This window comes from Larus michahellis, chromosome 3 (genome assembly GCF_964199755.1).
Source record: "Larus michahellis chromosome 3, bLarMic1.1, whole genome shotgun sequence".
Classification (NCBI taxonomy): Eukaryota; Metazoa; Chordata; class Aves; order Charadriiformes; family Laridae; genus Larus; species Larus michahellis.
In genome coordinates, this window is record NC_133898.1 from 98,840,632 (window position 1) to 99,128,989 (window position 288,358).

At 40.2% G+C, this 288,358-nt stretch overlaps 4 protein-coding genes across 9 annotated transcripts; 1 reads left to right on the top strand and 3 right to left on the bottom strand.

The window, feature by feature from the left end:
* The first annotated feature begins 22,305 nt into the window (after positions 1 to 22,305).
* Positions 22,306 to 42,650, top strand: B3GAT2 (beta-1,3-glucuronyltransferase 2). The gene is made up of 4 exons (XM_074581437.1): positions 22,306 to 23,216; positions 34,424 to 34,568; positions 41,571 to 41,719; positions 41,800 to 42,650. The coding sequence occupies exons 1-4, from the start codon at positions 22,671 to 22,673 to the stop codon at positions 41,884 to 41,886; spliced, it is 927 nt and encodes a 308-aa protein (XP_074437538.1). The 5' UTR covers positions 22,306 to 22,670; the 3' UTR covers positions 41,887 to 42,650.
* Positions 42,373 to 142,935, bottom strand: SMAP1 (small ArfGAP 1). 2 transcript variants are annotated; one of them, XM_074581435.1, is made up of 11 exons: positions 142,442 to 142,935; positions 115,264 to 115,397; positions 114,493 to 114,578; positions 110,657 to 110,732; positions 94,388 to 94,465; positions 89,769 to 89,849; positions 65,739 to 65,823; positions 57,140 to 57,267; positions 46,745 to 46,913; positions 45,766 to 46,094; positions 42,373 to 43,355 (listed from the first exon to the last, which is right to left on the bottom strand). In XM_074581435.1, exons 1-11 carry the CDS (start codon positions 142,557 to 142,559, stop codon positions 43,221 to 43,223), a joined length of 1,419 nt encoding a protein of 472 aa, XP_074437536.1. In that variant the 5' UTR covers positions 142,560 to 142,935; the 3' UTR covers positions 42,373 to 43,220. The 2 variants fall into 2 exon arrangements, with proteins under 2 accessions (XP_074437536.1, XP_074437537.1); XM_074581436.1 differs by lacking the exon at positions 94,388 to 94,465 and having other exon boundaries at positions 142,442 to 142,682.
* A 7,523-nt stretch (positions 142,936 to 150,458) lies between these two features.
* SDHAF4 (succinate dehydrogenase complex assembly factor 4) lies at positions 150,459 to 172,797 on the bottom strand. Of its 3 annotated transcripts, none has more exons than XM_074581440.1 (3): positions 172,726 to 172,797; positions 169,968 to 170,120; positions 150,459 to 150,892 (listed from the first exon to the last, which is right to left on the bottom strand). In XM_074581440.1, exons 1-3 carry the CDS (start codon positions 172,763 to 172,765, stop codon positions 150,828 to 150,830), a joined length of 258 nt encoding a protein of 85 aa, XP_074437541.1. In that variant the 5' UTR covers positions 172,766 to 172,797; the 3' UTR covers positions 150,459 to 150,827. The 3 variants fall into 3 exon arrangements, with proteins under 3 accessions (XP_074437541.1, XP_074437539.1, XP_074437540.1); XM_074581438.1 differs by lacking the exon at positions 150,459 to 150,892 and adding an exon at positions 162,734 to 164,023; XM_074581439.1 differs by lacking the exon at positions 150,459 to 150,892 and adding an exon at positions 167,006 to 167,276.
* A 3,278-nt stretch (positions 172,798 to 176,075) lies between these two features.
* On the bottom strand, positions 176,076 to 263,090 carry FAM135A (family with sequence similarity 135 member A). 3 transcript variants are annotated; one of them, XM_074581442.1, is made up of 22 exons: positions 263,027 to 263,083; positions 252,801 to 252,886; positions 249,009 to 249,129; positions 224,755 to 224,834; positions 220,665 to 220,804; positions 220,478 to 220,548; positions 219,978 to 220,151; positions 217,267 to 217,393; positions 216,755 to 216,908; positions 214,206 to 214,283; positions 211,923 to 211,972; positions 210,048 to 210,203; positions 204,312 to 204,385; positions 203,848 to 204,002; positions 201,265 to 203,581; positions 199,091 to 199,251; positions 197,289 to 197,380; positions 195,139 to 195,236; positions 189,337 to 189,488; positions 187,253 to 187,363; positions 178,566 to 178,679; positions 176,076 to 177,821 (listed from the first exon to the last, which is right to left on the bottom strand). In XM_074581442.1, exons 3-22 carry the CDS (start codon positions 249,083 to 249,085, stop codon positions 177,616 to 177,618), a joined length of 4,587 nt encoding a protein of 1,528 aa, XP_074437543.1. In that variant the 5' UTR covers positions 249,086 to 249,129; positions 252,801 to 252,886; positions 263,027 to 263,083; the 3' UTR covers positions 176,076 to 177,615. The 3 variants fall into 3 exon arrangements, 2 of the variants coding, with proteins under 2 accessions (XP_074437543.1, XP_074437544.1); XM_074581443.1 differs by lacking the exon at positions 214,206 to 214,283 and having other exon boundaries at positions 263,027 to 263,082; XR_012586325.1 differs by lacking the exon at positions 195,139 to 195,236 and having other exon boundaries at positions 176,381 to 177,821; positions 263,027 to 263,090.
* Positions 263,091 to 288,358: the final 25,268 nt, after the last annotated feature.

Consider the following 288,358-nt stretch of genomic DNA (forward strand, 5'->3'; position numbering starts at 1 on the left):
TCAGCACCCAGATTTTTCTTCTCATGGAGATGTTTATAACCTTAACCAAGGCAGCTCAGGGTCTGTCTCATAACCCCATCAGCAGAAGGGCTTGTCCTTTGCTACGAGGCAGTCCCTCCAGGCCCTGCCTCAGCTTCATGAGGTTTTCTGCACTGCTTACAATTTTTCAGCAAATGAACGTGAACCGCCCTTACTTCTTACAGACGAGCAGCGTTTGTGTGTAACACGTCAAATGGAAATGTGCACTGCGATGTAAAATCAAAGGTCCCGATTCTCATTCACATTAGTGACCTTTAACTAACTCCAGCAAATTACATTTTTTTGATATCCGATGTACGGCTCCCCTAAAATGCCAGTGCTGGAAAGGGGCCAGACTGTAAAGAAAGAGTTGACTCTCAGTTATTTTCATTGACTTAATACTAAACCACTGACCATACAATTAGGGTTACTGTGCTTTTGCTTCTTTCGCCCTATTAGAAGCACGCACTGACTAGCTCTCACACACCCCGGGTCACCTGTGCACGCCTCCCAGTATTTTACAGTGGAGTCCAAAGATTTATTTCCATCTTCTTTTATTTAGTGAGGGCAGAGGTGCCATTCCTGAGGGGGCTGCTGCTCCGTGTTAGAGGGGAGATGGGAGACCTGGCCGACTTCTCTCCAACCCTACCTTGGCACAACTTCATCACTCCTTCAGTGCATACACACACCTGATTCATATCAGCATTAATAAAATAAGAATCAGACCTGCTCTTTGTGCCCTAAATTTCCATTACCCCGGACCACCTTGCTAAGGCATCCCTGGCTTCTACATTCAGAAATTTCCTTTGTTCCCTTCCAATATGCTGTTAGTAACAGCTAAACAGGGGGGCTGAAAGGTGATAAATACATCTGCATTTCTAGGCATGGCTGATGCTGTCTTTCCTTAAAATTAGTTACACGTGGCATCTACTTGCCTGAGTCATTGATTCCACTTTTACAGAGACTGCCTCCATTATTTTTATGCTTTGTCCTTGATGTTTGCTTACATTGTCCCTGTTTTCCATGTCAGAGAGCACAAGGTGCTGTACCCCATTAAGGATGAGTAATACATGGGCAGAGAGGGAAAAAAAAGAGAGATTAAACCAGAAAGAAATGCCTGCTAAAAACATTGCAGAGTACTTAACAGAAAAGCCCTGCTGCTCACATGAAAGCAATCTGGGAAAGGAGACGATTAGAAAGCGAATGCACATGACTGAGGTGGAAATACAATTAAACCACCAGAGTAAAATAACAGAAAATGTAGTAGTGAGGTTAATAATAAACTCCAGTCATGAAAGCACGAAGTGTAGAAGGGAAATTGCACTGCCAGTCATCACCTCTTTATTAGGGAACTCATTAAAACCAGAGCAGTACCACTTCTTCCACTGGAAAATTTGGATGGGCACGAGCGGGTCCCTACTGAAAAGAGGCAGCCGTGTCCAGGAGAGCTCCGTGTGGGCACAGAGGAGGGATGATCCCGCCGCAGATGCTAATGCAATATTTTCATTAATTGGTTTATGCGCTTACTGTGCACGTGCATCACAAACACAGCTTATTGCTCACTACTACTCCCTTGGCTTCCTTTTATCTCATTCTGCCTCACCTACCTTGCGATTTAAAGCCCCGTATTTCAATTTCATGACAGGACAATCTGTAGCAAAATCTTCGCTCCTCTCTGCTTCAGTCATCCTGGCTCATCTTATTCTTGCTTTGCCCGTACTCGGCTCTCCTCATACTGCCTGTCCTCCCAGTTTCCTTAAATTTCCCCCCCCGCTCCTTAAATTCCTTTTTCCCCTTTTCTCCTCCTGCCTCTGCCTTTACTTAGAAGCAAACCCACTGCCCTTGGCTCCGTGTGCAGCTGGTTCGTGGTGTGTCAGGAGATGGGGATGTAAAAAGACCAGAGAAATCAGGAAACTTGTGGTGGGGAAGGGGGGCACTGGGGATGGGGATGTGCATAAGTGTGGCTGCCTGTGTAATTTTTGCCCAGTAAAAAGGGTAATAACAGCGAAAGAAAAATCTTGATGAAAACAACACATTTACAAAAACATTTCAGGTTTGGTTTTTATTGAAAGTGAAAGCTCTGTCAATACAATTTGCTGAGACTCAGAGACCTTTAAACAATTAGAATAACTTCTCTGCATCTAATTTGAAAAGTGCAAGGGTTGCCAAAATAGACGACGTTTCCTTGTATTCCTCCGTGGGTATATTATAAGCACTCACTCAAACATGCATTCATATGAGGAGCTTGTAATCCTTAGCTGTAATTCTCCAACTAGAGAAACTCAAGGTAAAGGACACCAGTGCAAAATTTCACAATGATTTTTTTTTTTCATTCTTTTCTGTTATGAAAGGATTTTTAAATTATATACTTACAGTGCCAAATTAAAAGTCATCATGAAATTGCTTTAAACACAAAAGTCAAGCACTGAGGGAGGTTTGCAGAGACACAGCTGGGGCTGGGCACACCGTTCCCAGTGACCTTCAAAGCCCTTTTAAAACCTTGTTCAAAGCTGCTGATAGTGCCTTGGTTTTGATAGAAGAGTAGGGGGTCCTAACTTTCTATTAACTTTCTAGATACAGAATCCTACTGCCTCTGTGTTTATTTACTGTACCGTTCTTTACTTTTAGAAGGTATATACTTTGGAAGAGGGATCCAATTTGTGTAAAATATGCATATGTTTCTGTATGAATGGAACACTGCACTCAACATGAAAATGGTAACTTCAACACACAGACAGTGGGACCAAGCGCACCCTCAGCAAGTTTGCAGACACCACCAAGCTGAGTGGTGCAGTTGACATGCCTGAGGGATGGGGTGCTATCCAGAGGGGCCTGGACAAGCTCAAGAAGTGGGCCCATGCAAACTTCATGAAGTTCAACAAGGCCAAGTGCAGGGTCCTGCACATGGGTCGGGGCAACCCCTGGTATCAATACAGGCTGGGGGATGAAGGGATTGAGAGCAGGTTTGCCAAGAAGGACTTGAGGGTGCTGGTGGATGAAAAGCTGGCCAGGAGCCAACCGTATCCTGGGCTACGTCAAACGAAACGTGGCCAGCAGGTCGAGGGAGGTGATTTTGCTCCACTCTGGTGAGACCCCACCTGGAGTACTGCATCCAGCTCTGGGGCCCCCAACATAAGAGGGACATGGACCTGTTGGAGCAGGTCCAGAGGATGGCCACGAAAATGATCAGAGGGCTGGAGCACCTCTCCTATGAAGACAGGCTGAGGGAGTTGGTGTTATTCAGCCTGGAGAAGAGAAGGCTTCAGAGAGTCCTTATTGTGGTCTTTCAATACACAAAGCAGGCTTATAAGAAAGACACTTTTTAACAAAGCCTGTAGTGACAGGACAAGGGGAAAAGGTTTTAGACCAAAAGAGGGTAGATTTAGATTGGACGTAAGGAAGAAGCTTTTTATGATGAGGGTGGTGAAACACTGGAACAGGTTGCCCGGACAAGTTGTGGATTCCCCATCACTGGAAGTGTTCAAGATCAGGTTCAAGAAGGCTTTGAGCAACTTGTCTAGTGAAAGATGTACCTGCCCATGGCAGGGGGCGTTGAACTAGATGATCTTTAAAGGTCCCTTTAACCCAAACCATTCTGTGAACACCAGATGTGTAATACTCTCTCTCAAGTTGCCTCTCCTGTCCAAAGAAAGGGAAGACAAGCTGAGCATAAGGATATGGGAAGACAGTTGAAGCTGTGGCCCCCCAGCACTCACAGCCCTATGCCTGACCAGGCTGCCCAGGGAGCCCACCCCTGCACACCCATCCGGTGCCCCAGCCCCAGCACAGCAGGCCTGGGGGGAAGCCAAGGGAAAAGTCAGGGAGAAATATTTATGAGCGAGAACTGGCTCATGTGTCATGGCATCTTGTTTTCTGTATTGGGGATACTTCTGAAGAAGGGGTGAGGTTGAGCAGCAGCTTCGTTTCTAAGAGTTGCCTTTTGCTTCAGCTGTTTGTTTGACTTGCCACTGGCAGGATTTGGGCTTGCATGCTGTTTTCTTTTTTGATTTTTACTGGCTCACCATGCCCTGGGGGAGCCTTGGAGAGATGCTTCCCTTTCCCCTGCCCTTATTGCTGCTGCTCTCTATTTTCCTGCAAATTGTTTTCTCTGCTGCTTCTATGGGTTTTCACACTTCGAGTTGCTTTCTAAGGTTTTCAAGGCTGGGATGGCCCCCAGTACAAGGTCCCTGGAAGCAAACGAGTTTATATCAACCAAACCTGGGCAAGAGAAAGTGTAATTAACACTTAAAGTCATCAACACCCAGCTCATAGCAGCGTGGCTCTAAAGCCAGACTTTTAATCCTCAGATCATCATAGGGCTCTGCTGTGGGGCTGACCTAACTGAGCCATCTCATAGAGTACGTGGGTGCCATCACATTGTGTAGACCGTGGGGTCCCTGGTGCCAGCAGTGGGCCCTGTGGCCAGTGGCGTGGTCATCCCCCTCCTCTCCTGTGCTCCTGGACAGCCCAGCCCCTTTAAAGGCTGGTCGGAGAAGGGTGGGCGGGGATGCAAAGTGGCTTGGTGCAAGAGGATGCCTGCTTCTAGACAGGCTGGGGACACATGGGACGTCTCCCAAGAGAAGCAATAGAACTATTGGTTTGTAAACTCAGAGAAAAAATTAAAATGGCCGGACCCCATATTTTATTTAATATCCTCGTGATTAGCGAACACCTCGGAGAGAAATGCAGGGTCAGTTGTTCCAAAGCCTGGGGGTGCTCCAAGCAATACCTGCTGCTGTCACAGGTGGGAGCAACAGTTGACATGAAGTCCCTTTTTTCTCCCTCTCTGGCCCTGTGATTCCTGCCTTCACTGCCATCCATCTGCTGGCGTCACTTCAGCCAGTGTGTAGAAATCACAGGTTTTTTTCTTCCCCTCATTTCTGGCGTGACTAGCGTATATCCTCACGGAGAGGACATGCTTCTGGAAGGTGACAACTGTGGGCTTAGGCCGTCCCAGCTGTGTTTGGGCAGAAGGTAATTGCTGAGCTATTCAGTCAAGGAGAGGCCAGGGCAAAACAAGTCTGGTGAACACTGGAGTGGGCACAAAGGGACAGGTCCCCAGTTTAGGTGTCTGCAGGATGGTGCTGCAGTTGAAAAAAAAGGTTTGGGAGTGGCATTGGGTCATAAAATGGGGCTTAAGAGAATCAGACCTTTCATAAGCTCTAGTCTTAATAGTGGATGTTAAAAGGGGAAGAATCCCTGGTGTGCTCTTCAGCTGACTGCCTGGTAGTTTAGCCTCTACATTTAATTCTCCTCCAGTTAACCTTAAACTTGAGGAGAAACACTTGAAAACATGTAAACAAGAAGTGACAGAATCCAGACCTTAAAGACCTACCCCAATAGCCTAAAAGAAAGCTTTTAATAACAGGGAAAATAATCCTCTGACAGAAAAGAAACGTTAGGAAAAAATAAAATATAGGTAAAAGCTGAATATATGCTGAGATTCAGGGGAGGCAGAAGGGGGTTTTCCTTTGGGATTGGAATGGGATCCAGAAATTATACTTGAAAAAAAATAAACCTCAAACCTCCTCCCAAAATTGTGCCAGCATTTTGCAGTCCCTGAAGGCCTCCAGCTTCCCCCCCCTGCAGTGGATGATCTTCTTACTATATGGCCTTCTTCACTATGAAATTTAAATTACTTAACTATAAATTGCTTTCCAAACAGTGGCTGGCACCTTGTGTTTTAGTCAAAGTCACTGCTTATATGTCCAGGTTTCCTGGAGATGCATTCAGAAAGACTTCTATTGATTTAGACCTTCACACAGATCTATTATTCCCAGCAAAATTCTCCAGGGGGTGAAGTTTGTTTTTTCAGACCATGCTTGTGCCAAACAATCCTGTAGCACCAATCAAACAGGGCACTTGACAAAAGTGGTTTGGGGAAGATAGAGACATTTCATTTGATGTAGAAAATAATGTAAGAAAATTCTATTATTCTGGATGTTTAATTTGATTTTCTTCCTCACAGTTTCACCTCACCCCTAGGCCTTGTTCCGGTGTGAGGCTGGGATGAGTAACTGAGCCTGACTATGGCACACGGTAGAGCTGTGGATTATTTTGGCCCCAGCCTTTCAATGAACCTTGTGCAGGTGTAGGAGTCGAACTTGGGGTTAATAAAATCCTATTGTCCTTTTATGCTCTGCACTAAACAAGAACACTGAGCACAAGTCTGTTTTGAACAGGTTTGATCATGAGCCCTCAGGCAAACAAGGATGAGAAGTTGCAAAGGAAAAAGCTCCTCCTTGGCAAGGTGTCCCTTAGGCAGGGCTGCCTGTCTGTCTGAGTGCTCTGCACCCGGGCATCATCCCTGGGTCACCACCAGTGACGAAGCAAGAGGCAGCACAGCTGGACCCGGTGCTGCAGCTGTGTCTGAAGAGCCCACCTTTGGTCAGGGCTCGCTGAAGGAGGCAAGAGGCAAGATGCAGGATGCAGGCAAAGCCCTGCAGAGCTTTGGGGTTTGCCTTTGAATATTTTTATTTTCTGTGACTGAGGAAGAGTTGCTCATCAAGGGGACGCAGATAAAGCAATTGGGTCTCCCAGGTTTCTGGGCTGGACTTTGAGCCAGTGCTGTTTAGATTATTCAGGGGGCAGCACTTAGGTAATTTAATTCCATGCAAACTTCTGCAAACTGCCCCTGTACTTACTCTACTTAATCTTTAATTTTTGAAATCTAGGCAACTGGACAACCTCTATTTGTTGTTTGTTCTTATTTAATATTTCACGTCTGTTATATCACTCTAGTGTCTGCTTCTCTTTTTTTTTGTTGTTGTTGTTTTCTCCCAGTTGCAATGTTAAGAAATCAGACAAGCAAGTTTTATTTCCAGAAAGCTATAAGCAGTTGAAGAAAAGGTTTTAATAATGAAAATGCCTGGTTTATTGCATGGCTGTCTAAAGCAGCAATATCTAGAAGGTATAAAAAGCAAGTAGCTCCCTATTGAGGAGAAAAGGTCTGTTTATCACAAAAAAAAAAAATACTTAGCATTGAAGGAAGTATCTCAGTTTTCTGTGCGAGCTTAAAAACTTTTCACGCTTCCTTTAGTTTTCTAGCTCTGTGCTATAGTCAGTTATTGTCTCTGAAATTAGATTATGAATTCTTCATGACTGGAGCTTCTTTTCACGCAACTAGAGCTGCGAGACCTTCATCCTGGTGCATTTCTGTGATCATCCATTCCCTGGAAAGAAGTAGTGCGCAAACGAGCACGAACACCTTTAATTACCCTGTAGTCCTATGAATTACACAATAGCAACAGTCTACTGAAAGCTTTGGACAAACAAAGGGTGATGCTCTGATCATGTTAATGTCAGTGTCAAAGCTACCACCAAGCTATCAAACAGCAAAAATTTCATTTAGAAATTCTAACAACCCTTAACATCTGACGTGACATTGTGAACGGGTGAATCTGCATCAGCATGGAGAGCCTATGTGAATAAAAGGAGCGTAATCAGGATTTCAGGTGATGTTTTGCATCTGTCACAGAAAAACACTCTGGCATAAGTAGGAGTTGCATGAAAAAAAAAAAATCTGCATAAAAAAATGTAAAACTGTACATTTGACACCAGTCACAGAGATCTGGAAGAACAAGAGGAATCTGAAAAAATAAGGATGATCATTGCTATGTGATGCATCCAAGTACAGATATTAACTAGCTTTCAAAAGTATTTTTATCTTACGTTCTGCCTGGGCAAACTTCATTCATGCACGCTATAAATACAGGTAGAGGTGAAGGCAATGAATTATGAGGACAGAAAGGACTAGCAAACCCAGCTCTTAAAATGATATGTAATTTAACACTTAATCCTTTAAAGAATTCTGAGAAAGAGAAATGATTCAGACTTTACAATAAATAGCGATCTCTAAAGGACCGGTCTTCTCATGGAATAACTTTGGTGACTGTGACTCCATCTCTATATTTTAATCTAGCCAGCAACTCTTACAATACTGAAGTTAATATATTTGTCATCTGGAGCTCAGGGTGGAATTTGAAATCACTCTGCTGCACTTGGTCCTCTGCTGCACTTGGTCCACGGGGGTTTATATATTGCATTGTAGGTGAGTTTTTTTGAAAAGTCTACCCAAATATGCATAGCATTTTAAAAGCAGTACGCATGATGGACCTTCCATGAAGTTCCTTTTTTTCCTTTATTAATCACAAGAAAAGTTATTTTTTACCAGATATTTCATGCAATTAATTTCAACAAGAGCACAGGCAGAGGATGGACTATCTAGACAGGCTAGCTGTATTCATGTCAGCTGGCTCTGAGGAAATTTCTCCAAGAGTATTATAGGACTTATCCTGAGCAACCACTTATTAACGATCATTTCTGAAAATTGCAGGTGGACAGGGAGTCCCAGAGGACTGAAAAAAGGCAAGCACGATTTATCTTAAGAACAAGACTAGGAAGACATCTATGGGACACACAATGATGGATGAGTTTAACTTCAGTACCTGGAAACACTCTCACTGAACTGTCCCTTGATAACCAACAAAACAGACAATATATAGTTTTGTTACGAGCATATCACATCATACCATTCTAACAAAATTCCTTAACATAGTTAGAAACCTCACAAAAATATGAAAAACCACAGACAGAATTTATATTGACCATACCCATACGACAGCATTTGATAATCCCACACAATGTTGTCCTGACCAAGCTGAAGGAAAATGACCCAGATAAAATTATGAGGTGAATGTACAACTGATTGAGTTTATCATTCAGTGGGTTTCTTAAATGCGATGATACAAGAGATGGGGTCCTGCAGAAGTTTGTCCTGATCTGTTCGGTTTTATTCTGCTGCAGAAAAGGATCCAGAAGATGGCAATGGATTGCAATTGAAAGTGCAAGACATTCAAATGCCCTTCTGGGAATATAGGAATATAAAATATAGGCAGTGATTCTTTAACCCAGGTTGGCACTAGTGACCTCAGCTGCAAAACTGTGTCCATTTTTGGGCTAGGTATTTTTAGAAGAATGTAGCTCTATGAATCACGCAGCTCAGATGTGAGCAACATGAATGGTAAGAAAGGTGACTTCTTGAGAATAGCTGAAAGAATTGAACCTGTCTTTCATAGAAAGAATACAAGGATGACGTGAATCTTCACATGCACAGAATGTGTACTCTTCTTCCAAAATCAGCAGGAAAACAAGTAATCTTAGTTGCTGAGAAGGAAGGTAATTTAGATTAGGCATTGTTCTCTTAATTGAAAGGGCAATTGAGCATTGGTTACCGCAGAGACTACTGGCATCCTCTACAATGAACATTTTTAAGAGCAGCTGAGGATGGTATAAATTTGCTTGATTTTGTCTCAAGGATGGGGATGGACTAAATCAGGGGTGCTTGTTCTGCCGACCGTCCATAGGTTGCTTGGATAATTTGCACAGCCTGCTGCCAGCCAGGAGCCAGCATGGCCTGGCTGAGCTGTTTTGGGGGTGGCAGCCTCTGACCAGCTCAGTTTCATAGAGAGATTCTCATATGGTGGGTGCATGTCAGCTTCCCTGACCAGAGAAGGACCAGAGCCATTTGGGGAGGACAGTGGTCGGGAGCAAGCTGTTGCCAGCACCATTTGTCTTCTCAGAGCTCCTTCTCTGCTGAAATCTGAGGACTACCTTGAAATGGGGGATCCAAGAATAGGTTGTGTGAAATACGAGGGTGGCAGCAGTATACACCTGAATCTGCAGCAGAAGGAGACGAATGATGCCCCTGGTCTCAAGATAGCCATACTGAGGTCCTGGGACACCTGGTGGCCCATGAGCCTGGGGTTCAGTGGTTCATAACCGGTCTACAGATTAATGATACAGTTAGTCCCATTAAATATGTGCCAATAAAGCTAGATGGTAACCAGGAAAATATTCTCAACTTTGGCACTGATCCACTGGTTGAAAATGTGTGGAAATCATTAGATAAAATGACCTCTTGAGGTCACTTTCAACCTTACATTGCAGAGATTTCTGTGAAGTAGTAGAATAATTTCACTCCTCTTTGCAATAACAGCAGGACTGAAAACAGAAGAGCAAATAATAGACAAAAAAATGGTACAGTTCCAATATCCACTACTGATAGAGGAAGTTCATGAGGCTTTTCTCTTTATGCTATACATAATAGAATGCTAATGCAAATTTGGAAGAGCTGGTGTGTTAAACCATTTGAGAAGTATACAGATTCTCATTTTTAGTGAAAACTTCTGGCAAATAGCTAAACTACGTTAAACTGGATTACTGGAGAATTACAAATAGTGTAATTTAAGCGGAAGGTTGTGACAGGTACAACTACTTGCCTTGTCTTTCCACAAAGCATGAGATGCCTTATTCTTCTCAAATGCCAAAATTGGTGAAGGGTTTCTAAAAGAATAATATTCCTTAAAACAATATGATAAATCCCAATCCTTGAAATTCCACTTGCCAGGGAAGAAAAGAAATTAAAATTTCTGTGTATGGTATCTTAGTGATACATACTGAATTTCAAGCTGCAGGGCAAGAAATCACAGAATCACGGAATCAAGTTATTTTCAGAGTTGGAAGGGACCTCTAGAGATCATCTAGTCCAACTCCCCTGCTAAAGAGGGATTGCCTAGAGCACATTACTCAGGACTGCACCCAGGCAGGTCTTGAAAATCTCCAGAGAAGGGGACTCCACAACCTCCCTGGGCAGCCTGTTCCAGTGCTCTGTCACCCTCACTGTAAAGAAGTTTTTTCTCATATTTGATCGGAACTTCCTATGTTCCAGCTTGTGCCTGTTACCCCTTGTCCTGTTACTGGGAACCTCTGAAAAGAGTCTGGCTCCATCCTCCTTAAACCCACCCTTTAGATACTTGTAAACATTAATAAGGTCTACACTCAGCCTTCTCCAGGCTAAAGAGTCCCGGATCTCTCAGCCTTTCCTCATAAGGGAGATGCTCCAATCCCTCAGTCATCTTTGTTGCCCCACGCTGGACTCGCTCCAGTGGTTCCCTGTCTCTCTTGGACTGGGGAGCCCAGAACTGGACACAGTATTCCAGTTGTGGCCTCACCAGTGCAGAGTAGAGGGGGAGAATGACCTCCCTTGACCTGCTGGCCACACTCTTCCCTATGCAGCCCAGAATTCCGTTGGCCGCCTTGGCGACTGTCACGTCCCACTCTCAGTAAAGAGGCGGGGTAAGTGACTTCAGATTCGTAAATTCTCAATGGTAAGGACTAAGGTGAGATAAATCTCAAGGTCCATATAGAAACATTTATTAGCTTACCGAAATGGTTAGTATAGGCCTTAACAAGTCCATGATAATTGGTTAGGTATATAACAAATTATGGCAAGTGGTGAGGTATGCATTGTGTTACTTAACAACAGGTGTAGGACAACTTATGGCAAGCGGTACTTAAGGTCATACTTAAGGTCGTTATTTAACAACTCTAACCGTTACTTAACAATTCTAAAAGAAAAGAGAAACTGAGGGATAGAGAAAGGAAAAGAAGGAGAAAAAGACAGAGATAGAGAGATCACCAGTCCTCGTTCCAGCATCTTTTTCAGGGAATCTTCCCAGGCATAATCTTCTTCTTTCTTGGAGAAATCTTCCCAGGCATGGTCTTCTTTCTTGGGAAGAATCTTCCCAGGCACTATCTTCTTCTATTGTTTCTTCTTTGTTCCACCCTAGGGGCACCTATGTTCCCCTTTTATGTTTGCTGAATCAGCATGGTCCACCCCCCTTGCTGAGGACAGCCTCGTCTCATGTTTCTCCCTTCTCCCAGGTGAGGTGTAGTGTGATTTGGGTGGAGAGATGAGTGCCATAGTCATACATGTTTAGCATGATCTGTATAATCTTCATTAGTATATGCAGGGGTGTGCACTTTCATATGCATTTCGCGGATAATGAAGCAAAAGTCACTCATCGGACACAATGGCCTTGAGAACTGAGAACTAGCAAGCTCACCACATGAGTGGCAGAACTATCCTGTCTTCACAAGACAGTTCTCCCACACTTTCAGGTGCCAGAAGTGTTAGCCTTATCAGTTCTTTGAAGGCCAGGCTTGCATTATTTATTTCCTTGCGAGTGTTTGAGGCATTCCACTGAAGGCTTGGAGGGCCTTCTGCCCCTCGTCAGGGAATTTACAGTCCGTCCCTTACAGCGACAAGGGCACATTGCTTGCTCATGGATAGTTTACTGTCTACCAAGATCCCCAGATCCTTTTCTTCAGAGCTGCCTTCCAGCAGGTCCACCCCTAACCTATATTGGTGCCCGACATTCTTCCTCCCCAGGTGCAGGACCTTACACTTGTCCTTGTTGAACCTCATTAGGTTCTTCTCTGCCCAGCTCTCCAGCCTGTCTAGGTGATGCTGGATGGCAGCACAGCCCATCTGCTGTGGAAAGACACAATTTTCATGCTTTGGCACTTTAGGCCTGTGAAAGCCATAGTATCATTACACTGACACATAGAGTTAGATAAGGGCATATTTTTACTTGAGACCTGCTACTTGTGCTTGTCAGAGGAATGCCCTGGCATTCAAACCCCTGGCACAGTCCCATTCTCTGAAGGAGGGGACTGATCCAGCTGATGATATGCCCCAGGCGCTAACTGAAGTTACAGTCCTACATGCAAGCCTCGGCACAGCATGGCAGGGGTGGCACATCCCTAATGCAGGATGGTGCTTCCATCCAGCCCTAATTATTAAATTGCAGTGTAGGCTACCGTGTTTCTGTATCCAGCCCTCACCCTTAACAAGATAAGAAATCAGAGTGTTTGAACATGGTGAAAAGGAGTGTAAGCTGTTTACATAATCACTGTTTACATTCTGTTAGAGGTGACAAAATCATCAAGAAAAAAATTGTCAGTGTTGATAAAGAGCATATCAGTAAACAGCAGATTAAGCAGGACACAGAGAGCCTTACAGCCCAATTATACATAATTTGCCATGGACATGGTTTGAGAAAGAAATGCACACAATAACTTAGAGAAAATTGCTTAGCTTGGCCACATCCTTATTAACAAAACAACAGTGCCTGAGGGCAAATTGTCCTTGAAAAATAACTCCTGGGAATAACAGCATGTCCTCATCCTTTGCCTTGTGATGAAGAAAAGCCTTTTTCTCCCATTCCTGATCCCTTCTAAGGTATGATGCTAGCCTGAGCCTCTTCAACATCTACCTGACCCACATGCTTGCCCACAGCTGCTTAGACGTGTCCCCTCTACCTTGGATAGCCAGGGTCTACACTGCTAATCTGTTATGGTCCTTCAGCAGCTTGTTTTTGGGGATCTATGCAGTGATTTCCTCCTACCTTACAGACAGTGTACCGCAGATTTGGGAGGCTGCAATACTTCTCCCATCCCTGGTCTGCTGTTTTATCCAACGAGCATTCCTGCATCCTGCCCAAAGTCATATTCACGCCCTTTCCTGCACTTCTGTATCAACTGCAAGCACAAAGGCAAATGAAATCACCAGAGAAGTGAGTGTATGAGCCTACCAGCAGTCTAAGGAAAGTGTCTCTTCTGCTATATTTTATCACAGCTGTTCATGAAAAATGTGCTTTTTGTTCCACCACACCTTCAGCAATGATCCCGTGGGGCATTTTGTTGGTCATATTTCAGAGTAACAGTCAGCTTACAAGCTTTCAAAATCAGAATTTATCAAGGAGGAGTAAGATGGTGACTTGTTATCCCTTGTTTTAAGGTAATGAAAAAGGGAATTTAGAAAACTTTTATAATTCCATTCAACTAACATGAATATTAAGGACAGTCTGTCAAAAAAGACTGAAAGGCGCAATGTCTTTTCTTATGACTTAATCTTTTCCAAAAAGAGGAACTATAATCCATTGTCTAATGATCTTTAATATGAATAACAGGAGAACAGGCTAAAATAGGAAAAGAATCTTTTAAGGAATATTTGGATGAGCTGGAATTACTCAAATTACCATTCCTATGACAAAATCTCAGAAATCACTGAGCATTCTGTGAGTTTGTGGGGAATGGAGAAAATCCTGAAGAATAAGAACAAGAACAAGAACAAAGAATGAGAACAAGAAGAAGGATGGCCATATTATCACTATTAGAAAGGAGGGAGTAGGATTATGTATAGAATACCTGGCTAGGGAACAGTACCATAGAAAAGGACGTATAATAGATGACAAAATTAACCTAACTGTTCCAAGTATCATATGGAAGGCATGGGTAGCAAATACTATCCTCCACATGGCACTGGTACAGTCTTGATCAGAGCAGTCATTCTTGTATTGGAGTCCACATTTTATGAAACATACAGATGTAATGAGAAGACTTTTATTTATTATGAATTCAAAAAAGAATTTCTAGGAAAAAGAAAGATGCATTCTGTAGAAAAGCAGAGATGAAGGGGAGGTATTGGTGCTAGCTGTGTAAAAGGTTGCTATAAATGGGAAAGTGGTCAGTTATTCTCCATTTGCACTGAGACAGTAACCTGTGGACATACAGTAACAGTAAGGCTTATGTTAAATATCAGGAGAACTTTCTTACCATCAGGACATCAGGAGGTGGCTGGATTATCATCATGGGAAGTTTAGACAAATGTCTCCTGGCTTGAGGTCAATGGTTGGACTACATGAACTTTTGTGCCTGGTGTTTCTACAATTTGTTTCTTGCTGGCACATACCTTGATTTTTAAAGTAATTCAGTTTGTGCCACATTCAAATTCCAGCTGCAAGCTCTTTGTTTTGTTGACCATATGCTTTTGAGCACAGAGCAGTGTGCTGTGCTTGACAAGCTGGGAGGCTCCAGGGACATCCTGTTGGAACAATGCAAAGAAGAAATACTGGGAAGGTGAATGAAGAGGGAAGGAGGAATATATTAGCTCTGTAGTTCGGCGGCAGTGTTACAAATACCTCCAATGTAGAGCCAATTCCTCAGTGTTGTTGAGCCCAGCTAATCATGGGCTGAGTTTGTGAGCTCGGCACAAGAGTACTGTGTAACATGTATATTTATGGTACCGTGACCACTACTAGGGTATAATGAGAATTTCAGTGTGGGAGGAGACACCGCAAACAGATGGAAAGGCAGCAGTAATCCACAGACATATTGATGAGGCATGCAGGCCAACTGGGTGCTGACCAAGCCCAGCTGTCCCTCTCCCTGGTCTAGTCTATTTGAGAGGAAAAAAAAAGAGGCAGTGTTTCAAGTAACATTCCCAGCACATGAGTTTATGGTTGGTGTTGATATAGCATGACCCTTTTTCCACTGCCTGTCTTGCCCATAATGAAGATGCCATCTTCACTGCCTTGAAAGTGCCATGTTCACAGTCTGCACCAGGATGCAGCAAACTCCTCTTTCTTTTTGTTATTGCATCTGTACAGGCAAGCCTGTCTTGAGGAGAAAAAAGTGAGCCTAGGGAGGACACGGTTTGAAAAGGTGCCTGCTCTCCCCTAGCCATGATAAATCCTTCGTTGTTCTGGGACCATAAGGTTATTGGACAGCAACCACACCTTCATATGTGCCTTCTCACATTGCCTGCCTAATGTCTCCTAAAATCTTATACAATTACTGTATACAGCACATATAATAGTAAATGGTAAGGAAATATCCCCCGTTTGGCCAGCTAGCTCCCCAAAGATTTAGGGAGGCAGGTATATGCTCTGGGTCATTGAAGTGATCTGCCAGTCTCCAACTGCTCAGACACTTACAGTGCCGTAAAACACTCATCACCTCAGCGATGCCACAAACCACTTGTCCTCTCAGCGATGCAGTCTGAACAGCAGTTTTCAAAACACATCTTCATAAAAAACAGAGCCAGTATCAGCCAGTTATTTCCATAAAGCAAGGGCCATCCCAGAAGTAAATAAATATTGTATCATGAAACCAAGTCCACAGACAAGACCAAGAAACTTTCCTATCTGCTGGTTCACAATATGAGGTGTCACCCAGCTGCCTTGCAAGCCTTGTCACGCAATATCCACTTACCATGGTGACTGCCAGCTGTCTCAGTGTCACTGCTGGCAGCCCAGGTTGGATGTTGGCCCATGAGCAAGAGGATGATAGATTCACACAGGGATGATTTAGTCTTGAAGTAGGGGGAAGCAACTTTTCTTTCTGAATCAGTCAACTGATACAGGTTCCCCAGTACCACGTGTGTCAATAGGTTTTACTTTCAGAGTGGCTTATTTTGGCATAGCCTAAAGCCTTTTCCTGATCAAATTAAGCACGGCAGAGACCCACTACTTAAACACTGAAATAAGTGTCCCTCCAGAGAAGTTTGCTTGCATTAGGCTATGCTGGTTTAAGTTTACATCTGATTATACTAAAACAATTTATTCTGTCAACAAGGCCTCATGTAGGTCTGAAATATAATGGTGTGGGATGTTTCTTAGGATTTCAAGAGAAACTGGAGAAAATCTTTTGACTTCTGAAGGACAAAAAAAATATTCATCAACGCGAGGCTCTTACAAAAAAAATTGCCACACGGTGAAAGAAAACATCATCTTTATGTGGAATAAGTCCAGGGAGTAACCTGAAGCAGTTCCTGTTTTGAGGGCATTTAGGTAAATTGCTGTTTCGGACCAGAAGAAAAGCTTGTATGCCTGAACACTTGTCTGCTTAGGGGTTTTTTTTACTGTAACGTGTAGTATGCTACAAGATCCATCTCCTTACAAGCTTGCCTGACATACGCTAGGACACTGGTGCTACAACAACATTACCTCATTAATATAACATTACACTACAAACAAAACATGGACTAAAACATTCAACCCTCTAAGTATCAGGACCAAGGGTCAAGTAGCCTTTTTCAACCATACCACTTTTAACTTTCAGGTTTTTTTTTTCATATCCAGGGCCTGCTCAAAATATAAGCAAACTGACTAGGTACCAGGACTCAGGGATTGCTCAGGGGCTTCTGATACGAGTTACATGAATACAGGGGAGGGGCAGCCAAACAGCGTAAGGGGGGTCCTCTTCATATTATCTGAAAAGGTAGATTGAAAAGAAGATTAAAGGTGCAAAGGCTGAATCATAAGGCAAGTGCTCAAAGAGACCACTTTAAGGTTCAACAGGCAATTTTATTTGTAGTGCCTCCAATCCTTGAATGCCTGAGTTTGCATTCCTGCTAATATCCTTGTAACATAGGGGGTTTGGGGGCATGCCGTTCTCTAGGCTGAAAAGCAAATAAACACTTTCCCTTCGTTGAAACTATGTTACCCCTGGAGGTTATCTCTGGTGCTCAGATCTGTCGCTCTGCCCTGCCTACCTTTGCCGCTTGAGCGAATGCTATAGTTGTGAGACATCACCTGGAAGGTGGCCCAGCAACTGGCACAGGTTTCAGGTATTTGCTGGCGGCAGATGTTTGGTGAGAGCATGGATTTCGATCCAAACCTGTGCCTGGAGGACCTCCTATGAGCAGCTTCTTTGCATGTCCATTTCCCACCTTTTCCAGTCTTCATCAACGAAGCCTGTGGCATGGAGGGATAATTGAATCTCTTCAGCGTTCAGGATTCAGCTCTGCATTGCAAACTTATTTTGCCTTTTTTTGCCTTGCATTATTTTAAAATAACATTTATTTTTTGTGGTGGTTTCCATCAAGCTATGCACAGCCCTGTTCCCTCTGCGTGTCCCCCTTCCGCTATGTTGCAACTTGTCACGCCTGCCTCACCCCGCTTCTGTCCCTACGTGGCATTTCAGAGCTCTGGGAGGCAGGTATGACACCTTGCTCGTACCAACTGCCTGTGACCACGGAGGTCCAAATGGGCATTTGCAGCTCTTCTTTCCAGGAATCTGTCGCTGGTTGCTATAGTGATAAACAAGTTGGCTTATTAGGAATACGAACAAAGCACTAGAGAAAATTATTTCAAAATGGTCTATGTGCATACATAAACATGCAATCTCGTTCTTCATTGTCAGCTCAGGCAGCTGGTTTCTTGTTTCTGGAACAGCACAGACCCCCATATATATTATTTTAGCAAGTCCAGCCTGGTCTCTATTGCCTGTCTTTTCTGACACACAGTGTCCTGTGTGCGAGTGCAGGGTCCTTCACTTCTGAGTTGGATGATTACATTTTTTGTGGGCTTCTACAACTGGAAAGTGTAGGAAAATGCACTCTCTTAGAGAAAGCGTTAGGTGATCTAATGAGGCTGAAATAAGTCTAAAGAGACAGAAGAGGACAGAAGAAATTATGTTTTTGCTGCATCCTGTGCCGCTGCTTCCTTTTTTCTTTTTTCTTTCTTAGCCTCTTGCCGATGCCAAGATACCTCTGTGCAGACACTTAGGGTGGTGGTCTGTGCCTGTCAGATGGCAGCACATTACATTGTCTGTAGGACGCCTGGCTTAAGCATTGGTCTTTTGGGCCTTTGCTAACGTATAATAAATCTGTTCTCATTTAAATCCCTACATACACAGTGACTGCACTGAGATCAGGCTTCTGCCCTTCAGTGTGCAGTAGGCAGTGGATGTTCTCTGACACTCCCGCGAGACGCAGCCCCACTGCTCTTCTTTTGGCTAATCACACATTTTCTTTGACTGAGCAATGCCAAGAGGTGGACATTCAAACACTAGACACTATGCTGCATATATTTAATTTAGACAGGCAGGCTAGTCTTTTGCCTGCTATGGTTTGAGTCACCCAGTCTCACCACAGAGACTAGGCTGATCAGCCACCTTTGCACGCCAGAGCACCTTCGGTTACCACCAGTCTCTGCTATTGAAAGAAAACCATGAAACAGTCCAAAGAAATGGACCATTCTTAAGTTTAATCTATTCAGTTACAGCTATGTGAAATAGGAACTATTTCTCTGCAGTGTTTTATCCACTAGTTAAAAATAATTGCACATTTTTATATGTTTATCCAACTGGTTTTGCTTCTGCTTCCCGCAGGACTGTAATAGTTCTGTCAGCCACAGAACCTACAAAACAATCAATTTTAATAGCTTTTTTTCAAATGCTATCTATAACTCTGGCCATCTTTCCAATATCTGAAAAATAACAGTCTGTAGTGTTGTACTCAGCTTGAGCAAATCCTGGTGTGCAGAAACTGAGGGGAAATTCAAATGGAGCAAGCAAAAGGCTTGGCCAGTTTGCCCCCCAACCCCGGGCACATCCAGCTGTGAGAAGGCTGGGTGGGTAGGCTGGGTTGCAGAAGAGCTGCCTGATGCGGGGGGTGACCCTGAGTGGTGAGGGGGAGAAAACCAAAAAGAACGGAGCTGCTTTAGAGAAAGTGGAAAAAGTACATCTATGATGGCACTGCTATCGGAACTCTCATGCTATGCCTATCCTTTTCTACAGATGTTGGAAAGACTGAAACCAGTGAAAAAGGAAGAAACTGGGGCATGCAATTGCTGGCTAGCATTACAATCCCTTACGACCGCATCCAGACAGCACAAGGCGAAGAATCTGCAGTATGCTCCAATTTGCAAAAAGTCTCCATGGGCCTGTGGAGAATGTTCCCAGAGAAGACATTTCTTTTGCACGTACACGCATATGCACGCTTCCACACACACACTGCTTCCTAGCACTGTGTTGAGCATCCCCCTGCCAGGCATCATCCCCTGGTAAGAAGCACACGAAACTGAAGTGGAGGTAGTTTTTTTTAAAACAAATGAAAAATCGGGTGCCAAGTCCTGACACATCTCTGACAAAAGTCTTTGGAGAATGGGGGCAGCAATCAGCAATACCATAATAGATGAGCCAAGCAATAAGCTACTGCAAACAAACAATTCTGGACCAGATCCTGGAGAGAAATGCCTGCCCACGCACCCTGATACAACCCAGAATATGCACCATACTGGATATTGCGTGTGAAACCATAGGAACAGCCTGAGTCACACAATGATTGGTACCATCCATCACAAGTTAGAAATTCGTCCTTTGTTTCAGAGTTGCACCTGAGGCCTCAAATCAAATGTGACAATTTTTATAATAACCAGTGCTAAGGTGTTTGGCAGAAAAAACTATCTCCGTAGACAGTTTGTACCCACAAATGGAATGGCTATTTTACCGGGTTCCTCCAGTTTCCAAAGGAAGAACATTTTGCTTTGCTTATCAAGAAACAACAGTTCAATAAACAACATTTGGCTTATATGTAGTGTCTTCATTATCTCTTACCTCTCTGTCTAAGATAATCTATACCTAAAGCTAACAGAAAATGCTGCTGCATTATTTGACATCACACACTCATGACCTGCAAGTCTGTTCTGTGGGACGTGAAAACATGTTACAATGCTTCTGGGGTAAAAATATAGTTATTGTGATTTGTTATCAAACAGCCAAATGTCTCATATCATTACGTTACAGATCTTGTGTACAGTTAGAAGCAGTAAATACTATGTTAGCCAGTGTACAGAAACATGTAGTTACCAGCTTTCAGGAGCACAATTAAAGAGATGGAAGAACACCAAATAGTTCATCAGGATACCTCCCTGGTGCTGAGTTAGTGTTTGTGCTCCTTCCGAAACTGCTGCAATTACGTTTAGCTATTCTTATTGCTGCCTTTATTAAGGTCTTATAGCCATAAACTATTAAGTATTCTCTCTAGGCTAAGCTCTGAATACAACATGCAAGTCCACCAATTTTTTGTATAAAAAATAATATAAAGTTAAAAATAGTATTTTTATTATTATCATATTTTTGACTATAAAGAATGTCAATTAAACACATCTATTCATAACCCTTAGTTTCTAGGTTCTGCCCCAGTAGCGTTTTAGGGTCCTGACGTGGTATCATATAATACCTAGATGTGACTAGCTTTGAATTAGCTTTTCCAAATGATTACTGACTTTCAAACGAGAACAAGCAATAGCTTCTTGGTATGTTGCTTTGATACACATGTTTGCATTATTTGAACGAATTATCTCTGTAAATAGGATTATACCGTAAATGAGAAAACAATGGTATGTTCAGTCATCGGAGAGAGATGGTGTTTACATGATTGTCCTCTAGATAAACTGCATCAGCACAAAATGGGCAACTGTAATTTCATGTCCGAGATGTTTTTGATTTGGATGTATCGAACTATTTAAGCTCACTGCATTCCTCCATATTATTTCATTAATCACGTAACAACCCTTCCACTCCTTCACTAAACTTGCTAACTCTAATTAGCTCTCTGCTACACAGATGTTTCCTCATTTAGATGTTCAGTGCCTGGTCATGTGTCACCCTCACTTTCATATGAATTTCAGCTTATATTACATCATTTAGACGTCCTTTCTGTGTGTGAGCCCTCTGGGTTAATATGTCCTTTTGAATAACAAATTGATTCCAGATAGATATGAATGATAGATATACATGGTGCCCACATTATCTGCATTTGCTGTACACATGCAAATGTGAAGGATGCATATGAAACAGAAATGAAAGCAGTAGTTTAAACCAAGGAGGCTGTGTGAAGACATGACGGATTTCTCTAACCCGTGCTATTCCCACTGATAAGTCAATGTATCAGTGATGAATCACTCTGTTTCTGATTTAAAATAGTCCACAAGTCGGTGAGACCATCATTTGATCTATACAAGGGTAAAAACATTTTAATCACAGAATTTCGGAGAATTCAGTAATTTGTAAATACTAATGCCATGCCTCTGTGTTTTTATGCAACATGAAGTTTTAAAAGCACAATTCAAGCTGTGTTTAGTTATGACAGCAGGGAGTGTTGAAAAATGCATCTGAAACTTCCCTGGTAGGAAAAGATTCATAAGAGGTTTTTAGATCGTGCATTTCCTGTGTGCTGCGGCACCTGATGAATGCCCTTTTCTCAAAATAAAGACAGGTGGATTATTATGAAATTCTCATATACGAATGCTTTTTAAAAAGGAGCTCTCAAGTCCGTCTGATCTATAGGGAAGCAGCACGGTGGAAAAAGGGGGAAAAGGCAGTTCAGGTAGCGCAGTCACACCAGGCAGGGGACGGGAGGGTGGCACCGGCTGACGGGCACCGAGGGAAAACGCGGGGAACGGCACTACACGGCCGCCTTATTTACAACTTGGCACTTCTGCGGAGCTCAAAAAAAACAAACAACAAAAATGAAGCGAGCGGGTGCCCGCCGGTACGAGCGGTAAGTACTCCGGGAGGCACCCCCTCCGCGGCGGAGCACGGGGGTCTCCCCGGCCCGTCGGGAGGGCGTCCCGGCCGTCGGCCGAAGTTGCCGCCGGCCGCAGTGCCAACCGTGGAGGGAAAGAGCCCCCCGGTGCCGCCGCCAGCCCGGCCCCGGCGCCGCCCCCCGAGGGCACCGAGCGCGGAGCTCCGCCGGCCGCCACCGCCCCCTCCCCGCCGCGCCCGGGGGCGGCAGCCGGAGCGGGGCGGGGCGGGAGCCCCCCCGCCGCCCGCGGGGACCCTCCCTCCCGCCTCTCCCCGCCCCCGCGCACCGCCAGAGCCGCCCGGGGAAGCGGAGGAGAAGGAGCGTCTCCCCCGAGCCCCGGCCGCGACGGCGCGGCGCCCCTGGCGATGCTGAGGGAGAAGGAAGAGGAGGAGGAGGAAGGGCGGCCGCTCGCCGAATAGAGGCGCGGCGGGAGTGGGGCCAGGCACCTGCTCTGCCCCGCCGGGCTGCGGCAGAGCTCCGCGGGGCGACCCGCCGCGACCCGACCCGCCGGCGGCCCCCCCCCGCGCCCGCAGTCGGGAGCGCCACCCTCCCCGTCCGCCCGGCGGAGGAGCGCGAAGGGGGCAGCCCCGCCGCCATGCGCTGAGCGCCCCCGTCCATGGGGCGGCGCTGAGGGGCGGCGCGGCGGGAGGGCAGGATGAAGTCTCTGCTCTTCAGCCGCTTCCTCCTGCTGCTGCCCTGGGTCCTCATCGTCATCATCGTGCTGGACATCGACAGCAGCCGGCCGCCGCTGCCCGCCTTGGCCCCCCGCGGCGGGGGCGGTAGCGGGGGGGCCCGGCCGGCAGCGGGGCGGGCTCCCCCCCCGCGGCGGCCGGAGGCGGCGCTGCCCACCATCTATGCCATCACGCCCACCTACAGCCGCCCGGTGCAGAAGGCCGAGCTCACCCGCCTGGCCAACACCTTCCGGCAGGTGGCGCGGCTCCACTGGATCCTGGTGGAGGACGCGGCGGCGCGCAGCGAGCTGGTGAGCCGCTTCGTGGCCGGAGCCGGCCTGCCCTGCACCCACCTCCACGTCCCCACGCCCCGCCGCTACAAGCGGCCGGGGCTGCCCCGCGCCACCGAGCAGCGCAACGCCGGCCTGGCATGGCTGCGGCAGCGGCACCAGCACCTGCCCCCGCCCCAGCCCGGGGTGCTCTTCTTCGCCGACGACGACAACACCTACAGTCTGGAACTCTTCCAGGAGGTGCGTGCGGGGCGGGGGGTGCGCGCCGCGGCCCTCCCCTCAGGTGCCCGCCATGTCCCGCCTCTCCTCACCTCAGGCACCTGCTGTTTCCCGCTTCTCCTCGCCTCCCCTCAGGCGCCCGCCATGTCCCGTCTCACCTCAGGCCGCCGCTTCGCTTCCCCTCAGGCGCTCGCCCTTTCCCGCCTCTCCTCGCCTCCCCTCAGGCGGCCACCATGTCCCGCTTCTTCGCTTCGCCTCCCCTCAGCCACCTGCCGTTTCCCGCCTCTCCTCGTCTCCCCTCAGGTGTCCGCTTCGCCTCCTCTCAGGCGCCGGCCATGTCCCGCTTCTCCTCGCCTCCCTTCAGGCGTCCGCTTCGCACCTCCTCAGGCGCCCGCCATGTCCAGCCACTCCTCGCCTTCCCTCGACCCCCCGCCACTGCCCGTCCCGCCCCGCAGCGCCGGGGGGGGCCGTGTTCCATCCCCGCTCGGCATCGCCCCCGGTGCCCCTCACCCAAAACCCAGGCACGGATGAGACAAGTCCCCTCGCCCCGTCCCTCACCCGGGCTTCCCGGCGCTGCGGGTGTGTGACCACCCAGCTCTTCGCTTTAAGTTTCTTGTCCCTCCCTTCCATGTTCCTCACCCCCCTCCCGCCCCCCCAACTTTTTCCTGCTGTTTTATGGTTTTCCTGCCGAGCGAGGCACGTTTAGGGAAATATAAGGGATCCTATGTTTGTGTTAAAACTGGGATGAAAAGCTCGTCGTCTTTGATACTATTTTTTTTTCAGGCTGCGTTCCTCTCCCTGTAGGGCAAACTCACATCAGGAGTCGCCATCCTTTGCAGCTCTTTCTTGGTGAGAACAAATTAATCCAGAGCCGGCTCCTTCACGTGGAGTTGCCCAGTTTTTTTTTAAGCTCTTAAAAGCAGCAGATCGTTTGTGTAATGACCAAACACCCTTTTTCTGGATCCTCTTTTGTGGAGGGACCTGGTTTTGTCTTCATTACATCCCCTTGGTGATGCGCTTTGCTCCTTTTCGGGGGAGAGGTTATCCTGCTTTCTTTCTGGATTCCCCCTAGCAGGAAGAAGGGGTGTTTAGTAGGTGGACATAAAACAGCAGAAGAAAGGTCATGTACATCTTCAGTGACAGCTGGAAAAGTAACCTTGGCAGGAAAAGGAGGGAGGGAAACGGAAAACTAGGTTGGCAGCAGATAGGGAACGTACAGGACTTCAGACAAATTGCGGTACGTGATTTTTGCTGGTGGGCAGTATTTAGTGGTGTGCTCCCCTGTTCTGCAGTTCGGAAGCACTGTGCTTCCCTGAATGCTTTACAGTCGGTAGGTTAAAATGAACACGGTACACAGAAATGTGAAGCACGTGAAATTCCCTGAAGCAAGTTATTTTAGAAATGCTTGTGTTCGTTTGTGCTCAGGTTGGTAATGCCTCCCTTTCCCTTTCCAGTGTGTGGGCAGGTGCAGGGTCCCCATTCCGAAGGGATGCCCTACTTCCTTTGCCCATTTAGCATTCAGCACTGGAGCTGCTAATTTGAAGACCTTTGCCTGGAGGCTAAACCTTTGTTGTAATTGATTTTTCCTTAAAATCTCCTGGCTGCGCTTAGCGCATTATAATGCAGAGTAATTCCGCCTACCGATCTTTGATGTGATGGGAGTGTCCACTTCTGTTCGGGGATGTAAAACTAATTTGATTCAATCTTAGGGAGCCTGTGAATTGGTACAGGCTTCACCACAATGAGTAATGTGGGACAAAAGATATTTGGAGATGAATCTCTACTTTTTTTTTTTTTTTTCTTAATACAAATGTTAAGGACAAGCTAAAGGAACAGTATTGGCAGACTGATCACTTGAGTGACCCACAGCTACTGAAGGGGGGTTGTCAGGCTTATTCTTTTATAATTTCCTGTATTACTGTTCTAATTGCTGTAAACAGTGAAAAAAAAAAAAGGTACAAATTACCTCTCTAATTAGCTGGGAAATGCAGGAAAGCAGGGGGATAAATCTGTCTGAAGGGTTAACTTTGAAAACTGCAAGCACAACAGGCAATCTGTGTTTTCTTTTGCTAACAAGAATGATCACATTGGGCGTGCATCTCCGCAGTCCTAAGGCTTCTCTTTGACCGGGGTTCAGCTGCTGGGGAAGGGGCGTTTATCCTGAGCCCTGTGTTTGCTGGCAAACACATAGGCATGAATGAGTCTTCCTGTGAAATGTGGTGGTTGGAAAGCTCTGTTACAGGAGCGGAGAAGGAGCTTTTGTTCCAGTTACCGCTGCAAGTTCCCATGACTGTTTTCTGGGGTCCCTAACGAGCTGTATGTAAGGTCTCTGGGACGCTGCTGGTAGTAACACGGGGAATGCCTTGTCGACCTGACAAAGTTAATGGAAGTCCCTTGGCAGGCTTTACTAAAGGGATCTGCCTTTAAGACAAGTGGGAGGTTGCATTTGGAGAGAGCAAAGTGTTTTCAGTTGAGGCACTGCTTTAGGGTTTGTTTTTTTTTTTTTCTTAAAACAAACCCTTCTCTATCTTTATGGATTCTGGCTTGACAGCTCTGTGGTAAATTCCGATTTCTCCTTCAGGAATTGATTGATTTATGAGGGTAAACTGTGCTTGTCTTCTCCAAGCATGAAGAGAACAGCTTCAGAACGTGTTGTGTGCAGATGAAATCTGGTAATAATTTCTGCCATGAAAGTGGCAGTAACGATACCTGCGCGGGAGGCTTTTTTCAGTTTGTTACCCTGCCAGGAACAATTCTACAGACCTGCAGTCACATAATCCCAAAGGAGGTCAAATAAACTGTAGGAAGGTGGTATAAATGCAGAGGGACGAGACAGAATCTCTGAATTTTGGTCCTACCACCATTCTGTGTTGGTTGGGTGACCTTCAGCATGTCACTGATGCGGGCATGGGGACATGTGGGTCCCAAACTGCCAGCAGCAATGTCTGCTAGCGTCTGTCCCCAAGCAGTTCTGTAAGTTTGCTGGCTTATGAAATAGGTCTGCCTTCTTTGTAATGGCTTTCTTCTGATTCCAAGTTTGTTACAGTAACAGCAGCGAGGGCTTTGGGGGGTGGGAACCAGTGCTAGTTAGGACCAGAAAAGCAACATGAGAAAAGCGTTAGGGATGCATTTTGCTCAGAGGTTGAAAAAGCATTACGGAGCAGACGGCGTGCCAGGAAACTGCAGGTCAGTGAAGGATTGTGTTTAAGGCAGCTCCTTTGCTGTGGGTTTCCCTAGTGCCCTTAGAGAAGATGTAGCCTTTTTAACAAAGCAAAAACCACAAAGGCTTTACTGTGAGTGAAGGTGTATAAGCCATAAGGGCATGATCAAAAAGGAGCATGCTTTGACATGAGATGCCATGGGATACTTCTGAGAGCTTTTGATGAGGAAATTCTAATCTCTGTCCGAAGTACTTCTGTCTGGTACTTACAGGAATGAGTACCTCATATTTGATATGGAGTGAGCTGGGCCCAATAGACCGGGGCAAAATGCATTTCATGGGAATCAGGGAAAAAACCCTCCAGCTTACAGTAGTGTTTTGCTGGAAAACGTCACCATCTGTAGTAAAACTGGAACCCTCTGGTGCTGTTTATAATTGCTCTTTTCCGAAGACACATGGTGGCGTGTGTGTGAGCTTAGTTTCTGACCGGCAAAACTATGTCCTCAAAGTTAAACTGGGCAGGGTTTGAGCAGGTTTCATTGTTGTTCCTAGAATAAGGTGGAGAGCCTGGTTTGTCTTCCTGCTGCTACAGTGTATGCAGCATTGACTCATCTGAGCATTTTGTTAGGAAAGGCTCACCTTCCCTGGAAAGGCTTCAGGGAAAGGACCAATTGGTTCAGTGATTGTAAAATTCTTTAGAATACTAACTGGGGCTGCAGCAATGATGAAGAAATATTTTCAGGAGTGGACGTGTGGCCTTTAAGTTATTCCCAGCTCTTTCTGCTTGAGAGTATAATGGTGGTCAAGTGAAAAATAGTGCTTTCACATTAATGCTGGCGGTTCTGGCATATCCTATTTTGTGACTTATTATTTTAGGATGCAGACCTCGAAAATAATTTATATTTTTTCTGCTCAGATATGATCTGTTCACCTGGAGGTGTCCATCTGCATCTCTCCGTCAAAAACAACAGTCCTTTTTCTGAAAACGTCTCTTATCAGTTGAACGTCACCCTGCATTCATAAAAAAGCCACTGAGAGGCCTGAAATCCCAACTATTGTATTTGATAAGCTTTACAGATGTTTCTGTATGAATCATCATAACTTCTATTTTTTACTGTAGGCTGTTCTTTTTGGAGTGACTCTGTTATAGTTTCTGTTGCATTTGTGCTTCATCTTATTCTTGAATGCAAGTTATTGTAATATTGTGACTGATGCTTAGCAACTGTCAATTTTACATTTTTAGACTTCCAGAAAGAAAACCTAAGATAAAGTTGGCATTCCACCTTCGTAGAGAGATTTTAAAAACAAGATTAGCCTCAGCACTAGAAACCAAAGATAGCCATCGCTAAGTTCCACTTACCTTAACTCTTCACATCCTTCACGTGTTTCTGCGTCTCAGTCATTTTCTCTGCCCTATCCATATTTTGAGTAGTTGGCCAAAGGCCACTGCTGCTTTGGTCCCTGTAAGGATCTGTATGCAATTTGGAGGAAGTTCTGTTGGAGGTCCACTCTGCTGTTGATTGTGCTGTTGATTCAGACTCCCCTGAAACCTTCGAGGTGAGGAGTGAGCTGCTTAAGGAGTACAAAGAACAGGAATAAAGGTCTTTATCATGTATGAGAAAGTGAGCTTGCTGCATTCAGAAATGCGTTGATTTTTAGAGATTTCTGTCTAGGTTATATCTGTTACCTTTGCTTATATTTTGCTCAGACACCTAAACTGAGGTGTATGTGAAATTAAAATGCTTGTATCTAAAACTATGATCTCCCTCGCTGCCACCCCTAGCCCTTTGGTCATTGGCGTCTAAAAGTTTGTAGCAAGACTTGCTAGGTGCCTAGAGCATGCAATGTATGGCATACGCAACGATCTTGTCTGAGTGTGTAGGGGATCTGCAGACTGGGACTCCTTAGAGGAACCCGCTCTATAAGGTGTGATCTGAACACAGCCTTGCAGCATGGAGTTCAAAGTAAATCACAGCATTAATTGTCATTTCTAAGGGGGGGAAAAAAAAACCACACCCAAACTTTTATTTAATAGCTTAGCGGTTAGCCCTGTTGCCCACTCTGAGTTGGGGAAAAGAATTCAGTTTGCTGTAGCTGTTGCCTGCAGAAGACTGCCTTGGCTATCGAAGGTTAGGGCTGTCCAACTCTAGTAATTTTCAGATTGGCACTGTAGAGCAGAGGGCAAGTCGTGTGAGCAATGCAGACTGAAAGCATTTTCTTATGCCCCTGCCCTTCACTTTCCCAAAAGGTATGTAACGAAGGTAGCAGGTATTCTAAGGGCTCTTAGCAGTTTGTAACCCGAAAAAAAAAAATCTTTGTTGTTAAAAATAGACCAGAAATATGTGCAGGCATTGCATGTCGCAAAGGCTTCAGTTTTGCCATGATCATCTTTGTGAAATATTTTGAGAGCAACTAAAAAAAGACATTACAGAAGAGGTAAATATTTACGACTTATTCCAGCTTTGACTAGGGAAGGGTTAGTGCTCCTTGGATAACTTTTATACAACCGCCCTAACCTTTATACACTGTATTAAGCTAACTCTGTATATTTTTTAAATGGATATATTTATGCAAAAGATGTAAAAGTAGTATAAGTGAATCTGTTTATCTTTGAAAACATGGAGATCTGTTGTATCTCTTGGAGCTGGCTGGAAAAATCAAATTTTGCTATAGTCTTAAAAATAATACTAAGTAGTCTACACAGAATTAAATATTAGCTGGCTGTCATTAGTTATTTTCTTCATCATAAAAAAGATCTAAATATAAGTTAGCAGTGCATTAAATACCTTTCTAGTATATAAATGATTTAAGAATACATGACAGATTTTAAATGCGCACTGACATTCCCCTTGCACATAGACATGTAACACCTATGCTAAAGAGCTTGGATTAGAAAAGACTGGTAGAGAAACAATGAAATAGCTTAAAAGTGAGAGCAAACAGTGACAAAAAAAAAAAGGTATTTGAAACAGATTTATCCCCGTGAGGGACTCTGGGTTACAAAGTACCAAGCACTGACTGTTTCTGCACTTCGACAGAAGTCTTTTTCTTTTTACCTGTGAAACTGATACTTTTACTAAGAAATTAAGCACGCATGATCAGCAGTTCTTCAGAGGTACAGTGAACACAACCTAGTAGAATAACAGAAAGTAGGATGAGAAAAAGAATTAGTAAGTACAAGGGCCAAAAGGAAACATAAATATAAAATGTTTTGGAAGACTTCCCAACCCAGAGAAATTGGCTCCCAACTGCTTTAGTTAAATTTAGTACAGTTTTCTCCTGTAGGGAAGCAATATTGACATTTGTGCCCAAGGATGCTGGTGTAATTTAGAAGCATTAATCATTGTATCCCATATGTAAAATGTTGTTTGAGAGAAGGGGGAATTAATCTATCCTCCCTCTGCAGTATAGATTGGGTGCAGATCAGCAGAGGAGGTTTATGGCAGATGTTTGGAAAAAAGCTTTCTAATAGTAAGGATGATGAAGTGCTAAATCAGATCACCTGTGGGGGGTTGTAGAGCAGGCTAGATCAATGATTGACAATTTTTATTTTTATTTTTTCTTATATATTGTAGACCCTTTTCACAAGTTTTCCCATGGAGACATACCCTTTACCATCAAGTTTACTGACAACGAACTTGCTTTTTGAAGTTACTGTCCCCTGAGCGTCACAGTGCCTGAACCACAAAACCCACAGGCACGGATTTTCTATGACTTCTTTGAAGTAATGATTAGTAGGGGCAGGAGCTCCATTTAATGCCTCAGTAAATGGGCATAGCATCATTGCAGCTGGGCTGTCCCTCTGACTTCTAGTGCAATCATGTAAGTTTTGGTGAAGCAGAATTTGGCTTTAAGTGACCTGTGAGTAATTCAGGATGCCTGTCTGAGAACTGATAGGGAACTTGGCTGTGCTTGTGCTTTAACCCGTAACATTTTCTCCTGTGGAAGACTGGTAGTGAAGGAGCTCTAGATCCCATCTTTGGTAATAATAAATTGGAATTTTGCAGAGGAATCAGCTTGAATCTTGCTGGGATGGGAGGGGGGCAAGTCTTGACAATAATCTGTAGCCTGACCAGTCCGGATCACAAATTACACCGGGGTTGAAGTGAGAGAGAACAGTGGGAGAAGAAAAGCTCACCATGTGTGGCAGCCAGGTTTGCGTTTGCTGAGAGCTTTGAATCCCAAACAGAAATGCATCAACAACTTGCTGCAAAAACACTAGGATGGCTGTTCCAGCCTGGAAACCTTTTCACTGTAGGAAGTATGGCCATGCTTTCTTCTGTCTGTCATTTGCTTTCATTCCCCTTGGGCTTTTATATTTTGCTACTGGCTTGGTATCTTCCCTATCCATCAGTCCGGCGCATCCCATTAAGCAGCTTTTCTTGATTAACTAATGAGATGCTATTTTTGGCAATGCTTTTATCACTATCTCTCTTATTGCTTGGCTACATTTTCTGCATTTTCACTTGTTAATCTTTAGTGGATCCTCTATTGCTATTGTATTTACTGTTATATGCCCATCATCTCACTGGGATTTCTTTGGGCAGTTGTTACTCCTCTCTCCTGTCATTTCCTTGACCACTCCTTCCCAATTGTGTTCCCCCAATTTGTTTGGGTTCATTCTGCTATCTTACAGAGTCCTTTTCATATCTTCCCCCATGCAGTATATCACTCTACTATGCCCAAGACCCCCTTTCAAATAATCGGAAAGCAAATAGAGGACAACAGCATTTCCAGAGGGAGATTCATCCTACCTTCAGATAGCTGTCTAAGCCAGGCAGGATGAACCACACCAGTAGGTTCCTATCTCTGTTCATTAACTACAGAAGTCTAACTAGGACAGACCAGATACCTAACTTACAGAGAGTTAAGCATAAGTAAGATGAATACCATTCATGTAAGCTACTAGGACTTAAATTGCTGAGTATTAAGATAGTATGTGCTACCGCACATTAAAATGACAGGTAGAAGAGTAATTCAGGAAGCTGTTTGTAAGTTATAGGATTTTGGCAGCTGTTTAACCCACACCACTAAAGCTATTTAGAATTAACACGGTTTTGAATCACCTTTTTCTGTCCCAATGATTAGCAGCATCAAATTCCAGATGCAAGCTGGTCTTTTAATCCAAATAATAGCTTTCCCCATTGTACATAAATACAGCTTTAACACGTCAGTATGTTAAATGCAGTAATGCTACTCTCAGAACATTAAAAGAAATATTCCTACTTTCATCTGCCTAGCATATCCTGAGTCTGTAAGGTATTTCAGAATTAGCATAAATACCGGTCTAGATGTGCTCTTTCAGTTTGTACTTAAAGGGATTACTGTATTTTTGACACCTGCTTATTTAATTCTCCCAAAATGTAACCCATGAGAATAAAGAAAGTAACCCAAGGACAAAATAAAGAGCTCTTTAAAGGGTTACTTACTTCCTTCTGATGTGTGGTGGCTTTACTGACTTAACTCATAGACACTGAGATGGACTGAAGACTGTAATAATTAAAACTTCTTGGGTCATTGCATGCTGGTTTCATGAGGTCAGCAAGATACTTTTCAATGACAAGATTTTCCTACACACCGTGTAAGGTAAGCTATTAATGTAAATCCGTCTGGTTCTGCTAGCATAAATGCTGTGGCTGCTGTTGACGCAATCCGGGAGCCTGGTGTGATCTGTCTCATTTTGCAGTACAGCTGCCCAAATGCTCCCTGTGAGGAAAAGGCAGGGCATGGGCTTACTTTTCGTCATCTTCCCCCAGTTAGCTACTCTGTTGTAGTTAGAGCGTGCCTGCCCTTGTCTTATGGCATTTTATGCTTACCGTGGGTACAGGCAGCTGGTCCAGGGTAACTAAAATGCTGTAAATCAGTACACTAGTAATTTGTTCAGGTACCCATACCCTCCAGAAGGTATTAATGGCAACACAAAAAGTTAGTGGGTATCTGTGTTTGTCCTGCGGTTAATACTGGTGTAGCACCTTTGGGTAAATGCAGCTTGATCGTGGCCTTGGAAACATGTTGGAAACTTGCCTGTGTAGTCAAGCCCAACAGGATGATGTCCTGTGTCTGATGTGTTTGGATGTTAATATAAATACACTGTTAAAAAAATTTGCGAAATGGATATATCACTAATACCAGAGCTAAAAGGTCTTCATGAGGAGGTTTGGCTGATTTCCATATCCAAATAGTTAATTGCTAACTCTGAATTTCCTAAACGGAGGAGTGGGAGAGATTGGAAAAATTATCTTAATCAGGGAGAACAGTTACAGGCAAACATGTTTAACAATAACCTGTAGAGAGATTCATGGCAGTCTCTCACTGGAAATTAGTCAATGGTTTGGATAGAATCCTTATCACGAGAATTCCCTTTATTGCCTATTGCATACATACTCTGTTCTTAACCCATATGGACTGCTGATACTGAGTGAGATGGTCTGATACTGAGTGAGATGGTCTGACTTGTTGTAACAATTATTAGGGTGAAAGTGCGAAAATTTTGCTAAATGAATTTAAAGATACACAAAGAATTGGAAGGCGAGAACGTGTGTGCCTCTCTTCTGGGTGTATATACATATTTGTGGATTTTAAAATATCTGTTTTATGCCTTCCCTATGTGAAAGTTCTCCTAAGAATCGGCTAATGTTTCTAGCTTCGAAATCTGAACCAGAGTGATGTGATGTCTTTGGTTTTTTTTCTGGTGCATCTCCTGGGAGTCTAGATGATATGCATGATAAATCTTTCACCTTGGCAGAAAGAGAGGGAAGCGTTTAATATTTAACCAAGGTTGTCTTTTACTTCAACATCTATCGATAGGGGACTGCACTTCCAAATATGTAAAACTGTGTTTGTTTTTGCTAAAAGGAGCGCTTGGAAGGAGAAAGGGATAAACTTTCCCTAAGGAATAGGCCTCAACTGCACTAGAAGAAAAGAGATTGTTTTAAAAATTGGTCAGATTAAGCCCATGTTACACTGAAATAGTTTAATACTTGCTTAAATAGGACCATGTTTAAGCACAGCAGTTAAAACAGTGGCTTTTGAATCAGTGTGGTTAAATGTGCAAGTCGCTGTGTCCATGCACTCATCTTCTCAAGTTCTTCTGCCAGGCTGTCAGTGATTTTCCCATGGGGAGCAGTGCATCAGGTTCGTGTCACGTTATCTCCTGTTTATTGAAGAAAATGGTCCACTAACCAGTGAACTGAATTCACTGAATCCCAGTCATGCACGCTTTTTGATAAAGAAAGAGTAATTTTTTAGTATCTATAGATTCCTCTAGGCTAGATGAGGATCACATTTCCAGAATTTCATTACACTTACACCATTGGGAAAAACTCCAGTTACTGACAGCAAACTATCAGAAGCATCCTGCTCGACCTGCTTTCTGTCCTTCTCAGAAACTTAGAAGAGTTTTTTTTTGGGAGAAAATGTAGAAGTTAAAAAGGCTTAGCCCAAACTTATTTTCTGTGAACTTTTAATAGATCTGATCTGCACCTGTTGTACAAATCTGGTATGTTGCAGGTAGGGGGAAGAGTTGTGGCTCACAATTTTCTGTACCCAGTGTATTTGTTACCAGTCTCAAACTAATTGTAATTGTCTTAATGTAATGTATATTTATTAATCATTGTTATAATATTCTCTCTCGCCGGGCTTGTACAATATGTAAGCAGTCTGTAGAAATAAGCCTACTGCAAGATTGCTACAGTCTTGTAGGTAAAAAAGACCTAGTACACCTTTGAAAACCCAAACAAACAAACAAGAATACAAATACTGTTTTTTCATGGGTTTTAAAATTTCTGTTATCAAAAATAATATGAATAGGATATTTTTGGTAGAACCGAAGTGCCTACAGGCTAGAGAGCTGGTGAGTTCACAGAAAATGAGTGGGCACATGCAGCTTTCAAACGCTTACTCTGCTGGGCTGAAATCTGTAAGCTAGAATTGCTTTTAAATACATAGTTTCCATGATTAATGTGTAGGCTTTCCACCAAAATTTACAAAAAAAAAAAAAAAAACCAAACCAAAAAACCCGTGTACCAGGAATATGTACATGCAGTCATGCTGTGCCTGCCTCTTGCAGATGCGCACAACCCGCAAAGTATCGGTATGGCCCGTGGGACTGGTAGGAGGACGACGGTATGAGCGCCCGGTGGTGGAAAACGGCAAAGTTGTTGGCTGGTACACTGGCTGGAGAGCTGACAGGCCCTTTGCTATCGACATGGCAGGTAAGTACCATATTTCATGATACGTGAATGTTTCCCATAATAACTATTCTTACATTCTTTATGAGTGGGACAGAAACAGATGTCTCAGTATAAAGCAGCTTTTGAAACTTCCGAAGTGCATCCGCTGTACGCAGCCCTTCAGCACTAAACATCCGGGAAGTCTTAGCTTGCACATCTCATCTAATTAAGTTGCTTCTTGGTGATATCTGAACTTACTTTCATTTGTTTTTAATTTCATGTGGCAGCCTGGCTTTTATGTTGTATAAATTGTTTGACTGAAACAAGTTAATTGTAAATGAGTTAATCCAGTTAATTTTTGCAAGGAGCCCCTGCCTTTTATTGTGTCATCAATCTACACCAGGAAGTGTAAACACAGGCCCTTCTTACACCTCATGTTGTAATATGCTACTTTATCATGAAATTATTCATTTTTTTTATTGATTATTTGGAATGACAGTGATAACTGTAGATGGATATAGTTTGAAACACTGGGCTTAGGGGAAAAATCACTGACAGCTGTAGCCTAGTAGATGAAGGCAGAAAAGCTTCAAAATGGATCTAATCAATCTTCTGCTGCGAAGTTAGCGCACCGCATAGCTCTGTCTTGTTGTCAGTCCATGCTTAGACAATCTCTTGTATATATTCACAACTGCCACATGAATCACCACTATGTAGAAGTCTGACTTCTGATGTAGCAGCAGCTGATTTCACAGCAAAGGATACGATATTTGTACTTGAGCATATTCTGTATTCAGGAAGGAGAGGAAAAGTAGGAATACAAGGGCAAGAATAGGGTAGAAATAGCCAGCCGTTTTCATTTTTTTCCTGATACCCTTATGTTTTGGGAGAGGGAAAAGGACAGTGCTTTGTCACATCAACAGAATATTTTTATATGGATTGAAATGTTTGATGAAAAATATGTACTGCTTTTACAGTACAATTGGTTAAAAAAGGGAAAGGGGAACAAATAGTTGTTAATACCTCAAAGACAGAACCATCAATAGGTGAATTCTTCTGCACTGTAGAAGCATTTCAAGTTAATAGTATCACCTGGAATGAAAATATTTGAGTGTCTAGGTAGGGGCATTCCTCAGGGAAGACCTAGATATGTCAATCCCTAAACCCATGCAGCCTGTTGAGGACTGTGCATTTTAAGGGTCTCTGCCAGTGGACTTCTAGATACATATTGATACTATGCTAGAGAAGTGCTTACTTATCACAGAATCACAGAATGGTAGGGTTGGAAGGGACCTCTGGAGATCATCTAGTCCAACCTCCCTGCCAGAGCAGGGTCACCTAGAGCAGGTAATTTATGGGTAGTTTAATGGGCATTATAAAGATGATAGCATGGTTCATAATTCATTAGCAGCAGGCAAAAAGCCATTACACAACATCAGCCAAGGGAGTCTAACCCAGAAACAAAGAGATGCATGGCAAGTTCTTAAGGTGTTGTTTACACTTTGCAGTTGCTGGCTGGAACACTGGCATGAGGAAAAACCAGCTCCATTACGAACATTATCTGCATGTCCTCTTACCGAAGTCACAGAAGGGAGGGTTACAGAGGCAAAAGTACAAGGGTTGAGATTATAGGAAGTTATTGCAGATCTACAAACAAGGAGTTACTACTCTGTGAGAAAAATTTTATTAGTCTTCAAAAAATAACTGATTAAATTACATTTTTAATTTCAGCAAGGAGGGAAATGGATGCTGGGTAGGCTGCTAAAAAATTATGTTAAGTTTGCATCTTAAAATACGGAATATGGTGGAAGGGCAGAAACAGAACAGAACCTGTAAATCCAGAACTGCATCTGGACAGGCGTTTGAACAGGTGGAATCTACAGGATGCATGTTAACACTCTGGTTTCCACCCTTGTCAGTCCCTGACTCCCCCAGTATACCCTTGGGGACTTGCTAACAAACCTAAGTCCATGCTGTAGTACATCACTGCCATTCCTCCTCCTGCTGGCACCAAGTATATAGGCAACTCAGGTTATACCATATACTGCACATAAGGAAGATCAAGGATCTCTTTTGAAAATATTACCATGAAAAAAAAAGAAAGGGGCATATATTAAACTGCTCAGTTGTCTACAGCTGTTTATTAGTGTATTCCCAAAGCACTGGTAAGGGGTCTCTCTTTAGTTTAGAGAACTATCTTTTCATAGTGATTTTCACAATAATTTGATCATGAGGCTAGGTGTGAAAATAACGACTGCTTAAAAGGTTTGGGGCCACTGATGTAACTTCTGGCTGTAAAGAGGAAGTGCATCCTTGCTTTTAAGCACACAAACTTCTTATTCTGGACTTCAAGATACAGGGCCAAATTCAAGTCTACTGCGAGACGGGTCCTGCTGATTTCATTAGGATCAGCTCAAAGACCCTAGGTAGCCAACTTCCCTAGATTCTTCTTTGAAATGTGCTTACACACGGCAGTCACATTAGACCAGTTCAGTAAACATGGCTTATTTCTTTGAGGAGTTTGTGGTTGACACTGCTATTCTCCAATGCTAAATTGCATTCAGAAAGCAGAGTAGCTGTTTCCTGTGTTGCTTCTTGTCTGGCAACCAGCAGATCACATGAATTAGTTCTGGTGTCTAATTTTAAAATTTCCGCCTCAGTTTTAACTGTAGGTGGGTTCTAGAGTTTGACACAGACTTCGTTACCCTCGGGAAGAAAAGCAAGAGAGAACTGGGTGTTGTAAGCAAAAGGTGACATTGACTCTGAGGCACTGTGGTTTTGTTATAGACCTGAGTTAAAGCATTCTATATTAAATTATGCTGTTAGTGATTTACTTTTGGCTGGTTCCCAGTGTTGGAGGTTTTGACCACCCATGAGAACAAGTTAGATTGTGATTCTCCTACTGTCAGGATTGTTCAAGGAAAACGGATGCATGCTTTACGTGAGCATCCCAGGAGCTGCTTCCTTCAGTCACAGAGATTAATCTATGCTGGTGAATCACTGAGCAAGCAGATTTTGGAGTTGTGGTCCAGACCTTACCCACTGTGCCTTAAGTCTCTCTGCTAGGGCCTGAGCAAACTTTTTTTTTCCTAATTTTGCCATAGTATGAGGTCTTTAGTACATCTCATCTTTCTTATGCTAGTCTATTAATCATAAAATCATAGAAGAGCCCAGGTTGGAAGTGACCTTGAAAAATCATCTGATCCAACCTTTAGAAAAGGTTGAAAGAAAAAAAAGTCTTAAATTTTCAAAATGCTTAATGAAACAGTATTTCCATATTTGATTTAGAATCTTCCAAGCTTTATTTTGAAAGCATTGGAAAACACTGAAGTTATTAAAAATAGGGGGAAAAAATTTTAATTATGCAATTGCAATCATACTAGTTAGTATGAAAATATAATGTGGAGAAAACTCGGTTGAAATAGTTCTGAATGGCACTGCATAATAAGGTGTATTTATTCTCCATCTGAAAGAGCCACTGCTGGATGTCAGAAGTATAAAAGATTTTAAGTGGGTGTCTGTGGCAGACACCAAACTCAAAAAACCCCAAACCACCCCACCATCAAAGGGTAACAACTATTTTAAATGTTGTTGAGTTTAAAATGGAGAGCCTCTTTCATGGTAAATTAACTGTCAGCAGATGCCTTTGTTCTGAACTACAAAAAATCCTGGTTGAGCACCTCTGCCCTATTGCAACCCAAACAGTATGTCACAGGGAGAAGATACTTGTAAGAAGCCGACCCCAAACCACTGCACGTTCAACAAACCAAAGGCAGCACCTTGAACTGTGTGGAAACCAGTATATACGTTTCAACATCAGCACTGAGCATTAGCATTTATACACTCCTGAAACGATAAACGCTCTCAGTTTCTAGCTTATCTTCAGCTACTACCCTATCCAGAACATTCAGGAAGCAAAGGCATTAATCACGGCAACAAAATCTTTAAAGACCGTCTCGGTCTAACTGGATGAAGAAAGATGGTTCTGCCTTTTAACAGAAGCTATTGATCTAACACAAGTCAAGGTGTGAATTAACAGAAACAGCTTCTGTAGAAAGAAGCAGAGATGTAATCTTTGCCATGTCTCCCAGGTATCTTGTCCTCCAACAAATGAATTCTTATCTAGGTGGCTCTTCAGCCAATTACATGTAATTTACAGCCTTGCATTAAACATAAAAAAACCAAAAACACCTCTTCACACTCTGGCTATGAAATCATCCTGTGTCATTTCATGTGATCTTAAGCCCAATACGACCTTGTAGGAATAATGATCAAGTAAAAGAATTGTATGCGTGTAGCACTGTTCTGTTACGCTATGCTGGAGACAGTAATCCCAGATTAATCCCTCTTTAGGGATAGAATTCAAAATAACAGTGTCTTTTCATCTATTACCACAGGATCATTATCTACTGAGAGAAATAACTAGTGCCAGTCTGGTCAAAACCAGAGCCATCTCCTCTCTTTTTGATGCCAAAATGATCTGTGATAAAAAGTCAACTGAACGCTGTCATAAGAAAATGGTTTTCCCTCTGTGATAAAAAGTCAACTGAACGCTGTCATAAGAAAATGGTTTTCCCTCAAGTCCATCAGAAGTCTATCTACGTAAATAAAAAATGTCATCATACATGTGAAATGAAAGCAGTTATAAAGCAGAGCTGAAGAACTAGAGAGCCAGGAGATAGGTCTCCTACAATTATTTTCTCTCTTTAAGTTGCTGCTTTATTGGATTCTTTTAAGAAACAAAGACTGCACGACCACTGAGCAAGGAAACAAACCTCAGGCCAGTCAGCACACAGTAGTCTTGTGTCATTGCCACATACAACACTCAGTTTAATAATCTGACTTTTATTTGATGCCTGAAAACATGGGGGTTTTTTGATAACACCCTAAAATCGTGGTTTGCAATAGCATGGCAGGAAGGGGGGGAGGGGAGGGGAGGGCACGGCCCATCTGAAGATCTGAAATCCATCCTCAGAACTCAAGACAATTTTCTCAACAGAGGAGCAAGCTTTGCAGCACAAGAACCTAGGAAAAAATAATGTATGGATAAGTATGAGCTGGGGGGGCAGGGACCCAAGCTGAGACACACACAGATAAGCAGCAGAAAATCTGTGTCTCTTCTGCTTAGAATGGATTCCTTCTCCACTCTAAAAACTAGGACACTACACTAATTTTGGTGTTTACTTCATTTTCTCCTTTATGGATAACTGGCTTACATCTTAAAAAAAATTAAATCTTTTTAAAAAGAAACAGCAGGTCACACAGCTGATGAGGGCTCAAACCACACTAAAGCCCAGTTACACCAAAAATTTGTATTGTTTATTCTAATTGAATGAAAAAAACACCTGAAACAGGCCAATTTGTTCATCAATGATAAGTCTATGGTCATCTTTCAAGGTGCAGAAAGCTGGCTGTATGCACCGCGGCGCTCTCCTGCTGAGGGAGCTTAAACTCTCAACCTTGGCTCCTCACAAATGAGTACAGCGGGATGGAGCCCACCCCGTGCTCCCTCACAGCCAGCCTACAGCCACAGGAAGCACTAAAGGCATCTCACGCCTCCTGGAAGTCTTTTATTCACCAGAGTACTCTGGAAAGTGTGGATAAGCCCTTTCCATCTAGCCTCCTATTCTTCTTTATCTTAGACAGGATAGAATGTATAAAGTTACACGTTTTCTTCAACTGTGCCTGCCAGTGAATTAGGACCTCAGTTTACATCCAACCCACAGTCTTCACATGCACTGTCCAAATGTTTACTTAAAAAAAAATTAATAACATAAAAATCCCTTTCTGGTCTCTTCCTGTGCTTTGCTACAAGCAAGACCATGATAGTTAAGATGATAACAGTGGTTTCAGTGTGCCTTCTTCGCCTGTGATGTAGTAATTACTTCCTTATATTTTCCTCTTTAAAAGGTTCCCATAAAAGGTACAGATAGTTTGAAGGAAAATACAGTAGCAAGATAATTCTAGTAAAAAAGGGGACAGTCTTATATTCTGTTAGATGAAGTTTTACTCTTTTAAAAATGAGAAAATTTTAATACTGGCTTTAGAATGAAATACTCTTGTGGTTTTCCAGAACAGATGTCAAAACTGTTACTACTGCTGTTATAAAGGGACAGCTGGAACCACTTTGAACTGACAAAAAAAGGATTTCTTTGGTAGGCTTGGCAATTAGACACAAGGAGTTACAAGTGTATCAGTCGAGTTTTAAGTCACTCTTAAAGCAGCATACAGGTGACAACCTTGCTGAATGAAAACTGGTAAGTTCTAGAGATAACGGCAAAGTGGAGGTGCACGAGAGCTGCTTCAGAGAGGGCGAGTTTGTTCAAACTAGTGATTTCTCAGTTTGTAACCTCCCTTTGAGCGACCTGACGTACGTTACTGGAAGGGAGCATTGCGGGGGAGGCACGTGTGCTGACGGAGCCCTTTCAGGCAGGCTGTGCAATGCACAGATCACTACAGGCTGTCCTGCAGGCCACCGCTGATGAAAATCATTCACAAGTCCACATTAACAACACGGTGTGCAAAGCAAAACATTAATAGGGCTTGTCTTTCACCAACAGTCATGTTAAAACTCTCTAAAGGCTAAAAATCTCTGAAGACCACAGCTGTTCTAACTAACGTATTTTAACCTTTTTTTCTGACTCTCACCTTTAAACCTAGAAGTGTTTGTACAGTATAAATTTCAATACATTTTATTTTACTTAAAATTTAGTTTTAATTCTTAATTAGAAGTAGAAAGGAAGAATAGTGCGAGATCTTAGCAATACCTGACATTTCAGGCAAAAAAGCGTATGTTCCCTACATGACAGGAAATTGATTAAACACGTTGAAAATATGGTGCAATTAAAAAAAAATCTGACTGCACCTTTGGGGCAAAACAAAACAAAGTAGGATGTATAAACCTACCAAATTTTGTCTATCCATATAATCAAATTTACATATTTTTAAAAAGAACATGGGAGATTTCTTGGCTTAAGTGTAACTTGCACAAATACGTTAAGCCTAAAGGTTTTTCTTAACATTTCCCCCCTGCCTCTCTCCAAGGATTTGCTGTGAGTCTTCAAGTGATTCTGTCGCACCCGAAAGCCGTATTCAAGCGTCGTGGTTCTCAACCAGGAATGCAAGAATCCGATTTTCTGAAACAGATAACAACAGTGGAGGAACTGGAACCAAAAGCAAACAACTGCACAAAGGTACCGATTTCCACACTTAACTAGAAAGCTTTCGTATCATCTCTGCAGCTGGCTGTACTAATGTAAATGTTGTTTTATAGGTTCTTGTATGGCACACACGAACAGAAAAAGTAAATCTAGCTAACGAGCCAAAATACCATCTGGACACAGTCAGTATTGAGGTATGACCTGGAGAGAGAGTTACACGGGAAGTACAGGACAGTGGACGCGTCAGAACAGTCTGCTTCGGCGTGAGACCTTTTAATGGTCATCTGATGGATTTCTGTGGAAGCAAAAGGAAGCTGTCAGATACTCTAATAAGCAAATCAAGTGGGTGTGCTTCGTTCTAACTTGTTTGCATGCATTTCTGAACTCTCGTCTTAATAAACTGACACTTACCTTTGTTTTAAGGCTGTTCCCACATAGTAAAAACAATCAAGAGAAACATGGCTGCAATGGAGTATTTTCAAAATCATCGTTTATGTATATAGTTTTTGTATTTATCCAGCTTAATGGTGTAATTATAAACTGATTTTAAATCACAAGCTGTTGATCTAAATATTTGCATAAATGGATCCTCCAAATTGAACGTGTTTTCCTTCATTAAAAGTAGACTTCTTGAAGAAATAGCGGTCAAATAGGTCATACAATAACAAAATAAAACCCCACAATCATTTATGGATTTATCCTTTTAATATAGGGAAATAACATTTTATCATTACGAGGCACCATAAAATGTAAACACAATCACTGTCATAAACCTGGATATCTCTGCAAGGAAAAATATATCTGTTCACATCGAGTTACCTTGTATGCATATTGTGCCGCTAGTTCTCAGCATTAATACTGTGTGCGTGCCTCGTGAGCCCGATCGGATACTTTTATCACAGGAAACTCAAATGGATCAAATGCGCGTTTTTAAAAGAATAAACTATTGATTTGTAGAACGACAGCAACATCCAGGTTTATCTTTCTTTCAATAACCATATTCCCTGTTATGCACACCATAATAACATCACAGTGAAATGTATGATGAAACAAAATTTGTTTGATACACTAGAAAACATTGCTCAGTGATACATTTACATTCTATTTATATATGATTAAACATTTGTTCATACAGTACCTTCTACAGGATTACTGGGTAATTTTGGGGGGGTCAGGGTTCATATTTTTGGATATTACTAACATGATAGCTACATCCCTTATATGCAAACATTTGATCTAGAATTTTGAGGGAAAAAAATTCGGTATGTGGTTAAGCAGCTTCTTAAATACATGGTCTATGAAATCATATGCATTGTATGAAAACGCTGCCAATGATATATAAATGTATTCTTGATTTGCTTTTCACTACATCAAATTTAAATCAATATAGACCACGACACGGTCAGTTATATTCTTAATCTGAACAGCTGGGGAAAAAGAAAAAGAGTATGTACATGGAAGGAACAGCAAAAGTAAATGCATTTGAACGAGGAATGTTAGGTGGCTGTTCTGGGCGAGACTTCCATTGCAACTTTCATTTCCACAGTTGTGTGCTGAGAGTCTGACCAGAGGAGCTTCCAGTCCATCCTGCCGCCGTGCTGGGGGGCTGGCCAAAGCCCATCACGGTGCTGGAACTGCTGAGATTCATTCCAGCCATTTGCTGATTCATCTGCGGAGCACACACACACGAGCCTAGTTAGCGCTGAAACACAACACGCCGCTAAGCCAGACAGCAACCCAGTTAAAGTAAGTTTCCCTAAAATCAGTATTTCTCATTAAAGAAAAATATCGACTCAACAGAACTTTCTAAGCATGTTTCAAGCTAGCAGCTTCTTCGGAAGCAGTTTCTGTTCAAGCGGTCACCGTTACACATCAGCTGACCAGCCGCAGCACGGCGCATATGTGTCAAGTCCGTACGAACTCCCCGCTAGTCAGTTTACAGAGGGTGTGACAGAGGGGCCCCGTGTGTCTCAGCTCGTAAGAGCTTGCTTTCCAAGTTTCAACGCTTCACCAACACAGTTGTGGCAACTGCGATAAAGAAAACACTCAAGCAAGCAATCTGCATTTGCAACTCCAGATGTGTTTCGTTGCAGCAATATTTCTTTGGAGACCTCAAAATCTTGAATACGCAATTTTTTTCTAGAAATCACCCCTTTCGGGGCAATCAACAAAGAACGAGGCAGATTTATAAACTTGAGTACTATCTTAATCTAACTATTCCCTCTAAAGAATCTACTCAAGATACCATAGTGTCTCAAAACCCAAATAAAATTCACATGAAATTAAAGATATGTCTAGTGGGAACAAAATTCAGCACATTCACTTCAGGGATGGTGCAAAAACATTTCTGCTCTCTACAAATATTACCCAGTCACTGTCATTTTCAGGGCTCAATGTAAAAGCCTTCTTTGGGTTACTCCCCCTTGCCTGCTAAAAAACGAGCACTTACTGAGAAGCCAAAAACTTTGCTGTACAGACAGGGTGAAGATGTCCCCTCTCATGAGTCTGAGAGCAAAAGAGCATTTGGAGCAATTAATAATCAGAGCTGATGAACAGGGATGTTGGAGAAGCAACATTAGATTCAAGTTAGAGGCAGCATTAGGTAAAAATCCGAGTTGCTCATGTGAACATGAGAAGTTGCAAAACGAAATTGAAACACTGGTGGGAAAAAACCCTGTTAAATAAACTACAAACTAGTATTTCAGGGTAAAATTCAGTACTGTGTGCTTTCACATGTCTATCTGCAGAAACATCCCATCACTGAATGTGGCAATTCAAAAAAAGCTGATGAGAACATGCTTTACCTAGTTGTTAATCTCTTCTGGGGTGGAATTCTTAGGACGTAGACTATGTATATATATAATCAAAGCATGCTTTTCTGGCAAATAAAGCAAGCTCTCCCCCTTTCAACTGGAGCCAGAGATTAGATCACAGTTGCCCTACGAATTCTGGAATATTGGCACACCGGTAACACGTGCAAGGAGTACCGAAATGCGTTAAGAGCTTGTCCTACGAGCCAACTTTTAATAGATATTTGATTAGAAGCATGATTTTAATTTCAACGCTGTTACGGGTCCTTTTAAAGTTAGGTACCTGAAAAAAGACTGTAAAGAGTAAATCCACAGATTTTTTTGGTTTGACATTTTGAAATTCTCACCTTTTAAAAATTACTTTTCAAAGCAGAATGGCAGCCTGTGTATTCAAATAGGGGCTGTTTTATCCACGTAAGAAACGCTGCTTACCTTCTTAAATGTTCACACCGCAGGACTGAGTAGGACAGTAAAAATTAATATAATCCAATCTAAATAAGTGATTCAGGTTCACTTCCTGAATTACTAGAGTAAGCAGCATGGAATTACTACAATGTTCTATAATTCAAAGAACAGTATGAAAAAAATAGTTGCTATCAGTTGCCACATTGAACTCCAGGGGCGTCATTTAGCCTTGTTTCGTCCCTCCCCAATAACCTTAAAAAAACCCGATTTCAAGATGTTTCACTGGATAATGTACAAATATAATGTACTAACTGTACACTAACACTCTTAGAGAGCCCTTCAAACATGTTTAAGAAAATAATAATAAAAAAAAGCCCAGAAATGCTACAGATAAATAATGGATTAGCCTAAGCAAATTATCTACAGGAGAATGGTAAGAGTGCAAAGCACTGCATGTCCCACTGAAATTTATCTTGAGGTCTGTAAATGAAAGCATTAATTGTTAATGGCTATCCTCAAGCAATTAAATTCTGCTTTTAGTTATAAGGCTGTGTTTACATGTCAGTATTTTGTAACTATAGCCAAGCCAGCTTTTTACCTGGGTACTTCAGATGCGGGATGGGAGTAGCTACAGAAGCAGAGAACCGAGTTTGGTCTACCTTGGCAAAATTCATTCTCTGCTTATATATTAGTTGTCTTTAATTAATTGACTGATTATTTTTTTCCCTGTGCCTCTGAGCAGTTCATAGTCCAGTGGTCCATAACTCGGCTACATCGCAACTTTCCTCCTACAGCCCAACATTTTGTATCTGAAAAGCAGCATCTTTTCTAAAGCACTCCTGCCTGGGAACAGCAAGTCTTTACCTGAGAGAGGTTCCACTGGGCTTGTTGGTTTTGTTGCAATCCATACTTATTTTGTGGCGTGACCATCTGTCCCACCATTCCACCTTGAGGTCCGACGACATTTTGAGGAAGTCCCATCACACCAGTTTGTGTAGTACCAGTAAAACCATTGGGCATTCCCATTCCTACCATCACGCCTGTGCTCTGTCCCATGACTGGCACCGATTGTCCCATCATGTTTCCCATCATCCCGGCTGCTGCAGGCACAGGAACTCCCATGGCCGGAAAGCCTTGAAAATGAGTTGACGGTTGTGTGGTAAACGGCATAGAAGACGACCCCATGAACATACCTGTACCGCAGAAGGCAAGATTTCAGCAAAAATGTTCTGTGATGTTCTCCCCGATCCCCATCAGTCAGAAGTCCACCAAAAGAAGAAGTCCAATTTTAAAGGATAACTTTGTCCAGTTGTACGCCAGCGCTGTTAATTTAGTGTTTGGTAAAAGTAAGAAAGTGCTTAAAAACTCAAAGGAAAGGGACTCGTCACCAGAGGCTAACTGCCAAAAAGAGTTTGGCAAATCCCTGTGGCGAACCAAAATCTTTTCATGGCTGTACTGGAGGGCTTCGTTTTCATACAAACGCAGCTAAAATCAAGATAGGACGGCTCCGTGCTGAACCCGGCAGCCTGCTGTTCCCACAGCGCAGACTGGGACCCTCAGCCATGAATTAGACACAGAAGCTGAACACACAAATCTTTCAGTAAATTGTACACTTGGTAATTTGAATGGCTATAAATAAATTAAAAGCTGACGCTGTTTTGTCCTTTAGCTTCTGTATTACGTTTCAGTAATTTTCTCATTTTTATAAAGATCGTTATCAAACAATCTTCATTTGAATACAGGTAGCAGGGCACCTAGCCTTAGTTTTACACTGGCAGGAGTTAAGCGTTACCTACAATAGTTATACATAGGGCTGCACAGAAACCTTTACGAAAGGCTTTACCCGGAGCACTTTGCTGCTGCATGGTTCCTGTGCCGTACAGGGATAAGATGGAGTCTTTGGAGAGCTGTTTCTTTGCCGACTCTTCGGATTTTGTCGTTTGCTCAGTGAACAGATCAAGATCCCCGGATGCCGCAGACAAGGTGGCAGCTGCTGGTTTAGTGGAAGTGCTCTGGGAAATAAAGGCCAAGACAGGCTACTGAATGAAACCGGCCAAAGACATTATGTTAAACATTTACTGCACATCCTGGCTCCTGAACCAAATAAAAACCAGTTCATTTACAGAAATTAAGTAGATGAGGATTTTAAAAGATATGCTATGATGAAAGGCAGAAAAGTAGTACCTAAAGTATACGGAAAAAGGACTAGACCAGACGGTGGTTACAAAACAAGGAAAACTAAATCCCCGACCAGCTCTGGGGCATAAACATACGGATTATTCATTCCTGTTGCTCCTACATTTTTCATCAGTGAGGAGCATAAATCACGAGCTGTAGTTAGATTATGAAAAATAATTAGGAAATCAATAAGGAGATTACAATTCACATCTCATTAATCCTCTCATAGGCAGAGTAGATTAGAGAAAAGTGAAAACAAAAGATTAAGTGCTTTGGAATATACTACTACTGCTAAGATGAACAGTATTTTTGGAGAAAAGGCAAAAGTAAAATTTCAGTTATCTACTTAAAGTAATAAAATTTCTAAAATACATTGTTTATAATTGGCTTAGATTTCTTTAAGGACATTTCATTTATTGGGAAAGCACAATTAACTGTAACTTGCTGTAGTCTAGGACTGAAAAACTAAAATACAGGCAGGCTGTCAGCCTTTTTACTGCTCTTGCACCAGAATGTTTTGTAAACAAATCACATCCAGGTGTCTTTCAGTGCTGGTTTTTTTTTTTTTTTTTGCTGCTCAAACACGCACGGATCCATCCGGGAGATTGCCCAGGTAACCAGGCAATACACGGCATTCTTCTTTTATTTCTTAAAACACACAACTCATCCTGTTCCCAGTGGGAACCTTCAATGCAAATAAACTGTATATACACTGAAAAAGAGCCAGGAGCACAACACATACTTGAATTATTTTAATCCAGCTAAATGATTCCCGACTGCTTGGCCTACACCCGCCTAATCCCACGGCACACGCGAGTTACAGCGCTTTCCCACGTGGAAGGAGAATCCTCCTTGCACCACCACCATCAACGGCCTGGATCTGCAGCCGGGTCCATCTGTTTACTGTCATCGCGTGCCAAAATTTATCAGACAGACAAGAAGCCACCACAAAATACGCAGATGTTACGCAGGTAACACACCTATATCCTTGCTTAAAGCAACAACCTCCAAACTTCTCCGGGTTCTGCTGGGGGGCTGCTGACTGAGCCCTGAGGAATCCACTCCGGTCACACTGGGTTTGTACAGACACAAGGCAAACATTCAGTAGAGAGGCTGAGGAAACACATCGGACTCCTAAACTGCTACAAAGCTCTAGATTAGGCAGTGCTGTAATTTAGGGAAAGAATCTCAACATGAGGAAAAACGTCTTTACTCTGAGGGTGACAGAGCACTGGAACAGGCTGCCCAGAGAGGTGGTGGAGTCTCCAACTCTGGAGACATTCCAAACCCCCCTGGACGTGTTCCTGTGCAACCTGCTCTAGGTGACCCTGCTCTGGCAGGGAGGGTTGGACCAGATGATCTCTGAAGGTCCATTCCAACCCCTACCATTCTGTGATTCTGTCATAATTACAAATCAATTCTGGTACGAGCTAAATTGGCCAGAAACCATAAGGAGAAAGGAATGCAGATTCACATGGTTGATGGTGAAAAATCTCCAAAATGCTGTGGAAGAGAAAAAGAACAAGAAATGGGAACTCTCTGGCAACCGAAAACCTGCATTTATACAGCAGCCGATTCGGGCCAAGGTTGCTAGACCTTAGTATGCAATGAAGGGTAGGGTGATGGCACTACAAAGGCCAAGCAGACAGAAAGAGACCAGGAATTATTCAACCCCTGTGAAACCTCTCTGGCCAATGTACTCTTAAATATCAACTTCCTTCTGCACGTAATAAAAAAAAGGTACAGCCAAAAAGGTACGGCCTTTTGCTTATTACCAACAAAAATTTCTGATTGCAAAGCAAAATCAAAGGGCTTTTTAATGGGTAGCAGGAAGCCCTCTCCACTTGAAACAATTCTTTATCAGTGTGGCATAAATAGTCTTCAAAAATACCCAAGTTGGATTTAATAATACACTCAGGTAAAGGCCCACCCTAAAAAGCAGTATTTGTTTTACCCCGCATATACCCAGGAAGTCCCGTTATTGAATTATTCCACCTGGATGTGGTTCTCCTGCCATGGCACCTGCCCGAGAGCCGCGCTCAGCAGATGGGAGGAGGACACGTAAGCAGTGGAAGAGTCAAGAGGGGCGGCTTCCTCTCTGCTGCTTGCGCTGCGGGCAGGAATGGGTTTGCTTTCCTCTAGCAGGGAGAGGAGCAGACACGTCTGGGGTTGTTGTTGTTGTTTTTAAATAAATAATAGCATGAGAGAACCTGCTTTTACCTGGGATGAAGCACAGTTTGGAGCGTCTCCAGGTGTAGGAAATGCTGTTACTATAGGTGCTTTAAGGAAATAAAGCAAATCACTACACGCATACACAGAAGGGGAGCGAGAGCCGACGACCTGGAGGACTGATCATCTATTATGTTTACGTCATGAGATTAAATGTTCATTTAACCTCTCTTCATTCATTTTGTTTATGGAAGATTCTGAGAGGAGCCAAAGCACTGAAGAAAAGCACTCCCTGAAGGGTTCATCAGCTAAATAAATGGAGGGTAATGCAAAATACATGGCAAGAAAACAGCAGGTGGCATTCAAGTTAAAAAAAAAAAAAACAAACCAAACCCAACAACACTGGCATGAGTTTCACATATCTAACATTCTCCTGCTACCCAAGGTTTCTGGGAAAACATGCCTGGAATAAGTGTAGCAGTTTTCCTTTAAGAAAGGCTGCACGCAGTGCTCTCCAACAGCCCTTACACCAAACCCAAACACTCATCAGGTGGTTAGGGAGCATGCTGCTGAGCGGCTTCACGTTAAGCCTAATGGAATTTTCCGGAACTACGGGAAGTCACCTCCAACATGCTTCATATTTAAACGTAAATAATTTCTGTCATCGATAGCTTATGTATTACCTGTAAAAGGTAACACCCACCCAAAGGAAGTTTTCGCTGTGAAATATTGGTCGGATGCGTCAGGACCACAAATTTGGCAGCTGAGTCCATCACTTCACACTTGCCACCTGACTACACGAATAGCACGTGGATGACAAGAAGTTTAGATTAATGCATGAGGCTGAAAATAAGTATTTTCATTTTGGCTTTTAATTCCCAAAAGACTGCAAAACAGCAGATAAAGACCATGATACCCTCAATATTTTAAGGTGGTCTGACAGTTGCACCAGTCCAGATGGCTTTTGTCCACTGCCTGTCACTGGGCTCCGTCCTCTTTGCAGCCTCCCATCAGGTATTTCTAGATGTCGATGAGATCCCCCTGAGCTTCCAGGCTGAACAGTCCCAGCTCTCTCAGCCTCTCCTCACAGGAGAGATGCTCCAGTCCCTTCATCATCTTTCTGGCCCTTTGTTGGACTCTCTCCAGCATGCCCATGTCTCTCTTCTACTGGGGAGCCCAGAACTGGACACAGCAGCCCAGGGATCAATACAGTGTCTCCGTATTCCTCCCAGGTTACCTCTCCCTCCTTCCACCTTCTGTACACTTCCCTTTTGTGTTTGAGTTTGGCAGGAGCTCCTTGTTCATCCATGCAGGCCTCCTGGCACCTTTTGCCTGACTTCCCGCTCATTGAGATGGACTGCTCTTGATCTTGGAGGTGGTGATACCTGAATATCAACCAGCTTTCTTGGGCCTCTCTTACCTCCAGGGCCTTATCGCACGGGACTCTTCAAGCAGATCCCTGAAGAGCCCAAAGTCTGCTGTCCTGAAGTCCAGGTTTGTGATCTTGCTTTTTGTCCTGCTCCCTCCTCTCAGAATCCTCAACTCCACCATCTCATGGTCACTGCAGCCAAGGCTGTCTTCAACCTTCACATCCCTAATGAGCCCTTTCTTGTTTGTGAGCATGAGGTCCAGCAGAGCACCCCCTCCTCATTGGCTCCTCTTATCACTTGGGTCAGGAAGTTGTCATCGAAGCTCTCCAGGAACCTCCTCGATTGCTTATGTCCTGCTGTGTTGTCCCACCAGCAAATACTGTGGTGGCTGAAGTTTCCCATGAGGACCAGGGACTGTGAGTATGAGGCTGTTCCCAGCTGTCTGCAGAAGACCTCATCCGCTTATTCTTCCTGGTCAGGCAGCCTATAGCAGACACCCAATACAGTGTCACCCATACCTGTCTGCTCTTAAGTCCTTACCCATAAGTTCTCAGCTAGCTCATCACCCACCCCCAAGCAGAGCTCCATGCATTCCAGCTGTTCTCTCACATCAAGGACAACTCTAATTCCTTGTCTTCCCAGCCTGTCCTTCCCAAAAAGCCCTTCACTGCAGGACTCCAGTCATGGGAGCCATCCCACCACGTCTCTGTGATCCCAACAAGACCACAACCCTGCAAGAACACACAGATCTCCAGTTTCTCAGGTTGATTCCCCATGCTGCGTGCATTACTGTACAGACACTTTCAAGTACAGACACCCCAGCTGCTGATTTCCCCAAAGGGGTCTGTGTGGTGGTTCTTCCATAACAGTCCCTTATAGGCACTTCCTTGCTTACATGCAAATGCTTGAGGTGACACCAGTTAAAACCTGTTTCTTTGGTTTTGTGTTCCCTTTCTTTCACATGACTGCAGAACCTTTGCTTGTTGATCCTGTCCATCACCTCCTCACAAGGCTGCTGGTAACCTTCCTCGCTGCCCCTAGTTTAAAGCTCTCCTTCAGGTCACCCATCCTGCTGGCACACATACTGTTGCCCAGCTTAGTGAGGTAGAACCCATTTCTCCCAAGCAGATGCTGATCCTCCAACAGGGTCGCACAGCCAGAGAAACTAAAACCCTCTTGCCATCACCAGCTCTGCAATCAATTGTTGACATGCAGCATTATCAGTGCCCTCCTCCTTACAGTCATTCCCTTTACTGGCACAACTGAGGAGCACGTCACCTGGGCCCCTGTGCTGTAGTCAACTCGTCCCTTGACCTGCTTCCCTGGCAGCACCCACATGGAGGAACACCAAGGAGTACTAGAGGGTTGGACAAGCTTCAGCGCTCCATTCAATAGGTTCCAGATCCAAGCCCCCGGCAAACTTCTCTAGACAACAGGTCAAGGCAGCAGATGTCCCCTGCAGCGGGGATTTGCCCACTACTATTACTCGCTGCTTCATCCTTGTGGCCTTGCACGGCTTGGCATCAGTTGCCTCAGATGCTTCACTTGAAAGCAGCTCTTCAGTTTTGTGGGCAGTGAACCAGTTCCATAGTTGCAAGTCTTCAGGTGGAGCTGGAGCCACTTTCTGGGTGCCAGCAGTCACCAGCTTCCATTCTTCGCCTTCCCCAGAGTTTGCACTTTCTGCCTTGCCAGGAGCAGACTCTTCCTGTGTCCCCACTGCAGTTAGGGTCCACGAGTCTTGAAGCTGCTGTGCCTCTGAGAAGATCCTGTCTTGTCTCTCATCCTCTCTGATGCTGCGCAGCCTGCTCGCTTCCTGCTGTAACTCCTCCACCTTGTGACACAGCTCTTGAAGAACAGCACACCTCCTGCAGGAAAGACCACCATGTCCCGTGGCCTCAGGGAGAGGGGCCCAGGCACTGCCCCCCATAGCCCGTGACTTGCAGGGCTGCACCCACCATCTGAAGCCCTGTCTGGGGTCAAAGCCAGCTGCTCCCACATCTGCAAATTGAAAGAGAGGTGGCAGCAGGGGAAATGAAAGAGGGAAGTGGACGGTGGGACACGTGCAGTTGAGTGAAGGACCGCAGAAGAGAAAACGGCATGAGTGCAGTTTCCTGCTGCCTGCAGGTCCCTGGCGCTGGCTGGTACCCAGCAGGTAAGCAGGGATGGGCTGTAGAAAAGCCAGGCCTCTCCTGTTTCTCATTTATATGGTGATAAGTAACGGCCCCACATAACATTTTCAATTTCTCCCTGCTGACGGGAAAAGCTCCCTGCCTTCCAGGGAAGCAGGGAAAATACAGCCTAGCACACCACTGTTCTTGTGTAAGCAAGTGAGGCAGTGCACTATTCAGGTCTTAAGTTCTGTGTACAATTCTCATCCTTTTTGTCTTTGCACTGTCAACGGAATTGCTAGTTATTTCAACTCTTCCTGTGTTCAATTTTGCATATTTTGTTTTTAGGCATCTAGACAGTTCCAATAAAAAACATCAACTGTTATTTCCTGGTAATAACTGATGAGAAAATAAGCACTTAACTACATTCAGTTCACAGAATCAAAGAAATTTCATCTGCTCTCTTGCTTTAAGGAATTATCAGCCATACCTGAAAAAGTGAGATGAAGATTTCTATCACTGTCTTGGGTAATACACAAGAACATAATTATCCTTACAATAAGATTAAAAATTCAAATTTATTTCCTGCTGTGTGTTCAGTACTCACAGCAAACAATGTAGCCTTTTTTTTTTTTTTGTAATCAACCTTTTTTCTAGGCTTTAAGACATTTATCTCTCCTGCAGCCTCACTTCTAACTCTTTCCTCAGATTTCCCTTCTCTAGAACTTAAATTACTTTTCCTTTCCTCTAGACTCCATCCAGCTGGTCCATTCTGGTTTTGAAGTATGGTGCCTACTCTTCCATTGTGTTCCAGTTAAGAAATTTCCTGCACTAAAGAGAAGATGATCACAGAATCAAAGAAAAGTTTGGGTTGGAAGGGACCTTAAAAGGCAACCTAGTCCAACCCCTCTGCCATGGGCAGGGACACCTCCCACTAGACCAGGCTGCTCAAAGCCCCATCCAGCCTGGCCAACGCTCAGGGATGGGGCATCCACAGCTTCTCTGGGCAACCTGTTCCAGTCTCATCATCCTCACAGTAAAGAATTTCATCCTAATATCTAATCTAAATTTACCCTGTCTCCGTTTGAAACTGATACTCCTTGGTCTTATCACTACACTCCCTGATAAAGAGTCCCTCCCCATGTCTCCTGTAGGCCCCCTTTAGGTACTAGAAGGCTCCTCTAAGGTCTCTTTGGAGGCTTCTCTTCTCCAGGCTGAACAACCCCAATTCCCTCAGCCTGTCATCATAGGAGACACGCTCCAGCCCTCTGATCATCTTCAGGCCCTCCGCTGGACCCTCTTCTCAACAGGTCCATGTCCTTATGTTGGGGGCCCCAGAGCTGGACGCAGTACTCCAGGTGGGGGTCTCACCAGAGCAGAGTAGAGGGGCAGAATCAGCTCCCTCGACCTGCTGGCCACGCGTCTTTTGATGCAGCCCAGGATGCGGTTGGCTCTCTGGGCTGCAAGCGCACATTGCCGGCTCGTGTTTTCATCCACCAGCACCCCCAAGTCCTTCTCCTCTGGGCTGCTCTCAATCCACTCATCACCCAGCCTGTATCCATGTTTGGAATTGCCTCAATCCAGATGAAGGTATTAAACTTTAGCTTTCAGATACCTCAAAATTTAGAGAGGGGTAAAATAAACATAAACAGAAGCTACGAGCAATGCAACTGATCGCATTAGAATAGGATTAAGTAACTCTCCAATAAGACCCTGCTTAAATAACATTCACAGTAAAGCTAACTTCTGAAATAACTATTTTTTTCCTTAAAACCCGAGCTCTTTGACACATTATCAACACCACAACTTATTAACAAGTTGAAGCTCGTCTGCTGATCTATGGTAACCATGCTAGGTACACATACCTGGCCTCAGGGGAAAACGAGTATTTAAGAACATCTAGTTACCTAAAATACACTACTACTTTACATGAACACTTGTCAGACATGAATCATGAAGAACATACACCATCTCTACAAAAATATGTTTTTGTAGCCACTGAACCAATTCTCAGCTCCTACTACAACCAAATCAGGAGCACACACACACAAAAAATCCAAAAAAGTTTAAGCTGACTGGATTGTAGTATCCTGCTTAGAGAAAGACTTATATTAAATGTTTCTGTGAATTAATACTTTCAAACTTAATACCTCACATTTGTCCCCTTCTCCCTACAAGTTTCAGTGAAGAATGAAGATCACACTTTCACTGCAAGACCACAGAAAGTCTGAAATTAACATCTGGCTAAAACGATTTAGAGAATTGTTTTAAGTATAGCTACAAATGACAGACCTTTGTTCAGTTCCCATACAATGTCTGGCAACAAAAAAACCCCTTTCTTCTAATACCTATAATTTAGCTAGGCTCACTTCACATGAAAAAGCATCACTAGACATACAAAACATTTTTTTTCCTTTTTTTCTGTCAATGCATAATGGGTAATTCCATAGCTTACGCATTTTATTTTATTTCATTTAGCATTACAGTAGGAGCTGGTTAAGTTAACTCTTCTTTAACCCCCTTGAGTTTGCTGATAGGCAAAATTCTAGAAAAAAAAGTTACTCATTCATATATTGCTCTTTACCACTCCTTTACAAATTCAACAGTTTTTATTAGCATCTAGCTATACAGAATAGTAGGAAGAAATATTCTAAGTGTTTTTGAAAACTGTAATAAAGACACATGTCAGAAAGCAGAGCAAAAGCACGTGCAATCCTGAATGCTCAACTCACGTTTGAAAAAGTTAAAACAAATGCTTTTGTTTTCATTTGAAAATCATGACTTGGCTATGTCAATAGTCATAAATCCTAAGGTTTGCAGACATCATATTGTTTCAATCTCATAATAAAGCATTCAAACAGAAATTTCTGTGCTCCGCAGTGCCACAAAAACATACGCATTTAGTACTATATGCTGCCTTTCAGGTTAAGCTGGAAAAGAAAAGCAATCCTGTGAAAAATCAAGTCATACGTTGCTTCTACAAATCAGTTTGAGGAGCACCATTGAATTCCCTTCTCTTTCAATGGTCACAAATCCCACTGCGGTATCTCAGAAGCACCTGCGATGCAGAACATCATGGTAAATATCTCTGAGTGAGAATGCAAGCCACGCTATTCCACATTTGATCCTTTCTTCTACTTCGTTTTTTTAATTCAATGCATTCTCTTAATAGATATTCAAACAAGTGCTACTCATCTCAACTTAAGAATTGGCCTTGTATTTCTTCTCTGTATCTTCCAAATCCAAACGTAGGGACTGAACGTTAGGGTTATTCAACTTGACCGAGTTCTACTTTATGCTCACACAACATAATTACCCCATTTTTTTACTTGAAGAAATTAAACAGACTGAGTCCTTAAAATCTCTCATTATGAAGCAGCACTTCCAGTTTCCAGCATTCTCCTGGCTCTTCTCTGAATCCCATACAACTTTTATCCACATTACAAAGCGAAAGATCTTGCAAAAGACCCCTACCACTGCCAAATGAGAGGCACCCTCAACTGCTGCCCAGCGTCAATTCTCAAACTAGACGCCACCATCCTGAAATGCGAGACCTGCAGGGTCTTTCTAATTCTAAAGTAAAACAGAACATTCCTTTTGCCCCCGTTTACCAAGCAACCCATGTAAACGGCATCGAAAACTTATTTTCTGCTACCTACCCATCTCTCAACTGGTTATATTACATTTTCTTTGAGAAAGAACTAAGAATGGAAGATAACCAAGAATTAAATCTTGCAAGATGCCACAAGGACCGTACATTTCATAAAAGTTCTGTTTGCTGCTCCTGATTATGGCACTCAGAAAAAAAGCAAAATGTTATTAAAAATCTGGACTGGTTTGTTAACAGCAAGTAAATATATTCATGCTTTCTAGTATGCAAACAAGGTGATACTAACCAGATATTGAGAATAATACTATCCTTTCTACTGCTTTTTAATCCATTTACTGTGTCATACTTGGTCTAGAAACTAGCACAATAAGAGATAAACTACACATATCAAAATGTTTCGGTATCACAAAGCAATAAGAGGTCCTTAAGAAGTATGACTTAAAGCCCAATAACCTAAGCATACCAAGTAAAAATATATCCAGCAATACCTATTAAAAAAAGAACAAGAGAAAAAAATATAAATTAGAAGAAAACATGGCTACCATCACCAGGGTAAGACAGAATCCAATTTAGCTGGATAACCAGGGGGAATCAGAAGGGAAGACACATTATCTCCTAATTCTATAACCAAGCAGCACAGAATTCTGAAGAGGTGAGAAAAATATAGCCATTACAGCTGAAGAGTCTCCAGCCATGAGTGTTGAGAAGTCTGCGCTCCTTCTGCGTGAATGAACAATTTCTCGAAGGAAAATATGCACGTGCATGCCCATATTTACCCCCGCATATAACTGAATAAATTTTACCTGAGCAGGAGGTACGGCAGCTGCTGGTAAAGGATTAGAGATCATTGGACCAAAGATATCCAGGTCATCATTCAGCGCTGAGACAGCAGCAGTGCCTCCATTTGTAACAGAAGCTTCAGCTGGACCATCTTAAAAAGACAAGAGAATCACATTTAAAAAGAAAATTGTTAATATTTTAACAGCATGAGAATAATTAAAGCTGCCCATTCTCTGTGACCCCGCCCCCATCAAAGATGCATTAAATTTCAGAGATAAGACATTTTTCAGACTCTGATATCGTTCGGATTTTGTAAGGACTTCTTTCCCTAAAAAGACAGTATGCTAGCGTGCTTCAGGAAAAAAAAAAACAGCCCCAAACCAAAACACTTAAGAGACCTCCCCAAGGACAGCCATGCCAATTTATCAGTACACGTTATTCATTTTTCAAGTGTCTTTTTCAAGTACACCAACTTTTTGAGTGAGAATTTAAACAGAGACCTTACTGAGAAGGCCCCAACTTGGTAACCACGTATCTGACAAAATACACTGATCGGGGTTCTTGAATTAAAATTTGTATTTTAGAATCCACGAAGTTATTCTTGATGTGCTAATTTACTCAAGGGTACATAATTAAACTTCGCATTAGGAAAAAACGTCCATCCTTCCCCCTTTTGCAGAAGTACTTTGCACTGGGTTTATTCTACAGCTGCACATGGAGCCCCCCGCCAGGCGCGGGGCTAATTATCTGTCAGAACCCGGCTCTTGCTCTGCACAGAATTAACCTTCTACAGCCTCCGTGCCTGGAGCCATTTTAACACATGAATACCTTTAGAGAGCTAGATGAAAGGGAATACGGGCGGGACCAAAAAAAAGGGCTGAAGAATTACGCTTTTAAGGAGGATTGCAAGAAAACAGTTTAAAAGATGTAGGGCCAAAAATATCACAAAATGTTTTTAAGTAATAGAGCAACCATTTCGCATTGGATTTTAAGGTGTCGGAGAACAAGTGGAAAGAACTGGCTAATAAATTTTATTCCTAAGCATATCACGGTGCTAATTTTATTCCTAAGCGTATCACAATGCCATTACAGGGAGCCTGGCAAATAAAAAGGTGAGTCTAGATTCTGCTGAACACTCTGATGACACCAAATTTAAGAATGCTTTTTAGGCAAAATAAGGAGCTAGGTCTCAAAGTATCCAATACTTACTGCAGAAGTCAGACTTTTCTGGCAGAACAAACTAGCTGAATTAAGTCAAAACTCTCTCTCCAAAAGAAACATTGCCATGGCAACTGGCACGGCTGTTTATATATCTCAGGAAGATAAGTATTTTGAAATCACTAGATTACTGTACACTGAAAAAACTACTACTAACATCATAAAACATTTCTACCTGATGCTTTAGCATGTTTAAAGAACGAACTTTCTTCCAGCTGCATGTGTTGTATCTACCGTTCTCATTATTGAGAGTAAATTTATGTAAAGTGAATTTTAAGGATTTGGCTTGGGGTTTTTCGCTTGTTTTTACAGTCACATTGTTACATATAGGCAGCTACTTCAAATAGATCCATCAGAAACTACTGACATACATTTACAAACTAACATAGCAATATATTCCAAATTTGAAACACAAGAGAATACAGATCACCACCTTTAAAAAGCATCAAGGACATTAAAAAAATAGTTGCCATATATTCCAGAAAAACAGTCACTTTCTCTTTTTTACTAAACTGTAAGAAGTGATTTTCCAGCATCCTACACCCATGACAGTTATCCGTCTGAGTGAAAAGATCTATTTCGAGAGCAGAGGTCGATGACTGGAACATCAGCGTTAACAGAGTGGTGATAACACGAGAAGCCTGTGCCTTACTGCCGCAGCCAGACAGGCGAGGCTGAAGGCGGACGTGAGGGTCAGGCACTAGTTTCTAGAACTCTAATGAGGACAGAGAAGCGGTCCAATTAGTTAAGCACGCAGTCAAGATACAGTATTTCATTAAAATCAAATCATGGGAAGCTTCCAACACTTATTTGAAATAATACAACGCCATCTCTCATGTAACTGCAACATTCTTTCCCATCTGCTACAAAACAATCACAGAAGAATCGGTATTTTACTTTTTATAAGAAAAAAGACAGAACACAAGAGTTAAGTTTATTACTTAGAAAGAAGGTGTCTCTTCGCTCTCCTCTACTTTTTTATTTAAGAGCACAAATAACTGGCAGACTCTAGCAAGACTTATCTCCCTGCAAGTCGAATATTATAATTTTTTGTTACTTTGTTCTGCCACGTGCAAACTCACTGCAGTTGGAGACCACCCTTGCCTGCAGCCCAGGACATTGATAAGTTGGAAGAAAACAGCAGAAACAGTGAGAAGCACCAGTCACTTCACCAGCCTGGAAACCACTTGACTGAGGAAACTGTCACAGAAGACAGACAAGATTTCTGGCTGTTAACTCACAGGAGAAGGCACTGCGTTCCAAAACAACCCATGGAGAAGATCCCCCCCAGAGATGCCTTCTCATTTCTGCCTGCCTTCCAACTCCAACGGAAGGCGGCCCCCCTTTAGCTGCCTCGCATGAAAGTATTTGTTTATTTTAAAGATAAAGACAGTCACTGCTATATATTTGAAAATATATTGAAGTCATAAACGTCAAAATGTGACAATGTGGAACACCGTCCATGCATATGTGAATTCAGTCTTACCGTAGAGCTGCTAACCTTTGCACCTTAGTATGTACAGAAAACGTGGCACAACTACAGCTGCTACAGAAACCACAACTTTGAATTGACTTTAGTATATGTAAAATCATCAGTATATTTTTTAAGCACTTACTGCAGCTTTTTCATACAATTTTCATACAATTATTCATGGAATTATGAAACAACCAAGTGGGAGGGTGCTGGTTTTCAATTCTTTGGGAGCTATGTTGCTTGCTTTTGAGACTACTTCAGATACACAAATTATTTTATACTCTAATTTAGTATCAAACATGAACGTTAATAGCTTGGTATTTGCTAATTCCCAAACCCACTTCATGTCAATGGGAAATTGAGACCAAATTGTGCACACTAGCAATGGAGAGCAGACCCAATAACAAGGACCAAAACACCTTGAAGGCAGGGATACAAAGGGAGCAACTCACAAGAAACTGACCCTCAGCACAGATATTTATTGCCCAAACTTGCGCAAAGTTCATGAGGACAGCTGTGCTGTCTGCAAGAACTAAGAAAGACCCAACGACCCCACAAAGGCAGAGTGGCCATGGGAATGGCTCGGCAATGTTAGATCTTCTGTGCTGGGTAAACAGTGAACGGCTCAAAGAACGACCATCGGCGGGAAGCAGCCACCTCAGCCAATTTTATTCCTATGTCGTGATTTTACTTTGCTGGCAGGATTGCCATTGCAAAAATTCTAAAAAGCAAAGTTACAAACGCATCTATGATTACGACTGAACTACTCACGTCTTAGCTACGAAGGTCTCCTCCTTCCCTTATTTCTGTTCTGATGAATGGAAGTCAGTGGGCAGCACAGTGACTACGTGTATAATCTGCTCCACCACTCCATCCACACCCATGCTTTAAAATGCGTGTAAATAAATATACCGGCAAGTTAAGTAACAAGCTTCTTTTGAGGTCATTCTGCAGACAGGCAGTTCCAAACACATCTCCCCAAAGGTTCGCCATTTCAGATAAATTTAGGAATGAACCGTGCATAATTTTCATGCAAAGGATTGTCAGGAATTAATAATTTAATGTTCTCATTTTCTCAGTGAGGCACATGTATTAAAAAAAAAATCCCTCTTGTCATATTCCAAAGTGGTTCGGTTTCCCTGAATGTAAAAAAGTTTAACATATAAGACTGAAAATTTAAATGTAATCATTTACTAAAACAAGCATTTCACATTTTTAGAACATTCACGAGAGAACACATTTGCAAGAACATAGTATTTTTCAAGTATTTAATAAATACTTAATAATACTATGAAAACCCAGGTTTTTGCTAGATTGCTTCTGTAAGAGTGTTCTTTGGTAATGTACATACCTTTCATCTCTTACTGAATTTTACACTAAAAATAAATATTTCCCTGTCTTCATCGGTGCAGAAACCAGACATTTTGAATTAGCGTTTACAACACGGTTTTAAGCCTGTATGAACAGTTTTAACAAATGATCCTGCCTTATCGATTTCTCAAAAATGTAATAGTTGGAATATTTATATCTTTTTAAAAGAGACGCCAAAAACATTTCCTCCCCATGAAACAAAAAGATTCCAGAAAGAACTAAATTTCAAAATACAGAAGAAACCTAACAGTGTTTTCACACCAGTTTATTACTTGTAGGAGTATTAGTATCTCCATTTAAATATATATATATATGCATGCAGGCCTACACAGACTTGTATTTCAACGTAATAGTTCACACTTACTATACAGAGATTATGGATATTCTTAACTTCAATGCACCAGGTTGTGGATTAGGAAGCAATTCCTCCTTTCCCTCCTCATTTTAAAATATTTCTGCAGTATAAGAAAGATACCCAGCGGAGTTCTGAGTTCTAAATTATTCTAAGTATATTACTTTTCATTCAACTTGTGCTGCATACCAATAAAAACTGATTAGAAGAGGTGGCATGTATTTGACAGAAGGAAACATGGCTGTAGCCCTTCCAGAAAACAGGCAAAAATCAGATTAATTTATAGGCCTGTCTGAATATTTTGAGAAATTTGTAGCTTCAGCCATCACAGAATTATTCTGAAACAACTAATTTTTAATCAACAGTACTTCCACCACTTTTCGGGAGAAGGCATCCATTGCAAGGGATGTAGTTAGATGCGGCAGAAGCCACTGCAACGAGGGCGTGGGCAAGGCCGAGCTTCCACGCGCCGTCGGAGGAGGCGATGTGGAAAGTCATTAGACGCTGGTTCTTCACTGTTGCTCCCAGCTGTGGTGTGCCCAAATTCTTACAATTTATGACAAGATGACAGATAATATCTGACTGCTGGCTGCCATGCTCTGCAGCAGCAGATGCTGCTTCTGATTTCAGATTGTTTAAATTTGATAGCAGAAACAAAATGCTATTTACCAGGATATATTGAGTAAGTGAAGGGTTCTAGTAAAGTTTACCTTTACAGTGCTTTTCTGTATATATTTTATTAATGCCTGACATGACAGTTTCCAATTCAGTGCTGCCTTTTGTTACGAAAGCTTTCATATACACCATTAATCCTTGGTATATTTATCTGTACCAACAGTGAGAAGGACCAGCAGAAGAGCTTCAAAGGGACGGCAAGAAAAGGAAACAGCACGCAAGACTTGCTCTTAAACTTTGCATTATGTTTCTGAAACCCATTTCCTACGGGGCAAACTATTCACAAGACCTTGGTTACTAAACTGCCATGTATTTTTATATATACAATCATTTATGACAGCCATACCAAGACTTGCAATAGAGGAAGAATACGCATCTGATTATTTATTACACCAAATTACTGGAAAGGCAGAACTGAGAGAAACAGTTCAATACTTCAGTAGTTCAATACAAAATGTGGCACAAAGATACAAACAAGGTTTTTCTGTCCAAAATTATTGTGGAATTATTTACTGCATTAGTAAAATTTCATTTACTGCTAAATCCTTTGTGGAAGTGAAAAAGCATTCACTGGGAGGCTACTTCTATATAATAATTCTTAAAATAAAATGTGGAAAGCCAGAAAGCTAACAATGCTGTATGCCTCAAGTGGTTGCAAAAATTTTTATATTGGGTAGATATATCATCAAATTATGCTTAGTTAAGTGATGTATGATATTTATGTACTTATAAATGTATTTTTATTATTTCATAAATGCAGCTTTCCAACTTACAACCAACCATGCTGCTTCGGTACTTACTGGACAGTATTGACCCAAGTATGTTTCTCAGATACGCAACGTTCAGCTACGTTTCATACCATGATTAAGCTCTCAAAACTTCAGAGAATTCCTTCAGAGAATATTTCCCAGACACAAGCAGATACACAGCTTTCAGCATACCATATGTTACACCCAACCATGCCGGATGAATGCCCCACACACCCAGTTACTGATAACAACATAGTAAATCTCTTTTCTCTTGGTCATTCATTATAATTTACTACAGCGGTTATTCCAGAATGTGCAATTGTCTGTTTGATGAAGGGCACATCTCAACACCGTAAATGATGCAGAATATGTAAAATGCACTTTCCCTCCTTCTGATAATTCTGTGAGGCAATATAGTTTAAAAATATTAATTTTTCATTTTTTCTGCATGCTGAAATAATTTCTAAGTGACATACCTTGACAAACAGAATGGTCCAAAATTGCCTGTGTAATATTCCAAGAAAAGATTCCCACTGTCATACATAAGTATGATACAATTTTTTGCAAGTATTTAAAAAAAAAAAAACTGTCTTCATGCACATCGATCTGGCAAGTGGAGATACTTAACTTGTAAGACAAAACCCCAAAATAACAAGCAGCACAGAGTGCAAGGTTAACACTAGTGGGAGGAAAATACAGCACTATCACTTTGGTGCTGAAGAACTTGGGTTTGCACGCTGTGACTTTCCAACTGAAAAACATTTCCTATAATAGCCATATTAAAAATGCATGGTATAAAATCCCATATTATTGATTTTAGCAGCAATTTTAAGTCCCTACACATTCAATAGGGCACACTCTCTGTGTGGACAATATCCAACTAATTGTAGAGATCACTTAAAAAGCTGCTTCAGATTTAGTCTACAGAAAGAGGCTGGGATTTCTCATAGCTCGGGAAGAGGGGGAAGGAATGTGGGGTTGCATAGCAAGAACACTAACACTATTGCTTGTGGAGAATGTAATAACGTTTAGCTTGTACATGTCCATTTCCCCACCTTTCTGTGTGTGGACTATTGAACTAAAATCTTCTGTTAATTACTTTAAAGGCCAAATTTGATTTAAATTAAAAGGGCAAAAGCCACAAGCGTTTATGTCATCATCATGTCATCAAAATACATACGGATGTATCATCACTCTTTGATGCATCCAAGTGATTATTACACCACCTTTCTATTTGTTACTTAAAAGATCTTTAAACACTCCCTCCTCTAAAATTATGTTTTGCTAACATACAAATTATAAACTTTGCCCTTTGTGTATCTTATCATGCCTCCTTAACACTGAAGAAGCACAGCTGTTGAACACCAATTATAATACTCTTTCTATTGCATATTACATCTCAAGTTAGCCTATGCAAACTGAGTTCATTATCATATCATAAAACAGTGTTACCAAGATTCTTTTCAAACCATGACTAAAAGGATACAGAAGCCTGACAATCTCAGCAGCACATACTGACTAAATTTTATTTCTTAATTAGGTTGTTGGTCTGGTAAAGGAAAATAAAGGAGAACCAGCTTTCCATTAAATCTGAATTACTTTTGTTTTTAATAGGTTCATTCTACATCCATAATCTAACTTCTACTGTGTTAATTAAGATTTGCTTGCCTATGGTAGCAGATTACTTGGAATGAAATATGGACCACAACACATACATAATGGGTACAAAAATAGAACTTTACAGCTACTCTATATTCAGAGGGAAAATAACATGCATTTTGAATGATAGTGTGAATTCTAAAACAGGGAAGACGTTTATTGTTTTGCTGCAACATTATTCATACCTTAAAATCAAAAATTAAAAAAACAGTAACGAAGCATTTTTCTACAAATTCAAGATTTTTGAATAATTACATCTAAAAGACTAATTAGCCTCCTCCAATATAGTAAAAACTATGTAGAAACTTAAGAATAACCATTATATTGATGTAAATTTAATATTCTAATATCCACTCACAACTCTCCGAAAATTTTCCTAACTGTGAACAATAAAAGGGATTAAAAATAGTTATTGCAATATTTCATTCTTTCAGTTCCATTTTAAGATTCTATCCAATGGAAAAACACGCCTACAGTAACAGTATATAAATGAATGACAGATTTTATGAATATGGCCTTCAACGAGCAGAGAAAAAGCATAAAGACACAACAGTATAGCCAGACAGTGCAAATTTAATTATTCGGGTCCAAACGAGTTTATTTACAAGTCAAACACACAGTTAACTGCCAGTCAGAAAACAAAAGATGAAAATGAATGATGGTCACAGTGAGTACACAACACGGAAATGCCCAACGCATTAAGTTTTACAGGATACTTGGTCAGCTGCAGTCAGGCAGGTTACTGTTCTTTTAACTGATATAGGGATTTTATGATATAAGATATTTTACAGATATACACTTCAGATGACCTCAGCATTTTCATTAAAAAGTACACTTGTACCATAAACACTGAAATACCACAATCCACAAGCCCTTTGAAGAATCACTTTGATAACTTCCCCTTCCCACAGGAGCTCATTACTCTCCTTAGCAAAACACAAGTATTGATACACCCAGATCCCTATGGCATTTTCCTTTAGCGTTTCAAATTCATGTACCAAATCCTACGGTTTTCAAATTCATCTAACTGTCAGTAAGCATGGAGAAAATAAAAGTATATCTATTAAAATATAAAACGACATATCTATGTTTGACTGAAAAACAGGTAATTGTGTTTTGCTTACCAAGTCCTAAAAGGTCAATAGTGGGTTCTGATGACTTTTTTGGACTTGCTTTAGCTTCTGATTGCTGATCCTCTTTCTTCTGTGGCTTTAAAAGAAAAAAAAAAAAAACAACAAACTAAATACAAGTAACCTCTCTGAAAAAAATACAATGCTTAAAAAATTCTCATTAAAGATGCTGTTTCAATGCCAGAACTAAAAGCCCTTTTCTACATTTGTTTATCATAATTAATGTGATTTGTAATGAATCACAGTTGCAGTCATAAAGGACATGGCACATGACTGTAAAAAATTATCATCATAACTTCACTGGTATGTAATAATTTTTTAAATAAATCTAACTTCCAGGATAGGTTAAAAATAAGCTGAAATCTTAAACTGAATCAATGCATATCATGCATTAGGGAAGAAGCTGTCTGTAATTTGATTTATCAACTAATTTCAGCATCCAAACTATACAGTTCTGCAGCATTAAAGAGAAGAAAAACTTTAAGTTTTTAAAAGCTTAAATTTAAAAATTAGAAGCAGAGTAGTGACATTATTTAGCTTTCCTGAAAAGAGCATCTGGAGAACATGCGGACTTTATAGATGCTAAGCACCAATGGACACAATCTCTGTTCATGGTATTTTCCTTTGTAAACCTGAAGGCAAATAACAGCATCCTTCTCCTTTGGAAAAGGCAACTCCTAGTCTTTTCTTGCCTAGAAACTTCAAAATGTAAGATGGTAGTCACATTATTTTGATCATGAAAATGACTTCATAAATCTGTTTATAGTTCTTCTCATACCAGTATCTGGCTAATCACCCAAATCCAGCAAAACATAAATTTTAAAAATTAACATAAACTGGTTTATTGTAGTGACATGACAAACGCATTCTCTTACATGCATTTAATATGCATTTACTCCATACGTCTCACAAAACCACAAAGTGGATTAGTCAGTCAGTGAGTACAGCCTTTAAATAGAACAGATTACCGAGTAACGCCGGCAGAGCACTGTCAGGCTGGGCACTGGGTTGACACCAACACAACCTGCTTCGTTCCCACCTTTATCACCCCCATAACGTGACTTTGACAGAGTCACCAAGGCTCCTGAGAGTGCTGAAGTCATTAAATCTTTGTATTTAGTATTACGAGAACTTCATAACTCAACACATGAATACAAAGTTCTCTTTATTTAGGTAACCCTTTACTTTCTGAGAACTGGGGATAAAGAGTAACGAGCTTGGTGTTTGTACAGAGCAGTGAGGAAACTCAAGAGTATTCAAAGATGGCCCAAGCGAAGAGCAGAAGCCTGTCATACTACGGACACCCCTCTCAGGTGAGCAAACCCCTACTGAAAACCTCCAGGAAAGAGCTGGAACAAACTGAACTCCATTTCTGCAGCTCCAGAGAACAGGTATCTTCACACTCAAGCTGATCCTTCCTAATCTCTCAGAGAAATACTTGCTTCCTCTCGCCAAAAATTCTCACGTTGACTTTACATACCTTGTGCAAGACAAAATTGTTTGGAAAACCACCTGCTGGAGAAATATTCCATGGATTCCCTAATTCTGTATTGTATTACAACTTTCATCTTTTTGATCTGAAGAATAGCACAGTGATTTCAAACGGTACTCGATGTTACACAGAAAAAAACCCTTCAATTTGGTATGAGAACGGGTATGGTTTTGAAAGTAAATTTTCGCTTATCAAGAATTTTTTTGAAAGTGACTGTTCAAAATAAAGTTTTCTACAATTGACCATACCTCAGTAAATGTGCCATAAAACTTAAATTATGATTATGAATATCAATCAGAATTAACAGCGAGTATTTCAGAACAGAATTTATCATAAAAATTGGAATGTTTGGTTGTTCTCCAACTCTGTAAGAAACACCATGGGTCACAAAAGCTAAGAAAAAAAAAATATTTCTGACATGTTGCTTGATTTCATGAAACTGACTTTTTTTTTTTTTGCTTAAACAGCTTAAAAATTCTGAATATAGAACAACTACTTATTTAAACTGAAAAGTAGAACTGTTAGAATTACATTAAATGTGGAAATTTTCATTACTCTAGACTAGATTTATGCTAGCTATGTAAAAGCACAAGTTTGAAATAAATTAATGCTTGACAGGATTGGTTTAAATGCAAATTTCTCACAGAAACCAAAAGACTTTTGCACACATTAGTAAGAACTAAACAGATAAGAGTTCAAATAGCACTCTCTTTTATTTAGTACATATTACTGCAGCAAATCAATCTCATTACCTAAACTAAAAATTTAAAATTACAGTAGGTATAATCTACTTAGCTCCTCTGCTTTGTCAAATGAACATTTTTAGTAATTATTAAATGCATATTTCTGTTTCATCACTCTAAATAAGAAAGGCAATGAAAATAAAAGGTATAAAAATACAAATGTCTATAAAAATAAGATCTTTTAAGACACCCTTTCTCAGTATCATTACTATACTTCTTGATCCGCAGTTTCTTTCCCATTTGGCTTCCTTGTCAGTACGTAAACTAATAGGCCTTAAGGTTACTTCACACTTAGTTACATTAAGAAAGACTGAAAAATTATTTTCAAGCTTGTTAGTACAGCAAATATTTCTAGACATTAATACTGCATTCGTTTCCCTGATGGAGATTTTCTCCTTAAAGCACTATTCAGCTCCTTTACAGCTACACAGTTTTCACCAACACACTAACCTTCTGTCTGAAAAATGAAAAAAAAAGCTATTAGTCACCTAACTATTTACCAACACTTCATCTGGACAATCGTGGTCACGCAAAGCAATATCCAGTAGCTATCGAGAAAAAACCTTCCTCTTACCCTTAATTTTACTTGCAATGCTACGTTGCTTCCCCCATTCTCTCACCATAACAAACACCAGTTGTGGAATTTCCTATCCTCCTGTCTGAGACTTCAAACAGTTTTAAAATCCGGTATGCCTTCATGCCTGGTTAAGATGTTGTGTGAATTTGTGCAAATTCAGAAGATGCTTGTTTGACGCTTAACGTCTGTATTGACTGAGAGATGGACAGGGACTCCCTCTAAAGTCACCTACCCTTAGGCATAAATTAAGTAAGGTTGGCACTAATGGGATGAGTTAGAACAAGAAACTTAGAGGCACACAATTATTCTTGATTTACAAAGCACCTAAATAACACCCCCCCTCCTTTACCATGCTATTTCTTAATACGGTCTTGTTCTCTCTTCCGCCCCGTGGATCTTGGGCTACCCGTCTGTACTGTGGTCCACTTGAAGAAGGTAGGATGAAAAGCAGTGCCTTACTAAAGCGTTCTGAGTAGAGGATCATGCCATATTTCTGGGGCTGGAGCAGAGGACTTCCAGAGGTCCCTTCCAGCCTATATAATTCTGGCATAAACAAGGTGTTGAAACTTTTAGAAAAAAACAAAAATGGAAGTCATACTAGAGCCACTTGAAAATTTTATTACAAATCATAAAGAGAAACGTGATGTTTAATTTCTCTTTAGCAGTTTTGCTCCAACAGGACTCATACATGAGTAAGCTTTATGTAGAGAGTGGTCTTTTGAGATGTTAAAGCTAAATATTGCACACAGAAGCGTGCAACAGGCAAAAAACGGCATAACAACCCAGTGACATTTCTTAAACGTAATGTTTAATTTAGTGTTCTGCTTTATCTAAAAATTACCGCATTTTGTAGCGGTGCAATAGAGCATGACAAATCCTTCTGCACTAGGATTCATCTCGGTTTCTATTACTAGTCTGCTTTACTCCCACAGCAATTATTTTTAAGTATTGACACCAGCACTAGCTAAACTATTCTTTGTCGAGTCCTTTGGAAAAAGGCTGCATAAAAATAGGAGACTAAGCAACATTAAATAAATCAAAAATAGCATTAAAAATCTGCTATTAAAAAGCCAAGTAGAAAGGAACAGGTACATAATTTTGTGCATTTATTTTCAAGTGGAGCCTTCAAGGTTACTGGGGCTACTATTTCTTACAACATTCAAGGTTGTCTTAGCAACTTACGTGGTTTTATTAAGCACGTGATTATAGCAATTCCTACATATATTTACTTCGGGTCATATATTAACAGCTTCTCATTCAAAACCACCATTATGTCGCTAGTACTTTCTTCTGAAACACTGTCCTCACAAACAGCAGAGCATCAAAACATCTTTGATATACAGGCCTTACATTTCCATTTTTCACAGTTGTCACCAATGGCCACTACACCATACTTGAAGGCTGTTCTCACTTTGCAGTATCTATTGAAACCAAGCAATGTCCTCTGCCTTAAATTATTCTGAGATTACTGAAAAACAGTTTATTTGCAAATATCAGTGAATTAAACTGAGGCCAGAACAAGCTTCAGGTTGAGGGAGGTGATCCTTCCCCTCTACTCAGCACTGGTGAGGCCACACCTGGAGTGCTGTGATCCGGTTCTGGGCTCCCCAGTAGAAGAGACACACAGACACACTGGAGCAAGTCCAGCGACAGGCCAGAGAGACGATTAAGGGACTGGAACACCTCTCACATGGGCTGAGAGATCCGGTACTGTTCAGCCTAGAGAAATGAAGGCCTTCTATACCGATAGCTGAAGGGCAGGTGTGCAGAAGCTGGAGCCAGGCTCTTTCCAGTGGTGCCCAGTGACAGGACCGGAGGCAGTGGGCACAAACTGAAACACAGGAGGCTCCATCTACACATCAGGGAACACTTTTACAGGGTGACTGAGCACTGGCAGAGGTTGCCCAGAGAAATTCAAAAGCTGTCTGGATACCAGCCTGGACAATTTGTGCTATGTCACGTAGGCAGTTGGACACGATGACCTCCAGAATTTCCTTCCAACCTCAACCATTCTGCAATTCTGTGATTCTCTCAAGAGATATAGTGTGCAGGAATTATCAGCTATTTTATTCACTCTTGGCAGATGTTTCTGCCGAGGCTGAAGGCCTTTCATGCTTTCAGGTACCCTAACTAATAATCTCTTAATTTTCCCAGTGGAAGGGGCTAAAAGCAATCTTCTCTGGACTACTGTGATTTCTCAGGGGCTCATCCGTCTTTTCTGGTGTGATGCCTAATGCATAGAAACGCTGTTTCAGGATTGGTTTTGTAGCAACTCCTTTACGAGTAATCATTCCTCCTTACTGGATTTTGCCTCACCTGTATCTACCATAGCCCCTTCCTGAAGCTCTCTCTGAGAGATCTTTTACTAGCAGCTCTTCAGATTGCTTCAGCATTTAAGTGCAAGTATCTTCTGCGGGAATATTATGCAATATTCATACTCCATACTTAATAAAAGGAATCCGGGGGGGGGCGGCGGCGTGGGGGGGTGGAAATCAAGTTCAACTGCAGGAGAGGTCACAGTTGCTACGATGATCCCCTGAGAGGCACGCAACGCTTACAGTACGGGAAGGTGAGTACTTAACAGGAGTCAAGAAAGAACAGACTAAGGTCAAGAGTAGCTTTTTCTTCTACTGTCTGATCAGAATTTCTACTTTTATTCTTCTGAAAAGACTACGTGATACATAGGAGCCTAAGACAAATGCCGTTCCTTCATAAAATATCTGACTTTTGACTTAATATTTAGAAGGCAGACTAATTGTCAAAATACTGGATAATGGATAACATTTTCCTAAGACCTGTATTGACTGCATGTTATTAAAAGTATATAAGACAAACACATGTGCTGTGCACTGAAAATTGGTAAAGCTGCTATCACGGAAATAATTCCCTCTAAGTTTCTTCTCTGATTAATTCTTTATTTAGTATCCAGTGATGACCAACTGACAATTTTATACCTGCTAGATCTGAATCCTGCCTGCTGTACATCTACAATACCATAAAAACATGGTATGACAAAACATGGCACTAAAGCCTTACCCATAAGTAGCCCTTAGGTAACAAGATAAATCACCTTCTAGTATCTACAGCGCAGATATTTTAAAAATAGTTAGAAACTTTCCGTAACTTTACATTTAACAAAATGAACAGTTGAGAAATTATGTCTACAAACAAGAAAACTCATCTCTTTCCCATTTAAATAAAATGGTAATACAGAAATGAATATTTAGATCTTCATTTATTTTCCACACACTGTCACTAAAAGTCAGTTGGCTGGAAATCAGTGGATACAACTACACATGCTGGTAATCTGCATATACCTCCACATTGCAACTTGGTTAACATTTTGTGCTAAGAAACCATCACAAATAAAATTCAAAAGCAGACAACTGTGGAAAAGATCAGGCCATTTGTAATTTATTACAGTTTTAAAGCACGCAAGTGCATAAGCCTGCTTAATAATTTTATGTAATGTAATTTTCTTAGATTCACACTGAGCCGATGCCTTCATCAGTGGAAGCCAGACCAGTCTGTCTGCTTGTAATTCATTGAGATACTGGCTATGATTTAATCAATCTTGTTCATTTTTCTACCCTTAGGAAATAGTAGGATAAATCACTTATCAAGCTTGTTCATTTTCCTACTCATCTTTCCTTTCATCTTTAAGATTTTGAAGTATTTTCCAGTTCATCAGGTTTTGGTGGAAAAATTACAAAAAATCGTACCAAAGTTTTGGGTTTTATTTTGCTCAAATCCTTGACTACATCCTTACAAGATCAAAACAACATAAGTGTAGAAAACTTCCCAATTTACCTAAAATGAGAAAGTTTTCTATTCCATCATGAAAGAGGAACTTGTAATTCAACAACCTACATTTAATGTTGCATTCCTCTTTCTCCCCCATTATTCTTTCTTTACTCATTTTGTGAAACAATAAAAGCTACCTGAGGCTGAATTTGAAAAATAGGGTAAGAACACTAGTTTAGGCCAGGAAAAAAAAATAAAATAATTGTCCCTACTAGGTCTCAATTTAAAAAACAAAGCTCAGTTTTACACAAACAAATACTACCTCTTATTGAACTCACATAATGCATTGTTTTCAATATACCATTAATAATACCGTTCTAGTTCAATCGAATTTATGTGAAACACTTTCCTTGAGTTAGTTGAAAACAAATAAACCAGCAAGTAACACTGTTAAGTACTCTATTCACACATGAGGTTCTCGGGTTGATTTTATAGATTTGTTTCTCATATGTTACTCGAAATCAAATTTTCTAGTAAATAAGGACATTTTGTTGACAAGAACAAGAGAACTGAAATCTATTTTATACTATATATTTTGCAGACTAATTGCCTGTGTGGGTCTGGCTGGGATGGAGTCAACGTACTTCATAGCAGCCAGTATGGTGCTATGTTTTCGATCTGTGGCTAAACCAGTGTTGGTGAAACACCGGTGTTTTGGCTATTGCTGAGCAGTGCCTGTACAGCATCAAGGCTTCTTTTTTCCTCACTCTGCCCCTGCAGTGAGTAGGCTGGGGCTGGGAGGGGACACAGCCAGGACAGCTGACCTGAACTGACTGAAGGGATACTCCATACCATATGACGTCGCGCCTTCTGAACTCATCCCATCAACACATGCAATACTGACATAATACTTTTGATAACCTCATCACGTTAGAAATATGATTGCATAAAACCAGCAAAACTATCAGCCTTTGTTTTGCTAGTCAAAACAAGCCAACCTCTAAGCCTCTCTTTAATAAATTCAAGGACTACACACACACACACAGAGACAGCAATACTTCACCATTGTTCGGCAGTTTTCTTGTTAACCACCTTCTCTTCCCTTTCTCTAGTATTCTACAGACTTCACCAAGTAGATACAAGGAGCACGTTAGTCAAGTGAATCAACCTATTTATGGAACTCGCCCTACAAATCGCAGTGATTCACAAGTTGTCTTTTCTCATTGAAGCTTAGTGTATGCAAACCTCAATACCCTGAATCCGAGCATTATAGTTTTTGCAGTAGACTCATCCAAAGGTAAACTCCCACTCCCTGGAACGGGCAGCTGTCTCTTCTCCCAGAGACTTAGACAGCAAGTTTGCAGGAGATGGGATTGTGAAGAACATTCATTAACACCTGAAGCGTAAGTGGCATACTGTAGGAATTCCAATGTCTCAGTCAGGGATTTCATCAGATTTTGTTCAGCCAGATATTTTTGGAGATAACCATTACATGAGTAATTCATTCTGCCTCAGAGAAAAGAAAAATAATGAAAGCATTGCCAAGTCACTCTTCCTCCTTCCTCCGTACCAAGATTACAGTACAGCACATATGATGCTGTCTACAAGGGATACGGTTATCTCATGGGCAAGACAAAAAGGAGGGTCAGTACCACCATGACTGACAGTCACACACCTATTAAATTCACCTATATAACAGGATGCTTTGAGGGCTATCGCTGATGTTACCCGTGCTCCTTCTCTGTGAAACAACAGCTTGTCCTCTCCTGACTCTCAGCACTGTGCCCATGTACACGTTTGGCTCCTAAGTGTAGAAGAAGATGGGTAGGAGACAAGAGTCTCCTACTCTTGTAAAGAAGGAAAAAAAGAATAATGTTAGGTAATTCAAGTTTCCATTTTCTCCTTCTGTAACCTTATACCAAGTATCTTCATATGTACAAACTTTAAGGGTTTAACAGTTCTAAAAGACGTATGACACACAATAGAAATGTAAACCCCCCGAAATGCTTTATAAACAAGTGGAACTTTTGCTGAATTCACTATTACAAGATGTTCATGTAAATAACGCATCAGGTTTCAACATCAGTATTTAGGATTAACACTGACCTTATTCTCACTTACGTTACCTGAGAGCATTAGAAGGGGTAGCATACACGGTGCAAGACATATGCCACATAACTAATAGCTCTGAAGAAGAAAAACTCTCTGGTCAGAGCAGTCACAAGTTACTACCGTAAATACTTCTCCTACTCGAAAGCAAGATACCAGTCGCTGTCAAAAATCTGATCCATCACCTGTCCAGTCCAGTTATCTGCTCCTATTTTAATACTTTAATATTACACACAAAAAAAATACCACTCTGCACATTTTCCTCAATTTTCTACTTCAATGAAAAATTCATTGTAATTTCATACACATCTGGCTACTCATGCATTTCTTACTTCTATACCCTACCTTAACTACAAGAAGCTTTATGAAAGCTGGAGATCCATCATACAATTTAGCAAAAAGCACTTCTAAGTTACTTAAAAGCAACTTGCAGTTTACTCACTAGAGCTTATCAACACTTCTATGGTTACTGAATAAAAGTCTTCCTTTGCTCTTATTAGGTAGGAATTGTATGCCTTGTGCATAAAGTAATTGGATTCCTTCCCTCTTCATTACCTGCTTGCAATAAAACTTGCAAGACAGCACAAACATTTGAGAATTCCCATATGAGAAAATAATGTTAGTAATTTACCATAACCTTGCAATAGGTTTGTAGAGATGATTTTTCCTGACAGCTCATCTACTTCTACTATATGAGTTAGTTTACTTTGTATCTAGTTAAAGCATTACTCAAGTAGGTATCTTCGAATTTTTAAAGAATGGTTTTACAACTTTTGTATCTGACATATAAGTAAGTAAAAACTAATCCTTTCATAATACTGAATGTAAATCCCATTAAAGATGAAACATGTTTACCCTCCTATAAGACACTAGCATTTTTTTCAGACTTGTAACTAAACATGAATAAACCCAGAAATCAGAATAACTCTTCAAAATTTCAGGTACTTTTAGCATGTGATAAAGTGCTATTTTGCCTAGCTAGCAAAAAAGCCAGAAAACAAGTGTACTATATTGAATCACAAGATATACATTATGAAGTTGTACAAACTACAGCAACTCTGGAAGCAAACTCTGATGCATTTCTAATCAAGAGAAAAAAACCCACCCATCAACCAAAAAAAAAAAAAAAGGGGGGGAAATGTGAGTTTATTATTTAAGAGTCTATTGCAATTATTCCAATGAATCACTCTCAGACACTGAACTACCGACGCTGATGTAGGTAAGTGACATTTAAGGCACTTATACCAAGCAAACCAACAAAACTGAATTGCCTTTTTTTTTTTTTCTGTAAAATAGGATTCTGTACACGTGACGGTCATTCAGTTGAAACACACTCCTGAAGGAAAACATTGATCTACATCTCCACTTTAAAGGCCTGGGCATATGGATTTCATTAGATTTTCCCAGTTAGGGCAAGGTACTTGTACAAGATTATGTAAAATGTGTTATATCTTTAGTCATTTGAATTAAAAACTTCATGGCAGAACTAACGGACAGCTGCACCATAACCTTATTTCATTAATATGATTTTACCTGGGTCCAGGATAATATGCTAATAATATCAATGGAAAGTGGATTAAGACTATTGCTTAGTTATGACTTATTGATCACCAGTACTACCACTTTATTTTAACTGAATTTAAAATGTTAGCTCAGATCTCATTTACTTTAGTCAATGTATTCCAAGAAGGCTTAACACCTTTCATGTCTCGTACTAAGCTGAATCAGTTTATCTCCCTTCCAACGCATCAGACATTCTCAGAGGCCCTTTTACCTTGCTCAAAACAAGGTATGCAACTGTAGAAGCACAGTTTCCTAAAATGAAGTTGTCTTTCTTTTTATACTTACTGCTGAGACTATGTCAGAATAGCAAAGATTAATTCTTTCTTTTCAAATTCTTGTATTCATGCATTAAATCTATGTAATAACAACCATATTTTAAATACTAGTTGTATGCATTCATTTTCACGGAATCACAGAATGGTTCAGGTTGGAAGTGACCTTAAAGATCATCTAGTTCCAACCCCCCTCCCACGGGCAGGGACACCTCCCACTAGACCAGGCTGCCCAAAGCCCCATCCAGCCTGGCCCTGAACACTTCCAGGGATGGGGCAGCCACAACCTCCCTGGGCAACCTGTTCCAGTGTCTCACCACCCTCACAGTAAAGAATTTTTTCCTGATATCCAATCTAAATCTCCCCTCTTTCAGTTTGAGGCTGTTACCCTGTGTCCTACCATTACACTCCCTGATAAAGAGTCCCTCCCAATCTCTCCTGTAGGCCCCCTTTAGGTACCAGAAGGCTGCTATAAGGTCTCTTTGGAGCCTTCTCTTCTCCAGGCTGAACAACCCCAACTCCCTCAGCCTGTCTTCATAGGAGAGGTGCTCCAGCCCTCTGATCATCTTTGTGGCCCTCCGCTGGCCCCGTTCCAACAGGTCCATGTCAATTTCAAACATATTATGTTCCTAAAGCTGACAAGTTCAGAATAGGATCTGAAAAAAGAGGGCAAGCTCTTTCTCCTAAGTTTGGCACTTGAAGAAAAGCATTAAAAGACTGCGAGGTGATTGCTAGGTAACTGTCACAACAAGAAGTAGGAACCTCAAGCCAAGCTGGAGATGGCAAGACTGCAGAGAAGGACAGGCACATAGTCTGAGTGCAGAGGTATTAAAGTTTTCTAGAGATTCCGGGGGCAAGGATTTGAGCAGGGTTTGCTGCAGTGCTAAATCTTTGAAATGACTGCGTTTGAGCTCAGAAGCAAGGACCTGTTTACAAGGACACAAAAGGCAGGGGGAAAAAGCTGTTTATCAACCCTTTTCCTATTTTGTATTATCTTGTCACGGAATTTTATTTAGATAAAACCCAAGCATTCTACTTTTAATCCAATAAAAGCCGTTTTTTACATCTTTTAGAAGTCATGAGGTAGAAAACCTAGGTAGATCTTAAAGCTGTAGCTGATCCAGTGTCCCATTACAACATCTATAAATCCGATTAGGGTCGAAGCTTTCCAATGCACCTCAGTTTGCAAGATGTGAAATGCAATAAACACAGTTTGTATTTTTATAAGCTGTTTTAAATACATCTTCAGTTTTAGAACTGCATATTATGGTTATACGAACTCAGCTTACATATTTCTATTCCGTTTCCATTGAGCTAATTAGCCTGGGCAAGACTGCAATAATGCAGCTGTATTAGTTCCAAGTTCCTCATTAAACGGTTTTCTTTTATAACTTTCCTTCTAAAAACCTTTTGAGTTATACATACTGTAACATCAGCGTACCCAATCAGAACTAAGGGGTATATATTTGTAATTCCTTCTTCATACGTCTCCAGACAAGAACGAGCTGTTTTAGGCACGGTAACTGACGGAGCTCAGAGTGACAAAACAATCCATTGCTTTCCAACCCTATTCGTGAAGGGATGCATTTGCATTCTTTTATTTGACTCTAACAACAGTGCTTTTTTGCTGAAAAATGCTTTTTACATGCGACAAGTTCATCGAATACCAAGACCCTGCACCCTTAGCCAGTCACCAGCTCAGACCTTGTATCTTTCCAGATGCTGATACGCTACTCACTGGGTAGTCCAGCATGAATTTGGCTAGCAGTTACACACGTGTGTGAGCACAATATGGGTGTCTCCAGTAGCTGGTCTTAGACGTGCTGCTTTGCAATAGTTGGCTTCTAGATTCTGGTCTCTCCAGCTGCTGACCGTTATGCTCCTCAAACCTGCCGTCTCTTTGCAGTGGCCGACACCAGCCTCTTAGCCTTCTTGTCTCATAGTCCAACTTGAAGTTTGCTAGTGCTTACACACAGACACAGAAGAGACAACGCACTCACACACAATAGGGTTGCAAATAGAATTTGGCAAGAATGTAGGACAGCCTGCAGCGATCAAGTGCAGGGCTCAGACAAGCGTACTGCCCAGCAACCTGCATATATGGGACCAACCCTTTCTATCCCCTTCCCTCTGCTTCTTCATGCCTGGTTTCTCCCCAATCCACCTTGATTCCTCCATTTCCCTGCTTTTGGTTTGTCACCCAAACATCCTATAATAAGCTTCATACAATATTCTCTGCCCTATCCCCATATTCTTTTCTCTATGCATCCCCTAGTAAGTCCTATAGCCTAGTATGCAATCACCCTTTACTTGCCTGGGGTTCCTGGAAGAGAATCTCTTTTCTTGACCGATCTCAACACTCTCCTTTGACAGACCTAGGAGAAGCAGACCACTGTGCTCCCTCTTCACTCATTAGATTACTCTGGTTCTGCTCCCTGTCATTGTTGCTCTGATCCTTGCTGTCTTTATGTTTTAGTCACACAGTCTAACAGCATCACAACACTCAACATTGTTTCATATATACCACCTCTGAATTAGGAATTTTCCTAACAGAGTTCTGCTTCCTGCGTTGGACTGATACTCTGTACTGGCATCTTTTCTATCATTATGGCAAGCAGCATGATATAAACACTTCATAAGGTCTCAGCATACTACGTCTATAGAGATGCATTTTAAAAGAGCCTCTCAATTAGTTCCATGGGAATTCAATCCTGTCGCTGACAGCTAATCAGACTGAAATAACCCCACAGGTTAATTTTTCTTACTTCTCTATCAGCCTGTTGCTTTTCTTTGGCTGCTATAGAAGTACTTTATCATATATAGAGTACTTTATCATCCTCATATACAAATACATCATTCTGTTTCACAAATGCAGAACTTAGTAAGAGGAAGAAACATTTAATAAGTACTTATGCATCATTAGCTGTTCATGTCTACAATCATTAGTTGTATTAGTTTCTTCTGCCAGTCAGGTTTGGGTTTTTTTTCCTTCGTTTTATTCTCATTTCAAAGTTAACCACTTTGAAACAATTACGTTAGAAGCTAATTAATTTTAACCTAATTAATTTTAGAAACAAATTAATTTTAAGCAATACCAAAATGTATTGCCCTTTACTTGAGTAAACTCCATTTTCTTTGTCTTCCCCCTCCATATCACCGTAATCTTTAACACCAACTATCAAGAAGCATTCTAACCACAATCTAGTCTAGCAGTCTACACCTGGACTGGAAATGAGTCAAACTTCTTCCTGCTTTTATTCCTCAAGTTTAAATAATGCAAATCTTTATGAAATTTCGGGTATTCTGAAAATGAATATTTAAATCATCCTTACAAAACACAAGGATCGCTAAACTTTTTAGATTCACAGCTTCAAAGATTCTGAAGTTTTACAACTGACCCTTCAGGTGATATTACAAGGGCTCTGACTTGTTCAGGCGTGCATTTCCACATTTATGCTGAGATTTGACCAAACCAATTTCTTTTACACCACTAAAATAGTCAATGTTTAAACAAAGGAAAAAAGATATATTGATGGCCTTTGACACCGTCCCCCACTGCATTCTCCTGGAGAAGCTGGGGAATCATGGCATAGACAAGTGTACTCTTCGCTGGGTAAAAAACTGGCTGGATGGCCGTGCCCAGAGAGTTGTGATTAATGGGGTGAAATCCTCTTGGCGGCCCATTACCAGTGGTGTCCCTCAGGGCTCAGTTTTGGGGCCAGTTTCCTTTAATATCTTCATCAATGATCTGGATGAGGGGATTGAGTGCACCCTCAGTAAGTTTGCAGATGACACCAAACCAGGTGGGAGTGTTGATCTGCTTGAGGGTAGGAAGGCTCTACAGAGGGACCTGGACAGGCTGGATCGATGGGCCAAGGCCAACTGTAGGACGTTCAATAAGGCCAAGTGCCGGGTCCTGCATTTCGGTCACAACAACCCCAAGCAACACTACAGGCTTGGGGCAGAGTGGCTGGAACGCTGCCCAGCAGAAAAGGACCTGGGGGTGCTGGTGGACGGCCAGCTTAACATGAGCCAGCAGTGTGCCCAGGTGGCCAAGAAGGCCAACAGCATTCTGGCTTGTATCAGGAACAGCGTGGCCAGCAGGAGCAGGGAAGTGACCGTGCCTCTGTACTCGGCACTGGTGAGGCCTCACCTCGAGTACTGTGTTCAGTTCTGGGCCCCTCTGTACAAGAGGGACATTGAAGTGCTGGAGCGTGTCCAGCGGAGAGCTACCAGGCTGGTGAGGGGTCTGGAGACCAGGCCATATGAGGAGAGGCTGAGGGAGCTGGGCACGTTTAGCTTGGAGAAGAGGAGGCTGAGGGGAGACCTCATTGCCCTCTCCAACTACCTGAAAGGAGGTTGGAGAGAGGTGGGTGTTGGCCTCTTCTCCCAAGTGAATAAGGACAGGACCAGAGGAAATGGTCTGAAGTTGCGGCAGGGGAGGTTTAGATTAGATATTAGGAAGAATTACTTTACTGAAAGAGTGGTCAGGCACTGGAACAGCCTGCCCAGGGAGGTGGTTGAGTCACCATCCCTAGAGGTGTTTAAGAAACGTCTAGATTTGGCACTTCAGGGCACGCTCTACTGGCAGAGATTGTAGAGGTTGTGTGTGTGTGTGTGTGTGTGTGTGTGTGTGTGGGTGGGTGGGTGGGTGGGTGGGTGGGGTTGGACTCGATGATCTCAAAGGTCCATTCCAACCATGAAGATTCTATGATTCTAAGACAAAAAACCCCAACCTGTAAGTTATCTTGAACAGAAGTTACCCATGTTACTACACAGTGTAAAATACACTATCTATGTATCAGACAAGCCTGCAGTACCTTACTCTGACATGAAGTACAATACCCTCAAGTTGAGAGAGAACATATTTGCTGAGCAGAGAGGTGGGGCACCTTTATTTTTCAACAGTACACTGACACGCACGGGGACCAACTTCAGAAATGCCCCCATTTTCTAGCTGCAGGCGCCAATTTTATGAAGGAAAAATTTCAAGTAAAACTGAAATACAATCTCATCGAGTTGCAACCCTTTTTTTCAACAGAGACAGGAGGCAATTGATTGCAGATGGATTAACAGTGTTGACTGATATACAAGGAATTTAGCATTAAAGAGATGCTAGTTATTTGAACAACTAGGTAACTGGTGACTTAATTTTGTACCATACTTATCCGGAGTAACTTGTCCATTGACTTCGAATTGTGTTAGAAGATCCCGCTTCTACCTCATCTTGCTTTTATCTCTACCACAGTTACAGTGCTATCTTCCAAATACCTTTGAGTTAATTTTCTGAACACATAATTATGTAACAGGATGAATGTCAAAGCCATAAAGTTTACTGTGCAATTATTCTTGTGCCATGAGCAACTACTGAAACATAATAAATTCTATAGTCCAAATAAATACTCATTCCTTTTAGTAAAAAGCCACACAATCAATACTTATGTCAACTACGAATTTAAACTGGAAGACACTGAAAGTTGCATGACAGGGTTTGGAAGCTTGCTGAAACCTCTCACAACGTTTTATTATTATTACTAAACAATTTAAAGCTTAAGCTAATGTTGGAGCTTTTAACATTGTCAGTGGCATCTAAAATTATTTTTTATGGAAAATGGAGTTACTATCTTTACTCCTAAGTAAGAGTAGCACATCTGACAGTGCTTCCCACTACCCCATTGCCCTATCTTGATGGTCACACACTGGAGCGAGATGTCTCTCCTGAGGAGTTTAAGCACGTTCTAGCTTAAGCACAGTAAAATGAAACAGAACACACAAAGACACTTGATTGCTTTGCTCATACTCCAATACTTGCATTATTTTATGAAAATAAAGAAAGCCTATTATTCAAAACAAGATAATAATAGTATTTTGAGTGACATTATTCAAATTAAATGTCTTTTTCCTGTTATCAACTACATCTCATCCAATCCTTACCCTTCTTTACATTCAGTTCCATGTATGAGTACCACTTCTGTAAAAATGTTTTTTTGTTCTTGCACATTTGATTGATTGTATACAATCTCCTAACTAGCACTATAATTTTTATAAAACTTTTTAGATGAGATTGTATATTTGCACTTCAATCATGCACGTTCCTGTGGTTACAAATGTCTCAGAATGAATAAGACTTGGTGATGTAGATGTTTTTATCTAAAGATAGCATCCATCCATGAATAAGGCTGATTTAGTTCACGCTTATTTAAATGTGCCTACTTTTTTTTTTTGTTCAATATACACATAAGTACATGTAGACGTTGCCTTCTTAATTGTCTCGAAGTCACCAGGAGAAAAGGTGAAGCTTATCGCAAGCAAGCAGGAGAAACCTGAAAATGCCATCTGTTAATAAGCATTGTCAACTGAAAACCCAGGGCACTTTTAGGTTTTGACCCTGCATGGAGAAAAAATATAACTGAGGATCAATTAAAACCAAGCACACTTAACAATACCTTCTTGTTAAAAATAGTTTGGCAAGTTAAACAAGGGCCAATTTAACCAAAGCAGCCCAAAACCAAGCCTGTTCTCATAGTTTTAAGATTACATTTCTGTAGAATTAAAAAAAACAAACAACCAAAGAAAAACAACAAAAAAAACCCCACATTAAAATACTGTTCTGCTGCAGACCAGAGTTGAGAGGATCAACCAAATACAGAGAACACGCACTGGGCCGAGGAAAAAAAATGTGATACGCTTCCTGCAGGTTGTCTGCTTTTCCAACTCTAAAAAGACAAATACCCTTCTTCCCATCTGACAAAAAAGGGTTTTCTTTCAATTGCTTCTCCCTGCAATATCTATTTCTTAATTTCTTTGTCTACAACTCCCAATACGTAATAAGAGCCACGACAGATTAATTTCATTAAGTAAGACTATTTTTCAAGGCAATCCTCAAACACAAGGAGTCCTTTGTTACCTGCAAAGGGAATGAATCGCAGAGTTTCAGGAAGAATCTAATTTGATTTGCCTTTCTCCAGATTAGCATTAGAAGCAACCAAAGAACCTGATCTCTTCCATATGACTGAAAAGGTATGATTAGAAATGTAAAACCAGGCTGGGACAGGTCCATAAAATGCAGACTGAGAGAGCAAGAAGCCTTGAAACCTTTCACTCTCTGTGGGGGTAGGAGGCAGGGAAACAGGCTGTCCTAAGTCTTATCACATACTCCTAAATCCTGAGCTTTAATGCGTACCTACTCAGTCTGAATTTGTGAAAACAGAGATTAAGAGTATAAATAAGACTATGCATTCAACCAAAGAGCAAAACATGTTTCTATTTTTCTGTTTCTCTGATATACACTTGATTACTTATATACTAGCATTTAAATTTATATAAAAGTAAGTTTATATAAAGAAAAAACCAAAACATTAAAAAATTAAATCAATCAGGCAAACAATGTTTAGAAGTCTAGTGAAACATATTGTTAACAACCTTCCAAGTGATTTAGCAAATATATCATTAATATGGTATCAAAATAAAGAAAGCCTTTAGAATATGTAGAATGTAATTACCATTCAGGTCAATATTTGTACAGTCAACTTATTCCTACAGCTTAAAAGTAAACACCTATATATATATCACTTCCACCAAACTGGTGTTTAAGTGGACACCAAAAATTTTGCAGGTTTTCATTCTTCCACTCATTCTCACAATGAAGTGAAGGACACGAGAGCACTATTTGCTCCAGCTCATTTCTCCTTGTACAAAACGATTAGGATGGTAATTTGGAAAATTTTGGGCAAGTAAAAAATTATCCCCAGAGAACAAATAGGGACTAATAGTTCCTCTTGTCTCACTTGCCCAGACAGGTTGATTTCTGTGGGAGTTTTAGCTGTCTCCGGGGGAAAACAAAAAAAATTAAACAAACCCACTAAATTCTACATTAAATTCTTCCCATTTGGTTAAATGAATATTTGACATATTGTTTTTCCTATAGGAAGGGGAAAATGATTTGATCTTATTTTCATTTGAGGGGCTCTCTAGCACTTTTAAAATGCAAATAAACTTATGTCAGTACCTCCGCAATGCTGGGCATCTGGTGCTCGCTGGTACCAGCTGACTGAGAGGCAACAGCTCACTGTTATTGCTGTGTTTAAACTGGCAATTTAGTCTCCAGTTTGGGGAAGAAAAACAGCATTTGATATACTACCATTGAAAGATAACCTCTAACTGACCCATTCCCGTCGCTTAAATCAACTCTATATACAAACAAGAGGCAATTTCAAACTCAAAATGCAATATAATAAAACAAAGTAAACCCAGTGTCAAATAGTACTTCAGTTAATCAAGTTTAACTGCTGCAATCCTTCAGAAACATTCATCATCCTGATGTGTTCAGCAGAATGAAAAAAGTCTTAACTTTGAATGTCAATATTAGTTTGCAAAAGCACAAAGAGTTTGTGGGAAAAAAAATAGTTTGTTCTTTACAACCTAACCATTTAACTTTACTGTCCCAATACGACACAATCTTGTCTTACTTTCAATAAATTAGATGTGGTTTCACAGTAACTCTAGCCCTCAATATGCAGTATTTTACAATGAAACCATCACAATATTTTCATGAAAGTCTTCAACTGATGTGAAACCTCTAAAATAAACACCGCAGAAAGCTACACAGTGCTGAACACAAACACTTCCAAAGCATTCAGTGCCATGGACTTCGCCGAACTTTCTAATTTTGGGCATCAGAAATACTTGCCAAGTTTTCCACGGACAGTTTTCCAAATCACTTCTGGCTTAATTCTGGATTGCTAGCACTGATGAACATCAGGTTTTCTTCATTTAAAAATTAAGCTATATAAAAAATTGAACCCTATAAAAATCTGAACATTTAGGCATATGAATTTTCTCCCTTTATTTTGGGAGCACTCCAAAGCCTCAAGACGTCAATCCCTAGTGATGCCTTTTTTGTCTGAATTTGTACTGCAGCTGGACATAAAAAGGTACGTCTTGAAAAAAACTAGAATTTTCCTACTTGCTCTGAAATTCGAGAAGTCATTCACCCAGCTCAATCCAAGTTCTCTGTTCTAAATAGTGCAATGCCAGTGCCTTCACTAAACAAAGTATTATTCCTTATATCATTTGATTATTTGCAAGGACATTCTTCCTCAGCCCATTCTTTGCAGGCTCTTGTTTATCCTTGGGACACACAATCTCCCCAGGTCACACGCTGGCCACATCCCAACCGTGTCCCTCATAGTTCTGATCCCTCAGCCCAGATGACGAGACTGCACGCCATCTCCTTCCCTTCTGCCCTTCCTTTCAGGGGAGAACAAGTATGCGGTGGATGGGATACACACAGACAGAGGACGAAGAAGCAGCGTGGAGCTTACCTGAAGTGCTCCTCTGTGCTATAAGCAGAAACTACCTAAAACCACAGCACAGATTAAATTCTAGTTGAAAAAACTACTATGAGTCTTTGGTAGCTCCCTTACGCATCAGTAGAATACGTGGGCTACATATGCTTTTTAAAGTCACCACATAAATGTAAATTGAGCACATTCAGTTACCCAAGGATGAATAAAAATCCTACTCAGTAGACACACTAGAAATAAAACAGGAGCTCAGAGATTTACTCTGTTCCTGAATGGAGAACTCGTTCAGTCAGTTTAGGCAGGAGAAAAAAAAAAAAGAAAAAAAAAAAAAAGGCTGATTTGGGAAATTTCACCAACTTCAGCTGTGCAAAAGAGTAATAAATAAGATGGGAAAACTCCTCAGCAGCTGATGAAAGGGTGGGCAGGATGATGAAGTTTAGAAAATGGCTATTAAAAGCCTACCTGGTTTTTCCCACCTATAAATTAAAAATTTTCATCTGTTATCATCAACGAAACATCTAAGATTGGTGCTCAAACTACTGATTTTCTTCTCTCCCCACTACTGAAATGGTCTCTTGAAGGATCGTATTCACTTTTTTAGACAATTTGAAATCTCTTAATCTTAATTGTGTGTACACAACACCTAAAAATTGCTTTCATTGCGTGACAGTCTGCCTTGCACTATTATTCTTGCTACTGGCCCGTAAGAAGCTTGAGATTAGCTCAAATTGATTATTTATTCTTGCAGTGCAACACATTTTTATATTGCCAAAATTGGCATTTCTGTCACTTGCAAACAAGCTGGGCTTTCACTGGACGTTTCAGCTCCACGTAACCTGGCCCCAGGTTTCATGTCATGAAGAACTGTATAATAATTTTTTCAGCAGTTTTCTTGCAATTTTCTTTTTCTTTTTCTCCAAAGTAAGCGTAAGGTTAAGGTTCTTTTAAGCATAAGGACTGAGGAAACTTGAGGTCTGTAATTGCAGAAATGGCACGGGGAGACGGGGACGAAGGAACCTGGGTAAGTTATGCAGGTTTCTCAACTTTCGTCAATTAGTCTGAAAATAATCATTACAACTGCCAGTAGCTTGGCAATGTCACTTATTTTATTTTATTAAGAATTCTGCAGGTCTGATGTAGAACATCAAGTTGTTGGCCACTTTCAATAAAACACTAATCACTGCACTAGACTGAATCTGTAGCTGACGTAGTAAGATCTTGTTATATTACAAATTACCCAGTAATTTTGTCACAGAAAGTGGAACAGCCCAGAAAAATAGAGTCAAACAAGTATCCTCGCTACTCGCTGTTCTGACGTAGATCTCTCTAATCTTGAGGAATTTCTACTCTACATCTGAAACCACTGTTTCAAACTTGAGTGTTCACAAAAACTGTTTCCCATAAAACCCACTTTAAGGACATGATGATTCTTACTGAAAGGCAATTTCAGTAAAAAAGCCCACTATTGTTAATCAGTAAATACATGATTTTCTGTTCTTTTTACGGATCAAAGCCTGCTAATCGACAAAGTATCTTTTATGTCGATATCACCTGACACATTAACGCAATATTGGAATAATGCAGTTTACTAAACCAATGCTACAAGCTTTCAGCAATATTTGAAAATGCAACAGAAATCATGGTAGCCATTCAGCCTGTCAAAGGCTAAAGATCAGCTACAGTCACCGGAGAGAGGCTTTACACGGATGTAGGAGCAGATCAGTCAGTTCCACGGAGCAGAGATCAGAACATGAGAATTAAGTGTGAACATTTTAATTTTTTAGGATGCATATTCTTGTTTTAAGAGCTAAGAAACTTAAATTCAACAGAAGACGTGAAAAAGAAGACACCAGGAACTTTAGACTCATAGGAGTACATAAAAGTAAAGAGATCTGAAGTTTTCTACAGCTTTGACTTTTTACCAGCTTAAGGCCTGCCATTTTTTCAATCTTTATTGATTCTTCTACAGGACGGCTAAAACACTGCATGAATTACTTTAATCAAGAGAAGTCTCAAAATTCTGGTAGAACTGCCAACAGCTTGGTCACCTATTTTTAATTCATTAACTTCCCAAGCCTGGAATATCTTGACTGGAGATACACCATGGCTGCAATAAAGGCGACCACTGACTTCACATATGAAGCGTCCTAAGAATTCTCATATTCTGCTTCCTTCTCCAGAAAGCTGAGAACTGCAATAAAGAGCCATCTACTGCTTGACGTGGTTGCTGAAAACATGATACCACAGTCAAGATGCCAGCATTCCCCTACTGATTCAACATGCAATATTTAAAATATCCTATAGACATCTCTAACCAGATGTGAACTGCATCATTACTAGTCAAGCTAAGAAGAATATTAATGTTTATCAGCTCCCTGAAACAGAATCACAGCACAAAAGCAGCAACGTATTATTACATATATAAAAATAAAACCTTTTGGTCCTCTGTCTCACTAGTACTTTCCCATGGAAATGCAAGCATTTGATATAGGTCTCTTTCCTTTGGATTCTAGACAGCAACTGTGATTTTAAAATATGTGACGTTTACAGGCTGCATCTAAAAATATTTTATTTTGAATGATCTTTAAAAGCCTTGAAAAGCCCAAGCTTAAAGAATCTCTTAAATTAAAAAGATGACACACAGATGAGTTCCATTTGAACAATCAGTGCTGACACATTAATAATGAAATAAAATACACTGCAGTATTTCAAACATTTTGCAGCTGTTACAACAGTACTATTATCTAATGCAGATATATTTACCAAATTCCACAATTTGTAGCACAAGCATTTACAAATCAAAATATTTCTTTTTTACTTGCCTAATCATTAACTGGTAATCTAATGACATTTCAAACGTAAATCTAATCAGTGGCATTTGAATTGGTTTTTATTTCAGGTATTAGGGTAGTCCCTCAGCTGCAACTACGTGCTGTCGTCTTTTCAGTATTCGCCTAAGCCAGTACTCCCAGCCATCTGACAAGGTTCAGGCACCTTTGCAAAGGGAAACCCTCTCTCCCCCAGACCAAAACTAGACCTTTGGGCTTTAGAAAGTTAAAATTTCCAAGCCGCAGCCATGTTTTTAGGCTTTACAACTAAAGTATATTGTTCTAAGGACCAGAATAAAACCTTTAATTTGGTTGGATGCCCTTGTAAAACTTCAACAATCAACAATTTTGATATTTTTATTGTCATCTATAAATATGCTTTAACTTCCTACCATATGAATATGGATATCCTTTTCCCCTAGCTCAGTGAAGCTACACAAATTGTCATAACAAAGTTTGCTTCTGCGCTAATTTATTCCACAACTGCTTTCTAATTTCAGAAAAAAAGATATCTGTATTGGGGAGGGGCTTTTTTCCCCTCCAAGTATGCACATATTTTTGTATCTTGCTTTATTATGCAAAATAAAAAACTTCTACTTGAAAACTGAACTAGAAATACATCTGCAATCATAATGTATGAATACACAACATTTTTCATAATTGTAACACAGCACAGTTGGGGAATAAACTGACAGATGGAGACTACGATGCGTTCTGCGCACTACACTGCAGATCAGAACATACTAATAGATTCACATCATCTAAGACAGGACATCTGTCTTAGAAGAAATAGCTGTATTTAATACTTAAATTACTAATTCAATTTTTGTTTAATATTAACTCTATACAGAAGTGAACATGAAATTTTAATTGTACCTACGTTGCTAAGGCTACTCATTACGCTTTAATATAACTGCATAAAGAAGCACCTTAACTGGTTTGTCTGTCGTATTTCGTGACATAATCTAGTTGAATATTTTGAAGTTAACCTAGACTAGAGTTATTAATTCAATTCTAAAAATTATACGCTCATTTTTAAAATGGATTAATTTATGAAAGACAGTATTAGGTGATCATACAACACTCAATAAAATTGAAAATTTTCTGTGCCAAAAATAGCAATGGTACATCTCAAAAACCTTAATTATCTGAGCTTAAATCTTAACAAATCTTAACTCACTTCCCTCTTCCCCCAAACACATTCCCCATCATATGGTCAACCAACCTGTGTACGCAAACAACAGCCCAAGTAAACCAGTCATGTGGATTATCCAGATTACCATTCATACACACACATTAAAAATGTCTTTTTTTTTTTTTTCCCAAATCTTTGTACATGTCTAATATTATGAGTAATTTTTCAATGGCTGGAAAAAATAAACTACTTTTACCTTTTCAACTGCTAATTGTTTTGATGGTTTTTCTGATTCTCTCTCTCTCTTTTTCTCTTCTTTCTTTTTTTCTTTTTCCTTCTGAAAAAAAAAAAAAGGTATTTTGCTAGTACTCGTTAAAATGCATTTGCAAACGTACTGAATGTCTACAGTCATATAGAATACAGAGATCCCAAGTTACTCCCTTTCAATTCAGAGTTTATGCTTCTACTGTGCTGCTTCCAGCAGTGACTCATTTTGCTCAAATAGTATTACTAAAAGTATTGTAACTCAGAATTCAATACATTCTCAAATACAGCACTACTAGAAATATTGTAACTTTGAGAATTCAAGAAATACACTATTTCGCCTGCTCATCTGCATTTCTTCTTATAAACAGAAGGAAAAAAGAACCAGTGTTGCTTCTCATAAGCTAAGTGGATCTGAAAAGAAAAAAACATCTACAAGTACTCCATTAACTCTGATAACAACTGTCGTTAGGACAGATGCCAGTCTCTTTGACCAAAAAAAGTACAGTAAAGTAATTTGCATGCCGCTTTCTGCAGAGAGTTACTAATTCTAAAAGCTAATTTAGTAGTCTTAAAAAACTACTCCTGAATGTAAGAGGTTGACTTGGGCCATATGACAGATCCAGTGAGTCATAAGACTTTAAGTTGTTCTGGAAAGAGAAAACATAACCGATCTCTTTACTTTGAATGCATCATAATGACGTTACAGAAGTTTTTTCATTTTAGTTTTGAATGAATAAATGGGGCAATCTTGCAGTCTGACTGAAGCAAAGCATAAAATAGTCCTTAAGGCACCATAACATACAGAAGATATGGACTTTTTAGGCCAGCAATTGCTCTGACGCAGTGTTACTAGTGATTTTTAGACCCAGTAATCTCTCTGCATTTACCTTGTATGACTACAGTATAGCACCAGTGAGTATACTTGAACATTAAAATGGACGGAACAAGAGTTTAGCTTCTGTAATAAAGGAGATGAGACAGTAGCTCCTAAATGTTCTTTCAGTCATTAGACTTGGATCCTTCTGTTCAAAGCTTCAAAACAGCTTTGTTCCAACAAAACATTACTTTTTAGCAAGTTTCCCAAAATTAGGAGGAAGGTTGACGGGTTAGACTGAGGTTAGATAACTGACCATGCAGCTCCAGTATTAAAAATAAAACAGCTTACTAGGCTACACAATTCTGTCAAAAGGGATTTTTATTTTTTTTCTTTTTAACATCCAACTTTAAAACTGTGTAACATGACATTTGGTTACAATAGTCCTAACACTAAGATGCAGAAGTCTGGTTTTTTCCACTTTTCTGAGGGGGGACCAGGTATGGTGGGATGCAAGTAACGTATTCTTCACAACTTCAAATAATCAATTTCCAAAACTTTCACGATATTTACCAGATGGATTTGGGTTACTCGGTTGAGGTAACTCAAGTCCCAACTAACTCCTGTGAATTATTTCATCAGGTATTAGCCAGAACACTCAGGTCCTGGAATGTGAGACTATCACACCAAGCACCTGCTCAAATGTGGGTGTCACTCAACCAACAGGAAGCAATGACCACAGTCATGAAATGGCAAAAAAAAAGGGGGATTTGGAATGTCTGCTTTGAAGAAAAGAAACAGAGACCAACTTAGATTTTAGTGAACAACAGGAACACAAAAATGAGCACAGCAGTGCAAACCAGAGGTCCAGCCAACACCATACCTCACCTGTGGCACTGCCAGGTGTTCAAGAAAAAGTCTGTATGACTGTGACAAGTACAGACAGTGTTTTATTCTGAGGCCATCATAATAACCTGAGACTTGCAGAGTTACTGAACTAAGATTACAAATGCATAGCCGTGACTTTCAAATGAAGCTTAGCCTTTCTTCCATTACTGTGTCACCGATCCTAGCACCAACCTGCATTCTAAAGACTCCCCAAATCCTGTGACCGTAATCGTGTACTGCACACAAATGTACTGCCAGAGCAGTAACTTTACCAAAAGTCTTTCATTCCCTCCCCACTTCCCACCTTCCCAAGTAAAGTAGTTTAAATGAACCTAATCGCTTCTCCTATGGAAGCTCTTCTACATCTTAGACAACTGCAATTTGTTTCCTCTCGTCCTGGGAAAGGTTGTAAGTGTCATAACAATACACTTACTTTTCAAATACAGTACCTTAAGTTTACTTGAAGGTGTTTAAGTGAAAGCAGAGTTAAATTTTTTGCATATGATCATCTTCAGGATGTCCTGATTCCAAGTTTGACTTCAACCATTTTTTAAAGTATGTTTTGTTAGAGAAACTTCACACTTCTAGAGGAAAACGTATATGGAAACTTTTATTCTTCATGACTTTGAGAACAAGGAGGGCTTGCAGCAAGTTTCGCAAACACTCCATAAAGGTGACCAAATATCAATAAATGCCTCTCATTGCCCTTAACAAATCCCTGACAGTTTCATAGTGAATATATGAAAACTTAAAATAAAAAGTTCACCAGTCCTTCTGCCTCCACACCTCACAAAGCCTACAGAAACTCTCTCGATTACCAGCAAATTTATTTTCGTTCACTTCATTTTCACTGTGTACTTGAAAACCCGTTAAGTCCTTCATCTTCACACTTCACAATTTCAATATGCAAGCTTTCTGCTTCAGCTCCATTAGATAAAAATGAATTCAGACTAAATAAAAACATTTCTCAGATGCTGTATTCATGCCACAACTTCAACACAAGTGTTTCATTACTTATAAAAGCAGTCAAAAAGCACTATGAAGATAATAAAATCAAATTGGCTTGATACTGGTCTTAAATTCTAAGCTAAAACTATTGGGTTTTTCCCCCCAGTTTTCATTTCTAACAACATGGCATATTAGTTACACAGAGAAACTTTCAAATTTGTATCACAGAATCATTGAACGGTTAGAGTTGGAAGGGACCTTAAAGATCATCTAGTTCCAACCCCCCTCCCACGGGCAGGGACACCTCCCACTAGACCAGGCTGCTCAAAGCCCCATCCAGCCTGGCCTTGAACACTTCCAGGGATGGGGCAGCCACAACCTCCCTGGGCAACCTGTTCCAGTGTCTCACCACCCTCACAGTAAAGAATTCCTTCCAAATAACTAATCTAAAACTAGCCTCTTTCAGTTTAAAGCCTTTACACCTTGTCCTATCACTACACTCACTGGTAAAAGGGCACCTCTCCATCCCTTCTGTAGGCCCCCTTTAGGTACTAGAAGGCTGCTGTAAGGTCTCTTTGGAGCCTTCTCTTCTTCAGGCTGAACAACCCCAACTCTCTGTCTGTCCTCATAGCAGAGGTGCTCCAGCCCTCTGATCATCTTCATGGCCCTCCTCTGGACCCGTTCCAACAGGTCTGTGTCCTCCTTATGTTGGGATCTCCAGACTGGACACAGTGCTCCAGGTGGGATCTCACCAGAGCAGAGTAGAGGGGCAGAATCACCTCCCTTGACCTGCTGGCCACGCTTCTTTTGATGCAGCCCAGGATGCGGTTGGCTTTCTGGGCTGCCAGCACACATTGCTGCCTCATCTTGAGCCTCTCATCAACCAGCACCCCCAAGTCCTTCTCCTCAGGGATGCTCTCAATCCATTCTCTGCCCAGCCTGTAGTTGTGCTTGGGATTGCCCTGACCCCGGTGCAGGACCTCGCACTTGGCCTTGTTGAATTTCATGAGGTTCACATCAAGAATGCACCAAGAGAGGCAGGTAAGAAAGGAAAGGCGAGTTTCATTCTAAGTGGCTGCTGCTATTCCTGGTACGACTTAAAAAATACGTCAAATTCAGCAAGACTTGTGGTCTACTACATGACACTGTCATTTAAATTTTAACTAATGTTTAAATATAGCTGAACTAAAATAATTTATAACATTTGTCTACATTGTTGGTATTTAGAAGAAAAAAAATATGACTTATATTTAGATCATGTTATTTCATATACTGTGTACAGTCTCAATTTGGAGTGAAGTATCCAAAAGAGCCTAACATTGAGCATTCATATTCTGAAAAAATCTATTTCATTATTGTTCCAAATTGTGACATTTACTGAAAGTTCATACAAACAATGCCCCATCTACTACTTGTTTGTATGTTAAGTTTTTCAAAGGCCCTTCTAAAAAGTAAATGTAATGTCAGCACACACACACATATCCCAGCTAGAAGGGATATTAAAACCAGTATGAGTTAACAGAAGTGTCACTGAATTAATTCTATATTTATTTCCAAGGAGACTGAACTGGATGGCTGGAACAGTACTCTTAATTTAGACTCTGAAACAAGCAAGTCATATAAAAAAGGATACCAAAAACTACTCCTGAGGAGACAGGACAACGTCACTCATGCCCATTAGCTGGGAATGAAATGGTGTTTGTGACAGTACACCAGAGTAGAAACAGAATTTTGACATAGGAAAAACAAGAGGTAACAATTAGACATGTACTTTGTCTTGTTGTATCGGTTCTTTTCATTTATTTAGTACAGGAAGCAAGGAAAAAAGTATTTTAATTGCCTGATATATTACCAAGCAATTCAAATTCTCTAGTTAGCTCAGTGAAATTACTCTATAGAAACATAAACATTCATGCAAAGCAGTAACGTGACCAGAGCTACACCCAAAAACAATATACCTCTGCTTTGCTCTTCTCAGCAGCAGCTTGCAGAGAAGGAGAGGATGCCAAAGGCTGAGCAGCATCAGAAGAGGAGATCTGCACAAAACAGAGGAAAGAAATGAGAAAGAAAATAAGCAAGAACAGCTGGGAAGGAGGGAGTAGAGGCAGTAAGAGACATGATTTTCACTCTTTCTTTCAATAATTTTGGGGGTAGGGGAAAAAAATACAACATAGAAGAAAAAAAAAGAGAAGTCAGTATTTCCTTATTTTTATCAGTGCGATTTTTAAAGGAAACCTGTCAGGTAGGAATGAGTGACTTATAATGAAATTCACTAGAACAGAAAATAAGAAAATGAACCTGGATAAGATCATATCACAGGCCTAAGAAAAATAATTAGGTTTCATCCATTGTTCAATTTTATCCAGTGTGACTATTGAAATATTAATGTCCTGAAGCATGAAGGCACACTGTCCCAGAGGAGGGGGAGAGAAGAGACTGCCTTTGTTCTTGTTCACTGTAACAGAATATTTTTATTAAGAGGAATGCAAAATAACTCTGGAAGTTATACGTTAATTAAAGTTCTGATTAACTCTTCTCTAAGAACATTCCAGATGAGTAAAGAACTTAGGGTTAATATAAAGCTGCAGCCTAGCAGCAGGATGCCAGACCTTCCAGACAGGTGATACTTCTTTTTCTAGGAATCAGCATGTAAAATTGTTATTAGCACCACTAGACCTCCAGAATTATCCAAAAGGTATAAGTTATACATGCAACAAATGCAGTTTGCTCAAGAAAACAGGATTTCTCAAAATACATTGTCATACATCTTTCTATCCTATTTCTTTATGCATAGTGGATCACTTTAATGGAAACATTATCTTTCTATTCCTCTTACTACAAAAATGCAACTGAATTACATTTACGAAATATGTAGAAGATCTTCAGAGCTATAAAGCTGATACTTCTACACTGTCTTGTATCACCTCTATCTATAAGGAAAATTTAAAAATAAATGAAGCTATTGCAGAGCAGGTCATTAAGTTGAATCAAAATAACCAATTTAGATGACATGTTTTTATTTAGTTTAAAAAAAACGGCTTGCACTATGCCTATCCTGGAAATTTGTGTAGACCTTCAGGAAAGATATTTATAAGGTTTAATTTTTAAACCAGATTTTACCTGCAGAAATATGGAATGGAATCCTCATTTTTAAATTTACTGTTTTAAAATCCTCAGGTTATTAGAAGAGTTATGGATACATCTGCTGCAATGAAGCAGTTTCTCAAACTGTAGCATTCTGTTGCTATAGGAACATCGGGTTCCTGTTTATTCCGATTACACTACATTGTAACAAAATAAAGATGTCAGAAAAATGATTAGGTAACTACGTATATTGAACTATGAGCTCTAACACCATGTTCCTTACTAAGATTTCAATTAAATGTAAATGTGTGAAATTCTGATAATGGAGCAACTTAGACATACTTTCAAGTTTCTAAAGATAAAGTGGGATTTTGGTTGTTTAGGTTTTGTGGGGTTTTTTTTCATTCTTTTGTACGCTTCAGATTTTAAGAGAATTTAAACTTAATAGCTCTCACAGGTGAACAGCAGGTAACAGCTACTCACCACACAGAACACAGGTAAGTAGAATTTTATTTGGACATTGGGAGGAAAACAGCACTATAGATGTTTGTGTCACATTTCCATCCTCCCATAATGGTTCTTCTCAACTGCATACCATCTTTATAAATTAAGGGATTATCTAACCTAGGATAAGGCAATCCTGTGAAGGCCTGAAAGTATTACAGTTTTGGAGAGGTGTCATGCAAACTGTAAGGAGGAGACAGAGTGAAAAGCATTTGCCATCTAGCCTGGGATATGCCACAGGATATACAAGCTGAGAAATGCCCAAGCGTAACATTTAAAGACAAACAGCAGCACAACATTCACTTCAGGCTAAAAAACAGCACTTGAAAACACACTTCATATATGCAAATATTCAACTAAGCAAGAGTACAAAAGGCATAGGACTGAAGCTAGTCTTTAAGCGAAGACGCATTACAATGTATAAAGAACTGATTAAGTTTATATAATGAAACCAATAGGATGCGTTTGGGCTGCTGAACAGCTTTATCATTACTGCATCGTGTTAAACTTGTTATCTACCATGCTGTGCCAGATAAGGAAATCTGAATGTAAAAATCCAATCAGGTCAAACTGAGCTGCTGGATAAACCCGAACATAAAACAGGCTTAAAAGAGAGGCTGGTGCAGTCCATTGTGGCGAGTGGCTAAGCAGTCAGAGTACCGAGAGCTGATCAGGGTACCAGAGAAGCCTGGAAAAATACTTGCCATTGGGGCAAACTGATGCTTAAGGGACAGCGGAGGTGTTAGCCCTGCTAGGGTTCCCAGCAGGCAGTGACCCGGCTGCCTCCTGCCCTCGGAGTGGTCCAGCACAGCCCACGCTGGCTGCGGAGGAGCCTGAGCGAGAAGCAGCACTTCCCAGCCAGAACCGAGTCCCTGCAGTGACAACTGCTCCGTTCCTCACCTGTGCTCACGTGTCCTATTGTGTCATGTCCATATACCAACACTAACACCAAATAAAACTAAAAACTACAACAACAATACAACATACGGGTATTCTTTTATTATCTTGGGATTTTTCCAGTTAGAAAACTGAATTTTCACTAACACACAGGTCATTATTACAGATGCTAGTACCGTCAAAGCACAAAGAGAAACCTAACACCTTAGTCATCAACTGCTTCCTTTTCAGGGGATTTCAAAATGCTCATTTCTGACCCAAAGTAATCTCATATTTTAGCAAATCAGTGAGGTTGTCAGATATTCTGAGTTGTCAATAAAGCCTCACAGGTTTTGTTCCCCCTTGTACTGTTTTGAAAGGTTGTGGTATGTTCATATTTTCAAACTGCAGCACACTTTACAGATGTAACGTAGAGCAAAAACCTCAACAAATAACACTTATCATTGGCATAAGTCAGCCCTAAACAGCTTTGACGTTATTCTGATGAACTTCATTGCCAAAACCCGGGTTAGACTATTCAGAGTTAGCATTGATACCTTGTACATCCTGTTTGCAGTGCAGACATGCCATTAGCTGTGGGGGATATTAGTTATTGAACAGATGAAACACTGATAAGGAAGAGTGGTTGACAGCAAGTTGTCTGCTGCTGTCTTGTATTTCCAGTAAATCTTTGTTTTTAAAACTACTGCAGTGATAAAGCAGCTCATAGAGCTGTTCCCGTCTGTAGTCAAAAGAGATTCATTAGCTTGCCAACAAATGGCAAATGAGAAAGCATCTGCTCAGTGACCTATTTCTACATTCGTGGGCAGCAGTGGGAGCACCGAGGTTGGACTAACCCCCAGATCAAACCACTCACCCATGACAGGTAAATGCATCCCACTCTCCCGGAGCAAGTGCTGCACTCAGTCCTGGTGAAACTGCCTTGAATTAGTTGAAAGCCACAAATGCACTTTAAATATTTATAGCAGAACCCTGATCATCACTCAGGATTGCCAGCCAAGGTTATAATAATAATAATTTTAAAACTGTTTTTTAGGAGACTGAGATCACTGAAAAGCAGCACTATGTAATCCCACGTCAAAGTAACATATGGGTTTTCTATTTGGTATTTATCAGCCTTTATTAATAATGACTTGTTTCTATAAGCTTGATCAGAAGCATCAGTAAGGGAAGATCTACTCCATGCTTGGGTCTGAGTACCTGAAAATACTGTTGCTTACAAGCAGACGTCCCCTCTTCAGTGGTGGGGGGGGGGTGTGTGTGGAATCTGGTTTGCAAAAAAACCCACTATTCCACAGCAATAATTGTCTTCTGTTATCACTTTTCTAATTTTCCAGTTTTAATCCAATTCCTATATTCCAGTGGAAACAAAGAGGAAAAAAGCTAAAGAATCAGTTTCTAGAAAAAGCAGCCAATACTGACACCACTTATGAAGTTTGTAGAGCAGACATATGTTAGCACTACGCTCTGGAAAGTTGTCAGCAAAGATGTCCTTGATTATTGGCACTTTAAAGTACCAGACAAAACTGCAAACTGACAACTAGCATCTGAACATTTCATTTTAGTTTTTAACTTAAGAGTAGTTGGGTCTTTTGATTAAGAAACGAATCCAGAATTGCCTTAAAGAGGGAATGAAGGCAAGGAGCTGCTTCTTAAGTTTCCACATTTATACTCTTGCATCCACGAAATTTCAATCACGTTCCAGACCAAAAGACTTGTAGTAATTTTATTTTTAGCAATTCTTGAATCCCATTCCATTGTTTGTGTTTTGGGACTTCCTTTTACAAAGCTGATAAACTAAGAATAACCGTTTCGTATAATGAAACTCAATGCTGTTTTAAAGCATCATGTACGTTCAGTGCTGAGCAAGAAAATACATACAAATGCAATAGTACTCTAAGATTTAATTTTCACCTGCGCTCTGAGACAGACTCTTTGGTTCACAGAAAAATTAATATTGGAAAAGAATGGATCTGCAAGTTTACAATACTACTCCAGTTCCCCACCACTCTTACATGGCAGTGTGCTAGTTGTCCATTTTGTCCATTAAAAACTTCTGTAGTATCTATTAAACTATTACTTAGTGGTGGCACTACCCAAATATACACTATGTTAACAGTTCACATAAAAACATGAATAGAAACAGTATTTGGCCCTGTGGCTCTGATGTAGTCTATGCACCAGACTACGATTTCAAGTGAAAAAATTAAGATTAAAGAAGCACTAAATGAAGCTATCAGAGAACATAACATACAAAACTTCCGAATGATTTTACTTTAGTTCAGTTTGTACTAACTTATTTCTGATGATAGGTAACAGTCATACAAACACTTAGGGTCATTAAGGTCAATGCACTAAAAACTTTCATCAACTTTTATTTGTAGTTTTTCCAAAATCCTGCTTGATGTAACACATGTTGTTATTTAGCCTTTTATTAAAAAGGGGTCAAGATAAAGCTTTAGCAACCTGTATTAATCTTCCATTTAAATATGAAATGTAGGGTGCTATCACTCAGAAGATTCAAGAGATTAAAAAATGAGCGTGTTATCAAACCACATCAGTATATTCAGGAAATTGGCAGCTGAACCAAATACAAAGGTGCCCTCGAGTGGCCATTTTACATGCACGCAACATACAGGGAAGTAACCTAAACAAAGAGGATACTCTACACTCATTTTCCAGGTTTTAAGTTCAGCTACTACATATGTTTTTCTCATTTCAGCAGACTTCTGACTTTATTACTGTACATATGCACTGAATGTTGACAACACTAAAATTAGTATTTTATTTTAAAGCAGTAGCAATTACAGACTGCTATGAGATGCATACAAACACACAACCAGTTGCTTACCATTTTTTAAAGGGGTCTATTCTCCAAGATACTGAAAGGAGTATAAGAATACTAAAATACTATTAATAACACTAATCTATGAATTTCTGCAGAAGTTCTTCAGGCTAACTGGTAAGGCTTTTTTCTAAAGTTACTAAAATGTCTCCCTCATTCAGTGGTCTAAGCCCTGGACCCCACATAAAAAAGTTGTGTCTCAAATTTCACAAAATGCAGCGATAGCTGACTTTTCAAAGAAGCCGGTCTGCTCTTCCGTCAATATTCTGAACATGCTCATCACTCCTCCATCCTTTCAGAGTGCCCATATCTCCTTACTGGAACATGGGGAAGCTTGTGGAAAAGCTAGCTGTAGTTCTGGACGCGTTCAGAGCTATGGACGTTCATAAAATTTACATCAAGCAGAGATGCAATTACTCGATGTTCTGGGAAATACAGATATATTTAATAGTATTAGGCCTGAGTGCAAAATATTTTTTCCAACTCTGACCAAGAACATCCACATTATTTATCTACCTATCTATCTATATGTACTGTTGCCCACATTTTTTTTTTTTAGATTATTTAGCTCCTCCTTTAGATAACCACCTCTTGAGATATTACAGAGAGTCACCATGGTTTAATTAAAGGCTGACACAGGATAAACAACACAGATGCTTTTAACCTCTTACTGGAGTGCTCTCCATTTCCCCTGTCCAACCTAACAGATGTTTTCTGTATTTGTTCCAGGGAAAACTGTCTTTAATGACAGCTTCCCAACACTTCAGAACAATACCCTTTTTTTCTCCTAGGTGGCTTGCCCTGCTGCGTATAGGATCATTTACATTTTCATGATCCACACTGAACTGGCAACACAGTCACTGCAGATTTCAGCTTTGGCCGAAGTTTCGTTTACGTGGACATAGTAACTTGTGGCTGGGTGGTCCACCTGTGTGAACTACTCCTCAAATGAAAGTACTTACGGAAGCAGGGAAAACAAGACCCTGCATGTGGGAGCTACTAAAAATGCAGGCGGCATACTGAAAATCCAGACCCTGGCTTCTCTATCTCATTCATTTAACCATTGCTGGTAAAAGGCCAGCTCAAAAGTAGTCACTAGTGGTACTCTCAGGAGCTGACGCTGGGGCCAGCTATTTAACTTTTTCATTTATGCCCCACACAATGTGACAGCGTACATCATCAGTAAGTTTGCAGATGATACAAAATGAGGAGGAGTGGTTGATACACTAGATAGGTATGCTGTCATTCTGAGCACTGTTGACAGGATGGGTCAACATGAACCACATGAAGTTCAAAGGGATGCACCAAGTCCTGCACATGGGGAGGAATAACCCCATTCAACCGGCTGGAAAGCAGATTTGCAGAAGAGGACCTGGAGGTCCTAGCAGACAAGTTGGACATGAGCTAGCAACGTAGCCAGTTCTGGGCTCACAAGTACAAGAGAGACATGGGCAGACGGGAGCAAGTCCAGTAAAGGAACACTAAGATGATTAAAGGATTACAGCACCTTTCAGATAAGGAGAGGCTTAATGAGTTGAGATTGTTTAGCCTGGAGAAGAGAAAGCTAATGGGCGGGAAAAGAAGGAAAAAGTCTATTAACATGTATAAATACCTGGTGGCAGGGAGCAAAGACTGAGGCAGACTGTTGCCTGTGGTATCCAGAAACAGGGCCAAGAGGCATTGAATGTAAATTGAAACACAGGAAATTCCATTGAAACATAAAAATAAACTTTTTTTTTTTTTCTGTCTTTACTGTGGGGGTGGATGAATACTGGAACAGGTTACTCAGAGAGGTTGTAGAGTCTCCAGCCCTGGAGATATTCAAAACCCAACTGGACACAGCTCCAAGCAACGTGTTCTAGATGACCCCACTTTGAGCAGGGGGAATTGGATGATCTCCAAGAGTCCCTTCCAGCCCCAGCTATTCTGGATTCTATAATTCAACCCATTCTAACAGCATAATTTTGCAATGTAATTTATCCCACTTTCACTATCCCTGCCCTCCAGTCATAATTCTTGTACGGTATTTCAGTGCTTCCTATTGATGACTATCTTCATTAGCATATTTCAAAAATACTTCATATCACTTGATTCACAAATTATTCACAGACCATTAAGAAACCCACTACAATTCTTGCAATATTGGGAGAGATAACTGGTAACCTCTCTCCAAGCCAATGACTGAATGCTTCTCAGTGCTAGCCACTATGAACTTAGTGTTCATGTACCCTATCATACCCCAATTTATCCATCTTAAGGTGCCCATGTGACACATTTTAGTGCAGTAAATGTATTATGGATTTAATCTCCTTTAAGATAACTTTCTGGAAAATGTGCCATCACAATCTCTAAATTCACATCACATTTTATCCAGTTGCCTAAGTTTGTATTTCTTAAATTATACACAATGTCTTAGGAAACCATGGAAAATGTAGGCCCATTATTCTTTTCCTTCAGTGAACTTAAGAGTTATATGAAACTTTTGCTCCATACATAATTCACACCCTTTCTTAAATATAGAAACTTTGTTTACTATTCTCTAAACATTGTCAGGATGTGATAATATATTCACACTCCATGTAGTGGAATAGATTGTGCCACTTCACAATTTTTGAGACTGAAAGTATCGTGAATCCGTTTAAGCTGATGCACCATCCACGCTGAATAATTCAATTGCCATATGCATTCTGAGAAGTTGTGCTCTTTCTTCTCCTATGTACTTATTTTTATTAAAAGCTGCAGAGATTGTTTGTGATAATACCTACATAGCTAATTTTTATCCACATCCAACACAGTGACCTCACTGCTTCCCCTCGTTACTTGTATAGCGTAAGAGTCATTGTAGTAGATATAAAAATAAACAAAAGTTTAAGACAGATTGTCTTCTTACAGTTTTTATTTTATATCAAAGAGGACATGGTAGGTTTTTGAAAAATTTGGAAATTATGATTGCTTCAAAATTGATTTCCTCAACCTCTGTGCAACTTTAATACACTTTTAATTTAGCAGCAGGTAGATACAGTCAAATTAAATTATTTGGATTGGGTACCATAAACCCCTTTACATTAGTGCAGTCCTGTGTCTCAAAGAATCACACCAGCAGCTGTTACTCAATAGTGTATTTTAGCAAGATTTTATTCTTTCTGGAACCTCAGTTCTAAAAATTACACATTTCCTCTTGGCTTTCTGGTGAACTGTATGATCATCTACTTCAAAGCTTACTTCCTCTAATCAGTAATTTTGGGAGATTCTTACTAATTCCCAAAAACCTGAAACAAGCAACACTTGCTACTTCTCTTGGCCACTACATATAAGATCATGAGCCTCATTAACAGCCGTCCCTCCACCTTACCAGTTGCACAGCTTTGATTACAAGTATCTGGGACTCGATACAGGGGTCATCAGTCAAGATGAATACTCTGTTCAGAAGTTACTTTCATAAAAACAAACATCCCAAAGTATTTGGAGATGCAGAGCGCCAGTCCCTGTCATATTTCTGTCTTATTTCCAGAGTGAACAAAGATGCTGAAAGATAAGCCAAGTCACCCTTTGCGCACTCCAACCTGTCAGGTATAGTCACAATGTTGAATTATTCTATTCGTAACCAAAAATCAAGCGGCATCTCTCATACAAGCACAGAAATCCAGTCAATGCATTTTTATCATCTCTGTTGAGACCTGTACCGAGCCAAGGGCTCTGACCTTTCATAATGCCTTCCTTCCAACAAAAGCAAATTCTACCCACTACCCTCAGAACTCATTCCAGGTACTGGCGATAAACCTTTGAAGGATGGGCAGAAATGAGAAAGGAATATTATGTATGGAAGCAGCGTTGGCATCAGCTAAATTCTTTAACAATGATAAGAAAGATGAAATATGCAGATTTTCTCTCTTAAGCAACAGAATTTTTGTTCTTTAAAACTCATTACTAATTCTAATGGGAAGAGCTACCAGACCAGTAAGTTGTTACACACTCATATTCCTATAAAACTAGGAACTGCCTTTACATTAGTTGAGCAGATGATGCCTATATATTTCATAAGATGTAGGTATGGAGGGAAAGCAATACAGTCTTACTCTTCAGGTTTTTTTTATTACAGTCACTAATACGGGTAAGCCTAATCTCTGAGCAACTTCTTCCAAACTAGAAAGTGATCTCTCCAGCAACCTTCCATTTTCAGTTCTGGATGCAACTACTTTTTGTCTTAGGGTTGGTTAGATCATCAAGGGAAAGCAACATGGCCAAAAAGTGAACTTGTCAAAACAAGTGTGAATTAACACTTGAAATCTGCTCTCTTTTCACTAGAAAAAGCAGTCTGCCTATGAGCATCTGTTGTGATATTCCGAATAGATTCCTGAGAACACTCCTCACCCTGTATTCAAACCATGCTATGTATCATCCATTTTTAGTTTCATTCAAGTGTTTCAAAAGAATCAAAAGTTATACACCATGATGTCATTTTTTCAGCCTGTAACAGAATTTCTATTCATGAACTGCAAACATTCAATTTTCAATTCATTAAATATCTCTTACATCTGCTGGTGATATTAGAAAATCCACTGTAAACACTGTTTCCCCAGTACAGGTAACAAATTTCATGAGAACTGGGAAAAGAACTGTGCCCAAAAGCCAAAAAATAGCTAGACCTGCCATAGCCTACAAGAAAATACCACCACAGGAAATTAAGTAAAAAAAATAAAATAAAATAAAATTCTCTCACATAAATGCATAGGCTGCAATAACCACAGGCTGCAGTTAGAAGTCTTACCAACCTAAGTTTCTCTTTTCTGCCTCAGCATGACCGCCTTCATATATGGTTTTCTTGGAAGTAGTAAAAAGTGGTATGAGGAATTAAAAGAATACCAAGTTACCCAGAAAATGACCAATATACCCAGAGAAAAAAAAATAATGGCAAAAAAAAATATACAGAAACGAAAGAGTAACTGCAACTGTGCTAAGGTCTGTCTAAAGGAACACAGGAGAAAAGCCTAAATGGGGAAAAAAGACAAGGGGGGAAAAAAATTACTAAAAAGGGAGTCAGTTAAGGCAGACAGCTGCCTAGCCTGCACGGTGCTTCTCTGCTTGGGAGTTCCTTTTGTATACCTGGATTTAGAACTATGCAACTCTTCTCTACTGTAATAAGGAGTCTCTCTAAAATACTTTGTTCTCCTAAAAAAAAATCACGATAGCTTTATATTTAATTCTCTTGGAATATGCCTTGTGTCTCCAACAAGGCTCGTATTTGCTCCACTCATATTTACTGCAACAAGTCTGAAAAAGGCCTTCAAGTCATTTACTTGAGCACACAAATTCAAATTCTTGGGGAAAGGTGTTTGTATAATTGTAAGCTGTGCTCTTCTAAGAGTGCTCCAGGAGACAGTAAACTAAAGAAGCATAAAGAGTTTAATGAGAGCCCAAAGCAAACAAAAGATTTAATAAGCAACAGTCTTCAGGACTAAGACTTCAGATGAGAAACTGCCTTGAATGCTCTACCCTTCAGTTCTAGGATTGTTGTATACAAAAAAACCTTTATGATAAATACAAAAGGATTTGCCTATGCTTGAAAGTGATAATCGGGTGCAGGTCTGAAGTGGAATGATATTCCTGAACAGTTTCATGTCAGCATCCACCTGAAGGAGAGTTTTAACATGCAAAAATCACCTCACACCACCTGACCTATAGTAATTGTCCATAGCTAATTACAGAAGCGATGCAAGTGCTCAATTACGTTGTACAAGCTTTCAGGGATAAAGGAAGTCAAACAGCACAACATATTGCACAGTAAATTGCTCATGTTGCCGTACCTTAGATGCACCGCGTTTATAAACATGCCCTAATTGTTTTGCTACTATGTGAAGTTTGTTTTATTGGATTCTATGCTATACTTTGCATCATTCACAGCTTACCTATGCATAAAAATTGATAAGGAGGTTTGACAGAAAATTAATTCTATGAGGACAGTATTATGCTGAGGATATTTAAAGTAAGTTGACTTGCTAACAGCTACCGCTGCTCCTAAGTTGATTATTCAAAAAAAAAGTTCCTAGCCTTAACAATACCAAATCACATATGTTATTCACAGAACAAATACATGTATTCCCAAGTAACATCTTGTCAGCTTCAAGTGTTTTTACTTGTATTAGTCCTCTTTTTAAGTTTAAGCACGCATAAAAAAACCATGAAGTCCTGAATGTTTCAAAATTACATCATACCAAAGCAAAATAGGAAGGCAGCTGGCCAGATCAAGTAACTATTTACTGATAACGCACTTATAACAGCTGAGTAATTATACCACTCATTTAGACCTGAGCAGTGAGACAGAACCAGCATTTCAACATTTTCCCAATAATGATGCATCAGAAAACTCTGAGATCCACACATTTTAATGGATTTTAAATATTTTTTTTTTAAAGTCGGGCTGCTTTCAGTTAGCATTAGATTTTCTAATGTATATTTGATTTCTACTTAAATGCATTATTCTATTTAAAATGTAACTAGCCAATAAAACTGCAGATGCTTCTTTTGCCTATAGCTTTATCCTGCATTGCTTTTCAGTGAACCATGAAATAAATAGTTTAATTCTTCATATTTGCCTATTTTTAGTCTGCACGTTTGATGGCAGTACTGGTCTCTGCACTAGCTAATTTTGTTATTATAGTGTGCATTTCTAACACTCAAATTTAGTAACACAGCAGCCTTGTCAGAAAACAAAACATGTCATATAATCAACAATTATAAATAAAAATTTTGTTACCAAAGAAAAGATACATGAATCCTGAGCATCACTGAACCTTGACATAGAGATATATATGCTCCTGGGCTCCAACAGACAGAATACATTAACACAGATATTGTACTGTCAGACAGGCTTGAAAAGCTTGTGAGATTTTGTCAAAATTAAGCTAAGAGAAATATTATACTGCATGTTTAAGAGAATCTATTCAAAACAACTTTCATATGACAGGAAGCTTTTGCCACAAGCAACTTGTAACAGTGTACCAAATCCAGGATAGCTCCTTAAATTTTTAAATACTACCTCAGTGAAATTACCCGGTTAAGGAAAGTGACCCTTAGGGCACAGCATTCCTGTTCCTGCACTTCTGTGTTACCTGCTCATACCCAGAAGGGACTCACTAAACCGCTCTCTATTATAATCCAAAAGTCATGGGAGTCTGGTGAAGTCCCCACTGACTGGAAAAGGGGAAACGTAATCCTCGTTTTCAAAAAAGGGAAAGAAGGAGGAACCAGGGAACTATAGGCCAGTCTCACCTCCGTGCCTGGTAAGATTATGGAGCAGTTCCTCCTGGAGGCACTGCTGAGGCAGAAGAACAATGAAGAGGTGATTGGGTACAATCAACACAGCTTCGCCAAGGGCAAATCGTGCCTGACAAACCTGGTGGCCTTCTATGAGAAGGTCACAACATCAATAGACAAGGGGAGAGCAACTGACATCATTTACCTGGACCTGAGCAAAGCCTTTGACACTGTACCGCATGACATCCTGGTCTCCAGGCTGATAAAATATGGCTTTGATGGACTGACAATTCAGTGGATAAAGAACTGGCCTGACGGATGCACCCAAAGAGTGGCTGTCAATGGGTCCATGTCCACGTGGAGGCCAGTGACGAGTGGCGTCCCTCAAGGATCAGTACTGGGACTGGTCTTGTTTAACATCTTCGTCAGCAACATGGACAGTGGCATAGAGTGCACCCTCAGCAAGTTTGCCGACAACACCAAGCTGTGTGGGGCAGCTGACACGCTGGAGCGAAGGGATGCCATCCAGAGGGACCCTGACGGGCTGGAGAGGTGGGCCCATGCCAACCTCATGAAGTTCAACAAGACCAAGTGCAAGGTCCTCCATCTGGGTCAGGGCAATCCCAAGCACCGACATAGGCTGGGCAGTGACTGGCTTGAGAGCAGCCCTGAAGAAAAGGACTTGGGGGTGTTGGTGGACAAGAGGCTCAACATGAGCTGTCAGTGTGCACTAGCAGCCCAGAAAACCAATCGTATCCTGGGCTGCATCAGGAGAAGGGTAGCCAGCAGGTCGAGGGAGGTGATTCTCTCCCTCTGGCTCCACTCTCGTGAGACCTCACCTGGAGTACTGCGTCCAATTCTGGAGCCCCTACTACAAGAAAGATATGGACGTGCTGGAATGTGTCCAGAGAAGGGCCAAGAGGATGATCAGAGGGCTGGAGCACCTCTCCTATGAGGACAGACTGAGAGACTTGGGGTTGTTCAGTCTGAAGAAAAGGCTCCAAGGAGACCTTATAGTGGCCTACCAGTATCTTAAGGGGGCCTACAAGAAAGCTGGTGAGGGACTTTTTAGGATGTCGGGTAATGGTAGGACTAGAGGGAATGGATTAAAACTAGAGATGGGACGATTCAGACTGGACATTAGGAAGAAGTTCTTCACCATGAGAGTGGTGAGACACTGGAACAGGTTACCCAGAGTGGTGGTGGAAGCCCCGTCCCTGGAAGTTTTTAAGGCCAGGCTGGATGGGGCTCTGAGCAACCTGATCTAGTGGGAGATGTCCCTGCCCATGGCAGGGGGGTTGGAACTAGATGATCTTTAAGGTCCCTTCCAACCCTAACGATTCTATGATTTTACCAAATGACAACATGCATACGCATCTCCAACTTAAATTGGTCCTAATCCAGGCAGAAGGCATTGCTATTTCAAAGGTGACAGCAAAAAGTGAGTCTGCTAAAAGCTCATGTCACCCCAACAATGCTGATTTTGATTAAAAATAGGACACTGGGTGCTCTCTGCAAATGCAAACAGGATAAAGAAATTTTCCAGAAGAAAAGAACTTGCCATGACATAGCACAGACACCTCACCTGAACAGTTCACAAGACTGTTATTACTCATGAAAGCATTGTGGCTAGTGAGTGCTTTGATGCTACCAAAGCACTTCACAGAGGGCTGCAAACTACAAGTAGGAATCTCCCCCTGCTGCCACAGCCACCCCTTGGTTCCCAGGGAATCTCAGCCACATCTCCTGACAGGCTGGGAAGAGGAAGGTGTTTCGGATGTCATTAGGACTGCATAAAGAAAGCTTTAGAAACTGTCACCACTCCCTTCACAGTGGCACTGAAAGTGTATCCCCACAGAACTCTCTTCCTCACCCCATTCTTCTCAAACTCCCCACAGTCCTGGGGGATGTGTAGGGTAACTTCCCCTCTTCCCTGCCAACAGTATCCAGGAGTAGAAAAGCAGCGTATCAGACATGCAGAACAGAGGCCCAGCTTCACCTTTTCTTCCTCTTTCCTGCCAGTCCCAGGCCCACTGGCAAGATGACCATGACAAACGCACACGAGCTGGGCTGGGACCAGAGCCAAGGAGGACAACGCAACACAAGCAGCAGACTGGGACTACAGGCTTTACACCAGTTCAGTCAATTTAGTATCGTGTACTTTACGATTTTGCTGAAACTATGATTTCAGATTGCCTACCTCAAACCTGATTTTTGATGTCCTTGAAGAAAAGCAGGTGAACATAAATGTGCATGACTTGTCTATTGCTAAAATATTTCATAATCAGATTTTGTTCCTATCTCAGAGACATCATGCCATATACATTAGTTAGTGAAAGAAAAGCCCAGGTAGGAGGAAATAAAATGGTGTTCCCTACTCAGCAGTAACATGTATCTCCATAGCTTTTCTGGATTCTATCCTTACTGCTATGACATGCAAAGCTATTCACATTAGTCCGCAATTTGATAAGCAAAATCCAATTACTCCTTCAAACATATTAAGGCAGCAGTGGACTATTACATTAGGCAGCTGGGTTCCCTGTTTAGGAAGATCTTGGGAGTCTTTTGAACTTTTTAAAGAAATATAATTTTAAACAATTCTTCCTATTTTCTACTTTGGAATCAAAGTAAAGAAGGGTAACTGACAGCGTAATTCAAACCACAATTTGTATTTTACCTCTTAAGTGAATCAATTTTCTCCCTACTTCAACAATGCTTAACAAAATACACTGCTCTAGTTTCCAGGTTTGTTTTTTTTATCCTTCTAAAAATGAAACTATCATTCAAAGATCAGTTTTTTCAGATAGCAACAGCAGCATAAACTCACACTCTTTATATGCACCCTTGCACTCGTTTCCCTGTCAAAGTTCACTGCCTCATCAGATAAAGTAGTAAGTTATGTGTTAAGCCATATTTAAATAACGTAGGCATAGAGGAGCGAATGTTCAAGCATACATATGCCTCTAGAAATAAATACATATATATAAGTAGACTGTATACCCCAGAAATAGCCATAAACCAAAAATTTTAACAAGGCTGTGAACTTCATTAAAGGCTGACTTCTCAAAACTGTTTTGCCCGAAAAGCACTCACCAACTTACTGTAGTGAACACACAGCTAGATGATTAAACAGCTGGTTTGCCATACTGCCCGTGTTTGACTTAACAGTGCTTCTTGCTGCAAACAACAGCCTAGAATTCAGCAGAGCAATCAGACCTGCAGAAGAGGAGCCCAAAACACGCTCGGATTTCTCACCAAGGTATTACAGAGAATGTGCAAAGACCAAGTCACCAGAAACAGTAATCCTACCCTATGCCTGTAACGTGGAAAAACACACTCAGAAAGGACTCAAAGTATGCTGGTGAAGAACTACCCATCACTGAAAAATACAATGTAAAAAGTCAGAAGCAAGCTATTTGTTGGATCATAACGCTTTGCTGTGATAAATGTAATAGACAACGTATGTTGGACTTACAGAACCTAGGAATAGCTTTCAATAGATACAAAAGAAAGCATTTAGCTCGGTATCAAAAAGTTTTTGACCATGAAAGACATTTTAATAAATGTACTGTTTTCTACATTTCTCTTATGTAGCTTTCAAAAAAGAAAAGTGACAGAAGTCTTGGTGAAACTGTTTACTTACATTGAAGGCATTAGCTGCATTTTTATCATAATACTTCTTCTTTTCGTACTTATCCCTGATGAAAAATTCCACAGCTCTGGAAACAGCTAGTTTAAGGAAAATATGCATTCAGATAAATAGCAACATTAATCTAATGCTCCTTCTCATAGTTTTAAAACAACAGAACAAACTGCTCTACATAGAACGATTGCTGTTACAGTGTCCAAAAAGAGCTCCTTTTTACTACAGAGAATTAATCAGTTTAATCTCTTAATGAAACAATGTGAGAATGATATGCTAGAAGCAACTCAGTGTTCCAGAGTTAGGATATTTTTGCTTGATATTTGTAAGCTACAGGGCTATAATATTGCAAATACTTGAACAAAGGTACTCATATACAGAAAATAATTAAAGTATAGCTTACCATCATAAATTAGGAAAAAATACTTTCTCTTCAGATAAAAGGTGAAATGTATGTACCTGTTTGCACAAATTGTATCATGCGTCAAAAGCTGATCATAAACAGTTCTCTGAGATACGTAAGTCCTCCATAAGAGTCTCCTATTACAACAAATATCTCTGTGGAAGGGAAAGAAAACTAGAATACTAGTGATAAAAAGATATGGAAGCAAAGGTGAAAATAGCAGCAAGCATATTGATGTAGAATACCAGAACTGACAACTCACTAGCTCAAACACAAAAAGGACAACTAGTTGTTTTCCTCAATTATTCTCTCAGCAGCTCTCTGAAGCAGCTCATCCAAAGCAGTGTTAATACTTTAACTTTAGTAAAGCTGATTCTCTGGTATCTGTAGAATAAACTTTAAGTAATTTGTTCAGCAATGTGATCATCCATTCAAAACCGAAATCACAACTGTGTAAGCTCAGGTTCATTGCATCTTAAACTTCCACAGCAATTTTTCCTCAATTGATGGAAAGATAACTTAGCTCCATATACTATCTCTTAAGATTAACACTGAGCTCAGATCACTCAGTTCCTTCATTCCGTGTTATCAAGTTATATCATCAACAATTGCATTGATTTTCAAATTGTATGCAAGTGTCACTGCTCCACAAAAGTTGAAAAAAAAAAAAAAAAAGTTCTTTTCTACCTATTTCAAAATATTTCTACATTCTAAAGGGCATCTTAAGCACTTTGAATGTAAGACTACCTTAGTACTAATATTGCATTATTCCTTACACATCATCTTGCCAAAAAAGCAATGTATATTATCAAATTACAGGTGAATGAAAGTTGTGTAATACGCAACTCCCACAACTTTTCAAATTTAGCTAAGACTAAACAGGATTCCCTCAGAAAGTTTACTTTCAACTTGCAGTATAAATTACTGCATTATATGATCTCAGTGGAGGGAGGAGACAGAGAAAGGGAATTTTTTTTTTTCCCATGCTTTTGGGCTATAACTGGATAACTGTATTAAATTCTGTTTACTTCTAAATTAGTTATAAAAGATTAAAAACTTGACTGTTATAAAATACCTTAGAACAACCTATTCTTTCTTCAAATAAAAAGTCTTAGTAATTTGCCAAAATTAACCTTTTCAGATGGCACATTCATTTTGTCAAGTGTTCTAAGTTTTGTTTGGTCAAGCTTTGGTGTTAGGTATTTTAGTTCTTTTGCACAAATATTTCCCTATTTTCAGTAGTTTCCCAGAATGCACACTTGATATTTCAGACAATTAGAAAGTTTTAATTCAAAAATTATTAACAGAGAATCATAAGTATTTAAATTTCATATGGTTTAATTTTTCAGGATGCTATTACACTGGGATATTAAGTTGTGTATTTTGAAAAACACCCATTCATTCATACCCCATATCTCTCTAAAAATGAGACTTTTGGTCTAATCTGACAAGAAGAGTTTACAGTAAAGCATTATTGCTTCTCCTGCAATAGTACCAGTGAATTCCAGTTAGCTGCAGTAAGAACAAAATATACATCTTAAAGATTAACTTTTAAGTAAGTTTTAGTCAAAGTATTTGAGTCTTATGGCTGAGATAAAGTTCTAGAATATTACAGCTGGAATACTACAGTGCTATCTGGTTCCAGTTATTTTTTTCTTACATGTATGTATATTTAATTTATAATGAGGAGTCTAATCCTTCACAAAAAATTGCCTTCTGTACCTAACATATCAAGCATAGTATCTAATAAGCAGAAGAATAAAAATCACTTTTGGATATAGATGGAGAATATTCAGATCCAGTTACAACTAAGTCTGTTTATCAGCCTCCCCAGCCTGTATCATTATCGGGCTAAGAGAGTTGGAGAAGGATTCGGCTCACTTAACAGTAGGTGTTTAGGATCTCATTATAGTTAGAGTTCCAGTTAGAGACAGATCTCTATAGTTAGAGATCAGGCGAAGCAAATCCTATCTGTGGAGTAACATCACTAAATCAGGAGCTAATACAGATCTAAAGTAATGCCATTATACATTATCCTAAAGATTCAGTACATTTGAAAAGGTATTTTTTGCAGAAAGCTATTTATTGGCAGTAGACAATTTTCTTCCAATTCTCCCCTTCCAGGTACATGGTGATAACCACACACCAACACAAGTGGTGGCTGCCAGATAGGTTTGCTTTGTTTAGATATTCCCATGCTAGTCATCTGTGCTCACAGACTTCATAGAACACATACACTTTAACTCCAAAAAGTTAAAGAATACTTAATCTACAGGAAGAAATCCATACTTCACTTGAGTAAGATCCAATGGCTTATTTGACTTTACCATTCAGCTTGTTATTTCCTGTTCAAATGCTTCTAACTCCAGCTGGCAGTTACTCAAGATAAAGACAGAATATTCAAGAGCTCTCTAGTATCACTTTAACTTCCTACATATAGGGAATTTATGAAGTCACTTCTTCTGAAAGCAAAAATAAATGGGGCTTGCCAAATCTCATTACAAAGTACATTTGCTATAACTGAAGTAATTTAAACCTTTCCTGAACTGTTCCCAACTTGCACAATCATTTTTTATTCAACACTATCAATGAAATAAATAAGGTGAGTTGCCAAACGTAGCAGTTCCTTGAAACAGTCATAACATCTAAATTGTATTAAAAGCCATCTGGTCTAGTGGGAGGTGTCCCTGCCCAGGGCAGGGAGGTTGGAACGGGATGATCTTCAAGGTCCCTTCCAACCTAAACCATTCTATGATCCCTCTGAATGTGTGTTCAAGGGACTCATTCAGAAGATATTATTGAGGTGATCTCATAGGGAATGTTTATGTTAACAAAACTTCAAAATAAAGTCCTTGTTCTGGAGCTGCAATAAGGGGACAAAGGCTTGTACATCCCTTTGGGGTTGCTCCTTCAGACACTTATGTTTTGGCTTCACCTGAATAAAAACATCTGACGGTCCAGCTCCCTCCTCCTCACGGAGTAGTCTGATTTGGAAGTACCCCTGTCATCCTCCTTGGAGGCTGAGCCAAAGCCAACTAAAATCAGTTGGTCTTCCCAGGAACTGCAGCCGGGATTGGATCAGTCCCCATGATCTGGAGTCGTTTGCTGGCACAGGTTTAGCTTGGCTGGACACGGAGGTGCAGACATACTTCTACAGGTCCATGGCCTTATTGTTCGGCTGTCTGGAACTTAAATCAGGAGAAGTTAGCACCTTGGGAATTAGGATTTGGGGCTTACTGCCCAGGGAAGCGGTTGAATCACCATCCCTGGAGGTATTTAAAAGATGGGTAGACGTAGTGCTTACAGATGTGGTTTAGTGATGGTTTTTGTCAATATTAGGTTGATGGTTGGACTTGATGATCTGAAAGGTCCTTTCCAACCTAGGCAATTCTATGATTCTATGATTCTATGAAAGCTAAAACAAAAAGGATACTGATCTGTTTGAGGTCTTCGGAAGTTCTCTGGTAGATTAGCTTCATAGAGTAGTCTTGCTTTAGTATTTCCCATTTCCTGCATGCACTAAGGACAAGTGGAAGGAAACAGTTAGTTCACGTCCATCAATACTTTAAATCCCGAAACAGCCAGAATGCTATCAGCTTGCCTAAATGACACCACAGGTTTTTAACTTGGAGATCTCTCTGCTGCCGTATGTCTTGGGAGATGCTCCCGTGGCACAGGAGCGCTGCCTGCCAAGACTTGCTGGACAATAGCTAACAACACATATACTGTTTACAGTGTAAACTAAGTCATCCAGTGAAAGACAGGCTTTCATGTCTCAGGATGGCTCTTCAGACCATGAGGAACAGGAGTAAGAAAATTTGTCTGGCAGCAGAAAGAGGCTTCAGACTGGGGCATACACAGAACACTCAGTACTTCGTACACCAAAAGAATGTAATCAAGAATCAGACAGATGTGTGAATGCTACCTTACTGACCCCCACTGAAAGGGGGGGGAAAGGAAAAGGCTTACAACACATTTTCTGCAGATAGAACAAAGCATCAGCTTTCAGAGCTTTTCAAAGATACCTAAACCAATTTCTGAAATGAGTTTTCAGAACTTAAACTCATTACAGTAGAAATACAATGAAAGTAGCTCTTAGAGTGTTATAAAACGTTTAAGTTGGGGCATCATGATAAACTCAAATCCTTTCAAAAGGATTCCTGGCATTCCCTCCAAACTGAAAACATATTTTAAAATATTTTACCTGTATTTGCTCGGGTGTCCATTGGTCCAAGTTGACAGACTTGACCCTTGATATATGAACACCAAGATTTCGATGTATTCCAGCACATCTGATGCAAATAAAAACACCGGTGTTCCAAGAGGCCCATCTTGGACCTAAGGGTAATGGGCAAACACACCAGTTATTTTCAAAAATCCATTTACCATAAAGAATTTCTTTGGCATAATTCTATACTGACAACAGGAATAAACAAGTCTGAATAAAGGCTCAGAGCTGTTTCTTTAGGATATCTAGAACTTCTAACAATATCCATTGTTAGCAATTTTATTTATGGCTTTCTACTTCTGAGTAATGTCACATAACATTTGAGTTAGCCAGATTAAACTAAGAAGCCATATGTTGTATCCACAGCGTTGTCCCCTCCCTTCAAAAAAACCCAAAAAAACCCCAACAAACGAACAAAAAAACAAGAAAAAAAAAAAACAACCCACACTTCAGAAAGTTGGCTTACTAGTAACAAGATTTTGCTTACATCTTGAATAATCCTTATGGCTATGCATCAGATGCAAGCATCAGCAGAAATCAGCAGAAGTTGCCCCTTTTTCTCCAATTAAAAAGCTTCCTAAGACATGCATCTGTACCTAACTTGAAATTAAAAGCAGGGCAATCTTATATTAATGCAACAAATCCTGTTACACCTCATACAGCACAGACTTTACAATAGTAGCACGCAAGCTCTTAGGAAATTATTATAAAGAGATTTGCAAAACCAACTGATGAAAATATCCATGACTAAGAATGGCGGAAAACTGAAAACATTCAGTATCCTTGATTCCTAAACTACAGTATGAGTCGCCATTCACAGCCCAATGAATTTTCTCACAGAATCAGGTTGATTTATGAACCTTACTATTGTTTCTCAGCTGTGTTGGCATGCTGAGACAGACCTAAATTATGCTGGCTTGAACTCCCCCAGTGACACTTGGGATGCTTGACTTGACACGGTCTCAAATTAAACACTCATACCATTTTATGTACAACACCACCGCTAAAGGCACTGCTTTAAAGTCCATCAAGTTCTGAGCTCTAAGGAGTTGAGAGATTAAAAAAAAAATCAACCATCAAAAGCAAGAAGGCACACTGAAGAGTTGGAAAACATTTTGAGCAAATATTTTCCGCCTTTGTATGACAGATGGACACCCAGACCACTCATGCAACTGCAGCAGTTTGCATTTCAATATTAATATATTGTACGAACACTTCCCTGGGGCCTAGAAAAGAATTTTATGCCTCCCTCTCCTGATATTTAGCTTAGGACTGTGTTGGGTTGACCCGAGTCGAACACCCACAGAGCTGCTTGCTCGCTCTCCTCTCCTGCGGGACAGGAAGAAAACAGAAGGGAGGTGAGAAGACTGGTACACCGAGATAACAAGTTTTATTAAGTGAAGCAAAAACTGCACAGAGGCCAAAAAAAAAAAAAAGAAAAAAAAGAAGTTGGATGTCTTCACTACTTCCCATCATCAGGCAGGTGTCCAGCCAATTCCTGGGAAGCCAGACTCCGGCACACACAACACTGGCTTTGGAAGACAACACCATAACAAAGAATGACCCTTCTTCCCCCTCCTTTCCTTAAGCATTTATTGCTGAGCCCAACATCATAGGGTATGGAATGGTCAATTAGAGTCAGCGTCTGTCCCGGCTGTGTCTCCTCCCAATTTTCTTGCCCACGCATCCACCCCCAGCCCACTCATGTGCAGGGGAGCAGAACAGAAAGAAGAAAAGCCCTGATAGTGAGCAAGCACTATTCAGCGATAGCCAAAACAGGGAAGCAGGAGAAATCCTTTCAGTTAGATTCCATTCTTTTGAATTGGTATTTGAAAATCTCAAGACGCATTCACAGCTCCCCAAATTTGCTGCAAGAAGCCTTCCTCTTGCTAGTAGAAATACTAGGCTATGTTTTGGGTAGCCACCTCGCTTGTAATTTGTCTTGTTCAAGACCTCAAAAAGTCAGACCACTTGATGTCCACTGCTTGACCTTTAAGACCAAAATGATTATGATGACTGGTGGTTTTCAAAATAAGTGCTACCATCATAAAATTAGATTTCAGGGGCCAAGAGATCTAACAGTTACAATACATCATTTCCCACATGGTACTTCTACATTAAAACTACTACTTGTCAGGTAAGAATGAATAACCACGCTGTTTGCAATGCCTGTCTGAAATAGTTCAACAACCAGCAGCCTGCTGACCTGCCTTTTTGTTTCCCCTATAAAATACTACATACACAAAATACTCACCCTGTCCTTACAGTCTGTGTAGATCTATACTACAGGAAGATCCCACTTACAATTCATACTACTTTAAGTTTTAGTGCTCCAGGATAGAGTTTTGCAGGTCATTTGCCTCAACATATTAATCAAGTTTCAGCTAAATTAGTACACCTGAAGAAACATAATAAAAAAAGCTTCTTGGCCACTTGATTGTAAATGAAGTACCTCAGCTGATGCAATTGCTGAACGTAGCTATGATGGTTTAGAAACCAAAAAGGTAGAGCAGCCCAACAGCTTCTCCAATTTTTCCCTCAAACTAAAACCCAGGGATGTGCCTTGTAAAGAGGGAAGAGAGTTTTGTCCAGGTTACAACACGGACAGGAGGTGTTTATCTGTAGTATCTATAAACTATCCGTACTTTTATCCTATACGGTGTTTACAAAGCCACTATAAACTTTTTACCACAACAGAGTTTGTGTAACTGCACATGCATGAGTTTCCTATTCTTCAGGTATAATATCCCAGATAGGCAAGTTCTACATTAGTGAGACAAGATCAGGATGAGGGATGGACACGATCTTAAATGGAAGGAGAGATCATTAACTTTGTAGTTTAATATTTTAACTTAAAATGTTGTTAACAAAAAGAAAGATCATTACACAACTTGTGAATTAGATGGTTTTCTCCTGGAAAAGAAGAGTTTTGTATTTTCCCAGAAGATGAGATTTCATTAATTTGTACTTATTTCTGAAATAACTTAGGGAAATCAAATATATTTAAGCAATAAAGTAACAAATTAAAAGAGTGGAATAACAGACAAACTTGAGGCCAGACAAAAATATTTACGTGTACTCTCTGAATTTGAGACTAATGACAATATGCAATACTAAATGCTTCAAATGAAAAATGTTTTAATTAATACAAATCAATTACAACCAGTTAAGTAGCATGCAAAAGAAATTACAAAATAACGTTTTCTGCATGGGCATCAAACCAGCTGTGCTTGACTTAGCCAAAAAGTCAACTAAAGCTTAGCCTGCACACCTTCCTGTGCAAGAAGTGTTTAACAGTAATTTGGACTAATTCAATAAACAATTTACAGTTATTCCAATTCTGTATGAAGTCAGGATCCTTACTTCTGTACATAGGAAATATTTTGCACCTAATAGAAATATTTACAGGTTTCTTCACATTGGCTCCTTAAAGATATAGTTGTTTTTCTTCAGCAAAATTTACAAAAGTAACCTAGTTTATCTACTGTATATATTTTGCTAGCCAATTAAGAAAAAAGAAGACTGGATATTAAGAATCCTGATGACTGCTACTTTATGCTATTTAAAACACCTTTACATGTCAGTAGTAATGCTACCTTACCTATCAAGAACTGTATTATACAGTGCAACTCCAATCAGACAATATTAACATTAAATACAGTTTGACATAAATTTTAACACAATTGTAATTCTATTATTTTGAAAGCCATTTTGAATACAAGCTTTTTACTAGAGGAACTAGGCTGCACTTCAGCAGCTTGCTGCACCACTATCCACGCACCACTCCGATATAAAAATACACCTCAAGTAGTTTCTTCAGTCATTTGAGATATGGATCGTTTTCAGCCTCTTTCAACTTTTGCGAAAGTTAATTTAAGGAAAGTGCCACAGGACTTGTGCTGTCCTGAAAATGACCAACGTTTATACTAGCCTATATACTACTATACTATGAAGTCCCTGAAATGAAGCCTGGATGAACCAAGGAAAAAAATTAATCAATCCTAAAACAGATTGCTGCTTCCAAGATGAGAATTTAATTTATTTTCTTTCTTCAATCTAAACTTTTCTTTCTTTTCTATATTTGTAAACTGCTTAAACTTAAATTTCCTTTTCCTTTTTCAGTTATGAATAAGTAGTTAGCTATGAAGGTGTGTGCTACTTTCCAGAGAAATTATCATGACAAATATTTTGAATGCATTAGCTCATTCCTGTGAACACCTGACAACCTTCTTTAGGATGGTCTGACATCAACAATTTAAGTAACCCTCAAAATAACTAATCCTGAATAAAAACCCACACGGTTTATTGTGCGTATTTAGTCTTACTGGCAACTGTAATTCAGTTACCTTCATAAAAATCAGTCATTAAGTTTTGATTTAAAATTTAAATACAACACAAGTGCAAACTTCCTGTAAGAACTAAAGGGAAAGATGGATTTGAGCTGCCATACAGCTTCACACAAATTAATTTGGAGTCTTGGCTATTACACGTCAAATGGAGAATACCAAGTGACACTTCACACTGTACTGGGCCTGGCTGGGATGGAGTTAACTTTTTTCATACAAGCCCTTATGGAGCTGTGCTGTGGATTTGTGGCTAAAACACTATTGATAAGACTAATGCTTTGGCTACGGCTGGACAGTGTTTGTACAGAGTCAAGGCTTTCTATCCCACACCCACCCAGTAGGCAGGGGATGGGCAAGAGGCCTGGAGGGGACACAGACAGGGACAGCTGACCACAACTGACCAAAGGGACATCCCAAACCATATGACATCGTGCTCAGCAACAAAAGCTAGGGGAAAGAAGGAGGATGAAGCAGGGACATTTGTGGTTATGGTAGCTGCCTTTCTGCCTTCCCAAACAACCGTTACACATGCTGAACCCTGCTTCCCAGGACATAGCTGGACAACTGCCTGCTGATGGGAAGCAGTGAATGAAATTCTCTTTTTGCTTCACTTGAGTGCACAGCTTTTGCTTTCCTTATTTAACTGCCATGATCTCAAGCCACAGGTCTTTCCACCTTCCTTCTTTCTCCCCACCCCCACAGGAGAGGACAGCACATGAGAAGGATGGTGGGTACTCAGCTGCTCGCTGCGGTCAACCCACCACACACGCTACTACATTAGTTTGCGTTCAGAAATCGTATGCCAAGTTCTGAATAAAAAAAGAGAATTCAATTAGATGCACAGAAACAGCATTAATTGTGACATATTTAGAGTATTTAATGAGTTCTTTATTAGAGACCACCTAGACCCTAAGAATGAAGGAAATGTGTAGCCACAAGACACAAGATTCCCTGATACCTCTTTAATTTTTTTACAATTGCTAGATAACTTGTGAATTTAAGAAACAACCTGAAGAGAGTTTTTCCCAGTTACAGTAGATTTCCATGTCAGTATAGTTACTGTACAGAATGACATTCTCCCTACTTGCAGAAATATCTACAGCTACTAAAAGACTAAAGAACATTTCAAAAACTGTTGAAAACTTAAGCAACAGAGAGACTGAAAGTAATTTTAGACACAAGTCTTCACATAAGTTGATTTCAAGCCAATTTTTAAATTGCTGAAGAAGTTACCCATCTTCAGATTACATTCTTTTATTGTAAAAAGTACATCAAAGTATGAATTTTGTGAAAAAGGCACCACTTTTACATATTCTTTGGTGAGGTGAAAGCTTTTCTCCCAGCATATTTCAAAAGTTTTCCCATTTTTCCCACACACACACTCTCCCCTCTTCAGGGTATCATTTTTATGAGATATTTCTCCTCCATATTATTTAAACTGGACTAATAAGTACCTTGCACATGCTCAATGTGTGTGCATATACTCCCATATATCCCTTTCTTTCCCATCCCCACAACTCGTTCAGTTAGGACCTTATGTTTTACTCCATTATATTAGAAAGCCGATTGAAGAAGCTGCAATAAACATTCACAGCATTCCTGATACACCCCGCTCATGTAATTATAGCTGATAAAACCAATTTTTTGTGGGTACAGGTGATATAGATCTTTGGGCAAGAATAAGGAAAGGAATGGTAATGCCGAAGCTGGTATTGTGCCTTACAGAAGGAAACTCAAGACAAAGTACATTAGTTTTTAGAAGTCTAAGGTTTAAGTTTTATTCCATCAGCTCAAATTTTATTTTGCATTAGGTCTGTATCATACACAAGAAACAAGGCTTACAGGATATTGACCACTTAAAAATGCTTGGGAAAAAGTGCTTTTACCTGCATTACAAAAACCATGGACGCCTCATATACTAACTGTATATGAATCAAAGGAGTCAATGCAATGTGAAACACTGGTTTAGCTCTCCTTTTGATTAGTCTGTACAAAAATACGACTTTAAGCCTCTCAGTCAACACTCCATCCTCTACTCAGCATAAAGAAGTTAGTGAGAAAGGTTATATACTGCCAGACAAGACTGGGCAAGAGTAGGTGTACTTCCCACACAAACAAGTTAAAAAAGAAAAGTAGTGGAGACCAGAACAAACTAAAAAGAAGAAAAAGGAAACAAAAGCATTGGGATATGACAGAGTTGGGAGATGTCCACTCTGAAGCAAGTATAAGATTATTGCAGACATGACTACTAAGTAGAAGAATGGTGCTGGTTGCCCCCCTTACCACAATAATTCAGAGTTTCCTTCCCTCTATCAGTCCACTACCATCTGTTGAGCTTACTGTAACGGCAGGTTAATACTGGAACAGTTCTTTTGCTGCAAAACAGGTGCTGCCCACTCTTACTAAACATCTCAACTTAGAGGGAGCAAACAGAGGCGAGAACTGGGGTAAAAAGTGCAAGAACATAGCCTTTCAATTTTGTATTTAGTGTCATTTAGCTGGCTGTTGCGCATCCCAGCAAACTACTACAAACCCTTTACACTATGTGCATAAAACCAGTTAGCCAGGAGACTATTAAGTCTGAAACAAAGTTTTCAATGAAGAAACAATGAAGGAACCTGTCAAGACTAAGTTTAAATAAGGTTTTGTATTACAGAGGCACATGAAAACAAAGTTAGTTTTCACTTTACATTCTTGCAGTTACCAATTAGTAATTCTACGAGGAAGCCAAGTATTACAAGTATTACATGAAAAGCACTAACTGCTTTTCATCTCAATATAGTCCGTAGCAAACTTATCTTGGGCCAACATCTTCAAAGACTTCTGACAGAGTACAATTCTTCCTTTCGCTCAACTGCACCCTGCCTGTCACTTGACCATAAAGCACACTGAAGTTAGTTTAATTCTCTTCTGTTTCTCCAAATTCTGCTGCTGGTTGACAGACTTTATTTGCCAAATAACTGGCTCCATCTTGTGGAATAGAGAATTAACTGCAAGAAAATCTACATGTCTCTTCTAACTCATCCTGACTGGTTGATAGCCAGTTCCTAAAAAACTATAACTTTTTGGACAAAGACTTACCAAAAATCCTCAGTGGTTGCATTAGTACAAGCATGCCCAGGCAGCGCTCACTCTCTCTGCATTAGTCCCCAACCCAATTCATACTGCACAAGTGTTCTGCTACTCAAGATTTCAATCAAGTCATCAATCAATATTTTCCAGAAACAGTAGTGATTTCTCCAAGCTGAGATACAGGTAAAGAACACGTACAGAAGACAAGCATTCTTACATAGCAGATCAGAGAAAAGAAGGAAAACTAGTAAGTAGCAGCTGTATTTTGTGCAATTCAACACAAGAAGAGTTAAGTAACACAAAACAGTCCCTCCTCTGGTGGGCACTCAGGGAAGAACAAAAGAGCAAGGCAGAACTATAGTGACTCCTCCAAGTTTCTCTCCTCGAACACACTAGAGACAGGGATTAAGTCAAGGTGATACTAAAATACAATTACTACCATAGATTTTCAGTCTAATCCTGCTGCTTCAAAGACCATCTCTTACTAATTTCATTGGAGGCTGCTTAGTTCTCCCACAAAAAGGCAGAATCACAACCACCATCTCCAACCATTTTTGATTCACAGACTTTAAGAGGAAACAATACAAGAAACACACACACACTCACACAATACAAAAAGCTTAACTGCAAAGTTAATCATGTCCACTGCATCAGTTCAATCTTCAAAACAGTAGTAAGAAACCAAGAAGCAACATATATCAGAATTTGTGAATTAAAGAACAAGTCTTCTTAGAAAGAATATGCAAGATCTGCAAGACCTTTTCAAGATCTTGAAGCACAGGAGACTGTGAAAGAACCACAGTACAAGAATCTTTATTCTCAAATAAAATGTTCTTCAAGGTCATTGAACCTTTAGTCTTTTGCAACTACTGATATAGGACTATTTACTTGTGACTTGATCCACTGAATTAGTTTCTTACTGAGCAGAACAAATAGCCTGAAGCATGTTCTCGTGTCACATCTACTCCCTCTCATTAAGCTTGATTTCTTTTCCTCTACACTAGAAAAGGCCTTGTTGGTTTACCTCCATAACCAAAGACTAGGAAAACGATGCAAGGTTTTCAGACGTCAAAGTCTAAGTATGCAGCAAAATATATGTTTTATATATAGCAAAGGCAATGAAAGGCCATAGCTTAAACATACCTATAGTCTTTAGAAGTCTCATAGCTGACTTAATAAGCCTGTGTTTTGATAGTCAAGGCCAGAATTTGAGAACTTAACATTCGCTATATTCAAAAAAGGTTGGGAGGAGTTCAAGCAAGAGAGGCTGTTTTAGCAGTTTTGAATAAAATCAAACCCAACAGCATAAAGTGGCACTGAAGGCAGACAATTCAAGCAACTAAACAGACTGTTCCAGAGCCCGGCTTGATAACAGCTGAAATTTGTATGGTTCAAGGTCTATTGCAAGAATAGTGAGAAGACAAGCCTTAAAAGCATCACTTGGCTATTTTTAGCCAGGGTCTGGTAAGTGGCATAGAGTTTCAGGGACAGAATTCCTCCAAGTTTGTCTTTTCTGTCTGGATAACCATTTTTCATGAAAGTCAACAACAAATCTATTAAGCTTATTCCTATTTGTAACTCCAAGGGGCCTGTGTAGAAGTATTCTGAATGAAACTCTTCCCGTGCACAACCTGCCCCACCTCTAAAAGTCAGAGAAAAATACGTATCAACCAGTTTAAATTATTCCTTCAGGTCACTGATCCATTCGCTTCAATAGCATTCATAATTGTTAAGAGTGCCTCAAAGAAACTCAGACAGCTTCTCTATTTCAAGGGCTGTAGAAAGCCTTAACTAGAATGAAGTGACATGAATGTTCTTTAAGTTCTATGTTTAAGCCACAAAATTAAGCAGCTGGCTTGATAACTACTTTAATTCTGCAATATATTCAAGTCATACAACATTTCAAATACCAAAATCCTTATTCAGGAAACTAAGTTAGGAATATGGAAAAAATTCAGCTTGCAAATCAGAGGACTGCTTAGTTACAGCTATTGGAAATATACAGGTAATGACAGTTTATTGTTGAGATGAACAGCCTTTTGCTTGTGCCAAATGGCTATTAGACAAGAAATCTTGTAAGGTGACAAAGTGAAAGAATTAAAGTTTTTTGGCCTTATGAGCAAACAACCAGTTACTAAAAATCTGAGTTTTGACTGAATAAGACTGTGAGAAGATAAGTACGTTTTTCCAAAATTAAAAAAAAAAAATTATTTTACCAAACATGAGGTGATGATGATATGATGAAAGTACTAAGTTGTTAAACAAATAAAATACAGTATTTTGAGTTCACTGTGAAGTTATATATACATACATAGTTGAACACTCTTCACATAAAGTAATATTAAGAGACAGAGGAGATCAAGAATGGCTTTTGAAGATTTGTTGCCCAAAACATCACCAAGACCTCCTATTCATCTTATTTCTAAGATGACAAGATCTAAATAGAACACCTTCCTCATTAAAACACCTATTTTTAGTGCAAGTATCAGTTTAACTCAGTCTTTTGTACTGAAATTTCCTTTAAAATATTTTTTAAAGTTCGTATTCCTGACTTGGAAGTCCGTCACACCACAGATTTCTCCAACCATCCTAACACTGCCCAAGCAAGCAGAATCATAACCAGCTACTGAACTGTCAGAAAGCGGCTCCTGATCCTTGGCTGGCAACTACGCCTGCCATGCTCACGCTTGGTTACCCAGAGCACACGTATATGTATATGGAGAGCATATGGGACATTGCCACAGTGCTTCTACCAGCCTTGTGAGATACTAGTCTGCCACAAGCACACCCTTTGGAAAGTAAAGTCATTGCCCTAACAGTCAGAAATGTCAGAGATACTAATCCTGGCACATTCAATAAGCTAACAACTTCAGCAGTCAAATTTCAATTTGGCTAAGGAGTAGTGCTCTAATTTTACCTTGCCTGTTCACTCGTAAAAGAGAAAGATTGCTTGTGTCAGAGTTCAAGCTGCAAGAATAAGGTGCACAAGCTGTCATTTCCTGTTAGCAGCATTTGGTACTTTCTAAAAAAGACAAGGTTACGTAGCATATTACAGTATTAGTAGGAAGCTTCTGGAGATAGTCTTGACTGCAATTTTTCCCTTGTCAGCAAGGAACTGCTAAAAGGCTTACTGTTTTAAGTGTACAATTTATATTCCTTTTATAGGCAGAAATAAAAGGAAAATTGGAGAACAGTGAGCTCTAACAAAATGTTTTCATAAGCTGATAGCTAAGCATTAAGTAAAAGCATCACTGATAAGAAAAAAAAAAATCTACGCTACGCTGTTGGGCTGTAGCAAGAGCCCCTGTGTAGCCAGGCACAGGATGAAGGCAATGGAAGCATCTGCTGCAAAAATATCTTCAGCCAGCAACTGAAGTTCTTCCTTTAACCATGACAAAACCCTCAGAAATAAGATTGTTCTCAAGCTGGGTTTATAATATAGCCTGTTTGCCATAAACAAGAATGAAAGCTTACCTTTATTTAGCAGACTACGCATCTAGTAACTGCATTAATCAGCTTCCCTTTACCTTTTCCAGTTAAATGGTAGTAGAGCCTGCTTAAGTAAACACTCCCCAAAAGTATACAAGCTCTGTGCAGCCCTCGGTGACTCCTGAGATGCTCTCCCTTATACATTCTGCATTACAGAGCAGGTAAATGCACCTCCTTGACTTCTCCTACATGAACTTAGGTTTGAAAAAGGTGCAGAGAGAAACCAGAGATCCAAGTTTTTAGAGAAAAAGCAGAGTGCCAGACTTTAAGCTCTGGACCGTAGAAATACACTGAAACCATCTATAAAGACTGGCCAGATAGATAGTTTCTTGTACCAGTCTTCTCTGCTGTACTGGTTTGTGCTGGGATGGAGTTTATTTTCTTCATAGCAGCCCATATGGCACCGTGTTTTCCATCTCTGACCAAAACAGTGTTGACAACACACCAATGTTTTAGCTATTGCCGAGCACTGCTTGCACAGCATCAAGGCCTTTTCTGCTTCTCGCACCACCCCACCAGCAAGTAGGTCGGGGATGGGCAAGAGGCTGGGAGGGGACACAGCTGGGACAGCTGACCCCAACTGACCAAAGGGACATCCCATACCATATGATGTTGTGCTCAGCAATACAAGCTGGAGGAAGGAAGGAAGAGGGGGGCATTTGGACTTATGGCACTTGTCTTCCCAAGTAACTGTTAACACGTGATGGAGCCCTGCTTTCCCGGAGATGGCTGCCTGCCAATGGGAAGCAGTGAATGAATTCCTTGTTTTGCTTTGCTTGTGTGCACAGCTTTTGCTTTACCTATTAAATTGTCTTTACCTCGACCCATGAATTTTCTCACTCTTATCCTTCTGATTCTCTTCCCCACCCCGGTGCTGGGGAGGACAAAACAAGCGGCTGTGTGGTGCTTAGCTGCTTACTGGGATTAACCCACAACACCCATGTTCACTGCAGAGACTTATTCACCTACTTTCCTCTCCTACATACTGTCTTCCCTCACTTCCTCTGTGGGTTAAATAAACCGGACTAAGTAGATTTTGCCCTTCTTACCTACAGCGAGCCTATTTGCCCACCCCCACATACTAATATATTGCAGTTCTCAGGCTCAGGAACACCCTAACATGTAAATGAAGCTCCATTCTTGGATGATCCAAGAGTTTTACTTTAACAACATTATTAACCTTCAGAGCAGCACCTGCTGTGGACCTCAGGGTATTAGCTTAATGAAAAATGATGGGAAAGAACAGGCTGAAGAGGACAGACAGCCTTTCCCCCTCTTTAAACTCCAGTGGCATGGACACAAATCCTTCCCACACATCCCCAGGACTTGCACGCCAGCCTAGCTACACCCCAATACCATACTCCCCAAAGTCTCAGCAAACAGCTCAGACTTTGGGAGCGCTTCAACACCCATCCTCGTAGCAGGGTTTCAGCCAATCCACAAAACACAGGGGGTGTGTGCTCTGTGAGACGTTTAATGCCTGCTCTTTAAAAGATAAAGATACTGTATTTCCTTAGACAGTGAATAAAAACTGTAAATGAAGTTAGGTGTGAATGGACGTCCCGAGGTCATTTAGGCTAACTCGATGCTCCAAACAGATTTAATTCGACTGGGCTGCTCAGGGCTTTGTTCAGTTGTCCTGAACACCTTTAAGGTATGTTCCACCACCTCTCTGAGCATAACATGGTCCACTATTTGACCACTTCATGGTTAAACAAACAAACAAACAAACCACAAACTTCTTTATATCCAATCAGAATGCATCATGCCACACAAGGCTGAAATGTGCTTTAAATTTTTCTAAAGGCATCTTCTCGCTTCCTAAAACTATGGTGGTCTCCTCTGAGATGACACTAAATTAAATCTAATTCAAATTAACACAATTAAGCACTCCAGCGTGACCATCAACGCTGGAGTGTTGATCCTCATCAACACTCAGACATCATGTATCATTATATCAGCTACATTTGACTGGGAAAGGAAGAAACAAATTTACTTTTAAGTAGTGTTCTTCATAGTTGCTTTAACTAGATTTGTGTTACACAAAAAAAACTCTACTCTCCTTTTCTTTGAAAGTTACTTTTCCAAAATGATTGCTACCTTCTGTGGTCGTAAGAAAAGAAGTTGTGGCTGTGCAATATTTTTTCCTCAAAGTATCATTTTCTTCAGAAACTAGGAAGACAAATTGAATACAATACCAAAGTACTGAGCTGCATTTAGTCTGGAATACAGAATTTTAAGTTTTCAGAGCGGAATTAACATTGTTTGAGAAGTATCAATTCTCAAAACGTACTCCCAAAAGTCTGCAGGATCCTCTAGTATGTGATCTTGTATCTGTTTTATTTTTTAAAGTCTCTTTTAAGACCAAACACTTGATAGAATCTTGTTGCTGTATTAACATATTTTTAGAGTAGCCTTTTTAAACAGGAACTCCACAAACACCCAAACCCCATAGAAACTGCAGTGAACAAGACAAGTGGGAAGGGGCATTTAGCATCACTTCTTTCAGAGGCTGTTTGCTATGGGCTGCATAATACTAAGAAAAGTAAACCAAGGCTTCACAATCTTTATTAAGGGGAATAACTGCTACTTTTTACTTCAAACACAAGAAACCCTCAGCACTTGCAGTGGGTTAACCTTGGCCAGCCACCACATGCCCACCAAGGGGGAGACAATAAGATGAAAAGACTCATGGGTCAAGATAAAAGCAGTTTAATAAAGAAAAGCAAAGGCCATGCGCCAAAGCAAAAGAAAACAAAGATGTATTCTCTACTTCACATCAGCAAGCAATGCCTAGCCACATCCTGGGAAGCAGGGCCTCAATACGCATAGCGGTTACAGCAGAAAACACACACCTTGGCAAAAAATGTTCCCTCACGCCCCTTTCTCTTAGCTTTTATTGCTGTGCACATTATATATATGGTATAGAATATCACTTTGGTCAGTTTGGGTCAGCTGTCCTGGCTATGTCCCCTCCCAGCCTCTTGCCCACCCCCAGCCTAGTGGCCTTTGTGGGGAGGCTGGAGAGACAGCCTTGATGCTGTGGGAGCACCGCTCAGCACCAGCCACAACACTGCTGTGTTATCAACACCCTTCTAGCTACAGATACAAAGCACAGCACTATGAGGGCTGCTATGGGGACGTTAACTCCATCCCAGCCAGACCAAATGCAGCAATTCAGTACATTTAAAGTTGAGAATAACCCACCTAAGTATCACTTGGCAATGAGAACAAAGATCAAAAAGCCTATACTGAACGTGTTATTGGCGTGTCTCTTCCATTTAATGACTGCTTAGGAGGGGAGCTCAAATGCACGAGCACATTTCTGCTGAAGCTGCAAAGGGTGAACATTAAGTATGACATTTTCCATGTTTGAAGAAAGGGATGTTTTTGCCTTTATCTACAGATAACAGGCAACGGAACAAATATCCCCTGGGTATATACCCCAATGGGAAAATCAGTCCCTATACTTAAAAGCATTGTTGCTTATTGATCACTGGTTGTTTCTAGAAATTGTTCTGAATGGCAAATTTAAACCCAAATGACACCTGAACACACATTGCAAGAAGATTATTTAAAATGGTCACTCAGTCCCAGCTGCCACTCACTGACATGTTTTGAATCCACCTGCAAGTTCAGTTGCATTCAAAAATAGTAGGTTACACACAATGAATCACATCCATCTTGTTTTGCAGAAATTTCTATAGGACTACTACTGCCTTTAATCCTACTAATGAAGTCCTGTACTACTAAGCTTTATCCATTTTCATTCAAGCACTTCAGTAAAATTGCATTACAGACTCTTGTTCCCTCCTCCTTAAAAAGGAGGTAGTACACAAAACGGGTATGGCAATCAATAGCCAAACGTGGAATATCATATTCCTTTCCTCATCCATGCAAGAGGGACAGTTCCCTACTCCTATCAATATATTAATTTTCTTACACAAAATCACAGCCAGGCATAGCTTTGAGAAACAGAACTGCTCTTCTACCACATCACAGCTGCAAAGTTAGTTGCTTGGCAACATTGCCTCTTTAAGTATCACACATGGCTGTCCACAGCTCTGCTCCAACAGGGACTGAGCTACAATCTCTACCTCTTTTTCCTCCATGGTCTAATGGAAGTAAATAATTTCCCTCAAGAGAGAGGGGGCAACTGACAGTCTAGGTTTACAGAGACAGGCAGTACATTGACCTGTGCAGTTTTCAATTCCCCCATAAAACTTGTCACCATCTTTGTAAGCTACAGAATCAGCGCTCTCCATATCCACATTTACCGCAGACTTGCAGGACTAGGATGTTCTCTGAACCTCCAGGTTCCTCAGACAGTGAGCCCGTATGTGTGAGTCAACATAAGCAGGATGCAGGAACAACCACAAAACCACAGATGAAATGCGAAGAGTAAATTTAATCTCGATACCTCATGAACAGGGGCATCTCTGAACCAGCACCCAGGTAGAGGCACGCAAGCAGGAATGCAGGCACCGCAGAGCTCAGTCCTCGATAGAGAGCATTACTGAACCTGCTGTTCTCGCCTGTGTATCCGGGATTCAAGCTGACATGGTTTACCACTGTGCTTTGATCTTTCCAACAGCAGGGCAGGAATCTCAAGCATGTTCAATAGGGTGCCTCTGAGTCTACCACAGGCCTATGTTATCTAAACACAGCTGTTCTACTTGTCAAGCACACAAGACTAAACAATGATCAGTATGATGTGTGCGTTTTTCTACACCTCAGCTGCAAGTCACTTGAGCATGTTTACAATCCTCCTCACCGATCTTCCGTTACTTTCCCACACCAGAACACAAAAGCATCTAGCTCCTCTGGATCTACTCATAAGTATTTTGGATAAGGTGGAAACAAAGCAGGAACTCAGGTTCTCCAGACTGGGTCAAGTATTGTAACACCAAGCAGGAACTCCGTGACAGTATATACTCAGACATATACATTTATCACCTACTGGAAAGCTACGAGCGATTAAGACAAGAGAGTGGAGGATAAATAAGGGTTAGTGTTATTCCATGTAATCAGGGTCTACTGTAAACAAAGATGAATATGAAATAGGTATCCATTCTTTCACAAAGAAAATTAAAGTCTTGTGTGAATGGCTTTTTGTGAAGCAATTCAAAAGAAAAATGAAAAAAAGAGTAACATTGCTCAAGCTCTCAGCAGACATTGATCAGATAAGAGGTCAGGATGGGAGGAGAACAGGAACCTGTAGTAGTTTGTTTTGCCCCAGTCTTCCGAGGGATATCATTTGTAGTAATAACACAGAGCTCCACCAGCCGTTTTAAGATACAGGGAGATTTCTGACACAAGAGACTCCAGTTCTAAGCAACTCTGTACCAGCTCTAAGAGGCAGTTTAACTTGTGAAGGTATTCTCCCAGCACTTCAGTCAAAAGGCATCAGTAACCTTTCTATGTAGTCCCTCAATTCTTACTTGCTTCAAATGGCCAGATTTTGTCCTTTTTACCTCTGGATGCACAAACCACAGCACAGTTTCTATATTGGCTATTTCAAGAAAAGTCAAAACTCTACTACAGTCTGTATTTACTGCTGTTTAATCACTTTCCTTTCTCATAATGGACCTCAACTTTAAACAAAGAATCTACTTTTTATCTACGTAGGCAGGTGCTTACACTGGAAAAATAAAAACTTAGGTGGTATCTGCATTGGGACTCCATACCAGCTCATAAGTGATACAACAGCTGAATTGCATCTGAAGTAGCTGAGATTAGAAGGGGTCCCTGAAGATCCTCTAGGCTAGACCCTCCTGCTCAGAGCAAACTACAGCAGGTTGCTTAGAGCTGTTTCCAATCAGGTGTTGAGTATCTCCAGGGTCACGGACTCCACAGCCTCTCTCCAATATTCAACCTCTCCTAGAGTGAAAAAAAAAGTTTATTCTTATGTTTCAGTGGAATTTCCTGTGTTTCAATTTGTGCTCATTGCCTCTTGGTCCCATCAATGGACACTACAGACAAGCCTGCCTCTCTCATTTTTGCTCCCTGTCACCAGGTATTTATACACATTGATAAGATCTCCCCAACAGCCTTCTCTCCTCCAGGCTAAGCAACCCCAGCTCTCTCACCTTCTCCTTCTATATCAGATACCAACCTCTTCATTTTAGCACCTCTTTGCTGGATTTGCTCCAGTCTGTCCATGCTTCTCTTGTCCTGTGGAGCCCAGAACTGGAAACAGTACTACAGATGCAGTCTCACCAGTGCCAAGGAGAGGAGAAGGATCACCCCCTCCAGCCACTGACAGTGCTCTTCCTGAAATTCAGTCCAAGATATTGTTGGCCTTCTTTATGGCAAGGGTGCATTACTGGCTCATGACCAGCTTCTGATCCCCAAGACCCCCAGCATCTCTTCTGTACCCCCAGCACCCCTCCCTAGGGGTAGGGCTTTGCATTTCCCTTTGTTAAACTCCATGCACTTTCTGTTTGTCCATTTTTCAGAGATAGTCTTCCAGTCCTCAAGACCTTCCCCTAGTCACCATGACCTTACAGTTACTATGAGTGGCCTCAAAGTGACAGATAAATCCCATCAAAGCCCACAGACTTGCATACAACCGGTTTCTGTAAGCACTCCCAAACCTGATCCTCCTCTACTACTGACAGTAAGCCCTCCTTGCACCAGACTGTCAGGTGTCAGGGATCTGGAATTCCTGAAGGCAAGCCTGACTAGTAAAGGCCAAGGTGAAGAAGGCATGGAACTCCCCAGCCTTTTCCACATCCCTTATCACCAGGTCCCCGGCTTCATTTACCAGCAGGTCCACATTTTCTTCAGTCTTCTTTTTGCTGCTGATTATCTGTCAAAGCCCTTCTTGTTACCATTCACATATCCTTTATCAGATTCAACTCCACATGGACATTGTCTTTCCTACCTAAATGCATCCTCGTGTGCTTGGAGGACTGTGTCTCCATGTTCCCTGCAGGTCATCTGTCTCTGCTTCCACCTCTTATATGCTTCCTTTATATGTCTGAGTTTTGTCAGGAGCTCCTTGTTCATTTAAGCAGGCCCCTTGCTGCCTTTGTGCAATTTACTGCTCATCAGGACATGCCACACTAGAGGTTAAAGGAGTGGCCCTTGGAGAAAAAAAAAATAATCAACCAGCTTTCCTGGACCTCTCTATTCACTACAACCATCTCCCAAATGGTTCTTCCAAGAAGATCCCTGAACAGAAGAGTCTTCTCTCCTGAAGATTTTGGTTTTGATTCTACTCCACTTTGTTCCCTCTTCAGATCCTGAACTCTTCCATCTCACAGTCACTGCAGCTAAGACAATTCCTAGCCTTTACATCCTCAGCCTTCCTTGTTTGTAAGCAACTGGCCCATCAGGCCCATCTGAGCATCTTCCTTTGTCCTCAACCACTTATGTTGATAAGTGGTCATCAATGCATACCAGAAGCCCCCTAGATTGCTTGTTCCCTGCTGTGCTGTTCCTCCAGCAAATATCAGTTTGTTTCAACCCCATGTGCACCAGGGTCTGTGAATGTTAGGCTTGAGCTGTCTGAGGAAGGCCTCATTCCTGATTAGGTGGTCTGAAGCAGATACCCCATGACATCACCCATAAGCTCTCAACTGGCTCATTAGCCATCTCTAGGCAACGCTGCATGCAGCTCTGCTGCTCTTACAGAAAACGGCAACTTCCCCATATCATCATCATTCCAGCCCGCCCTTCCTAAAGCACCTGTGCCTATCCATTGCCATCCTCCAGTTGCACAAGCTATCCCACTCTGTGATGCCAATAAAAATCACAGCTCAGTCTTAACTCATTTTTACCCTTCTATGATATCTGAAAATAATTCGTTGTTGACAGTGCAGTGAAGATGGACTCAACTAGTCATGGATTCAGTAGTGTTACTCTTCCGGAGCCTAACACGAGAATAAGATACCACTGAATAACTTTACCTGTTCACAAGGCAAAGTCATTAAGTCTTGGGGAATTTAGTTGTGGCCACAAGAAAACAATACAAAGCATCTACATTCCTAATGTAAAGCTGAATCATGCTCAAATGAATGCTAGTGATCCAGTCCTAAGAATGTGACACTTGAGCAAAATTAAGTGCTGACTACTCCCTGAGTAATGGCCGATAATGGCTCTTAAATCCTATAGGAAGAGGGAGTATAATCCTATATTAAAGAGGGAGTCACCTCTCCAGAAAAAGGTACCTCCCTAAAAGTCTACTTATCACATACATATACGTAATTGCTTCTTCTGTATTGTTGACAAGGACTTCTTAAGGCTGCTGCACAGCTGTTCTTTCTTTACAGTGTTCAGACCAAAGAGGGCAGATTCATAAGACAGCATCAGTTTCAGTTCCACAAAAGGAGATTTAGGAACAAAGCAAAGATCAACAGCTGCTATCAACAGCATCCTGCAGTGGCACCTTTTTCACATCACTAAGGAGTGTCAGAATCACAGCTTAGGTACCATTAGGAGACACACATCAGTAGTCCCTGACCAGAAGAACTAGGGTGTCTTGTACTTCAAAAAGGCAATAACATGGTCTCATCAATACCAAAAATCACTTTTCAGGAACTGTCCCACTTTTATGGTCTACACAAAGGAAATGGCTCAGATTGGTGCCCTACATTCAGAAGTATAGGCCTTGGCAAACTAAGGACATAAGGACTTCTGCATCTGTATAATCTACGTCACAGAACCTAAACAGTTACAACATAATAGTAAAAAAAAAAAGAAATCCAAGTCCCACAAATATTTTTATTAGCAGTCACAGAAAAATTTAGGTTGAAAGGGACCTCCAGCCTCCTGTCAAAGCAGTGCTAACTTCAAAGCTACATCATGCCACTTTGGGTCTCATCTTAAGTCCTGAAGAAGGGAGACTGCACCCACAAACACCGTTTTAAGGACTTCAGTAAAAAGCCTTCAGGCTGTGCACACAATTTCAACAGCAGGAACCTATATTTGAAGACAGCCCTGTTTTATTACAGGCTAAACAGGCTTCCTGTGACTTCTTTCAGACCATTTTTCTGTACTATAAAAGTCAGGAGACGGAAACAAATCCCTTCCTTACACGCAGAAAAAACACCACCAGAGTCACCCAATACTGCAACACCCTGCCCACATACAAGTTTTAAACTAAAGCTGCCACATTCCTCCTCTCCCAACAAGAGAGGTGTCTTCTGAAGAGCTCCTTTCTCAGGTGAGACAATTAATTGCAGCTCTCAGGGCCACAACAGCAACTAATTCCTAACAAAGATTCAGTCCCATGCAACCAGTGTCAAGAACAGGCAGACACGGAAATTTTACTTAGTAGCAGCAAATCAGACAAAAAAAAAAAAAAAAAGGAAAAACAACTGGGGATACAGCGTCAAGACAGACTGAACAGAATTTCTGGTCCCTTAAGGTCTTTGACAAAGAGGCCAGAAAAATAACAGATGATCACTAGGATTTCTAGCGGTACGGTTCCTTACTATTATTAGAGGTCAAGATACATCATTCCAGTTGCTAAGCTTAAGCAGGACCCACACTGACTCAAAGCAGTTTGCCTTCATTATTCCTGGTGGAAGGATATTGCAAAGGCTCACCAAACAGAAGATGTTGATGCATATTCTAGTCTGTTATGTGCCTATGATCTTTACTAATCTGGTCTCACAGTAGCTATACCAACCTTGCAACAGAATCACACAGAAAACCACCAGCAATGTCTTGATACAAGTAACCTGATGTCAACATCTGGTATTTGCAGCTATATTCTTCAGTACAAGATACCCATAGAGCAATAATCAGCTACTGGTTGATTACTAATCTGTATTTCAATTTCAGCATAGGGTTAGAAATTGCACTTGAGCTGATGTGTGAAACTGACCTCCAACATAATCCAACTCTGTTCCATTTTCCCTGGTGTCCTACTTCAGCAATTTCTGCACCTTAAGAGGAGGACAGGGACAGTCTTCACCTGAGGAGGTACAGCAGCCTTGTCCTACAGCAAGCTAATACTGTTGATGAGCTGTCCCAAAGCTTTCCGACACTGACAATCAGAGACCAAAGCTGAGGCCTTGCACAGGCTGAAGGCAGTGGACTATAGAGGCTTCTCCATTTGCTTTAGGTAAATTCCCGAGGAAGAAGTACGCTATTTATTAAAGTATACAGGCAAGAGCAACACAGTGAGAAGACCAGCCATCAAAACAAGCAAGCAGCAAAAGCAGCTTCACGAAGAGTGACGTCTGTGCACATTTAAGCTGGTCTTCCAGCCACAGAAGAGATCATATGCAAGATTTAACTGTCTACAAACTAAAAAGTGAGTTTGAATGGCAATAAACCTATCTGGAATATTACAGATTTGTTTTGATAGCTAGTTTGCCCATTTCAATTTAAACTAGATGTTTTTTCTCCCCCACTAAGAGACTTTGTGTTTGAGATTGGCAAGTTGTTACGGAAGTTAAAGTCAGGTTTACTTGAAGTCAAAATTGTAATAATGGGTTCTGGCTACACGAATTTTAGTACGGCAATCTTTCCTGTTCAGTCTTTCCCCACACTCCTAAGAACCTGCACCTGCCACTCTTCAGACAGAGAAGACCAAGTCTTCAGTCATATACAGATCTCCAAGGATACTAGTAAAACTAGAAATATTGAAAAATATTTTCATTAATATTATAATCAAAGTTAACCAATTTTAATCTGTTTGAACAAGCAACAGTATCAACGTGACTCTTTGTACTAGGATTCTGGTAAGAGATCATCTAACCAGGCTTCAAGCACTACCAGGCATGAAATAAGTAAACACTGTGTGGGGTGGGGGGGGAAGTCACACAGAATGCCTCCTCTGATACTGAAATTTATTCACCTTCTCTGAAGGCCCAAGACGTCAGCAACTGTCTATACAAAGGTCGGCAAACTTCCAACTACGCTATTTTAGCTTTGTTAGTTAAAAAAAACCAACCAACTCTAAAGCAGTTGACAACTCGGGTAATTGCCTTATTGACAGAGAGATGAATTTACAAGCAGATTTCAGAAGTCAATCCATTTGTACTAAAGCCAACATCCAAATGCAAGCATAACAAACACAAAAGGTATGTTAGAGAACATTCACACTGGTTTCAAACATACCTCTTTTGTTTAAACATCGTTAGGAACAGTAATTGGAATCTTATTTGACATTTGCAGAAACAGTCACACTAGACCAAGACTGATTGCCTTCAGTTTACTTTACAGGCCTACTTGCTTAGATGGCTTGTCCTTTGAAACTGCTGAATATCTTGTCCCTTTCTAAGAAAAAGCATCTCTTTTTGTCCTTCATCACACTCTCCAACTTCCAATTTTCAGTAGTGTTTAATATCGGCACCCAAATAATACCAGCCTTGCTGCCAAGCAATAACACAAGCCTAGGAGACTTCCAGCATGTTATAACTAGGTACTAAGTACATAGAAATAGCAAGTTATAGCCCCTATAGTCAAAGGGTTGCTGACTGAAGTTAACATTTTTTTATTTTGTCTCAATTTGACAGATCTCTGAGAGGTGTTATTGCTTAAAAGATTCAAATATCAGCACTGGAACAACAGTAAAAGTGCATATATTCGCCCCCTATAGTGAAAGGGGAAAAACACCCAACCACGTACTTTACAACAGCTTTCAGCATAGTGTACACAGGAGATAGATGGACAGATCTATAGCTATTTCTTTCTCCTAGATTCTTCCAATTCCTGCTAGCTTTACCTAGTTATACACACAAAAGGAGCATAAAGGCATTCCAGTCGCTTATCTCTTTCAGAAATTCAAGATGACTTAAGCTACTGCCAACATGCCTTACTATTTCCTACAAATATTAGAAACAGTAGCATACTACTTCCCAGTAGTATAACACTGGGAAGATATCTACTGCCTCATGTAGATGGCTGTTCAGACAGGGATGGAAAGAACAGGCAGTACACACACAAGCACTGCCTTGTCAAATACCATCCCAACCACCTCACTCTTCCAAAAATCTCAGTGATTGCAAAGACAGTTCCAGAACCTTTGACTTTTAGGCTTCTTCTTCACAGAGGTGTCATCTGGTCTTTCTGTCAGCTGTACGACTTACAGTTTGAAAGTGACACACGGCAACTACAGTATGGCCCTACAGCAGGTAGTTTCCAACGTGTTTGAGCAGCGACAGTCAGATTCATCACAGCTATTTCAATAGTTAAACGGCAAATACAGAATAAAAAGCACTTCCAGAAACTGTTGCCAGAGTCAGCAGTCCTAATTATTGCTTAATGCTTACTCTGGCAGATGTGTCCTCAGCTGTATTCTCCACCTTCCAAAAGACTTCCAGAACAAAGCTCTCTAGTGTATCTGCATATCTTGTACTTGAAGAAGTAGGCCAGAAACCAAAAGATGGCTTTTTCTTGATACAAGACCACTATTAATGATAGCAAGTTTATCTTGAGGAAGACCAAGAAGTAGCTTTTTTTAATTCTCACACAAGAGCAAGCATGCAATAATATAGGAAAGGTGTACGCTTGAAACTTCCTCACAAGCAATGCAGAAGGTGCTCATATCCTGAGAGCAAGGACAGCTAATTCATTAATTTAGGAGTGAATCAGCAGTAGGACAGCAGTAAATTCTGATGAACTTTTTGATGAGATAAGTAAAGGCCAGCAGAGAAGCCTTAATGATATGAAGGAAGACTTCAACAGTAGCATTACAGTAGATATGATCAAAGCAATGAGTGATAAAAATGCAAATATGACCACATGAAATTTTTTGGGGTCAAAAGGACATTTATAAGATTTTAAATGATATCTAGCTACCTGAGAACTCCCAGTGCCTCAAAAGATAGCAGTAAAAACAGATTTACAAGTACAGTCTGCAGGATTTCAACATCCCTTGGATGTTACTATCCGACCAGAAGCCTAGGGTAAATATAATACCTAAGGTTTAAGAGAGACTATAACATTTACAGTGAGAGGAAGGAATTAGTGATGACAGCCTCTTAGCTTCAGTTAAGAACCCATGCTGAATTTAAGCTGATGCCAGCTATCTGAAAGACTACACTGAAAACAGTGGTTTTACGTATTGCCAGAACAAGACCCAAGATACAACTGCAACTTGTTTACCACAACCAGAGTTAATCATGAAGACAATGTTACCCAACAATTAAGTGAACAGGAAGAAAGCAAAAAACAGAATTCAGAAGATACTACTGAACAATAAAAAGGAAAATGACAGATAAAGGAGCAAAGCCCACACAAAAGAGGAAAGTAACAGAAACTGAAGGGGACTGCATTTTAAAGGGGAAGAAAGAGGAAAAAAAAAAAGACTCAATTACATTAACAAAAGGAAAAACGTAAGTTCTGAACTAGGACTGACACCAGAAGTCCTAAATATTTTGTCATGAATGGTTTCATGTTCGTGTCTGCAGAACACATGACGAAGAGAATCTCTAGTGGAACTGGCAACGGAGAACTCCAAACTACAATGACAAACATGTCCAGAGATGAAAGGGATGCTGTTAGTGACGCAAGAGGTGAAGGAGACCATCACAGTCTGCGGAACGCCATGCAGACAGCTCACACACACTGGTTAGCTAATAGAGCCACATTAAAAATTGCTGCCTCAGACATCACTGCATACCAGGACTAGCAAAGCTACAACTTTGCCAGACATCAGCAAGTCATTAGCACTCAACTGCCACAGATTAAGTGTGAAACACATTAGGAAAAATCAGCTGGCTGCAACTGAAAGAAGTGTCCTTCACTTCTCCTCTTCTTTTGGTCAACATGAAGTTTCAACAAATATACATATATATATATATATATAAAAAACAAGGAAGAGTTCAACAGTGGCACCACGTGCTCATGCCAAGCTGGATTTAACTGAACAACTCATCGTGGGGTTTTTCTGAGCCACATGTCTTCTGGAAGTATACAGACATCTAGACTTCAGGGTATAACAGAGGCATCTCAACATTTTTCACACAACTGTCCTTTCTAGAAGGAAGCTTCCTAAACTTAAGGAAAGAAATCTACAGAGAGTGTCCATATATGACCATCTCTCAGTTAAATGCCTGCAGAATAGCTGAAACTAAAATAAATTTATCATTCCACACTCTCGCCCCTCCAACTATAGGAAAACCACACACTTAACTACAGGAATACAGGCAAAGGCAGATGGCACTACAAAGCTAATACAATACAAGATCTAAAATAAGAATTGCCAGAACAGGATGAGGCAAGTGCAAATTGAAGGGAGAAAGAGAATAATAAAAAAAAAAATATTTTCCTCAATATTGTAAGCTCACATTGCATCACACAGTATTTTCATGTCAGCTTTCCTGGGGGACAGGGTGACAGCAAGCCATGACTCTGGCATACAGAGAGACAGCGAGGGAGAAGTGGCGTTGAGCAAAAGAGAAATCAGAGAGGCCTTTGGAAGTACAGTCAGATTTCAGTAAGGTAGCTACGTAAAATAATTTATTAGAAAGATGGCAACTGAATTACAGGTACTAGCAGAAGACAGTCTGGTCAAGAGGTTGGTAGCTCCTCCAGAACACAAACAGGAAAAAAACAAACTCAAGGTACATCAAAGTTTGAACTCATGGAAGAAAGCTCTTGTGACAGAAGAGAGGTATGAAAGTATGAAAGAAAACAATACTGGATAAAGATACTCATATACATTACACAAACACAAGAAGGAAGAAGCTGAAAGTGCCAGCATTGCTGAACTGAAGTGGCAAAAGATACCAAGCAGCAAGGACTATGAAGACTTAAAAATGATACTTTGAACAAGTGATGGCTAGAAAGAGAGAACTCAGAAGACAGGACAAAAATTAGTTGGAGAATTCCAGACTCTGATCTTGAGCAACCCAGCTCTGAGGCCTACACTATGGAAGAACACACATACGGAATTCCATCAGCAAGCAACTCAGAGCAGCATCCAGCGTGGAAGTCTCAAGTGCCAATAACGCACAAAACACACACGCATGATTTTTGCAGAAGCAGAAGACCACCAGTTACAACAAGTCTTTTACACAGTAACCAGAAGTCTAGGTGCCAAAACAGCTGTGCTAGAAAATTATTAAGAGTTATTTCCAAAATACAAAGATCTATAATCCTTGATGTAATCCACCTTATATACTTCTTGGAGTTATATACTAGGAAAATAAAGTCTTTCTGTGTTTCTGATGTATTGTCCTGGTTTGAAGGGGAGAGAAGTAAAAGAGAGCATCTGTTGTTTGTTTTAGTGGACAGCCCAGCCCAAATCACGACATTTATCAAACAACAGCATTGTGCAAGGCACTGCACAATTTATGTCCATGGCAAAAAACGCAGCATGCACGGACTGGAAAGGAAAATGGTTGTTCAAAGTATCTCACCATACTTAACCTCCAGCTGAGGTGGAAAAGGACTGAGCAAGGCAGTCCTGGAGATAATCATACACTACAAATACCTCATCGTTACTCAGGAAGTATTATACTTAAAACAATAACTTACTGTGCAATCATCTCATTTAGGGTAACGTCTTAAATGAATCGATGCTAGATGAAAGAGGGAGGCGCTACATTTTTCCATTTCAAAGCCACAGAACCCAAGGTAAACACAAATGTAAATACGTATCTACCTCTGCGCCGAATAAAAGCATTAGACTGAAGGGAGGTAAGATTTGACAGCGATGTAATCTTTAAAGTTTCATTCATCACCAAAGCGAGATCTGTGGCACGTTTAACCGGACACAGACACCCAGACTGGAGGAGCCCTGCCGTGACTGGCTCGACACCGAAGGGCATCGCTTTGGAGGCTCCACAACCAACTCATGCGGCGGCGCCTGCCCCTGTGGCAGGCCAGCGCCTTCCCGAAGGCCCAGTGCCACATCCCGCTCCTGATCCACACCTGGCAGCGCGGGGAGCGGCGCTGAAACTTCAGGAAAGGGCTGGGCCAGCCATGGCACCCAGCCTCAGATGCATGGGGGGGTCCCGACTTCAGGGTAACGCCGGGTGGAGAAGCTGAAATCGCCTCACAAGGAAATCACAGGTTACGTGCTCTCCTGCCACCGCCGCTCCCCCCGGCCCGCCCCGATCCCCGCTGCCGCCCCTCTAGGCCCCGTTTCGGGAGGGGGCCGGTCGCCGCCGCTGCGGACGTGGAAGCGGGGCGGGGTGGCGGGGCGGCGCCCTCCCTTCTTCCCTTCCCCTCCCCGGGCCTCGCCGCCGGCCTCCCGGCCCCAGCGGGGACCCCGCCGAGGCGTCCGCGGGCGGACACACCTGGCCCGGCCGCTCGCCTCCCCCGCGCCCGCCCCGCCGTACCCTTGGCCTCGCAGTCCGCGCAGTACTTGTTGTCCTCCTCCCGCAACAGCTTGGCTAGGATGGCCTGGTGCTGCTCATTCTGCTTCTGCGCCTTCTCCCGGCAGGAGCGGGTGGCCATGGCGGCGGCAGCAGGGGGCGGCGGCAGCGGGTCGGGCTCGGCAGCGCTCGGGACGCGGCGCTCCGGCCCTGGCGCAGCCACGGGAACCGGCTGCCGCCAGCGCCGACTTCCTCAACCGGAACTACTTACGGCCGCAGACGCATCCGCCCATCCCCTTCTCGCGCGCACGCCCACCCCGGCTGCGGCTGAAAAAAAATAGTCCGCCGGGTCCTAACGCCGCGCCGCCATGTCGCCCTTCCCTTTCCAACGGGTAGGCGGCTCCACCCTGAGGTGGCTGGGGCACTGCAGAGAGGGAGAGATGGCCTAGGGGTAAGGGTCACCTGGAGAGGGCAGGTGGTATCCATCCGCCGGCGGGTGAGCCCGCCCTCCAGGTAGCGCCCGGGGAAGGGCGGGGCCGGGCGCGAGACGCCGCACCTGAGCGGAGGGGGCGGGGCCGCCGGAGGGGCAGCCTCGGGGACGGCGGCGGGTCCGGGCTGTGGGACTGGGCGGCGGGGCCTGTGCGCCCAGGGTGGCGCCGGGCACGGAGCCCGCGAGCCGTCGGAGGGTGTTCCCGGGCAGCAGCGTGGTTCCTGCCCCCGTGCCCCGCGCGGCGGCTGGGGCGTCGAGGCTCCTTTGCGTAGCCCCGGGGCTCGCTGTTGTAGTCTCAAAGCTGTGAGGGATGGCGCAGCTGCCCTCGGGCCCTGCTGGCCAAAAACCCGCCCGTCTTTGCCTTGCCCCGACTGGGGAACCCCGGGCAGGAAGCCCTGCCCCTGTCCTGGGGCTCCTTAGAACGTGGCGGCAGTAGCACAGCTGCCCTTGGTGTGGTCAGCCGAGACTTGTCGGCGGCAAGGTGGATCTGTGCCTTCTGCTGCTTAGAGGAATTATTTTACCCCCGAACTGTGGGCTATCTGGTAGTCTGTGCCTCTCCATGTGGCAACCCACAGGTGGTAAATACCCCAAAATACACAGCCGAGTGATCTGCCAGCGCCGGTGGTATTAGGTGGCCCTGTGGCCTTGGGGCAGGCCTCTCTTTCTCCAGGCCGGTGCTGGAAGCATAAAAAGAAAAAAAGCTGTTACAGCTTCTTGATTGAATGGGCACAGCCACAGCATTAATTTGCCCTCTGAACTTTCTCCAAGAGTACGCGTTTCTGTCTGTAAGAAAGCACTGTGGGCAGCAGAGGCCTTACAATGAAGAGGCTGGTGCTTTTTCCCTCCCGCTGAGGCGGTGTGAGGCTCTGAGGGAGGCAGAGTTGGATCCCGGGGCTGCTCTGTGAGTTGGACACAAAGCACCAGCAGAAGGCATAGCCCAGGCTGATCTCTGCCCAAGGCTGCGCGCCTCTACGCTTTCCCCCTCTTAAGTACCATGTCTCTAGTCTCCCCTTTCTCCATTTTGTATCAGGTCCCTTTTTCTGTGCTGAGTATTCTGTCGAGTCTGTTCACCAGGAACATCCTTTTTGTCAGCTCGATTCTAGCTTGCTTTATTTTTTTTCCTCTCTAATCCAACCCTTCTGGAAAGAGCTGAAGCCTATATATAGCCTATAAAATGCTTAAGTGAGGCAGATGGAAATTCAGGTCTTTTCTTTCTCAGCCACTAAATTACTGAATCATGCTCTGTGTCTTTCTTTTTCTCAGATCCAATGGTGAACTAATTATCCCCTAAGTTTGGAAGAGTTACAACGGAAAGAACTGAGACTACTGCACATCAAGTTAATTAGTAGTTAAGCTAGCACCTAAGATGGGAGACTGTGTTTAAATCTCCCTCAAATAAAGTAGGGAGCTAAAGCCTGGCCATAGGATGGGAGAGTGCCCTGGCCAGTGAGTTATTGGGTATGAGATTGCAAAATGAGGATGTGGTATTGATGCATAATTCTAAGAGATGGTTTAGCATCCTACTTGGAGGCAGGCATTACGGGTTAGAACTAAAAATACAGAATGGCACAACCATGTTGAGCTCCAGCTGCCTTACCGCAATGCCTAAATCCAAAGACTTACTGTACCAGAAGGAATGTAAAACAAACGTTAATGCCGCCTCATATCAGCCATACTTGGCTAGGGACTCAATTATTGGGGCGCAACAGTCCTGGCTGCTTAAACATGACATTAAACGATACTGATGTCTTCTAGCTGAATACTTTTCCTACAAGCATACAACTGTTTTCCTTTTCTAGCCCAAAGCGTTTTTAATTATTGGATCTTTTGTAAAGAAAAGCAGCTTCAGCTAGAAGGGCAGCGAATACCTCTACTCATCACCATCATCCCAGGGCTCTGAGGAACAGAATGCTTTTCAGAAAGGCAAGAGCTGTGGGTAGGAATTCCCTGAGAGAGAAAAGAAGATTAAATTCCCTCTCATACGCTAGGTAAGCAGCAGCACTGCCATTTTAGAAGAAAATATTAGTTGCTTTTGTATGTTGTGACAGACTTGACCTGTAAATTACGTGTAGTCTGAAACTCTCTACCATATTGCCAGAAGGTATCAAATAGCTTTGAGCAATCGGTTTAATTTAATGTGCATCAGTTTCTCTGATTCTAAAATGGATACAGTGATACTTGCCATGAAAAGCGATCCAGTTCCTGTGCTTGATAAAACCTACGCAAGTGCAGAGTAAGTGCATTGTTTGATGTGTGCTTTGGCCCTTCGTGCCTTAAAACTAGACGTCCTGACTGCTTATTTCCTGGGTCTAGCTCCCGCTTTGTGTGCGTGCTTGGGTGGATTGATGTGGGATATCCTCTTCTAACTGTCGAGCGTGAAGATGTGTTTCTTGTGTTCAGCTCTGAAAATTATCCTTTCCTTCACAGTACTTATCCATGCTTCTGTAAAGTAGTAGAAATGTGAAATCACCTGCTTTGCTGTGGGGCTGAGATGAATAGGTGATTAATATTTTAATAGATGGCGCTTTGAAAACAGCATGCTGTAAATGCATTATTAGGTATTTCCCGGAGAGCTCAGATGAATCTAAGGAAGATAAAAATGTATCCCTTCTGTGCCTTTGCTGCTTTTTCTAGATCCTAAAGAGAAGCAGAGTGTTGTAGATGCAAAGTTACTGCCTGAATCATTTTTTCAGAGGGAAAAAAAGGAAGAAAATATGTCTTTCAGGATACAGTATGATTTATAGAATGAGTTAAGGTCTGCCCACACCAAGCCGTGAAATATAGCGCAGAAAGGCCAGATATGTCGCCACCTAAGGCTCCTTCAGAAGGAGAAGACACACAGTCATCCTGCTGAGCCCGTCAGCTTGGTGCCCTTTGCTTCACCTTTCTTTAAGCCCTGCAGAGCACAGCCTATGCTATCCATTTTTGGAATTGTTTAAGTACATACTCCTGTGTTTCAAGACCTGTATCTTCAGAATTGAGTGAGTTCCATGTGGCTAACTGAATTTTCCATAAAGTAACTTAAATAAATACCAGAGTTCTGCAGTTTCCAATGTTAGAGATTGTGTTGTGTTCAGTAAAAGCGCAGATTTACCCAGCATGAAATAGACCTCTCCTTAGCTGTGACCACCTGTCATCCTGTAGGCTATTCCACTGTTTTGCAGGGATACCTGTAGATAACTTGTGAAGTTCATGTTGTCTTATAATCTGATAGCTGAAATTCACTGGATCTAGACACCTGCCTTATTCAGAAATCATCCCATAAGCCAGCTTTAAATCGTACTTGCTAATCAGGACAGTATTAGCATAAATTTGACTTAATGGGGGAGAATGTATCAGGTGCAAAGTTATTAACTGGATTGAAACCAGGTGTTAAAATAGCTGTGTTTTTTAATACCTCATCCTCAAATATCAAAGTCCAGAAATAAACAGGGTTCCAGTTAGAGTTGCTGAGTTTGAGAATTTGTGATTCATAAGAAACCTTGGTGCTTCAGACGTTTTCATGCTCTTAAGAAAAAAAAATAAGACATCTATAACTTCCTGGGAAATGGACATTTCAATAATGTTTCTGAAACTCAGCTCTTCAAAGTTGGCTCCCCAGGCTGCCATGGGGTCAGGTAACGTGGTACCTGCAGTCCTTGGGTGGCAGAACCTGAAAAGTTAACCTCAACCACTGTGTTTCAGTGCGCACTTTAGATGGGATGGAATTTCTATCACAGACTTAAGAAAATCTTGAGCTATGAGCCAGTCACCCTGTCTACCCTTGGTAGCCAGCGGAGAGAAACAGGCATTCCTGAAGGTGGTTCATCATGTCCTCAGACAGGTGTCTGACTGGGGTGAGCTGAATCACCATCTGGAAGGGCCTGCCTTAGGAGGAGGTGAATCACTTTCTGGATCATTGGTGTCTCCTCATTGACTATAAAGGATAGAGAGGGTGACCGTCTCGTACCTGAGTGTACAAAAGTTAGACATTTAGGAAATGAATTCTCAGCGTTGTTTTTAATGAATGAGATTTCTTAAGCAAGGTACTTTGTGTAAGAAAACTCCTGCCCAGCTCTAGTTCTGGTATCTTCAATCAAAAAAAGAGAGGAAGCCTTAGTAACTTCATGTTACGTGAAATAATAACCGCATCAGGGAATCTGCAACTATACCAAGTGTTTCCTCATATTTTTCTTTTTTGCCTAAAAAGAAAAATACAGCCCCACAAGCAAATTCAACAAAGTGTTAAAAAAGTGCAATATTTTTACAAAAAAAAAAAAACCAACAAGCCCCAGCCTTTGAAAATCAGAAAGTTTAGAGTTAGTTTTCAAAGCTCAATTTTAATTCTGCTCTGATAAACCTTTTTAATGTTAACGTACCAGCTATACATATATTTGAACATAATACTTACGTTGATTTATGCTTTACAAAACCTAAACTATACAGGACAGAATGTGTTGATACTATAAAAAGAATCCTTATGCAATGCAAAATTGTTAGGGACAAGACTGTCTAAACCATAGTTGAAAATACTATGTACATAAGAGTAAGAAGATTATATCTCAGCATCCCCCAAATGGGTAGTAAATGTTTGGCAGCCTTGTAGGGTCACTGCAGTTGGAAATCTGATCAATAACGATGGTGGCCTTGCCCCAGGAGTGGCACGAGTCGTGTGTCCTTACAGTTTGAGCACTTACTGCCTGGCCCGCAAAGCAAACTGTTATAGTGTCACTCCTGAGATGGTTAAAAAGTATAAAAGGAGCAAGATTCATAGGTTAGGCTGTATTTTCAATGACTTCTAGTTTCTGTACAGCAACTTGACTGGAGAGATATTAGATAATTTTTTCTCCCAGTGTGTTGGTTCTTCCTTTACTTCTACACAGAGATTAATTGAATTATTGACATTATGATATCCCAGATAACGCAGTCTAATTTCTATAGGTGCTGAGCATTTGAAATGCACTGAAATGGAAAGGTTGTGGTGTGTTTGCATTTCTGAAAATTAAGACAGAAACTCTTAAAACTAGAAAGGGATCTCCATCTTTTATGAAGTGTAATCATCTAGTGACATCCCAGCACATGATGACGCTTCACCAACACTCTTGTTTTCTTGAGAGCTTTTAGTAAATCTGCATTGTAATTGTAAATACAAATGAGTACCTGGGAGGTAACTATAAATTAAATAGATGGATGCAAATGACTAAATACATTTCAATGAGCTTTGCTGTCAGTTGTTATTGTGTAAGCTCAGAAAAAAAACCAAAACACACTGTAGAGCTAATATGCATATACACAATTATGTTTTAAACTACTGCACGTATTTGGCCACTATATTCTAGGGTGACTTGTAGTGTAGGAATAGTGTAGGCATAGAATATAAGGAAATGGAAGATCCATATGGTTCCGATGGAAGCATGGAAGAGATCTTAAAAATTAAATGCTGTAAATTAAATGCACTTTCCAAGCTCACGGTGTATTTTCAGCTATTTAAGGCTATGTGTATGTTTCAGCCTGAGTCTTTTCAATTTCTCTCATTCTAAGATTGGGCTTTTTGAACAGAGAGACTGTTAGATGGAAATTTGTGAGTCATGCATTTGGCTCACTCAGGCTTTGAGGACACCAGCCTTAGGTATCAGTAGTCTTTGATATCTAGCCAAGAAGAGGAGCAATAACCAGATGTAAAATCACTTGCAAAATCATAAATTTGAAAGATTAGGGAGAAATACGGAAAGAAAACATGCAGAGGCACAGCTGAGCTCCATTGTTACTGTTTCATGTGCTACTATGTAAAAGGTAGTGTTTGGAGCTTAAAACTATTTTGTTGGCTGGGTAAACGACAAGGCAGACACTAAAGCTAGGACAGTTTTTGAACTTGGCTTCGCTTGGATCAAATCTTAATTTTAGCTCTTGAACAATAGGAACTGTGATTCGTGTATTCCATTTTTTCACCCCAATGAAATCATGAACTTGCAGAGAGTGCAGGTTAAAGACTAGCTGATGAACTCCGAGCGTCAGGCTGTTGCAGACAAAAAAAAAATTATATATGCATGGCTTTTGACGTGGTTTTTCCTTCTCTTTTCTGTAGTACTGTTGAAATACCAGTGTAAATAAATCAGTGTGTATCTTTTCAATGCCTTTTATGGTGTGGAGCAGTTAGTAATTGCATGTTAGATCTAACCTGTTAGAAAGTCTGCAGTGGTCCTGCCAATGCTACCCATTTTTGCCTTAGTAAAATCTTCCTCAGAGAAGTGGAGATGTTGAAGAGAAATGTTTTAAATATTTTCATTTTACTTTTTCTCCTTCAAGATAATTTTATACTAGGGAAGTCTGAGGGGGTGGGGTCATAGCAAATCATACCAGCTTCTAAGTTTCTCTGAAGTTCAGAAATGCTGAAGAAGGATCGTTTCTACTTCAAAAGCTGGATATTTTTAGCGAGCAGTGAGTCTTTTATCAATAAAAGAATGTCCATAGCACTCACAAGCTGAGCTCGTATCTACAGGAAAACATGTTTCTCCTCAGCCACTGGATACTCAAGAAATGAGAAAAAGTGTTTTGCTGTAAAAAAGAAAAAATAATCTCTTTCTTCAGCCCTTTTGTGATCAATCACTTGAGGTTAAACTTACTTGGATGTGTTCACAGGGCAGTGGCTACATCTGGCAGCTAAAAAAATCTTCTAGGTGGCCGCCTCTCGACGAATGAAGTCAGTGATGGTTGCTGTGATGTTTTTCCTTGTTTTGTGTACAAACCTTGGAGTTATATGGCACAGGAAGCGTGATGTCAGGAGAATGTGAGCTCTGACTCCAAGAATTCACAGCTCTTGAAGAGCTGCATGGCCCTGCGCAGTGTGTGTGAGAGAACAGGATCTCTCTGGAGAGGCATCTCTCTGGGATTCCCTCCAGCTCACTAGCTTGCTTCAACTTCTTACTGCCTGGCTTTAGGCTGACTCTGGAATTCTCTCCACATCAGATCAGGTTTTCACAGAATAGGGAAGTTTTTGTGGAAACCCCCTTGTAACGGCATTGCTTTTCAACCAGAGTTTTTCTCTCTGTAGAGGATCTCTGTTGGTCCTTTGCCCCTCAGCTGTTTCCTTTCCCTGCGGTGCTGTATGGCACTGGTCACTCCTTACCTGGCATATTTGTCTTTACTGACACGGGCCCAGATAGATATGTGATGTAATAAAAAACAAAAATTAACATTGCGATGTCTGTGCTTTTATTACTACAGCATCTTTGACATCAAAGTCCTGCTCAAAATACTAGTACCGTAAAGCAACAGGGATTTTCTAAAAGCAATATTATTTTGATGGTTTAAAAATAGACTTCTATCTCTAGAAAGTATATTGAATTTTCTCTTTTATGGCTTGATGATTTGCTGTTATGACAGACTTAATCAATCTGATGAGTCCATGTTCAACATTCTGGCAAATGTAACCAGCCCTGGAGTGTTTTCTTACTCCCCAAAGGCACATTGTTTCTGTGTTTATTTCATTCTGATGTTTTATCTGGAAACCATATTTCTTTTTCTTGAAGAAAAGTATACTGTTCTGAGACATATACTGAAAGCCATGTGTTTAATTTACTGAATATGAAACGATCTTTTTATTTAGGAAGTGAAAGGAGAAGGTTATAGAACAAAAAGTCCAGCTAGGTAACGGGTGCAGAATTTACAGGGAGAGAAAGGAAAACATTCATCATATAAAAATCACAGGGCAGATTTAAAAACAGTTTGTAGTAATAAAAAAAGACTGCAAGAGACTCCAAGACAAGTCCTATGCCTCATTTCTAAAAATGATCAACACAATATCCATTTGTTTGACTGCAAGATCAAGATCTACTTTTCATAATCCATTTCTTGCTTCTGAATCTTCATTTTGTGTTCTTTAATGTCACTTGTCTGCCAGATTATTCTAGTGCCTTCGAAGTGCAGAAAGATGGTCTATTTTCAGGCTTTACTCCCATGCAGAGTTCCAGCGTGCACTGCAAGTCTTTGGGAGAGGGATTTGTCTCCTGGAAAATATGAAGCATGTTACTGAGTACTATAAAATAATGAATAAAAAAAATAGCAGAGAGATTCTAGGCTAAAAAAAAAGTAGATCTAAGTGTGTATGTGATGTTGAGTCTACTAAAGAGGATCATCATTTAACAAGCACTGCTTTTTTTAAAATTTCAGTACCCGATTCTGTGAAGACAGGAGTAAGTGCATGGAGCAGTAGAACTGACAGTCTCTCTTGCTCAGAAAGCGCAGGTCAGAGCCTGTGGTATGGAGTGGTATCTACCTCTCCTATTGCAGGAAAGGCAAGAAAAACTTTTAGGTGATGCTGTAACAACTGCTGCTTCATGCTAATAGCTTTAATACGTTGCTAGACCCTGCTCACGTGCTTGGATGCTGTGCAGGAGGGGCCTTTCTTAATTGCACCAGTTGCAGGAATGACCTGGAACATGGAGATTATTGAAATAAGGTGTCCAGTGTAACACTGAAATACTTTGTGTGTCAGGATAATTTCAACTCGGAGCTCTATTTAAATGTTGTTGTGCTAATACAGCACATTTAATAGTAGTCTAGTGCTCTCTAAAGGATAATTTGTAATGAGCAGTGTTGTCCTTACAACTCCGATGACGTGAGATCATCTCTGAATCTTCAGTTTAAATGACACACTCAAGGTCAGCCATTATCTCCATGTATCTTACTACATATAGTCGGATAGGAATTGTCTTTAATATCCACGTGTAGAGCATTCGTGTCCATGACAGCTCTTTAATGCCAGGTAAGACTTTTGGTGTAATCTTTATTATGAAGTACAAGTGGTCAGTCTTAGCAAAATTCTTTTAATAAGTGAATTACCAATAGTTAAGATTAAAATAAAAATGGTCATGTATGTTTTAGTGATGTCAATTAATTTAGATTTATAGTTCTAATAAATCTTAGATCTTACCTAACTACAATAGTTATTAAATTCTGATAATCATGCAGCTATGTAAAATGTCATCCTTTTGACCCACTATTCAGTAGAAATCCTAATCGGAGTGAGGAGATGAACCCCTTCACTCAGCGGAGACTTACAATGATAGTACGATGTTTAACCAATGGAAAAATGCAAAATAAAAGTGGATTAAAATTGCATCTGGTGGAAAGGGGTTGTTGAACAGGTGTCTTCCTCTGCTATTTCCATGGGAGAGGGTGTTTTTTAGTTTGATTAGATTTGGATGTTAATAAATATTTAGTTTCGTTTCTAGTTTGGGGCTATTTTCTCTCAAGATCAGCAGTGGGTTTTTCTGTCTCCCTGATGATGCTGAAATCCCCTGTAAATCAAAACACCACAAGCCATTCACAGCTTCCTCTGGTTTCAGCTCAACCTCGCTGCCTGCGCCTCAGATAATCAAGGAGCAAATTTCCCCGGGTGTCACACCAGCATTGAAATTTATCCCTATCAGTGTCATACAAGTTCCTTATATTCTCCGTGACTTTCTTTTTTTGCATTTCAGTAGTTAAAGACAAGATTTCATGTCCTTCAAGTTGTAGCATTCGGAGACATGACGGATTAACTAAGCTCTTTAAGTGACTCTCTAATTTCAGGGTGGTTTGCATGACATTGATGGTGTAATTTAAAACTACAATCCTGAGCTTTTTTAATCTTTTTTGTAGCATACATTTCCATAACTTACTTGTATCATATAAAAGTAAAGAAAAAATAATTTCCTATGGGTTTTTTTTTGATTGAAGATTTAATTTACTCATTGCATCAACATCACTTCTGCACCATACAATATTGTAAACAGGCAGATTTGTGAACACATGTAATGTGGGTTTTCTTGTACTTTCCTGCGATGTGTCTGGTGGTTGTAGTCAGAGAAAGCATTTTTGTCTGGATGAAATGGGTCTAACCCAATACAGGCAGACCCAGGTCTGGTTTTGGCCAAGTCATTCCACCTCCAAGGGCTTAGCTTCCCCATCTATAAGATGAAGATAATGTACTGGCCTCCTTTTAAAGTGATAATCAGATTTATAGAGGTGAAATGCTGCTAAAGAACATTTTATTATCAAGTCCTGCATCCCTGAGCTTGGATTAAGGTGAAAGCGTTTGCCTTGTGCTCACTTGTTTGTTCTGAAATACCTGCTTTGTAGTTACTTTTAGAAGATGGCATGGATTTTGTGGTTCAAGGAAACACTTGCTTCCTGCACTTGAGAGCAGCTGTCTCACTTTGTTGACCCTTTACAGCATCAAGCTGTTTCTAGATACAGGAGGGTTTCTGGCATGACTTATCCTGGAATCGCAGCTCCTAAGAATATGCATCGGGGGGAGCGGAATTGGAAGGTAAGCAGGTTTTCCCACTTCTGGTCCCATTTCTGGCTGAGACTAAAATACCCCATGTGTCTTAGATTCCGAACCTCTTAAGTTGAAGACCAGTACTCTACATGTACCTAATTCACAAACCAGTTTGGGGGCATTAGGAAACAGCCTGATGCATATTTCCAGATTACTTTGTCTGTGAGGAATACTACAAGAGCCATCAGTATGAGAAAAAGCAGATGACAGAAAAATGCTACTACTGCCTGATGATGTGTGGGCAGCTCTGCCAGCTCAGGCAGGGGATCTACAGCAAAAGGCTTCGTGAGTCCCCAACGCCCTGAGGCTGCAGGAGCCTGAGCTGCAGCTAAAGCCAGTTTGCAGCCATCAGGATTTCATGAAGTTTGAGAAGTTCTTGCCCCTCAGAAAACTAGGGTGAAGACCGCAGAGCCTGCAGAGCTGGTCTCCAGCCGAGAGGTGCCCAGTTGGTGGGTACAAGCTGGGCTTGAAAATGCATGCACTGGGTGCTCTACACGCTTTGCTTCAGCTGTGGGGCGTCAATATGCAGAGGTGCAGCCTTCTGTTTTGGTCCTAAGGCTACCATCTTTCATCTGTGGTCAGAACCAAAAGGTCATATTTTCTGCTATGGAAAAGCCCCTTTTTAGTAAACTAAAAATAGAGAACAATTTTTTTTAAGTATTTTTACTTTTTTAAATACCAATGTGGATGAAGGAAAACATTTAAAAATGTATCAGATGAAATCTACATGGTTGGTAGAATTTGAACCTTTGTTACTAGTGAATGATTGCTGTGAGGAATCCTATTCTTTTCCTTTACATCTTCAGATAAAACAACTTCCATAGATGCAATTTGTTTAAACTGTACTTTTAGCATAAACACTATGAAAAAATATTGGCTTTTATTAGAAAAGTGAAGAACTTGATAGTAAATTGAAATTAAGAAGAAATGGGATTTCTCCTTCCTCAACTAAGCTGATGTTAATGTTAATGAAACCCTAACAAAAAAAGAAAATTCCAGGAAGGGTAAAAACTGAGAAAAAATATTAAGTGTTACAGAAAAGAACTGCTTTAAAGTGGATAAAAGAGCCTAAGGTGTTGCACAAGCACTCATGAGGTTGTTCCTTCCAAGAAGATTTATTTTGGTCACACGCAGAGATAACTTGTTCTGAGGAAGATGCCTAAGAACTGACAAAGTATCCACACACTGTAGACGGTCTGGATGTGACACACGTGGTTTAATGTGTTAAAATCAGGGGTTTAGCTGATGTTTCCAAGATGTCACTTGCCTGAGGACAGCATGTGTTTGCTTTCACCTCAGTCTAACTGAGAGATGCAGCTTATCAGTCTTCTCCCGCTTCTCTCTCCTCCTGCGTGGCCTGTAGTGGAGCCCAGTTAAGAAGCTTTCTCTGACGCGTGCCCCTGTGCTGTATGGAAGAGCCTGCAGATGTTGACTGATAGGGCGTCTGAGAAACAGACTGTTTCCATCACAAACAGGTTGACCTTCACCTGGCTGAACAGCGTTATCTCAGATTTTGCTCAGATGTCTCCAGTTGTGCAAACTGTTGTTGATGTTATGTGTCGTCCCGGCCAGGATGCTTGTGTTCATCATTGATTCTCTTAATGTATTTCAGCTTGCATTGTCTTGTATCTGCAATGAAAATAACCCATTCTTCTTACTGTAAGGGTTTTTACATCAATAATTTCTCCAAAATTCTTCCAATAGCTGTTTCTTCTTTGAGGGAGAAGAGAGGCACATGTTAATGTAACAAGGAACCCACACCAACAGTGTCAGCAGCCTGGAGAGCAGCCTGGGACCTCAGCGCTTAGTCTTCGCTGTGATGCTTTCTCAGGCTGCACACAGTATCCACGTTTCTTTGCCTTGAAAAATATCTGAGTGGCGTCCAAGAGTATTAATACCTGTACACTTCTTTAGGAAGGTAAACTACGTGAATATATTGCATTTGAGTTAATTCTTACTCAAGAAGTAAGGGGTATGCATACAAGTATATTTCCAAAGAAATTTTTAATTACTGTTGTCCTCTGCAGACCCTAATTCCTTACCCCATGCAGTAACTGGCATTCCCCAGCATCAGCCAACTATAATAAATTCATTCACACACACAATCTTCATTGTTCTTGCACTCTGCCTTGTTTTTCTTGTTCTTAAACACACTTCAGCCATGACTGATGTGGTTTAGTTCATATGACGCAGCCCTCTGAACACTGTTGACCACACACTGAGAGAACATTGATTATCAAGTATTAGGCTCTACAGATTTTCCAGATTCTTCCCATTGTTTACTGATGATTCAAAGGAAGCCTTTTGTGGCCAGTTCTGTGACCGTTGCAGAACAGCAATACAGCCTACAAGGAGAAGAGCAAACACCACGAGGTACAGAAGCTGCACAAGCCTCAGCTGGATACGAAGGGTAAGAACTATGGACTACATTTGGCCAGAAAATGTTTTTTAATGTCAGGGATACATCAACCTGTGCATACCAGGGGAGCAACCAAAAGAGACGTAGTCCTCCAACCTCATGTTTTGGCACGTGCAATTAGAGGGTGAGATACAGATCATGGAAATTTGATGCTGTTCATATTAGAATTTCAGGTGGAAATAAAAGTTATAAAAATAACTTACAGGAATAGGATTAAATGCCATATAAATAGGCAAAAGCAGATTCGCCTATGAGTGTAAATTTTGAAAACAGAACTAAGCAAAAGACTGATATACTCAGAGAGCTTTCTCCACTGACAGCATTTCAAATTTTCTTCTCCCATTACTCTAAAAACATAATGACATTGTTATTACAAATAAGAAATGCCCAACATGCCTTCTTGTGGCTTCAGCTGAGTATTTGCAATGAGGAAAAAAAAAATCTTTATTCACATTGGATTCAGTCTCACATACATTAAAGTCAGTAGAAACATTACAGTTGATCTTAAATTTATTTGCTATATTACTTTCTTTAATGATGTTTATCTTTTTATTGACTATCTTTTTTCACTTAGGAAACACTACAAGTCCTCTTGACTAATCAGAGCATTAAAAAATCAACTGTAGAAACAATCTCAAAGGAGAAGCTGATCCAATGCTCCCTAAATTGTTTCCAAAGCGAATTTAGTTCTGTCTCTCGCCAATTTATTTTGTGTAAAAGACACAGGACTGCTTGAGAAACCCGGGGCCTGAAAGAGAACTGTACCCAAAAACTCCATATGCTTAAAAGCTAAACTGTGAGACCATGGTAAGAGATAATGGAAGACTGAAACAGAAAACTGTCCCAGCGTTGTTCGACAATGCCTGCCACCAGGGGACTTCAGCCAAAGCACTGGGTGATACCTCTGGCAGATGACGGATACTGGCCTAGCTGGATTTTGGGTATAGTTCCAGCAGATACTATCAGTTCTTTTACAGTTTGGCGTGTCCCATCAGGATTCCTCTTTCATGACCACAAAAAATGTGCATTTGTTAAACAACTTCTCAGTAGTGGAGATGAGACTTCAGTATTTGCTTTTTATGCCAGTCTTGATCTGCCTGTAACTTTTTCAGTTTTCAAAATGATACAATATATTTATAAACTAACCGAACTCCAGAAGAAACACTATTAGCTGTAGTTTTACTACATAAAATATTTTATTATAACTGTTACCTATCAGGTTTTGATGCAATGGTTTCATGAAGTGCCAACCTCCCACAGAGGGATGAAATCTGCAAATATTTCTGTATTAGGTATTTATATGTGGGTGACTAGGGGTATGCAAATGTATGTAGATATTCATGTTCTAGAAACGGTTACAATTTTTATTTTCAGCTCTGCGTGGGAGGCTGTTATTGAAATAATTTCCTTCCATGGAAAGGAACAACATACACATTTTGTCTTGCCCAAGAAGACCAGCGAGGAGAACCACGTGTCTAGTACTTGGCAGGAAATGCTGGGAGTCCCAATGGCCACCTGTGTGGTGGCTGAGAGCACTCAGGTAGCTCAGAGGACAATTTGGGCTCAGCAGCCTACGGAGCCTATCTGCCCCCAGAGAGGACAATGTTGGGATTCATCCTGCATCTCCATGGGATAGCAGGAAAGCAGAGTGACTCATACATTCTGCAGCTGCTTTGGTTTGCCCAGCCCATAGCCAAGGAATGGGGGAAGACAGCTGAAAGTACTGGGAGAGAGGTGATAGAAAAAGATGAATTTGGGATTGGATGCGGCATAGAGGATGCATGAGATGGGGCTGTGACATTTACTGATACGCTCAGTCGTACTCTACATCTCTTACCGTTCACAGGAAACTAAGCTGACTGGCTTCCCATAGAAGTCCCACCGGTGATGCACTGTAGTGTGTTCCGCTCCTCAGGTACTAAGTAAAAATAACCCCCACGTGCCAATCAGCATCAAGAAATTACCAAGGCATCAGTGGCCAGTCCCCAGTACACTGAGCCCTTCCCAGAATCTACGGAAAATCCAGGCCTCTTGTCCCTGAGTCTTGCAAAGCAGCATATTATGCTAAAACTGTATCTGATAGGGCAAATTCCTTGGAGATAGCCTAACTTCAAAACATAAAAATAAAAATAAGGCCAACAACACAGGCTTAGGAAAAGTTTGTTGTGTGTCCAGGAACTCTACGACATCCAGACCACTTCTGAAGTTTTATGCATATGTGTCTGGCTGTTGAAGTACAGCAGATGGAAAGGGTTCTGTGGATTACAAAGTGACATTTGGGCTGCTATTCCCAAATTAGTTTGTATGACAATTTCCTATAGACCAGGCAGCCCAAAATGTCAAAGGGGTGTCTTGCCAAATTTCCCCACCCCCACTCATCATTCCATACCTTACCATTTCTCTGCCAGCAATCAGCAGATGATGAAGTAAACTCCATGCATTAATTTTCTCCCAAAGACCAGGAGGAATTGTTCTTTCCTCTGCTCAGGGATAACAAACCAATGTCATGTTTTCCAGTGCCAGTGTGGTCTAAAATGATGTCAGCACCATCATTAATGCTGCTCTGCCATCAGCCCCTCTTTCAACAAAATCTGAAAGGACATAACCCTTTTTTGTTTCCATAAACTGAAAGAAAAAACTCATGCACTGCTATGACAGGAAAAATCCTGGGATCATAGAATCATAGAATGGTTTAGGTTGTTTCCAAGATCATCTAGACCTTAAAGATCATCTAGTTCCCACCCCCCTGCCCTGGGCAGGGACACCTCCCACTAGACCAGGCTGCTCAAAGCCCCGTCCAACATGGCCTTGAACACTTCCAGGGATGGGGCATCCACAACTTCTCTGGGCAACCTGTTCCAGTGCCTCACCACCCTCATAGTGAAAAATTTCTTCCTGATTTCTAATCTAAATCTACCCTCTCAGTTTGAAGCCATTACCCCTCATCCTATCACTACATGCCCTTGTAAAAAGTCCCTCTCCAGTTTTCTTATAGGCATCTTTCAGATACATGTAAAAGCAGAGATGGAAGAGCACAAAAAAGAGATAAGAATTGAAAGTTTTGTTATGGTATAAAATAAATGAGTCAGTTTTCCATTTTCTTCTGACGACCGGACTTGCAAAGGTATGCAGCACTGTAGGTCAGGACCATTCTTCTTAGTGAGGAGCAACCGCTCAGCTCCACATGCTGTCAGGTCAAGCTCAGAGCATTTCAGGCTAAAGAAGGTGCACATGGAGGGACCTGCTGAGGGACTTCCTTGGTCAGCTGGGGTTTTTCTGAACTGCAGGAGTCCCTGCCAGACCAGGACTGCAGCACCTGCTGCAACAAGGAAAAGACTAGGAGAAAAGGTCAGTTAGATGTTTCAGTGGCTTTGCCATTCAGGAATGGAAAGAAGGACTCCATAAACACAGATGTGTGTGCTGGGATTCAGGGTCCAGCCCCAGCAGCAGTTTAGCCCAGGCCTGGTGCCAGTTTGGATGGGGACACTACTCCTGCCTCCCCTCCCTCCGTGCCTGCAGCCAGTGTCTGCGGGCAAAGGTCAGACCATTCGCTGCTGCAAGCGCACGCGGACTTCTGCACTGCCCGCACAGGCCAGGCTGCCGAGGTGCTCCCACAATGCTCCTTTCAGGCAATGGTTGTCACCCCTTCCTGGGCAACTGCCTTCCCCTGCTCAGGTGCCTGTCTGCCCTGGCACAATTAACTGCCACTGGTGGCAACAACCAAAAAATTCTTTTCAGCCCCAAAGTATATGAGGCAGTGGGCCAGAGAACAGACAAAATGAGGCATTTTAAGGCGTTAAGTACTGCAATATATACAATATATAACTGCTAGTTAGTGATACACACACACAGGTATAATGTATAGTGACACAGAACATTAGCGTAATGCTCCGGACATCTCATTCTCCCCCCTTATTTTCAATAATATGGGGAGATGAAATACTTTTTCTTCCCTTGCATCCCCGTACCGTTGCACTTTCTGGCTTCCTGCAAAGCCCCACAATCGCTGTGCAAATCCTGCTTAGAGTATTCCATTTTTTCTCCTTGCACAGGGTTTGCGGAGCACCGCAAGCCTCTGTGATATGGCCAGTATTATCCACACTTCACTACAAAAAAGGTTTTGCAAAAAGGACCATCTGGTCGTCAGCTGCCCAAACGCGCATTTGCCTGCTCTCCTGCACCTGCTTAGTGTGTGATTCAGCCTCTCCCTGCCAGGTGCTCTCCCATCAGAGGTCTTCCTGAGCCAAGGGACGAAGAGGATGCAGCACATCTCTGGAAACAACGGCTTCTTTGAGATCTCTGTGCTTAAGGAGGAATAAATCCCAGCTTATCTTCAAATTGGAGGTGATGTGTAGGACCAGAAGGTAACTGCCTGGCTCAGGGATCAACCTCGCCCTATTCCAAGCAACTGTGTTGGTGCTCAAATGGAAAGGTCAGGTCCAGCATCTGAGCTGACATCATGTGTAGCAGGCATGTGCGTCACTGATGATGTCACTATGTTATGGGAAGCCCATTTACCCAAAGCTCTGTGCCAACTGAGAGATGGTTCCACCTGCAGCCATTCACAGGTGAGCCACGAATGTACCTGCTAGGCAGATCTGTGCTGCCTTAGCTCAGGATTTCTCTGTGCAAACCAAGCCATTGACCTCTACAAATCGCCTCAGTGACTTGTTTTGGGACTGCCCCGACGTACCTGAATGTCCATATTGGACAGACTGGACCACAGCCACCTGCTCTGAAAAATATATATAATGTATTTAATAATATTCAGTAACATAACCTAACAGCTAAGCCACCTTCACCAGTGCCCAATCAAAGATGGCCTTAAAATGAGTTTGGGTTTATGTGCAAAACTTTCAGGGATACTGGTGCTACTTGTTAGAGGCATCTCTTTCTCCCTCTTTGCATCCTTAACTTCCCACGAGGGCTCCATTTTAATAGAATAATGAACTTGAATTTGAGAGTCAGATGCAACTGTTCCAGTCCATGGGACTTACCTTTTTTATTTGGCTACCAACAAGATCTTCACATACAAAATACAAATTATCAAAAGATTTCCTTCAGAGAAAGGAGGGAGAGGGAGAAATATTTGCAATTCGTGATTAATTTTGTGAAGTATCTTGTTATTACTTCAGAGGAACTAAGGGCACCTATCAAAAAATGGCTTCAAGGATGGCACAAATTAAAAGCAGGATTAAATAACATGCAATTTAATAATAAAAGAGTTGTAGCTGTCATTACCAGGCAGAAAAAATGACATCACCAAGGACGAAGCAATATGCCTGCCAGACCAAACAGCTACCTATCATTATCCTGCAGTCCTATCTCAAGAAAAACATCTGGGAAAAAATCTGTCTAAAGATCACACATACATACTGTAGAACTTGCAAGTGAAAGCCCTGGGATAAAAAAATAGCCTAAAAGCAGGATGTTGCCTGAGCTCAGCAACATTTCCTCGTGTATCTTCTAGGAGACGGTGAAATTTTCCCCATCTTTCAAATGGCAACTGGAAACATACCATCCTTTGTTCCTTAACCTTTCACAAGGAAGTCACACAGACTAAGGGTTTGTTAAGAAAATACATTCATTTTTTTCTAGTCTGACAGTTTTATCTTGATATTGGCTCCCTCTCTTTCAGCAGCATATTGGATGAAGACAGCTTAGTTGTTAGTTTGACGCACTTCACCCTTTCCTTACTAGGGAAAAAAACCCCACAAATTCCTAGATTTGAGATACTTGCTGTCACCCAGGTATAAATATATCAAGTGTTACCCTCTTGGTTATATGATGCTTTAGGCATTTGTTTGGGAGGTGGATAGACAGAAGGAATTTAAAGTCTTAGCTTCAGCCTTCTCCCTCTCTTTTTAAGGGAAGAAAACTCTCTTTTACGAGGTGCCTAAGAGCTGGCCCCGAATGTCCCCTTCCCTGCCAGCAGCCTCTGGGAAGGGCACCGGCAGCAAAAGCACTGCAGGTCCTGTTGCCTCCATACAACCCTCCCTCTGAGAGAGAAGTGAGTGGTTCACACCTCATGTTCACTGGGACCCTCCCTGGCTTCTCTGCTGTCGCCACCACAACGCTGATGCATTCGACTTCACCTGTCTAATGGTATCTGGCTTAGGACAGCTATTGGGGCAGCTGTTAGTGGAGAGGACACACTTAAAACTTCCTCCCATTCACCATTTGTAAGGAAGAATTCATCTTCTCGTACTAAGACGGACTACTTTTTAGAGGTATCTCCCTCCACTGCAACTAATTACAAAGCAAGCACAGATGGCTAGATAAGTCACGTAATTTTAAAGCAGCTGACTGGGAGAGAGTCCCAGTGTAAATAACAGTTCAGTGTCTGGCTTCCAGAAATAACCTGACCACCAGTTCATTTCATAGCTCACCTAATTTTTGTCAGAGACTAACATTTGAAAATTACAACTGTGTTTTGATGGCCTGGTATGTCAGCTTTTATTATAAATTAATTTGTTAAGTAAGGACCTTAAAGAGTTTCTTTGAGCACTCTCATCCTAAAAATGGCAACATTAAAATACGTGATTTTTTACAGGCCCAAGACTGTAGCTGACTGGGAGCCTTAATGCCTGGAAAATGCATGTCACAGTCTTAATGCTGTAAGCTTTAATTAGCACTTTTGATGTTCTTTGAGGGGAAAAAATATAAATCCGTTCCCACAGTAGAAAACGCAGAGAGATGCTGAATGCTTTTGAAGAAAATACACGTGGTCAAAGTTATTCATCAGTTTGGTTTCCAAAGGATGGGAAGGCAGTATCTGCACTGCCCCATGACTTCTGAATCACACACAGAATCACAGAATGATAAGGGTTGGAAGAGACCTCTGAAGATCATCTAGTCCAACCCCCCTGCCAGAGCCAGTGAGTAACTTCAACCTTTCTGAAAAGGTGTAAAGAAAGAAGAGTTTCCATGGTAATTAAGTTCTTGCAAGCTCTGTGAAAATCAGTGTCTGGGAAAGGGGTCCAAATAATGCCCCCAGGTGGAAAAGATGGGCAGAAAGATGCCCTGTCTCTTGCCTGGTGGAGATAATGACAATCAACAAGGGAACATGGAGATAGACACAGGATCTACAGGAGATGTAAGACATTCACAGGAAACAGGACTTTATTAGTTACGCGCTTCGCAGCACTTGTTTTATTCTCAGGATTTGCCCAAACCGAATTTTATAATTATGATTCAATTTCTACTGTCCCACCCTTTCTGCAACAAAAGTTCTTGGGAAAATTACACACGACTACCCACGGCCACCAGTGACCAAGATGTAAGAAGGAACACGGGCACAGCAATGTCTATGTGCACGGGACTGCACATCTCTGCTTGTCCGACATGAAACACCAAACACCAGCCAAGCAAAGCTGTTTTGATATTGCATGTTATAAAAGCATGAAAGTATCCACAAATTTTTATGGTTTCGATCACCATCAGCACACAGAAACACATCTCAAATCATTTCCTTGTGCTTTGATATGCTTGATTCCACTCTAGTGACTGATGAACAATTACAAAAACCACAGAACTTCCAAATCCTCTTCTCTTATATAGAATTACACAGTTTTACTATTTTCCTGACACTTCAAAACAAGGTGTGGTTCTTTTTAAATAACAATACCAAAATAAGTGTCATAAAAAGACATGTAACATGACTGTCACTAAAGATTGTGATCATTTACTGCAGTCAACCGAAGGAGTAAAGTTTTATATCAACATTCTATGGTCCTTTACAAACATCTGCTACATAAAGGGTAATTTTACTCTGATTCAACTATATAATAAACCTTGCATTTTACCTTATTAAAATCAGCACTGAAATATATGCTTTCCAAACAAGGCAATATATAGCAATCATTTTCTTTAACTGTAGAGTGCAACTTTATATATTTTGTAATAAAGTAATTACAGAGCGATTCCTTCAAACAATAAAGGCTTCATAATTTTAATAATGTACCATATGTATCTATGCTAACTAGCAGAAACAAGTTTAAAAGAGAAAACCTACTGCAGAAACGCAACATAGAGCTTTTTAGCAAAGAAAACAAAACGGAGCAGCATACATCCTCCAGTACTACAAGAATTTGCTTACACAGGCAGAACAGTTTTCCTTTGTCTTCCAGAAATTTAACAGAAAATGGATACAACCCCTGCTGGTTTACACAGTTATACTAACAAAAAGAGCTACAAAAATAGATCCAATCCATATTTATGATAAAAACATACCTGTGGCCAATCTAATGGCTAATGCCACAAGCCATCACTTTACCCTAATGCTATATCCCAGTGGATTGCTAATATTAATCATCTGGGAAGAGCAGGAAGACGGCACTGAAAGTCTTTCAGAGCTGAAAAAGTGCTGAAGTGCTTCTCTGCTAACTGCAGACACTGCAAGAAAACATAACAGAAATGATCGTTTATGCCCTACCATATTATTGTATCGGTTGTTGCATTCAAACCATTATTGGTTTTGACAGATACCACAAGCGATTTTGCAGCATCACAGAATGCTATTTTGGACTTAATTATTACCGGACCCTAGGGCTCCTCTTTTTGGTACATGCCACACTGCCAGACCACACTGTTACGTGTTATTTTGCCGAAACGTTCAGTTTCTTATCTTTCATTGATACATTCCCTAACCAAATGATGCAAATACTTGGTGGTTACTGGCACTGGCCTGGGAGATGATAAAAAAGGCCTGCAGCTCCTCCAGATTGAAGTGGTAACATCTATTTCCTGAGTGCCAGCTCCTTGACAGCTATTTACAACGCTGGTTAGCAAGAGCCTTTTGATTTTTTGAAAGAAAGCAAAATCCCTGCCTTTGTGAGGCACTCTGTCTTGTTGGTACAGAGAGTGCTCTCAGAGGCAGCTTCCAAACCCAGGTGCTCCACGGATGTGGGCAGGGAGAGCCTAGGACCTGCCTGACCTCCAGCAGGAACGACCCACTGCCTGTGGCTCCCACAGCAGCACTTGTCACCTGCATGAGAGCAGACACGCAGGGACCTCAACAGCACTCGGGTCAGCCCGTCACCACAAAACAGGGCAAGACTGAAGATAACTACTGAAACATAAAGAAAGCCGTGGAAAAATGAAACCAGTTCTATCTATGCCAAATCAAAAAGGCGCAATTCTGCAGGCAGGAAAGACTGCAGCTGCAGTCTGTGCTGAAGGCAGCAATTAGAATTGAAAATCAGGAATGTAAACAAGCGGAACTAGGTAAACTTTCATGGACTGTGTGCTGGGAAGAGTAAAACCTGGCAAGAAAAGATAATGAACTCATGCAACAATCCATGGATAAGGAGAGTAAGATTTAGAATTCAAAAATAAAGTAACTGTGGTAGCATTACTGCCTCTTTGCTAATTATGATGCTAAGCCTATTAATAACGATGCAGAAAAGGCAGAAGTTTCCAATTAAAATTTCTGCTTCCTATTTGCAAAGGTGGTGTATTGTGTGATGAAGTATTTTCCAACCCACTAGCAACTGAAGAGCCAAAGCATTGCTAGAAATAAGTATTTTAATAACCAGCATACATTAAAGATAGCTGACCCAGCATACCTTTAGGTAACTGAAAATTTCAATAGATTTGGGGAAAACGGAACTTTTGCACTACAGAAGGGCAACTAGAATGAATCAACCCATTTTCGAATATCCAAACCATGCTGCAGAATTTAAATTTACAGAAGATTAAAGGTTCAAAATGTAATTACCACTAGTTAACATCCTTTATGAAAAATGGGCTTGAGTAAACCTCATTTTGCTCTTCAGCGAGGTATTTGGTTGCGGCATTGCCGCAGCAAGTCAAACACGTTAACTCACAAGATGTTTGTGATAAACAAAATCTGTGAAAATACACGGTGGGTATACAAACTGACAGGTTCCAAAGAGGAGCTTCCCAGTGGCTACAAGTCAGATGAGTTTTTAGGGAGGTTGTACAGATTTGTGATAGGACTAACACATTTTAATGCTCTAATAAAATCAGGCAAAAGGCAAAGCCAGGCAAAGCCGAGCAAAGCCATGTGTTCTTACACAGAGCCAGTGTAACGCAAAACAATAGAAATCATGAATTAACACTGAATTTCGTTCGAGTACAACTTGCTTTTGGCATAGCAAAAGCCAAAAATATCCATACAGAAAAGAAGTGTAGGCCATAAACCAGAAGACTGTCCTGGGCTCTCCAGGAAACGTTTATTCCGTTCTAAACCCCACTGTGGTACTGTGGCAAAAGCGGATAATATATAAAATTTATTACAGTATTATTTTTTTATTATTATTTTTATTATTAATTTTTTAAATTAATTTTTTAATTTTAAATTATTTAAAATTATTTAAATTATTTAAAAATAATTAAAAACATTATTAATTTTTATTAATAAATTAATACAGTAAATATATAAGCTGTAGCGTGTAGAGTAAAAGAGAGGTTGAAAAATCAGCAAAACACCAGGAAGGAAACACAAAGGGATGAAGAAAACATTTACAGTTGAAGACTAGAGAAGATCCATTTGTTTAGGCTATCAAAAAGAACTTGCACAGAAATAAATAGAGCATATGTTCACACATTTTAATAATGACAACTTGTTCTTATTAACAAGTACCCACTCAAGTGGTGGATTTGCACTCTACTACAGCATGTACAACGAGGCAAATTCTTGAATGAAGAACTGAGCTCAGTCTGACTGAAAGATATTTAGTTCAATGCCAGGTAACTTAGTTTTAAAACCTGCAAATTTAGATCATCTAATGTAACTAGTCCCCTCTGACCATAAGGTATCAGAAAGTAATGTTATTTTTCCGCAAGCATCATTTAGCCAGCCTTCAAACAGGCATCTCCATTTATCAAGGCAAAGATAATGCAAATAGCATGTAATAAGCTAGGTTATAAAGGAGAGTATTCTAAAGCTGCATAGAGGGCAGCCTCACACTACTTGCAATCATGAGCTGGCCCTCTCAGAATTAAGCCTCCATTTCCATCATGCCATTTACAGCCGTCAATCCGAGATGAGAGAAAACGGGAGTTTCCGGCCCCTCTGCACCAACGGGAAAGAAACCCCAACCCACTCTAAGGGAGACAGAGGGGATGGTTCTTGATTAAAGGGCCTTTTACCAATCAACCATTGTGCTAAATGCGAACATCAGCTAAACACTGATCTCCTTGGAGGTGGCTGTACTTCTGATAAACAGTCATGAACCGCAAAGCTCTTTCAGCACTTTTAAGACACTACATAAATGTTTAAATACCTAAAGAAATCCAAGCCCTTAATACATCTCAGTAAGATCCTCACTACCAATTTCACAACACTATACTTGCATAGTGTAAAGAACATTAAAGATTATGTGCACATTGAGCAAACAACAGCTCCAAAACTTGAGTTGCAGCATCACGTTTTATTTACATACTATCTCTCAGAGCATTCACCACAAGCATGACAGAAACAAGAAGCTTCACAACAAATCCAGATGAGATTTTTCTGTACATTATATTTTTCAACAACTAGAAATATTTTTTTAGCGATACACATTTATACTTTAAAAATCTATACAACGTCCTTTTCTCTCCCAATCTCCGAAACGCGTAGGTTCAGGGCCTTTAGGTCCACCCCTCTCTTTTGTAACAGGATTGATTCCGTCAGGGAATTCTAAAATGACAGGGAAAGTTCATTAAAAGGCCTATAATGTTAACAAATATAAAGATGTCACTATCTACGATGTTTGCCTCTTAGTTTCATTTTCAAATACAAAATCAATTCTCTTTTGTTTTTAAGGGCAACCTTGAGTTAAACACTTCCCAGAGTCATACAACAGTAATTTCAGAGCGTTCTGTGACTGTAGTCAGCAACATATATGAGACCATATTCAGTTATGCAAACAAAAACGCAACTCGATGTCCAAAGGCAAGAAAGCACCACAGTTTCTCATGAATTCATAGTGAAAACTTGCCTCATTCAGATATGCTGTACATACGTTCACCATGTCTAAAACACCAGGTCACTTTCTGTTTTTCTTTAGGTCTCTAATTTTAAGCACTCAGATTTTAATTTCACCTTGAATTTTAGTCAAGATTCTATTATTCTTGTACTTAAAACACCGTGTTTTCACAGAAGCTGGTAGGTTTTTCAAGAAATAGCATGCTGATATTCATCAACACCAGACTAGATACTGCAGTCACAGTAATCCTAAATAGCTAAAATTAGACTTTTTACCTTCTAAAACTTAACCTAAGCTCGCTAAATCACTGTTATGCCCTTTCAGGAGAGGAAGACTCCTTGTAAGTGATATATGAATGTGACTTTCAGATCTCTCTGCTAAGAGACATGCTAAACTTACACATCAGCCCTGCTTCTTCTATTCCCAGCACCTTACCAGCTGCCACCTACTCGAACACATGGAGCTTTCTGGACCTCACTGTCAACATCCTTACACTACTCAGTACTCTCTTACTCAGGGCCCTCTCTTAAGAGTAGTAACTCAGGCCACCCATGCTGCACAACAGCCATCCCACTAGGTATCACCAAGCCACAAAGTACTTTTTTGGCACAGCACCACCCCAGGCGGAGTGTTTTCTCATCCTGCACTAGACCGCAGGTCTCCCTGAAGCTCACTGTACCCTACACGTCCCCTTGCCATGCTGATTGTCCAGAGCCTCCCATATATACGTGTAACTCAGGGCTCCCTCAGTCGTATCCCTCAGTCCTGGTGCGCAAAACAAATAATGAGGAGCAGGTTTGAAAATGAGAAAGGACAACAGAAATCCTGGAGAGCAGAGAAAAAGGACAGTAACGGAGGGAGACTCGTGTAGCTACAGGCTATACAGAATAACATATTGGGATGCCTGTTTAAAAATTCACGCAGACCAGGATAGGAAATGTCAGCATTTGAACACCTCTGGCAGTACAAGGAGCACAAATGCATCTAATATTATTTTGTAGGTGTCATCATCCCAATATCCAAGCCCCACTGATGTGCTGACAGTGGATGCAGAAGCTCAAAAGATTTCTCCATGATAGCTACACAGCACCGGGAATTCAAACAGCCAGCTTAAAATCTTACGTTTTTTCCTAATAACACAACGGATTCTAACAAATAGGATTTTAACAAACGACTGCTGTTGTTACGTGTAAAAAATATACAGGTACACCTAAATTTAAAGCCAAAAGAAATATTGAGTCTTGCTCTAAACCTAGAACACCTAAGCAAAAAGCAAAAGATAACGATGCATTTGTTTTAAATGAAGCAGTGCTGGCATTTATTTTCTTGTGAATAAAAGGACAAGAATTAAATAGCTGCTTATACAGTTAACTCCAACTCTGAGTCAGTTCTCAAGTGAGTCACAATCTGAAATTGCTTGCAGCCACATCAGAGATGATACTATAATTTTTCAGTCATTCTGTCATCTGGATATTCATAGTGATCTATTGATCTATTGAAAAAGCTTGTCCTAGAGACCTCGAAATAGATAAACATGGGTTATCACTACTGTTAAACAGTAGCAGAACATCACGCTATGGTGAATAAGATAGAGCATGACTAGCACTGTTAGCTAAGGGAAGATAGCTAATTAGAAAGAAAGACGAAAGATTCTTTCTCCTGTCTGATAAAAAAGTGTATGATTCTATTGACTTCGGTGATGTATCTGCGACTCAATCTTGTCAGGTTCTCTAAATGTGGCCCCACTAAGGTCACTGGAACAGAACACAATAGCAGTTCATCAGGTCTCCTCTGACCTCACTGAGTGGCTCAGTAAACTCAGTATCTCTTGTTGCTTTTCAAAACGCTACCTGCAAGACTAAGAGAAAGACTGACCACGAAATACGGCATGAACCACAAATCTTTTGTGGGCTAAGAAATAGAACAGACTTCTTTGGATAATAAAAAGTAGACGGTGCCCTCATGAGTTTACTACCACCATTTATAGCTGGACTATAATAGACCAATACCACCTACACTTCTCAGAATCATGCAACGGTTTATGGCAGAAGGCACCTTTAGCAGACACCTGGCCCCAGCTCTGCTCAAAGCAAGGCTGGTAGTAGGTCAGGACATCTGGGAAAATGTGAGTATCTCCAAAAGGAGAGGGACCACAGGTTCTCTGGGTGACTTGTTACAATGTTTGACCACCCTTGTTCTGAAGACTTTTTCCCTCATATGCCATTTGCTGCCAACTTGTGCCCACTGCCCTGCTACTCTGTTTTTTTCAGAACCCTTAAGCTTAGGAAGTGATGTTGATGGGTGCTGAATGCCTACCCCTCTTCTTAAACTGACTCAGCAGCACTGCAGCTCAGGCTCTTGCCTTTAAAACATGGCTTGCAACTTTGTAAAACATGACTTACTTTCCAGGGGTTCCCTCTCTATACTGGACTCCTCTGGTTCATCAAATCGACCTACTGGTAACTTCGGTTTCTTAAGTGGCTGCTTAGCAGGTTCCGATCTTCCTCTTGTCTTAGAGCTGGTACTCCTCAGAGAGCTGCAAAGCAGCGATGACTCTATCAAACAAACAGACACGCGCAGCATAAATGTGAGAGTTTAATACCTGTGACTGTTCAGAGCGCCTCTGAAAAACCCTCACTTCAGAAACTAGGGAGCAGAGGACAGGAAAACAAATTCCAAATATTATTTTAACATTCAACTCACAAACACCTAAGAAATCAGCACAGATAATTATTTTTGGCCCTAGAAACATATGCAGGCAGAACTGTGTTAGTTGTATAACTCAGTTCACATAAACAGTGTATTTTAAACTACTTGAACTTATCTTCACTGTTATCTTCTTGCGTTTTACACTCTAAACAGTAATTATGCTAGCATAGACCGGTACACTCTGTTTTCCTGGAGAACTCCTAACCTCCCCCAAGAAGCCTGCTGATTTCCAGGTCTTGGCTCATTGCCAGCTGCTTTTGAGTCAGAAAAAGCTTCTGCTTTCCCAAAGGAAAGTTTTTTTAAAAAATCACGTTGTTCCCTTAGTAACAGGTTTTCCAGAATGTTGGTAGAGAATAGCTGGGCTTCCCTTATGATGGTAAAATAATTCAGCTGGTAGTCAAAAGCAGGACAAACTTTGAGCACATTTAAGTTAAATTATAGAACTGCGTGCAAATGCTTTAATTCAAAGCATGAACTTTTTTCCTTTAAAGTCCTACTAACATTTTTTTAACCTAAATGTAGGAGAAAACCTATTAATATCCATACCTAAAGTTCTTTCAAATAGTATAAAAATGGAGGTGCACAGATACCATAAGTCATAAATAATTCAAGAGTCATAAACAAGTTAAAAATTGCTTATGAAGATCTCTCAAAATGACTGATACTTCTGCATTTGGCTAAAAAGCCAAATGTCCACAGTGAGCATGAACTACACTCTAAAAATTTTTTAGCTATGGACATGTGCCTAAAGCAGCTCTGATTTTTGTTAATAAGGAATATTCAAACAGAAATCCTCCCTGTACCGGCCTGGGTGCTAAGTACTTGAAAGAACTATTTTTCTACCTTGCTGAAGAGATCACATCAGGAAATCTTCTCAAGCAGTGTGGATTTGACTCAAATATATACACACCAACCAACAGTCCACCTGTATTCCCAGAATCAGCATATTCATACCTCCTAAAATACCACAACCTTAACATCAAACCCTACAGTCACATAAACTGTATTATGCCTGTCAACTGCTGCCAATGCCCCAAAGGAATCTTCTTTTTTTTTTTGCTTTAAGCATGACATAATGGACTATCAACAGTGAAGAATCTACTCCTTCTGCATATATTGGATCTTTCTACTTCTGACAAGCATCTTGTCATTCTTCAGCAAGCTAAAAGAGAACCTAGCTAGAAAAATTAAATTAAAGCTGATATATCTAGTCCAAGTTCAAATAAAAGTCAGATTAAGGTACTGATATGAAACTGATTATCTCAGTCAGCAGAGAAGAGGCAAAATCCATTTTCCTATTTGCAATACTTGATATTGACACAAATACATTCTTCTTGACTCAGAGGTGACAGAAGTTCAACATAAAGTACCTCTGAAAAAGATAAGGTGAGCAATCAACTTTATCAGTAAACCCCCTTCTACAAACTGATCTTTGACTCCCTTGTCCTTTATGGGCAGTCACAAAGTCATCCAATTTGTTAATTACATAGCTGAATTTCAAAATAATCTGAAAGTCCTAAGTCTTTAAAGTTGCTGCACAGCCAACATCCACAATATCCAGTCTTCTGAAGTGGCCTGCGGACTGTGATTTATGATAGCAAAGACATTCATGCAGTGGGAGCTGGGCACTAACCGGGACGCTAGGGAGATAGGAGCATCAGCCAAATCTTGACATGAACCTAACAGCCAAATAGAGCCTAGGAGGGGCCAGAAACATCAAACAGCACATTTTTCCCCAGCTCTTCTATTAACATATAGTGTACCAGTCTGTTTCAGGAATATTGTACCAATAGCATCACGCAAATCTCAACTTTTGATGGAGAAGGCCTGCCTGACCTGCAGCCCTACAGAACAGCCTAAGTTGCATGTGTTCATGTGGGACAGACACCGTTATGCAGGCTACTTTATTTGTCCTGCGGCCTAGGTTTTTCCATGAACAAACCACCTTAATTTCCTCATATAAAGGACACAGAGCGGTAACTTACAAAGTCGCAGTTATAGCCTCCCTCCAGCTATTCTACAAATATTAAACCACGGCTTAATATTTTACTACCGTTTAAAAGTCCGCAGAAACGACAGGGAGAGAAAAACCTCTGGAACCGACAGTGAGGCCTGACAGGAATAACTTTGCAATATAGGGGAGAATATTACTATCTAGAGGGGAAAAAAAAAAGCAGGAAATGCATAGAGAAATACGAGGGGCAGCCCACCGCCCCTAACAAGGGCTGAAGAGGCGGGGGGCCACACCGCGGGTGTCGCAGGGCCCTCATCACCCGCCGCCATCTTAGGCGCCCCTCAGCAACACCGGCGCCGACACTCCCGCCCGGCGGCCGCCCCTCGCTCCCAACTCCCCTGCGTGAGGAAGGGGAAGATGGGCTGCGGGGGGGAAGGTAGGAAAGCCCCTCAGCGACACAAGCCAAGCCCCTCCCGCCCTCCGCCCGCCCCTCTTACTCGCCGCCCCGGCCGCGCCGCGCAGCAGCCGCAGAGCCATGGCCGCGCCGAGCCGGGACACGAGCGCACTGCGCAGGCGCAAACGGGGGCGGGCGAGCGGGGGCGGGGCTCGCGCGGCGTCAGTTGGACGCCGCGCGAGCCCCGCCCCCGCTCGCCCGCCTGAGGGGGCGCGGCGGGAAACGCCGTTCCCGTCAAGGCAGCGGCGCTTCCACCGGCTTTAAAACACAGATAGAAAGCTGTGTCGCTTCAAGGTAGTCAGAAAAATCACTTAAATAAAGGGTCAGGCGCTTGCGGCACTCGCGGCTGTCTTCTCAGTGTAACATCTGGGCTCACGGGCGCGGAGCTCCGGGTAATTAGCGCCGGGTAGTGTTTTGAACACGACAAGAAGAACGGCTCAGCACAGGAAGGGAAGGGACCTGTTGGACCTGGTCCAGATGTGATCCACGAAGATGATCAGAGGGCTGGAGCACCTCTCCTATGAAGACAGGCTGAGAGAGCTGGGGTTGTTCAGCCTGGAGAAAAGAAGGCTCCGGGAAGACCTTACAGACCTTTCAGTACCTAAAGGGGGCCTACAAGAGAGATGGGGAGGGACACTTTATTAGGGAGTGTGGTGATAGGACAAGGTGTAACGGTTTTAAACTTAAAAGAGGGGAGATGTCGATTACATATTAGGTAGAGATTCTTTACTGTGAGGGTGGTGAGACACTGGAGCAGGTTGCCCAGGGAGGCTGTGGATGCCCCATCCCTGGAAGTGTTCAAGGCCAGGCTGGATGGGGCTTTGAGCAGCCTGGTCTAGTGGGAGGTGTCCCTGCCCATGGCAGGGGGGTTGGAACTGTATGATCTTTAAGGTCCCTTCCAACGCAAACCATTCTATGAACGTTTGCTTTTTGTCACTCTTCAAACACCTCCAGCTAACCTTGTTCTTCCATAAAAACAGCATTCAAAACACTGTCCGCACATACTAAACTGCAGAAGATAACTTTCACTCAGCTGGTCATGGAGACTAGAATCTCTCAAATAGCATTTTGTGTTCACATCTGAAGAGTTTAAGAAAGTAAATCTCCCTGGTAAATTAACAGCAGCAACGCTCCATTGAGTTTATTGCACTACATCTGGCAAGGCCTAGACACTGGAAGTGATTAAATTTAACTGACTGCCTTATGTGTGACATTTTCCCAAGCAGCTTTTTATAACACAGTTAATTGGACATTAGAGACCAAAAATAATGGGAAATCCTTTTCTTTATTCTAACAGCAAGATGCTGGGCTTCTAGATCAGAGAGAATAAAGAGGAACATTGGTGGCTCATGCAGAAAATATGCTATTCTGCCCAAAAGCAGCAGGAAAACCCACCAGATCTATTTGAAGTTCAAGAACTTACCGTGCAAGTGCTCAATACTGTAAAAACTATAACGAAATCCTTACCTTAAAAATACTCATATCAAGCTGTCTGCAGCTGCCAAGTAACAGCAAGCTCTGTTCCTTGTCAGTTTAACACAAATCCATGAAAAGTCACGCTGATGTGCAATCTCAAATAGTAAGGATGAAATAGCAATGTACGACTGATTAGGAACTGTTCTTCCACCTAAAAATAAGCTGATGTCTTCAAAACAGTTTTTTCCCTAGTCTTCATTTATTGTATTGCTGTAAAAAAGCAAAATTCACTTTTAACTCCTGAATTCTGTATGTCTAGACCTTATGGCTGCGGAGGTAATAAATCTGAACGTTGGCAAATACCAATGTAGCACATTCCACAGGAATTTTCCACTTTGTGATGAAGTGCAATTTTTTTTTTTTTTTTGTTTTCCTCCCTCTGCTTATCAATCATTTATCTCAAATAATCACATATGCTTTGCTGTTCTAAAAAGCAGGGGACAGAAGACTTGGAGCCCGCACAAACGCTGCAGCAGGTCAGCTCAGATGAGCCAGAAGGTAAGGTGGCCACAGGGGCACCTGGCAAGTACCGCAACCAGCACTGGCCCAGGCAGCAAGCAAGCACACCAAGTCTGCCTAAACACCACCACCCCCTGCCCCCCCGCCCCGGCTTCCTCTCTGACCACGTCAAGAAGCCTGGTTATCTGAACAACACACCTGGGCAAATAAGACTGGCTTGGAATGATGGGTTTTCCATGGTTACAGAGAAAGGTTTTCCATCAGCGTCGAATTTCTTGGCTCTGCAGCAAAGCCATTGCCACAGAGCTCTTTTTCCCAACTTGGAAACAAAAGTTCAGCCACTATCTCATTTTATGCAATGCTCTCCTAATAATATCGATGAGAGCTTTGTGAAATACCAGTAGCAGCCGACTGCCTTCAGGGAAAAAGAGACCAGCAACTTTCTAAAGGAACATTAAGACCTTAAATGTTATCTCTCATTCTGTAAGCAGCATAATTCTCTTGGAAGCAGCTGTAGGATACCTGCGTAAAGGAGAGGTCACTATCACTGCAGGAAGATGAAGGCCTGATTCAAACAGAGGAGGGGGGAGATGGAACACTTCATAGCTGCTACTGCATCAGACGACTTTCAGTTATGTATGCAAGAGTCCGTATTTCTGTCTAGTACTCAGAAGGCAGAAATACACAGGAGTAGGAGTATGCCATGCAACACACTGCAGTTGTCCAAAACACCCAAGATTGCGTGTTTTCAGGCAGCAACTGCAAGTGTATCACGCAGTCTGTAAGCACAACCGCATATGCTTCAAGGAGAGGTTGGGGTCATCATGCCGCTCACTACTGTCTTATGGCACACAAGTAGCTGCCGTTCCTTTCAGGCTTCAAGATGTTAAACAAACCCCACAAAACGTACAGGACTGAGAGGGCTACATACGGACTGCGCTGGGCAATACAAATTAGAGGAGAGAAAAAGTTAACATTCTCTTCATTTGCCCTGTTCCTTGATAAACTTACATGCAAATATCACAGGATTGCCTGCAACACACATTTTCCCCAAAAAACAAATCAAATTCAAGCCTCCTTACATGGACGGGATCTACTATTAAAAAAAAAAATTAAAAACCGTGGCTATTTCTGCAAGGATATTTCTACTTTGCTAATCACAAAAGTGTGCTTTACACTTTCGGGTTTCCAGAAAGATGCAGCAAGACACATTTTTCAGTAGCGACAGAAACGTCTAAATACTTATGTACTAAGAGTAATTTAACTTCATCATTGTGAATCAAGGAACATTTTGTAGATCTAGCTCCCTAAACTGATATTAAAAATTTAGCTGCTAGCCAACTACTAGAACAGTGTTAAACAAAAGACAGCTGAGATGTCAAACTTAATTTAAATATTTACAACATACTAGCGCCATCATAATGGAAAAAAAAAATATTAATAAAAGTAGGCATTGTTAGAGTGGGAATGTATTTAAAATATCTTTGTGTCGTAAGGACTTGCCTAATACAACTCTAATAAAACACTCTTTTAAGTGTGTATATTGCCAAACTGTAGGTGGTCATCTGAAACTTGTAAACTACAGAGAAAAAAATAATATTACAAAGAGTGTATTAACAAACCAAATGCAAAATCACTTCATTATAAACTATTATTGCTATATTCATTTCAAATAATACAAAATTATTAATTATATACAAAAAAGCCTCCCCAGAATTTTGGTAATTAGCAGAACATTTCAGTTTCTTTAATTGCTTCCATTAGAGTCATTTGTTCATTTTATTAACACCAGATGCAATAACACAATGCTAAAAATAAACATGCATTATACAACAAATTTATAGTTTTCAAAAAATGATCATTACAATTAGTGAATGCACATGTAACTCTTTCCCCCCCACCTTTAGTGAATTATTATCTGAAACAGAGAAAAGGGAAGGAAGGAGAAACCAAACTTAATGCTATTCAGCACCAGTAGAAAGTCAATAGACCTTTAACATTCCTGTATATCAAAAACATTTTATCTGTATCACTAAACAGGTAAAGTTTACAATATTGTCCCATTTAAAGATGTATTGATTTATATTTACAATACTTTGTAGTCAATAAAACATTTTAACAATATTTAAAAATTGCTTAAATTCATAAAAGTATTGCAGAAATTTATAACATTTACTTATTTTACGTACATACAAGGAAGTCCACGTAAAACTGTCCAGGTTTGTCTGAAGAACTGACAGAGTAAGGAGCAATTTTAACGCAGTTTGCAAAACCCCAATTATTTGAAGGCAGCTATCATTAAACATTCAAAACCCCTTAGTTGCCATTTGCTTCTGAAAACTGAAGTTCCAGTAATAAAATTGACTATGTAAACTAACATGGTTTTGAGATCAGTAGAAAATATATTCCCACAGGCATAACACATTTAACAATTATGATAATGACTTTGTAGAAAACTGTTAAGCTGTAGTGATATCTGAACAGACAACTCGGTAATGGTCTTTGCGAGACTCACAGATATAGTCATTTTCAAATATCCAGTATTTTAGCAGCTCATTGGGTTTCCAGTTAAACTTCCTACAGTGCTAAAATACGACAACTGAACGTGTAAGACCATATTTGATTTTTAAAATCCGATTTATTTTGGCATCTAAAGCCTCCTGTAAAATGTAGCCAAGTAACATTGACTTCTGTAGTCTAAGAGCCGATAATAAACCAACCAAAAAGTATGCACTGTACTTTAATCTTCAAATAATTAGGTACCCAAAATTAAGAAATAGAAAAGTAAAAAGAACAAAATAAAAAAATATTGCACAGCCACATTACCTAGAAAGTAAAGTTGATGTTAAAAAGCCCTAAGTGTGGATGATATAAATTATCTTCCATATAAAAAGTATAAATATCTCTTAAAATACAGCTGCAGCTATACTTTAACACCACACATTATTTGATTCATCTGTTAATGAGGTAATAACCAAGTCTCTTACAATGCTTTTCTCTACTGAAAATATTTTAGGGCAGCAACGAGAAAGAATTTTTCTAAAAATATTTCTGAATCAAGAACAGCAATGTGTGCAGCCCTCCCTATGAGAGAATCTGCTGTATTGGGTAATGCATTAATTACATTATAACGAACCAAATTACATTCCTTATTTTGAAGAACTGGCAGAAGCAGGTTCTGTATCATTTCAGCATAAATTGGTCCTGTAGAGGAAAAGAAAAGTTGTACTGTGTGAATCACTGGAAACAAATACGATTCTCTAACCTTGCACTCAAAATGAATACATTTCAGAATAAGACAGGTAATGATACGTGTTATGCTGTTGTTAAGAATATACAGGAAGTTTAATTTCCTCAGAAATCTTGGAAAAATAATTTTAAGCTATGTATTTTAGTATTTGTACATTTACAGTGGGAATGTGCTCATCACTATTGATTTACTACACTATGCAAAAGGTATTTATTTATCAATATATAATGCTAGAATGCCGTTGTGCTGGGATGTTGTCATGGTGAATACGACAAACAACCATCGCTGAAAATGGGAAAACTACCTTTTCTTTCAGTGCCAGTATTAAGCCTCGACTAAATACAGCCCACGTCCCCAACATTACAACTTGAGGTCCTCAAAAATCAAAGCTATTTGTCCTCCCTATTCATGGAGTAATGCCTCAGGGGCTGTGTTCATCCCACCTAACTTTCAGCAAAGTCTATAAGATAGAAATTTATTCAGTTCCATCTCCTTCTGCATGTAATAGAACAGGACAGATGCAGAAAGCAATTCAGCTCCCGCATGGATTTTCTCTCTCCGTTACTACAGAGTAAGCCCCGAGCGTCGAAACACATAACAGAGGTGCCTCAGTTAAGTATCCAAAAGGAAATGGGATGAATTTGAGACCTATGAGGCTTAACCTGAGTGGTCTGTTTATTTTTCAGGATATTTATTACCTGATTGTTTATCCTTTAAAGCTGTTTTACACATCTCAATGCGAGCGGAGTGGTAAGGAACATAACGATCCTGCAGAGATCCCACTAACACAATGTTTTTGAAGTAATGAAGACCTACAGGAAAAGAGAAAAAGGTATCTATTATAACGAATCCCTTGACAATTACCACACAATAATTAAATGTTTTACAACTTAAATTTGGCACCAATTTATTACAAGATCACCTTGAGCACAGGTACAGGGTCCACCCAACACAACTCCCCAGATATAATTAAACCTTTATAATTAAACCCAGACTTCCTTCTTCTTGGACAAGCACTCAAAGAGTAAGATGATGCAAAGGTAGGAACCCCCAGTAATGATGGAGTTACAGTCCTTAAGACAATTGTTATGTTTTCTCTAAAAAGCTTCAGCAGATTTCTGGTGCTGCCCATCTGCTTTAGAACAGATATGATGGAGCATTTTAGGGAAATGGGTTGCTTTTGCTTTACAACAGCCCCTTCTGAATATTGCAGCCATCTACAGCTAAATACAAAGGCAACTGTTAGGCAGAACCCGAAAATGTTCAAACAGTTTAGATATACATAAAGATAAGCTATACCTAAAAGCAGCCAGCCGGAACGGCTCTCTGGGAATCTCCTAGGTGTCAGGTGCTTACATCTTATCATTGGTAGATTTGATCCAACTCTATTTGCTTCGGTGCTAATGAGTTTTGCACCGATGCTATTAGCCCCGCTTTTAATTTCCAGAGAAGAATGGGGTCAGATGCTGTAACTGTTAGTTTTTAATTTATAAAATGTACTTAGGCCATTCTGAGAATTATGGAAATACTGCAAATAAAGTAATTCTTCAAAGGTTCTTCTTGGAATATGCAACAAATGTTTTCTGTGCAAAGAAATTTCTCCACATATAAAACTTTACTTTTATTAAAAAAAAAAAAAGAGAGATCTGATTGTGCAAGAAAAATAAATTATTTGCTATCTGCTTTTCAGAAGCTATACTGCCAGGACAAAGTTCTGGATTCTAGTTTCCCTGTTTTGTTCAGACTGAATATACACTAATTACTAATACATGTTCCTAAAGCCGTCAATGGAGCCCAAAGTGAAAAATCTTTCCTGTTTTCAGAGGTTGTTTCCTAATTTTCAGTATTTTGTATGCTCCACGTGATGAAGACTACATCTCCAAACCAAGTCAGTTACAGAAACAATGCTGAACAACTTTAGCATGTGAAAAGTAAATGTATCCTCTCAGACTTCACAGAAAATTGAAAAAAATAATTCTGTACATCCATAAAACCACATACAAAATGCATCCAAACTAGATCCTGGTTCCTGTCCTCTTCAAATAGGAAATCTGTTTGGGCTTCTTTTTTTTTTTGCCTGTGCCCACTGAAAAACAACACTGTCTCAAAAGATCAGCTAAATCACTGGAGTCTTTCATTTGACATCTGATGAGAAGTGACTGCAGCAAACCCTACAGAAAGATGCGGATGCCAATTCCAAAACTTTGTACTGAGTTGAAAAGAATACATTTGGAATAAATCAAGGATGGGAATTCTCTGCAGGCTAATCTGTAATAGTTTCATAAATTCCTTGGGAGTCTATCTATCTTGTATTAAGTTTTTTTGATACGCACTTTCCCTAGAGAAATACCCATTAGCATTCATGTAAAAGGTACAAAGAAGCGGACTGCCTAGATCTTTTAATCAACCTGAAGAAGGAAGAGATATCCTGGGGAATCTTTAGAGGAATGTCAGTCTACAGCAATCAACATTCAAACAGATTCTCTTCATCCTCGCGTACGACATAATACAAACACCCACCTACCACCCACCCCCCCCAAAAAAAAAACCCAACCAACAGGCTTAGGACATCACAGTCTACTAAATTAGGCATCCCCTTTTGGTCACAGTGACTCATTTTTATGCTTCATAGTCTGGTTCACAAAAATAATGTCTTGAGCTTCCCTTCATTTTAGGCATGGTAAATATCAGGAATCTTTCCTTACGAAAAAGTGTTTTAGGGAACCCTTCAGCTGGAGCAAAGAAGGCATACAGGGTATTTCATAAGCATAAGTTTTATTGTTTAACTATTCCTGGGTGGCTTTTCTTTGGACAGCTCTTTGTGACAATTTTGAAGAAAAAAGTCCGAGTCTTACATCTTGAAGTTGTTTATTCTGACATGGTTCATGTGATAGACATAGATCACATGCGACTACATGGATGAGAGAGGAGTCAAAACGGTGTATATAAATGTGCAGAGCCCAGCAACCCCGTGGATCTCTACATGAGATAACTCAAATCATTTGTCAATGAGAAGGAACCACATGGTGTTCACAGCATCCTTTCCGCTCTCCGGACAGGCTACAGGACTACTCAAGACATAGGCAGAGAATGCTCTCTAATATGGGAGTGTGCAGTGCTACACTGTGGCTAAATTAAGTGTACTTGTGGACAAAGAAGCAACTTTCTATTTATGCCACAGTAAAAAATGGCCCACTGGTCATCTTTACATGTTGTGCTTTCACTTCCTAGACTTTAAACATATTCTGCCTTTAATTAAATTAAAAATTCAGGAATAAATTGTGAACAACAATACAGATCAGTTAATTCCTATGATGCACACCTTTATTTTCCCACACCGCACATAACACAAGATCTGTCATGCATACTCTAAGTATTAAAAAAAAATCTCAAACTTAAAATTATTCTAAGTAATTAATGAACAATTTTTTCTTGCAAAATTTTCAGCAGCTGAATTAACAAACCAACCCCAAAATCTAATTAGGCCAGCACTTCCAGACTGTTGTAGTTAGGCAAAAATGCTAACCTAATTCTATGAGAACAAAATACATTTGAACTCATCACATCACACCATCTACTGAATAGATCACACATTTTTGAAGCATAATATAAAAAACACTGAGGTTGTCATTAACTAGGAAGAACTGACTACATTTTTCAACAGGATTTGAAATAGCTTGGAAAAGAACAATCCAAATGAAAGATCACTGTTGAAATAACAAGCTTGGTCCCATAAAACAGAATGCTCTTTCCCTTAGTAACGAACCTTTAGTGGGCTTTCCAAATTTTTATGATCATCCTTATCACCTAACGGAACTTCCATCTCAGTCAAGGTGAATTTAAGCATACACAGAGAGCACAATTTCTATCATTTAGCCATCATGCCATTCACATCCATCAGTGAATTAATGATACCTATAAATTCATGAACAAGTTCTCCAAATAATATGTCAAGTAGAAAAATATGTCTGGAACAGCAGGTTCCTGGTAGGGACCTGGTAATTCATAACTGCAATCACAGAGGAATACATTTTTATATATGTTCAGGCACCAGAATCAGATGTTGTCTGTCCTCTAGCTATAGCCAACATCCAAGTAGGGAACAGGAGATGGAGCCACTGGTACAATGGGCTGCCGATATTCTCCGAGAGTTGTATGACAAAATTCCATATCACTCCCCTTTAACTAATTCAAAACAAGGCTTCAGTTATTTGCACTGGACAATATTCACTGTGGATACCACAGAGTTCCTGAGCATAATCAAATCAAAATCACTTATGACAGAACTTAAAAAAAAAAAGGTACAACAATCTGATTCCCTTAAGTAAGCTGCCATTTTCCTCAGGAATATACTAATCATATAGAGTCATTTATGTTTGAAGGGACCTCTGGAGATCACCTGATCCCACCCGCTTGCTCAAAGCAGGGCCAACTTTGATGTTAGATCAGGTAGCTCAGGGTCATACCTGGTTGCTTTGACTTGAAGGAAACATCTCAGTTTTGTCAAGATACAATACTCCCAACATTTTCTACATTTCTGTCCATTTACAAACTTGTTTGGAAATAGGGATCTGGAATCTTTGCCAAAAATGCAATCTGAAAACAGGGACTTCAAAAACTATGCCCTGGAAGGCAGCCATCTCCTGCAGCTGGTCTTCTGCACTGCTTTGTGAAGTTAACACATCCCACACAGAGCTAGAATTGTGCCCCCAAAATCCAAGCACTGGAATCTTGAGTCAACTGAGGTCTCAGATTAAGATGCCGTGGTAGAGATGCAACGAAGCTCAGACTTTCAGCTGCAGAAGACTGATTAAGAAGCTAGATTTACATCAACTCAAGAGTTTTCATGTCAGCTCAAAGCCTGCCTTGAAGATTTTACTTTAAAGAACTTGGCTCCAGATGCTATAGAACCTACCAGATTCTTCCAGCGTTGCTGGAACAGGGCTACTGAGGGCTGGGAAGTCCTTCGTTTTAGCAGAGCCGATTAGATTAGTCTCCATGCCATGCTACCAACAGGGATACTGTTTCAATTCTAGTCTCATCCTCATCACAAATTATAAAGAGTCCCGCAAGTCAAGAGCTGAAAAGCTTTTTCCCTCCACAAAGACAAACAGCACCACATAAGCTACACTCATATCCTGTACGTAACAGACATCTCAAAGAAGAAAACAAGTCAACCACGCTTATTCACTGCTAATCTGTTGTTAACGCGGATGTAAATGAAAAACAAACCAAACATCTTTTCCTCCTTTCAGAGATTAGCAAAACGCAAATTTTTAAAGGAGGGAGATAAGGTAATAAACAAGCGCGTCAGAATTCTGCTAATCAAGACCTGTGGAAGTACTACGACATACGAATCTAAGCCTATGTACGTTAAGTACAAAAACATCCTGGAAGAGACTATGGCTGCACAGGCATGTTTTGTACCCTGTGGCATAAGAGGAACAGAACTGTAGAGCAAGCCCCTTGGTATTAAGAATCCCTCATCCATCATAGTGCTCATTTTCAGGAGAGTTTACGTCGGACTAGCTCTAGTCTGGTCCTGTGGATGCAACGTGCATGGGCTGCTAAAGCTCATTCATTGTGTTCTGAAGTAAACAGGGATCATGAGGAGATTTGCTTCTGAATGCATTCCTGAGTGCTAATGTGGGCATAGTCTACGGCTGAGAAACGGGACTTAAAAAAGGGTCAGAACTAAAGCTGAGGTACAAAAACTTGCAGGCCCAAAGTTTGTGTCAGGAAGCGCTCCCGCCAGTGAGCAAACAATTCACAACTGGGACGGAAAACAGGATTTTGAGGCTTGCTTTATGGAAGCCAGTCTCAGCACATATCATCATTCATTACAGGAGAACGAGTTCTGTCCAAAGTTTTGCAGTCAGTCTATTTGCCAAGTCCTTAATTGCAAATGATAAATTGCAATTGATATCAAATTGGGATCTACCTCCAGAGTCTTCAGTTAATGTCGTTTCAGGTGACTGACAGGCTCAAGTTTCTGCAGACAAAGACCAACCGATGGAACTGGACCCTTTTTTTTTTTAATACTTGTACCAACCAGTGTATTGGCATTCTAAACAAGGTATTCACACACAAAAGTCGTGTCTGAAACCAAACTAAAACCAAATGTTACATGTCACTGACATTTTACTTAGACGATCAGAACATCAAAACCAGCCTACATATAAATTAAACTGTTCTCTCTCACTGTTAATTTCTTAACATATAAGGCAGGGTCTCTGAACCCATCAAAACCAACCATCTGAAGCACCATGAACAAGAAAGTGAAGATTTGTTGGGTGGCAATGGCTATAAATCAAGAATTTACAGTTTATTTTCCTGGAGTCCCTGGAATATGTTCATTTTAATGAAAATGTTACTATCTGAGTATAAAATGTAAATAAGGTAAGAAACAAAATACTCTAATGGAAGAGGGTGGGGAAAAAAAAAAAGAAGAAGAGCTTCTCTTGTTTACTTTGCACAAATCAAAGTGAATTAGAGAAGCCGGGAGAAGTGCTTGGGACAGTTCTCAAGTTACCCCTGAAGCTGCGTCTTCAGTTTCACTGAAGCTACTGCCTTTCTGCTTCTGCAGACAAAAATTACAATGTGCTCCAAGTGCAATCAATTTGAATACACTGATGAAATGCATGTCCTTCCTTAAGCTCTTAAAAACTTCTGATTATTAATATTTTGGTAATGTGCCAAAAAATCAGTTGGTATTTCATAAGCTAGCTGATTTTTACATTTGATGTTAGAAAGTAAACACGAAGGTGCAGTTATCACTTGTAGAAAATATTGAAGCATAACCAATAGATTAAGTGGAAACAGAAATCCGGAGCTGTGCGAATTCTGGAACTTGTCACTGAATCCCTACATGGTGCTATGCTGCACAACGCACCCGTTTCAAATAATACTTAACTCGTTCCCAGTTATCCCTTTACAGACAGGTCTGCATAATTACCCCTTTGTAAGTCCTATGGCAAATGTCAACTGTTCAGTTACAAAAAGTACTTATTTCCGTTAAGTGGATATACATACTAATGTCTAAAAGCCAAGCAATTAGAAAATAGAGGACTATATATTTTTTATTTTTGTGTCTGAAAATCTTATCAAGTACATTTCAAAAAATTAAACTCCTATTTTTTGTTGAATCCACAATACTACAACATGAAACACTATTTACACGTAAGAGAAATTTTTATATACTTTTTCATCTGTGTAACTACAATTGTGTTTGTATTGAACCCATGACATCATAGCTGCCAACCTGTTGCAATTTCTTGTCACGGTATGAAATTAATAATCATTTCCAAGACCCCCAGAAATTACCAGACAGATTGTGGCTGCTGAAGACATGACAAGCAGACTTCAAGGAGATTATTGTCTAAGAATATAATTCTAAGCATTATCATTCTGAAGAAGCAACATCAGAAAACTAAGTTTTCTACTGGGTTCAAGGCAGTACAAATACCTCTACTGCCAGCATAAAGTGACCAGTACTTAAAGTAACTTAAAATTCAAGAATCACCATAAACTTTAACTCTCTTCATTTGGAATAAATACTCAGTCCTCTTACCTTTTGTTCCTTATAAGCAAGTAAGGTCAGATTTCACTCCTTACCAGCAGTTAGCAATGACGATAATTGTAAGAGAGAATGTAGCTCCAGTTTACTAGAATTTTGAATATCAAGCCCAGAAAGAAAACATCCAGATTTTTTTTTTCAACAACAATCCAATCAGAAATGGCAAATATTTAAGCCTCAATTTCTTCCCACTACCTGCTACTATTCTCTGAAATAAAGATTTGTTTTCATAAGATAACCTATTACACAGCCTGAAAAATGATTTTGTTCTCGTAATTTTTAAACTTGAAGGTAATATATATATAGTGGGCTTTTTCAGGTTGCTTTAACAAGTTAACTTTTTAAGGTTGCTTTAACAAGTTAACTTTTTAAGGCCACTCTTTCTGCTTTAACAAACTTGATAACTGGGCAATCAGAGAGTTGTATTTGACTCTTAAAAAATATTCTACAACTGTAACACTCCATTAAGTGCATGAAAGAAAAACTAGTTGATAGACAAACCACATACAGTGCTATAGAAAAACAGACTCAGAATAGCAGACAATTAATCATCATCACTTGTCATTTACTGTAATTTATTGAATCAATCATTTGAAACAGCATTTACAGTTTTAAGAATCAATTCCTATTTATAAGCCAGAAACAGATAAAGAGAATTGTTAAAATAAGTTATCTGTCATTCTGCCTTGACAATTACTTGAAAATGAAACTGAAATGTTCCCAGAGTTCACTTGGTAAATGAGAGCTGACTTTATCTCCAACACTAGATCTGAGGAAATTCTGCAAACAAAACTCTTCTGCAGATATACTTCTAAAAGAACATGCAAATGAACGCATTCTAAATCACAGATCTCTGTGTTTAGGTGAACACGTTTCCTTTTCATTGAAGAATACTAACATCATCAATCAATGACTAACATCAATTATTTGCTGAATATGAGCCAGTAGCGTGCCCAGGTCGGTCTTTTCCTGCCCAAATCTCTGTACTGCTTTGCTCCCCACAATATTTCAGCTGTGAAACCCTACAAATATTTTGATGGAGAAATGTGCCGAGATTTTTCACAAAACACCATGAGCATCTCTGGCACCACAATTGCTCGCCTGACACACATTTAGAAATACCTGTCCGATGAGTCCTCAATAACTTTATAATGCTTAATACAAGCTAACCCCCAACTAGCACATTCTTCACTGCCAAAACTGGCTCTCAGCCAACAGCTGAATATTCAAAGCAGAGAAAACTGTACGAATGATATAGTATGAATAATTTAATTTGTTTTTTATCTATTATGCTAAGTACAACTTCACCTTTCTTTATCAAAATGAGTTTTTGTTTTCCGTGACCATCTTAATGAGGAAATGAAAGACAGGTTAGCAAAAACTTTAAAGCAGAATTTTGCATTTATAGAATAGATAAGAAAAACAGATACAGAATCAGGTAATCCTAAAAGAGTATATATGTACTTATCACACTGAAATCACTAGCTTCAGTGGCTCAAGAAGAAGCTGAGAGATATATATACACACACACAGACACATAGATAGATATATATATATACACACACCCCAGCATAGTGGCTGCCCTCAGAACTTCTGCTCGTTAGTTAGAAAGGAAAGTATCAAACCAATGGTCCACCTCTGCAACAAAAATGGTTTATTGTTTCTTTTACTTGAAGAATATGGGACTAAAGCCAAAGTAACTCTTACACAAACTGGAAGAGGAGCTTGTTAGAAGTTTTTTTTCTAGGTTTCCTATTCACATTTATGTACAGTGGCCTTTAAAAGATAGTAAGTATTAACAAAGCTTACCTGCTTTTTTACTAAGTTTGTATAAGAATGTTTGTCGTGGATCTGAATGGTCTCGACACGTCAATTGCAATAAAGAACCAGACTTCTTCCACTTCTGCATAAACCACAGCCCTGCATTGTCAGGTACAACATGAGTATAGATCCACAATAAACATGAAAACTAATTAAACATAAGTAAAAGTATGTAAAGTCCATATATTTAGCTCCTCAGATGTTATTTTTCATGTCAGCACTGTCAAGCCCAGAAACATTTACAATTTTTGTTCATTATTCTTTCCTTTCTATATATAATAAAGCACGAAGAACGTTATTTCCACTAATGTACATGCCTTTCTAGAAAAAATAACTATACTTACAAAAAGTGAAAATACATTAATAAGGTAACCATAAGGCAAAATACAATCTCTATTTCAATAATTTACAAAATATTAGAACATTTTGATGTTGAAACATGTAGCATAGACAACAAGTGTTACTTCTCAGATTTCTAAACATAACTTCACGGACCCACCAATATAACTTGAACAAAGGAAGCAGAATTTTCTGGGAAGAAAATCATAGTATTGTGTTTTCTATGATGCTGTACTCTCTTTGTTAGTCAGTGAGCAAAGCCAGCTGGCTTACTGGCCTTTCAGAAAATCCTCTCTCCCTTGCCAAGCAAAAGAAAAGCAAGCAACTAAACCCCTACAGCCTCAAGAATGTGTTGATTCAACCCCCAAGGAAATAGTTGTCTTCTACGGAAGGAATTTATTGAAGGTCATTAATGTATACATACAATATAGCAATTTAGGCTTCAATACCCGTTAACTTATTACTATCTTGTTATTTTCCAAAATCTTAAGGAATTTGAAATGTAGAGGAAGATTAAAAGAAACGGACATTTAGCGCATTGAAAGAGATTAAATACTCCCAAAATCCTTATTTTTTTCAATGCATATATTCTGGATTATACTTTGATAACTTGAACCTTAGTTAACTAAAAGCCATGTGCTGTGATTATATAAACAAGCAAACAGCCCTGCCTCTGTGTGTCCTGGAAAACTACAATTTCTAAAAGCAAAGTAATGCTAACGCTTTTGGGTGATTTGGGCGAGATTCAGTTATAGATTAAAATACTTGAACGAAACTGTCCACAGCTATACTAGGTTAATGGCCCAGTAGGTGCCCATAGTGAATTATACTGTAGACATCTTTATCCTGAAGCAAACCTCGCTGGTGGTATATTGAGGGCTGTAAACGGTACCATTTCAACCAAATTCAAAGAGCTCTCATGTTCTCTCTGCTTCTATGAACTCCAACAGTAACTCTGGTTCACCAGCAATTCCTATTCACTTCTCTTAAGCTAAAAAAAGAGAAGTTTTTCCTCCTCATTTTTGTATGAAATAAATAATAAACCAAACAAGAAATAAACTGGCACTAAACAAAGTAATTCATGATTTATTTATTGTTTTTAAAGAGCTTAATGAGCATGTTTATATTTAGTGAAAAGAAATATTACTCATTTTGGGTTTGGGCTCTCCAAGGTAGGTGGTAACCTCAGAAACAAGTTTTCATTTAAAAATTTGATGCTACCTGAAAATATTTTCTAACATTTATTTCAAAAGTCAGCAGTTGCTACAAGCTCTTCTAGAGCTACATTTAATCTTTAGAAAAACAGACATTCAAAGGTACAAACACAGCTGCAGAAACACACTGCAGGTTGTAAGGTTTACTGTAAGACATTTTTGAGAGAGAAAAGACACCACTAGTAGTTCAGAACTATTTTAATGCATCTTACCCACTTGTTTTACAGATTAAGTATATTAAATTTCAGTTTATAATAAACTGAGCTCAACAGACTAAAACTGGAGTTTCTGTACGATGTAACAGAAAACCTGAATCAAACATACAGGAGAACGCCTACGTCAACCATCTCTTGCACATCCTTATTTTTATAGCCCTTCTCTCTTCTTATGAAACAGAAATGTGCACTTTCTCATCATCAAAGTAATGCAGAAATGTGCACCCCACATGAAACAACAGCTAAGTGCATTTCAAAGACAAAATTTCCCCTAAATTTATACTACTGAAAATAAAACTTTTACCTGTATTAACAAGAGCACTGCTGTTGTAGAGGGTACCAAGATGTGGTCCAGACAGAGACAGGAAGGTATGAAGTTTGTTGAGGTAATATTTAAATCGAGGTCTTGTGAGCACTGAACGGATTATTAAATTACCCAGTGAATGACCAATAAAGCTGTTTAAAAAGAAAAAACAGTATAAAACAGAATTTGATGGCAATCTTTTTTTTTCTTTTAAACAGAGAAAAATAAAACTGGTATCATAAAATGCTGAAAGAGCATAGGAAAAAAAATTAATAAAAGTTTCCATTCAGAAGCCTGTATTTTGGGTCACACATAAAACACAGCTTGTCCATATCTCCCAAGCTGCACAAACTTGTTACAAACATGTTTCAAGCTCCTCCAGATTTATTTCATACATCATTTTTTGAAAAGCTAGTGAAAATACTATCCTTCCACCAGCATCTCCCACCCAAACTCAAAATTATTTCTGGGTGTATTTCCCTTAGCACCAAGTATTCAGAATATACTTTATGAGCTGTGCATGACTGAATAAATCACTGCTTTGGCATGTGATGGCACTCAATATGATAAATGTGTGAGAGTTACTGAAACAACCTAGTGGAGAAGGATTTCAAAAGTACTCCTGTAAGGGAGTACCATTACTCCCATTATTAAGTAAATAATAAAGTTAAGTAAAACCATTACTTAACTGAATCTGATTATTTTAAGGTGGATGCAAAACCTCGTATCTTAGCTTAGCAGTTGGACCAAAAGAAGTGATTATCAGCTTGAGGGAGGCAATTGAAGAATATGTCTGCCAGGAGAATATTACCTGTAGTTGTTTCCCTGGATAAGTGAGTTAGGAGAATGATGGATGTCGCTCTTTAGCCTCATGTATCTAAGAATCATTATAATTTAATCTGAGGTGCCTACTCTCATACCCACAAGTCTTCCTGTTTTACAGATGTACTCTCAGGACATGGAGAGAATAGACAACCATGCAAAAATAGAACTATCGTGGCTGGACCATATATGTGCTGCATTACACCCATAAGATAATCTTTTCCGTTTACTCTGTAGCACTAGATTCATCAACAAAAATAGCTAAAAAAAAGCTACCTGTAATACCTGGGTAAAATACAGTGCTAAAAAAGTTACTCGACTGTTTAATTGCTTCCCAAGCAAGAATTACTGACTCTGAAAACTCCAATTTAAAGCTAAATGAAAAAATTCAAATGTTAGGTTATAGAATGGCATGGCCACCCCATAACTCCGAAACTCTGACATAATTATACAGAACAGGCTATTTGTTCCTTACCAATACGCAGTTTAAGCACATACATATATTCTTCCCATTCACTTTTACTACTAGATTTTCAAAACTGCTGCAGTATCAGAAATTCTTTGCCGTAGCTTACTATGTTTGCCTAACTAATTTAGAAATGAAAGACATGTTTCCTCTGTGCTGTCAGCACAACAGCAGTGCATTTACAAAACAAAATACTGAGCTGCTGACTCTCTTGAACACTAAAATTTAAAACCATTCTCTCAGAGTACATCATAAAGTCCATACAAGAATTATAAAACCATAGCTTTCTTAAGGCACAAGAAAACGCCCACAGAAATTGAGTGAGTTTATCCTGAAGATGATCTGCACCACATAATTGCTCTCAAGTAAATTTTCTACAGAAGATCTGAACATTAGCAGAGATGTTCTCTTGACAGTTCTCTGAGAGTTTATCCACTCTTTACTAAATGTCATAAAGGGACGAGAAACTTTCCTACTGTACCATAAGAAAGGGTAATTTTGCCCCTGGAAAAAACAGTGATCCATCAATCAATCCTGTCATCCTCAAGAATATGGGCATACCTCAACCAAAACTTCAGAAACATGAAAGATCCATTGGAGGCAAAAAAGGCGCTCACAATTAGCTATATGAAGGTACCTCAAGATTAAACACTTGTTCTTAATTTGTAAAGACCTAGAAAAATAACAAAGGTTACGGTAATGCATTGCATTCAAATTCAGATATTTAGGTGAACATGGAATAAGCTTTTATTATTTTCTAGTAGAGGAAGGTCCAAGGATTGGCTCAAATCAAAAAGGAAGAGGCAGGAAAAGGGAAACCCTTCAAAAAGGGTTTTGAAAAATGTAAGACAAAAACATAACCCATCCTACTCATTGTTTCAGATACCTGCAACTGTCGGATGCTCTGCAAAACCAATGCATTTCTGAACAGTAGGTGGCAATATTACCATCTTCTGAATACAAGATACTCACTCAACACACTGAAGTAAAAAAATTATATAGCAGTATTTACAGGCGCTTTATGATACCAGTCTACCAATTCAGATCATACTGGAAAATTAGACACAGTAAAACCTCATTATTCTGTGCTAACAAATGAAAAATCCTGTCCAACTATAAAAAGTCATGGAAGAAAAAAAAGAATCCATCAAAAGCCATAATCAAAAAGGGGCTGAAACAATGAACAGATGTTTTAATATATGCATAGCATTAAAAATTGCTTTCTTTTTTTGTGAGCCAATGTTACTTTGGGAAGAGGATGACAAACAAGCTGAATAATCCAACTCAGGTGAAAGGCCAATACAGGCCGTCAGAAATTTATATAAGACCTGACATGAGGAAAACAGTTCCTGAAACTACACTATAAGAGCAGGCTGCCCAGGGAAGTGGCGGAGCACCATCCCTGGAGGTATTTAAAAGATGGGTAGACATAGTGCTTAGCAATATGGTTTAGTGATGTTTTCTGTCTGAGTTAGGTTGATGTTTGGACTCAATGATATGAAAGGTCCCTTCCAACCTAGGCAATTCTGTGGTTCTATGATTTCCTAGCTATGTGATGACCTGGAAAGGCTTCCATCCTCAAAGATACTCAAAAGTTCAATGGGTATGAGTAAGCAATTTGAATTGCTTCGACGTTGCATTAACTCTGAAGGTGGCACTGGTATGAGTGGGTAACTGGTCCAGATGACCTCCAAGGGTCCCCTCAATCTAAAGTATTCTGTGATTCTTTACCAAACAGTCATTTTGTAAGACAAATTGCTCTTGGTTTGAATGAAGCTTCCAGTTCATGCTTGCTACACACTTGTAGCGAGCACAAAGATTTTGTTCAGAGGAGATCAATGCACACTCTGGGTAGCGTACTGGTGCAATAACTGATATTAGCTTTGGCAGTACCAAAAATGTTGGTTCACTGAAGTTGACTCCATAGTATGGCTCTGTGTTCGATGGTACAGGGAGTGCCTTTTCTTATCTCTAAGAATGTAGAGCACAATAAATAGCATTTTGCCACTACTTGAAGGCTTTGCATTGACCCGACAGCATGGTATCTCAGAACTTCTCTTGACTTGTCTTGGCCTGAGCTGATTTTTGTTTGTTTTAGCTGTAACAACAATCATCTGGCAGTGAAGTAACAAGACAGGCCTAAAGTTTCTTCAGTTTCACTGTAGTTTCTATAAATAACATGTAGTTAATCTGTGTGACTTGAACTGTGTATCACTAGAATAACGTGTGGTGTGGAAGTGTGTGGACACAGGCACCATATGCCAGAGGTTTCCAAGGGTCTATTAATGGTCACTGCAAAAGCACAATCTTACAACTCAGGAAAGAAAGCCAGTGTTAGGGATAATAGAGAACGGAAAAGAACCTATGAGTAAATGGGAAAGAAAAGAAAGAGCATGTGGGCAGACTGAAAATATGAACATAAATCCAGGCAGATCCAAGGCCAAGGAGGCAGAACCCCCCCACCGAGAATATCATTCTCCTTACACTGAAGCCTCGGGATGCTGATGTCCCACTGCTTAAGGAAGACAGAAACTACTAATATTAGGACTGAGGCAGCTGCTGGAAGGGGAGCCTACCACCCGAGAAAAGCTCTAGAAAGTTTCTGTTTAACAGCCGTATTAATAGCCATATTAATAATGGCACTTATTAGCCATATTAAGAATGGGACTTTTCCGCATTAATTTGGACTATGAATTTTAGTAGTACTGTAACTAGACTAATAGTAATTTTTTGCTGCATTTTTATGAGGTTATTAAAATTGGACTAACAATAAACTCTTAGCTCTGCATATGAAGTGTTTTCCCTTTTGCCCGTAACAGAACTTAGAGTGTAAAAGAGGGACTGAACAGGTGTTTCTGACACACAATGCTGACAGCTTTTTTGCTGTACAAAATCATTACAGGTCTGGAGACACTTCCTTTAGAAGACAGGGAGATTTTACGAGGAGAAACTAGCATCATTCAGGAGTGCACGTCTAACTAGCACAAAGTCCGTTTTCTTCACAGTGGGACAGACAAAATGAGGTAGGAATGCATCAACTACTCAAACAGAGGATTTCTCAATAGTACTGTGCTGGGCCTTCTGGGTCATCCCTTCAAGGAATTGCATATAAGCACGTCTCCTTCTGAAAGCTCTCTCATGTAGCTACCAGGAAAGTGCCGCAGTATTTGCTGATAGGTTTAACTTTCTCTGAAGAAAAGCTAAAGTTGGGAGATGGAGACTTCTGCTTCAGTAGGGCCAAGCACAAGTATACGCCTTGAAAAGGAAACTAAACCAAAAATTGGTAATTTCTTTTTTCTTTCAAGTGACAAGTAATAAATAAAACTGAAAAAATATTTACAGATTGAAAGTCTTACGAGAGAAGCAAACCAAAAGCAAACACGAATTCAATTCTCGGGTATGAACAATGCGCAGGTAACTGGGTGGGTTTGCACATTACAGCCTTCAGACCCCAGCATGAGAGAGAAGATAATCAGTGTGTGCTGGTGGGTTACAGAACTCTCCTCTCCCGTACCGAGGGTGCTAACATTCAGTCTGCGTAACACAATCACACAGTTCTTTTTTTTTAATCATCAATTTAGTCAAAATTAACCATGACGAATCTTGCCTATCTGAAAATAGAAAAATTTGTTTAAAAAGTAAGATTATGTTGAAACACGTTAGATGTTTTCTCTAGCTGAGCAAGGCCTACCAAAGACATGAGGATGCAGAAATTTGGAAGAAATGCATGTGACTAGCCAGTCAAAAAACCTTCCAGATGTATAATTTGAGGATGCCTAAACAAATGGATGAAGTCAGGCTTGAATTTGCTCCTTTTCATCTATCGATGTGCTAACTCCAGCATCACAGCTGAGTGAGTAAGATGGTCTGCCCAAACGGTGCACCCTACTTGGGGAAAATAAATGGAGCAGGTATTCCCTGGAAGTAACTGAAAAAGGAAACAGGAATGCGTAGACTGGGATGAGATTTCTATTAAGATGTAAAACATGCTTTTTAGCAGATGAAACAATCAGAAAACATCAACATGATGAAATATTTTTTTCATGCAGCTGCCCTTCAATGTCACAGATAAGATGGAATTTCCCTGTAGGAATGACGATACAGACAATCTGCTATGTCATACTTGGTGAAGAGACTAAAATCAGAAGAAAGCTAACTTTATCTCGGCATAGCACTATTACAGTTTCCTTCAACTTCCTCAAAATATTATCTGTTTTTCTGCAGAACCCTACCATGCAGGATCTGAGGAAGCACAGGAGAGCAGTTCCTTAAATGTAACACTTAAATCTGCCCTAAAACCACCAACAGGACTAGGTGAGGTTTCAACACTGTGCACTCTTCTTTCAGCTGGGAATTCCCTCTCTCTCCTTCGTCCTCCTTTCCCCTACTCCTCCCCCTCCCTGAATTTCTCTTTCCCATCTCTCTTTTGGCCTGCTCCTGAGCATCACAGTTCAGAACAACACAGGGCTCTAGTTTTAAGTTTATTTCTATAAATAGTATAGAACAGATATTACCTGATTTTTGAAAGGGTTAGATTATAAATTTGTATATACTGTATAATTTCATCTAAAAGGCGATCTGTCATGGAATCAAAATCAGCAAAGGTATCATTCTGTAAAATAAAAGAAATAAAAAATAATAACTGTATTTTCTAATGCAGCAATATACATTCTGCATTCAGACTGAATTCTTATTCTCCAGTGTTTTGATCAACAGCACACAAATAAAAGCATCCATATTAACTTTGAATACAAACACTACAGCTAGCTATTATCATTTTTTCAAGTTTTTTTTTCTTGTAACATGGAATAAAGTGATACACATTTTACTGTAAGACTACTTTCTTCTAATACACCAAAACAAATCTTAACGTTACACAACCAGCCTTACTTCTAAGCTTTCCCCTACACATAATCTTATCTGTAGTGAAACAGAAGACCAAACTGCATATTCAGAACTAAATCACACTGCCCATGAAACAGAAAAGAGACAATTACTGCAGCAGCAGAGTCTACATCAGTACTGTTTACTCAAAACAAAAGAAATCCTTAAAGCTAATTCCCAGTTCACAGCTGATTTTCCACAATGATTAGCAGTAAGAAATTAAAAAAGAGGTAGGTAAAGGCTGCCTAAAACTTTTCAACACAAGTTCCAACAGACCTGTGCTAAAATCTGTAGTGTTCAACATATTGATAAACCATCTGGGAAAGGGATGAAGGAGATGAGATGTCAAAGTTTGGAGACAAAACCAAATATCTAGGATAGTTAAATCTAGAACCGACCAGAATTTCAGAAGAATCTTATAGTATTGCATGCCTGGGTGATAAAATGGCAAGAAATGCAAAACAATGTTACGTAGGGAAAACCAGCCCTAAACGTATATGCAAACAATAATCTACACATTTGTGTTCTACGTAATCAGATATGTTAGAAAAGCAAGGAAAGAACAGAAAATATCAACATAGCACTTTGTAAGTCCATAGTGCACAGGCATCTTAAATGCCCAGTCTAGTTCTGATCATCCTTTTTTAAATGACAAGAAGTTTGAAAGTGTCAGGGGAAGATATCGTGGATGACCAGAAACTGCTTCACAAGTGATCCTGAGAAATACTGAATGGACTAAGTCTCTTCAGTTGTCTCCTGAGGGAGAAATTATACTTGTTTATAAAATACTTAATTGACTGAAGAGGAAAATGAGGAACGACTATTGACTTTTTTTTTTTTTCCCCAAAATAAGCTGTAGGCAAATTTGTTTATATTTCCTTGTTTGCAACTGCATTAGTAATGTATACAAACCATAGAATTAATCTCAACTGTATGCTGTGGAAACTGGCAGTAAAAATATTCAAAAAGTATCAGCCAACATGAAGGAGAAAAGTCCGTCAGCAGTTGTTAGGCTCAGTGGTCTCAATGGAATTCCCAAATCAGAAAGTTTCAGAACTGCTGACTGCCAAAGACTATAGGGCTAGAGAAGAGAAAGCAGGGCTTGATGCCTGTCCAGCCTGTTTCGCAAAGCATTGCAGCAGCTATTGCCAGAAAAACGCTATTGCACTAAATGGACCTTTTGTTTGACCCATTGAAGAGACTCTTTGTTCTAATTCATCCCTGAAGTACGTCCAATACAATATGTAAGACACACAAAAAAGTAAAAATTGGTCTTCTGTGCTTTGTCAAGTTTACTTCATCTGAAAAACGTACAATTCGCAAAAGTTTAACACAAGAGGTAATTTGATATTGATTCAGTGTCATGATGTGGATCTTACAGTACACTGACAATGGAACAAGAGACGGGTATTTTGTATTTCTCAGATCCCGTGAAATAACACGTCTCCTTTCTTGCCACACCATTTTTTACTATCACCATTTTCACCATTAATGTCGAGGGTATTTTATCTACAACCTTAACTGATTATGGTGAGAACTTAGGAGGTATCAGTACACAGAACAAAATGGCAGCAACAAACGTTACTCCTTATATATTTACCTTCAATATGATACTGCGTTTTGTAATTACTTTAACACAAGCCATAGATCAAAACATGGAATACAATAAAAATATACAGAAAGTGGTAAACTGCAACACGATAGTGCCATTAAATAAACATATCTAAAGATGCAAACTGTTTATTGCTTTACAAAAAATTCTTTTTTTGTTGGCAAATACCTGATTCCTTTCGGACATAAGAAAATCTATTCTCCCTCCGGGCAGCCCTAGCTCAATGTATGTCTTCACTAATCTTAGATCTGCGCTGTTACCTTAAAAGGAAAAACAATCAAGAGTTAGATACTGCGAAGTTAATTTGCAATAAAAGCGCTTAGAATACTGAAATGAACTTATGGCACAACTTTATATTTAAACACAGCTAATGATATTCTCAGCCCTAATTAAAATTCAGTAAGACTCGGGAAGATAAACTGCAATGCCAAATGCAGTGACAAAACCGTCTATAAACATGACATTCAACGCAGACACTGTTTTAAAAAAGCAAGGATTTAGGAAGTCATGTTTGATTTTGTCTTAGCATCCAACAGATACACAGCACTGTGAACATTACATTCTTGAAAACCTAATTAACTTCAATAAAAGTCAATTAAAGAACTCAGAGCTAGCTTAAAGAACTCAGTGAAGGAGCAAGGAATAAGGGTAAGTCGTAAACATTTTCATGGAATAAAAAGGTAGAGTGGACTGTCAGATGATAAAGATACAATTAAACCGGTACCCAAGACTACAAATGCTAGTTTAACTGGCAGCTGAAGATTTCTCTACATCAATGACCATTTCTGCTTTTGGAGAAAGTGTACCCTTTCTGCCTTAATTAAAAAACAAGATTTTTATTTACATCCGTTATTAACAGGAAAGAACTTGTATGAAGTCACCATTTCATAAGAAAATTCTAACTATATGGATTTTTCTAATGCTCCAAAGACATGGGTTTTTAACAACAGGTTTTTTGTCCACGTTAACTTTTGTGTCAATTTTAGGCATCCGTAGCACTTGAGTCCTGTTTTAAAAGTGCTTAACAAAGGATGCTTTCTGCCAAGAGGAAGTAAAAAGCTATTCTGTTATTTTATTTTTTTTTTTTTTAACTTGGGAATTTGGAAAATGAACAAGAAGGCTGTGCAATGTTGGTCCAGTCCAATATTCTATCTGTTGCCCTCTTGTATTTCCTTACATTGTTAATTTAAGAAGCTTCTCAAAAAAAAGACAAAAGCACTGATGGTAGAAAGCTATGAATATCTTAACTAGAAGGGATATTATTTCTTAACATGCACATATGCTTTGAACTAAAAGCAGCAGAATATATTCAAACTATTTAAACTTTCCAATCCTTCTTTCAATTAGCAAGAGATTCGCTCATGTCTATTAGAGTTGAGTCTCTGTCCTTGGAAATACTCAAAAACCCAACTGGGTTGGGTCCTGGGCAATCTGCTGTAGGTGACACTGCTTTGAGCAGGGAGTCGGACTAGACAATCTCCAGAGATCCCTTCCAACCGCAACCATTCTGTGATTCAGTAATCTAATCTTTTAAAATATAAACACTTATAAACCCTTGACTGCATTTTTCATATACTACTTTTTTCCTATCAAGATACATGTATTTTATTTTCCTTGACAATGTAACATTACAAATTATAAACAAAACTGTTTTGTTAGTAACTCCATTCTATTACCACCATACGGACAAATACCCGTCTGACATAAAAAACTGGAAGATGTATCTAATGTGAACTGTGGCATAAAATGGGTTTATGTGCATGAAAGTTTTACTAAAGACAATATTACATGAAGTTCTTAACTTAAGCAATTCTGTGGAATACACTGTGAAGTGTAGCAGTATGTCAGATTCCCATTTCCTCCAGTGAACCAATTTCAGAAGCATTCAGTTCAGAGTTCAAATGACAAAAGCTAATCCTGACCGGTCATGTGAACTGCTCTCTCACTCAGTATCCCATTTCCCAGCATACCATCTAGGCCGTGGACACAGACTATAAGATGTATTCCTTCTTCTGAACAATCATCCTCTTCCATACTGAAATAAGGTATTGAAGAAGCCAGTTTGAAAACATCACTGTACATAAATCCAGGAAGTTTAAGTTGCTTCAATTCTTCTTTAGCCTGCAGGAAACTGAAATGAAAACATATTTATGATAAAACATTTACTATTGCCAGACAAACGTAGGGTCTCCTAGCATACAGTTTTCTACTGTATTTACTTTGTCTTCTATGTAATCGATAAAAAGGAAAATATATTTATCAAATCACTATCTTCACAAAACAAGCCAGTTTATTACAGATTCCTACAACCCCTTTTCTTCTGTAGTAAAATCCATACCCCAAGCTCTGCTCTCTTCTCTCCTTTGAGCATCTCTGCAAACTCTGAAGTATTTATGAAACCACTGAAGATTCTGGGTTAGTTCTGGTCTTGATCAAGCAACAGCTTTGTTTAAATGCAGTAACAAAATTACAGGAATTACAACCAATCAGAAATCAAGGTAAAGATTTCCACTGACTTTTGATAATTATTGCCAAACTTAAAACCTGTTTCCTAGGTCAGCAGAGAGCTGGAGCCAGTGCTGTAATTGTTCACCAGCAAGTCTTCAGAAGCCACCAGATCCAGACCTCTGATCTTTTACATATTATTACGAAGGCATACACTATACGGTTTCTAGTAGCTGAGCTCCCCACATGCTAAGAGTTCCTTGTGTTCCTCCTTTTCTTCCCCTTCCCTTAGTTTTTCTGCATATGACCTTCCTACCTAATTAACTGCATATCAGTTTCCCTGCAGCACTTTGATTTTATGCTTCCTTATGCTTCTTTCCCTCCGTAATCTGTCTGTTCTGTGTGATCCCTCACAGCGTCATGCTGTGCCCCATCCTCTTCCGCCTGCTCACTGTTTTCCTCCCATTCTACTTTTGTTCTCTGTTTTCCCAGCTTTATCTTTAGCTCATTTCTCACTCACTGGCAAGAGCAAGCCTCAATGAAGTCAGCCTAAACAGAAACCACTGCAGGCAGTTGGTCTTATCACTCTGCCGCAGAAGTTACTTAGTTTGTACTCAAGGCATGTTTTCTGAACTGAATGTACCAAGGTTGGTTCTCTATGGAGGAGATCGTGCCCTCTCATGCTCCAGGAGACTCTGCTTTCCCCAAGGCCAAGGCCTTGATTTTACTCTGAGCTCCCTCTTTCTTTTAATGTTACAGAACACCCTAAATAGTCTCTGCTTTTCATCCCTCCCCTTCCGTGCCAGTGCCCACTCTCCAGTATTTCATAAGCTACTTTTCTGTCCACTTCTAACCTGTTTTCCTCCACTACTGCTCAATCCTTCCTCGTGTTCTCAGCTGCTTACCACAAACTATCTGGTCTTTCATCTCTTCTGCATACTTAGCATTCTCCTTGTTTCTACCTCTCTTCTAAGCTGCTTCTTTCTGACAGCAACGTTTTACTTCCAATACAACACACTAAGCTGCTGCTTCCCATGCTCAGGTAGCAGCAGGGGGTTATCAGGGAAACTCCTATGTTTATAGCAAGAGGAGGTGCAATCTGTGATCCCTGATGTTCCCCTAAATTTGGCTTTCTAGTATCCAAATTGCAGTGTAATTTAGAGCACTGTGGTCTCCGAGGTGCTACGTTTTGGATATTTGAAGTTAAGACTGAAAAATAAAGCCATCACCTTGCCTAGCATTGCACATTTGCTTCACTTAACTAATTAGATGGGCAACCAGTTACAGAATGTTTTTGGGTTTATGTTTTTAAATTCAAAGCATATTTTCCTATGCTTGCTATTTTAATAGCTTCCATTTCATAAACCACCGTTTTTATGCTCAGTAGGCATTATGACATCACTTTTCAGCCAAATGATTATTTTTAAAAAAAAGAACATAGTAGAGACACAAGAAAGAAAAAGTGTTTTGCTTGAATTTTGTCAAACCACATGAAACTACAAGATAACTGATAGAAGGAACCCAGTGCTAACACACTTTCTGTCTGAACATCTAAAACATGATGTTACTTGAGCGTGCAGAATCCACAAGCCACAGTCCTGGGGGCACTCTAGAACCTAGCCATGCTTCTTCTCCCCTTTTATACTATATTAATATAATTTCTAAAAGTAAAGAACTTTGTTTTAAAACAGTCACTTACGCTAACATTTGAGGTTTTGGGGAGCTTTCATACCAGGAAACAGATGAAGCTGTGCCGTAGGATGTGCTGCCTGGCTGTTGTGTAATTGCATCAGATTTAGTCCTTGAAGAACAGATAACATTGCAAGGAGAGTCTCTCAGGGAAGAAGGAAAAGACAGACAACCAGGAGTACAGACAGGAGGCACAGACATTCCGTCTCGCAGATGCCCGCTGTCAATCCTTTCAGATCTCAGGGCTCTCTCTTCTGCTGAGCCATGATCCTGGTCAGCACTGGAAGCCCCATCTAATATACTATAGTCTGTTTCTTCATAATACCCATTTTCAATCATTTCCTGATCCTCCTCCTCTTCCTCATCTTGCTGGGAAGAGCAAATAATTTGTTTTTCATATGTTTCCTTTTGAGGGCTAACAGGATTGCTGTTGTCCACAGGCCAAATATCTGAAATATCTGTGCTGCTTCGAGAGCCAAAATAGTTTTCGACAAGCCCTTGCTTTACCATGTCAGTACTACTGGTTGGAGAAGGATTATCTGTACCAGTTTCACATTTAGCTGCTGACAGTTCTTCAGTTGTCTCCTTTAGTTCTAAAGGCTCGTTATGTTTTCCTTCATTTGTTTTTTCAACCTCATACACTGCATTTGCAGATGAAGAACCTGAAACCACAGATGGCTCGCCCATGCAAGTAATTGCCAAACGCAATTTAACTGTTTCTTCTGTAGTGTTAAGATGCCTTTCATGGTCCTGAGATTCCTTGCAGGTTGTGCCAATGTCCGCATGTTGGCTGTAACTTTTCACATCAGTAGACGTATCCTCATCTGAAACAACTAAGTGTAAAAGATCTTTTGTTCCTGAGAGCGAGGAATGTATAGCCAGAGTTTTGTTATCCGAGTGCCCTGAAAATACAACACACTGTTGCTGCAAATCAGTGTTTGATTTTTTACTGTCATCACATTTTGGCAAGTCAATTGCTCCAAGATCCAATACCGTTTTACTGTCACTTAGCTGGCATTCAGGTACAATAGATATCTTTGAATTCTCATCAGGTGACAGTTCATCATCATCTGAAGGCAGAGAATTTATGGATGTCAGGGATGACTGTATTTCACTTACAGCGCTGGTACTCTCAGTGCAATGGCTTTCTATTGCATTTTTTATAGCACAGTCCGGTTTTAGTAAAAGCTGAGGAAGTACTCTCTCACCATTGTATGCACTTTGCCCTTGTGCATTTTCAAAAACCTGATCAGGGTTGGGGTGAGTTGCAAAAGAACTTGGTTCGCTTTCTACACCTGAATCTGAAAACCTAGAGGAGGCGTATGTCACGCTAACATCTGGTAATTTAGTCATGTCTCCGCTTGCAGAAAGTTGACTTTCTTTTGCAGAAAAAGTAGGCTGATTACTTTTCATTTTTGTCAAGATGTCACTGGTATGTCGGAAGATTCGTTCCTGGGCATCTTCCTTTTCAAGCACTGGTTCCTGTTCTCCTGAATTCAATTTATTTCCAGATTCCGAAGACTGAATATTGGGTGTCTGCAAATTCTCTCCTTGCGCTCCATCTTGTGGAAACTCGGCCCATGATCCAATATGAACAGTTACTTTCTCCCCTTCATAGGGATTCTTATTACTTGGTTTGACCTCAATTGTCCTGACTCCTGAGGAAGCTGGCTGACCTCCGGGACAACCTTCAAGTGTACCTCTGGGTTGTAGAGAACTATCTGCTTGTATAGTTCCAGAATCTGTCTGGGAGATAGTGAGTCTACTAAAAATAGCCATATTTTCACAGTGCACAGGACTACCTGGACCTGGTTGGACACCTTCAATCTTGGCAGTCTTTTCCTCAGTTCCAGATGGCAAAAACTGAAGTTCTCTTTGACTTATTTGCCTGGTACAGGATTTTGTATCACAAGGAAATCCACCTAATGCAGGGTCCAGCCCTTCGTTAGCATTGCATGAAGACCTGCCTTCTGAGCTTCTAGAAGCATCTTCCAGTGCTGCACCTTTCAAACATTTGTAGCCTACTAAGACCACAGAGTCCTTAGAGTTTTGTTTTACGACTTTTTTTGTATTTTCAGGTTTCATTGTTTTCATGAGCTTAGTAACCTTAACTTTGGATTTATTTGCATCTTCATTTTTCCCTTTCAAAGTTTTTGTTAGCGTCTTTTCACTTTCTGAATGCCAAAGGTTGGAGGCAGCTGCAGGTCTTATTTTCAGTTCTGGACTAGTAAAACCAGCTACAAAACCTTCTTCAGCTTCAAATTTATCCAGTTTATTGAAGTCTGACCTTGGAAGACTCTGAACTACCAACCACGGTACATCCAGATCTTTCACCAAAAAAAGAAGGGGAAAAAAAAAACAGTAAGAAAAAGGATTGTTTACAACAAGATTATGCAGGTAACTGAAGCTATACAACTACTAAAAAAGTAATTACAGAACTTTACACATCCTAAAAACTCAAACTAAAAAACATTTCTTAGCAAATAAGTGTACTTTTTTAAAGCCAGGAAGAAACGTAAAGAAAAATACTCAGGTTTTACATAATTTTTGCTCTTTTCTTTAAAAAGAAAACTGCACTGTGAGGTGTGTTTACCTTCAGTAATTGAATCTAAATACCGATCTTCAAAGATTATAGGCAAGGAGTTCATATCTCCATCTAGTTCACTGCATTCAATGGGGAGGGGTGGAAGAGAACTGCAGAAGGAAGTGTTTTTGATAGCTGCACACATCTGTAGATGACTTTGAGCACTGGAAAAAAAAGGAGTAGTTCTACATGAAAAAAATAGAACTATTTATTTTTACATTAACAGAAATTAGCAGTAGTTTAATTCACTTAAGTAGAAGCTTTTCTACTAATTAGTTATTTAACAGCTTTAACAGTTATTTAATAACTTCTTATATAACTTTCATTAAAAAACTTAAGGTCTATATTTAGAAGGTAAGTTTCTCTTGAACTAGTTATGTAAGTACTTTTGCAAGACAGTACTTCTACACAACACAAGCTACAGAATAGTAGTACTGCATGCTACATACTGTGCGCTTCAAAAGGCTACTCACTGTAGTTCTTGATAGGCAAGGGCAGCTTGCCTAGGATGTTCAAGACAAAAGAATGCTTCTGCAAATCTGCGCACCTGCGAGATCCAAATAAAGTTAGAGCTTATTTTACATTACATACAATTTCTGAAAACCCAGCAGTATTCCTACACAGCAATGTTACTAACTTGTACGTATTATATACAGTTACTGAGGGGAATTATATTAGATTCAACTGCCTGCTGAAAACTTGATTACCAAGAAATCAGTAATCCAAATCAGGCTCACCTGAAACAACAACACAAAAATATTAAGAGAAATGTCAATTAGAAGAAAGGAAATGACTGTCTGATGGGCACTTCTGAATGTGCTGGAGGATTAGCTTCAGAAGTAGAAACGTGTTAGATATTCTGCAATCTGAAAATACAGAGAAGTACGCATTTCAAACTTTCCATGAATACCCTCTGGCCCACAATAAACTATTGTGCAAAAAAAGCCTTTTGTTTGTAAAGATTTCAGCTGCAAATGACGAAGACAATAACAAAATGTATGCTAATTACAAGCACTGTATTCAAGACTTAATTGTATGCCTGAAGTCAATAAACCATACAATACCAAAACAGTATTTTATAACAAAGGGGAGCATATTATTTTATCATCAGATACATAGTGCGCAAATAGAAAGTGTGAATAATACAGTAATTTACTACAAATAAGAACAATCACTGTATAGAAAATGCAGTATCTAGAAACCCCAAAGCTAAGGTTTTGCAAAATGAGAATTCTGACATTTCCAACATCACACAAAAATATTAATTCAATCTAGATGCATTTTTAAAACTTTTATTTTTGCTACTGCCCAATTACAGGCCTCAAAAAAAAGCAATTCAATGCAGTACGACAGCATCTTGTTTGTTGTAACGACATACGAAAAAGAGAATGTGCTGTACAGTGGCTGTTGGCAACTGCTTGTGCATTAACTTGGGTATAAACATCAATTTGTTTATATCAATTAAAACAAAATTTCTGTCTCACTTAGAGAACACATATGTAGCTAGTCTACTCGATCATTTATTCACCAACCACTTCCTGGCCCCTTACTCCTTTATTTCCTCAATACACTCTAGGTCTTCCTCTTAAGTTATCTACTCTCCCAAACAGACCGTGAGAGTTTGCAGTGGATCTGGTGGAGGTGGTGTAAGAACGAGTTCAGTTCCCTCAGGTCCTTCACTTCACTCAGAGCTGCAGGCAACACCTACATCTGCCTTCAGCACAGACCTGGCACTAGGAAAATCCTGTGCGATAACTAGCAAAGATCAGACTTTCAGGACCATGTTAGCGTTTGTTCAGAGATCCACACTTGGTGGGGAGTTAGTTTTCCCTCCTGATACACTGCCCAGTATACTTTTGAAGAGTATCGTTCGGATGAAGTTTTACATTCTGTAGCTTCTACTTTTTCCTCTTTTCCTTTTAATAAAAGAAAAACTGGGAAAAAATTGCTCCGAGGTACTCAAGAAAGGAAAAAAAAAAAACAAACTCCAAACCACAAACATTAAACCCCCAAGCTCTAACCAGCACTAGAAGCTGAAGGTCCTGTCCCATACTGCGTTATATGAAATTAATCTCAGTGATAACATCATCTGTGAATAGTCATGGAAAATGTTTTGGAGTGAAAAAAACCCAAACACTAAATTTGATACTTTCTTGTAAATGCAACTTCTACTCACAGCAGTGACCATAAACACACACACGCACATAAAATGTATTTGCTTTCCTTCTGAAATTATGTCAGGAGTTTATGCATACACGTGGGATCAGAATCGGTGTTCCTGAGTATTCCGCTGCATCTCCCCAGCTGGTTTTTCTAAACAGACATCTACCTTCCTGTCAGAGCTAATCCTCAAGCTTTCACCCAGAAAGAGAGAAGATAGCTACACAATAGACTTAAAAACAATTTTACCTGTTTAAAACATAGATTTTAGAGCAACTGACACAAAGACTGGACTGGTCATCATTCCAAGCCAAGCAATTTAAAAATTAAATAAAGATTTAGTCATGTAATAGGAAAAAAAATAATAACAGAAATATTGCCCAATTTGTAGATGTCTGTGGTTCAAGCCAGGAAAAGAGCATAAAGCTGTTTCCCAGGAGGCAGGTAAGATGGATTTGACTTTAGATGCGAGCAATCACTTTACCACGTAAAGTAACTGGAGTTATATGGAAACCAGATCTTTAGAATTCTGGTATTATCTCCAACAGAAAAGAAAGGATGTTTTTTGCTTGCAATAAATCCCATTTGTAATTGTGTAAGTAATTCCAGCTTTTGAAGAAAATTCGATTACCAGCTCCAGACAGCTCTTATGAGACAGCTAGTACGATAGCAATGGTATAAAACTAGTTGAAGTCAAGCTCAGAAAACCAACATAATTCAATATTAAAGAGAGAAAAAAAACCAAACCAACGCTAGTTTATTATGCTTAATCATTGCTTAACTTATGGAAGGACTGAGGCATTTGCTAGGATGCTGTTAACCAGGCTCTGCAGAACCAGAACGACTACCAGTTGGTGTGAGTGACTCAGGCACTACCAACTTGGGCTGACTCCACAATGACTTTGCAGGAGGAAATTGTATCAGCTACCGCCAAGTCCCTATAGACTTCCCAAAACTATGGTTTTTGCGGTCCTCCCAATGTAAACAGAAGAGGAGGAAAAATCAGATAGAAGAACTGCTGTGGAACATATACCGAGTCCCCGCGAATTTATGAGCAGCACTCTGAGATTCTTAGTTTTCAGTTCTCATTATTTTAGGACTAACAAAACTGAAAGAAATAACTTTGGAAGAGCATGTTCAGACCTACCAGAAGATGTCACTATGGAACAAACAGGTGAACTACTTTAGTGTGCAATTTTTTTGTAATATAAAATAACATACTCTGAGCAGTTTTTTCAATAAAATGCAGTGTAAATCTTATCAGTGTGTGATAATGGAGTTGATGGATGTACTAGTATACCTAAACTGTTCCTGATTTTTTAATGTAGTGCTTAATACTCAAAGTATTTGAAAATAGTATATGCAAGTAAAATAAGTAAAAATAAGTAAAATGATTAAAATAATAATTTTAAGTACTTAAAATATATTTTATTATAACCTTGTTTTCTAACAACACTTCATCAGAAATACCTGTTTTACAAGCATCTGTGCAAAGAGGGTGAATGACATTTGACCAAATACAGATGACAGGCATTTCTAGGGTGTATTTTAATACAAATATTTAAACCAATCAGATGAATGATTCCCTTAAAGGGTTCATTCATTTTAGATTAATACTAAACTTTCCCAGGGAGAAATTTCCTGTGGAGGGTAGAGTCTGTAAATACTGCAAGATGAAAAGGTAAAATTAAAAGAGATTTAGCATCCAGCAGAAAACACAGCAGAGTATCAATTTCCAAAATAACAGGGATTATTTAGGAGGACAGAATTTTGTATAGTACAAAAAACTTATTCCAGAACAGAGATACTCTCTTAAGAGGAGAATTAGTCAAATCTCAACTAAATTCACTAACCAGAAAGCATTAGACATGTGCATATAATGCCTCTAGTGAAACATGATCATTGCACATTTCCCAAAAGTTTATACAAACCCTCAGAATATAAATTCTCAGCAGATTATTAATACAAATTACAAATTATTATACTAAGCACTGCAAAACAGGATCAAAAAAAATCAACAGTCAAACATGTTCTTAAAAATGTTAAGACTCAAATTTACCGCCTCTTCTAAATTTAAAGGTTTATTGACTTTATGGATCGCTGTCTCCTGCTCTACTGACACGTGGGAAGCTATGTCTTTTTACGTATATTTTAATTACATATATTTGCAAAGTATTCACAGAAGCTCTTCACATAACAAGTGTCACATTTGCAAATTAGTCACATTTGCAAATTAGTCCTTGTAAAATTAAGTAACAACACATTGCTGGTTTTCTGTAAGTTGGCTCAGGTAGAATTTCCTGTTTGAATTTTAGAGTCAGGCTGCTTGCTCTATGCTACCAGGCTCTAAATAAAAAGGTAAGTTTAAGATTACCCATGTCCTGCATCTCTTTTACAGTCTGATGTTTGGGTAGATAATGTAGTAACCAGTAACTTCAGAACTCAGTAAGAAATAGCAATTAGCCACTTCTTTAAAAAATAAAATAAGCTCAACTTCTTCAGTTATAACAAGGACCACTTCTAAGCTCAACTTAGAAAGCTTGCAAGTTTTATAGACTCAGTGTCCCTCACTAGCAAGCTACACCTAAGAGCCTTCATCTCCACATCACTATGCTGTAAGTGTGGATTCATACCTCCAGAAAAGCATATTTCTACAGCTTTTATTAAAGAATAATTTGGTTTTTTCTTATTAAAATAGCAAAAATTAAATACGATGTGGTGCTCAGATAGCCAGTAAAATGCTCACACTTTCTTATGGCTAGCATGTCTAACAAATAAGCCTGGTGCTCTTTCTGAAAGATTCCATTTGTTCTCCAGCATAGCCCATTTCCACAACCATGATTCCCTCATTAAACAATGTCCTTTATCAAGTCTGTATGTAAGACCACAGTCCAAGTATCCTTCATAATCAGTCTCCCCTCCAGAACCAAAACAGAGAGGGTTTTGATATAAGTGACGGAAATGCTGGGGAGACAAATCAAATCTCTGAGAAATAAAGCCTTAAAATAGACTTTATTTTGGATTGTGACAATCACAGAGCATTGATAATGTGTATTCTCATTAACCAGACCTTCTAACAAGCTCTCTGCAAATGGTTGTACAAGAAGCGCCTCCAGATAATCTCTTAAAATGACCTATTTATAATGTGTGTTAGTCAAATGCACAGATTGTGATGTCAGACAGTAAAGATGCCAGGTCAGCTGAAGATCAAGCTGTGTGTTTGACAAGTAGGGGTGGTGGCTGTCATTGTTTATTTGGTTTTGTTTTAATGAATCTTACTCTCTGAAAACTTTTTAAGTGCCACATTTCTTCAAGTGCATGGACATAAAAGACTGGAGGGAAAAATATATGTATTAGAAAGTGAGGCTAATGCTTTACTTCGTATTTGAAAACATTTCACTGTGGGAACCAGCATTGCTGTGGTTTTGCATGTATAAGGCCCACAGCAACCATATATACACATATACAGATCAACCATGTGTGCAGCTACTCATGATATGTATTTTTATATCTATATCCACATACTCACGTGCCAGATCATTTCCAATACATGTCTTCCTTTTTAAAATCCCATTTAAGAGACTTTTCAAAGCTTATGAATGTTATAAATTCTTAATTCAGAAGGAAAGTACACTTTGCTTTATGATGTAAGCAGGCAGCCTAAATGCAGTAGGGAAGTAAAATGCAGGGTGGGCACTAGGCATGGCTCCTGCAGAAAAATACACCATTCTGCACAAATACATCTTATTCCAGACTGCAATTTGCCTTCTGAACTGCATTTCTTATTCAAAAGATCAATGGATTAGTTGGTTCATAAACATAAATAACCTAGTTCGTATATTATATTCCAAGAATAAGCTCTAACAACATGATTCACAAGCTAACAAATGCAATACAACAGCTCGTCTTTTATGATTCCAACTAACCTTCCCATATAAAACTAAAAAAATTAGAACGCAGAGTCTCATTTTGATACACATTTCCATAACAATGTGTCCCAGTAAGAGTATGAACACACCAGAGTTTCTAAAGCCGGAGTCAATACTTACTCTTAATGTGTGATGCTCTTGGGCTAGCAATGCTGTGACCTCCTCTTGTAAGGTAATGACCTCCAGAAATTGCCCCCAGAGAGCCATTAGAAGTGAGCAAAGCTGAGCAAGATTCATATTTATAAGTTCTGCCAGTTCATCAGGATTTTCCATTTTCTGAAGTTAGGAAAATATATTTACATGATTAACAGATGAGACCATAACACAGGGACAAGAACAATAGGAAAAAAAAAAAGTACTTTATCTTAGTAAGAATTTTAATTTAAAAAGTAACTTCCAAATACGAACTCTTTTGTCTAAGTATCAGAATTGAATTAATCTATGTTTCAACACTAAAAGATTGGTTTATGTTGTTTTAATTATCATCCATTTGTCTTTCAGAATTAGGATTCCTGACCTTAAATTAAAGCAGCAATTCCATTTCTGGCAACCATAACTAAGTTGCAACTGTTACATTTTTTAACATGCAAAAACATAGTATGTTTGAAAGGAACAGGAATCAGCCATCAGAAAACAGGAAATGGATGCTTGCTATGTTAGCCCAAATTCGATAAAATTGTAAAAATTTAATAAAGATATCTCCATTTCAGAACAGTCACAACTTACAATAACATTTATATGGTGCTATATATCTTCATACACTTTAAACATGCTCAGGAACCTCTGTTACAGTATAGGATTCCTAGAACCACACCACACTGAGAAAAAATTCAGTGCAAAACAAGCTTTTCTTTCTTAGCAGTGTACTGTAATCCTGTGATCTAGTTTCATGCCAGTAACTGCAGACTACTAGGCTTATGCTCCCTGCCCTTTTAGAAAAAAAATGCAGTTTTTCAGAAACTCACTGTGGGCACATAAGGCACTGAGGCAAAGGGTTTAAAACATAAAGATAGTAAAGAATGAACTTCTGCAGTATTAAAGAGCAAGGAGAAAAAAGGATTGCAAATACTGAAACACCAGCTTAATATGCAAGAGTGGAAATAAGAGGAAGAACTTTTGATGAGAACTGCACAAAAGAACAGAAAGGAGAAAAAGGAAAAAATATAAACCCTTTAGCAAGCTAAGGGAGAAACTAATGAAACAGAATATCATAGGTACTGAAAGAATTTACAGAAGATATGTAAATGTAAAAAAAATTTTTAACGTATAAAGTAAGATCATCAGTTGCCCACAGAAAACTAACTGTGCTGCCTTTGTCTCCCGTTAAACAAATGATATCCTTTTAAAGCCAGTATTACATTTCCTTGTAGTTATACTACTAATACAGTACTGAAAGGTTCTTCAAAAGTTGGGCAGGTGGCCCACTCAGCAGCAAAGGATGGAAAATCTTTCAAAAAAGTCACTGTGACAAGGAAATCAGTTCTGACTAAGAACACACTTGGGGAGACAAATCTAAATAATCTGAAGTAGACAGTGTTTCCTTGAGAATGTAGGGAAAACAGGAGAAGGAGACAGCATTAGGACAAATCCTTCCAGATGAGGGGATCACTTGGAGAACTGGCTTTTGTACAACTTACTCCTACTGCTTGATCTTCTATCATTGCTATTTGATACCATCAAAACCAAAGAATTCAATTTATAAATGCAGAAAATTCCAAATTTGATTTTAATACAAGTAGTCCACCTTTCAACCATCTTCAGTTTCATAGTATACAAAAGTTACCATGGCTACTACTGACAGGCCGAGCCACCAGATCAATAGTTAAGGTGTGGAGTCAGTTGAGCAACTTCTCCTTGAATGAGGAGCAGTTAAAATAAGTGTTGGTAAAACGCATACAGGAAGTTATCACTGAAACAGTTTATTCCCACGTAGCACGTGAAATCACCATACTTCACAGTTATTTCACTTATTTACTAGATGAAAAAAAACTGTACCTTTACTTCTTCACACAATTCTGTAAGACGAACTTCTACATCTATGTTTTCTGGAAAGATCAGAGGACATGTCCATGAAAAACGTGCTTTCCAAATTGCAGAGTAAAACTAATTACCTCACACAACAATTTTAAAACATAAGAAAGAATCCATCAAGTAAAACTTGAAGCCATATTAAGTGCCACAGTCAACTTAAAATCAAGTAAATTATAAACTCACATTAAAATAATGTCTTAGTAATTTCTGAGACTGAGGACAGAACACGATTAATAAAAAAAAAGGTTTGCAATTGAGTATCATAATCATTTATCATGATACCTTGTCACGGATACCAATTTTCCACTCAAAATTATACTTGAAAATACTGTAATTTAGATTATACAGTTTGCAGATTATCCATTGAGAGCTGCTCAGCTATTCAGCAGCAATGTCATCATTAACAATCAAGGTAATACAATTCCTCTTCTGCCTCAGATTTTCCAGAGATACCTTATTCCAAGACAATTTTTCTACAGGTATATTATTTACTTGATTTGCAAGCTACATGAATATAACTACAATTCTTTAATTGTCTGAGGAATTATATTTTAGTCAAGTGAAATTATTCGTTAATTGATTTTTCTCTCAATAGCTCAATGTTAAGAACAAATCAATCTTCCATGGTGTGGCAGCATAAACTGAATCTGAACCTTGAATGACTTATTTATAAAGAAAACAGATTTATTCCTTCATGTAAGATGTTTTTCCTTGTTAATCATTCCTAGTCTACTTAAGGGAATCTGATCAATTAAATAACAATTCAGTACTATGTTTTGATTTCCTTCTACATATGAAGTACCAGTAACAATGGAACAATTTATAAACCCTAAAATTGTCTGTAACAAGGATTTATACTTAAATTCATTTTTGAAACATAGTATTACAGAAAAAGCCTACAATGTTTCTTGGAAACATACACCAACAAAACTTGCCTTGAAACACACAATAATAAATTTAGGATACGGATAATGAACACAGGTTTACAGAACGGCAACAGTGTGTTTACTCAACTTGTCTTTGAATGATACCACGTAGATTTGATAAGTATATATTGATTTTCAAGTAACTGCATCCATTATACTTAAGTTTAAACTTAATGCCAAACAAACTGACTCACCCAACTCAAAGTTCTGAGAAAATACGCAAATTGCACGAATACATGAAGTTCTCAGAAACAAGTTTAGAATGTTTTTGAAAGAAACGACACACACCCGTCTTAGCTAAACAGTGCTTGATGATAATTATTCTGAAAATGTATGAAAACAGTTTAAGGTATGATACTACTTTTAGCGCGTTTGTGGTGACATAAATGTTGTCATTAGTGAAAATTAAATGATTTATTTATGAGACACAATACTGATTATTTATCTTGTTTGTCACACTGCAATTGAGAATAAGCTTTGAACAACATTTAAAACCCTGAAGTCTAAAATCATTATGGAAAATCCCAAACTACAACGTTACATTAAAAAAAAAGTCAGAATAGCAAAAATACAAGACAAAAGGAAATCAAATAGTAACATTCCACAGCAGTAATGTTCACCCAGCAAACATCTGATGCAATTTTTCTGGCTCTGCTAAAAAATAGTCTTGTTTTCTTTTTAAAACAAAACCAAAACACAGTTCTAGATGATTAAGCTGGTGACCTACTATGAGACTGAACTGCCATTATATTCTTTTCCCATCACAACCTTCCTTGTGCTTACACAGCACTGCCGTCTTTTGTTCAGCATCAGGCCAACACTGACACTCTCCAAAGGGAGAGCTGGCCATTTAGATACGGACAAATGCAGCTTAAGCTTTGAGAACGTTTTGTGTAGTGTTTGGAAGAATCAAGCCCTGAGATACCAGAAACAACGTGAAAGATTTCTCATGAAGAAAAAGTGTTGGTCTTTAATTATCTAAAAAATTGAGTCTGTGATGAATTAAATGAAACTATATTTTTTAGCTGTTTTATTTAAATGGTGACAACTGACTGAACTCTTCAATCGTTTTTGTTTAGTAAAGTAGAAAAACACTAAACCAAAAACCAGTAATAATTCCTTATTTTATTATCTATATTGAGCCTAGAAATAAGTAGCTCAATTCTGTGGACTTCATCAGAGTTCAACGTACGTTCACTATGGCTGAACAGTAAAATAGTGTTCCTGTTTAAAAAAGAATATAATATTTTATATTATTAATAATAGATTTTATTTATTAATAAAAATCTGAGGGGTTATATCACCTGCTTTGAAAACATACCTAGGTAGGCGTCTCTCTGGGTTCGTGGATATTTTCTTCTGAGAAGGCGTTCATAAAGGACCTGCATGCTGGCCTTGGCTAGTTATAGGGATTGCACACACATGACTAGTTACTACACTCCTTTTTTCATCTGTGATTTATTATTTGCCTTAAAGTTAGTAAAAAAGCTTACTGCTAGCCTAGCAATTAGTGCAGTTAGATCAGTACATGAAAGCATATAATTTTAGTGTAGTTTCTAGATTAGATATCACTCGTGATATACATTAAGCTAGCACTTTTTATTTCCTGAAACCAACAGTACTTAAATGCTCAATTACAGTTATCAAGACCAACAGTTGTCTGCACATGCTTCTGCAAAATCAGTCTTGTGTTAAAATTATATGACAGAGCAACAGCAAAGCAAACAGAAGAAACAAAATTAAAGAGATAATAATTTAATTTAAAACAAAAAAAGTGATGATTCTAGGATTTAAACAGGACTTGAAATCCTCTTCTGCAATGCTCATTAAAACTTCACACATAAAATCTCCACTATAAAACAGTTCATTTACTTTAAAAGAAAATGCAAATGACAATCGTGTATTTTGTGAAGTCCAGAGGGCTTCAATTTCTTTATAGACATCACAGAAACATAGATTTTTTGTTTTGTTTCTTTTTTACTGTTGGTGGGTTTTAGAAAAATTAGCGTTAATGCTAGGCAAGAGTTATTTTTCAGGAGCAAAAGGTGAGTAACAGAAGCATAATTAATATTTACATTATTAGTCCTTTTTGTTATATCAATTGTCCCAATCAATTTATATACAAAATAACCCAAATAAATGAAAAAAAGATTTACAAATAAGAAAACAAATTAATTCTAGCAGAGACTTAAAAAATAACAAAAAAACCCCACAGGAAACAAACTGTCAGCAGAATATGTACAATGAATGTTAAATGTAAGTAGTAATTTTCTCTTCATACGTTTATTTTGAGCATTTCTGTTCAAGCTTGCATTCCTAAAGGTAAGCTAAATTACCCACAGAAATGACAAAAGGTCTGACTCAAGTTCCACTGAAGCTTATGAGAATGCTTTTGGTGACTTCAGTAAGGTTTGAAAGATACAACCCAACCATGTAATCCAATGGCCAGCTTTTTTCTATTACATATATATTTTGTAGGAACATTTTAGGGGAATTGAAGGTCCTATCTGAAACATTTAAGTATCAAGATTTAGTCTAAACCTGTCCTTACAAGAACAATAGTGCCAACAGATTCTATTTGGGGAAAAAGCACATTTTGTCCTTAAAAGGAAGACTAATAGTTGAGTCATTCCTTTAATAGGGTGTATCCCTCCATATCGAGATCAGGATAACTGACACAGAAATATTCTTTGCACCATAACTATAGCAGTATTTTTGCTTCTATAAAGAAACAGCCTCAGTTTCTGGTATTTTTCTATGCACAGATTTGTAATGCACTCCCTCCCTCAAAAAAAAATATTAAAAAACAGCTTGGTATTTTGTAATACACAAGTAAAACATTCTTTGTTGGAATCACTAATTGACCACATCGCATTTTTGCAATAGTTTTCGTATCTCAATTTCCAACCTTATTGTTTCATAATGCTTAGTTTTGACATTGGTAAAATTAAACAATACAAAAATCAATAAATGCTGTCTACATTCAGTGTAAATTCCTAAAGATTTATTTTTTGGATTTCAATAGAACTTTACATGAATAAAAAAGTATTGCTTGATGAGGAGAAGTCTAAATCATCCTTTATAATGCCAATGTATTTTCCTTTTTTACTTTCACCGCTCTCCTAGTTCACAAGTTGAGGCTCGGCGCTCTAATATACCTGCATTCTACAGAAATGTAACATACATTTCCATGCATTACATTTCATGTAGTATTTTTGCAGTCTTCATTGACATAGAACTTAAATTTCTTTCTATGAGGCTGTCCTGTAAGAGTTTAATTTTAACTTTGTTAAAGAAATAGCTTCTCTGAAAGCGTATTTTAACTATTTGGTTTTATAGAAACAGTTCTAGTCTATTCAGATCTTTTCCTCATTTTTAGGTAACTAAATCTATTTAAAAAGTTATGCTACAAACTGAGACAGCAGCAATTTCTTCTTGTAGGTCTTTTTTTTTCAGGTAAGTTTTCATTGTAATATTCTTCACAAATCAAGCTTATAGAATTCCAATCTTTATACAAATATACAATGTTTCCATATAACAAACAAACAAGTGCAGCATGCTAGCTTGGATTAAGACTTCCTCTAACTTTCTCCACCGAACACAGTGATTTGAAATAACAGGGCAAATCAAGACCAACAAGAAAAAATATATTTGCATAAACTCAGGCTGTTATCTCCTCATTTTATTAGTAACGTGACCATACTTGTTTCTTTTTTATTTTTTTCTCGAGTTATTAAATTCCAGCTCAGTTTGAGCAAAAAGATTTTAGATATACAAGATGTATGAAATCAATACCAGTTTAGTCTAGAAGAAGGTTATTCTTAATAAACATTGACAGGGAAGTGATGCATTTTATTAAATTCAACATACCCAATTCAATTCGGTGAGAAGAGGGGAGCTCCTTTGTTATCATAATGAAATAGCTATGTAACCCTTTGAAAGCAAGCAGCAAACTGGCACAAAGCGTATAGTGGAAATTATAGGCATGGCTGAGGAAAGATTCTGAAACAACAAAACTGCAACCCTAAAAAAAAAAAAAAAGGAAAAAAAGATGAGGCACATATTTATTTTGTACAATAAATTAAGTGTTAACAGAATAACTAAAAAGACAGATAAGCAAATTGCCTCTTTCAGAAGCCTCATCCATATTTTTGCGATTTTCAATGGGTTGCAATATATTAAAAAAGAAGGTTAAACTCTTAATATGGTAGAGATGTCCATCTGAGTGTTCCTGAAGCATGTAACATAGCCTTTTGGAACAATTTTTCTCATTTCCCATATGACTTAGCACACCACTTTATTAAGTAATACTTCTGCAGAAAAGATAAAATTCACACTGTCCAACAAAGTACAAATAAAATCTTAAACTGATATATTCTTACATCTGCTGATAACTGTTTTGTGTAGTTATTGCCAAAGACCACACTTTCAAGAGAAGGAATCACAGAGTCCCTGTTTTGTGCTGGTGCATTCCTGTTCAACCACGTATTCTTCACTGGGCGAGGAAAGCTGCAAAAAGCACAAATGAACTGATAATTTGAACATACTATGCATCACAAAACTATCACAGTTAAATTCTTGGTTTTTCTTGAAAAGTAGTAGAAACAAGGACCCTCAGTAAGATCCTGGAAGTTCCTAGCATGGTGGGCTGCCCTTTTGAAATCCCTCAGGATGGCCCAGATACCTCAGTTAAGTCTCTGGTGCTGCGCTAGGGGAGCAGTCCTTCTAAAGTAATTCTCTTCTGAAGCATGTCTTCAGCTAGTTGGAGAAATTTAAGAAATTATTAACCTCAACTGTTCTGTTGCCATCTCTCACCATGAAGGTCAGCAGACTGTGCCAGGGATGGTCCAAGCTCTTCCTTGTTATTTTCAAGGCAAAACTCAACTAATTTAAACAATATTCCTGAACATTTAAGCCATACGGATAAATTTTGAACTCTAACAGGTAAGATGCATTCATTTTCTGCCAACTTTGCTGTGGGGACGTTACACCCTAAAAGTGAAGCAGCAGCAAACAGCTGGAAAGCTGTCACACAAACTGCCATTGCTGTCTTCCTAAGGGATGCCTGACCTCTGCCTACCGAAGAGGAAAGCCCATCCTGAACCCCTGGGAGAACAGAGCACCCTGCAACAGCAGCCTTGTGAGAACAACAACTACGAAAAATGAATGAAAGATGAACAAAGGCAAAAAGTGAGGACTTTCAGATAATGGGCAGAAATAAGCAATAACAGGTTAATAAAAAGAGTAGATTGTACAGGACTCCAGGTCTGTTACCATGTGGAATTATTGCCTCTCTTTCAAGTTAAGTGTTAATACTGGTTGTTCCTGAGAGAAGGAGAACCTGGATGCTACTCCGAAAAGGAAACACTCAGAAAGTGACCCCCTAGGAAAGGAAGGGGTGCCAACAGTGTGAGCGTGACCCATACAGAGAAGCAAACAGTCACCCAGGAAAGCCCAAAGGGTGAAGGGGAGTGAAGTCTGCAACGTTCAAGTGTTTCAGAAAGAGGTGCTCCACAAAAGCAAGTGATATGGATGCAGCAATTTAAAATGTTTGCTAAATATTATAATACGGGATATCCCAGATGGAACAAAACACTGTCAATTTGAAGGTTTCTTCCTCTCCCCAAAGTGATTTAAAAGACAACTGGGATCCTTAAAATAATTTTATGGACACCAGTAACATTCTCCTCTGAAGATAACAAAAGCAGCATGGAAGTTACTGTTTTGTTTCAATACGTCCTTACACAAGTATCTATATCAAATTGAAGTTTAAAATTATATAGCATTATTGTATCAGTACTTGAAAAGCCACAAACAGAGGAAAAATTGTATTAAAACCATCAGATTTTCTGGAACCTTTTAAAAAGTCAACAGGGACAAATACATTTCTGACTGAAAATTAGTAACAAAACCTGGTTTTCATTTTCTCACAATGATGTGAAGTTTGATGCTACAGCTACGGGATGAATACAGGGAAAACACTTGAATTTCACTTGTGGTACAGTGTGACAACTTACACCTTATACACATGCTGCTACTTTAAATGCATTATTTTATCAGATGAGGTCTTCAACAACAGTACTAGCTAAAGTAATTCCCACCTCCTTGCTACTTGTTCCTTTCCCAAATAACGCTGCACCATTCCTTTGGATATGCACAACAGACACCTAAACACAACACCAAAACAATCCAGCTTGGAAGGGAAAAAAAGCCAGTTTAATCCTCCAACCAGCACAGTCCTACTGCACAGAACAGCTGTCTAATGTACGTAGCTTTCCATGATGTGAAGACAGGGGACAAAGAGGGGGAACAGCTTAAGCTAAAGGTTTGGACATTTACAGTACAGCCTGAATTTGAATATGAAGAAACTTGGGGGAGGCAGCATGGAGTATTTGAAGCATGAAAGAAGGCAAAGATAGATGTGCTGAAGAAAAAGTTGTGTAAAGAACACTTCGTACGTGTGACTGGCTGTACGGCCTTTTTTCACACTTACTTTTGAGACAGATAAGCAAGGTAAACAGAGATTACAAAGGGTGACACAAGTCAATGAAATAAAAAGGCTTCAGTAAAAATTAAGCAAAAGCTTTTTTAAATAGAAAATTAAATTCTCCAGTTCCGTTTACTTTAGAAAATGGTAAATGCACCATTTGCAGACATCATTGCCATTACAGTAATAACTGAAAACTGTGAGTATAGCTAACAGAAGATGCAGAATTTGTATTAATAGCACCTATTTCAGTCACTAATTAGAGTGAGCAGCAGATCTTCCTGATTAAGAAAATCTATAAATATTTATAAGTATAAATATACATGTATAAATACAGATATTTATACATTCCTCCTCTTCTGTGGTCTTGGGTATTATCTCTCTTCTACACTACATACTCTTATTTCTAACAAAAACAAACTCAAAATTGTTCAAGGTAACTTTGAAAACAAGAAGTTTCTCATCCCTCTGGGCCCCCATTTCCAAAATCATCATATAAAAAACTATATTAGCCACAGATTTAACTCCTTCCTAAGTATTCTATTTTTATAACATTTCCATCTGGACACTCAAAAATTTATTTGCATTTTAGTAACAAGAGATTACCTTATCAACGGCTGATGCAGAGCAACCAAAGAAGCATGGACTATAACTGATATGACAGAAAGGTGGAAGTAATCAAACATAACATTGACGTAATGATGAAGGCCCCGGTACAAGTTAAAGTGCAACTTTAAAGTTCGGCTACTAATTGGCTGTAGTGTGCTCAGGTCATCTGGTCTAAAAAGAAATTAAAACAAAACAACATACAATTAGAACAGTCATATTTGAAGTGCAAACTATTAGTAACTGACACAGATAGCAATTTAGCATAGGTCTACACTTTGGAATGCAATGACATCTCCCCCAGGAAAATAAAAAAAAAAGAAAAAAATCAGAATGAGACAAACCAGTTATAAAATCTTAACAGACTTCAGCACTGGATTTCTTTTTTACCCTCATATATGTCTAATATGAACACACTAAGGCTATATGTAATACAGATTTAATCAGTTTAAAAAGTTAATATATATCATTGCTTTAATAAAATCTATATTTAAACTTACGAATAGTCTGTATCTGTGAAGTGTAGATCTAATGTTAGCAGAAAATTCATTTCATTAAGAGATTCCTCGATCTAAAAAGAAATTGTAGACGCATGAAATTTTTTCAGGTCCCTTATTTATACTAATCCAAATATTACATAACGAACACTTCATTATCTGAATACAGTAAAGTTGCACAGCAGATTACCTTCCTCTCATCTAACAGCATTTTTATTTTGAAAATCATCACATCATTCACAGAAACTTCCTCATTTTTGTAAAGAATCTGAAATGTTTTGCTGCAAACTATATTGTCGTGGATTGAAGCAGGAAAGGCAAGATCCGCACCTGAAAGAAGAAACAAGTATTAATACAACTGTCCTAGAATCTGGAACCACCAGAGCACCTAATAAGTGGAACTATCATTCCTGTCAGTTTCATGACCACTATTAAACTGTAACACCAATAATATCAGCAGTTTCCATTTCAGTCAGCAACTGCTGGAATTTGAAGAAGCGCATTTTGTTTCAAAGAAATACTGTGGCAATATTTTTAATGTAATTTGCTTTTAATGTTAAAATCTGGACTGAAGAGTTTTTGCTTGGTTCCAAATTGGAGTAAGACTTTCTAGGCATTAAAAACGCTAATAAAAATCCTGAAATCTGTGTTGTTTCATCCAGGATTCACGCTGATTTGCAAGGTTTAACAACACTGAGAACTCTTAATTACCTACAGATGAGACAAAGAGGTTAAATGACATATACCACTCCACTGAATTAATGGAGAACAGAGGTGATTTGTTCTTTCCTTCCAGATCTTTGCACACTACTCTGTCCAGACTAGTTTCAAGCGTATCACCCGAACCTTACATTTCTCATTCAATACAGCACTTTTACTTTCAGTCCAGAGGCTGCTGATCAAAGAGAGTTCAGGAAAGTGTGATAAATGGTTGGGGAATCCTTTGCCAAAAAAAGGTTAAAAGTCTTGTCACAGAAATGAGAAAAGGAATAGTTTAAAACAGTTATTGAGGAAGTGTTTAGCATAACAGCAAGGGGCTATCACACAGGAAATACAATGATGAGCACTATTCTGTGAAACAACACATAAAAGAAGATGCAACTTGGAAGAACAGAAGTAACAGAACAGTTACCAACACTTTCTTATCACTCCTCTACGAGCAGGCTCAATAACATCAACCTCTTAGAAATTGTGTAAACAGGGGTGCAAAACATAGAATCATAGAATTGTTAGGGTTGGAAGGGACCTTAAAGAAATTCTTTTGATTCCTCTTAATAAATTACTTCAAAGGAATCCACAAAAGAAAAAAAATCTGCAAAGCTTATGCTTTACAGATTTGGGGTCTACAGGGCTCTCACAGAAAAGTACTGCACCTGGCAAACATTCACACTCCATCATCTTCCTAACATCTTAGTTCAATTTCCCTTCAGAAACTAGAAACAAGTAAAAATACCGGGTTTTGCTGAAGTGCTTTCATACATATCATCAATTTAGGTGTTCTGGACAAAATGCTTATAAAGGCTGAATCATTAAAGAGTAACTTCCCTATATATAATGCCACTTTCAGCTTATATTCATCTATGTCATCTGTTACAGGTGAAGGGCAGAGGGGGTACAGTTTCACAGGACACGTAATCTGATATAACCGCACAGCATCAGCAAAAGGGATCTCCCACTCCAGCCTGACACAAAAGAAGTAACGGAGACACGTGGCTGAGGTCCCACTTCCTATGCAGCATCCAACTCTGAGTTACAGCCCTCAATTCTGCTGACTTCAGCGTAATGTGAAAGGGCGCCCTCAGAAGTGACAGAGAGGGGTCGAAGAGGAAAAGCTGACGCCAAGATCAGGCTGAGCCACATCTACGTGAGGAGCAAGGTCTCACAAATGTGAAGTCAACGCGGCAGAACTACTGTTTTTTAAGCCAACTATGCGCTGACTGGCCAAGACTATTTCTAGGCTTCTATCCACACAAAAAGCCATCTCAGCTATGGAGGGGAAAAAATAGTGGGGAATTAATTTATTCTTGCATCATAACAATGGACGTCTCATTCCTAACTTGCCTTTTTTTTCCTTCTTTTTTTTTTTTCCTGAAAACCAGCCACAAATTTCTGATAGAAGGAGGAATTCAGAACAGCCTCGAATCTGAAAAAAAACTCATACAAGCTAGAATTACATACGTTTTTCTTTTAACTTTCTAGAGCATGACTACATCTGCCTTCAGATTACAAGAATGCCAGTAGACCTTCCCAAGGCTGGAGCTAAAGTAAGTGGCTTGCCCTGTCACATCTGCAATGACACTCATTCGTTCTGGGTCCCAAGCAATTCTAGTGAACCACTAAAGGACGTGGGAAACGGAAATGGAAGAAAACTCCATTTAAATTATCACAGGACCTCATGAAGAGCTGGGAAGGGCCGGACAAGGGGTAGAAGGAAATGCAAAGGAACAAGAAGGGAAAACTGAGACTGTACAATTGACTTGGGGAAATAAAAGGAAGAGACAGATGAAACAAAAAGTCTGTGGGAGAGCGGAAACACACCACTAAGGGAAGGAAACTGCAAGTGACTTGTGCAGAGGCTAGAGAGAGCTAGAAGTAGGCAAAATGACTTGGGCTCAAGTAGGAAAACCATGACGCTGTCAAAGGGAATAAGATTTAGAACAGTTAAATATGAGGAAGACAGAACAAGGGAGAGAGAGAAAAGTATAGGAAGAAGAACTTGACTGACACAGGACATCATGCTCAAAAGTGAGTCGTGGGCTCCTGTCCAGCCTCCTCTGGTCAACAAGCAACACTTTCAGATAGTAGCTCAACCCTCTTAGTGCTAGTCCACAGGTAGCATAATGCTATTTTCTACAAACAATGGCAGTCTCAGTAACTGGCATCAGCTATTCCACTACCTTGAGCAGGACAGCTACGAGTCAAGAGCTACAGTGTCCAGCTCAGCTAAACTAAGCAAGCAACTGAAACGAATGGAAGGCAGAGGTCCTCGGCAAGACCAAGCATGATCATATCCACAAGAAGGACAAACTAACGCCCTTTCATTGACCAGTTTGTACCCTTCTTTCTGCTTTGTTGTGGCACAAACATTATAAGTAACTACCTGATAAACCAAACTGAGACTGATCTAAAAATTACCTCAGTTTTTGGGTTTGGAGAGGTTTCGTTTTTTGTGAAACGGCTGCTTATCAGCTGAATGAGTTCCTCAGTTGAGCTCCCAGGCCAAATCAGACATTTGTGTCAACAGAGCACAGCACAATATGAAGGTAAGAAGCAGCAGACAGGGTTTTGTTTTTTGACAGCACTGCTGATCTAAACTCACATCTAAAGGATCAGTTTAGCAGAGCTAAATTCCCTAAAACACACTAAACTTTGCCTTTGAAGTGAAATAATCTTGGTTCATAAGAATTATTTATTTTTTTCACACAAATACAAGAAGCATTTAGGAAGTATGACTAAAACTCAGTATGTACATTATTGCTCTACTCAGAGTTACTTTTAAAATAGCCTCAAAAATTCAGGTTCAAATAATCTCATATCACATTTTCTCAGACTGTAGTTGGTTTTTCTTCTTTGCAATTCCAAGAATTCCACCTAACACTTGAAAACTTAATTCATTTTTTGCTATTCACATTCTCACAGCATGCTGAGGTGTGGGCTTCACAGAATTAGGAAAGCACTAACAGGTTTCTCCGGGTTCAGTTTGCCTGGACAAAGAAGTCAAAAGTGAGTGCCAGGTTAAAAAAAAAAGAAAAAAAGATGAGGGAGTGGGTAATTCTGTTCAGGAGTTCAACTTTGCCACCAGACAACAAGAAAGCAAGTCTGAAAACAGCAAGCCTGAACCCTTTCAGAATCTTCTTTTCAGAAAAAAAATGAGCGTAGCAATCTGTAAGTCTGTATCTGAAGTTCGCCACTACTGTGAGTTATCTACTTAAATGAGATCTGCTCTTGCTCATCTTAGCCTGAATCATGGAGAAGATTGAGCAGATCAATGGAAAAAACAGAAAACACCAATATAAAGGCATCACCATATTTTGCTACCAGCAAAGGGGATTAACAGATGAAAAACAGTAACACAAATTCTGTAATCAACTTTTAAGTCTCATTGCTAAGAACAAGCTAGTTTTTCAGCAGGTCATGATGAAACAACTTACATCTTTTTGTGTTAGCAACAAAATTAGAACTACTTTTGTATTAGTTATAACAATGTACAAGAATAAGCACATGCCCTTAATTAGCAAGGCAAGATAATGACCTCATTTACTAAAAGTTTTTGCACTTACCAGTTGCATGTAACAAGCTAGCTTCTAATTTGTGTGGAATTCTTGGAGGAATTTTCATAGATGCACGAATCTGGTAAAAGCTAAAGCAAAAGACAGTGATTTGCAACACATATGGTACAGTACATCTCATCTACCATAAACAGATACATACAATGACAAAGGCAGGAACGGAAAGTGGGAAGGAAGAACAGGGCAAGGAAGTCTACAAAGCTTAAAACGGTCTTATTTTATCTCTTCATCCTGTTGGGTTTTTTTCTTAATTATTAACCATGGGGGCAGCCAAACACTTGAATAAAAAAAGGAAGCCTCAACACAGAGCTAGTCTTCCCACACCCCACAGTGTTGGGGCAAATATTTACAGAGCTACACAGTAAACTATGCTGGAGAAGTGATATGAATGAAAAATCAGGATTGTCAGCTACACTACAACCGTCACGGAAGGATCTACCATGTAGCACATCTACAGGACTGCTGTAGCCAGTTCTGCTGCTGAAGGAGCTATTTGTGAAACTGCAACACATCGCCACCTCCAGAATCCCCAGAAAACACACCGCTTACCAGACAATCTCTATATTGCTTGCACCACATATTAAAAAGTGCAAATAAACGCTTACACTAGGCAAAATATGACAGTACTTGCAGTGCTAAAACACAGTATTATTGTCTTTATGCTATCAAAGGCAGGAACTGCAGACTTGAAGCCTAAAATTAAAAAAAAAACAAAACAAAACAACACAAAAGTCTGTTTTCTGGGTCTCTGCCCCTACCTTTAAACAGTTTTTAATCCTATTCAGTTATATACTGTTACATAATCCTATTCAGTTACAACTTTGATTTTCCTCTATGAAATCCCTAATTGTCACCCATACTGACTTTATGGAAGTCTTTACATGACACAAGCACCCATAAATACACTTAGATGACACATTCTCTCCATCTCATCCCATTTTCAGATCATTTATTTTTGTCTGAAGGGGTTAGCTTCAGCTCCTCAGTGAGCTGACATAACCTACAGCTCCACAAACACTAACACCAACGAAAGGAGGGAGCAAGAACATTCACAAGTAGAGAGTAGGAAGACAAGAACGCCTTTTTATGCAGAAGTACGGTCTTAAATGCCCTTATGAGTGTGCAATTTACCCTTACCACTCCACTCACGGTGTACACCCACCCAATCTTATGGCTCATTTTCATCATCCCCACTATCCAAATCCAAACTACTCTATAATCTATTGTGTTGTTCTGATTTTGGCTTCTAACACTTCAACTAAAGCTAACCAGCTGATCATCCAGGACTTCACTAGCAACTGGTGCATGCAACTGTGTACTAGCCTAAAAATCAACCAATAAAAAAAAAATCTTAATTTAATCCTTCCACAAAATTAAAAAGTCAATTTTAGTCTGGCCAAAACTGTATGTCAAAGAATGCTTTATAACAGTAGATGCTTCATGAATGAGTGATATTGCTAGAGATAAGACATGACAGCAAAATAATTCCTACCTTTTAAAAATCAAATAAAACCACCTATTGCAAACTAATAATTATATATTTTGGTTTTAGAAACCCACAGGTCGAATATGATTCCATATATACCTCTTAACTGCTTCATAAACAGTAAATGAGTTCATTTTGTATTGGATTAAAAAAAAATAAAATTAAGCTTTCACTGTCGTCTTCTCCAAGACTGTAAGGAATTGAGGAGATTAAGAGAGTGCTCACAGCATTAACCCAGAAAGATGCAATCTAGTACACTAATGTGCTCCTTTTCTGTGGGTCAGATGTGACTTCCATCATTCAATTAATTACTCATTCCACCTATACTGAGGACACATGATACATTATAACATACAATAGCCTCAGCAAGGGGATACTTTCCACCAGCCTCGGTTTCACAGTGTCATTTCTGGATCCACAGTAAACATTTCTCAAGAGCCTGACACTCTACCGCTACAAGCTGCATCTTCTGTGATCGAAATGACTAGCCTGTCATGGCAGAGCATACTGCTTGTTACTTCAGGTATTTAGAAAAGAATGCAAGTATCGTTGATATGGTTTATATTAACTATTATGTCTCAGTAGCTCAGAGACATGCCAGATATTTCACTTCATGTCACCCTAACCTTCTACCAAACTGGGTTGCTTTATTAGACTTTAACGTACCCAAAACCTGCATCATTCTTAGTTCATGTTTAGAGCCACACAACAGTTCTAGAGAGCATAAGTTTAACTAAGGCTTTTCAACGAATTAGGACTGTAACAAGGTAAAATGAAAGACAAAGGCAAAATAAGAACTGTGCACCAAACAGAAAAAAGGTGCAATGTGATATTCCTATTACTTAATGCAATAAGACTCGTTTGCACTAAAGATGCTATTAAGTGACTGTTTACAAGCTGGGCACCAAAGAAAGTAATCAATAGAATTGTTCATGCTTAGAATGTAATTTGTGAAACCAAAAGGCTGTTAGGACATCCTTCCTTTTCCTATTATTACTTGCCAGCAATTAATCAAAAACAGATTATTCTACCCTTTATACAGTAAACCCTTTACCTGCCTGATACATTTTAATTTGGGTTAATGGGGAGATGAAGGTGTATTGTTTGCTTGTTTGAGACAGGTGGCTTTGATTTTCAGCAGATTTATACCTTAAGCAGTTTATAACATAAAATGTTCACCTGTTAATAATAAAATCTTGCAGTAGTTCAGCTGAGGGCAAATAGGTAAACATTAATTCAAAATCTTGTGCCTAGATCTTTCAAACAATTATTTAACTGCATCAAGATATTTAAATAAGAAAAACAACCTGCTACACAGTATTTACCCAAATTATTAACTGCCATTCATCTTTAAATGCCGTATATATTCAGGATCTATCTGCAAATCAAGAGCTATGATACTGAAACAAGGTACTTTATTCACAAAGTAATTACATTTGTAATAGACAAAATAAGGAAATGCTTTCTAAAATTAAGATATATATTCCCTATTTGACAGCAAATTTTAAAAGAAATTTAAAAAAAAATAAAAATAATGCATTGAGCCTCATCACTCCAAGCCCTGCCTTCCTCATCTTCCATCCATCTCTGGCTCAATTCAGTGATAAATTTGTGTTGCAATGCTTCCTTTTCTATTAAAAAAAAAACAAACCAAAAAAACCCCAAACACAACCCCCCCCAGACCAAAACCAAGTCACTTTCAACAATTTCCCAGCAGTGTATCATAAACACTGCTTAGTTTTTATATATACAACAACCGACCTATAAACCTGATCTATTTTATTGTATCTGCTTGGACCTCCAGATAACAATTCAGTATCAAGGACTTGTAACTCACCTATCACATTCAATTATCCCAAATATCCTTAAAATAGTCCATAAATAAGACCTGAATATAATCAAGTCTCCATTATCTTATGTAATGAGAGCATGAAGGTACCCTGGATAGTGGAAAATCCCAGACAGTAACAATGCTACAGAGCATGCCACCGATGGTACAGCAAATGCGCCCAAATAGATGAAGCATCTTGGGTTTACCAATGCTTGCAAACCACAGTCCAGCATCTTCCAAGAGGTGGCATGTGCAGATCTAATCAGGCAGTTGCAGGCTTAGTACTATAACTTTTCAGAGGGTGTAAGAGTTTGGGTCCATCAGTGTGTCCATACTAAAATGCCTTCCTGAAGCCCAGAAGAACAGAGAACACGGTACAAACACTTCAGCGGCATGGCCTGCGCTAAAGCAAAGTCAGGAAGATTCACACGCCCAAGCTCAGCACAGCGCTTTTTCTCTGACACAGACCCATAGTCCCAGGAACACAACAGAGGGTACTTGAACTGACCCTGCACCAGTTTGGCTCCTTCTCAAGTCCTGACTCTGACGACAACCTGGAAAAATGCCTTACAGATAATAAAGACAGGGGCTCTATGCTGGGCTCTATGTTCCTTTCAAGATTTATGTAAAACTGTTTTCCAGAGCAGAAATATTGAAAAAAGAAAATAAATCAAGCTTTGCAATTTACATGAAGATTCCAGAAAAGTTCTGAGGTTCCCAAAGCTTAGACTAATAGTGATTTTTTTGTGAAGATTTTTGAACAATAATTTGAAAAAAATCTGTGTTATAACCTGTCCCTTAATCTCTCTTTTTGCTGCATTAAATGAGGAAAACATCATTTTCAGTTTATTAAAGGTTGCACTTCTCAGGTAACAAAGAAGCCAGAAATATTTTGATGTTTTAAAGCTACTCTCCCTGTTTTGAAGAATCGATGGTATTCAGAAAGGTGATATACTGTAAGAACACACATTAATCACCCACAAAACCAGCATCATCCATAAGTGTAAGGACCTTTTGCTACCTTTTGCTCCATTTGCTGAAGCAGGATAGCCAAGTATTTCACTAAACAGAGAATAAAACAACAGAAATATCACCAAGAACTGTAACTTACAATAGGATGAAAAAATGCAGTTAAAAAATGGACCAGAAGCAAGAACCTGATATGCAATAGTTGCTGGAATACCCTGATAATTATGCCAAGATGTTTAGAACCACCACCTGATAATTCAGCAAGATGCATTTGGAGCATCTTTTATGATACAACTACGGTTTGGCATTTTAAAAGCCTAGGCTACAGCAGGCAGCTAACGAAGTAGAGTCTCACCGTGAGTCACTGCAGTACAGGCAGTGTAGGGAACAGATTTGGGAAGAACAGCAGACTGTCAGTTCGATGAAGGTCTGACACCACAAGAAGAAAAGGTTTTGAGTGAGCCTTTATCACCATTTTGTCGAGACAATGAGCAGGTTACAACTGCTTGACATTCATGTTGCTGATGTAAGAGTGATTTGAAGGACAGTCTCCATAGGGACAAACTGAGACTTAAGGACACTTAAGGATTGGAACAGGTTGTCCAGTTGTTGGAATCTCCACCATGGAGGCTTTCAAGACCTGAGGGGACGGAGCCCCAAGCAACATAGTTTGGACTGAGTGCTGACCCTGCTTTCAGCTTGAGGGTGGACTGTATGACAGGCTACTATCCCTTCCACCCTGAATCAGTCTACAATCCCAGCAGTTAAAGGAAACCTATAAAACAGGATTCAGCAATGTACAATATGGTGACCAAAAGGCAACACAGCAAGAAGTGCATATGGTTGGGAGCTGGTACACAAAACAAGTTGGAGAGAAATCTGTAAACAGAGCACATTCCAGCTCCTGTCTTTCCCAAGTCTAAACTCAGGAAGACATTCCTGTACGTACACAGGCAAGATACTCCCCAACAGCTGATTTGCATGCTTCTCTGAAAGGGAGCATCTTCCAGTTCCTGTTAAATTTCCAATGTCATAGACTTGAGGAAAATAAAAGACAACCTACAACACTGCCTCTGAAAATTTGCCAACCGCTCCTTCTCTAAATGCTTCCAGCATTTACCTTTACTTTTCTTGGCCACAGACATGAGGTTGAGGATAAACACCAGATCCCTTGCTCTGGTTGCACTGTTTAAAAGCTTTATCTTGAAACACCAGATCCCTTGCTCTGGTTGCACTGTTTAAAAGCTTTATCTTGAAACAGTTCCACATCCATCCCCCAAGAGGTACCTTTGCATTTGCTTCACAATGTGAGAGTTAGCTTAAATATTTGAGATGTTTACTGAGACAGCATACACAAGCAAAGCCAAAGTCACTGATGGAGAGCTTATAACGAGATTTCTGCCAACCCCAGCCTAAGCAGTCTTTCTTCAGGTAATAAATGTGTGTATGTGCTGATGTCCATTTATCTCATTTGGTCCTCAATACACTAATATGTAAATTCATAACCATGGTATTAAAAGGTTCAAGGATATCTGCAGCTTAGTCTCTTTACTACAGACCTTGTAAGAAAAGGTCTTCTGAAAAAAGCAGTTAGAATTACTGCTCTCCTGTAGGCAGAGGAGACCTCTACTGTCCATCCTGTATGAAGGATTACATTTTTTCCATTGAGCTGCATTAAGATCTTGAAGATTCAAAACCTGACATGTGCCAGAAAATGCTTTCCCACACAGGAAAACCGATAGGTTTCTTTTTTCATTGGGATCATAATTTCCATTGGCATAAGTAAGTTTTTTTCATCACATTTGTTGAAAATTATCATTTATAATCTGAGCAAGAAGTAGGTTTAGCAATAACCGGAATGTATTGTGCTACAAACAAAAAAAGGAAATGTAGGAAGTAATGGTTATTTGACTTTTTCAATGCTTTCACATGAAACCACAGGCAGCAATGTGTGCAAATGCAGCCGTAAAGGACAACCATTATTAAAAAATAATCTCATGCATAAAAAAAAGTGTATGTGCTTTTACAGAGATAGCTGCATGAGCATTTACTTGAAAAACCACTTTGCCAGCTAAAGTACATTCCAAGGGAAACGTATGTCCTGAAAAAACTTCATAATACAATTCACCATTGAGGTGAAACATTTCACAGTTCCTCTCACCAGGCTGCAGAAAGGCAGAAGCGCGCATGGCAGAGTCTGACCTTTCCTCTTCCATGAATCCCAGTGCGCTCACGGCACACGTAAATGCACTCAGTCGCATTAACAAGAGCAGGCATTGAACATCGTGGACTGCAAAATTCACATGCACACTGGGTCACCTACAGGGCAGCTTCTAAATTTATCAGTTCACCAAACAAAGGAACAGCTGTGACCATGCATATGCAAAACCTCAGGAGGGCTCTTGGGATCTACTGAACGCAAGGCCCTGTTGAAAACACTCTCCACTGCAGACCACCACTAAGACTTCTCTCTTTCTCCTTTTTCCAAGGCGAAAGAGCAGTGGCTCAGGCAAGTGTGCTTCATTTGGCACATGGGGAAACGAATCTGGGGATGCAGCACTGCTTTGTAGATAGGGAATGTGGCACTGAAACGAGGAACTGTGAGAAAAATGGACAGAGGAGCCAGTCTCCTGAGGAACAGGTAGAGGCAGCGATGCCATTGTAATGGCTGCGTCTGACTGACCCTGGCAGAGCGGTGTCTTCTACAGACCTTCTACACATCACACCTCTTCCCATAGAACCAAACATGCACCGACAGAAACCCCTGCTGCAGTGAGAGGCTGAGTCAGCAAAATTTTGAAAGAATCCAACAACGAGAGAGAGCTTTCTTTTACTTCTGTTCAACATCCCTCTGTCCTACAAGCTAAGCCCCTTGCTACTGCAGAGACCCTACATTACTAATTCTTTCATGGATTTATAAAAATCCATCTTAAAAGCAGCAAAGATATATAGCATTTCACACAACCAGTCACAGGCCTGTACCGACAAATGCCAGCATACGTGCATTTTTCAAGGCAATCTGGGATCTGAGTATGCTTCTGATGTTTAAAGCATTTCAAATGATCTTGGAACACAAATGCTCTATTTTAAATATTACCACAAATTCATCAGAATTATTTGGTAGCCTCATTCTGCAAAAAGGCAATCTAGGCAAAGGCACACAAAGAGGAAAATCAGAAAGGGAATAAAATCAGGTGTAAGGGAACAGAAATAAGAGAATATAAAAAGACACAGAATAAAGCACAGGTAATGAAATGCCGATTCTCAAAGTAACAAATGCAAAAAGAGAAGAGAACTCGTTAGACTTGTTCCTTCATTTTCTCCACCATGAGAAATGGACAGTCACCTATAAAAAATTAATCCTACCAAACCCACCTGGGGCCCACAGACTACCAAATGGCCACCAAACTAGTTACAGGTGTTATCTAGCAGCAAATTATTTAATTCAGGTATAGAACACACAAAAAGATTCTTATCTTGCAATCACTTTGTAATAAGTACTCCTAATATGGACTAATATGATACTACACTGTGCTATAATTGTGGGGTTTATCTCATTTAACAAATTCTAATTCAGATACTTGAACAGCAGGAAAATTATCATGCCCAAAAGACTTTATTTAAAATCTTTTATCAATCCCTTCTATGAAAAATGCAGGTATTTCCCCAACTGGCTAACATATTTTTATTAAGATAAATAAAACAAAGGGCAAACTTACAGGAAACAGATAAAAGGCACCCATTTATTTGAAAGCAAGTTTTCTTGAAAGTGAATTACTTTTAAAAAGTACCTGACATGTCTATGGCACACACTACTTCCAACAAATACAGATATATACAAAGATATACACAAGCTATTAGACCAAAAGTTTGATTAGAATTATTTGGGAAACTAATACCTCAAATAAGTCACAGCAGCTTGTTATGAAACAGGATTAAGTACATAAACAGGAGAGTGGGGAAAGTAAATGCAGCTGGGGATTTTGCCTTATTACTGCAAAAGCCTTTTCTCCATGTTCTTACCACAGTCACACTCAGGCAGAATTCCTGCAGTGGTTATGAACGCTTATTTAAGAACTCAAAAGGGGAATACTTTCAATTAAGTACTGCTTTTTTGAACAGCCATATAAGCATATAATACTAGATTAGCTCTTATTTAATCAAATAGTCTATGTCTCTGTTTATAATTTTAGTTCCTCTTTTATTTCCTGTTATTACTGAAAGGAACAAGAAAAAAATCATCTAGATTACCTTGCATCTTTAAATTACAACAGCTTTGTGACGCTAATCTTGATCTGGGTTAATGATTTCCCTTATATGACAACTTTCTAACTCTTTTTAGCTTTCAAGTTTGTGGGTTTTTTCATTTGACTTTTTGATTCAGCGTACTAGCCTCACAAATGACACATCACAAATGTTTAACCACCAAGTGGCTTGAATGTTTTGGTTTTCTGGGCACGAAGGTATGGGATGTAGATTTTTCCTGGTAACCAGGGTCATAATTTTTCAAAGTTCCACCCCCTACAAACAGGCAGCAGTTTTTGCTCAGACACATCATAACATGTTAATTTTGAAATCCAGGTTTAGCAAATACAACAGATGGGAGACAAGAAGACAAGTCTGACAACTCATTTTCTGGCATTTACTGGTCTTTCAAATTTTTTACGTTTTGCAGCTGTGCAATTCTGTTCCTCTCATCTGTCAGTAATCAAGTTGTATTGGGTTTGTGCAGCAAGGCTTTGGTAGCAGGGCGCTACAGGGGTGGCTTCTGTGACAAGCTGCTAGAAGCTTCCCCCATGTCCAATACCAATGCCAGCCGGCTCCAAGACAGACCCACCGCTGGCCAAGGCTGACCCCATCAGCAAGGGTGGTAGTGCCTCTGTGATAACATATTTAAGAAGGGGGAAAAAACTGCGCAACAGAACTGCATCCAGAGAGAGGAGTGAGAATACGTGAGAGAAACAACTCTGCAGATACCAAGATCGGTGAAGGAGGAGAGGGAGGAGGTGCTCCAGGCGCCAGAGACTCCCCTGCAGCCTGTGGTGAAGGCCATGGTGAGGCAAGCTGCCCCCCTGCAGTCCACAGAGGTTAATGGTGCAGCAGATATCCACCTCAGCCCATGAAGGACCTGCCAGAGCAGGTGGATGCCCGAAGGAGGCTGTGACCCTGTGGGAAGCCCGCACTGGAGCAGGCTCCTGGCAGGACCTGTGGACCTGTGAAGAGAGGAGCCCATGCTGGAGCAGGTTTGCTGGCAGGACTTGTGACACTGGGGGGGACCAACGCTGGAGCAGTCTGTTCCTGCACACTGTGGAAGGGACACGTATCAGAGCAGTTCTTGAAGAATGGTAGGCTGTAGGAAGGACTCACAATGGAGAAGTTCATGGAGGACTGTTTCCCATGTGAGGGACCGCATGCTGGAGCAGGGGAAGATTGTGAGGAGCAGCAGACACCATGTGTGATGAACTGACCACAACCCCCATTCCCCATCCCCCTGTGCCACTGGATGGGAGGAGGCAGAGAAAATCAGAAGTGAAGCTAAGCCTGGGAAGAAGGGAGGGGTGGGGGGAAGGTGTTTTTAAGATTTGGGTTTATTTCTCATTACCCTACTCTGATTTGATTGGAATAAATTAAACCAATTTCCTCAAATCGAGTCTGTTTTGCCCATGATGGTAATTGCTGAGTGATCTCCCTGTCCTTATCTCAACCCAGGAGCCTTTTCTTGTATTTTCTCTCTCCCGTCCAGCTGAGGAGGGGAATGACAGAGTGGCTTTGGTGGGCACCTGCCATCCAGCCAGGGTCAACCCATCACACAAGTATACAAGCCTTACAATTCACTTTGCAGATTATTTTAATGAAAGGCAATCTCTGTTGATATTTATGCTGTGTATGCTATATATGATATATAGCAAATATATGATACATTTTACCAGAGATGGAAATTCAGGTACCTACCACAAAGAAAACTGTTGCAAAAAAAACTACGAATTGAACTGGGAACTGTTGTGTCTTATGTAAGATACATTAAATGAAGGTCATCACTCTTATTCCCTACCAACATATTCATCTATTCCCCTGTAGAAAGCTACGTCATTCAAGGAAGTCACATTAGCTCCTCTAGTTGAATTTTTTAAATTGAATCACTATAGTTTCAAATATAACATACTGCTCTGAGATGTGATTAGGACACTAAGAAAGAAAAATAGTCCTTCAGAATCAGAAGCATCTATCTTTGCCCCCCCAAGCAAGGCACAGTTTCATGATTCGTTTAAGTCAGCTTAAGACAGTGCTGCCACAAGTAGGAACAATTTGCAGTCCAAAACTCCTTTTACATGTTTTTGCCCCTCCTCAAACAAGTTTTGATGTTCCAGCAACTATATGGTAAATCAGATCAACAGGCTCATGTACCTGGAAAGGGAAAATAAGAATCCAGCAGGGGCTATTACAGATGGCAGGACCACACAACCAGAGGAGAAAGCCAAACTGCTCCCTTCAGTGACATGACTTGGGGATAGGCCAGGTTCACGTACTGGTGGGACTCCACACTCAGAAATAATGTGAAATTGTACTGCCACTTCCTGCAAATTATTTTTTTCCTCAACTTCAAGGGTTTCAACTCTAAAAAGACTGAGAGAAGTAGATTTGCTCACTGTGTACTGCATTTATGCATTCCTTATTAACATATTTTTTATGTAATAATCTCAGAGAATATTACCAGAACAATATTAGAAGCAAGCTATGGAAAGTTAGCAGCAGAAGTCAAGATCTGTTTCTCTAAATTCCAAAATTCATATACCTATTAAGATGATCCTTAAAACTCATGAATGCCAAAGAGTAAGGTGAGCTCTCAAGATGAGCTCTCAAGATTTGAAAGCAAAAGATTCCTACACACTCCACTTCTTAGCCCTTCATGAAAATGAAAAAAGTTGCTGTTCTTGGATAGACTATTTAATTTTTGCAACTGTAGAGCTACCTCCTACAGCAAAAATATCTTCCGTCTCCTAACACCTACCCCATCTAGTACATGACAGCAAATACACCCTTAGAAGAACAAAGCTAAAAATCCAAACTCACAAGAGTTAACCTTCCAATACTAGTTTAAATAAACTAAACAAATTACATAGGCACAAACAGATTAAGTAGCCAAACCCCTTTTTCTCCTGCCAGGTTCCACAAGCTGGATACCCCGAAGACACACAGTGCCTACTGAACCTGTTCAACAAGTCTAAAAAATTAAACAAGCAAACAAAACAAACAAAAAATATTTTACTAAGTCTACATTTTGTCAAAGGCTTTTATTTTGAGAAAACTGTAATGAGCATTGCAGAAAACTTCAGACGGTATCCAAAAAAATTTGAAATAAATTTTATGTAGGAATGTATTCAGGAAAGGTAGGAAACAAAGATTGCTGAAGGGAAGACTGCAAAAAGACTACGAGACCAAAACTGAGAAGGGCAGAACAATATATTGGGGAAAAGGGAAAAGGTACGCAGAAGAAACGCTAAACACAGTAACAGGATTGATGATCACCAACGTGATACTATGATTTACTGTATATGTACACTGAGGAGCCTTAATCTTTCCATGGGTATCTGAATCCTTGTATTGCCCTTAGGAGGCTGACCTCCCTCCACCGCTCCCTGTAAGCTGGGATCTGCAAAACCCACCGAAGAAGAATGCAGATTCTCCTTGGGGAATTAGAAGCCGGGGGTCTCTGCCGCTCTGCAAACTCGCCTTTCTACCATCTCTTCCTTCCTCCTTTCAGAGTTGACCTAGGGAAAGGGACTTGGCATTCTGGAAATGATTAGGGCCCTTTCCCCAGCAGATATCAGGGGTGGGTCTCTCTGTACTCTGCAGTTGTGCAAGTCCTTCTCTTTGCCACTTCTGCAAGCTGGCATCTGGGAAAAACCTGCCCCTTCTCATAATAAGCAAATACAAAGAATAACGTCTTGAAAATGAGACTATACTTTTACAATACAAGGATTTTTCAAATAAATCAAGTTTAAGGAGTTCTGTTTTCCCCTTTTCCTCTGCCCTGTCCTCCCAGACACTCCCTCTCGACCCTCTGCTGCAATATATTGCCCCCCTCAATTACACCAACAGTACTTGCAGAGCTATGCTGCAAGCTGGACCGATGAAGCAGCTCAACTTAAAGCAGGCTGCTACAGCAGCTCAGCCGGGACAACTGATAGAGCAGTGCACTGCGGTGGCAAGAAGCAGCCAGCAGCAAGGAAGGGGAAACTCTGCAAACAGGCATTGCCAGGCAAGTTCTGTATCTCTACATGAGAGCTTAGGGAAATTAGAATTGACATACCTGATATCTGTCATAACTCTGTATCCTACGGGCAGGGATGCCAGTGGAGATGAATGCAGAAGTTCAAACAGAGGTTTTGTTTCAAAACATACTAATCTCTGGGCTGTTCTCGCTCAGCAGATCATACTGACATAGTGGCCTCTCCTGTTCAAGAGATATTTTCCTAACATAGAGGTTGAAACCGTTACAGACATTTCTCTCAGGATGTGGTCCAACATTACAGTTAGACCAGCCCAAGAATGAGCTGGTGACAGAAGTAGGGATCCCACTCCTCCTGTGTATTTTCTAGTCCTTCTGCACTAGCAGTGACAGTTATCTGATCCTGTGGAAGGTGATCCAGAGAGATAAAACTGACAAAACCAGAATCATATTCTGTGGGGTTTTTTTTATTTTTCTGCTATCTGACCACTTTGAGCTAACCCACTAGAAGGTAGTAGAAAAGCCTTACTGCAGACACACAGGAAGCACCAGAAGCAGCAGGGCCACCCTGTTCAGGCAGCTGCCATCCAACCGATCTCCCTACCTGTAACATCTACACCCTTAGCCCAGTGCTGCTGCCAGCTTAACCCACTCTCTGACTATGCTGCTGCCAAAAGCAGGCCTGTCTTATTGGCCTCAGAACTACATGACTGCAGAAGCAAACAAAACAGGAATATGAAATGCATTTCATGCCTTTTGGCAGACACATGCAGTTGTACTGGCTCAAGCCAACTACAAACCTATAGACGAGATCACTGTTTCACAACAGATTCCAGTTCATGGTGCTACCAATGGGCCATGCTGGGTGCACCTTCTCACTCCACCAAAACCAGTGCTCAGGCAGTTAGTTACACAACCATCATAGAATTGCTGAGGTTGGAAGGGACCTTTAAGATCATCGAGTCCAACCTTTAGCCTACCCTGACAAGAGCCACTTCTAAACCATGTCCCTAAGTGCCCCATCTACCCTTTTTTTAAACACCTCCAGGGATGGTGAATCCACCACCTCCCTGGGCAGCCTATTCCAATGTTTAATAACCCTTTCAGTGAAAAAATGTTTCCTAATATCTAATCTAAACCTCCCCTGACGTAACTTGAACCCGTTTCCCCCATATCAAAGAAATTGGTACAGGTGAAAAATACACCTTACACCCTCCCCCCCTCCCCCTGCCCCAGTCTGGCTACCTCCAGCAGCCTGAAAGTTACTTCTGGTGTTAAAAACACATGAAAATACACAATGAGTAGCAGCAGATGCCTTGATCATTTAGTGTACGATATTCACTATCTTTTCAGAGAAACAAAAAACATTTTTAAAGTAATCTTAAAACTTTGTGGAGAAACAAATGGAGTTATTTATGGATAAGCACGAACGTGATGCACCAGTTCGGAGTGCCTCTAAACCTTTGGAAGTCTCTTGAGCTTCCTTCCCAACAGCCAACACAAGTAAGAATCTGGGAAAGGGAGAATGAGTGGAGGGGGATGAAATAATGTAAAAATAAATCAAGAAACCTGAGAAGTTACTTTATACGGAGTACAGTAATTGGCAGGATATTTAAGGACTGAAAGAGGAAGATATTTTGCAGAGCGCACCTGACTGAAGCAGAGGCAGCAAGTGTGAGCTTGGTGGTGGGACTGATCCTGGTTCCGTATTCAGATAAAGCTACATGCTCTCTGAAGTATGTGATGATCCAGTAAACTGCTGTTTGTGATTACAGATGCAGGTATACATAAAAGCATGATTAGATGTATGTGCAGCAGAAGAGACACAAAAAGACACCATACCAGGAACTTCTGTTGTATCACAAGGCAGTCAAGACTTTGGAACACAGAATGAGCATCTTTCTCTCTCCCTTCCTTCAGATAGCTACGGATGGCAAACGAACTTAAAGACCTAATATAATGACCTCTCTGCTGTAACTATTATGTGTATTAACCAAGCACACATAAATAGGGCAGAGCACTTAGGAATAACGGATTTTTCTCTGGTTTTCACCAGAGGGACAGATCTGAACTGTAAGCCTATGCAGAAGCTACACTCTTCTGGACAAAAGAGTGCTAACTCATGAAAGAGTCTCAAAATCAGCAATTTTAATGATTAAACATGTATTTAATGCAAGGTAAAACTGCTACTGCTGTCACATGCTATTCCAGAATACTAAACTCATTAAGACTTGGATTTAGAAAGAGAAGGTACATACTCAAGAAACCATTATTCTGATGTCTTCAACTAACACCTACTCCTATTCTACCTTCACTTTACACAGAGGAGACAGCCAGCTGTATTGTTCTACAGATTTAAAAGATGGGCCTTCTCCAGAGAGAATCCCTTTATACTCAGTACTGTCTTGCACTGCCATTTACTCCCTCACTCAACTAAACTCACTGATCATGTTTCTGCTGATAGTCTTCATGGCAAGGCATGCTGATAGATAATCTTTACTTTGCAACGTGAAATGGTACCTGGTCTTACATATACAAGACACATCATTCTTTGCTTGCACAAAGAAAGAAGGAATTACGTAGACACCCCAAATACAACCCTCAAAGGAGGACAAATGACATAAGCCATATCACAATTACATATAACCTTGCTGTTACACAAAACAGCTGCGCCTATCGCAGTGCTGTCAGGCTCCTGCAAGACATTAAGATGGTATAAGTACACATCTGAGCTTTTATTGTTTTGTTTTTAAAAATGTAATTTTGCCAAATTCAATGTCTGGATTCAATGGGGGGATACAGGAAAAAAAAAACAATGCACCTCAGATTTTATAAAACATACCCCCAGACACTATGTCTCTATGAATAATGATTGAAAAAATAAGCACCCATACCATCATCTTTACACATCAGAATATGTACCTGAAACAGGCAGCTTCAGGATCTGATTTGACTTCTTAAGATGGAGGTTAGTTTTCTAGGAATTAAGACAGGGGTAGGGGCAGAGAGGATTCTCTAGGCTTCAGAGCAGAAGCACAATTTACAATGGCTCTAGGTGACCCCTAGATAAGCTGTCCTGTGTGTCTATAAGTCTCCTAACACAGGTATTGTACTCAGATATCTGAAGATAAGCAGTACAACCTCCCCAGGTCTTCAGTTCCACTCACATAGCTATGGCAGAGTATACTTCAAAAGCCTTAATTTCCCAGCTAATTCAATGGAAGCAGTGCTCAATTTTCCACTTATTTTTCCAACTGCTATTCTCAACAAATACAAGGCTTCTTATTTTAAAAGACAAGACTCTGAAGTACCATCTTATGGTACTTCAAATTGTTATTGCTCTTTGGTACCAGACCATGTCATTGGTCTCTCAGACATCCTGCATCAGAAGGGCTAGGGGGATATTTGATGATATTAACTTTTAACTTCTGAAGCAATATCAACTTAATATATGACTTTCCCACTGCTCATTCCCAGCCTTACCTATTCTTGCCTCAGAGAGCAAGCAGGAACTGTGCATGTGCATCCATTCTTGAATTAGAATCAGAAACTGATCCGCTTTTAAAAAATAAAAATAAAACCAAAAGAAAAGTATTTCCAATGTTTTTCCTAGACAGACTATTTCCTTGAGTCTACAGCCTGGCCCTCCAAATCTTAAACCCATATTACTGCTATTTGTATTATTGTAAAACCATGAGCTGAAGAACTGAGCTCATCTTGCAACTGTTAGACGAATTTGACAGCTTTCTTCTCCCTTTGTAAAGACCGTATTACATTCAGTAAAGATCATAGTACAATACTTCAGAAGATAAGCTACATGTCAGAAGACAATTCACAACACTTATTTCCAGAAAGCTCTGTCATGCAGAAACTTGGTTTGAAAGTAAAATTATGACTAGGCTGTATGAATTAAAAAGAAAACCAAACAGGCGAGCATGAATGCTCCTTGTCCCTTAATCGTTTGTTATTTGATCATGTGCTAACAACACAAAACATTAGCAGAGGGTACTCCTTTATTTAAGGACACTACCTCTTTCACTCCTGATGTAGCCAGGAGAAAGAAAAGTCATCCTACTAAAAGTGAACTCTTCAAATTTTAATTTCCTGTTAATAAAGTATAAAACTAATGTAGACAACTCACTGGATCTAGAAAAAAATATAACTTTTCATATATTGCATTACTTCTTATGAAATTACTGTGTAACCATAGTAAGATTCATTATCATGCTCTGATTCAGTGTATTTTCATTTATGCTACATTACACAACTACACACATGGAAGCGTAAAATGTAGTGCTGCTCAGACACATCAGTAAGTATCTGGACATGGAAAAAAAATAAATCTATGGAACAGAAGAATACATGAGGCTAAATAACCAGTAGTCTCCAAAACTTAAATTCCTTTGACTTTCAAAAGGACTTAGCTTTACAAGCAACTTAATGCTACTGAAATCCTATCAATAACCTAATTTCAGATATGATACACCTCTAAAAATGTGTTTTACGTTAGAATCCACTGGAGTCCCTTCTGCAGAAGGTATTTAATATTCTTCTTGCATCTGTTAACCAGTACTTATAAAGCAAAGACACTTTTCAAAGTGTGGTACACTTCCATTATTAATGCAAACTCTTGAAGTGCTTTTGCAAGAATCTTTTAACGCAAAACAAAGTCAAATAACAGATAACTAGACACACTGAGCTCAAATGTAAACCTGTAGCTATAATAAAGACCTACTGTTAATACTTTATTTTACTTGCACCGTTCATAGTCTACTTGAGTTAACAACGAATTTACACTTAGCTGAAATAACCCTTACCAAGTTCTGTTTCTAAAACCCACAATGAAACAGCAGATACTCTACTTCACAAAGAAAACTGCTACGAAAAAAAGTCAAATCACAGACATAGAGACATTACTGTTGAAAATAGTCTACGTAGTTGTGTGTGCATGCATATTACTGACGAAATAACAAATGATTAGTGAGAAAATAAGAATTTAACATTGGGATTATAAGAATACACAGAGATAGGGAAAACACAGACTAAAGCTATTTTCAAAGCAGACCTTGAAGCAATGTGTGCACTGTGCTGAACTAGAAACCATCATTTAAGTTTCTTTAGCCCATTAGATTTGCCAGTTCACAGGTGAAAAAGCAATACACAGCTCCAGAGAAATGAAAATCTCATCTCACAACTGAGGGTTACCAGGAAACTTCTCTCACTACCCACAAGAGAGGCATAACTATTCCAAGCTAAGACACCAGGATTCATCATCCGGTGGTGGAACACTGCAACTTAAACTGAGCACTACAAAGTATTGTGGCACTTTCAATAACCGGATGTTTGAAATCAGAAATGCTCAATACATTTGTATTTCAATTCAGGATGTTGACACATACAAAACATGTATGTAAATGTGGAGGAGTAAGGATCCACAGTATACAATAGAAAAATGGGGAAAAGAGACAGCTTGCTCTTACGGTAACTACGTCTTTAAAAAACAGCATCGTAAGTAACATTCACAGTCATCATGAGGCAGGGGCAGCAAGCAGAACAGAAAGTGTTATAAATAAACATCCCAAACTTGTGTTACAAACAGTGCTAAAATTGCCACTGATGTCCCACAACCTCCTACTTGCACAAATTTTAAACATCAGCAAAAGATTGGTCAAAATCACTTTATCAGGGCATCATATATTCTTAGCGTCCATCTAGAGCTGAGAACATCACCACTAGAAAAAACAAGAATGTGATGTCCTAAGTGCATATGAAAATGTTTCAAGAGAACATTGTCATCTGTTCTGCATCTGAAACTGATTTTCATTTCAGTTACCTGGAACAAGCTTGCTGACAAAGTATTAAAAAGGTTATTCTTATTAATGATTATCAGTAGGCAGAATAGGCCTTTCAGTAATAACCCTAATAAATTAACTAGCTGTCTGTTGTGCAAACACAGAAGAGTCCTTATGCTAAAGGACTTAGAGAAATAAGAGACAACATGCGAATGGAAATTACAGACACAGTAATTGTCACTGTGGCAAAAAATCATTTCAGGAAACAGCTTTCTTTTGCCACAACACCCTGCTGGCTCATGTTTAACCCGTTGTACACCAGGACTCCCAGGTACTTTTTTTAGAAAGGTACTTTCTAGACAGTTGGCCCCCAGCCTGCACTGACATACTGGGCTATTCAACCCCACCTGTAGGATTTGCTTTTACCCTTAACTTGAGGATCCTATCAGCCCATTTCTCCAGTTTGTCCAGATCCCTCCAAAGAGCATCTCTGCTCTCCAGGGTGTTAACCATTCCCTGTAATTTGTTAGCATTCAAAAACTTCCTGAGAAGACACTCTGTCTCATCATCCAGGCTGTTAATTAAAACACTAAACAGTACTGACCCAGTATCTATCAATTAGTCATCAGCTGCAAGTTGGACCTTGTACCACTGAGGACACACTTTGGGCCCAGTCATCCAACCAGCTTTCCAGCCAACTCATTCTCCACTTCTCCAGTCCACATCTCACTCAGGCTGCATTATGTTTCCCTTTGTTCCCTTCTCTCCCTAAAGTAGAGAAAATGAACAGTCTGCTTTAAAGGGTCAGTTAGGAGAATAACGCAGTTATAACAGTGAGTTTGTTACAGGACCCTTCAGGTAAATTTTATCTTGAGTGAAATATTATGAGAAATTTTGGCTGAGTCTGCGCTATTGATCGGTTTAGATCAGCAGAGTGGTTTTGAGGTACTTTCTCCAATGATCCCCATTTGCTACGTGCTGGTTCAGTTCACTGAGATCTTTCCACGTACATAACCTAGACGTCTCCTGGAGAAAACTAAACCGCAGGCTGTGATCTACATGTCACAAAATGCACTTCAACCCCTGGGGGGACAGAAAGTATGAAACAATTACTGGTATGAACAACTTCAAAATACACTCACAATGCAAAACATCTGGTCCAGAGGACGAGACTAAATCTAGTCTGAAGTAACCCTGGAACCACACAGATACGGGGATGTCAACACTGCTTCTAGTAATTCATTCCTAAACCACCAAATTAATTGCAAGCGTAAACACAGTCAGAAGTGCTTCTGGCAATAGTGTCACTACAGATAAAGATCCAAAAAACATGCTACAGTTGGATGCAATAGCTGGCAGATTTCTTCAAGTAGTTACAAAACCAGGAAGAGGTAATAATGGTTTTGATTGGATATTGGGATACGTGGACTCTACAGAAAGGGGGATAGGAGGTGGGGTGCGGAATGTGCCACCAATTCAAATGACCAAACTGATTCAGCTCATATTTAATACAACAGACAAAAGACTGACATCTAAAAATACATCAGGGTGAACACTTGGACTGATAAAGTCATTCAAACCATAGGACAATGCTGGTAAGAAAAACAAACAACCAGAAACTGATCAGAAGGAAATTTAGGCTGTAAATTATGACTTCTCCAACAATCAAAAGAGTGAGAATCGGGACTCACCCTCCAACTAAGTTTGGATAAAAATCTATTCAGTTTTAAGAAGGAGCTTGATGTGATTACTTACAATAGCCAACATTTCATTTTACACTATTCAGAAGGTCATTAAGCTTCTAACACTATGAGACAGGCATGCTAAGATGGGTAGGCTTGAACGCACACAATCCCAAACAAACCCAGAATACAATAAATTCTAGACCTGACTTTTGGTGAGAGAAGCCATACTAAACACAATGGTAGCTCAAAAATAGGAGGTTAGTAATGAAACTAGGTGTAAGATCCCTAGGTGTAAGAAATCAGGAAAGGAGGGCAAGAAATTGGTATGGCTGAGTCAAGATCTGCTGGTCAAACTACAGGGCAAGAAACAGATGGACAGGCAGTGGCAAGAGGGACGGGTATCTTGGAAAGAATACAGGGACGCTGCCTGGTTGTGTAGGGATGGGGTCAGGAAGACAAGGCTCAGCTGGAACTGATCTCGGAAAGGGACACCACGAATAAAAAGGGCTTCTACAGGTACGTCAGCCAGAAAAGGAAGGTCAAAGAAAGGGTACCCGCCCTGACGAGCAAGACTGCCAAACTGGTAACAATGGAGTAGTAGAAAGCTAAGGTATTCAGCAACTTTTTTGCCTCGGTCTTCACTGGCAACCTCTCTTCCACACCTCTCGAGTAGATGTACCACAAGGCAGTGACTGAGGGAGCAAAGTCCCTCCTGCTGTAAGAGAAGATAAGGTTCGTGACCACCTGAGGAACCTGAACATACAGAAGTCTATGAGACCTGATGAGATGCACACCAGAGTCCTGAGGGAACTGCCTTATGTAGTAGCCAAGCCTCTCTCCCTGATATTTGAAAAGTCATGGCAGTCAGGTGAAGTCCCTGGTGACTGGAAAAGAAGGGAAACATTGCACTGACTTTTAAAAAGCATAGAAAGGAGGACCCTGGGAACTACTGACCTGTCAGCCTCACCTCTGTGCCTGGGAAGATCATGGAACAGATACTCCTAGAAGCTATAATAAGGTACATGGAGGACAGGCAAGTCCTGCCTGACCAACCTAGTGGCCTCCTATGGAGTGACTACATCAGTGGACAAGGGAAGAGCTATGGATGTTGTCTATCTGGACTTCTCTAAGGCCTCTGACACGGTTGCCCCACAACATCGTTCTCTCTAAATTGGAAAGATATGGATTTGATGGATGGACTGTTTGGTGGATGAGGAATTGGCTGGATGGTTGCATCCAGAGAGTGGCGGTCTGCGGCTCAATGTCCAGATGGGGATCAGTGACAAGTGGTGTCCCCTCAAGGGTCTGTATTGGGACCAGCACTGTTTAATATCTTCATCACTGACATAGACAGTGGGATCAAGTGCAACCTCAGCAACTTTGCAGATGACACCTAGCTGAGTGGTGCAGTTCACAAGCCTGAGGGATGGGATGCCACCCAGAGGGACCTGGACAGGGTTGAGAACTGGGCCCATGTGAATCTCATGAGGTTCAACAAGGCCAAGTGCAGGGCCCTGCACGCAGGCTGGGGCAATCTCCAGTATCAACACAGGCTGGGGGATGAAGGGATTGAGAGCAGCCCTGTGAGAAGGACTTAGGCATACCGGTGGATAAAAAGCTGGATGTGAGCTGACAATGTGCACTTGCAGCCCAGAAAGCCAACCATATCCTGGGCTGCATCAAAAGAACCATGGCCAGCAGGCTGAGGTGATTCTGCCCCTCTACTCCGCTCTGGTGAGACCCCACGTGGAGTACTGCATCCAGCTCTGGAGCCCTCAGCATAGGAAAGACATGGACCTGTTGAGGTGGGTCCAGAGGAGGGCCACAAAAATGATCAGATGGATGCAATACCTCTCCTGTGAGGACAGGCTGAGAGAGTTGTGGTTGTTCAGCCTGGAGAAGAGAAGCCTCCAGAGAGACCTTACTGCAGCCTTCCAGTACTTAAAGGGGGCCTACAGGAAAGTCGGGGACAAACTTTTTAGCAGGGCCTGTAGTGATAGTACAAGGGGTAATGGCTTTAAACTAAAAGAAGGTAGATTTAAATTAGCTATAAGGAAGAAATTTTTTTACAATGAGGGTGGTGAAATACTGGCACAGGTTGCCCAGAGAGGTGGTAGATGCCCCATCCCTGGAAACATTCGAAGTCAGGTTGGACGGGACTCTGAGCAGCCTGATCGAGTTGAAGATGTCCCAGCTCACTGCAGGAGGGGTTGGACTAGATGACCTTTAAAGGTCCCTTCCAACACAAACCATTTTATAATTCCATGAAATTAAAGATTTCCTTTTCTGCTGATTCAACCCATCATCCAAGAGCTCCACTAGCAATGTAAATATTACATCCTGTCTCCAATAAATACAAAGACAGTTCCGTAGAAAAATACTAAAACTTACCCAAATTGACAGAAATTATTGCAATAGTCACATGAATTTTCGAAGTCTTTCGAATTATTCTGGAAGCTCCCTCTCCTTGATTTCTAAGGGAACGTGCAGAGTTAAAGGTTTAGCTTGAAACCAGAGAGGTAATGTCTACTCATGCCATTTTTCTCATTATGTCAGCATTCCACCTCTCTGAACTTGCCCTGTAAATTTACTGCTTTTTAAAGAGTAAGTTAAAAAGAAACATGCCAAGTAGAGCACTGGTAATTATACTGCTGTGCTTTGCTTCTCAACTACCTTTCTGAGGAATCATTTGAATTGTAAGGTTAAGACAACCAAAAGACTTCCTTCTCTTCAGGCTCTTCTCTATTAAAGTTAACGTGCTGCCATATTCTACCTTCTCCTTCCCCACCAATTTCAGAGATTGAAAGAGGACACAGTTCAACAGACTGTGCTTTTTTTGTTGAAGTAATTAGAATATTCTCAGTGTTTTGCCAGACCTCTTAAGCCTTCCTTAATCCTCCTCTTATCATGAAGAGTGAAATTACAATTTTTCCTAAAAAGGGGACATAGTTTGTTGCATATACTTTGACTGCAAATGGTAGCAAGCATAATGTGCAATCTCTTCTGTCAGTACCAGCTTCAGGTCAAATTTAGAGAAAAGCTAGCTTTAATAAAATATAGATGAAAATTAACAGTAACATGGCAAAGATAGAGGCTAGCTAGCCAAGATATATTTTATAACAGTATTTTATGCCTCTTTCTCCTGAGCAACTTCCCAATCCTACTTGTTTTTTGTATCACTCTTCCCTAAAATAGCCACCTCAGAGGGTTAGTACAAGCTGGAGGAACTATGTGCATCCCAAAACAATGAAATTTTCCCATTACTTTACCTTCATCAACTCACCCTGACAAAAACAACTAAACAAAAAAACATTCCTACCAAGAACAATAACCCCCCTTCACCTGCCTTGAACTATACCAAAGTTAAAAACTAGAACGTATCTTCTTATCACTAAAATGTTTCTAAGTAGTTATTTTACAATGTTTTGGAAAAAGGAGCTATCATAAATCAACACTGATATATATTGTTCCCTGCCTGCAAACACTGACACAGCCTCAACCAGATTTATCTAAAACAAACATCATAAGAACTACAACAGTGACATGTATTTTTACTGCAGTCTGTTAGAAGACTGACAGAAGGGCAATGTACCACAATGCTAGATGACCAATAATCTTTAACACTCGAAAATAAGCTACAAAGGATTATTTCCTACGAAGCAATGGGAAAGGACGACCTTAGAAAGTAATCTGAGGACAATCAGGTAACATCAAATGAAAGGAATGTGAAAAAGCCTTCTACAGAGACGAGCCGGAATACGAGGAGGTCGTGAGAGTCTAATGAGGCAGTGTGGAGCCTTCTCTAACTGTGGAGGTACAGCACAGTGTGAGAAGGAAGAAGGTAGTGAAGTTCTCCACCGCCAAACTGATAAATTAATAAGTTAATTGCAGCAGCAACATTTTTAAAAGATTGAAGAGAAACACGTACCATATTTCAAATAAAAGGCATCACAGAAATTAAGATATGAAAGGGTAAAGGCCTAGATCAGAATACAATCTCCCCTCCAAATCTACAGATCTTCCCTATTTTCCAATTTGAAAAAAAGCATTTTATTACAATTTAGGTTTTAGGCCAAATTATTTGGAGTATTTTATTCCTAGAAAGTATTGCCTTTCCAATAAGGAATAAAGATTTTTCAAATCACTATAAAAATGGTCAGTAATACATGAAGCAACACTACATGACAGTACGCATTAAGGTCTTTCCATCAGCCATCCACCACAGTAAGGTTTGAAAGAATGCACTACCTACCCTCTTTGAAACAAATCCACATTGAAGAATTTGTGGAGCTCCACGGAGAATTCTACCATAGCCTGAACTTCACTCATGTTTATGAGGATGAAGAAGTCAAAACTTGTCAGCACCTTAGTTACTGAAAACAAACAGAAAACAAACTTTTTAGAACACAAGCTGGGGATAATGACTATATGGTCCTTAAAAAGGACAACGCTATGTACAATTTTGCACAGCTTCCTTAGATATACATGTCCTGGGTAAACAAGAATACAGGATGTACCAAATCCTGCCCACAGTAACTTCTCTTTGTTGTGAAGGAATCAACTGTTATCAGAGAAGTATCACAGCACACCATCAGCATAATACAAACCTGGCACTTACTGATACCTCCATACTGCAGCTCTGCTCCGGTTCTTGGCTGCAGAGAGGGGAAAAATACTGCCAACAAGGAGAAAAAGAGCATGGTCTGCTTCCAGCCCTTGTTGAAGCAGAATGACCATGCATCTAGCAGTGCCTCAACTCTGACATGAGGACGGGGACAGCTGAATTACAGTGTGGTCCAACTGTGCAGAGAAAGTGTTTGACCAGGGCACGTAGGGCTTTAGATGGAGAGCTTCTAGAGGGAAGGCAGGAATCAAGGAGCACAACGTGCCCATTTTTAGTCAATCTTTGTTAGTAGTAATGTGTTAATTCTCACTGTCTTCTTCGCAGCCACAGACTGGCACCTTTCTGCTAATTTAAAACTGCCTGCTGATACTTAAATTAAAATCCTACAGGTTTTAATGAGTTCTACTGGTTTTCCTTCAACGCTATCAACTGGATTAATAAAATAGACTACACTTTTCTGCAAACACTTGTCATCAAATTTCCCAGTTCCTGCAAGCACTGTCTTCTTTGAGGAACAAACCAACCAAAAAATCTAGATCAGACTACCTTTCACGCACATTAGTCCATCTTCTGGGTCTAACACGCAAGCAGTAAACGTAAAAAAAAAAGCTAGCCTGGCTGGAGCTTGAATGGATTATGGGGTTTTTTTTTGTTTCTAAAATTTTGAACATGCATTTGGGTGTTTGCACTACTGAGACTGAAACAGAGTAGCTGGCAAAAAAGAAAAGTCATTGCCACAGCGGCTATCAGTCACCTGAAACCAAAGGTACCTTTATGGGCTGCCTCTAGCCTACCAACTAAATTATCTTGGCATATGACTCAAGATAAGATTTACCTTTCTGTATCCACTCTAGAGGAGCTGGAAGGCGTCAAGCACCACAGCACAGGTCTAGATTTTTAACTATAAACAAGAAGTTAATTCTGACCTTGGTTTAACAGCCAATACAAGGACTATGCATGCACTTTACAAAAATACAGAAACAGTATGTTACTGAAGTAACAGAGGACAGTGAAAGAGGAATTTTGCTTCTGAAGCTGAATTGAATATGAAGAACTCAGATCAAGGGTCCTTACTGCAAGATCAGAACTACAGCATCTAGATGATGCAATTAGTCCAGCTTGTCTAAAAATCCTGTGTTCATTCAAATTTCAATCAAGGGACTTCAACAGATTAATTGAATGATGTCGCAAGTTTTGCTACAGTATGCAGCGCTAGGACAATTCCCTCTTCCACTGCTTTGTCTATAGGATTGTGTAGGGATGTCCTCAGTGGTCTTTAAAGCTAGAATCAAGAAGTTCTACACTGATCTTCTGGGGTTACCATACTGCGTTATCACATGTGCCTCACCTACCATGACACAAGCATATCTTCTGCAAATGGAACCTGACCTGCCACTGAGCAGAGACACAGAGATCCCAGATCTGCCATGACCCTTTGCCGCTAGGCAACAAACCTTGCGGTATGTGCATAAAACCTGCGATGAAACTGTTCAATACCTTAGAAAGGAGCTCACTTTAAAACACTCAGGAAAAAGCAAAAGGACTTAGACAAAGGATGCCATGGGGCAGTCTCATCCAGCTTGCATTTTGATGAAACCACACTTTCAAGGGAGGAAGCCATTGCACGCCTCTGACTCCCCAGCACAATGAGCGGCACTGTCTACGTCCCTGAACAGTTTGCCTCCACTAAAAGAAGGGAAAATGTTCCTGCAGGAGCTGTTGGGCCAAGCAGTCACTTCCAAGTGCTTCAGGGTCCGTTAATTCCCCAATAGGAAAATTCATAACAATCCAGAACTAGTGCAATTAGACAAGTTTGAAGGTCCATTTTATAAATGAGTTAATTCAACAAAAAAGCTAAGAGAGCAACATCTTGCATTACTGCCAAAAGGGCTGTCCAGTGAACTTGTGGTATTTCTATTGTGTCTAACACGGCTCCAGCTGGGGCTACTCCCTCCCTCCTCAGTCCGGCTGACTTAGCATCCCCAGCCAGCCCACTAAAAATTGCCTGGGCAGGCAACCCCTGCAGACGGAACACAGGGTCCAGCAAACACAGTGCCACATGTTTTAATCCAGTAATACAGCCCTCACTCAGCCACCAACAGTATTTTGAGAACTGGCACCCATGCCTTGCTCCAGTATCAACTGCAAAACCACTAAGAAATACCAAGCCACAGTTCACAAAACTGTGCATCCAGAAAGCAATGCTGCATGCCACCGCAGGTACCGGGGACTGCAGTCTATCAGCTGAGCTTTGAGGATGGCTTTTTTTTTTGCCAAGCATCAGCTTGTTCCACGTGCACTCTAACCTGGGAGAAGGGGAGCATTCACTGCCCTGAGCTGACATAAACCAAACCACTATTTTCTGTCAAAGTCTTTCACATCACTGCAAAGGAAAGCAGTGTTCTTTGAACTATATAATAGAAAGTGTTGTGCAGAGATTAAATATTTTAAAGGATAAACTCAAACTTAGACAATGTCTTTAATTTTCGTTTGCTAACCATACAAAAGCCAACAAAAAAGTTAAACTCACGTAAAGTATTTCGTTTTTATAGATACCATTCAAATGTACAGCTAATCTTCACTAATTTCAATGACATTAAATGTCCACAACTCATTTTAACACTTAATGAGTTTATTGGTGTATTTTATAGCATATAATTAGCACTTGGAAACCACGCTATTGAACTGCACGTTTGTTCTGTCTGCCTGTAAGAAGCAGAAGAATCCTTCGGTAGGAGCTCTCTATATACGTGCAACAGAGCTTAATGCAGCACACACACATGTATCAGAAGACCTGATAATACATAAGAAGTGTATCCTAACACACAGGTTAGAACAAACAGAGGGTTTCATAACCTTTGGTAGCTACTTAGCACTTACAATCAAAACAGCATTTCAATACTCAAAATTATTTAACCACTGAGACTGAACGTCTCCAATAGTTAAAAAGTCAGTTAAAGCCAATTGATCCTATACTGAGGGCCAAAACTTTACTTCCCTTCACAATTACGGGGGTTTATTTATTTTCTTAAGTTGGAAAATCTCCTACATATCCTGGCCAGTCCAGGCTGTCCCCACACTAGCTCAGCACTTATTTAGTTATCCAAACTAATCTTTTCTGAGGCCGCAACACAAAATGGATCACAGGATATCAGATTTTAAAAGACCATCAGAAGGAAAAAGGGCTTCTTGATTCTGTTTTTTTCTAAATTGATCGTTTTAGTGATACTTTAGAGCAGCTGCATCAGAGCACCTGCAAGTGCAATGAAAAGACAGATGGAGGTGTACAGAAACCTCCTAAACCAGCTTTGTTCTCAGTGCAATGCTTATGTAATAGTGCCATTAATCTAGCTACTTGTATTGGGAACTGTAAGACAATGCTAAGAAAAAAACCCCATATATGTTCAAAGAATGTCTTACCTCCACTGGTAGATACTCCATTTTAGTATGTTAATTAACCAATCTTCCAGTTCTTCACTATTGCTGTCAAAAACATACTGCTTGAACTAAAAAACAAACAAACAAAAAAATGTTTTACTAAGAGCAATATCTCCAGAATTTTTCCGTACTCATGTTTTTTATTCTCTTTTCCTGTGTCCCGTAACAGCCCCTATCATGTCCCCTCCAATAATCATACATGTTCCGCCTACCAGCATTCTCCAATCTGCCCTCAGTTCCTGCACTGCAGTTTTCGGCTTTCTGCAGGTGTAGCAGTCTGACACTTATTTTTCCAAAATAAAATAAAAAAATAAAACTTCTTGTGAAGCCCATGCTCTGGCAAAGCTGACTTGCCATGTTCAGCCAAACTATCCCTGTCTTCACCACGGAACTCTGAAATCCAGCTCCCAGAGGACCCCGGTACGCCCCCAACCGCCCCACAGCCTCCCCGATCTCCAGAGAGACTCTCAGCTCACCAGCAGCAACGTAGCATTGAGAAAGTAGGAGGATATTCTGTCTTGAGTCATCACATACAGCTCATGCCCCCACACAGTCCTACATAGCTACCAGGGAGGAGACAACTTACAAGAATAGGTCAGATGAAATTGTCCTGGTAAATTTTGTGTCCCTTCTCCTCAGAAGACTCAGGAGACAAAATTCAGGGGACAAGGCTGAGAGCCCTAAGACCAAGAACCCACTTTCTTAGAGCAAACGTTACAGGTAGGTCAATGCAATCTAATATTCTGAAGCTCTCCTTGAAGCCCCTGCTAAACCACTACCTTAAAATTGTTAAGAATCAGTCTATCTCCCCTGTATTCCTAAAGTATTAGGGTATTTTAAAAAATACCCTAAAAAATTACCGAAGTCTCCCTTTTATCTGATGACCTGTACATTTAGGACATAAAGAGAAGAGAAAGCTTAGTTATCTCTTCTTAGATGAACTTTGCATCTTTTCTGTAGGTATGTTTAAGACAAATAAAAACACAAAACCTATCACAGCTTGTGCAGGCAAGCTGTGAAACTAGTTTTGCCTTAGGTTCAGAGAAGAAAACAGAGAAAGCAAAGCATCAAAACCCACATTATCTGAAATTTTTTAAAATAGAAATCACTTGTGCGTGTCATGTGTGATATTATATCTTTGATACCACAAATTATCTATTATGCCGCAGTAAAATCCTGATACCATAACGCCGCATCAAAATGGCACCGACATTTATTCCATTTGTTCAACAATGCAATACAACCTGTGTTACACCAGTTCTCTTTTTAAAAGGGCTAAGTTATTTTTTAAGAGCGAGAGAAAACACACAAAGTCCTAAATACTTGAAATTGTTCTAGCCTTAGATCTAATATTTTATATTCAGTGGAAGTCAAAAGCAAAAATACAGAATACTACAAATGAAAATAAAACAAAATGTTTATTTTCCTTCAGTTTTCTTCTAGCTGCTCATTTAACAGTCTTCAGATAATTTTTTTCTTCTACGTTGCTGCAGGAGCTTTGTACACCTCCATCCCTGACCTTTTTTCCCCATCCTTTTCTCCGTTATGCTCAGAGATCCAAGCACCTGCCAACACAAATTCAGCCATCATCTATCTCTGTGCTGATGACTCACAGGTTTGTCCCCCCACCTGAGAACTGTCTTCAATTCCAATTTTAGCCGTTTCTTGGACACGGTCTTCACCTGAAACTCAATCTAGCAAAAAAAAGAGTTCTTGACTTGACCTGCACGGCTATACCTAATACCTACTTTCTAAGCATGCACAATAGCACAATCTGACTGTAAACCTAGACGGTATTTTTCATTTAGTTTTCTCTGGGTTCTCATAGACTTTGGCAAGACTGTGCACAAGACCTGCCAAATTTTTCTGCATGTGATTAGAAACATGTCCCATCTATCCATACAGCAAAAACCCATCCAAGCTAATATCCTTTTTTGTTTTAATTACTGTGAGGCTGAAAAAGCATAATTCACTGCATGTATTAGTTCAGCATGGTGCTGCAAAGAACCAGCCTGTTATTTTGATCACTTCACCTCTCTCTCTGCATCCCCTGCAGAGAGAGCCTGGACTCCAGCATAACCCTCTTGTCCTCCTTTGAAATCCTTTTGCAGCTGTGCAGCACCAGGTATCACAGTGTTCTGGTTGAAGACTAGAGCTTCCCAGCACTACAAATAAACCCTGGCTCTCTGCAATTAAAAAGGTGAGGGGGTAGAAAAGAAAGGCTAATTTTATTTTGGACTGCATAATCATCATGTCGTAAAACAAGGAAACAAACAAAAACCTCTTAAGTGGCGGTATCTAGGAGACCTTATTCAATTCATTATCCCAATTTTTAAAGGGAAACATTACTATCACTCAGGAGAAGGCAACAGAATCCTGCTTAATATCAGGATTTATTCATAAATTATTTTTAAAGCTTCACAGTTATAAATAATTATATGAATGTAAATAACCACAGTTACTTAAATATAGTTAAACAATGACCTAATTTCATGGGCTCAGGGCAAAACCCAACTATTACAATTTTCTTCTTGCCTGGTTCTCTAAGCCTAGATTACTTCCCAGACAGCCATTACAAGGTTTGTTTCACCATTTCTAAAAAAGCTAATGCAAGATATCTATGACATTTTAACGGGCTAGATAAACAACCAGCTTAATCAAGCATTAAAATTCAAATTTTCCTACTTTTTGCTTTAAACTTAGCACCAATATCTGGTGCTCTGTGCAGCACACTGATAAAAACAACACACTACTTTGAGCTGACAACTTGATTATTCCCACTGAGCATCGAAGTCATTAATACGTTGCATTTATTTCTTTTCTTCTCCCCTATTAATAGATCATGTATGTGATACAGTAATTCATCTTGAACATTTATTAGGCTTATTCCCTTCTATCCTAGCATTGGTCTTTGTCTGTCTGACAAATGACATGATGTTATTTCTAAGCTTCTTCATTAAAAAGTTTAATATGAAAAGTTCTGTGAGCAGCACAGTTAAGAGCTTGCTTTCCTAGCGATGTGTCCTTCTGCCTCCACCAGGACAACCCCCTACCTTTCATGGCCCCTTGACCAGGCAAAAGATCACACATCCCACAGGTACGATGAAGCTATATCCACAGCAACTGGCCAGCTGCTGAAAAACAGACCCCATGCTAGCCAGCTTCTGTATTTTTTCTCCCAGTAAGGGCACTAACTTCTCTTCAGCCACCAATTTACACTAAACACTCTGTGAGCCCTTCTCCTCTTCCACATGAAGCTGAACTGAGCAATGGTTTCAACAGTAATTTGTGAAGAAAGAGGAAACAGAACATGAACAAACGAAACTGAATGTTTTTTGTTTGCCTTTTACAAAGACTTCCCCTAAAAAGAAAACCCACATTTTAAAAGTTATGATTAAAAGGGTATGAAATAACTGGCACAAATGTGGCTGCCTTTGAGTCAGAACCAGCAAAATGCAGCATTTTCATGAAAAGCAGTGGCAGCTCAGGATATGTGCTACCACATTAAGCCAGCCCTTTGTCCCGCTTTGGTCCTGTGCACCGTCTGGGTAAGAAAAAAGGAACCAAATACTACTATACCCTCATGCTTAAGAAGCAAGGGGAGCGGACAGTGTGTACCAGCAGTTAAACTGCCCATTCACCATCAAGCTACCTTAACAACAGTGATGAAAATAAAGATAAATACCTCTAACTAAAGCAGAAGTAATGTATCCAGAAATACATCTGTAAATCAATTAATTACTTTGCTTGTAATTTTCAATTAATGCAATCAATCTATCTTTTCCTAACAATCTATTCAGAAGAGCAATACAGGGGAAAAAGAAAAATCAAGTGCTTACTCTAAGTACTTAATTAAAAGTCTTCTGGAACTTTACATTAAAAGCATATAATGATCTTACAGTAAACTGAGAAAAAACATAAATTGCAAGCTGTAGTATTTCGGCTTAAAGAACAAATTGCACAGCTTAATACATTCACCTTCTCATAATCTCAAGAATTTATGAAGGATGCACTATGTAAGAAAGAATAAAGTAGGAGAGGAAAGCTTACTGATTGATTCTGCCCAACTGAACAGATTCTTCATAAAATATTAAGGGTCTATTTTAGTGTACTTAAAACATACTTCATTTTCCTACTTACACAAAGGAAGAAAGCGGTATCTCTTCGAATTCCATGCCCCAAGCAATGCCATTAAATAAAAAATAACTCTCACATGGATGGATTAATCTGGCATTAAAATGTCTGCAATGACTGTTAATGTCATTACTCCGCTACACTTTATGAATCAGAAGAGCGCCCAGAAGAAAGTTGTTGCAACTTCTTCCTCACCCCAAGCAAACTTATAGTCAAAAAAATGAAGCTTTGATTTCAAGAGAAATGAAAAATAAATCTAACTGTACACATGCTCAGTAAATTATTTTAATAGGTAATAATTCCATATTATTGTCTTCTGTAAATAAAACAGAGCACAATTTACCGAGTTGAGTCATTGTTCCAATATCTGCTGTGAGGTCATGGTTTGAAAAGACAGTAAATACTGTTTAGACTCGACAGGCTGATTTTGTATTGGAAGCCTTTATGCCAAATAGTTACTGTCTTTCCTCCCACAGTCGGCATTAAGTCAGCGCAAATGATATACTGTGTACTCTTATTAACTTAAGAAATGTGATAGCTTGCCTGCTTGATCAAAGTTACATTAGGAGATAATATGATAGTAAATCTGATCCTGGATCAGTGGTCACAAAACCACTTCCTTGGTAGTTCCTACACTAATATCATCTGTGGTGATAGGCTGGATGGGCCAACATGGAAAAACAGCGACTCTGCTAGCACTTTGGTACAGATATGAGTTATTTTAGAAACACATGTAAGTACTGTATCAAAGCCTATTTTATTTTTCATCACCTAATGTTAATAACCTAATATAAAGTCAGTGGATTTGGGGCTGGCTTTACAGTACTACATCTTTAAAAATATATTTCTTGATTTCCCTTTTTTTCCTTGTGGTTTGGCTTCCAGCTTCCTACCATTTTAACACAACAATTTGAGATGAGCATTATAGCACATAAATTCAGGTTAAAAGTTTGATTCTTTGACTTTCGATGCAAAAATCTAAAAACTCTGGAAATATAAAATATTGTTTTCATCTTCTTACAATTTCTGTCCACTGCCTTTATTCTATACCCTCCAGAGAAATGTCATAGATTATTATTTTGTTCTTCCTTTGTTAATGATTTTCTGACCACAGGTCTTCTCAGAGCCTCCCTGCAACTCTTCTGTTACACTAAACGTGCATTAATTTTACAGCCAAATCCATACTATTCTAGTACGAAGTGCAATTTAGTTACAGTTGTGTGATACAAACATAAAGCTGAGGGACCATTAAGCAGTCTGCCGTTGCAAGCAACAACCTAACATGGTCATGGAAAAGTATTTCAGAATGTGCATTAAAGCTTTTCAAAAACATACTGTAGCAAACAAACATCTACATGTTGGTTTGGAGTAAGACTTTAAGCTCTCGCTCCTTGTTTATCTTCATATTGACCAGCAGAGGAAGAGCCATACTTTTCTCTGCAACCTCAGGTGGCATCTCCAGCAACTTATTTGGTGCTCACCTCCAAATCTAAGAGCACTAAGTTGAAACATGTGTAACCTTCTAAGTTTACTTAGCTATTACCAAAACAAGTCAAGGACTGGATTTTAATACTCTGTCCTTGATGTCCCCCACTCTCTTTTCAACCATTGAAGCCTAGAGCAAACCAGATCTGACCTAACAGCCTACCAGCATCAAAAAAATCAACAAAAAACCAAACCAACAAACCAAATCGACAAAAAACCCCAAAACATCCAAATAAACAAGCACAAAATAAAATTAAATCACTCCCTGCTTTCCTTTATCTGCTTTAGAAAAGAAGGGACTAAACACAGTACATAGAGCACTGTGTGTGCTTTTTGATCAACAAATGCTCGGCAAAAGAAGTTTCTGAAGAAACAAGTGTCAAGTAAAGACAACAATGATCAGCAGTGATGGACAACTGTGATGGCAGCCTCAACAAATCGAGCAGAACTCAGCACAGGAAGAATGGATGCCAGCAAGCACCATGAGAAAATAGCACATTATGTATTCTCAGCGGAAAAGTCTTTAAAGGATTTCTCTCTCCTACCCTTGGAGGCTTGCTCCCACCCACCCCACAAACAGCCATCTCTGCAATTGTGCCGGCAGTTGTGGGGCGCAAAAAAAGCCACCACCGCCAAAACAAACCTTTACAAGTATTTTGAAGGCTAGTTTGTAAGTTTTTGGGGTTTGGTTTTTTTATGCAAACCACAACATTTCACTCACTTAAATACAGCACAGCTCCACAAACAGCTGCACTGATACCTCTGAAAGAGTACGCCAATATTAACATCTAACCCTGAAGACGTGAGCAAGGGCATGGCAAGAATTTAAGCGAACTTTGCTCATGAAACTACACGAGGTCTTTCACACCAGCAACAGCTTCAGAAGTTTCTGCCCCAGGTGCTCATTCCCATCTTCACAGCATCCATACATCGCCCCCGCAACACTGCCAACACAGTGCTCATGGGACAGCATTTTAAAATGAATTAGTTACCGTTTTAGAATCATCTATTTTTGCAGGGCTTGATCAGATCGCTTCCTTATCCTGTTTCAAAGCACAGCTCCACAAATAGTAGTGCCACAGCAGCGATGGGGAAGGGAAGGAGAGGGGCAGCAGGATGCAGCGGTTCCTCTGGCCGGCTCTGCCCTCAGCGCGCCCGGCTCCTTAAGCCACGGCCTGGGCCCAGCAAAGCAGAGAGGTTCAAGCGGCAGGGCGAGAGCAACTGCCCCTTCCCACGGCCATTCCTGAGGCGAAACACCCTCCATTCCGTCCCATATTCACTTCAAAAGTTCGAAGAGGAAGGAGACAGTACTCTCCTACCCCTAGGGAAGGACACAGACCCAGAGCCCAAGAGCCAGCCCAACCTCTCCCCTGCTCAGCACGGCACATCCCGTTCCCTCCTCACAGGCCTAGCTTCAACCTGGACCTGGGATATTTCTTTCCTGAAGGAGGCATGGGAGGCTTGGAAAGCCGAGCAGCTTCCAGCAGCTTTGTCCCAACAGGCCCAGAAACACGCTCTGCTCACAGAGTTACCATCCGACAGACCTGGTGTCAGGGGACCGGAACCATTTTTGCTGAAGAAGGGCTCTTCCACTCCCTGTCATGGAGGAAGAGAGGGACACGGCCACCCTGGTCACCGCAGCCTGCCCACCGCAGCCCCACCAGCTGCAGCCCTCTCAGTACTGGCATTGCTTCCCCCCTCACTACAGTGCCAAAATGAAAGTTACTTAAAAGAGTCCCTACTAAACAGGCAAATACAACAGCCTTCTCATATTCAAGTTTTGCTTCTGTTTATTTTGCGTCTTGAAGGCCTTATGCCCCTCCTACCTCCCCCTCTCTGCATGGCATTTAACTGACAGAGCAACGCTGCTGCCGCGTGAGAAGCTGCCAAAAAGACTGACACAAACTTAAAACGGCATAGCTCTGTTTCCAAAATGACACACTCAAAATAAAACAAGTCTAATGATCACCTTCAGTAGTTTCAACAGGTAGACTTGAAGGGTTACATCAAAACAAAGCAGTAAACTGATTTTTGAATTAGCTTGAACTGTCACCAGTGTTATTTCAACAATTTTTTACTGTTTTATATGGAACAGTTTTTGTTCACTCCTTTTCTCCTACAATTTACTTGTCATATTTTTTCAGAAATTCTTGTACAAACGTTTTGTAATCATTAAATCCCTTATATGCTGCTTTCAAATGTGCTACAACTAGAACAAGCAAAACCACCTATTAAATACAACATAACGCATCCAGGGGAAAAAGACCCAGCAACTGTGAACCAAAGCCATCAGATGTTTTCCCTAGCCTGCCAACAATGTAGCTGTTTTGTTTTCAAACAGGTCCTTGTTCCCTCTTGTCCTACCTGAGAAGGACAAACCGACAGCTGACCACACTGACCAGCCATGGAAATTCATCTTTTCATCTAAACTCCATCAGCTTTTACACATTTAATCAGTCAAAAGGCAGGTACACATCTGTTGGAGTCTCTAGTCAACAACCCAAATTCAGACCAAACGTTTGTCACATCAGCTGACATTCAAATTAATTTCAGAGCCATACAATGTACTTTCCACATATTCTTAAGAATATGCAAAGTAAAATCGGCAGCAGGTAAAACCCAATGGGTTTAGGAGTTTAAGTAGACCTCCTTGCAGCAGCAAGGGCTTGCATTAGAAAAAGAAGTCCAGCCTGACAGAATGGCCACAAACTTGGAGATTTAAGTTTTGACTTCCACCTTTAGGTCTAGTACTGACCTCAACTGTTACAAGGTTTTTTCCTCTATGCTGTTTTACATGTAAAGCAGTAAAATGTATGTTTTCTACTATCTATGCCTCATTGTTTTGGCACTTCAAATATCCTCAATACCTTGGCATATTTAGACCTAAATTATTTCACTGAGGTGAGAGGTTTAAGGTCAGAAGTGCATGAAACCATAGGTCCCAGAATTACCTGATAGCTTGCTTCATCTCAGAATTTGCCCATAAAATTCAGAAAATCTTTTTTAAAAAAAAGGTATGCATTTATAGAAAGCTAGATGGGCCACATATAAATAGGCAGGCAAGCAATATATACTGTAGTTTAAAAGTACTAGATAAGCAAATACCTCTACTACTAAAAGACAGCAGCATTAACAACACTATTTAGTTGCAGTTCTTTTTTACATGGAAATATACAATCATTATGCAGAAAAATCCTCAAGTGACGACTGAACTGACAGCCTGGGAAGAAAGTACAGTTTCTTTGAATAATACTTCTTAAACCTGCAGAGAAGGAAATACTATTAGATTTCTCTTGTGAGTTTAAACAGAAAGAAGATAAAAGATATACTGCAAGCCGTTCTGATACCAAAATTTAAAGGGAAACCTTGCTTATTAACTTTAGAAAATCATTTAAAGCATAAAGATAATTTAGGGGGTTTTATAGCCAGAAAGCATCTTATGCTCATCTAGCTTGACATCCTGTACACAACAGGTAATGAATGACCCATGTCATGATTGCTAACAGGGATAGATTCACGCGGTTACAACACGTGAACAAGGTTGTGATTATAGTAAGCAGAGCTAGATCTGAAAAACAAGACAGCTTATTATTTCAAAATGTCAAAAGTCAAAGGTAAGGCTTCCTGCACAACTGATAAATGCTGTAGATTTTTTTCTTCTACATTCTAAGAATTTGGGGGTGTGGTGTGCAGAGGTTTGTGATTTATTTCATAACTGAGATTCAGCAAACTATATGCATACATATATATATATGTGTATGTGTATATATATATATGTATACTTGTATAGTATTAGACATAACAAATGTTTAACTTTCCACTGGAAAATTAAAAATAGTAAAAAGTATATGTTTTCAGTATTCCTGATATAAGTCATGCAATGCAGAAATGAGGAAATTTTAAATTTATTTTTAGTAAGAAAAATTGATAAAGGAGACCTCATATCTTGTTTCCGATAAAATTCCTTGCAAAATATAAAGTTCAAGATTCTTAGCACCGAAAATGTTTCCAGTTCCAAAACCTCTGAAGAAAATCCATTAATAAAAAGAAGACAGCACTGAAACCACCTAATGACAAATAGAACTGATGTCGTATCAATCCGCTTTAGCGTTCTCAACTTTTGTTCTGCTTGTAAGTTGAACTCTGCGAGGTTTCATTCTGTTCCTTATTTCTCTGCCTGTTCTTTCCAAGAATAGTGCTGTCACCAATTTCCTGCTTGAAGTAAACACAATTTGCTCACCTGACTTCTCTTGACCCCAAACTATGGCAAACTTATTTCCTCTCTTTCAGACTTTTTTTCTTGTATACACTTTGTTGTATACTCTTGTTACCACAAATGTTCCATGTATTGTTCTTTGAGGAAGACAATTTGTACGACAGACTTCTACAAATATCAGCAGCACTGCATTACCAACATACCAACTGCTTTTGCTAGAAATGAATGCATAAATATTTAACTGCTGTGTTCATGCTTCTACACTGACGTAGTTTTCTATACACAGTTCTTCATGAGATATAGCCCATGAATGAACGTGATCAAAACATGCTTAGTAAAATGCTGGAGTAGGCCAAAATCAGCAGATGCTTACCAAACGTAAAAGCACGTGTCTTGCCACGCAGAAAACATACAGTGCATGAATGTCGACAGAACGTAAGGATGTACTTTACTGTTTTGCCTAGCTGTGGCAGAAAAACACAGAAGTAGCATTTATTCAGAAACACCGTCTGACTGTAGCAAGCTCACAGGGAGAAGAAAAAGTGGCTTTTTAGTGGATTTAACCAATCAAACCCAGTCTCTTGCTCCCGATTTAAAACAGTCAGTCTTGAAGGTTCCTATATAGGATCCTATATCCTACATAAAAGCATTTGAAGGTTGCTATATAAACAAACTTTTAATTTCAAAAAGAAGTATTGCATTTTCCAAGCTTTTTCACAAGGAGGGAAAAATGAATGCAAGATCAAATAATTCACAATTCAGGAAACTGTAAGTTATGCTCATAGTTTAAGCAAAAAAGAAATTGAATTGTTTTACTTAACATGGATACCTATTTTGGCTACATGCTCTCTGAGCCAATGGCCTGTCAGAGGTACCTGACATACAACAGCAGGCTGGCAAAACAAATATCCATCATCAACAATCGCTGGTCAATACACAGATGCTACTCATCTATCCTGCCATGAAAACAATTAAAGCACTAGCAAGACCGTATTTTTCCACGGAGAGGAAAAGGGGAGGGGGGAACCCCACACAACAAAAATGCAACTCTTCCACCTCGATTAACAGGAGGGTATATTCTGCCAAGCCAACCCCATAGGGACTGGGGACAGAAAAGGAACAAAAGAATTTCAAGACAGAAGACACAAAGCATAAAATGAATCATTTACCAGGCAAGGGTGAGAAGCACCGGTACGTATCAACAACAACTTCAAACACTGAAACAAAGTCAACAGTAACAAGAATCTACAACCTTTTATTATAATTCTCATGCTGAGGTCCATCTTTGATACCAGTTTAACTTTCACATCTGTTCAGGACAGCGCCCAGGCCGGCAGAGAGACACAGGCACCAGAAGTCCCAGCACTACATGAATAAACATTTAGGTAGACTGATATAGATATCTAGGTTCTCTTCAAAGAAATAAAAAAACAACAGCACAAGAGTCAGCGTTACAGACAGGGCTCCCCTATCTACTACCTGCAGTAGTTCAAACCACAGTAATCTGCTTCGCCCTTCTGCCAGCATTTGCTTTCCTGTCCACCTCGACAGCCAGCCAGATGGCCTAGGCACACCTATCCCATCCTAACCACTTCCAGCACCCTCAAAGAGAAGCTCGCACCAAAACATCAGACCCTAACCTGGTGAGAGTGAGATGCTGATGGAAACATCCTGTCACTGGGTGTTCACATCTTAAAACCACAACAATCAAGTCCACTAGAACTTGCCAGAGTCTTCCTTGGTGGGGAACTGACTAGCAAAGTCAACAGGAAACACTAGAAAGAGAGATGGATCTTGATTTTTCACATCGCTCCGTGCTTGGGAACTGTATTCACTAATTCTTCTATGTGGGATAAAATGCAACAGACAGTCCTAGAACTGAGCTTTGGAACACAGATACTTCCAAGGGAAACGTTACAACCACAAAACTAGAGTGCCAGGTAACAATTTCACAGCCTTCATTGGGGCGTCAGTGGCTTCAGAAAAGACGCTGGGGCTTATTTCTGATGAAGCCCGAACAGAACCCGAGGTGTTATTTTTCAGGTTTTGCTGAATTCAGAACTAAATTCTACAATAATGGAATCAAATTGAATCAACAAATGTGTTGGGTTGTCTGGCACATTCCACAAAACACAGTTCTGAAGACAGATTTAGGTTGCTGTGTGCGCTTCACTATTACTGATTACTACTCATGCCAAACCTTACCCAGGCCAGTCACACTGACTGTAATTTAAAGTGAAAATAACAAATCAACTTTATTAATAAAGCAGTTGTTAATTTAAGAACTAAAATAATATGCTCACATATTATATCAACCAACTCTTACCAGTTTTACAGGATTGTATTTCACACAAAGGAAATTTAAATCCGTCCAAATAATGAGCTCGAATTCATGTTCTGAAATTTTTATTGATTACTGAAGGAAAGCTTAAGAACTGACTTATGCTTCTTACAGGGTAAAAAATGAGAAGTGGGAAAAGGAAAATATATTTGGCCATCCAAGGAGAGCGCTGACTAAGATTTATAGCTGAGCTCCGACATACCAAATGCAGGTACTCAGCCTGCAACTACTGGCACAGGCGTATGGAAGAAACAGAGCAAGATGACAATTCTGTGTTTCACTTAAAAGTATTTGCAAAAATACAACCCGAGCCTGTATTATTGTTCACTGCCTATAGAACAGTATTTTCAGTTCTAAGGGGGAAAGAACTGTTGAATGGAATAATAAAAACTATGCTGAAATATTTAATTTGCTCCTCCACAAACTCAGAATTCTTTCATCCTGAAAAGGCCCTAACATTCCAGCAAAACGCAGCTTTACTGAACCAGGTTTGGACTCTCGCTGTCATCCTTTAGCAAGGGCCAAGCAGTTTTTCCTTCACCATCAAAATGCTAAGTAAGAGATATTTTATGGATGAAAATGTAATACATTCCCTCCCCAAGTAATAAGGATCACACCAGTAGAATTCCCTCCTGCTTATCGGTCCAGCAAACTAAAAAGAAGCGTGTGTGGATTTTAGCTCAGGCTTTGCCCATGTACAAGACAACATTAAGCTAACTGACTGGATTCCTTAGAAAGCAAAGCAAAACCCAGCAAAACAAAACAGACATTTACACCCGCCTGCTTGATAAAATGTAAGTTTGTTTACCTTTCCATCTGAAAAAACACTGCAACCTGGAGAAAGGGGAAGTGGGCTTACACCCTTCAGCACGAATACCTCTTTAGTTATAATATTAACATGACCACAAATCCCCCCAATTAGAGTGTTTTAAAATCCACTACGCTACGCAGTTGCTCTTCAAAGTGGTACGTCTGCAACATATAATCATGAAACAAAGTTTTCAAACAACTTCTGCTGAAAATTTTTCTTAAAATAAGACAGAAAGGGAAGATGATTTCCACAAGAGCCCTTACTGCCAATTCTGACATAAGCGTCCTGAGGCTAACTGACCCCTAAAGATACCCTTACGGATGGCAACGGGAGTTAGGAGCCTCTGCTGAAAGCCTCTGCACCGCCTCACTGCAGCGCCGAGCCGGCCTTTCGGAGGAGAACAGGCTTTCCCCCGCCCGGCCGGCGCCACCGGGCGAGCGGCACAGCCGGCAGTGCCGCCCTCCGCGCACCAGGAAATCGCTGGGAGCTATTCCTAACGCTCGGCCGGCAACTTTCCACACGCGCATTTGTTTGTTTGTTTGTTTGTTTTAAATTCAATTAAAAAATCCCAAACACCGTTTCAAACCCTGGGAGGACGCGGTATTTCTCGGCGAGGCAAGGAGGGAGAAGGCAGCAACGCCTCCGACCCGCTACTCGGGCACTTCACCGAGGGGACGAGGTGGACATTTATTTCTGACCTATTTTCGGCGCGGCCTCAGAGCGATAAACAATCCATAAACAACGGCGGCGAAACGCTGCCCGGCCAGAAACTTCCCGGCCCCGAGCCCTTCCCCGGCCGGGGGGAAGCGGCGGCCGGCGAAGGGACTGGAGGGACGGGACCGCGGCGGAGCCCCCCCGAGCGGCCGCCAAGTCCCCCGCCCCGCCCGGCCGCCTCCCAGGCCAGGCTGCGGAGCGGCTCACGGAGTTTTCCTGCCGAAGTGCGGGGGGTCAGCCCGATACAAACAAGTCCCCCGCCCGCCATGCCCGCGGCGGGCACAGGCCGGGCGCGGAGGAGCGCGTTGGGCGCCCGCCGGCCCCGGCCCTAGCCCCAGCGCCGCGGGAGGGACGGGGGCACCCGGCGGGAGCGCGTCCCGGCCCGCCCCGCCGCTCTCTCCCACGGCTGCTCCCCCCGCACCCACCTGGGACACAAAGGAGCGGCTGCCACTGCCCTCCGATCGCCCGCCGCCTCCTCGCCCGCGCTCTCCGCGGAGTCCAGGCCGCGGCAGCACCGGGATGGCGTAGCGCAGGCATTCGACGCTAGCGCCTGCTGCTCCCGCGGCGGGGCCGTGCCGCCGGCGCCCGCTCTGCGCTGGGCGGGGGAGGCGGGGGGGGGGGCGTTGGGAGCCGGCCCCGCCGGCCGAGTGCCGCTTCCTGCTCCCCGACGCCGAGTGCCGGAGCCTGGCAGCTGCCGCAGCCTCGCAGCTGCCGCCGCCGGGGGAAGGGAGGGGGACCGCTAGGCAGAGGCCGGCGGCGGCGAAGCCCGCGGCCGCCGCATCCTGGGCTTCCGCGCCGGGCTTTCCGCGCCGCCTCCGGCTCCGAGGAGTCGCCCGCGCGGTTCCTGCGGCGGCCGCTGGCAGCCGGAGGCAGCCCCGGCTCGCCCCGCCGCTGCGCCCGCCTCGGGCTCGGGCTCCCCCTGCCGCCCCGCCGGGCCGGGCCGCGGCTTGGGCTCCTCCTGCGGCTTGGCGGGGCCGGGCTGGGGCGGAGGGGAGAGGCCGGGAACCCCCGGGGCCGGCAGGAACGTGACCTACCCTGGGCTTGCTATCCCCTACCCGCGGCCCCGTTCCCCCACAGCCCCGTTCCCCCGCAGCCCCTCCATGGCGCACACCGGCAGGCGGAGGAGGCCTCCCTCCTGACGGCGGCCCCCGCAGCTAGCTCTGCCCTCCCGCCACCCTCTGCCCCGGCCTGGGCGCGGAGCCCCTGGGTAGCCCCCGGGGCCCGGGCTCTTGTCAGCCGGGCGGGGAAAAGGCACCCCGGGCTTGGCAGGGGGGCAGCGGAGGGGAGCGAGCTGTGGGGCACCTGTCCAGGTGGAGGACTGCAGATTATGTCTTCGGCCCTTTTGAGGAAAAAGTTCTTATTTCTGGAATAAGATGTTCTAGCGATATGTGACAGCAAAACGCAAGTAAATGGGCTGTAAGAAGGGATAATAAACCCGATTGTTTTAACACAGAGGAGGAGAGATGCTGGGTACCACAGTCTCATGAACAAATGCGATGCGTAGCTGGGACGTTAGTTGTTTCAGAGAAAGAAAACAAAACAATTGGCTGTCTGGAAGAAAAATCTTTTCCTTCTTCCCCTCCTATCTGCTTGCTCTTCATCTGAAAAAAAAAAAATCTTAGATGTGAAGAAAACTTGCATGAAGATGGTTCTTCAGACTCCAACATGGGCTTCCTGTCTGAAAGCCAAACATGAGCCTGTAGCTGTTTTGCAGAAAGAGGAGTTACAAAGCAGTGGATTTGCTTTTAGTTTAGGAAGTCTTTCAGGCCGGTCATGTGGCCAGAAATGTTAAATTTGATCCATTGGCCTTTGGATAGGATTCTTTGGGTAATTTTGTTGCCAATTGATTTAGCATCCAAAAATGCAGGCACAGAGTTAAAAGTGTGAAAGCAGGTAGCCTGGGCGATGCTGGGTTGGGAGGAATGACAGAGGGATGAGAAGCTGATCACGGTGGAGTACCAAGACCAGCTTTGTCAGACACCCCTGTGAGTTCCCAGCACCTGTTTGTTTCTGCAAAATCTGATGGAGATTGGCCTGATTGCTGCCAGCAGAAACATACTGCAGGCTGAACTCAAGGCTATCTGCAATTTAATTTTCGTAAAATAAATCTCAGTTCATGGGAGATTAATGATTTAAATGAAACTTGCATCTGATTTATCAGGACCACGCGAGTGTCTCAAGGCTTTTTAAAAAGGCCTTTCTGAAAGCATCGGTACTGATCCTTGAACCTGAGAACACATGGCTGCTGTTTTGCTGCTTTACCCTTGGTTATTTCAGGATGGGCTTGAGTTAACTGCTTTGTGGTCCTGCAGAGTCAGTTCTGACATACCAAAACCAATACTAAAGCAGTTTGTGCGTGGCTGACAAAAGAACCCACCAGGCCTAAACACAACACACCTCAGACTTACTTGGCTCAGAAATGCGGCGGTTTTGTACTAAAAAAATGCCCGGCACCAGATAATGCCTGTGGCTCTCAAGCTATGTTTTATTGGAGATGTTCTGGTTTCTGAATAGTCCAAGGCCAGGCTAACAGTTTGGATGGGCTTTATATATTTGCACAGACACATACTTGTCTGGCTCATTGTTTTTGTTATTTTATCTCTCCTGAACCTTGCCTGGACTTCTGCTATAAGGAAAATGTATCTCACAGGCTTCTTTCCCATTACGTGGAGGAAGCATTTCTTGGCAAGTCTTTTTGCCTGATATGAGCAGAAAACTGTCAGCTTGTTCCCATAAATGGCAGAGTTCCCATTAGAGAAATTTAATTTGCTCCCTCACCAAAATCCACTTGTGAAGACCTATCATCAATCATCCCAACTGCTGACCATGCCCTTCTTTTGCTTGTGGCCATGAGCCCTGAATTACGGGATGGGGTCCACTGATCTGCCTGCATGTCTTTCTGGAGACTCCCTGCTTGTTCATGTAAAGAAGGATGATCTGACAGCCCTTCTGAATGAAGAGAAACATCTGGAACAGCAGTTCTTTCAGCCTCTATGCAAAGCTGCTCTTGTTTCAAGGAGAATTTAAAGTTTGGGTGCTGTACATAAAAACTGCCATGAAATGGCTGCCTCATTCAAGACTTGGATGCATTGGTAAGCATTACAGTTTAGAGATGCCTGTCGGGAAGTTATGGATTATTCTCACTAATAACTAGCATCGAGAGGCCTAGAAGTAATTCATTTCTTAGGTACGATGCAGGAGATGCTAGAAGCAATTCTAGTTCTACCAAAGCTGTTTTTCCCATGGGAAATTAAATTAAATCCTAAAATCCTATTGTTAAGAATTGTTACTAATGCAGGATTTTGTTACAGGAGTAGTTCACTGATTTATGGCTATTTCTGCATAGCTCAATGCAGTACTGATACTGGTGTATATCCTCAAGCTATTGCCAAACTCATGCAGACTTGGAAACAAAAACCACGCAGCCACCAGCAGCTGAACTGAGAAGCAGGACTGAGAACACAGATGTGATACCACACAAAAGCAACTGCACTGCTTCCAGTTTCAGAGTGGCTCTGACCGGTGGTAACTCAGGGACACCTCCACACTACTCCAGTGTGTAGTATAGGCTGAGAGAGTTGGAGTTGTTCAGCCTGGAGAAGAGGAGGCTCCAGGGAGACCTTATAGCAGCCTTCCAGTACTTAAAGGGGGCCTACGGTAGGGAAGATGGTGAGGGACACTTTATCAAGGAATATAGTGATGGGACAAGGGGTAACGGTTTTAAACTGAAAGAGGGGAGATTTAGATTAGTTATTTGGAAGAAATTCTGTACTGTGAGGGTGGTGAGGCACTGGAACAGGTTGCCCAGGGAAGTTGTGGATGCCCCATCCCTGGGAGTGTTCAAGGCCAGGTTGGATGGGGCTTTGAGCAACCTGGTCTAGTGGGAGGTGTCCCTGCCCATGGCAGGGGGGTTGGAACTAGATGATCTTTAAGGTCCCTTCCAACCCAAACCATTCTGCGATTCTATAGCAAGCACACAGTGGGAAAAGAATAACATGGTAAAGGGCCAGGGAGGCAGAGTGGAGCCACATAAGTCTTGGAAAATTGTGTGAAGCTTGATCTTGATTCCTGGGAGAAGAAAACCCAATGAATGTTCTGGCAAGGAAGCTTGGTAACAGTGCACATAGGTAGTTGGTGTATCAGGAGGCCATTTAAGAAGAGTCTGGAGTAAATAAACTGGGAGAATAGTCTGACTGAGAAATCCATGTAGGTGGACAAAGAGAAACATTGAATCTCATAAAAATTACCAGAGGATAAAAAATTGGACAGCAAATAGGATGATAAAGATTGTCAGATTTTGAGCCAACATTATATTGCAGGGATGTCTTGTGTATTGCTGTGTCTAGGATTTAACATTGAGTAAGTGTGAGTGGAGGAACGATTCCCTTCAGAGAAGCAGCTGTTGATTGTGCTTCTTTGCTGTCAAAATATGGAAAAATGCTGAATGAACGTTCAACTGATTGCTCAATGAAAATAAAATTCTAGACAACTGCCAGATTTGGCTGTGTGCCCCAAATGAATATCCAGATATAGGATACACAGCACTAAGCGTGTTCATTTGCGAATAACAGATTTGTGTGAAACATCCTCTGCAATGGCTTTAATCATAAGAAAACATAGAAACTAATTACATCTTGAGAACATTTTGATAACTGTGTGCTGAAAACAGTGAATGAAAAGATACTTTTGTGTACTGCAAGGGATTGCAAAGTTCTCATTAGAACATATAATTACAAAATCATAATTAAACTAGTATGCTGCTAAAATAGAAAGCGTTACAATTGAGATGTCATTTTGGACTTTAAATAATTTAATTTGTAGAATCTAAAATTAGCTTTTAAACCTTATTACATAGCGAATGGATGTAATATATATTTATAGGATTCACAGAAGATTGGTTAAAAGCTACTTTTTTACAATCATGATTTTTTCCTCGTATAACAAATAGTGGGAGGTTTTTTGTCATTTGGGGATTGCAAAGCAAAAGGGGTGAAGAATCATGAATCGTATATAGAGAACAAACTAGTGATATAAAAATATGGCTACAGAATTTAAAGGGTCAGCCTCCTCTTGTCAGCAGAGGCTCTGTAAAGGCTGCTCGAAATGGGGAACAGGGTGCTGTAGCTACCTTCAGCTTGCATGCTGTTAGATTGAAGCAAAAACAAGGAACTTGCTTTTTTTAACACACAGTGTGCTAACAGTGATATAGGGAACCCTTTAAACCACTGCTATAGTTGGTGATTTCAGAGAAAGCAACAGGAATTTAGGTTTAGATATACCGACTTTAATAAGGGACCTTCAGGAGACGTCGGAGAAAATGGCTAGATAGAGGATTAAATGAATGGACAGAGGTTATGTGTTGGACAAGTGCAAGTAAAGGTGGGAAAATAATTAACACAGGGAGATCAATTAATAGGAAGTGGAGCTGTAGAGGTAGAGGAAATGATCCAAAGATGGAAAAGTACACTCAAAAGGGGAAAGAGAAGGAGAGAAACCACTAGAAGACAGCAATGTGAGGCTTGCAGAAAAGTAAGATTTTAAATACAGCATGTTAATTATCCTTCAGAACCAGGAGAAAAAAGGATATGGAAGAAATATAATCCACAGGGCATCAGAACAAAATACCTGTAGTCAGTTAGAAATGCTGGGGAAGACAGATTCAGTTTTGCTTTTCTTTACAAGTGTAATGAGAAAATATTGCAAGAGTCAAGGGCACGGCATATGTTTTATTAGTGTTCATCAAATGAAAGCCAAGGAGGGAAGATGTAAAAAAAATAGTTGTGAGTCTCATAGCTAGGACTTACAAAAGTAATCTACTTGAAGAATTGCTTTAGAAGTCTAGTGCCAAGAGAGGCTACAGAAAATACATTTGCATTAACTGTCATTGCTATTTAGCAAATTATGATGTATAAAACCTAACTGTCTCAGTGCTGTAATACTTAATAATCATATTGACATCTAACAATTTCATTTTTCGTCCTTTTTGGGAAAGCTGCAATAGTGACTAATTACACATTCCAGATGGCAATAGCAGTGCTTTCAGCGCAAATTCTCTTAGACAGTGATGAGACCATAAGAGCCCTGTTTGCAGGGTATGGGTACGCTCTTCTGCCGAGTCTCTGAAAACAGTTTTTTCCAGGTTGTTCCCTGGCCCTGTCATGGGTGGGATATGGCTCTTGTGTCTCTGACCCCAACTGCACCCACGCTGAAATTTCTCCCTCCTGCTTGGTGACACCTGGGGCTGGGTGCTCCTGACACCCATGTGAAATGGTTTCTGCCTTGGAGCCTGCTGACATGGCCGTTGGAAGGCTACTCATAGCCTAGCATGTCCTGCCTCAATACTAAGTATTTCTTCATACTCAAATCACATTTTACTTTGTCTTAAGTTGCACTTAGCATTAACAGTTCTCTTTATTACAGTCTGCAGGGAGTATTACAGATACGGATGTTCTCACCAGAAATCACTGTTTATCACATCGAGCTGCTCAAGATTAGGACTACCAGCTCTTCCCATAACTTCACTCGGTCACTGATGGTCTCTGAATTCTTTCCAATTTTCTGTAGTATTCATATGGAGCAAAACACAATATTTGAGGTATAACCCTGCTGGTACCTGATGGAGAGAGACCCCGGTGTGTACTGATGGGTCAGTTTGTGTATGCAAGTCAAATGTCCCACAACTTTTTAATTTGCAATATTTAATTTGCATTTGTTAATATCAAATGAGATGTTCATGAACAATTTTCTATCCATTACCAACTCCACGTTATTTTGGAGTGTTTTCTCTCTTCTTGTGTTTGGTTGCATTTTTCTGAGCATAGTGTTAGTTTATTTTTGCCAGTCGTAAGTCATATACCTAGTTTCTCTGGAGCTATTCTTTTTTTGTGCTGATTGTTTTTCTCAATTTGGCTATCATTTCTAAGATTAATTAATGTATTGTTTGATTTTCGTTCTGAAATACAAATTAAAATCATTAATTAAGACCAAACCTAAAAAGAACAGTTAAAATATTCAACTAGATGCTTTCCCCCAAGTTTCTTTGTTGCTATTATGTCTTTTGTGTACAGTGTCTTTCCCAAACTTCTGTCTGATTGTGTAGTATAAGATTTACTGTTATTCATTTTTAAATGAGAGTATATACTGCTGAGAGCTGAGGAGCCCAGCAATGCAATAAATTCATATGGATTTATTCTACAGCATGTGATTGATAGTTGAAACGAGCTCTCGGCTCTCATAATAAGCTTGAAAAGAGGAGGGAGAGAGAGGTATGGTGTAACAAGCGTGAGCAAAAGAGAAGAAAAACCTTTTGTGACTCAAGCATGTTTTGCTCAGTCCTTTGCTCTGTGTTTGTCAAGGACTTAAACAGTCGTGTATGTCCTGAGGCTGGGGCTTAAAGAACCTGAGTCCTGTACTGGTTTGTTACAGGCTGGTACAGGAGATCCCCACCGTTGTAATTGCAATCACAAAAAAAAGAAAAAGAAAAAAAAAGAAGACTTTATTAAGATTTGAAGGTGAAGTAAAGCACAGGCCTCAGTTAATTCCTTAATTTCCTGGAAATGCAGCTCTGTTAGTGGAAAGGCTTTAAAAGCTTTGTGCGCCTTTGGTGTCTAACTTCTTTCAGTCAACAATAAAGTCTCTAAAGCATGGGATCAGAAAAATAGTTTGTAGATAATCTCAAATCTAAGGTATTGTTGATTTTGAAATGTGTTAATATGTTTTATGTACAAACAGCTGTGATTTTTTTATTTAAATTGTCATATTTTATATCTAGTTAGAACATGAAATTCTGACAAGTTTACAACCTCAACTGTTAAAAAAAAAGCATCGTGGCGGAATTCACATCATGTCACACAATTTCAGGATTGTGAGGTCACTTATTATTTAAATCTACGACTGCTGTACCTATATTTTGGATTAAAAAATTCTTGTGTTGAGAGAGAAACTATTACTTAAATAGGAACTTCTGAAATGCTGGGATTTTGAGGTGCTAATGATCACAGCAATTTGAAAGGTACGAAAATGGAAATTCACAGGTGAAATGCCACTGTGAAACAACTAAGTCAAGAGAAACACTTTTTTTTTTTTCTAATATCAAGCAAGCATTTCAACAGACTCAGTGGAAATAAAGCTTTTGCAATAGAATATTGTCTTTTTCAGGGTTGCTGAATGAGAAAAAATATTCTGAAGGTCTCTGGCCTTTGCATAGCATTAGATGTCATTACAAGATGAAAGGGAAGTTGCAGCTGAGGGCAAATACTTTCATTATTACTACAAATGGTCTGCTTCTGAATTTCCCTAACTAACTCTGGAAGTCCTCTCCTCTCCAGTGTCACTCTGAAAGTGGTTCAGGTTTCAATTGTCCTGGAGAAAAGTGAGTATAAGGTTTGGGAAAAAAGGTGATGCTGTGTTGGGGTGGGCCACCTTGTGTCTCCAGCAGAAGAACGTTTTCAGCTACCTCGCATATGAGTCGGTTCAGGTATCTGCTGAAGTGGAAAGCTGTAAGATTAATTTTATAAAGAAGGATGAGCAAGAACATCACAAATTCTACTCACGACCAAAAGTCATACAAATACTGCTGCTTACAAATAGGGAAGAAAAATTGTTTTGCAGGTTATTGTTCAAATTTGTGCTACCGCATTGCTTCAGACAGTTCTGACATAAAATTAGTTTTGCAACTAACTAATAAAATGGAGGAAAGATCCTTGTCCTTTACCATGTCTGCTACAAAATATTATTTTTTCTCATTATTTTATCATAAAATTCACATTATCTGAGATTTTCAATGCCACATTTCCCAGAAATATGAATATAAACACACAGTCTTAGGTAGTGTTAATTCTCAGTAAGCCAGATGTCTCTGCTCTTATGCCTGTAAAAATGGGCTGGAAAACATGAAGCCCAAAAGCTGAGAAACCTACAAAACAAATGAAACCCATCCATTAATTCAGCTTTTTCAATTGCCAGATATTTTGGATGATTGAAGTGGTACTATGGGAAAAATAATATATTTTTTTCAAGTAACTGAAAGGATTCTGGGCAAGATTATGGCTTTTACTATCATCTAGACAAGAGAAGAGTAATTGGTTTTCTGCCTCTTTGTGACAGAGATTGGATCTAAGCATCTCTTTATGTTTTCATCGTAGCGGGTGGAGCTGAAATGGGCAGTACCTTGGCTCTCCCCATCCTACGCTCTGTCCAGAACAGAGCCAGCAGCAGGTGTCTTTACTGCTGGTACAGGCCCAAAGCAAGCTGCCATTAGCCTCCCAGAGAATATGTTAGAAGAAGATAAATGAATCGGAAGGCTTTCTGCAAATTACAGTACCTCAGGGTAAGACACGGGTTACACAAACAGCCCGTCACATCCAGGTGTTTCTAGATGTGTTCATTTCTTTGCAGGCATCATGCAGTTAGTCTTTCTGCATAGAAAGGCTATGCAGAATCGGATCACTCTTGGTTCAAATGATCTCTTCCTCACTTTGGAGAAGGAAGAACCTAAGTGAGCTTGAGAGAGAAGAGGAAAATGAACATCACCATGGGGTATGGTAGGCTCACCTATCTTTTTTCTTTTTCTACAAAGAACGTGAAATTTGTGGGTAGGTTTTGTCCTACAATCCCTTGCTGCTGCTGCAGAGTCAGAAGGTGTTTTCCCCACGCTACAGGTCAGCTCTGCTCAGCCTTTATTCCTTACCCATCCTATTATTCTGCTTACAGTGGTGATGGGAAAAACCCTTCTGCAAACTGGCAGCAGGCAGTGGTTGAATGCAATAGTATCTTTTAATGGAAAACATTAATGCAAAAATAAAAAGCTTCATGGAAGGTACCCCAGCAAAGCCTGACTTACTGTAACGGTCCTTGGGGACGTTTCCATACTTGAGGTATTAAGACATTATCCCCTAACTGCTGCTCTTACTCATCCTGTTCCTGGAGATGAATAAAATATAGCTCTTGGATCATCAAAAATTCCAATGCATTTCTAAGTTTCTTTGATACAGAAAGTGTCTCACTATCACTGCAACTCGGTATCTAGTTATATGACAAGACATGGGGAGGTTTTGCCTGCACAGGGGGTTGGCTGCCTTTCTTAAGTAGGATCTTTCCTCCATGCTGACATCTGAGCAGCACAGTATTTATGAAGTTGCAGCACATTGAAAAGGGTTTAAAACAGTTACTGTTCTTCCTGCTGAGATCTAGACCCTATCATTACTTAATTTGTATTTTTGAAAGATAATTTACAGATAATTAATAAGGAATTTTCCAGTTGCTTTCCTGAGGAAAACAGTTCTATTACAAAGTTTCACAATATGCAGAAAGTACTGTCTTGGAGATTCAGCTAGCACAATGGATTTTTTTTTTAGGCAAAAGTCATTACTTCTCAGTTATGGCTGTGTACTGCTAATAGGGAATTATGTTATACCTTTCTAAACTCTGTTTTCCTCTATCAGGTTCACAAGCAACAGGATCAGTTCCTTCAATATTAGTGACAGGCTTCAAAGAATGAGGTCAAAATAATGGAAAACCAGGATGTGACAAAGTTATATGCAATGTTTTCATAATTTTTCATTGCAGACACCTATTTCACTCACATTGAATGCTTGCAAAAATGCTGAATTTAAATACAAGCCACGTGCACCAGTGAACTATAATCTCATTGACCGAGTTTCAACACGTTACTGATAAGCCTGAGAATTTAAATACATACAGGTGTTCCTTATCATTTTTGCTGCGCCAGACAATGCACCTTTGACAGCCTTGAGTATTTGGTGGCTGTAAAGCTGTTCGTTTGTTCGCTAAGATATTGTGAAGAGGAAAACATGCCCAGTATCCAAACAAGAAAGCAAACAGCCCTTTTTTTTGTCAGTCAGCCAGGATGACATTCCACCAGGGTGCTCCGAGCACCATTACGCTGCCACTTGTCCTGCTGGCACATGTCAGGACAAGGCGTCTGCAATCAAGGCAGCAGATGGTTCTTTGGGTCGCCTAAAACCAGGGTTGGCATGGACACATCGTTTATGATGCTGCTAAGAGAGAACAAAATATTGGCATGCACGTAATAACAGATCTCTGGATAATGAAGGCATCCTGTATCCCATTAATCCATTACACAGAACCCCAAGTTTCTGAACAATGTTTTTTCTATTAATGTGCTTGCATGTTTCGTATCTGGTGATACATATGCATTCAGTCCATAACCCATCCATTTAAACCCAATTAAAGGCAACTGTTTGGGAATATTTTAGGGTTTGACTATGCTTGTGGACAGCACAGCACGAGCTGCCTTGAAAACATCTGTGACTGCTGGGCCAATGATTGAATTGCCAACACTCAGTGCCTGGCCAATTCATTTCTTTCTGTTTTTCGAGGCTCCACAGAGTCAAAGGGATACGTTTCTGAGCAGTGGTTGACACAACGGTTAAACCCCTTGATAGTTTCAGCATTGCAGAAATTTCAGGACCCCAGTGCTGCTCCTATCCCATTTTCACCGTGATACTTCCAAAAGAAAGGAGTGAAAGGGAGAAAAGTACAGACCTTCAGTGAGCCTTCCCTGCCACATCAGCTGGAGTTGTTCTGGGAAATGTTTCCAAGTCTTGGACCGTTTCATGTCTTAATGCTCAGGACGCGTTGGCTGAGAGCACTCCGCAAGTGTTAACCTGGAGCAAGGCAACAAACGATGATGCCACGGGTTAGAGAACATGCACTCTCTTAGCTGAATTGCTTGTTACAGCCAAATGCAGATACAGAGTGCTGATATCGATCACTGCGCATACATTAACGATGTGATCCTTCTGCAGTGGCCACCATGCCTTAAATAATCTGCAATTAGTTTTAGATGACACTTGGTGTGCATTTTCCCTTAAACTCCAAGGGAGAGGCCAGTTGTCAGAACCTCAGATACGGCACAAGAATGTCTTCTGAGGAAGGCAGGAAGGCAGGCAGGCAGGAAAGAAGGAAGGAAGGAAAGGGAGGGAGGGAGCGAGGGGAGGAAGGAAAAAAAGGGAGGAAAGGAGGGAGGGAGTGGGAGAAGGTTTTCAGTTACTTTTTTTGTCAGAGCTAATGCTCCCTTTAGTCCTACTGTGTAAGGTCCTCTTCACTTTGGAGTGAGGTGGTCAAGAACACAAGGTTTATAAAAGAAAGGAGAACACAGACCCAAATATATACGGCCAGCAATCATTCAGGGAGTGGAGATTTCATTCTTCTGTAAGGTGTTTCTTTTCACAGAATGGTGAAATTGACTTTGTATCCTGATCAATTAATCTTTTAGTATCTGCTCCTTGTAAATGGACTGAGTAATGTGGCTTCTTCTATGCCTATGAAAAATTTGACTGATGAATCCTATGCCTCTCAGCCTCTTTATTGGCTGTTATATATGGAAATGGGTAGGAAGGGAAGCAGAAAATCCTTGTTTGCCTCCTGAAATAAGTGTTCCTTAAATTACCAATACCAAGCTTTTAAACATGTTGAGGTTTTAACAAAATAAACTATTGTGTGCTGCATTAACCTTTTTTCCACAGGTTTCGAACCTTTAGGCTCAAAAGCCGTAATAGCTTTATCATTGTACTTACGGGGCTGCAGCACCGCCTGACCCAAGCTGAGGCTGGTGGAGGTGCCTGCGGCAGGTCGCGTCTCGCTGCGGTTCTCCAGTGGATTCCTGGGCTGCGAGCAGCAGGTTAGAGGCTCATCGTCACAAGCGGAGGGAGGCACAAAGGAAGGGTGGTGGGTGGGCATTGGTGCCCCAGCAGGAGCCCGTTGGGTGTATGTGCTCAGCCCCACCACTGCCAGCCCCCGGGGACGTGGGGCTGAGGCAGCCTCGCCTCTGCTGGACTACCCTGTTTGGCAGCTCCTAGCGATAAACCCAAAGCCTTGGGAATAATAGGCTTTTCCATTAGAAATTACATTTTTCTTTGCATGTCATATTTCATTGGATGGCATTTTCCAGCTTTATACTTTGTTTTTAATACATGATTAAGCTCTTCTGAATGTTTTGTATTATGTCTTATGGAAGGGTATGTTAAACAGTTATATAAAACATACAGAAATTACTATATCTGCTAAGTGTCTCTTCTCACTTTTTATGGGTTATTTTAATTATTGTATTTGTTTTCTTATGGATTGCAATCACAGTATATTTTGAATTACTTCTGCTATGGGGGTTGGTCTCCAGTAACAGGAAAAGAGTTTCCTTTACGAATACAAAAAGTGCACAGATTTTCAGCAACTAGAATATATTTTAAAATCCCCAAATGTCACTGTATCGGGAACAAATTTTACCCGTGCCATAATATTGCTAACTTGGATAAGCATAGTCCGAGTTCTTTAAAGGTAGATTTGAGGAATTGAGTACAGGTGAAAAACCAGAGCAAGATATTCAACGATGTGTATCGTTGGTCGGTTCTTACATACGTCCTCCCATATTTCTCAAAGTAAAACTTTGGGCCTGATTCTCTGACCCACACGCTCTTGGGAGAAGGTGAAAGGTAGTCTGAGGAAGCAGTCCAGAAATTGCTGGGTGACATACAACGCCTTTGAGACCACGTCCAAGTAATAAGTTTGGCACTTGAGCTCAGACAGACGCGGTAATTCTGGGATCTGGCTGTACCTGTTCTAGTTTTTGCTTTTCATTTTAATTGCTTGGTTGTGTTTTTTCCCCCTTCCTTTTGAACAACAGATTCTGCTTTGTGATTTGCAAAGCAGCAACTGGAAACATGACTCTGCCCATTTTCTTATCTTATCTGGGCTCTGGCTGCATTTAAATTATTGACAGGCTGTGGTAGTGCAGCACCAGCCTCTCGCTGCGAGGGATGAGTGTGGGATCAGCACTTTGGAACAGGAGAATCAGCACATCCGTGGTCTGTTTGACAGTCTGCATAACAATAGGAAATATTTAAATTGCAATGATTTGCTATGATGTATCTAAGCCTCTATTCAGCCTGGAGAAGAGAAGGCTCTGGGGAGACCTTATAGCAGCCACCCAGTACCCAAAGTGGGCCTACAGGAAAGATGCAGAAGGACTCTTTATCAGGGAGTGGAGCGATAGAACAAGGGGTAACGGTTTTAAACTTAAAGAGGGGAGATTTAGATTGGATATTAGGAAGACATTCTTTACTGTGAGGGTGGTGAGACACTGGAAGAGGTTGTCCAGAGAAGTTGTGGATGCCCCATCCCTGGAAGTGTTCAAGGCCAGGCTGGATGGGGCTTTGAGCTGCCTGGTCTTTGGTGGGGCTTTGAGACACCTGGAGGTGTCCCTGCCCATGGCAGGGGGGTTGGAACTAGATGATCTTTAGGATCCCTTCTAACCCAAACCATTCTATGATTCTATGATTAAACATTACTGGAAAACAACTCATTGGCTCTGCACCTCTCAGACTGTGAGGCAGAGCACTGCAGTGAGAAGCTCTGCACTGGCAGTCCGGCATGAGGCGTTCTCCATCTCGGACTTGGAGGACATGTGTCACAATGAGACTTGACGATCCTTGAGCGAGTGAGGTCTTGTGGGACATGGGGCACGACTAAAAGGGTCAGAAGACACTCGGTTTACTTTGTTGAGACAATTTATTAATGTTTATAACTTGCTACATAAAATATTAGAAGTAATATTTTTAAGACACAAGTGCAATGTTTTCTCCTCTGTCATGTCCATTCATGCGGGAACAATTTAAGGTGACAGGAAAAATGGCATGTTACAGTCATTTTTTCCCTAAATTGCCCAGGAAATAGAAACTATTTGCTAGTATTAACCAATAAACAGTGAAATTTATAGAATACGGTCTGTTTGTAACCTGATAGGGAGTTATTTCAGAAAATTGTGTATTCAGGCCCAATGATAACTGCTAAAAGTCTACTCTCTAGTACCAAATGGAATTGTATTATCACGGTGAAGATATTACCCCAAACAACGTACATGTTGCAACCAAATCCAGTGATGAAATTTTATCTGTGCTGTCAGCAGGCCTTCAGCCCAGTTTCTCCTGGATTCAGTCTCCATTTGCTGAACATGCTCAGACAGGTGAAAGCAGCAGAAGTTAGCTTGGATTCAGCACGGTTAGACATCCAGTACGGAGGAACCCAGAGCATGTTGGGATTTGTGCTCTGCTCTTCAAGTTGGGAGCCAGCTCAGACCTCACTCTTGCGTGTTGTCAGAGTTTGTATGATCAAAGCGTTTTATGTCTAGATGGGAATATCATCACTGAAAGGCGTGATCTAGCCAGAGTGTGACCTATCCACACTGAACCCTAAAGCTTAGCTGTGGGTATGTATCCTTTCCAAAACTTCTCTGCCCGAGAAGTTGCTACGCTGAGCAACAATAGCTGACATGAGGAATTCTCAATCCGTTTCATTTGCGGTGACATGTATTAGCTTAAGTAATATATTATTAGCATTGCATCTTTTTATTAGCCCAAACAATGCAGTGGCTCAAACTGTTACCTTAAACTATTCAGACAGTCATTGCTGAACTGGAACTTCTGGATGAAATGTGAGGAGCACTCTTGGCAGCTCAGCAGAGGTAGGCAGAGCAGAGGGCAGAGCACAGCGGTCTCATATACCAGGGCAGATGAATCCAAAAAAGGGCATCACCCACAGCCGTAGCCAGTAAGCATTTCAAAAACCCAGCCGATCTGGTCTGAGAGAGTTGAATGTAAGTGTAGTTTTACACAGTAAATAATTAATTCCATATGCTTCCTACTTCATATTCTTTTCTGTGCCTTAGCTAAATCGTGTCTCACTTAATAAAGCAAACAGAGTAAAGCTAAATGTCAGAAGAGTTTATTTCCAGATGAGTGATACAATTATTGACAAGCAAGTAATCAAGTCCTCAGATAATATACAATTCAGGGCATACCTTTGACATTTTGACTAAAAGTATAAAAAGTGCAATTAAATCAATGCACTTTCCTAATAGAGTTCTTACATCAAAATTTTGGATGGCTAAGGTTAACTCATAATGATTTAATTCATAATTTTTTAAATTACACTTGATCAGTGCTGTCTGTTTCTGCAGAAAATCATTAATGCTCTTCAGTGAAACTGGCTATCTATCACAAAGATTGTCGTATCTTATTAATAAAACTTTTAATGGAAACTTGTATGTATTACAAATTCCAGAGGCAAAATTATATAAAGGTATCATAGAGATAATTTTTAGAGTCAGTTTAAATTAGTCTAGATGTTGGATATTCTCAAGATAAACATGCGCATTTTTGTTTCAGGTCCATAGGCACAAATTGTCTCTCTCCTTTATGCTGAGAAGTCACAAAAAATAAATCACTGTTTGAGAAATAAATATGTTTGGTAACATGCTTTGTCCTCACCAATCATAAAGATTAAATTAAATTGCAAAGCTGCTATAAATTTCATGAAATTCAGATTTCACAGATATGTGTTGTCTTAAAATGTCAGAAAGATAATACAGTCCAAGGGATTAAAAAACCCATTTCTGTTTTGCCTCTCCATATACCCAGTTTTATTTTCCTATCATCTGGCAGTTGAAGAAATTGGCACACTGCGGCAGTACACCAGAAAAATGTCATTTATGTACAATTACCCTTATGCAGTACTGCTATAGGCCACAGGTCCTGTTGGACAGCTGAAATCCACTGAAATCACATACAAAACTCATCAATCTGGCATTTTAAAGTTAAAATTGCTCAATAAGCCAGCTGGTTTTGAAATTCTGAGCTGGTATCTTCCTTCAAAACTAGAGTCCTGCCAACCTTGTGGAAATGTTTTAATTTTACCATCCTGATTAATCTGGGTACATTCAATCTTCCCGATGTTTCTCAAGGAAACTTTTTATTGTAAATCTCAGTAGACTGATGGAGAATCTAAAACAATAATAGACAAAATGGCTATGAGACATGATAATTTGAGAAAATAAAGACATTTGTTTTCCAAATACTTAAAATGTTTTGGAAAGCCTTCGTTTCAAAATAGGTAGGCCTAGGAACTACAATTAAACAAAACCAAAAGATGATTAAACCTAAAGCAGGGTCATGTCTTTGCCTTCATTACTATTTAGAGAGGTTTGATTCTTAATGTTACGATGGCTGTAACCTGATTTTCCCATAGGAAGAATACATTGTCAGTAGACAGGTAAATGCTGTGGCCCTTTATATCTGAACTATCTTTTTCTGCTGGCAGCTCCTGTGTGCACTGTCTTCGTCCATCCCGCTGCCTTTTTAGAATTTTATTTGAAAGAGGAATCCTAAACTCAGACTCATGACTCCTATGGGACCATGGACAGGAATATTTGTTGATAAATATTCAGGGACACAATATGTAACTGCTGTAGCTGCAACAAGAGGACGAATAATTGAGGCTGGTGATCAGGAAGCTGTGACTAAACATTTGAAATGGACTTGGTCTGAGGAACGTATCACTGATCAATGCACCGTTCACCGCACTAGGGTAAAGCTGCCGTTGTTTATGCTGTGCTCTGATACTACAGTAATTACTGTGTCACAGACAAGTCCTGTCTTGATAGAACAAATAAAGCAGTGCGGATGCATTAGGTCCCTTTCTGATGAGTATAGGCAATGTTTCCTTGTTAAAGGAAAAGCTGAACATCCTTACAGAAAAAGAAAACGTGGCAGTGTTCAGCCTATTGTCTTGAACCTTTCCTTAATAAAATGTTAGTGAAAGAGAATGTTTTTTCCCACGTGTTTTCCCTTGTTCTCTATTAACATGTATTTCAATAAGGGTGTAGAGAATATGGCATGAGATTGGAATTGCAACAGTATTTAGGACTGATGACAAATCAAGAGATTAAAATGCAGCATACAGAATCTATTATTGACTCTGTTCTTGATACTGTTAACCCAAAATATAGGAAATTCACTATCAGTAATGCCCGGAAAGGTTATGGCTCTTCTTTACTGGCCTATTTTTATTTTTTTTTTAACATGTAGTTTTACTGGCTGTCTTTTTCCCTTCTATTATCTTATGCATATGTGACCTCTGGGTTCTAACTATCTTCCCTCCATGTTTTTGAGCCTCTTATCAGAAAAGGAAATTACTTTGGCTGGAGCATTGCCTAGGTGCTGATGCTGTGCTTGCTCTATGTGTACTTTATAGACCTGGCAAGCTTGGGGAAAGAACTCCATCTCCAAAGGGACACACAAGCCCGGAGACCACTAATAACAGGCAGGAGGAGGACGCTGAGGACCCTAAAGGAGTGTGTGATTTTGGCATGAGGTAGCGTTGGTGTGGAGGACAGTAGTTCAAGGTGAAGGGTGGAAGGCTGCCCTACAGTGCAGACACAGTGCTAGAGATGATACGACAGCCCAGAGTGCAACTTGTAACTTAATGGCCTCCGTGGACATTTTGAATGGTGTTGGGAATCGCAGCCATACCTTCGTAGCCCAAGCTGAGAAGGATGCAAAGGAACCCTAAAGCTACTTCAGCTCACTGCTGCCTGCTTGATCATCAAGTTCTGTATTATGCTCGTAAGGCACACAACACAGCTTATCTCCTGTTTATCTGAGGGGAAAAGGGATCTAAATTTAAAGCAGACTGGCTATATTTCAATGATGACAGCATTTGCCCTGGAAAAGGCAATTTGGGTTTGTTTAGATGCTCTTCTGACTAATTCCTAAGCCGGAATGCAGTGTGACTTGCGCAGACTTCAGCTGAAGCAAATCACTCTTCTTGATGTGCCATCAGAGTCACAGGCTACTGACCTTCAGGGCACAGTGCAAGAGGCACTTGTTTTATCGAGCAGCTGATTGACTAGTTATCGATTTTTTTCCTTGGTTTTTGCCTGTTTTTGCCAACAGCATATTTAATTTGTGACTTAATCTTTTTATTCAATGCCTAGCTGCCTCAGCAGACCACTTTAAGAACTAGCATATGAAATACATACATTTTATGTCTGTTGTTTGCAATTAATCATCAGTGATTATGCTGTGTAATTATCTATCCCATTCCATTTAATATCAGTAATGGATGTATATTAAAGTTACTTCTGCCATCTGCATATTTTTCCTGCCAACTGCTATTGAGAGACCAGATTTTTAAGGCATTTTCTGAGCAGAGAAAGATGGCCATCTGCTAATCTTGACCATGCACATATTTTAAGATTTGTTGAGTTGATTATATAGTGGAATTGGAAGCAGGGAGCATGATATATACAGTTAAAGACTTTGTTATCAGTTTATTGATCAATAAATACTTAAGTAATTTTTTACCATTATTTTCCCTTTCTAAATCACTGAGGTTTCCCATTTCTCATTTAGACATTTTTGAAATGTCTGAAACTGTTTACTATTCATGACAGGGTATTTTAGAAAGCGTTTACTGTATTCTGGTAAAGGACAGCAAGTTTTCCTCATTCCTCATCCAATCCTTGTAGCAGTTTCCCATTTTCAGTTTAAAACCCACTATGTGTATTTACAGGTAAAAGTATATTCTCACGCTATTTTCATTACCCATGTAAGTGGTGGTTTTGGAAGGTAACCGGTCAGCGTGTAAGGAGTTCAGTTTGAAGTCTGTTGGATATCATTATTCACTTTTAGATCCCACCTTCACCCCAAGCCTTGGAAGAGTCCATGTGAGTAAGAATCTAGCTTCATACAATGCAAAACGGGCAGTGGGAACAATCTCTAATATCCTCTACCATTTCCATGCACTGTCTGAACGTTGTAGAAGAAAGCAGATCTCTTCTGTCAGGTGGCGCAAACTCAATAAACCTCTTTTTCTTCAAAACAAGACAAATCTGACCCTTTCCAATTTCTTCCTCTCACTGTGAATCCTTTTCAGTCTTTTACTTAAAATCTCTAGCTGTTCAGGCAACACCTATAACTTCTTATTCAGGAAATATTCTTTATAAAGGGATTGGGTGCAGTCTATAATGGGACAAATGGGTTTCTCTGGATGCCCAGTCTGCTTTATTCATTTAATTTTGTTTTTACATGAAACGAGTTTGTTCATCTGTTCACTTACTGGAAACTGAACTTCAGTGATGAGATTGAATTTTCACTACGCTGAACGCAGTGAGCCCTTCTTCTGACTCTACGTTCTGATTAAATGTGGACTTTGGACAGAAATATCTGGCTGTTTCCACCTATTAGAAAAAGCCAGATGTAAATGCATAAAGAAAGTTTACTTCTAGCCCATTTATAAATGTAATGAAAAATGTTTTTTCAAATAAATTATGCATCCTTGTGAAAAGAAAAATACAGAGTTTTCTAATGCTTTTGCTAAGCATTGGAAGGGTAAATATTCACTTAATGAAAATGTCTGTATTCAGTGGGTAAATAAAGTTCTATCTCTCTTTTACTCCTATGTGTATCACCACAAACATAAGACGTGGATTTTAGAAAATGTGTTTGCAGGTCCTTGGGATATTATGGTTTTCTTTTTGCATTTTTATATTAATTTACTATAATATGAATAAACATACAGTTTAGCAACATTATTGCCTTTATTCTGATAAACCACTGCAAAGTGTCACAAATAACTTCAATTATTTTCATTATGTTTATCACATACCAACTGCACTGCAACATCTGTTTTGCTAATGAATGAGTGTCTATCCAAGAACTCTAAGAAAAATTACATTAGTAACTTTACATTATTCTTACATCCTTAATCCTTATGTTGGTAAACTGTATTTGTTTTTTGGCTATCGTATATTGTCTAACTTTTTTCTTAAAACCTTACCAGTGAATCACCAATGTAGGACATATGAAACTTGTTTCCCTTCTTTTGTAATAATTGAATGGAAAGTATATAATAAAAATTCCTGAGCATTTCTTTTGTTAAATTAAACAGAGAAACTGGAAATTTTTGTTTTAAGTCAAGTGAAACAGAAATACTTAACCGTTTTTTAATTAAAAAACCCTTAATTTTTTAAAATTCACTTCAAAGTTATTATTTTGACTGAATATGAAATGGTCCTTTTAGTTGTGGATCGTTTCCCACTATTAATTTGTTCGTTGGTAAATTTTGATATGTTCTTAAAGGAAGAATGTTTTTGAAAATGAAGAGTAACAAGATATAAAACAATTTTTAAATCTTTATGCAAAGTGTTTCTGTATTTCTGAAATTAACTATTCATTTTTTATGCCCTCATTTGGGCCAAAACTTTTTTTTTTTTTGGTAAAACACTTGGCCCAACGCTTTTTCTGCTGAAGAGAAAATTGAAATTAACATGAAAAAATAATCTCATAGATAACTATTAAAGATACTTTACACTTGATTGCTGAAATATCATCCAATAATCACATAAATTATTTTTCATTTTTTGTGTGTGTTAATCAAACGCTAATAAAATCCATGGATTGCAAGAGTTACAATATAATGCCACTATTTTTAACTCAGGAAAGATAGAGAATTAAAGGATACCGTCATCACAAAACACTTTTTTGTTTACTTTTTTTACATAAAGGATGAGAATGTGAACAATCTTCCCTAATGTTTGAGAATTATTTTCCAACTAAATCAGCCTTATCAAGCTGCCAGAATTCTGCCAAATCGAGATTCTACCCCAGTCCTTTCCAATGCTCTGAGCAAACCTGGGTCTGGTACTTAATTATGGATTTATTCAGGATTCTTTCACCGCCGTTTCACCCATCAGTTATATAAAGGTCAACAGAGAAAGATGGAGTCATCATCTGAAAAGTCTTTACTAAAAAGGCCACTTATTTCTCCCGAGTGTTATAAACTGCTGTGAAAGATGTACTGTATCTGCTTAATGCAATCACGTCATGATGGTTTTGTTTTATTGTACACCTCTCTTATTAACAGAACCTGTGATTCAAACATAGGTTGTCATTGATAATCACGTGCACTCATTTTAACCATTTATCTTTTCTATGGAAGCATTTTGCTCTGCTATATTCACTTAC

What these genes read in the sequence shown, in the direction of transcription:
- FAM135A (XM_074581442.1), bottom strand. Translation starts at nt 249,085, where the DNA reads ATGAGTGAAGTTCAGGCTATGGTAGAATTCTCCGTGGAGCTCCACAAA. An exon ending in AAGAGCATCACACATTAAGA is followed by an intron (nt 204,386 to 210,047) that starts GTAAGTATTGAC and finishes TGGATCTCGCAG; the next exon opens with GTGCGCAGATTTGCAGAAGC. An exon ending in CTAACCCTTTCAAAAATCAG is followed by an intron (nt 189,489 to 195,138) that starts GTAATATCTGTT and finishes CTTTTTAAACAG; the next exon opens with CTTTATTGGTCATTCACTGG.
- SMAP1 (XM_074581435.1), bottom strand. Translation starts at nt 142,559, where the DNA reads ATGGCCACCCGCTCCTGCCGGGAGAAGGCGCAGAAGCAGAATGAGCAG. An exon ending in CTGCCGTACCTCCTGCTCAG is followed by an intron (nt 46,914 to 57,139) that starts GTAAAATTTATT and finishes TTTATTTCCCAG; the next exon opens with AGCACTTCCACTAAACCAGC. An exon ending in GCAGCAGCAAAGTGCTCCGG is followed by an intron (nt 46,095 to 46,744) that starts GTAAAGCCTTTC and finishes TCTGCGGTACAG; the next exon opens with GTATGTTCATGGGGTCGTCT.
- B3GAT2 (XM_074581437.1), top strand. Translation starts at nt 22,671, where the DNA reads ATGAAGTCTCTGCTCTTCAGCCGCTTCCTCCTGCTGCTGCCCTGGGTC. An exon ending in GTCTGGAACTCTTCCAGGAG is followed by an intron (nt 23,217 to 34,423) that starts GTGCGTGCGGGG and finishes TGCCTCTTGCAG; the next exon opens with ATGCGCACAACCCGCAAAGT. An exon ending in CTTTGCTATCGACATGGCAG is followed by an intron (nt 34,569 to 41,570) that starts GTAAGTACCATA and finishes CCTCTCTCCAAG; the next exon opens with GATTTGCTGTGAGTCTTCAA.
- SDHAF4 (XM_074581438.1), bottom strand. Translation starts at nt 172,765, where the DNA reads ATGGCTCTGCGGCTGCTGCGCGGCGCGGCCGGGGCGGCGA. An exon ending in CGGCGCGGCCGGGGCGGCGA is followed by an intron (nt 170,121 to 172,725) that starts GTAAGAGGGGCG and finishes TTTGTTTGATAG; the next exon opens with AGTCATCGCTGCTTTGCAGC. An exon ending in AGAGAGGGAACCCCTGGAAA is followed by an intron (nt 164,024 to 169,967) that starts GTAAGTCATGTT and finishes GTTTTCTTGCAG; the next exon opens with TGTCTGCAGTTAGCAGAGAA.